The following is a 288358-nucleotide window of genomic DNA, read 5'->3' on the forward strand; positions in this document are numbered from 1 at the left end:
ATAAACCAGAGAGAACATAAACCAGAGAGAACATAAACCGGAGAGAACATAAACCGGAGAGAACATGAACCGGAGAGAACATAAACCTGAGAGAACATAAACCGGAGAGAACATAAACCAGAGAGAACATAAACCAGAGAGAACATAAACCAGAGAGAACGTAAACCAGAGAGAACATAAACCAGAGAGAACATAAACCGGAGAGAACATAAACCTGAGAGAACATAAACCGGAGAGAACATAAACCGGAGAGAACTTAAAACAGAGAGAACGTAAACCGGAGAGAACGTAAACCGGAGAGAACATAAACCGGAGAGAAGATAAACTGGAGAGAATATAAACCAGAGAGAACATAAACCAGAGAGAACAGAAACCAGACAGAACATGAACCGGAGAGAACATGAACCTGAGAGAACATAAACCGGAGAAAACATAAACCGGAGAGAATATAAACCAGAGAGAACATAAACCAGAGAGAACATAAACCGGAGAGAACATAAACCGGAGAGAACATGAACCGGAGAGAACATAAACCTGAGAGAACATAAACCGGAGAGAACATAAACCAGAGAGAACATAAACCAGAGAGAACATAAACCAGAGAGAACGTAAACCAGAGAGAACATAAACCAGAGAGAACATAAACCGGAGAGAACATAAACCAGAGAGAACATAAACCGGAGAGAACATAAACCAGAGAGAACATAAACCTGAGAGAACATAAACCGGAGAGAACATAAACCGGAGAGAACTTAAAACAGAGAGAACGTAAACCGGAGAGAACGTAAACCGGAGAGAACATAAACCGGAGAGAAGATAAACCGGAGAGAATATAAACCAGAGAGAACATAAACCAGAGAGAACATAAACCAGACAGAACATGAACCGGAGAGAACATGAACCTGAGAGAACATAAACCGGAGAGAACATAAACCGGAGAGAACTTAAACCAGAGAGAACATAAACCGGAGAAAACATAAACCGGAGAGAACATAAACCGGAGAGAACATAAACCAGAGAGAACATAAACCAGAGAGAACGTAAACCGGAGAGAACGTAAACCGGAGAGAACATAAACCAGAGAGAACATAAACCAGAGAGAACATAAACCAGAGAGAACATAAACCGGAGTGAACATGAACCAGAGAGAACATAAACCTGAGAGAACATAAACCGGAGAGAACATAAACCAGAGAGAACCTAAACCAGAGAGAACCTAAACCAGAGAGAACATAAACCGGAGAGAACATAAACCAGAGAGAACGTAAACCGGAGAGAACGTAAACCAGAGAGAACGTAAACCAGAGAGAACATAAACCGGAGAGAACGTAAACCGGAGAGAACATAAACCGGAGAGAACATAAACCAGAGAGAACATAAACCGGAGAGAACATAAACCGGAGAGACCATAAACCGGAGAGAACGTAAACTGGAGAGAACATAAACCGGAGAGAACATAAACCAGAGAGAACATAAACCGGAGAGAACGTAAACCAGAGAGAACATAAACCAGAGAGAACATAAACCGGAGAGAACGTAAACCGGAGAGAACATAAACCGGAGAGAACATAAACCGGAGAGAACATAAACCGGAGAGAACGTAAACCAGAGAGAACATAAACCGGAGAGAACGTAAACCAGAGAGAACATAAACCAGAGAGAACATAAACCAGAGAGAACGTAAACCGGAGAGAACATAAACCGGAGAGAACATAAACCAGAGAGAACATAAACCAGAGAAAACCTAAACCAGAGAGAACATAAACCGGAGAGAACGTAAACCGGAGAGAACATAAACCGGAGAGAACGTCAACCAGAGAGAACGTAAACCAGAGAGAACGTAAACCAGAGAGAACACAAACCGGAGAGAACATAAACCGGAGAGAACATAAACCAGAGAGAACATAAACCGGAGAGAACATAAACCAGAGAGAACATAAACCAGAGAGAACATAAACGAGAGAGAACGTAAACCTGAGAGAACATAAACCAGAGAGAACATAAACCGGAGAGAACATAAACCGGAGAGAACATAAACCTGAGAGAAGATAAACCGGAGAGAACATAAACCGGAGAGAACATAAACCTGAGAGAACATAAACCGGAGAGAACATAAACCGGAGAGAACTTAAACCAGAGAGAACGTAAACCGGAGAGAACGTAAAGCAGAGAGAGCACAAACCGGAGAGAACATAAACCAGAGAGAACATAAACCAGAGATAACATAAACCAGAGAGAACATAAACCAGAGAGAACATGAACCGGAGAGAACATAAACCAGAGAGAACTTAAACCAGAGATAACATAAACCAGAGAGAACATAAACCAGAGAAAACATAAACCGGAGAGAACATAAACCAGAGAGAACATAAACCAGAGAGAACATAAACCGGAGAGAACATAAACCGGAGAGAACATGAACCGGAGAGAACATAAACCTGAGAGAACATAAACCGGAGAGAACATAAACCAGAGAGAACATAAACCAGAGAGAACATAAACCAGAGAGAACGTAAACCAGAGAGAACATAAACCAGAGAGAACATAAACCGGAGAGAACATAAACCTGAGAGAACATAAACCGGAGAGAACATAAACCGGAGAGAACTTAAAACAGAGAGAACGTAAACCGGAGAGAACGTAAACCGGAGAGAACATAAACCGGAGAGAAGATAAACTGGAGAGAATATAAACCAGAGAGAACATAAACCAGAGAGAACAGAAACCAGACAGAACATGAACCGGAGAGAACATGAACCTGAGAGAACATAAACCGGAGAAAACATAAACCGGAGAGAATATAAACCAGAGAGAACATAAACCAGAGAGAACATAAACCGGAGAGAACATAAACCGGAGAGAACATGAACCGGAGAGAACATAAACCTGAGAGAACATAAACCGGAGAGAACATAAACCAGAGAGAACATAAACCAGAGAGAACATAAACCAGAGAGAACGTAAACCAGAGAGAACATAAACCAGAGAGAACATAAACCGGAGAGAACATAAACCAGAGAGAACATAAACCGGAGAGAACATAAACCAGAGAGAACATAAACCTGAGAGAACATAAACCGGAGAGAACATAAACCGGAGAGAACTTAAAACAGAGAGAACGTAAACCGGAGAGAACGTAAACCGGAGAGAACATAAACCGGAGAGAAGATAAACCGGAGAGAATATAAACCAGAGAGAACATAAACCAGAGAGAACATAAACCAGACAGAACATGAACCGGAGAGAACATGAACCTGAGAGAACATAAACCGGAGAGAACATAAACCGGAGAGAACTTAAACCAGAGAGAACATAAACCGGAGAAAACATAAACCGGAGAGAACATAAACCGGAGAGAACATAAACCAGAGAGAACATAAACCAGAGAGAACGTAAACCGGAGAGAACGTAAACCGGAGAGAACATAAACCAGAGAGAACATAAACCAGAGAGAACATAAACCAGAGAGAACATAAACCGGAGTGAACATGAACCAGAGAGAACATAAACCTGAGAGAACATAAACCGGAGAGAACATAAACCAGAGAGAACCTAAACCAGAGAGAACCTAAACCAGAGAGAACATAAACCAGAGAGAACGTAATCCGGAGAGAACGTAAACCAGAGAGAACGTAAACCAGAGAGAACATAAACCGGAGAGAAAGTAAACCGGAGAGAACATAAACCGGAGAGAACATAAACCAGAGAGAACATAAACCGGAGAGAACATAAACCGGAGAGACCATAAACCGGAGAGAACGTAAACTGGAGAGAACATAAACCGGAGAGAACATAAACCAGAGAGAACATAAACCGGAGAGAACGTAAACCAGAGAGAACATAAACCAGAGAGAACATAAACCGGAGAGAACGTAAACCGGAGAGAACATAAACCGGAGAGAACATAAACCGGAGAGAACATAAACCGGAGAGAACGTAAACCGGAGAGAACGTAAACCAGAGAGAACATAAACCGGAGAGAACGTAAACCAGAGAGAACATAAACCAGAGAGAACATAAACCAGAGAGAACATAAACCAGAGAGAACATAAACCGGAGAGAACATAAACCGGAGAGAACATAAAACCAGAGAGAACATAAACCGGAGAGAACATAAACCGGAGAGAACATAAACCGGAGAGAACTTAAAACAGAGAGAACGTAAACCGGAGAGAAGATAAACCGGAGAGAATATAAACCAGAGAGAACATAAACCAGAGAGAACATAAACCAGACAGAACATGAACCGGAGAGAACATGAACCTGAGAGAACATAAACCGGAGAGAACATAAACCGGAGAGAACTTAAAGCAGAGAGAACGTACACCGGAGAGAACGTAAACCGGAGAGAACATAAACCGGAGAGAACTTAAACCGGAGAGAACATAAACCGGAGAAAACATAAACCGGAGAGAACATAAACCGGAGAGAACTTAAACCAGAGAGAACGTAAACCGGAGAGAACGTAAACCTGAGAGAACATAAACCGGAGAGAACATAAACCAGAGAGAACATAAACCAGAGAGAACATGAACCGGAGAGAACATAAACCTGAGAGAACATAAACCGGAGAGAACATAAACCGGAGAGAACTTAAACCAGAGAGAACGTAAACCGGAGAGATCGTAAACCGGAGAGAACATAAACCGGAGAGAACATAAACCAGAGAGAACCTAAACCAGAGAGAACCTAAACCAGAGAGAACATAAACCGGAGAGAACATAAACCGGCGAGAACGTAAACCGGAGAGAACATAAACCGGAGAGAACGTAAACCAGAGAGAACGTAAACCAGAGAGAACATAAACCGGAGAGAACGTAAACTGGAGAGAACATAAACCAGAGAGAACATAAACCAGAGAGAACATAAACCGGAGAGAACATAAACCGGAGAGACCATAAACCGGAGAGAACGTAAACCGGAGAGAACATAAACCGGAGAGAACGTAAACCAGAGAGAACATAAACCAGAGAGAACGTAAACCGGAGAGAACGTAAACCGGAGAGAACATAAACCGGAGAGAACGTAAACCGGAGAGAACGTAAACCGGAGAGAACGTAAACCGGAGAGAACGTAAACCAGAGAGAACGTAAACCAGAGAGAACGTAAACCAGAGAGAACATAAACCAGAGAGAACATAAACCAGAGAGAACATAAACCAGAGAGAACATAAAACCAGAGAGAACATAAACCGGAGAGAACATAAACCGGAGAGAACATAAACCGGAGAGAGAACATTAAACAGAGAGAACGTAAACCGGAGAGAACATAAACCAGAGAGAACGTAAACCAGAGAGAACATAAACCGGAGAGAACATAAACCGGAGAGAACGTAAACCGGAGAGAACGTAAACCAGAGAGAACATAAACCAGAGAGATCATAAACCAGAGAGAACGTAAACCGGAGAGAACGTAAACCAGAGAGAACATAAACCAGAGAGAACGTAAACCAGAGAGAACATAAACCGGAGAGAACATAAACCGGAGAGAACGTAAACCTGAGAGAACGTAAACCAGAGAGAACATAAACCAGAGAGAACATAAACCAGAGAGAACATAAACCAGAGAGAACGTAAACCGGAGAGAACATAAACCAGAGAGAACATAAACCAGAGAGAACATAAACCAGAGAGAACATAAACCAGAGAGAACGTAAACCGGCGAGAACGTAAACCTGAGAGAACATAAACCGGAGAGAACATAAACCAGAGAGAACATAAACCAGAGAGAACGTAAACCAGAGAGAACATAAACCAGAGAGAACATAAACCGGAGAGAACGTAAATCAGAGAGAACGTAAACCAGAGAGAACATAAACCGGAGAGAACGTAAACTGGAGAGAACATAAACCAGAGAAAACATAAACCAGAGAGAACATAAACCGGAGAGAACATAAACCGGAGAGACCATAAACCGGAGAGAACGTAAACCGGAGAGAACATAAACCGGAGAGAACGTAAACCAGAGAGAACATAAACCAGAGAGAACGTAAACCGGAGAGAACGTAAACCGGAGAGAACGTAAACCGGAGAGAACGTAAACCGGAGAGAACGTAAACCGGAGAGAACGTAAACCAGAGAGAACGTAAACCAGAGAGAACATAAACCAGAGAGAACATAAACCAGAGAGAACATAAAACCAGAGAGAACATAAACCGGAGAGAACATAAACCGGAGAGTGAACATTAAACAGAGAGAAAGTAAACCGGAGAGAACATAAACCGGAGAGAACGTAAACCAGAGAGAACATAAACCGGAGAGAACATAAACCGGAGAGAACGTAAACCGGAGAGAACGTAAACCAGAGAGAACATAAACCAGAGAGATCATAAACCAGAGAGAACGTAAACCGGAGAGAACGTAAACCAGAGAGAACATAAACCAGAGAGAACGTAAACCAGAGAGAACATAAACCGGAGAGAACATAAACCGGAGAGAACGTAAACCTGAGAGAACGTAAACCAGAGAGAACATAAACCAGAGAGAACATAAACCAGAGAGAACATAAACCAGAGAGAACGTAAACCGGAGAGAACATAAACCAGAGAGAACGTAAACCGGCGAGAACGTAAACCTGAGAGAACATAAACCGGAGAGAACATAAACCAGAGAGAACATAAACCAGAGAGAACGTAAACCAGAGAGAACATAAACCAGAGAGAACATAAACCAGAGAGAACATAAACCAGAGAGAACGTAAACCAGAGAGAACGTAAACCGGAGAGAACATAAACCAGAGAGAACATAAACCAGAGAGAACGTAAACCGGAGAGAACGTAAACCAGAGAGAAGGTAAACCAGAGAGAATATTAACCAGAGAGAACGTAAACCGGAGAGAACATAAACCAGAGAGAACGTAAACCGGAGAGAACATAAACCAGAGAGAACGTAAACCGGAGAGAACATAAACCGGAGAGAACATAAACCAGAGAGAACATAAACCAGAGAAAACCTAAACCAGAGAGAACATAAACCGGAGAGAACGTAAACCGGAGAGAACATAAACCGGAGAGAACGTAAACCAGAGAGAACGTAAACCAGAGAGAACATAAACCGGAGAGAACGTAAACCGGAGAGAACATAAACCGGAGAGAACATAAACCAGAGAGAACATAAACCGGAGAGAACATAAACCAGAGAGAACATAAACCAGAGAGAACATAAACGAGAGAGAACGTAAACCTGAGAGAACATAAACCAGAGAAAACATAAACCGGAGAGAACATAAACCGGAGAGAACATAAACCTGAGAGAAGATAAACCGGAGAGAACATAAACCGGAGAGAACATAAACCTGAGAGAACATAAACCGGAGAGAACATAAACCGGAGAGAACTTAAACCAGAGAGAACGTAAACTGGAGAGAACGTAAAGCAGAGAGAGCACAAACCGGAGAGAACATAAACCAGAGAGAACATAAACCAGAGATAACATAAACCAGAGAGAACATAAACCAGAGAGAACATAAACCGGAGAGAACATAAACCGGAGAGAACATGAACCGGAGAGAACATAAACCTGAGAGAACATAAACCGGAGAGAACATAAACCAGAGAGAACATAAACCAGAGAGAACATAAACCGGAGAGAACGTAAACCAGAGAGAACATAAACCGGAGAGAACATGAACCGGAGAGAACATAAACCTGAGAGAACATAAACCGGAGAGAACATAAACCAGAGAGAACATAAACCAGAGAGAACATAAACCAGAGAGAACGTAAACCAGAGAGAACATAAACCAGAGAGAACATAAACCGGAGAGAACATAAACCTGAGAGAACATAAACCGGAGAGAACATAAACCGGAGAGAACTTAAAACAGAGAGAACGTAAACCGGAGAGAACGTAAACCGGAGAGAACATAAACCGGAGAGAAGATAAACTGGAGAGAATATAAACCAGAGAGAACATAAACCAGAGAGAACAGAAACCAGACAGAACATGAACCGGAGAGAACATGAACCTGAGAGAACATAAACCGGAGAAAACATAAACCGGAGAGAATATAAACCAGAGAGAACATAAACCAGAGAGAACATAAACCGGAGAGAACATAAACCGGAGAGAACATGAACCGGAGAGAACATAAACCTGAGAGAACATAAACCGGAGAGAACATAAACCAGAGAGAACATAAACCAGAGAGAACATAAACCAGAGAGAACGCAAACCAGAGAGAACATAAACCAGAGAGAATATAAACCGGAGAGAACATAAACCAGCGAGAACATAAACCGGAGAGAACATAAACCAGAGAGAACATAAACCTGAGAGAACATAAACCGGAGAGAACATAAACCGGAGAGAACTTAAAACAGAGAGAACGTAAACCGGAGAGAACGTAAACCGGAGAGAACATAAACCGGAGAGAAGATAAACCGGAGAGAATATAAACCAGAGAGAACATAAACCAGAGAGAACATAAACCAGACAGAACATGAACCGGAGAGAACATGAACCTGAGAGAACATAAACCGGAGAGAACATAAACCGGAGAGAACTTAAACCAGAGAGAACATAAACCGGAGAAAACATAAACCGGAGAGAACATAAACCGGAGAGAACATAAACCAGAGAGAACATAAACCAGAGAGAACGTAAACCGGAGAGAACGTAAACCGGAGAGAACATAAACCAGAGAGAACATAAACCAGAGAGAACATAAACCAGAGAGAACATAAACCGGAGTGAACATGAACCAGAGAGAACATAAACCTGAGAGAACATAAACCGGAGAGAACATAAACCAGAGAGAACCTAAACCAGAGAGAACCTAAACCAGAGAGAACATAAACCGGAGAGAACATAAACCAGAGAGAACGTAAACCGGAGAGAACGTAAACCAGAGAGAACGTAAACCAGAGAGAACATAAACCGGAGAGAACGTAAACCGGAGAGAACATAAACCGGAGAGAACATAAACCAGAGAGAACATAAACCGGAGAGAACATAAACCGGAGAGACCATAAACCGGAGAGAACGTAAACTGGAGAGAACATAAACCGGAGAAAACATAAACCGGAGAGAACATAAACCGGAGAGAACTTAAACCAGAGAGAACGTAAACCGGAGAGAACGTAAACCTGAGAGAACATAAACCGGAGAGAACATAAACCAGAGAGAACATAAACCAGAGAGAACATGAACCGGAGAGAACATAAACCTGAGAGAACATAAACCGGAGAGAACATAAACCGGAGAGAACTTAAACCAGAGAGAACGTAAACCGGAGAGAACGTAAACCGGAGAGAACATAAACCGGAGAGAACATAAACCAGAGAGAACCTAAACCAGAGAGAACATAAACCGGAGAGAACATAAACCAGCGAGAACGTAAACCGGAGAGAACATAAACCGGAGAGAACGTAAACCAGAGAGAACGTAAACCAGAGAGAACATAAGCCGGAGAGAACGTAAACTGGAGAGAACATAAACCAGAGAGAACATAAACCAGAGAGAACATAAACCGGAGAGAACATAAACCGGAGAGACCATAAACCGGAGAGAACGTAAACCGGAGAGAACATAAACCGGAGAGAACGTAAACCAGAGAGAACATAAACCAGAGAGAACGTAAACCGGAGAGAACGTAAACCGGAGAGAACATAAACCGGAGAGAACGTAAACCGGAGAGAACGTAAACCGGAGAGAACGTAAACCGGAGAGAACGTAAACCAGAGAGAACGTAAACCAGAGAGAACATAAACCAGAGAGAACATAAACCAGAGAGAACATAAAACCAGAGAGAACATAAACCGGAGAGAACATAAACCGGAGAGAACATAAACCGGAGAGAGAACATAAAACAGAGAGAACGTAAACCGGAGAGAACATAAACCAGAGAGAACGTAAACCAGAGAGAACATAAACCGGAGAGAACATAAACCGGAGAGAACGTAAACCGGAGAGAACGTAAACCAGAGAGAACATAAACCAGAGAGATCATAAACCAGAGAGAACGTAAACCGGAGAGAACGTAAACCAGAGAGAACATAAACCAGAGAGAACGTAAACCAGAGAGAACATAAACCGGAGAGAACATAAACCGGAGAGAACATGAACCGGAGAGAACATAAACCTGAGAGAACATAAACCGGAGAGAACATAAACCAGAGAGAACATAAACCAGAGAGAACATAAACCAGAGAGAACGTAAACCAGAGAGAACATAAACCGGAGAGAACATGAACCGGAGAGAACATAAACCAGAGAGAACATAAACCGGAGAGAACATAAACCAGAGAGAACATAAACCAGAGAGAACATAAACCAGAGAGAACGTAAACCAGAGAGAACATAAACCAGAGAGAACATAAACCGGAGAGAACATAAACCTGAGAGAACATAAACCGGAGAGAACATAAACCGGAGAGAACTTAAAACAGAGAGAACGTAAACCGGAGAGAACGTAAACCGGAGAGAACATAAACCGGAGAGAAGATAAACTGGAGAGAATATAAACCAGAGAGAACATAAACCAGAGAGAACAGAAACCAGACAGAACATGAACCGGAGAGAACATGAACCTGAGAGAACATAAACCGGAGAAAACATAAACCGGAGAGAATATAAACCAGAGAGAACAAAAACCAGAGAGAACATAAACCGGAGAGAACATAAACCGGAGAGAACATGAACCGGAGAGAACATAAACCTGAGAGAACATAAACCGGAGAGAACATAAACCAGAGAGAACATAAACCAGAGAGAACATAAACCAGAGAGAACGTAAACCAGAGAGAACATAAACCAGAGAGAACATAAACCGGAGAGAACATAAACCAGAGAGAACATAAACCGGAGAGAACATAAACCAGAGAGAACATAAACCTGAGAGAACATAAACCGGAGAGAACATAAACCGGAGAGAACTTAAAACAGAGAGAACGTAAACCGGAGAGAACGTAAACCGGAGAGAACATAAACCGGAGAGAAGATAAACCGGAGAGAATATAAACCAGAGAGAACATAAACCAGAGAGAACATAAACCAGACAGAACATGAACCGGAGAGAACATGAACCTGAGAGAACATAAACCGGAGAGAACATAAACCGGAGAGAACTTAAACCAGAGAGAACATAAACCGGAGAAAACATAAACCGGAGAGAACATAAACCGGAGAGAACATAAACCAGAGAGAACATAAACCAGAGAGAACGTAAACCGGAGAGAACGTAAACCGGAGAGAACATAAACCAGAGAGAACATAAACCAGAGAGAACATAAACCAGAGAGAACATAAACCGGAGTGAACATGAACCAGAGAGAACATAAACCTGAGAGAACATAAACCGGAGAGAACATAAACCAGAGAGAACCTAAACCAGAGAGAACCTAAACCAGAGAGAACATAAACCGGAGAGAACATAAACCAGAGAGAACGTAAACCGGAGAGAACGTAAACCAGAGAGAACGTAAACCAGAGAGAACATAAACCGGAGAGAACGTAAACCGGAGAGAACATAAACCGGAGAGAACATAAACCAGAGAGAACATAAACCGGAGAGAACATAAACCGGAGAGACCATAAACCGGAGAGAACGTAAACTGGAGAGAACATAAACCGGAGAAAACATAAACCGGAGAGAACATAAACCGGAGAGAACTTAAACCAGAGAGAACGTAAACCGGAGAGAACCTAAACCTGAGAGAACATAAACCGGAGAGAACATAAACCAGAGAGAACATAAACCAGAGAGAACATGAACCGGAGAGAACATAAACCTGAGAGAACATAAACCGGAGAGAACATAAACCGGAGAGAACTTAAACCAGAGAGAACGTAAACCGGAGAGAACGTAAACCGGAGAGAACATAAACCGGAGAGAACATAAACCAGAGAGAACCTAAACCAGAGAGAACATAAACCGGAGAGAACATAAACCAGCGAGAACGTAAACCGGAGAGAACATAAACCGGAGAGAACGTAAACCAGAGAGAACGTAAACCAGAGAGAACATAAACCGGAGAGAACGTAAACTGGAGAGAACATAAACCAGAGAGAACATAAACCAGAGAGAACATAAACCGGAGAGAACATAAACCGGAGAGACCATAAACCGGAGAGAACGTAAATCGGAGAGAACATAAACCGGAGAGAACGTAAACCAGAGAGAACATAAACCAGAGAGAACGTAAACCGGAGAGAACGTAAACCGGAGAGAACATAAACCGGAGAGAACGTAAACCGGAGAGAACGTAAACCGGAGAGAACGTAAACCGGAGAGAACGTAAACCAGAGAGAACGTAAACCAGAGAGAACGTAAACCAGAGAGAACATAAACCAGAGAGAACATAAAACCAGAGAGAACATAAACCGGAGAGAACATAAACCGGAGAGAACATAAACCGGAGAGAACATGAACCGGAGAGAACATAAACCTGAGAGAACATAAACCGGAGAGAACATAAACCAGAGAGAACATAAACCAGAGAGAACATAAACCAGAGAGAACGCAAACCAGAGAGAACATAAACCAGAGAGAACATAAACCGGAGAGAACATAAACCAGAGAGAACATAAACCGGAGAGAACATAAACCAGAGAGAACATAAACCTGAGAGAACATAAACCGGAGAGAACATAAACCGGAGAGAACTTAAAACAGAGAGAACGTAAACCGGAGAGAACGTAAACCGGAGAGAACATAAACCGGAGAGAAGATAAACCGGAGAGAATATAAACCAGAGAGAACATAAACCAGAGAGAACATAAACCAGACAGAACATGAACCGGAGAGAACATGAACCTGAGAGAACATAAACCGGAGAGAACATAAACCGGAGAGAACATAAACCGGAGAGAACTTAAACCAGAGAGAACATAAACCGGAGAAAACATAAACCGGAGAGAACATAAACCGGAGAGAACATATGTTCTCTCTGGTTTATGTTCTCTCTGGTTTATGTTCTCTCTGGTTTATGTTCTCTCCGGTTTACGTTCTCTCTGGTTTATGTTCTCTCCGGTTTACGTTCTCTCTGGTTAATGTTCTCTCTGGTTTACCTTCTCTCTGGTTTACGTTCTCTCCGGTTTACGTTCTCTCTGGTTTATGTTCTCTCTGGTTTATGTTCTCTCCGGTTTACGTTCTCTCTGGTTTACGTTCTCTCTGGTTTATGTTCTCTCTGGTTTATGTTCTCTCTGGTTTACGTTCTCTCTGGTTTACGTTCTCTCTGGTTTATGTTCTCTCTGGTTTATGTTCTCTCAGGTTTACGTTCTCGCCGGTTTACGTTCTCTCTGGTTTATGTTCTCTCCGGTTTACGTTCTCTCTGGTTTATGTTCTCTCTGGTTTATGTTCTCTCTGGTTTATGTTCTCTCTGGTTTACGTTCTCTCCGGTTTATGTTCTCTCTGGTTTACGATCTCTCTGGTTTACGTTCTCTCTGGTTTACGTTCTCTCCGGTTTATGTTCTCGCTGGTTTATGTTCTCTCCGGTTTACGTTCTCTCTGGTTTATGTTCTCTCCGGTTTATGTTCTTGCTGGTTTATGTTCTCTCTGGTTTATGTTCCCTCCGGTTTATGTTCTCGCTGGTTTATGTTCTCTCTGGTTTATGTTCTCTCTGGTTTATGTTCTCTCTGGTTTATGTTCTCTCCGGTTTACGTTCTCTCTGGTTTATGTTCTCTCTGGTTTACGTTTTCTCTGGTTTATGTTCTCTCCGGTTTACGTTCTCTCTGGTTTATGTTCTCTCTGGTTTACGTTCTCTCTGGTTAATGTTCTCTCTGGTTTACGTTCTCTCCGGTTTACGTTCTCTCCGGTTTACGTTCTCTCCGGTTTACGTTCTCTCCGGTTTATGTTCTCTCCGGTTTACGTTCTCTCCGGTTTACGTTCTCTCTGGTTTATGTTCTCTCTGGTTTACGTTCTCTCCGGTTTATGTTCTCTCCGATTTACGTTCTCTCCGGTTTATGGTCTCTCCGGTTTATGTTCTCTCCGGTTTATGTTCTCTCTGGTTTATGTTCTCTCTGGTTTATGTTCTCTCCAGTTTACGTTCTCTCCGGTTTATGTTCTCTCTGGTTTACGTTCTCTCTGGTTTACGTTCTCTCCGGTTTATGTTCTCTCCGGTTTACGTTCTCGCTGGTTTATGTTCTCTCCGGTTTATGTTCTCTCTGGTTTATGTTCTCTCTGGTTTATGTTCTCTCCGGTTTATGTTCTCTCCGGTTTACGTTCTCTCCGGTTTACGTTCTCTCTGGTTTAAGTTCTCTCCGGTTTATGTTCTCTCCGGTTTATGTTCTCTCAGGTTTATGTTCTCTCCGGTTCATGTTCTCTCTGGTTTATGTTCTCTCTGGTTTATGTTCTCTCCGGTTTATGTTCTCTCAGGTTTACGTTCTCTCCGGTTTACGTTCTCTCTGGTTTAAGTTCTCTCCGGTTTATGTTCTCTCCGGTTTATGTTTTCTCCGGTTTATGGAGAGAACATAAACCGGAGAGAACGTAAACCAGAGAGAACGTAAACCAGAGAGAACGTAAACCGGAGAAAACATAAACCAGAGAGAACATAAACCAGAGAGAACGTAAACCAGAGAGAACATAAACCAGAGAGAACGTAAACCAGAGAGAACATAAACCAGAGAGAACGTAAACCGGAGAGAACGTAAACCAGAGAGAACATAAACCAGAGAGAACGTAAACCAGAGAGAACGCAAACCAGACAGAATATAATCCGGAGAGAACATAAACCAGAGAGAACATAAACCAGAGAGAACATAAACCGGAGAGAACATAAACCGGAGAGAACGTAAACCAGAGAGAACGTAAACCAGAGAGAACGTAAACCGGAGAGAACATAAACCAGAGAGAACATAAACCAGAGAGAACGTAAACCAGAGAGAACATAAACCAGAGTGAACGTAAACCAGAGAGAACATAAACCAGAGAGAACGTAAACCGGAGAGAACGTAAACTAGAGAGAACGTAAACCGGAGAGAATGTAAACCAGAGAGAACATAAACCAGAGAGAACGTAAACCGGAGAGAACATAAACCGGAGAGAACATAAACCGGAGAGAACGTAAACCAGAGAGAACGTAAACCAGAGAGAACGTAAACCGGAGAGAACATAAACCAGAGAGAACATAAACCAGAGAGAACGTAAACCAGAGAGAACATAAACCAGAGAGAACGTAAACCAGAGAGAACATAAACCAGAGAGAACATAAACCAGAGAGAACATAAACCAGAGAGAACGTAAACCAGAGAGAACATAATCCGGAGAGAACATAAACCTGAGAGAACATAAACCGGAGAGAACGTAAACCAGAGAGAACGTAAACCGGAGAGAACGTAAACCGGAGAGAACGTAAACCAGAGAGAACGTAAACCGGAGAGAACGTAAACCAGAGAGAACGTAAACCAGAGAGAACATAAACCGGAGAGAACATAAACCGGAGAGAACATAAACCAGAGAGAACGTAAACCAGAGAGAACGTAAACCAGAGAGAACATAAACCGGAGAGAACGTAATCCGGAGAGAACGTAAACCAGAGAGAACGTAAACCGGAGATAACATAAACCAGAGAGAACATAAACCGGAGAGAACATAAACCGGAGAGAACGTAAACCGGAGTGAACATAAACCGTAGAGAACGTAAACCGGAGAGAACGTAAACCAGAGAGAACATAAACCGTAGAGAACGTAAACCAGAGAGAACGTAAACCGGAGAGAACGTAAACCGGAGAGAACATAAACCAGAGAGAACGTAAACCAGAGAGAACATAAACCAGAGAGAACATAAACCAGAGAGAACATAAACCGGAGAGAACATAAACCAGAGAGAACGTAAACCAGAGAGAACATAAACCAGAGAGAACATAAACCAGAGAGAACGTAAACCGGAGAGAACATAAACCAGAGAGAACATAAACCAGAGAGAACGTAAACTGGAGAGAACATAAACCGGAGAGAACATAAACCGGAGAGAACATAAACCAGAGAGAACATAAACCAGAGAGAACGTAAACTGGAGAGAACATAAACCGGAGAGAACATAAACCGGAGAGAACATAAACCAGAGAGAACGTAAACCGGAGAGAACATAAACCAGAGAGAACATAAACCGGAGAGAACATAAACCGGAGAGAACATAAACCAGAGAGAACATAAACCGGAGAGAACATAAACTGGAGAGAACATAAACCGGAGAGAACATAAACCGGAGAGAACGTAAACCGGAGAGAACATAAACCGGAGAGAACATAAACCAGAGAGAACGTAAACCGGAGAGAACATAAACCGGAGAGAACGTAAACCGGAGAGAACATATACCGGAGAGAATGTAATTATTATCACATTAATAAATTGAAAATAATGTGATTGTATAATTTCTCCATGTTGAGAAATGATGGTCTTATATTAAACAGCAACATGCAGTTACACAAAGATGATCAAAATGGAAGTCAGGTCTAAGTATGATTGAAAGAAATATTACCACTTCATTTATAACATGTGACCCTGAGGGCAGTGAGTCTTCTTCTATGAGCTCGAGTGATAATTAACTCAATGATGTGACCCTGGGTCATTATTGACAACATTTAACCTGAAGATCAGCACCACAGGCAAAGAGTTTATTTTGTTTCAAGTTGTTAGAAATTCTTCTTTGTGATATGGGCGGCATTGGCTGGAACAGCATTAATTATCTGTTCTTAGGTGCCGTTGAGAAGATGATGATCAGCTCCTGCTTGAGCTGCTGTAGTCCGTGTTTTGTAGGTAGACCCACAAGGCCGTTAAAGAAGGAATTCTAGGATTTTGAGGCAACGACAGTGAATAAACAGTTATTATAGTTGCAGTTGTCCTTACTAGCATGTGCAAACTACCAGCAGTGCAGTGATTCCTGTTCTGTCGAGGTATTAGTCATTTGGCTTGTCCAGGTCTCACCTCCCTGAGAACCAGTCCCAATAAGCTCAGAGACAGAGAATTCAGCTGAAGAGAGTTGCTTCAGGATGGAAATAAACTCCCAAGCCAATCAGAGTGCACCAAGGTAGCAGTGCAGAGTGCAGAATACCTGGGTACCAGGTTCAATTCCAGCCTCGGGGCGACTCTCTGTGTGGAGTTTGCACGTGCTCCCCGTGTCTGCGTGGGTTTCCTCCGGGTGCTCCGGTTTCCTCCCATAGTCCAAAGATGTGCAGGTCAGGTGAATTGGTCATGTTAATTGCCCATAATATTCGGTGCATTAGTCAGAGGGAAATGGGTCTGGGTGGGTTACTCTTCAGAGGGTCTGTGTGGACTGGTTGGGCCGAAGGGCCTGTTTCCACACTGTAGGGAATGTAATCTAATCTATACAGTGTTGCAGAGAGAGAGATCAGAATTAACATTTGAGAGGACCACTCAAAAGTCTGATAACATTGGGAAGGGAATGTTCTTCAGTCTGTTCATGCATGGATCTTCTGCCCAATAGAACTGGATGGAAGAAAGTGTAACTGGGGGGTGGGGGTGGGTCTTATATGATGTCAGTTGCTTTCCTGAGACATGGGAGTATAGATGGAGTCAGTGGACCGAAGTTTCCATACCACATTGTGATGCATCCAAATACGATGCTTTTTATGGTGCATCGACAAACATTGGTCAAAATCTTTGTGGACCAGCTGGATTTCCTTCGCCTCCTGATGAGGAAGGGGTGTTGTTGTGTTTTCTGACCGTTGCATCGACGTGGGTGGACCAGGACAGATCATTGGTGATTGTCACTCTCAGGAAGTTGAAACGCTCAACCTCAGCACCATCGATGTAGTCGAAGTATGCCCTTCCTGAAGTCAATGATCAGCTCCTTTGTTTTGTTGAGGTTGATACAGAGATTGTTGTCTTTATACTATGTCACCAAGCACTCAGTATTCTGTCTCATTGCCATTTGGGATCCGACCTACAATGGTGGTGTCATCAGCAAACTTGTTAATGGAATTGGGGGGGAAATTTGGCCACAGTCATGAATGTATGAGGAGTACTGTAGCGGTTTGAGACTTGTGGTGCACTGGTGGAGGATATTGCCAATCCTTACTGATTGTGGTTTATGAGGGGGTGGGTGATAGTATCATGGCAACCACATTGCCCCACAGTCAGTGTCCCACAGACTGCTTCCCGTGCCAGAGCAGATCTGAAGGAATTCCACAGCACTCAACAGGGAATACATCAAGAGTGCTGGGGGTCTACTACCAGGATAACCTTGAGCAGCTCAATCCTGGGAAGGCCTCACGGCAGATTACACCATCTCTCCCTCCCCAATCGGGCAATGGTCTGAGATGGCAGACAGGCAACAGACAGGGCACAGGCACGAGTGGGAGAATTCGTGAGATTAGATTAGATTAGATTAGATTACCTACAGTGTGGAAACAGGCCCTTCGGCCCAACAAGTCCACACCGACCCTCTGAAGAGTGACTTGAAAATATATTGTTGTTTCTTCAATGTCGCTGGGTCACAATGTCGCAATAGCGCCAGGGACCTGGTTTCGATTCCAGCCTCGGGCGGCCATCTATGTGGAGGTTGCACATTCTCCCGTGTCTGTGTGGGTTTCCTCTGGGTGGTCCAGTTTCCTCCCACAATCCAAAGATGTGAAGGTTAAGTGAATTGGCTGTGCTAAATTGCCCCTGGTGTTCATGGATGTGCAGGTTAGGTGCGATAGTCAGGGGTAAATGTCGAGTAATAGGGTAGGGGAATGGGTTTGAGTGGGTTACTCTTTGGAGGGTCAGTGTGGAATTGAAACTGTAGTGATTCTGTGATTCTCAACTGGCAACTAGGGACGGGCAGTGGCCCAGCCAGTGATGTCCACATCCCATGAATGAATAAGATAGAATGGCTTTAGTGCATTGAGGAGTGAATGAGAACCCCTGATGCATTTGGCAGAATATAGCAATTGAAGATGAATTCTCTGATGTTGACCATTCATGCAAGGTCATTGAATTTTTTTTACGACTACATCCAGGCCCTTTCATTGTGATAGCTATCTGCTCCCATTGACCTCTCAGGCTGTTTGGTGGATTTCCTGATTCATTAACAATGGGAAGCTTCTTTCCTTATGTACTAACAGCTCCAGGGCTGTGTTGGAGATTTATAAAATACCCTTTCTGACTGTTAACTCATTAGTCAGTTTCCACCACGCTTTCCCTGCATCTCGTGGCAGTCGCTGCAGATAGAATGCACCTCCCCTTTATAACGCTGGCTAATGTGATACCAACTGTTGAGGGGTAACTTTAAGAAGGTTTATAAAAACATGAGGGGTATAGATAAAGTGAATGTATTTTACTTACAGTGGGGGGGTTTCAAGACTAGAAGGCATATTTTTAAGGTGAGAGGAGAAAGATTTAAAAAAGACATGAGTGGTAATTTTTTTACACAGAGATCATGTGTGGAAAGAACTTCCAGATGAAGTGGTGGATGCAGGTACATTTACAATATTTAAAAGACACTTGGGTAAATATATGAATACGAAATGTTCGGAGGGAATTGGGCCAAGCCCAGGCATGTGGAATTAGTTTAGTTTGGGATTATGATTGGCATGGACTGGTTAGACTGAATGGTCTGTTTCCATGCTGTGTGACTCTATGACCTCACGCAGTTCTGTTGCTTAGGCAGCTGCTGCCTTAGTAGCGAGATCAGCACTGAGAGATATAATATGTTGGCTTACAGCCATCACCAGAAGGAAACAGCATGCTAACCTGCATCTATTTTTGGGGCTGTTCAATTTTATCCTGCTTACAGTGCCGACAGAGGTTGTTCAGCCCATCATGTCTGTGCTAGCTCTTTACAGGCATCCCATTCCTCTGCTTTTTCCCATAGTTCTGAACCACACCAAACTCTAGTTAAAACTCAACTAGAGTTAACTCTGGTTGGAGTAAAATTGTCCAGAGAGAAAAATCTGATCTCAGTGGTTTTCCAGCACACATTTTTGATAATTTCCCACCCCACCTACCAAGAACAATGTGTAATTGCCAGGAAACCTTTCAAATGTGTTTATAATTTTCAAATTTTAACTGAGACAGAGATTGTTAAAAGGGTTGAGTTCGTGAAATAACCCAAATGAAAACAGCAAACTGTTTTAAGAAATGACATTTAAGGGTTACGCAAAAGCAAGATAACATGTGGAATAGTTAATGAGACAAACAAAAGACTATTCACTTGCGTTTAAAAATATAAGGGCTCTTGGGAAGATAGTTGAGATACCAACTAGCACATCTGTTTCATGAATTAGTCACTGTGTCTGCAGGATAAAAATGATTTGTATTTATATAGCGCCGTTTTGCACCCTTAGGATGTCCCAAAGCACTTTACAACCAGGAAAATTCTTTTCAAGTGTAGCCACAATTGTAATGTAAGGAAACGATTCCTAGCCTTAAGGGTTCTGGAAGTGGACAGATTTGAACAATTAAAATTCATTAGGAATCCGGTCTGATTTTTCCAAACTCCTTCAGAGTGTCATGAATCACTCAATTATCAAGATGGCATCCTCACAGAGATAGCAAACCACAATATCATTGTGCACTTGAACCACAAAGGCGGTGGTTCAGTGGTTAGCATTGCTGCCTCACAATACCAGGAACCTGGGTTTGATACTAGCCTCAGATGACTGTCTGTGTGGAGTTTGCACATTCTCCCTGTGTCTGTGTGGATTTCCTCCCAGTGTTCCAGTTTCTGCCTACAATCAAAAGATTTGAAGGCTGGTTGGATTAGCCATGGGAAATACAGGGTTTTAGGGATAAAGTTGGGGGTGGCTCTTCAGAGGGTTGGTGTGGGCTGAATGGTCTGCTTCCACACTACAGGGATTCTACGTTAGTGAACACACAAGATGCTTGTAATGAGATTTGAGAAATCTTGTTTTTTTTGGAAAAGCTCAGTCCTTGAGGAGTCGACCTGGTCAGGATAGCTGTTGCTGTGTGTGGGATTATAAACTTCTCGGCTGTTTATGCTTACTTGCAGCAAAATAATTCATTCCTGTCACAATGCTGATTGATGCAATGTTACCAATCGTCTGTGCAATTTCCAGTTTTGGTTTTAGGTCACGCAGGGGTGAGGTTTCACCATTTTGTTTTTAAATATATTTTTATTAAAAATAAGGATTTTTCTTTCTTTTGAATATGACAACAAATACAAAACCAAACAATTCAAATTAATATTAAAAAACGAACCTGCTAATTACATAAAAACTAATAACTAAGCTAAAAAATAAAAATCTTAACAATAATAATAACCATAACACAGCTCAGCAAAACAAAGCAATAGCCCTCGATCATCGAATGCATAAGTTTATACATATTCATATGTTCATAGTTCCACCCCTCTGGATACCAAATCCATTACATAGATTTGTCATGGTTATATAAAGGCTGTTACTAGTGTGGCAGACAAATCTGTACTGAGGTAGTCCAAAAAAGGCTTCTCAGTTTTATGGTGCACCATAATCGTAAGGAAGTCCAAGGGAATGTGTCCATGACTAGCTTACGTCAGCTTGCCAGCCTCGGGGGAATTTCCAATAACCACACTAATAGGATGTTCTTTCTGGCACAAAACATGAGGATACTGAAAAGTGTTTTTGTGTGTGTACCTTATGAAAGTGAATTAACAAAGCCAAGAAGAGATACCGGGTCCATCTCCACCTCTGTCCCCAAGGCCCTCTCTATTTTGCCAACCACAGCACTCCAATATGTCTGCAGCTATGGCAGGACCAAAGACAATGGGTAAGCATGCCCATGCTCACTTTACATTTAGGACATATTGGAGATGCTTCCACTTTAAATTTATTGAGGTGGCCTGGGGCCAGATGGACCCTATGGAGAATCTTCAATTGCAAGGCGTGGGTCCTGTTGCAAATTTGAGATCCTTCTTGCATTTTCCCAGATATCCTCTCATATTTCAGAAGAGATCTCAATGTCCAACTCCCTCTCCCATACCTTACAGAGCTGTTCAGTCTTGTCCGAGGCACCATCTCCCAATAGGTGATAAGCGTTGCTAACAGATAATGTATCCTCAGAACTCAATACCCTCTTCTACATGTTGGACCTACAAGGATCAGTCAGAAGTGTGGTCTCTTTTTGTATGAAATTTCTACTTTGAAAGAAATGAAAGAGGACCCTACTGGGCAATTCATATTTCAGAGCCATCAGTTAAAGGACATCAATATGTCCCTTTGAATAAATCACCCAGGCAAGAAACACCTCTAGCTGCCTACAGTTTAAACCTAGAGTCCATCATCTCTGGCTAAAAGCCCAGCATACCAACTATGGATGTCAAAAATGATGAATTGGCAATATTGCCCTCACCCTGATGCATTGCCCTCCACGCCTTGACAGTATCGATGACTATTGGGCTATGGCTATATTCCTTAACTGTTCTCATCTTGTCTAAGAACAGCAGGCTAATAGATAGATAGATTACTTACAGTGTGGAAACAGGCCCTTCGGCCCAACAAGTCCACACCGACCATCCGAAGAGCAACCCACCCAGACCCATTCCCCTACATTTACCCCTTCACCTAACACTACGGGCAATTTAGCATGGCCAATTCACCTAACCTGCACATTTTTGGATTGTGGGAGGAAACTGGAGCACCCGGAGGAAACCCACGCAGATACGGGGAGAATGTGCAAACTCCACACAGTCAGTTGCCTGAACCCGGGTCTCTGGCAATGTGAGGCAGCAGTGCTAACCACTGTGCCACCGTGCCGCCCACAGGGGCAGCATGCCTAAAATGCTTCGATGTGCAACCAAAGTGAGTGATGGCCCTCCTGGGCCCAATCATTCACACAAGATAGTAACAAGCTTAACTGTTAGTCTTTGATATCTGGGAGGCCCACTCCCAGATGTAAGGGACCTGCAAGTTAGTCAATTTAATTAGGAGAAGCTTGCGATACGAGATAAAAGAATTAAACCAGTCATTCAGTCTTCTAAATATTTGCTTAGTGAAAAGCACAGGAAGCATTCGCATAGGATACAATGGGGGGGCAGAACGTTCATTTTAATGAGGGCTATCCGACCTAACCAAGAGATCGGACACGCCTCCCCTCCAAGAAGGTCCCGCTTGATTCTGTTGAATAAATGGCAAAACTGGCTTTAAGTAGCCGATCAAAAATGGGATAATAACTATACCTCAGTAGATAAAACCCTCCCCTGACCATCTAAAAGGGAACCGAGATCTGCTCTTAGGATCAAGCACTCTTGGGAGACAGCCTACGGACATGGCCTCTGACTTCGCAAAATTGATCCCGAGAAGCCACCAAATAGATTGATGCTTTGTATCAGGTGTGGCACTGAGACTACTGGGTTTGATAATAAGACAAGAATGTCACCTGCATACAGTGCAATCTTATGTGACTTCATCCCCACTTCTGGAGCGGTTATATTGGGATCCCTGCATATTGCCTCTGCCAGCGGTTCGATCACCAATGTGAAAAGCAATGGTAAGAAGGGACAGCCCTGTTGACTGCCCCTACAAATATTAAAATTGCTTGATCATACACTATTGGTGAAGACCGCGGCAAGAGGATCACTATACAAAACCTCCACCCACCTGATGAAGGTCTATCCCTGGCCAAACCGCTTCAAAGTATGAAAACGATATGGCCACTTGACCCTGTCAAATGCTTTTTCCGCATCTAAGGAGATCACCAATCCCTGTACCGATCGCTGGTGACATACTTGGATCATGTTAAAGTAATCTCCTGATATTATCCGTCGATCTGTGACCTTTTATGAACCCCTTAATGATGGAGATCAGTACAGTTTCTAGCCTTATTGCCAGAGTCTTGGGTAGGATTTTGAAGTCGACATTCAGGAGTGAGATGGGTCTATAGGAAGCACAGTCCTTCGGGGCCTTCCCTTTTTTAAGAATGAGAGAGGTGTTCACCTCTCTTAGAGATGGTGGGAGGAGGCCACGACTATGTGAGTCATTAAACATACTAAGCAAGAGTCCTGACAATATATTTATAAATTCTTTATAGAACTCACTGCGAGCCCTTCAGGACCCGGCGCCTTCCCATTCTGGAGCTACCTCACAGCCTCCTGCACCTCTTGCTCAGACGATGGGGCATTGAGGAGAGACTCTTATTCAGGGTCCAAGACCTTTCACTCTTGAAAGGTCCAAATTCTTTAAAAAAGACTCCATCCCAACCCGCCGACTCTCAGTTTTCAGATTGGTAAAATTCAGAGTAAAATTTCCAGAATGCTGCATTAATCCTTTTGGAATTGTAGGTCAAATTTCCAATGTCTTCTCTAATCGAGGTAATGGCTTGGGGGCAGTCCTTTTCCTAGCAAGGTATGCTAGGTACTTGCCCAGCTTATCTCCATGCTCAAACAGCCTTTGACATGCTAATGTAAGCTCCCTCTTGGCTGTCCGTGTGAGCATAGAGTTCAGTGTAGCCTGATGTGCCATGATCCTCTGCAGTTTAAGCAGCAAGGGCCTGTCAAAATATGCCTTTTCAGCTGCTTTCATACTCAAGCAAGTGTTGCTGCTCACCCGTCCGTCGCTTCTTACAGGCTGAATAGGAAATAACCATAGCATAGGCTTTCACTGTTTCCGAAAGGATGGATGGGCTACTGGCCGAGCCTGAATTAATATCCAAAAAAGCCCTGAACTCAATAGAAAAGAATTCAATAAACTTGCTGTCCTTGAGGATGAAGGGTCCAGAAGCCAGTGCCTTGAGCCTACCACCGTATCCTTACTCTGAACCATTAAACACACTGGGGCCTGATCAGAAATTGTGAGATTGCCAATTGTACATGACACCACCGAGCCCAGATGTGCTGCGGGGGTCAGAAAAAGATCAATCCTGGTATGGCATTTATGTGGGTTCGAAAAGAACGTGAAGTCCCTGCCAGTAGGGTGAAAGTGCCTCCAAACATCTACCAATCCCAATTCAGGATACAGATCCCTTAATTGTTTAGATTGCAAAGAAGATATTTGGGCAATCTGAGTACCGTAGGATCTATGAGGTAATTCAAATCCTCTCCTACAATGATAGGTTGAGATGCAAGGTTAACCAGTCTAGAAAATGTGTCTGTCAAGAATTTAAGGGGGTGGGCTGGGGGCAGCAAACATTTAAGATCCCGTGTTCTTCCCCATGTATCAAAGGATTACAAATCTCCTGTGTGTGTCTTTAATGCACTCTAATAACTTAAATAGGAGATTCTTTCCAAATGAAACGGCCACCCCTCTACTCTTCGTTTTGAAAGATGCAAAAGAAACCTGATCATACCCACTCTGTTGCAGCTTCAATTGCTCTGCATCATCCAAGTGTGTTTCTTGTAATAAGGCAACATCCACCCTCTTCCTTCTAAGGCTGGAAAGTACCTTCTTCCTCTTGACATGTGAATAATTCCCCTTAATATTCCAGGAGCACCACTTAAACACATCCTTAGCCATAACTTTTTATAGCACCATCTGGACTCCAGAGAGGAAGAACCCGAGCTACAGATTGCTGAGTTTAAATGCAAAGGAATCCACAAAACCCAAAAACTACACAGACTAAAATAACTACAGCCAACAAATCTACAAAACATATAAAAACTATATACAACAAAAACAGAGAAACAAAAAAAAATCACCAAAGGCACTGACTGGAGGAATTTACCCCCCATTCAAAGGGGGTACCTATACATCCTATAACCCTACTAACCATCCCAACCACCCTAGGGTTGCACCACATACACCGACCACCCGGCGGTAGAGAAAAAAAACACCCAAAAGCAAGGTTCGTACTATAAACAAGTAAATGAAAAATAAATATGTCACCCATCCCGTCTTCATTTCACGCAACGTTTCACCAGAAAGGAGACTCCACCAAGTCCTTTTTAAAGAAGAACAAACCCAAATAGCTCTGTCCTCTTCGCCTATTTGGCCGTTCAATTTAAATTAACGTGTCCACAAAGTTCTTCGCTTTCTCTGGCAAGTCAAACAAATGTATGAATCCATTATGATTTATCCGAAGCACCGCACTGGATATCTTAAAGAATACTGGATCCCAAGCTCTCTCGATCTTCTCTTGACGCCATCGTAGGACTTCCTTTTCCAGATCACAGCTGCTGACAAGTCTTGAAAAAACGTGACCCTGGAGCCGCCACATACCAACACCCTTGAATCCCTCCCCTGGGCTCTTCAGGCTTCCATGACCCTCTGCTTGTCTTTATAATGATGAAACCTCACCAGGATAGGGCATAGACGTTGATCCACACCTGGCTTTCATGCTGCAATTGTTATCCTTCCCTTCTCAACCTTCAAACCAAGGAACTCCGGGAACCACTTCACAAAGAACTCCACCGGCCTCTCACCTTCCCTCCCCTCCAGTATGCCAACAACACGCAGGTTCTTTCTTCTGCGCCTGTTTTCGAGATCATCTACCAGATCCAACATACCTCGGACCTGTGTTTCCAGGGCTTCAACCGGCTCTTGGAGGAGTCAGTTTACCCCTGCAGCCCAGCCCTCCAGCTTATCAGTCCTTTCTCCCAGGATTTACAGCATAGCAGATACAGGAACCACCTTCTCCTCAATTTTTTCCTGGATCTGCCTCCCCAGGATCTGCCTCACCAGGGTCTGGTGAGCAAGCAAGCCTCAGAAGGCTGAGCCGAGGTCCTGGCCCTGGGTGAGCTTCCTTATTTCTTTGGCATTCTCCAGCTGCAAGGACAAAGGCAAATAGATTTTTTCAGGTTTCTAGCTCCTTTACTGTGTTTTTACTCACAGTAAAGTGTTTGGGGTGGGTCCTAGCTCTGTCGGGTCGGTGTTGCAGCGTGGAACCCATCAAACACGATCCTAACAGGATGCCGCCATCTTGGATCCCCCGATTTCAACAATTCTAGACTTATCCTGTTTCTCTGCCACTCTCTCAGAAATTAGCAATCACTGCTCTTCCAGCCTCGGAAAGATAATGGTGAGAGAGAATGAAAGAGGGAGATTCAGAGTAAATAAATATGACACTTTCCTTGATGTGGCTGTGTCTAATCCTTCCATCTCCCATACCAAACAGAGTTGGCAGCTTTGTTTGCAAGATGGGAATGGGTACTGGGTCATTATGATCTATGGGCCTTATCAAATAGATTGAGGTCACTTCTAAACTTTTGAATCCTTTAAAACTTTTTATATTGCTCTAGCATCTCCCAGGTCCCAATGTTCAGCTCACGATTACTAAGAGCTGTGTTCAGAGCCAGATTGATGGGTAAAGGAGGTGGTTTTGGCAATACTGAGCCTTAGGGCTTTGCAGCTAGTTGTGGGAAATCACAGGAACATCAACAAGGCATTAATTCAATATAATAGGAGTATAGGAATTGAGGTGTCATGTTGCAGCTGTACGAGACATTGATAAGGCCACATTTAGAGGACTGTTTGCAGTTTGGGTTGCCCTGCTACAGAAAGGATATTACTAAACTAGAAAGAGTCCAGAAAAGACTTACTAGGGTGCTACCTGGACTGGAGGGTTTGAGTTATAAAGAGTGGCTGGATAGTCTGGAACTTTTTCTCTGGAGTGTAGGAGACTGAAGGGTGACCTTATAGAAGTCTATAAAATCATGAAAGGCATAGATAAGGTAGATAGCCAACAGCTATTCTCCATGGTAGAGAAGTCTAAAACTGGAAGTCATACATTTAAGGTGAGAGAGGAGAGAAAAAAAGGATCCAGAGAGGCAATGTTTTCACATACAGATTGGAACAGGCTGCCAGAGGTCGTGATGGAGGCAAGTACAATTTTGTCATTTAAGAAACATTTTGTTAGATACATGGATGGGACAGATCTGAAAGTGAATAAATCGCCTGGACCAGATGGCCTACACCCTAGGGTCTGAAGGAGATAGCTGAAGAGATAGTGGAGGCTTTAATAGTGATTTTTCACGTATCACTGGAGGCAAGGAGGGTTCCAGAGGACTGGAAAATCCCAGTGTAACCCCCTGTTTAAGAAGGGAGCAAGGCAAAAGCCTTGAAATTATAGGCTGATTAGCCTGACCTCAGTCGTTAGTAAGATTTTATAGTCCATTGGGAAGGATAAGATTTCTGAATACTTGATAGTGTATGGTAAAATAGGGCAAAGTCAGTGTGGTTTCATCAAGGGGAGGACATGCCTGACAAATCTGTTACAATTCTTTGAGGAGGTAACAAGCAAGTTAGACCAAGGAGAGCCAATAGATGTTACGTATCTGGACTTCCAGAAGGTCTTTGATAAGCCACACAGGAGGTTGCTGAGTACGATAAGGGTCTGTGGTGTTAGAGGCCAGGCGCTAGCATGGATAGATGATTGGCTGCTTGGCAGAAGGCAGAGAGTGGACATAAAAGGATCCTTTTCAGGATGGATGCAAGTGTTCCGCGAGGGTCAGTGTCGGGACCACAACTTTTCACTTTATACAGTAACAATCTGGATGAAAGAACTGAGGACATTCTGGCTAAGTTTGCAGATGCTACAAATACAGGCAGAGGGGCAGGTAGTATTAAGGAGGCAGGGAGGCTGCAGAAAACTTAGATAGGTTAGGAGAGTGGGCAAAAAAGTGGCAGATGAAATACAACGTGGGAAAGTGTGAGATCATGCACTTTGGTAGGAAGAATAAAAGTATGGACTATTTTCTCAATGGGAAGTACAAAGGGACTTGGGAGTCCTAGTCCAGGTTTCTCTTAAAGTAAACTTGCAGGTTGAGTTGGTAGTGAGGAAGGAAAATACAATGTTGTCATTCATCTCAAGAGGACTAGAATATAAAAGCAGGGAATAGATTAGAGTGGTGCTGGAAAAGCATAGCAGATCAGGCAGCATCCGAGGAGCAGGAAAATTGACATTTCGGGCAAAAGCTTTTCATCAGGAATGGAGGCAGGGAGCCCCCAGGGTGGAGAGATAAAATGGGACGGGATGGGGGTGGGGAGAAAGTAGCAAAGAGTACAATAGGTGAATGGGGGTGGGGATGGAGGTGATAGGTCAGAGAGGAGGACACAGCGGATAGGTGAGAAAGGATATTGGCAGGTAGGACAAGTCATGGGGACAGTGCTGAACTGGAAGTTTGGAACTGGGGTGAGTTGGGGGGAGGGGAAATAAGGAAACTGGTGAAGTCCAAATTGATGCCCTGGGGTTGAAGTGTTCCGAGGCGGAAGATGAGGCATTCTTCCTCCAGGCATCGGGTGGTGAGGGAGCGGCGGTGGAGGAGGCCCAGGATCTCCATGTCCTTGGCAGAGTGGGAGGGGAAGTTGAAATGTTGTGCTACTGGGCGGTGGGGTTGATTGGTGCAGGTGTCCCGGAGCTGTTCCCTAAAGTGCTCTGCGAGGAGTATCCCTAATGCAGAGGAGACCACATCGGAAGCAACGGATACAATAAATGACATTGGTGGATGTGCAGGTAAAACTTTGATGGATGTGGAAGGCTCCTTTGGGGCCTTGGATGGAGGTGAGGGAGGAGGTGTGGGCGCAGGTTTTGCAATTCCTGAGGTGGCAGGGGTGGGTGCCAGGACGGGAGGGTGGGTTGTAGGGGGACGTGGACCTGACCAGGTAGTCATGGAGGGAACGGTCTTTGTGGAAGGCGGAAAGGGGTGGGGAGGGAAATATATCCCTGGTGGTGGGGTCCGTTTGGAGGTGGCGGAAATGTCAGCGGATGATGTGGTTTATGCAAAGGTTGGTAGGGTGGAAAGTGAGGACCAGGGGCGTTCTGTCCTTGTTATGGTTGGAGGGATGGAGTTTGAGGGCGGAGGTGCAGAATGTGGATGAGATGCCTTGGAGGGCATGGGAATGGAAATTGCGGTCTCTAAAGAAGGAGGCCATTTGGTGCGTTCTGTGGTGGAACTGGTCCTCCTGGGAGCAGATATGGCAGAGGCGGAGGAATTAGTCCTTCTGAAACTTTGTAAGGCTCTGGTCAGACAACATTTAGAGTATGAAAATGTGTTGCTGGAACAGCGCAGCAGGTCAGGCAGCATCCAGGGAACAGGAGAATCGACGTTTCAGGCATAAGCCCTTCTTCAGGAGTATTGTGAGCAATTTTGGGCCTCATACCTCAGAAAAAAAGTATTGGCCCTGGAGTAGATCCAGAGGGGGTTCACGAGATTGATCCCAGGAATGAAAGGCTTAACATGTGAGGAATATTTGAGAACTCTGGGACTATACTCGATGGAGTTTGTACGGATGAGTGGGGATCTGATTGAAACTTTCAGAATATTGAATGGCCTGGACAGAGTGGACATGAAGATGTTTCCATTGGCAGGAGATATGAGGACGTGAAGCCACAGTAAAGGGAACACCTTTTAGAATGGAGATACGGAGAAACTTCTTTATCCAGAGAGGGGTGAATCTGTGGAATTCACTGCCACAGTTGAGAGTGTGGTGCTGGAAAGACACAGCTGGTCAGGCAGCATGCGAGGAGCAGGAGAATCAACATTTTGGGCATATGCCTGAAACGTCAATTCTCGTGCTCCTCAGACACTGCCTGATCTGCTGTGTCTTTCTAGCACCATATTCTTTCCACTTTGATCTCCAGCATCTACAGTCTTCACTTTTTCCTAATTCACAGCCACAGAAGGTTACAGAGGCCAGGTCATTGAGTGTATTTAAAACAGAGAAAGATAAGTTCTTGATTGCAAGGGGATCAGAGGTTACGTGGAGAAAGCGGGAAAGTGGGGTTGAAAAGCCTATCTGCCATGACTGAATGGCAGAGCAGACTCGATGGGCCAAATGGCCTAATTCCTGCTCCTATGTCTTATGGTCTTATTGGCATGTAGGTATATAGACCAAACTAAGACAAATGGGACTAGATTAATAGTGAAAATTGGGTGGCATGGACAAGTTGGGCTGACCTGTTTCCATGCTGTAAATCTCTATAAATCTATAAAAATTACCTCTTTACCCCCACGGTGGATAGAGGAGACTCTTAGAATGATAATTCAGTGCCAAATACTGCAGTTCAGTCTGACAAGACAATTAGTCAAATGGAAACAAACCTTGAAAAATATATTCATCTTGACATGTCTGTTAATTAATTCCACTGTCATAAAAGGTCTCCAACCTCATTCACCTAAAATTGATCATCAGCAGGATGGATCTGTTGAATGTGCAGTATCAGATCTCAGTACAATTAATGATCTCAAAATGACTTTTTCCCATGTAACACTTGTTTGTTCTCTACTGTCTGTTCTCCCACATTCCTGTACTCCTGACTTTACCACACTTAGATCAAAAAAAAATCTGCAGATGTTGGAAATCAGAAGCAAAAACAGAAATTTCTCGAAATACTCAGCAAGTCTGGCTGCAGGTTTCTGAAGAAACATTAACGCTGCTTTCTCTCCACAGATGCTGACAAACCTGCTGCGTTTTTCCAGCAATTTCTATTTTTGCTACCCGTCGGGTCCTTCTCTTCTACAGCCTCATGTGATTCTCTCAAGGTGTTCATCCCAACCTCTCCTGCAACCCTCAATGTCCTCTTAGTCTCCATCTGTCCCTTGCTCACAATACTCGAGTTCCTCTCTCAATTTCAACAGAAAATGTAGGTTGTTATATTTTGGTAAGAAAGATAAAGACATCACAATTTTCTTGGGAAATATAAGTGGATCTAGGAGCATAAATGTTTGAATTGCTCAAAGTTCTATCACAATTCCAAAAATTCAATAAAACAAAATAAACACTTGCTTTCTTCTGAGAGGAATAGAATTGAGCCATCATAGAGCCATACAGCACAAAAACCTCATCTAACTCATCCATTTCAACCAATTTTCTCAAAGTAAACTATTCCCATTTGTGGGACATGGGTAAGGCGAATGACAAAGGTATTTTCCCTAGGGTGGGGAGGTTCAAACTTGAGGGCATAATTTTAAGATGAGAGAGGAGGAATAGGGATAGAGATTCGAGGAATAGGGAAAGAGAACACTTAAATGCGTGGCTACAGGGATGGTGCAGGAGGGAGGGATTCCGGTTTTTGGATAACTGGGGTTCTTTCTGGGGACGGTGGGACCTCTATAAACAGGATGGTTTACACCTGAACCTGAGGGGCACCAGTATCCTTGGGGGGAGGTTTGCTAGTGCTCTTGGGGGGGGTTTAAACTAACTCTGCAGGGGCATGGGAACCCAGATTGTAGCTTCAGGGTGCAGGGCCTGGAGTGTAGGGAGGTTAGGAACATGGCATCAATTTCCAAGGAGGGTGCCTGTAAACAGGAAAGCGGCTTCAAGTGTGTATACTTCAATGCAAGAAGTATACGAAATAAGGTAGGTGAACTTGCAGCGTGGGTTGGTACCTGGGACTTCGATGTTGTGGCTATTACGGAGACATGGCTAGAACAGGGACAGGATTGGCTGTTGCAGGTTCCAGGATTTAAATGTTTTAGTAGGGTCAGAGGTGGGGGTAAAAGAGGGGGAGGTGTGGCATTGCTTGTCAAAGATAGTATTACAGTGGTGGAAAGGACGATGGATGAGGACTTGCCATCTGAGGTAGTTTGGGCTGAGGTTAGGAATAGGAAAGGTGAGGTCACCCTGTTAGGAGTCTTTTACAGGCCTCCTAATAGTCCTAGAATCATTGAAGAAAGGATAGGGAAGGTGATTCAGGAGATGAGTGACAGTAATAGGGTGGTTGTTATGGGGGACTTTAACTTTCCTGATATTGATTGGGAAAGCTATAGCTCAAGTTCGTTAGATGGGTCAGTGTTTGTTCAATGTGTGCAGGAGAGTTTCCTGACACAATATGTAGACAGGCCAACAAGAGGTGAGGCCATACTGGATTTGGTTCTGGGTAACGAACCAGGCCAGGTGTTAGAATTAGAGGTAGGTGAGCACTTTGGGGATAGTGACCATAATTCGGTGATTTTTACACTCGTGATGGAGAGGGATAAGTGTGTACTACAGGGCAAGAGTTATAGCTGGGGTCAGGGAAATTATGATGCGGTGAGGCATGACTTAGGATGTGTGGCTTGGAAAAGTAGACTCCAAGGCAAGAGTGTAAATGATATATGGAGCTTTTCAAGGAGCAACTATTGAGTGTCCTTGATAATTATGTACCTGTCAGGCAGGGAGGAAAGGGTCGTGCGAGGGAGCCGTGGTTTAATAAGGAATTGGAATCCCTTGTTAAATGGAAGAGGGTGGCCTATCTCAAGATGAGACGTGAAGGTTCAATTGGGGCGATTGAGAGTTATAGGGTAGCCAGGAAGGACCTGAAGAGAGAGCTAAGAGCAGCAAGGAGGGGACATGAAAGGTCCTTAGTCGGTAGGATTAGGGAAAACCCTAAGGCTTTCTATAGGTATGTTAGGAATAAAAGAATGACTAGGGTAGGAATAGGTCCAGTCAAGGATAGTAGTGGGAAGTTGCGTGTGGAGGCGGAAGAGATTGGGGAGACACTGAATGAATACTTTTCTTCAGTATTTACTCAGGAACAGGGCATTGTAGTCGATGTGAATACTGAGTCACAAATAAGTAGAATGGATGGCTTTGAGGTATGTAGAGAAGAGGTGTTGGAAATCCTGGAAAAGGTGAAAATAGATAAGTCCCCTGGGCCTGATGATATTTATCCTAGGATTCTCTGGGAAGCAAGGGAGGAGATTGCAGAGCCATTGGCCTTGATTTTTATGTCCTCTTTGTCTACAGGAGTAGTGCCAGAAGACTGGAGGATAGCAAATGTGGTTCCCTTGTTCAAGAAGGGGAGTAGGGATAACCCTAGTAACTATAGGCCGGTGAGTCTCACTTCTGTTGTGGGCAAAGTCTTAGAGAGAATTGTAAGGGATAGGATTTATGCACATCTGGATAGGAATAATGTGATCAAGGATCGTCAGCATGGTTTTGTGAAGGGCAGGTCGTGCCTCACAAACCTTATTGAATTCTTTGAAAAGTTGACGAAGGAGGTTGATGAGGGGAAAGTGGTAGATGTGGTATATATGGATTTTAGTAAGGCGTTTGATAAGGTTCCCCATGGTAGGCTACTGCAGAAAATACGGAGATATGGCATTGAGGGTGAGTTGGAGGTTTGGATTAGGAATTGGCTGGATGATTGGCTGGATGGAAGAAGACAGAGGGTAGTAGTTGATGGCAAAGTTTCTTCATGGAGTGCCGTCACTAGCGGTGTTCCGCAAGGATCTGTTTTGGGACCATTGCTGTTTGTCATTTTTATAAATGACCTGGAAGAGGGGTTAGAAGGTTGGGTGAGCAAGTTTGCGGATGATACGAAAGTCGGAGTTGTTGACAGTGAGGAAGGATGTGGCAGGTTACAGCAGGATATAGAGAAGCTGCAGAGCTGGGCAGAAAGGTGGCAAATGGAATTCAATGTAGCTAAGTGTGAGGTGATTCACTTTGGGAAGAATAACAAAAAGATGGGGTACTGGGCTAATGGTCGGATACTTGGTAGTGTGGATGAGCAGAGGGATCTTGGTGTCCATGTACACAGATCTCTGAAAGTTGCCACCCAGGTAAATAGTGCGGTGAGGAAGGCATATGGCGTACTGGCTTTTATTGGTAGAGGAATTGAGTTCCGGAGTCCAGAGGTCATGATGCAGTTGTATAAGACTCTGGTGCGGCCGCATCTGGAATATTGTGTGCAGTTTTGGTCGCCATACTATCGGAAGGATGTGGAGGCACTGGAACGGGTGCAGAGGAGGTTTACCAGGATGTTGCCTGGTATGGAAGGAAGATCGTATGAGGAAAGACTGAGACACTTGGGGCTGTTTTCATTAGAGAAAAGAAGGTTTAGGGGTGACTTGATTGAGGTGTACAAGATGATTAGGGGGTTAGATAGGGTTGACAGTGTGAACCTTTTCCCGCGTATGGAGTCGGGTATTACAAGGGGGCATAGCTTTAAATTAAGGGGGGGTAGATATAGGACTGAAGTTAGGGGTAGGTTCTTCACTCAGCGAGTCGTAAGTTCATGGAATGCCCTGCCAGTAGCAGTGGTGGACTCTCCCTCTTTATGGGCATTTAAGCGGGCATTGGATAGGTATATGGAGGATAGTGGGCTAGTGTAGGTTAGGTGGGCTTGGATCGGCGCAACATCGAGGGCCAAAGGGCCTGTACTGCGCTGTATTCTTCTATGTTCTATGTTCTATGTAAATATTTTAAAAGGACCTGAGGGGCAACTTTTTCACACAAAGGGTGCTTCATATGTGGAATGAAATGCCAGAAGAAGTGGCAGGTGCATTTGGGCAGGAACATGACTAAGAAAGGTGAAGGATTAGAAAAGGATACAGAGGCAGAGAAAGGTGTGTAACAAAGAGTTTCCACAATGTTTCCTGAAATATGAGTTTGATAAGCATTGATCGGTTAGTGTGTTGAAGAGGGGTTTGGTTAGCGCAGTTGGTTTGTGATTCAGAGTGATGCCGACAGCATGGGTTCAATTTCTGTACCTGCTGAGATTACCATGAAAGACTCTCCTCTCACCTGAGGTGTGGTGACACTTAGGTTAAACCCATCATCAGTTACCTCTCTCTTTAATAAGAGAGCAGCCCTATGGTTTGGTAAGACAATGGTGATTTTACCTTGAAAAGATAGTTATTGATGAGACCTTTAGAAGGATGGAACATTTTCTTCCAGTGCAGTGAACAAGGTAGGGAATGTTGCCACGTGTATGACAGATCAAAATCACCATAGGATCGTCATCAAAGACTCAAAGGAAATTCAGAAGAAGGGTCTTTGTACAGTGGTGAGAACAACGGACAAAGAAAATTACAGCACAGGAACAGGCCCTTCAGCCCTCCAAGCCTATGCCATTCAAGATCCTCTCCCTTAACCTGTTACCTATTTTCTAAGGATCTGTATCCCTCCGCTCCCTGCCCATTCATGCATCTGTCTAGATACATCTTAAATGATGGTATCGTGCCTGCCTCTACCACCTCTGCTGGCAATACGTTCCAGGCACCCACCACCCTCCGCATAAAGAACTTTCCACGCATATTTCCCTTAAACTTTTCCCCTCTCACCATGAAATCATGACCCCCCTAGTAATTGAGTCCCCCACTCTGGGAAAAAGCTTCTTGCTATCCACCCTGTCAAACCTGTCATGATTTTGTAGACCTCAATCAGGTCCCCCCTCAACCTCCGTCTTTCTAATGAAAGTAATCCTAATCTACTCGAGCTCTCTTCATAGCTAGCACCTTCCATACCAGGCAACATCCCGGTGAACCTCCTCTGAACCCGCTCCAAAGCATCCACATCCTTTTGATAATATGGCAACCAGAACTGTATGCAGTATTCCAAATGTGGCCAAACCAAAGACCTATACAACTGTAACATGACCTGCCAACTTTTGTACTCAATACCCTGTCCGATGAAGGAAAGCATGCCATATGCCTTCTTGACCACTCTATTGACCTGCGTTGCTACCTTCAGGGGACAATGGACCTGAACACCCAGATCTCTCTGCACATCAATTTTCCCCAGGGCTTTTCCCATTTATTGTATAGTTCGCTTTAGAGTTGGATCTTCCAAAATACATCACCTCTCACTTGCCTGGATTGAACTCCACCTGCCATTTATCTGCCCAACGCTCCAATCTATCCATATTCTGCTGCATTCTCTGACAGTCCCCTTCACTATCTGCTACTCCACCAATCTTAGTGTCATCTGCAAACTTGCCAATCAAACCACCTATACCTTCCTCCAGATCATTGATGTATATCCCAAACAACAGTGGTCCCAGCACGGATCCCCATGGAACACAACTGGTCACAGTTCTCCATTTTGAGAAGCTCCCTTCCACTACTACTCTCTGTCTCCTGTTGCCCAGCCAGTTCTCTATCCATCTAGCTAGTACACCCTGGACTCCGTGTGACTTCACTTTCTCCATCAGCCTAGCATGGGGAATCTTATCAAATGCCTTAATGAAGATCAGGTAAATGACATTTACAGCCCTTCCCTCATCAATCAACTTTGTCATTTCCTCAAAGAATTCTATTAAGTTGGTAAGACATGACCTTCCCTGTTCAAAACCATGCTGCTTAGCACTGACAAGCCCATTTTCTTCCAAATATAAATAGATGCTATCCCTCAGTATTTTCTCCAACAGCTTCCTTACCACTGATGTCAGGCTCACCGTGTATAATTATCTGGATTATCCTTGCTACCCTTCTTATAGAAGGGGACATTAGCAATTCTCCAGTCCTCAGATACCTCATCCTTGTTCAAGGATGCTGTAAAGATATCTGTTAAAAACCCAACTATTTCCTCTCTTGCTTCACAGTAGCCTGGGATAGATCCCATCCAGACCTGGGGACTTGTCCACCTTCATGCCTTTTAGAATACACACTTCCTCCCTACTTATGCCGACTTGACCTAGCGTAACCAAACATCTATCCCTAACCTCAACATCCGTCATGTCCCTCTCCTCGGTGAATACCGACTAAAAGTACTCATTAAGAATCTCACCCACTTTCTCTGACTCCATGCATAACTTTCTTCCTTTGTCCACGTGTGATTAGATTAGGTTAGATTACCTACAGTGTGGAAACAGGCCCTTCAGCCCAACCAGTCCACATCGACGCTTTGAAGAGTAACCCACCCAGACCCATTTCCCTCTGACTAATGCACCTAACAGTATAGGCAATTTAGCATGGCCAATTCACCTGACATGCACATCTTTGGACTGTGAGAGGAAACCCACACAGACACAGGGAGAATGTGCAAACTCCACGCAGACAATTGCCTAAGGCTGGAATCCAACCTGGCACCCTGGTGCTGAGAGGCAGCACTGCTAACCACTGAGCCACCGTGCCAGTCTCACAATTTCACCTGTCATCCATGGTTCCCAAATCTTGCCATTTCTATCTCTCATTTTCACAGGGACATGTCTGTCCTGCATTCTAATCAACCTCTCTTTAAAAACCTCCCACATATCACATGTGCATTTACTCTCAAACAGCTGCTCCCAATCCATGTTCCCCAGCTCCTGCTGACCTTTGGTATAGTTGGCCTTGCCCCAATTTAGACATTTCCTTTAGGACCACTCTTGTCTTTGTCCATGAGTATTCTAAAACTTACGGAATTGTGATCACTATTCCCGAAATAATCTCCTACTGAAACTTCAACTACCTGGTCGGGCTCATTTCCCAACACCAGGTCCAGTATGGCTCCTTTCTGAGTTGGGACTATTTACATACTGCTCTAGGAAACCCTCCTGGATTCTCCTTACACATTCTGCTCCATCTAGACCTCTAACACTAAGTGAATCCCAATCAATATTGGTAAAATAAAATTTTTCCATCATCACCACCCTGTTGCTCCTACATCTTTCCATAATCTGTCTACAAATTTGCACCTCTGTCTCACGCTCGCTGTTAGGAGACCTTTAGTACTGCCCCAACATTGTTACTGCACCTTTCTTATTTCTGAGCTCTGTCCATATTGCTTCACTGCTGGAGTCCTCCATGGTGCCCACCTTCAGCACAGCTGTGATATCCTCACTGAGCAGTAATACAACTCCTCCACCCTTTTTACCTCCCTCTCTATCTCACCTGAAGCATCGGTATCCTGGGATATTTAGTTGCCAACCTTGCCCTTCCCTCAATCAAGTCTCAGTAATAGCAATAGTATCATACTCCCAGGTACTAATCCAAGACCTAAATTCATCTATTTATTTACTAACTTCTTGCATTAAAACAAATGCACCTCAGACTACCTGTCCCTTTGTGTTCATCATCTGCTCCCTGCCTACTCTTCCCCTTAATCATGCTGACTTCATTATCTAGTTCCTTACAGGCTTTAGTTACTACCGCCTTACTGTCCACTAACCTCCTTATTTGGTTCCCATCCCTGTCCCATTAGTTTAAACCCTCCCCAACAGCGTTTGCATAAGCATCCCCTAGGACATTGGTTCCAGTACTGCCCAGGTGTAGACTGTCCAATTTGTAACAGTCCCACGTCCCCCAGAACCAGTCCCAATGTCCCAAAAATCTGAACCCCTCCCTCCTACACCATCTCTCAAGCTATGCATTCATTTTGTCTATTCTTTCATTCCTACCCTGACTAGCACGTGGCACTAGTAGCAATTCTGAGATCCTGAGGTCCTACTTTTTAACCTGGCTCCTAACTCCCTAATTTCTGCTTGTAGGACCTCATCCCATTTTTTTACCTGTATCATTGGTGCTTACATGCACCACAACAGCTGGCTGTTCACCCTCCCCCTTAAGAATGTCCTGCAGCCAATCTGACACATCCCTGACCCGTGCACCTGGAAGGCAACATACCATTTGGGAGTCTTGTTTTCGACCAGAGAACTGCCTATCTACTCCCCTTACAATTGAATCCCCTATGACTAAAGCCCTTCCACTCTTTTTCATGCCCTTCTGTGCAGCAGATCCAGCGACAGTGCCATGAACCTGGCTACTGCACCTTCCCCTGTTGAGCCATCTCCCCCAACAGTATCCAAAACGGTATATCTGTTTTGGAGGGAGATGACCATAGGGGACACCGGCACTGCCTTCCTGCTTTTTCTCTGCCTCTTAGGCATCCATTCCCTTTCTCCCTCAGCAATCCTAATCTGCAGTATGATCAATTCACTAAACATGGTATCCATGACCTCCTCAGTATCGCGGATGCTCCAAAGTGAGTCCATTCGCAGCTCCAGAGCCATCATGCGGTCTAACAAGAACTGCAGCTGGACACACTTCCTGAACATGAAGGAGGAGTCAGGGACATCAGCTGCGTCCCTGAGCTCTCACATTAAGCAAAAGGAGCATAACACAGGTCTGGGATCTCCTGCCATTTTACTCTTAAGCTTAACTTTGTCCAACTATAACATCAAATAATAGATAAATTAAACAAAGATGATTTTATCAATCACACTACTTACCAGCACACGATAAAAGAAAAGTCTTACCTTATCAACACACCAGAGTCGTTTCTTTTTGGTTGGAGGAGGGTGGGTGGTAGACACTACACATTTAACCACTGCCCAAATGTATCAGTTCGCTCACCTTCCCAGAGTGCAATTCGACCACTCCCACTCAGCTCCTCACTCTCACCGTTCCCGCTGCTGCACGTGGAATGTGGAACATTCTCTCACAGAGTGGCGGAAGCCAATAGAGTCATAAAGTCATACAACATGGAAACAGACCATTTGGTCCAACCAGTTCATGCCAACCATAATCCCAAAATAAACCAGTCCCACCTGCCTACAAACATTCCTTATTCAGGTACTTATCTCGATGTCTTTTAAATGCTGTAACTGTATATGCATGCACCACTTTCTCTGGCAGTTCTTTCCGTACAAAAAAAAACTGAGTTAAAAAATTGCCCCTCAAGTCCTTTTTGTAAGTCTTTCTCCTCTCATAACAATACTCCCCCTAGTTTTAAACTCCCCCATGTGGGGAAAAGACCCTTGTCATTCATCTTATCTATGCCCCCCTTGATTTTATAAACCGCAATAAGGTCACCCATCAACCTCCTATACTCCAGTTAAGCGGAAGTTAGATAAGCACATATGGGAGTAGGGGATAGAGGATCGCAATGATAGATTTAGATGAGGAAGGATTGAAGTATGCTCAAGCTGAGTAGAAGAAAAAGCAAGAACTAGGAACAGAAGGAGACGAATTTGAATTAGACCCATCCAGTGCTTCAAGATGAATCATTGTTGATCTTGGGCATTGTTAAGGCTTCCCCAATAATAGTTTCCAGTAATTTCCCATTGACTGACATTAGGCTAATTGGCCTTTACCTCACTGTTTTTCCACTCCCAATCAGGTGGCATAATTCCTGAATCTAAAGAATTTTGGAAAATCATAGCTCTTGCTTCCATTATCTCTATAGCTCTCTCATTTTAAGTGAACCATGAGCTCCTAGGGATTTGTTGGATTTAGTCCTTCAAGCTTCTCCAATACCTTTTCTTTGTTGACATTAATTTCATTTATTTCTTCATTCTTTTTTCACCCCATTTATTTCTGTGGATCAAACTGAGGTATCTCAGTTTCAAACTTACTATGGAATTGTGATCACTACTTCCCAGCAGATCTTTTACTTTCATGTTACTAATTAACTTTGCTTCAACTTAGAACTAAGGTATTTTCATACATAAGACTTAGATCGAAGACATTTTCAGTTCTGCAATGTATTCATTCAAGAATCTGACATGACAACATTCAGCAAACTCACCTTTCACATCACCCTTACCAATTCAGTGATCTCAGTCTATATGAAAATCAAAAACCCCACGATGCCTTTGCTACAAGCTCCAATACTTCCTTGTTTAATTCTGTGTCCAATGCGATAACTACTGTTTGGGGGCATACAAACTATTTCCACGTGTTTTCTGACTCTTGCTATTTCTAATCTCCACTCTTACCAATTCAACTTCATGATCTGAGATACTTCTTCACTGATGCCCTCATATTATCCTTTATTATCAGGACTACCCCATCTCCATTGTCATTCTGTATGTCTTGCCAAATGTTTGTGTAGCCTTGAGTGTTTACTTTCCAAATTTGATTCTTGTAAGCATGTTTTTGTGTCAATGTTTAGACCTAAATCTCTCTTGTTAGTTCTCAATTTTAATGCAGATGGTTTATTTACTGTTTTTTGAATACATTTGTTATTGAAAAATAGATTTTTTAATGTTACAACAAATACAAAACACAATGCAATTCAAAAGTGTAGAAAAAGAGCAAAAAAACCAAACTACACTCATACACAAATACATGTAACAGTATGAGAGAGAAAAATAACAAATGAATGCATAAATAAATGAATAATAACTAATAACTAACAATTTAGTTATCTTAATAAGGGGCCGCTTACGATGCCAGATAAAAGAGCTGAATGAGCCATCCAGTCTCCTGAAAGTTTGCCTAGTGAAGATCAAAAGGAGCATTTGCATAGGGTAAAGTCGGCGGGGAAGGATAATCATTTTAATAAGGGCTATCCAACTTAACCAGGAAACCAGTAGCGCCTCCCACTTTTAAAGATCTTGTTTGATTTTGTTGAATAAATGAGCAAAATTAGCTTTAAACAGCCGATCAAAAATGGGAGTAATGGATATACCTAAACAAAGAAAGCCCCCTTGTGACCACTTAGAAGGGAATCGAAATTCGCCTTCAAAACCTGGTACTTTTGTTTGATCACCCATAGGCATAGCCTGTGATTTTGCAAAATTGATCTTGTAACCCGAAAAGGTGCCAAACGAATTGATGCATTGTATCAGACAAGGTACCGAAACTGTTGGACTTGACAAAAAGATAAGAACATCATCCACGTACAACAAAATCTTACATAACTCTGACCCCATTTCTGGAGCCGATATATTAGGATCCCTTACAGGTGGCCTCTCCCAGCGACTTGTTCACCAATTTTAAAAACAATGGCGAGAAAGGACAGTCCTGTCAACTGCCCCTGAAGATATTAAAATTGCTTGATTGCACACTATTGGTGAGAACCACGGCAAGAGGGTCACTATAGAGGACCTTTACCCATCTTATAAAGACTTTGCCTAAGCCAAACCACTCTAGAGTAGGAAAAGGTTATGACCATTGACCTGATCAAATGCCTTCTCTGCATCTAGAGAGATCACTAACCCCTATAGCGGTTGTTGTTGACATGCTTGGATCACATTAAGTAACCTTCCTAACATTACTGGAAGATCTGCGGCCCTTTAGAAAGCCCATCTGATCCTCTTTAATAATAGAAGGCAACAGAGTTTTTACCCCTAACACAAGAGTCTTAGAAAGGATTTTGAAATCAACGTTTAAAAGTGAAATGGGCCCATTGGAAGCACAGTCCTCCAGAGCGTTCCCTTTTTGAAAAATAAGAGAGATATTGGTCTCTCTTCGAGATGGCGGGAGGCGATTATGACTGTATGAATCATTGAACATGCTGATCATCAGGCCTGACAGCATGTTGATAAATTCTTTATAAAACTCACTGGGAAGTCCATCAGGACCAGGCGCCTTTCCACTCTGAAGCTGCTTCACAGCCTCCTGCACCGCCTGCACTGATTACAGGACATTAAGAAAAGACTCTTGTTCGGGGGTTTCACCTGGGAGCTCCAGATTCTTGAAAAAAGACTTCATCCTAGCTCGCTTATCCTCAAAACTCTCAGACTGATATAATTCGGAGTAAAATCTCCGAAATGCCGCATTAATTTTTTTAGAATCACAGGTTAGGATTCCAGCGCCTTCCCTAATCGACATAATGGCTTTGGGGGCACTCTTTTGCCTGGCAAGATACACTTGCCCAGTTTGTCACCGTGCTAAATCAACTTTTGGTTTGCAACGGTGAGCTCCTTCTTAGCTGTCTGCGCGAGTATGGAGTTCAATGTAGACCGAAGCACTGTGATCCTCTGTAGCTAGGGCAACGAGGGCTTGTCAAAGTACGCCTTCTCGGGTGCCTTCAACTGTGTTTCGAGCAGACGTTGCTGCTTATCTTTCTGCCGCTTCTCACTGGCAGAGTAGGAAATCACTAACCCCTGGCATAGGCTCGAGCAGTTTCCCAGAGAACCGAGAGGCTACTAGCCGAACCTGAATTAATGTCTAGGAAAGCCCTGAATTCATTGGAGAAATACTCCACAAACTTACTATCTTTTTTTTATTGAAAAAGGTTTTTATTTTTGATAAAACTATTGAAGTACAAAAGGCTGTAAGTTAATCTTATATTACATAAACATTAACAAAATAAACTATCTACTACCCTACAAAACAAACCAAAATTATCACAAAGGTACGGAACAATCTCCTCCATCGCCAGACCCGATGTGGCCTCCTCTATATTGGGGAGACAGGCCGCCTACTTGCGGAGCGTTTCAGAGAACACCTCTGGGACACCCGGACCAACCAACCCAACCACCCTGTGGCTCAACACTTCAACTCCCCCTCCCACTCCACCAAGGACAGCAGGTGTTTGGACTCCTCCATCGCCAGACCATCGAACTCAGCACCGCCTTCCTAACCTGCAATCTTCTTCCTGACCTCTCCGCCCCCACCCCAGTCTGACCTATCACCCTCACCTTGACCTCTTTCCACCTATCGCATTTCCAACGCCCCTCCCCCAGGTCCCTCCTCCCTACCTTTTATCTTAGCCTGCTGGACTAACTTTCCTCATTCCTGAAGAAGGGCTTATGCCCAAAACGTCGATTCTCCTGTTCCCTGGATGCTGCCTGACCTGCTGCGCTTTTCCAGCAACACATTTTCAGCTCTGATCTCCAGCATCTGCAGACCTCACTTTCTCCTCTACGGAACAATCTCTCCATGTTACAATTCAATAAATAATTGAGCTCAGCAAATTAGTTTAAATAAGCTTAAATTATACTAGACTAACCTAACTTAACTTAGAGGAGGTCAAATTAGATAAAATCAACTTAAATTAAGCTAAATTAAATTACACCACCCAATGCATCCCCACAAAGACGCCCAACCATGGAAGGATTAGTTATTATACCTGTACTTATTCAAGCTTCCTCCCCCAAGGCCCCGGGACCACCGAATCCGGCCTTCAAGCTATATAAAGGCTCTGGTTAAATGGCTGACAAGTCTGTGCCTATATAATTTAAGAAGAGCCACCACATCTGATGGAATACCTGTTTTCCGGTGCACCACATTCGGAAGGAAATCCAGAGGGATGTGCTAATCTGCACCACCCCATGAGACCGGGGAAGGTTTCTGAGGTCCAGCTCATTAAAATGTTCTTCCTTGCACAATATGTGAGAATATCAAATATTCTCTTCCTGTGTTCATCTTGTGAAGGCAGATTCGGCAGTCCCAAAAGAAGGGATACCGGATCTGCCCTAACTTCAATTCCCAGGATCTCATCCACCTCATTCGCTATAGTACCCCAGCACGTACAGAACATACGACATGACCACAGATAATGTGTAAGAGTGCTGGTGCTTGTTTTACATTTAGGGCACCCTGGAGATGCTCCTTTCTTGAATTTTGCTAATCGCTCTGGGGCTTCAATTGCATAGCCTGTGCTTTACTGCATATTGAGATTTTTTTCACATTCTTCCATAGGTCTCCCATGTTTCAGATAAAATTTCTACCTCTAGTTCCTGACTCCAGACTCTACAGAGTCTTTCCATACTTTCCAAGGTGCCCCCTCTCTGTAAATGGTATAGAGTACTGACCGTGAGAATGCCTACTCACTGGAGCGCTCTTCTCTCCATGTTGGACTTGTAGCTGACCTAAAAGCGTGGTCCTTCTCTCAGGTCCCTATTGGGTAACCCATATTTTTGACTTAGTTGGTCAAAAGACATCAGGACCTCTCCCTCAAGTAGGTCTGCCAAACAGGAGACTCCCTTGACTCCCATGCTTTAAAGTTGGAATCCATTGAACCCGGCCTGAATCCTGGGGCTCCAACTCAGGGGGTAAACGGTGAGGTCTTATGCAGGTTGCCCTCGCCCTGCCACATCATCCTCCATGCTTTGACCAGATTTATAATAATCGGGCTTCTACAATGCTTAGCAACAGATTTCAGTCGAGAGTGTGTTGCTGAGAAAGCACAGCCTGTCAGGCAGCATCTGAGGAACATAAGAGGAGCATAAGAGGTACAGTTAGTAAGTTAGCAGATGACACCAAAATTGGAGGTGTAGTGGACAGCAAAGCGAGTTACCTCCGATTACAACAGGATCTGGACCAGATGGGCCAATGGGCTGAGAAGTGTCAGATGGAGTTTAATTCAGGTAAATGCGAGGTGCTGCATTTTGGGAAAGCAAATCTTAGCAGGACTTATACACTCAATGGTAAGGTGCTGGGGAATGTTGTTGAACAAAGAGACCTTGGAGTGCAGGTTCATAGCTCCTTGAAAGTGGAGTCGCAGGTAGATAGGATAGTGAAGAAGGCGTTTGGTATACATTCCTTTATTGGTCAGAGTATTGAGTACAGGAGTTGGGAGGTCATGTTGCGGCTGTACAGGACATTGGTTAGGCCATTGTTGGAATATTGTGTGCAATTCTGGTCTCCTTCCTATTGGAAAGATGTGAAACTTGAAAGGGTTCAGAAAAGATTTACAAGGATGTTGCCAGGGTTGGAGGATCTGAGCTACAGGCAGAAGCTGAACAGGCTGGGGCTGTTTTCCCTGGAGCGTTGGAGGCTGAGGGGTGACCTTTATAGAGGTTTACAAAATTATGAGGGGCATGGACAGAATAAATAGACAAAGTCTTTTCCCTGGGGTCGGGGAGTCCAGAACTAGAGGACATAGGTTTAGGGTGAGAGGGGAAAGATATAAAAGAGATCTAAGGGGCAACTTGTTCACGCAGAGGGTGGTAAGTGTATGGAATGAGCTGCCAGAGGAGGTGGTGGAGGCTGGTACAATTGCAATATTTAAGAGGCATGTGGATGAGTATATGAATAGGAAGGGTTTGGAGGGATATGGGCCGGGTGCTGGCAGGTGGGACTAGATTGGATTGGGATATCTATCTGGTCGGCATGGACGGATTGGACCGAAGTTTCTGTTTCCATGCTGTATATGTCTATGACTCTAACAGGGAGAATCGATGTTTCGGGCATCAGGAATGAGGCTTGTGGGCCGGGGCTGAGAGATAAATGAGAGGTGGGGTTGGGGGGGGAAGAAGGTAGCTGAGAAAGCGATAGGTGATGAAGGTAAGGAAGAAGGTGATAGGTCAGAGGACGGAGTGATGGAAAGGTCTGGAGGGCGATGCCAAGTTGGACGCTTGGGACTGGGATAATGTGGGGGGAGGGGAATTGAGGAAGCTGTTGAAATCCACATTTATTTCATGCGGTTGCAGGGTCCCAAGGTGAAATATGAGACGTTCTTCCTCCTGGCAGCAGGTAGTAACGGATTGGTGGTGGAGGAGGCCCAGGACCTGCATGTCGTTGATGGAGTGTAAGGGAGCGTTGAAGTGTTCAGCCACGGGGTGGTGGAGCTGCTGGGTGTGGGTGTCCCAGAGATGTTCTCTGAAACGATCTGCAAGAAGATGTCCTGTCTCCTCGATGTAGAGGCGGGTACAACGTATGCAGTAGATGACATTTGGTATGGGTACAGGTAAATTTCTGATAGATGTGGATTTAAGTGGGTCATTAGCAATAACCATCTGGAGTCCATTTAGACTCCAGAGAGGAAGAACTCAAATTACAAATTGCTGAGCCTCAATGAAAGAAAATCCACAGAACATTAAAAACTGCACAAACTAAAACCACTACAGTTAACAAATATTCAAAACTACCAAAAACTATATACAACAAACACAAAAAAAAGCACCAATGACTCTGAATAGGGGAATTTAACCCCCACCCAAAGGGGGCACCTACACACCCCAAAAGCCTACTTCGTACCACGCAGACAATACAGCAATTAGGGCATTTAAATACCAAAATCAGCCTTAAACTGCCCATAAATAGGTGTTGAGCCATCCCAACCACTTTTCCTTCTCCTTGATAGAGCCGCATCACAAACACAAAAAAAAGAAAACATGAATACCCCATCCATCTCCTGGTATAGCTTAATTTAGAAGTTAAAAGTGAATACTCCATCCGTCCCAGAGCATAATTTAACCCAGATTATTGCCAAAAAAGGGAGAAAATGAAAACTCCAATAAAACTTCCTTCCTATTATCTGCACCTGTAAAATCACCCAGCCTAAGTTAGCTTGTCCACAAAGTCTCTTACTTTCTCTGATGAGTGAAAGAAGTATACAGATCCATTAAAGGTAATCCAAAGCACTGCCGGGGACCTTAGAGAGTACTGGATCCCGAGCTCCCTCAATCTTTTTTTGATGCCATCATAAGATTTCCTTTTCCGGATCATTGCCGTGGAGAAGTCCTGAAAATACATGATCCTGGAGCCTTCATAAGCTAAAGCCTTTAGATCTTTCCCCTGGATTCTGGAAGCTTCCATATTCTCCATTTGTCTCTATAATTGTGGAACCACATCAGGATACGGCAAGGGCGTTGGTCCAGACCTGGCTTCTGTACCGCGAACTAGCAAGCTCTTTCAATCTTCAGCCTTGCCATGCCAGCCTCCAAGTTAAGGAATTTCAGCAGCCAATCCTCAAGAAATTCCATTGGTTGCTCACCTTCCTCCCCCTCTGGCAGACTAACAATACAAAAGACTTTCCTCCTGCTCTGTTCTCAAGATCATCAACCTGATTAAGAAAATTATGCAACAGCATCTTCAAGGCCTGGATCCAGTCCTTAGAAGAGTCAGTCTCACATTCCACTACTGTGATTCTGTGTTCAACCTCATCCGACCTTTTCCCACGGTCCCCCAGCATAGCAGGTATCAGGGCCAGCTTGTCCTTGATCTGCTTCCCCAGCAACTCGCGAGACTTTGTGAGCTCCGAGACCAAGGCCTGGTAAGTAATCGAGTCTGTGGCGCCTGTGGGTTGGGCCTCGGGCGAACTTGCTCCTTTCTTCAGTAACCCTAGGTGGCAAAACGAAGATAAGTAAAGTTCTAGGACTCTGTGACTCTTCCAAAGTCCTAATTAACTGAGATGACCTGAATAGGGTGGGTTAAGACTCTATCCTGCCTGCGCTGCGGTGCAGAGCTCAGCACAGCGACTCTTCTAGATTGCTGCCATCTTGGATTCCCCCAGTTTATTTACTTTAATGAAGAAGTTTTAACTTCCATTCCCTTCATACTGTTTGCCAATGTAGAATTTTTTGTTCAGCTCTCTGCCCCATTCTTCTTGCATTATGTGTATCATAATACTGTCTCTATCTGCCTCCATAAGAACTCTTCTCATCACACCTAACAACCAACCCTTAGCTTTTAACTATGCATGGGATAAGGGTATCACTGGCTAGGCCAGAATTTATTGCCCATCTCTAATTGCCCAGAGGGACAATTAAGTAACAGTCACATTGCTGTGAGTCTGTAATCACATGGCAGCTTCTTTAGGATATTAGTGAACCAGATTTTATCCAAAAATTGACTAGTGGTCATCATTACTCTCATAATTCCAGATCTTTAAAATTGAATTCACATTCCACCATAGCAGGATTTGAACCTGCAATCCCAGAACCTTGCCTGGATCTCCAGATTAACAAATCTATCAATAATACCACGAGGCCACTGACTTCCCCAGTTCAAAAGCTTGTGGCCTGGCCAATTTTATTCCCAAGCCACCATTTGAGAACAGATTATTATCCAGCCATTATTCATTTCTCTTTGTGGGCCATGTGGAACATTCCTTGTCCCAGTTCTATTCCAGCCCCTACTGACAGCTTTCTCTGATATTTTGATGATAACATCAGCACTGCCTCCCTCTCTTGTCCGGATCTGGAAAGATTTAATCGACTTAGCTTCCACTTTCCACCCTGCCTTGCCCTCACATTTACCTTGTCCATCTCTGACTCCTCCCTTCTATTTCTCAACATCTATTTCTGGGGACAGGCTAGCCACTAATATTCACTAATAAACCCACCAACTCCCACATTCACCTGTACTATACATCCTCGCACCTGCTTCCTGTAAAGACCATTTCATTCTCCCAGTTGCTCCGTTTCATTGCATATGTTCCAATGATGCCAACTTTGACTAGGGAGCCTCTGAAATGTCTACGTTCTTCCTTGACCAAGGATTCCCCACCACCATTGTTGAGAGGGTCCACAACTAGGTCTGACCTATCACCTGCACTTTGGCCCTCACCCCCTCTCTTCCTTCTTGCAAAAGTAATAGGGATCCACATTCAGAAGATCATTAGCTGCCATTTCAGCCAGCTCCAGACGCCACACCAGACACATATTTCCCTTCCCCCCCCCCCTCCATTGTCTACTTTCCACAAGGATCGTTCCCTCCGGGGCATCCTGGTCCACTCTTCCTTCACTCCCAACATCATCCCACAGCCCAATGGCACCTTTCCCTGCAATCGCCGAAGGTACAACACCTGCCCATTTAGTTCTTCCCTCCTCAGTATCCAATACCTCAGACACACCTTCCAGTTGAAGCAGTGCTTTACCCGCACTTCACACAGTCTAGTCTGCTGCATTCGCTGCTCACAATATGGTCTCCTCTACATTAGGGAAATGAAATGTAGTCTGGGTGATCGTTTCCCAGAACACCTACTTTCTGCCCACAAAAACGACCCTGAGCTTCCAGTTGCCTACCACTTCAACACATCACCCTGTTCCCTGGCCAATATCTCTGCCTCAGGCTTGCTGCAGTACTCCAGCAAAGCTCAGCATAAGTTGGAAGAACAACACTTTATTTTCTGCTTTAGGGACTCTTCTGGACTCAAGATCGAGTTCAATAACTTTAGGGCTTGAACTCTCCTAAATCCTAGCCCCCAGCTTCACTCATCAGGCCTTGTTATCACAAAGTCTGCTATTACAATAACTCATTGTTAGCCAATAACAGTCCCCATTAATAGCTATTCATCCTCCTAACCAGATTGTTATCCACTCCTTTGTCTGTCCAAATGTTCCCTCTCTTTGGGCTCCATCTATTGTTCACTCCTTATCCCTACCCCCACCCTATCTTCTACATAGAAACCAACATTTTCCTAGCTATCATCAGTTCTGAGGAACGGTTATTGGACACAAAATGTTAACTCTGTTTTCTCTTGGTTTATTTGTAATCACAAGCTCTTGAAGTGCTGCCTCTTTGTCAGGTGAAGTGAAGAAAAGCATATAGGCACAGAATTTATAGGCAGAGAGATGAAAAGATCACACAAGTGATGTGAGTGGAGAACAGAATAATAAGTCTCTGCAGGTGAACAAAAGTGTCACAAGTTGTGAATAAAGTGTCAACAGCTCAATAGTAACTGAAGGGGATGAACTAAAATCCAAATAATTGAGGCAGAGAGATAATTACAAAAAATTAAAAAACCAGGTGGTGCTGGAGACAAACCAAATTGCTGGAACAAAATGATAGGTATAAGAGTTGCATGCTGAGGGTGTAACCAAAATAACAAGTAATCAAAATATGTAAAAACCAATTAAGATAGAGAGATCATAATAAAGTAGCAAGGTGATGGTGCTACAAAAGGACATTAAGGAAGATTTTACATATCAGAATGGTATGGTAGAGTTACATGTAGCACGACATGAACCCAAGATCATGGTTGAGGCCTACTTTGTGGATACTGAACTTGACTTTCAGTTTCTGCTTGCGATTCTGCATTGTTGTGTATCTCGAACACTGCTTACCCAAAGATTGGAGGTTGAATGTCCTTGGACAGCTGAAACACTCCCTGACTGGGAGGGAATATTCCTATCTGGAGATTGTTGAGCGGTGTCCATTCAGACTTACCATGGACTACTCTTCAGAACTAGTCTTATTCTTAGATAGACGCATCTCATCAAGGACATCGTAGTACCTCACTTTACTGGAAGAGCACAAATAACTGCAACAATGCTGCACTTCTCTAGCTTCCACTCTAAACATGTTAAAGAAGTCATGCCCTATGAATAAGCTCTGTACATACATAGTATCTGCTCAGATGAGGAGGAATGCAATGGACAACTAAAGATCATGACAGAAGCCCTCATAAGAATGGGATATGATGCTGAACTCATCGATTGCCAGTTCCGACATGCCACAGCAAAAAACCTCAACGACCTCCTCAGAAGATAGACACAGGACACGACCAATAGAGTACCCTTTGTTGTCCCTTGAGCTTGGGAACTACGTCACGTTCTTCACTGCCTTCAACATGTCATCGATGACAACAAACATCTTGCCAAGATAATCCCTTTGTCCCTACTTCTCGCCTTCAAACAACTGCCAAACTTTAAACAGACCATCATTCACAGCAAACTACCCAGCCTTCAAGACAACATCAACCAAAACACCACACAACCCTACCACGGCAACCTCTGCAAGCCAGGTCAGATCAGATCAGATCATCAACATGGATTCTACCATAATGTGTGGGAACACCAACTGCAGCAAGGATGCCCCGAGACATGATATATTGGAGAGACCATGCAGATGCAATGACAACGGGTGCATAGACACTGAGCGACAATCGCCAGACAGGATTACTCCCTCCCAGTCAGGGAACACTTCCGCAGTCAAAGACATTCAGCCTCCAATCTTCGGGTAAGTGTCCTCCAAGGCGGTCTTCGAGATAATGCGGAATTGCCGAGCTGAATTCATAAGAAGACGGCCTAAACTGTGACCTTGGATTCATGTTGCATTACTGTACCATATTGTTCTGTATTTGTTAAATTTTCCTTACTATCCTGTTTTAACACCATTACATTGATAACTTGTTGAGATCTCTCTACCCTTAGTAGACACTTTACTCAAACCGTCTGACACTTGATCACCTGTAGAGACTTATTATTCCACTTAAAACAATTTTATGACCTTTTGATTGCTCTTTCCCTTGGTCTCTCTGCCTATAAATTCTGTGCCCGTGTGCTTTTCCTTACTTCATTTGATAAAGGGACAGTATTCTGCAAGCTTGTGATTTGAAATAAACCTGTTGGACTACAACCTGGTGTCTGTGACTTCTGACCTTGTCCACCCTGGTCCAACACTGGCACCTCCACATCCTGATTTCTCTTCACAGATGCTGCCAGAACCCGTTGTTCAAAACAGAGCAATTTCTGTCTTCGTCTCTGATTTACATCATCTGCAGTTCTTTCAGTTTTTATCTCATTGTTGCTTGTAGGTTCGCAAATTGGCCACTGTTTCTCACGTGAGTGGGGTTGGTGCAGGCTGGGAAGGGTGCTATACAAATGCAATCCTCACCACCTCACTTGGCAGGGCACTGTTGGCCAATTAAGGGTGTGGAGAAAGTGAGGACTGCAGATGCTGGAGCTCGGAGTCGAGAGTGTAGTGCTGATATTCCTGATGGGGAACTCCAGCCCGGGGCATCCACTCTCCCGCCCCTCGGAGGCTGCCTGACTCGCTGCGCTTTTCCAGCACCACAATTAGGGGTGTGGCCAAACTGGACAGGTGACGGGCCGACACTTGTCCAATCAGGGCAAAGGGGAGCGATAGTCTGTCCAATCCGGACAGGGGGCGGGGCGGGGCGGGGCCTCCGCAATGTTTCCAGCAGTTTCTCTGAGGGGCTGGTAATGGCGGCGAAGATGGCGGCTGCAGAGGTCAGCTCTTTGGAGGACTGTCTGGAGGAGCACCTTCCAGCCGCGGTGCTGCAGCATGTCTGGCGGATGCTGTATGGTAAAGACACGAGGTGAGGAGCGGATGTAGAATGTAGTCCCCGCAGAGAGAGACAGACACACACCGAGAGAGTGTGAGTGTGTTAGTGAACTACAATCCCCAGAGAGCCCCGCGGCCTCAGGCCGAAGATGTGGGTCCTCCTGCTGTCCTCTCAGTACTTAGATTTATGATTTTTTTAAAAATTTGTCCAGAACAAAACTTCACCTGTCCACACAAATTTGTCTTACTAAACACAATAATTTGTGGTAGAAGGGTCTCCGATGCAGTACTGAGGGAGTGTTGCTCTGTCAGAGGAGCTGGCTTTGCATGAAGAGCAAGGAATGTCTCTCCACCTGAAGTAGTGGCCAACATTTACTTTTGAATCAAGGTCACAAAAAACAGATTATTGGGGGGGGGTGTATCTTTAACACTACTTTTGTGGGACTTTGTGCATTAATTAGCTGCTGTTTCCCATATTTTAAATGTGGCTACACGTTAAAAGTGCTTAATTGGCACTACAACATGTTAGGCATATACTGAGATGTTGATTGTTTCCTATATAAAAGCCTTCTCTTTAATGCGTCCCTCAGCATATAGTTCTTGACCTTGAAATGTGCTCGTCTGCAACATTCGGTCAGGGTTAATTCCTTCTGGAAGACCAAGTTTCAGCAAACCTGATTGTATTTGAGGCTGAGCTTGCCAGATTTTTGATCAACAAGACTAGGGTTATGGAGTGCAGTAAGGAAGTCAGACTTGAGGCTGGAATCAGACCTGCCTTGATCTTAATGGATGGGCCAAATGTTTTACTTCCATGCCTAGTTCTTCTAATCCTGTCCATTTTAATGAGTTTCACAAGTGACAGATAGTCATTAACTCCTTGCTGTTCATGAGCTCCTGCTGTGGTCAATATTGGCATGTTTCTTAAATTAGAGCAGTGAATGTTTCATTGGCTGTAAATGTTTAGATCTCAAGAGGTGAAAAAAGGTACAAGTACAAAGTTTTCTTTGATTCACCATACTTGCTGACTTGCTAAATAGTTTCGTAAGCTTTTTATCTCAAACTGACCCCAGAACTGTTTCTATTAATAGCAAATCTTGTGTTTACAGATTTACTACCATGAGCAAGATACTTTGACCCAGTCAAGAGAGACCTGGCTGCACGATTTCATAGAACCAGAGAAAAGTTATAGCACTGAAAGAGGGCATTCAGCCCATCGTGTTTACACTGACTAAATAAATTAGCTGTCCATTGTATTCCCACTCCTTCATCCCTTGCAGCTAACAGCACCTCAGCTTTAAATAAGTTGTTTGTTTAAGTAATTTGTCTCTCCCTGAAACACCAAACTAGGCAATGGACAGATACCCACTCATGTTCTATCTGAGCCTTCTACCTATCACCTTTAAACCTGTACCTTCTGATAATTGACCCCTCTGTCTTGAAAAGACGTCTTCCATATCCATGATATCGAAGTTCCTTTTTTTTTTGAAAGATTAGATTCCCTACATTATGGAAATGGGCCCTTGGGGGCCCCCCAAGTCCATACCTTACCTCCGAAGAGTAACCCACCCAGACCCATTCCCCTACCCTATATTTACCCCTGACTAATGCGTCTAACACTAGGCAATTTAGCACGGCCAATTCACCTGACCTGCACATCTTTGGACTGTGGGAGGAAACCAGAGCACCCATAGGAAACCCACACAGACACGGGGAGAATGTGCAAACTCCACACAGTCTTCAGAGGTGGGAATCAAACCCAGGTTCCTGGTGCTGTGAGGTAGCAGTGCTGACCACTGAGCCACCATGCTGCCCCTGAGCCACTGTGCCATTGTTTTCTTTTATTTTGTATACCTTCATTTAGTTACTTATCACTAGCCAATTCATTGTTTCCTCACAGCTATAATCTCCAAGCCCTGGCAACATTCTTGTAAATCTCTTTTGTGCTCTCCCTAATGTCCTTCCTGAAACTCTAGCTGAGGCCTAATCAGTTCTTGTTTAATTTCAAAGTTACATGTCTGCTTTTGTATGCAATATCCTCACTCAATGAAGGAAAACCTGAATGGATGCAGCTCCAACCACACTGAACTAGCTTGACACCATCCAGAACAATGTAGCCCACTTGATTGGCATCATATCCACAATCATCCACTCCCTCTGCCACCAACGTTCAGTTGCAGCAGTGTGTTCTGCTGACAAGATAGACTACAGGCATTCACCAAAGATCCTTAAGCAGCACCTTCTAAAATCACAACTAGTTTGATCCGGAAGGGTAAAAGCAACATATACATGGGAGCAACTGAGATTTTGTCGAAAGTAGTTGTATAAATGAAAATAAAAGCCTGAATTTTAGATTGTCGAGCATTAAGTGTACATTTTCTGTTTTGCAGAAAGCTGGATTTGCCGAAGTCAGCTTTGACAGCCTCTCTGGAGAAGGACTTTCAGCTAAAGGGTTTTGGATTTGAGGCCGCCACAGAGCAGCTCCGTCAGCCTCGAGTTGTGCGAGTGGGACTTATTCAGAACAAGATTCTCCTTCCTACTGATTTCCCTGTGTCTGAGCAGGTGTGGGATAGTGTGGGCTTGCTTCAGTGTTTGAATTGAAACCAGTGCAATGACTGTGGATGTCCTAAGAAATGACACTGCACTTACAGACCACAAATAGGGCCGAGTGGTTCAGTTCTGTACAGTGGAAACTTGATTATCCGAATGTAAAGGGCAGGCGCTATTTCGTTCGGATAATCGATTATTTGAAAAATTGATTAAATGCCTTTCCTCTGGGGCTCAGAGTTTTTAAAGTCTGCTCCCTAGTCAGGAGACTGCAGCAGCACAGTGTGTGAGACCTGGCCCCCAACACCGCGCCACCCCCCTGTCCAACACCGACCCTGCCCCCCACCACAAAGTGCGTGAGCCCCTGCCCCCAACCCAGTCCAGCCCTGCCCCCAGCACAGTGTGCGATTCCCCCGGCCCCAGCACAGCCCCCTCACCAGCACCCGTCCACCCCCGGCCCCTCTCCAGGGCAGCTGGACTGTACGCCAACAACAAGACAACTGCTGTTGTCGCTGTCTTTGTGGGGGTAAGTCTCCAAATAGTGCGCACACAGACACACCAGCTTTTTACTGCAATTTTCTGACAGGTTCCATGTTTGCCCTGTACAGGACAATATTGGAGAGATTATTCCTGGGGAGGGGGTTAGGGTACACCCCAATGTAGAACTCCAGGGAAAGTGTGGGAAGAGAGGGAGGGCAGGAGGGAGGTTAGTCACTTGGAGACGGTGCCTTTAAATCATAGAAACAAAAGACGCGATCACTGCTGGAAACACATCTTTGATGTAGTGTTTCTATTGGGACCTCGATGTCCTTCGGATAATCTGATTTTCGGATTATTGATATTCGGATAATTGAGTTTCCTCTGTATATACCTTCTCTCGCCATATCTGAAAAATCTTTCTATTTCCTGTTTCCATCTGTTTATCTAGCTTTCCTTTTAAATGTATCCACATTGTTCATTTCAGACACTCCCAGTGGTAGTAAGTTCCATGTTCTAGATAAAGACATTCCTTTAGATACTTACATTTTTGGGTCCCTAGCTTTAGACACCCCTAGAATTAGAAATATTTTCTTCAGGTCTGCTTTATTGAATCTTTTAATAAATTCAGGCCTCCAAATGATCACCTTTTATTTTTGTAGAAAATTGTCTGACTTTTGAGCTTGATTAGACTTTCCTGATAAATATAATCTTTTAGTTCTGGTATTACCTGTGCAATTTTTCTTTCTGCACCCTCTTTTATTCTTTTTGTGAAATGGTCTGATCAAGAACTGGGGTTTTGCTCCCAGATTAGGTGCATAGAAGTGATAAATTCCCACTGGAATATTGTGAAGAGTTTTAATCCCCTTACCTATCTAAGGAAAGGTGTTTGGAGGCGGTCCAGAGAAATTTTGCTAGGCTGATGTAAGGTATGGAGAGATTGAATAGGTTGGGCCTGTACTTCTCATATTGAAGAATGAGACTGCCTTATTGAATCATAACATTATTAGAGAACTTGACGGAATTGATGTGGAAAAGTTGTTTTCCCCCGTAGAAGAATTTAGGATTAGAGGGCATTATCTCAGAATAAGGGGCTGCCCATTTAAGACAAAGATGAGAGGAATTTCTCTTCTGAGGAATTATTTATCTGAGGGGTTTTGAGGCTGAATCATTAAGTATATTTAAGGCTGAGACAGACAGATTTTTAATCAGGAAAGGAATCAACAGTTTTCTGACATTATTTGACAGAACAATAACCCCAATGTATTTATGCATTTTTTGTACAAGAATGACTCATTTTACTAAAGGTTAAAGGTATCTCCTATCTCCTCAATGGTGCCTTACTATCTCTAGCCCTCTAAATGTCTCCTGAGACCAGATCCAAGGAGGTATCTCTTCAAAAGAGTATGATGGCTATCCAAGAAATCATATATCAGTTTCTGCTTTGCACATACAGGGTTCCTCACTGAGTACCTCAGATTGAGTCAACTGGAAGCATCTGATCATTTAAGTTGCCATCTGTCTGTTGACTCATGCATGTGGTTACTCTGACCCAATATGTGAAAGTTGGAAGTGTTGTTTACAGGGTAGAACTTGGGATTTCCAGGTATATGCTTCATTTTCTTCATGATGGAGAATCTCTATCGTGAAAATTCAGATACAGCTTCACCCATCCTACTTTTCAATTCTGTTTCTAGCCAATGAGCTGCGTTGCCTTGCTTTCATTTTTTTTAAACCTGCTATGTTATTTTTGATTGTGAATCTGCAAAGAATCAAAACTTAGAAAATATGAGCAGGAGTTGGCCATTGCACCATCTGTCATTCACTGTGATTATAATTGATCATCCAACTCCCTGCTTTTGCTCAATAACCTTTCAGCCTCTTCAGCCCTAAAATCTAAACCTAACTCCTTCTTGAAATCATTCATTGTTTTGGCTTCACATGCTTTCGTGGCAGAGAATTCTACAGGCACACCAAACAAATTCCTTCTCCTCTCTGTCCTAAATGCCATATTCTGTATCCTTAAACTGTGCTTGCTAATTCTGGACCCCTCCCTCCCTTCCAGTCAATGGGAGTAGTCTTTCTGTATTTACCCTGTCTAATACTATTATAGGTTTCTGAGATCTACCCTCATTCTTCTGAACTCCAGTGATTATAGTGCTAACTGATCCAATCTTTCTTCATATGCCAGGAATCAGTCTGGTAAAATGCTTGGGGCTCCTTTCTCCCTCCACAGCTAGAACGTCCTCCTTCAGATAAGGAGATCAAAACTGCACACAATACTCCTCAACAGGTTCTGCATAATTGCAACAAGACATCTCTGCTCCTGTATTTGAATCCCCTTGCTATGAAGACCAACATACCATTTGCCTGCTGCACCTGTCTGCTAACTTTCAAGAACACCTGTGTCTGGTTGCACCTCTTGCTTTCATGATCTATTGCCATTCAGATAATAATCTGCTGTCCTGTTTTTGCTACCAACATGGATAACTTTATATTTGTACATATTATACTTCATCTGTTATCTATTTATCCGATGAATTTGTCCAAATCACACTGAAGCATCTCTACATCCTCCTCACAGTTCACCCTTCTACTCAGCTTTGTGTCATCTGCAAAGATGAAAGTATTACTCTTAGTTTCTTCACCTAAATCATTAACATGTATTGTGAATAGGGAGTCCAAACACTGATCCCTGTAGTACCCCAGTAGTCACTGGCTGTCAATTAAAAGAAGTTCCTTTTGTTTCTATTATTTGTTTCCTAACTACCAATCAGTTCTCTAGCGATGTCAGTAAATTTTCTGCTACTCTGTGAGTCATAGTTTCATAATCATACAGTAGAGAAGAGGCCCTTTGGCCCATCAAGTCTAAACCAATCCATTTACGCTAATCACACCTTCCAGCAATTAAACCATAGTCTTGAATGTTATGACACTTCAAATGCTCATTCCAACATAGTTTTTAAAGGCTGTGAGGTTTCCTGCTTCTACTGTCCCAGGCATTCCAGATTCCCACCATCTGAGTAAAAAGGTTTTTTTTTCTCAAATCCCTTATAAACTTCTGACTCTTCAACTAAAATTATATTCTTAGTTTATTGCCACTTCAACTGAGTGGAACAGCTGCTTTTTGTCCAGCCTCAATCTTATACACTTCTATACGATGACTCAACCTTCTCCAGTCCAATGAAAAGAAAAATGAGCTAATCCAGCCTCTCTTCCTAGCTAAGATGCTCCAACCCAGTCAACATCCTGGCAAACCTCTTCTACATCCCTTCCAGTGCAATCATTCCCATAATGTTTAACTTTACATACTAACCTCTTATATAGGACCTTGTCCAAAACCTTTTGAAATTCCAAGTGAGCCACATCCTCTGGTTCCCCTTTTTAACTCTACTTACTTGTGTTCTCAAACTTCCATCAGATTTGACAAGCATAATTTCTCTTTTGTAAATCCATGCTGACTCTCTGATCTTGTCATTGTTTTCCAAGTGCTCTGCTATTAAATCTTTAGTATTTTCCCCACTACTGATGTCAGGCTAACCGATCTATAATTCTCTATTCTCTACCACGGAATCAGAATCACTTCAGTGTGGAAACAAGCTATTAGGCCCAACAAGTCCACACTGACCCTCTGAAGAGTGTCCCATCCACACCCATTCCCCTACCATATTACTCCTACATTTTCACCTGAATAATGCTCCTAATTTTCACATCCCTGAACTCTATGGGCAATTTTGTATGGCCAGTTCACCTAACCTGCACATCTTTGGACTGTCGGATGAAACCCACGCAAATAGTCACCAAGGCTGGAATCGAACCTGGGTCCCTGGTGCTGTGAGGCAGCAGTGCTAACCACTGAGCCACCGTGCTGCCTTTTTAAAATGGTGGGATTATATTCGAGCCCCCAATCCATAGAAACCATTCCAGAGTGTTTAGAAAGATGGCCACCAATTAATTCAGTATTTCTTGGTCCACTTCTGGGATGTGGATTATTGGGCCCTGGGGAATTATTGGCCTTTAATCCCATCAATTCCCTGCACGATTTCCTTCCTCTCACTGGACTCCGTGTTACAACATGAGGACAGATAGCCAAAGCAAATCAGCCTCACTATACCTGTATTTGCAACACAGTAAAATTGAATTGTTTGAAACATACAATGTGGTGAAGTTCAGTGAGAAGCCTTAAGTTACCAAAGGATATCTTTTTTAAAAAAAAAAACAAGAATTGAGGGCAAGCTAGCTAGTAATATAAAAGATTGCAAGAATATTTTTAGGTACTTAAAAAGTAAGAGAGAAAGGCAAGAGTGGACATTGGATTGCTGGAAAGTGAGGCTGGATAAGTAGTAATGGGGAACAAAGAAATAGCACAGAACTGATTAGGTAACATGTCTTTTACCATGTAGATGGACACATACACCTGTAGCGTACTAGAACTTCCAGTGGTGAATGCAGTGCCGTCACTCAGGAAAAGGTGCTGGGTAAGGCTGAAAGATGGATAAATCACTTGGGCCAGATAGACTACACCTCAGATACTTGAGAGAGCTCAGGAGACTTTGGAGGTATTGGTGATTTCCGGAATCATTTGAGTTATGGAGGGTCCCAGAGGACTGGAAAATGGCTAAGATCACATCCCCTTTAAAAGGGAAGGAGACAGAAGGCAGGAAACAATAAGCTGGTTAGCCTGACCTGGCTCGTTGGTTAGATTTTAGAGTCCATTATTAAACATGAGATTGTGGAGTACTTGAAAGTGCAGGAAAATAGGGCTGAGTCATGCCTGATGAATCTGTTAGAATTCTTTGAGGTAAAACACAAGTTAGACAAAAGAGAGCCAGCAAATGTGATCTATTTTCTGGATTTCCAGAAGGCCTATGTCAAGGTGCCACTCAGGATGCTAAATAAGATAAGAGCTTAGGTCTTAGGCACTAGTATGGGATTGGCTGACTGGCAGAAGACTGAGAGCGGATAAAGGGTTCTTTTTCAGATTGGCAGTTGCTGACTAGTGGAGTTCCCCAGGAATCATTGTTGGAATCACGACTAATCACGTTTCCCAAATTTGCAGATGACCACAAGATTGATGGGCCCGTGGGGTTGGAAGGTGCTGTCTAAGGATCTTTGGTGAATTTCTGCAGTGCATCTTGTAGATAGTACACACTGCTGCTACTGAGCACCGGTGGTGGAGGGATTAAATGTGCCAGTAGATGTGCCAGTCAAGCGGGTTGCTTTGTCCTGGATAGTGTCAAGCTTCTTGAGTGTTGTTGGAGCTGCACCCATCCAGGCAAATGGGGAGTATTCCATCACAATCCTGACCTGTGCCTTGTAGATGGTGGATAGAGTTTGGGGTGTCAGGAGGTGAGTTACTCGCCATAGTATCCCTGGTCTCTGACCTGCTCTTCTAGCCACTGTTTGTGATGAGCCGGAGATGTGTTGCTGGAAAAGTGCAGCAGGTCAGGCAGCATCCAGGGAACAGGAGAATCGACGTTTCGGGCATAAGCCCTTCTTCAGGAATGTGATGAGTCCAGTTGGGTTTCTGGGCAATGGTAACTCCAAGGATGTTGACAGTGGGGGATTTAGTAATTTTGTAATACCATTGAATGTCAAGGGGCGGTGGTTAGTGTCTTTTATTGGTGATGGGCATGTCTGGCATCTATATGGCGTGAATGTTACTTGCTACTTGTTGGCCCAAGCCTGGATTTTGTTTAGATCTTGTTGCATTTGAGCACTGACTGCTTCAGTATCTGAGGAGTCGAGAATGGTGCTGACACAGCAATCATCGGTGAACATCCCCAGCTCTGATCTTGTGACAAGGGAAGGTGAACTGGCTGAAGATTGAGCCTAGGACACTACCCTGAATGAATCTTTTTTTTTAAATCCTCTGTTGCTAAATCTAAACTGCATCCAGTTCTTTTTTGACCAATTTGTATGCCTCTCGTTCTATCCCAAATTTCTCTTGCTAGCCATGGACTAGTTCCCGTTTGGGCTATGTTTCCTGTTTTATATTTGTTCCACAGGCTCTTTAATGTTTGTCATTGCCTGTCCATAATCATCCCTTTAAGTAACATTCTCCAATTTATCATAACCAGCTCACACTTCAAATGGTTTCCTTTATTTAGATTCAGAATTCTAGTCTCAGAATTAATTACATCACTCTCCACCTTAATGAAGAATTCTGTCATATTATGGTCCCTCTTCGCAAGGGGCCCTTTCTAATTCCCAGTCTTGGATATCCTGTTTGTACTAATCCAGAAATGTATTGATCCAGAAAACCATCCCATACACATTCCAGAAATTGCTCCTCTATGGTATTGATTTAATTTGCCTAATCTGTATGCAGAATAAAGTCATCCATAACTACATCTGTGCCGTTGCTGGTGTATCTAACTTCCTATTTAATATCTTCCCTGGCATTACCACTTAGTTTGGGGGTCTATATATTTGACCCCGGCTGTCATTTTCTGCTCCATGGTCTTACTAAGCTCCACCCATATAGATTCCACTTCACTGGAGCTAATATTTTTCATCACTATTGTGTTAATCAGTGTTATATTAGCAAGCTGTTCCAACTTCTTTTCCACTTGCCTGCCCTTCCTAAAAATTGAATACCCCTGGATTAAGCTCTGCATAAAAACACACCGCTTTAAGGCTTTGCTTTTTCAAATTCTTAGTCTCGCTTGCATTACTTTGCACTGTGGCTCTGCTTTAATCTTGCCCTCGAATTCTCTGCCTGTCACTTATTTTTCATTCTGTTTTTGCCCTTGTTTCACTCTGTTCTGTCTCCCTGGATGGGTTTCCACCATTTTAGTTTAATCCTTTTGCAACTGCACTAGTAAATAAAATAAAGAACTGCCGCTTCTGGACTCTGAAATGAAAACAGAAATTGCTGGCAAAACTGAGCATGTCTAGCAGCATCCTTAGTAAATACTACATGCATGAGTAAATATTCCTTCGGCACATCAGTGCCATTACAGCCTAGTTGCAACACATTCAGCTTTTACTGGTCCCACCTCCTCCACAATTGGTCCCAGTATCCAAAGTGGTATATCTGTTACGTTGAGGAATAGACACATGAGACTCCTGCAATGCCTTGCAAGTCTTCCTACTCTGCATGGTAGTTATCTGTTCCCTCCCTGTCAGTGGAGTTGTAGCCTGTGAACTGACTACCTCTCTGTACATGTCATCCACAATACTCTGAGCCTTGTGGATCCTCCAGTATCTCCAGCTCTAAAATCTGAGCTCCAGGAGCTGCAGTTGGATACATTTTTCTACACACGCTATGCTCTAGGCATTGGAACTGTGCTCGACTTTTCACGTGGAGCAGGAGGACACCACCGCCTTGATCTCTCCTCCTTTTGACTTACCTCTATAAATTGAACCCTGAGATTGCCCTTAAAAAAATCAAAACGTGTGAAGTAATGGGAAACATGCTAAGTAATTTAGTAAAGCGTTGCTTAACAGCTGGGAATTTAAATTTTTCCAGTTCTACCTCATGGTTGTGCTGGGGTTTAAGAAAATGCAAATGCAGGAATTGTCTGGCAGTCAGTGATTGATCTAGTAGAATCTGGGGAGACTGACTTGTAAATATAAAATTCAAACAGTTGGCAAACATCAGAAGAATGAGGAGATTGAATTATTAGATCATATGCACTGATTGTTCTTTATAAAGTGTAGTAAGTAGGTAAAGTCAATTTTCTGTAATAGTATATACAATCTAGAATAAAGGATACTTGGTGATCATGACAGTAGACTTTACCATGGGGTCAGTAGATACCACCTTATATTAATAACTTACATTAAAGAAATAGAGAAATGGAATAAAATGTCCTGAAGTTTTTTTCACAAGAGCATAAGTGCAAAGTGTACTTGTATGAAGTGGAATTAGAGAGTTACTTTGGTATCTGGACTAGTGGTAATAGGAATTGTTAAAATTTCTGTGGATGGAGTCCATATCCTCCCAGATAATGTTTTTATAAAAGTTATAAATTCACCTTTTAATCGCAACACCTGATTGAGGTTAAAGAAATAGAACAGTTGGCAGAAGTAATTCCAGGTATTTTTCCATAGTGTGTGGTTACCAAAGCAATTTCTACAAGTCCATCACTGGAGGTCAGTAATACACAAACTGTCAGTAGCCAAAACTTTCTTTAAGGACGGGAATGATTCAGAAGTGTTTGAAGAGTCTCTGCTATTTGAAACTCAAAGCAGACTCAGATAAATAAGATGATACAGGTGGCTTACACTTGAGCTGAGGCTGAAGTAGTTCTGGAGTGCTATTGTGTTAAAACATAGAAAGTAGGATCAGAAGTAGGCCATTCAGCCCATCAAGCCTGCTTTGCTATTCAATTTGATCATGGCTAATCACTGAACTCGATAGGCTGCTCCTCCTCCTCCCCACATTCTTTGATCTCTTTAACCAAGCGTTATATCCATCTCCTTGAAATCACACAATGTTTTGACCTCGACTACTTTGTGTTCCACAGGCTCACCATTCTCTAGGTGAAGAAATTTCTCCTCATCTTAATGCTAAATTGTTTATTCTGTACCCTTAGATGGTGATCAATGGTTCTGGCCCCTCCCCCATCACAATCGTAAACTTCCTTCCTGAATCTACCCTGACTAGTCCTGTTAGAATTTCATAAGTTTCAGTGAGTGTCTTCTGAACTCCAGGGATTATAATTCTAACAAAGTCAACCTCTCTGACAGAGTTCTAATGAGGAAATGGAGACCTCCTCATCAATCTGTGGACTCTTGGTGAGCCTGACCTCGGTGGTGGGCAAGTTGTTGGAGGGAATCTTGAGGGACAGGATGTACATGTATTTGGAAAGGCAAGGACTGATGTGGGATAATCAAAATGGCTTTGTGCATGGGAAATCATGTTTCTCAAACTTGATTTGAGTTTTTTGAAGAAGTAACAAAGAAGATTGAGGGCAGAGCAGTAGATGTTGGGGTGGCACAGTGGTTAGCACTGCTGCCTCACAGCGCCAGAGACCCAGGTTCAATTCCTGCCTCAGGCGACTGACTGTGTGGAGTTTGCACATTCTCCCCGTGTCTGCGTGGGTTTTCTCCGGGTGCTCTGGTTTCCTCCCACAGTCCAAAGATGTGCAGGTCAGGTGAATTGGCCATGCTAAAATTGCCCGTAGTGTTAGGTAAGGGGTAAAGGTAGGGGTATGGGTGGGTTGCGCTTTGGCGGGTCGGTGTGGACTTGTTGGGCTGAACGGCCTGTTTCCACACTGCAAGTAATCAATCTAATCATGTGATCGGTATGGACTTTCGACAAGGTTCCCCATGGGAGACTGATTAGCAAGGTTAGAATACAGGGAGAACTAGCCATTTGGATACAGAACTGGCTCAATGGTAGAAGACAGAGGGTGGTGGTGGAGGGTTCTTTTTCAGACTGGAGGTTTGTGGAGTGCCACAAGGATCGATGCTAGGCCCTCTCTAATTTTTGTCATTTACATAAATGATTTGGATGCAAGCATAAGAGGTACAGTTAGTAAGATTGCAGATGACACCAAAATTGGGCATGTAGTGGACAGCAAAGAGAGTTACCTCCGATTACAACAGGATCTGGACCAGATGGGCCAATGGGCTGCGACGTGTCAGATGGAGTTTAATTCAGATAAATGCGAGGTGCTGCATTTTGGGAAAGCAAATCTTAGCAGGATTTATACACCTTTAATGGTAAGGTCCTAGGGAGTGCAGGTTCATAGCTCCTTGAAAGTGGAATCGCAGGTAGATAGGATAGTGAAGAAGGCGTTTGGTATGCTTTCCTTTATTGGTCAGTGTATTGAGTACAGGAGTTGGGAGGTAGTGTTTCAGCTGTACAGGACATTGGTTAGGTCACTGTTGGAATATTGTGTGTAATTCTGGTCACCTTCCTATTGGAAAGATGTTGTGAAACTTGAAAGGGTTCAGAAAAGATTTACAAGAACGTTGCCAGGGTTGGAGGATCTGAGCTTCAGGGAGAGGCTGAATAGGCTTGGGGTTGTTTTCCCTGGAACGTCAGAGGCTGAGGGGTGACCTTTATAGAAGTTTACAAAATTGTGGGCATGGATAGGATAAATAGACAAAGTCTTTTCGCTAGGGTAAGGGAGTCCAGAACTAGAGGGCATAGGTTTAGGGTGAGGGGAAAGATATAAAAGAGATAAAAGTTATAAAAGAAAAGATATAAACGTTGCCTTAAGGGGCAACTTTTTCACGCAGAGGGTGGTACATGTATGGAATGAGCTGCCAGAGGATGTGGTGGAGGCTGGTACAATTGTAACATTTAAGAGGCATTTGGATGGGTATATGAACAGGAAGGGTTTGGAGGGATATGAGCCGGCTGCTGCCACGTGGGACTAGATTGGGTTGGAATGTCCGGTCGGCATGGACAGGTTGGACCGCAGGGTCTGTTTCCATGCTGTACATCTCTATGACTCTAAATACTAGTAACACCCAGATATCAGAAGGAGATATTAAAAGCAGCTGCTGAAATTCCTGTGGCAGGACATGGAGGCATTCAGGAAGCTTGAATGTTGAACAGGTAAGTCACCTGTTCAAGTCTTCAAATGATGTAAAGCAGTTCTGTAAAACAACAAAAACATTAGTGAGAAAACCTGAAAATGTGATCAAACCAGCACCTTTAAGCACTGCCAATCTAGGCAGTCTGTGGAGTTTGTACATTCTTGCGTGTTTGCACGTTTCCTCTGGGTGCTCCGGTTTCCTCCCACAGTCCAAAGATGTGCAGGTTAATTGGATTGTTCATAGTTTCCATGGATGTGCAGGCTAGTTGTATTAGCCATGGTAAATGCAGGGTAACAAGGACAAGATGGGGCAGTGGGTCTGGATGGAATGCCCTTTTGGAGGGTCAGTGTAAGGTCAGTGGGCCAAATGGCCTGCTTCCGCACTAAGGATTCTATGAAAAGCAGTAAGTGATAGGCGTCACGAAGTGATCCCACAACCAACGGTTTGAGGAAAGGCAGTTAGGAAGGTTTGTGGAGTGACTTGTCAGATAGATACTCCTGGTGGCAAGATTGAGTCAGATATCACATAATTATATTCTGGAAATATCATCCTCGGTGGGAAGATAAATTGAAGGTGTATGTCAGGTGGAAAGATGACTGGGATAGCAAGATTGAGATAGTAGGTGAGGTGAACAGTTTACAAAACTGCCTTCTCCAATTTGACTAGCAATGAATAAATCTTTCCGGGACTTACTGAAGATCGCTACATCATCTAAATATACTGCACAGTTTGTTAACCCAGCCACAACTCTGTTCATGAGTCTTTGGAATGTGTTGGGCGTGGTCTTCATTCCAAAGGGCATTACTTTAAACTGATATAGTCCATTTGGGGTTACAAATGCAGAAATTTATTTCGCCAATTCGAATAAAGGTACCTCCCAGTAACCACGGATTAAGTCCAACTTTCTCAATCCAGTTCTCCAATCTAGGAATTGGATATGAGTCTGATTTTGTAACAGTGTTGACCTTCTGATAATCCACGCAGAATCGTTGAGTCCCATTCGGTTTGGGAACTAAGACGATCGGCGAACTCCACTCGCTCTGGCTTGGTTTGATGATATTCTGTTTGAGCATGGCCTCCACTTCCATCTGGACCTGTCTGGCTTTGAAAGGATTACGCCGATAACGGTGTTGTTTTATCGGAGCAGTATTTCCTATATCTACTTCATGTACAATAGTATTAGTCCTCCCCATCTGATTGTTACATATGCCCTTGTACTGCAGCAACAAATCTTTCAACTCTGTTCTGTGCTCCTGAGGCAGATAGCTTAGTAAGCTATCTCACACCTGAAGGACTTCTTCATTTTTTTTAACCTATTATGAGGCACCTCAAAATTTAAATCAGGCCAGTAACTAACACTTGTTTCTTCAGTTCTTTCTCTCTAGTATAATACGGTTTCAGCACATTTGTATGACATAGCCGATACCTTTTTTTCCCATCTGGCATCTTTACTAAATAGTTCACCTGACTCAACTTTTTCTCAATTTGATAGGCACCACTAAACCTGGCTTTGAAGAGATCTCCTATCATTGGTAACAGTACTAACACGTTATCCCTTTGGGAGAACGTCCGAGTCTGAGTTTTTATCTGCCACCTGCTTCATTCTACACTCACCTACTCAATTTAGTCTCTCCCTCACCTCCAATACATAATCTAAGTGTGAGATCTCCAACTTTGGGCCTGTCAATTTTTCTTTACTTAATTTCAAAGGGCCTCTCACTTCATGACCGAATATTAATTCAAAGGGAGTAAACTGAGTAGATACGAATGGAATACCTTTATCCCAATCGTTTGGGTAATCCTGACAGTATGCTCTCAACATGGTCTTCAAGGTCTGATGCCACCTTTCTAAAGCTCCCTGGGATTCAGGATGATACATACTGGATTTAAAGTGCTGTATACCTAACCTCCTTAAACAGCCGAGCAGTAACATCTGACCCTTGTTTCGACTGAATGTCTCTGGGTAGCCCATACTATATGAAGAAAGCTATTAACTCCTCCAGTACCCTTTTCGCCTTAATACTCCCCAATGGAATTGCTTTCAGAAATCTGGTAGACACATCCAATATGGTTAACAAGTATTGGTTCCCACTTTTAGTTCTCGGGAGGGGACCTACACAATCAATTATAACCCGCATGAAGGGTTCTTCAAGTGCAGGAATTGGCAGCAAAGGAGCTGGTTTTATTACCACCTGTGGCTTATCTACCATTTGGCATGTATGACATGTATAGCAAAAGTTAACCACATCCTTGTGCATTCCAGGCCAATAAAATGTTCTTGTACCTTAGACTGAGCCTTTCATACCCCTAGATGACCTCCAAATAGTTCATGTGCTATCTGTAACACTTCCTTTCTGTATGCTACCGACCACACAACCCGGTGCACTTCGGCCATCTCTCCTCAGTATTAACCTGCTGTGGTCTCCATTTATGTTTGCAGATTCTATCTTTCAAATAATAACCCTCTGGAATATTCTCTGCCTCCTTTTCAGAGTACGCATCCACACATATATCTTTTATCACCTTGTCTTGCTGTTGCAAATCTCTTAGCCTTTCAGGAGTAAAGACTTCTGTCTGACCCTCTGCCTGTTCAGGTTTTTCCTGGAACATTATGTCAAATGGGGTATCTGCTAACTGAACCTCACCTCCTTTATCTTTCACTTTACTTCGCACTTCATGCTGAGAGTTATTATAATGGGATCTGATTTCCACACAGTCTGGGAAAATACCAGGATATTTCTCCTCAGTTTCTTGGTTTTCTTTGGGCTTCTCCACAACAAGGGGTGTGAGTCCCACCTTGGATCCCGCTAAATCATTCCCAAGAACAATTGAATTCCTGGAACTGACACTCTGCCAATCACTCCCATTGTAACTTCCACAGTCTTAAGTTGGCACTCCAAACTGATCTTACATAGGAGAATACTAAATATCTTTGAGGAGAAAGTGAGGTCTGCAGATGCTGGAGATCAGACCAGCACTGTGTCTTTGTGTCCCACTTTACTACAGTGGAAACACCTGAGGCCTTTCACCTCAGGGCTTCTGCCCGAAACGTCGATTCTCCTGTTCCCTGGATGCTGCCTGACCACCTGCGCTTTTCCAGCAACACATTTTCAATACTAAATATCTGTCCATCTATCCCACAAATGATCACACTCTCAGGTAACAGATCAGAAAGAGTGCATATTCACTCATCCCTTATTATCAGGGACTGGTTAGATTCTGTATCTCTCAACATTATAACTTCTTGTCCTTCTCCCCCTGTTCTTTCTGAGTAAACTTTGTGGGCGGCATGGTGGCACTGCCTCACAGCGCCTGAGACCCGGGTTCAATTCCCGCCTCAGGCGACTGACTGTGTGGAGTTTGCACATTCTCCCCGTGTCTGCGTGGGTTTCCTCCGGGTGCTCTGGTTTCCTCCCACAGTCCAAAGATGTGCAGGTCAGGTGAATTGGCCATGCTAAATTGCCCGTAGTGTTAGGTAAGGGGTAAATGTAGGGGTATGGGTTGGTTGCGCTTCAGCGGGTCGGTGTGGACTTGTTGGGCCGAAGGGCCTGTTTCCACGCTGTAATGTAATCTAATCTAATCAGACAGGCAAATTCTTTGTAGAGATCAGATACTAACCCCATACCCAGCCCCTGCCTTGGCTGTGCACTCTCTGCAGCTCCTCAGCTCTTGGGATCTCCTTTATTACCTCCAGCAATGCCACTGGCTTAGCTGCTTCTTCCACATCTTTTCCCACAGTGCTTCTCTTTAACGACCAGCACTGTGTCTTTGTGTCCCACTTTACTACAGTGGAAACACTTGAGGCCTTTCACCTCCTTTCCACCCTGTTGGGCTTCTTTTTTTATCCTGTGGTAAAATTTTACCAGTGCTTTCTACTCTTGGTTTAGTAGTATAGGATCCCTCCTCCCAACTTCTATCCCTTGCAGGACAAAATTCTGGTTGGAAGCTTGTCCTATGCATCAGCATGTACTCATCTACTAATTCTGCTTTTCTTCTCACTTTCTGAACTTTCTGTTCCTCCAAGTGAATTCTTACCATCTCTGGAAGTGAGTTTTTAAACCCCTCCAGCAGAATAATCTGTTAGAACCTCAAATGTCCTGTCTATTTTCAAAGCACGCATCCATCGATCAAAATGACTATGCTTAATTCTTTCGAACTCAACATAAGTTTGACCTGGTTCCATCTTTGTGTTTCTGAATCACTGTCTGTATGCTTCTAGTACCAATTCATAAGCACTTAATAAGCCTGTTTAACCTCTTCATAATCTCTTGATACCTCATCTGATAACGCAGCAAATACCTCACTAGCTCTGCCTTCCAATTTAGTCTGAACTAGCATTACCCATAAAACCTCGGACTACTCCATCTGCCTCGCCAATTTTTTGAATAAAATAAAAAAAGGCTTCAACATCTTTCTCATCAAAATGTGGCAGAGTTTTGACATAGAGATCACTACTTTCTCTTTTAATCTCCATCCTGTTAACTTGAAGTCGCAACGTCTCAAGTTCAAATTCTCTCTCTTTCTCTCTTTTTTCTCTCTTTTTTCTCTCTCTCCCTTTCTTCTCCCTCTCCTTCTCTCTCCCCTTTTTCTCTCTCTCTCTCCCCTTTCTCTCTCTCTCTCCCCTTTCTCTCTCTCTCCCCCCTTTCTCTCTCTCTCTCCCCCCTTTCTCTCTCTCTCCCCCCTTTCTCTCTCTCTCCCCCCTTTCTCTCTCTCTCCCCCCTTTCTCTCTCTCTCTCCCCCCTTTCTCTCTCTCTCTCCCCCCTTTCTCTCTCTCTCTCCCCCCTTTCTCTCTCTCTCTCCCCCCTTTCTCTCTCTCTCTCCCCCCTTTTTCTCTCTCTCCCCCCCTTTTTCTCTCTCCCCCCCTTTTTCTCTCTCCCCCCCTTTTTCTCTCTCTCCCCCCCTTTTTCTCTCTCTCCCCCCCCCCCTCTTCTTCCCCCCCCTCTCTTCTTCCCCCCCCCTCTCTTCTTCCCCCCCCTCTCTCTTCTTCCCCCCCCTCTCTCTTCTTCCCCCCCCTCTCTCTTCTTCCCCCCCCCCTCTCTTCTTCCCCCCCCTCTCTCTTCTTCCCCCCCCTCTCTCTTCTTCCCCCCCCTCTCTCTTCTTCCCCCCCTCTCTCTTCTTCCCCCCCCTCTCTCTTCTTCCCCCCCTCTCTCTTCTTCCCCCCCTCTCTCTTCTTCCCCCCCTCTCTCTTCTTCCCCCCCTCTCTCTTCTTCCCCCCCTCTCTCTTCTTCCCCCCCTCTCTCTTCTTCCCCCCCTCTCTCTTCTTCCCCCCCTCTCTCTTCTTCCCCCCCCTCTCTCTTCTTCCCCCCCCTCTCTCTTCTTCCCCCCCCTCTCTCTTCTTCCCCCCCCTCTCTCTTCTTCCCCCCCCTCTCTCTTCTTCCCCCCCCTCTCTCTTCTTCCCCCCCCTCTCTCTTCTTCCCCCCCCTCTCTCTTCTTCCCCCCCCTCTCTCTTCTTCCCCCCCCTCTCTCTTCTTCCCCCCCCTCTCTCTTCTTCCCCCCCCTCTCTTCTTCCCCCCCCTCTCTCTTCTTCCCCCCCCTCTCTCTTCTTCCCCCCCCTCTCTCTTCTTCCCCCCCCTCTCTCTTCTTCCCCCCCCTCTCTCTTCTTCCCCCCCCTCTCTCTTCTTCCCCCCCCTCTCTCTTCTTCCCCCCCCTCTCTCTTCTTCCCCCCCTCTCTCTTCTTCCCCCCCTCTCTCTTCTTCCCCCCCCTCTCTCTTCTTCCCCCCCTCTCTCTCTTCTTCCCCCCCTCTCTCTCTTCTTCCCCCCCCCTCTCTCTTCTTCCCCCCCCCTCTCTCTTCTTCCCCCCCCCTCTCTCTTCTTCCCCCCCCCTCTCTCTTCTTCCCCCCCCCTCTCTCTTCTTCCCCCCCCTCTCTCTTCTTCCCCCCCCTCTCTTCTTCCCCCCCCTCTCTCCTCTTCCCCCCCTCTCTCTTCTTCCCCCCCCTCTCTCTTCCTCTCTCTCTCTTCCCCCCCCTCTCTTCCTCTCTCTCTCTTCCCCCCCCTCTCTTCCTCTCTCTCTCTTCCCCCCCCTCTCTTCCTCTCTCTCTCTTCCCCCCCTCTCTTCCTCTCTCTCTCTTCCCCCCCCCTCTCTTCCTCTCTCTCTCTTCCCCCCCCCTCTCTTCCTCTCTCTCTCTTCCCCCCCCCCTCTCTTCCTCTCTCTCTCTTCCCCCCCCTCTCTCTGTCTCTGTCTCTCTCTCTCTCTCCCCCCCCCTGTCTCTGTCTCTGTCTCTCTCTCTCTCTCCCCCCCCCCTCTCTCTGTCTCTCTCCCCCTCTCTCTCTCCTCCCCCTCTCTCTGTCTCTGTCTCTCTCTCTCCCCCCCCCCCTCTCTCTGTCTCTCTCTCTCTCTCCTCCCCCTCTCTCTGTCTCTCTCTCTCTCTCCTCCCCCTCTCTCTGTCTCTCTCTCTCTCTCTCCTCCCCCTCTCTCTGTCTCTCTCTCTCTCCTCCCCCTCTCTCTGTCTCTCTCTCTCTCCTCCCCCTCTCTCTGTCTCTCTCTCTCTCTCCTCCCCCTCTCTCTGCCTGTTTAACCTCTTCGTAATCTCTCTTCTTCTCCCCCCCTCTCTCCTCTTCCCCCCCTCTCTCTTCTTCCCCCCCCTCTCTCTTCCTCTCTCTCTCTTCCCCCCCCCTCTCTTCCTCTCTCTCTCTTCCCCCCCCTCTCTTCCTCTCTCTCTCTTCCCCCCCCTCTCTTCCTCTCTCTCTCTTCCCCCCCTCTCTTCCTCTCTCTCTCTTCCCCCCCCCTCTCTTCCTCTCTCTCTCTTCCCCCCCCCTCTCTTCCTCTCTCTCTCTTCCCCCCCCCTCTCTTCCTCTCTCTCTCTTCCCCCCCCTCTCTCTGTCTCTGTCTCTCTCTCTCTCTCTCCCCCCCCCTGTCTCTGTCTCTGTCTCTCTCTCTCTCTCCCCCCCCCTCTCTCTGTCTCTCTCCCCCTCTCTCTCTCCTCCCCCTCTCTCTGTCTCTGTCTCTCTCTCTCTCCCCCCCCTCTCTCTGTCTCTCTCTCTCTCTCCTCCCCCTCTCTCTGTCTCTCTCTCTCTCTCTCCTCCCCCTCTCTCTGTCTCTCTCTCTCTCTCTCCTCCCCCTCTCTCTGTCTCTCTCTCTCTCTCTCCTCCCCCTCTCTCTGTCTCTCTCTCTCTCCTCCCCCTCTCTCTGTCTCTCTCTCTCTCCTCCCCCTCTCTCTGTCTCTCTCTCTCTCTCTCCTCCCCCTCTCTCTGTCTCTCTCTCTCTCTCTCCCCCCCCTCTCTCTGTCTCTGTCTCTCTCTCTCCCCCCCCCCCCCGTCTCTGTCTCTCTCTCTCTTCCCCCCCCCCTGTCTCTGTGTCTCTCTCTCTCCTCCCCCCCCCCCTCTCTGTCTCTGTCTCTCTCCTCAGCCAAGAATCTTTTTTCTCTCTCAAGTTGTTTTTCTACCTCTCCTGCACTTGTCTGTTTCTCTGACACACCTAAGTGTTTGAGTAATTCCCTTACAATTTCAGCTTTACTTTTGTCCTTGATTAAACCCAAATCTAACTTATTTGCTAATTCTTAAAGTATGGCCTTTTTCTTTCCTTCTAAACTTTCTTGGCAAATTTGAGAATCTTCGGCAATCATAAGAGCCGTTTCTCTCTCTTCTGCTTTAATCAACCACAAGTCAACAAAATTAAACAAATTGTCTCATCTGTGTTTTAATTAAAGATTTAGGACACTGTAAGTGTTTATATCTAATGGAATTTTTTGTATCCCCCCAAATCTATTCAACTGTCTATATCAGCTCAAATCACGGATCCGAGCCCCTAAACACAGGGTAAACCCTCCTGCTAAATTTAAAACCAGCAACACAGAAAAGATTTATCCCGTGCAGTAATCTGTAAACATTCGAGTGGCCAAGAACTATTAAAAGTAAAAATTAACAACTTTATTTCTTAATGTATAACAGAGAATAATTGACTAACCACTATTTACAATTTCTTCTTTTACTTTCCCTTCTCTAATACTCGTCCCTTACGAGCTGAATGGCACAGTGGCTCAGTGGTTATCTGCGTGGGTCTCCCTCTGGGTGCTCTGGTTTCCTCCCACAATCCAAAGATGTGCAAGTCAGGTGAATTGGCCATGCTAAATTGTCCATAGTGTTAGGTGCATTAGTTAGGGGAATGGGTCTGTGTGGGTTACACTTTGGAGGGTTGGTGTGGACTTGTTGGGCTGAAAGGTCTGTTTCTATACTGCAGAGAATCTAAAACTCCCAATTAAGATTTACAAAACCAGACAGCTTTTGTTCTTCTATTCAGATCTTCCTGTGTCTTCTATTCTTCTTCTTAGGAATCTCTGCGTCACAGATTACTGATCAATACTGGGACAGATGTATTTAGAAGCAGGGCAAAGGGATGATCTAGTAAAGTTGCTTAAGAAATTCAAGAAAATCATGATAAATATACCAGGATATACCATACTGTGGTTATTGGGGAATCAGTACTGATTTTTTTTTTTAAAAATCCTCTGGTTAAGCCGATAGTCAAGCTAAGGTGAAAACAAAATTCAATATATACTACAAAATCTCCCAATGGACCCTCTTTTATGGCGCAGTGATAATGTACCTACCCCTGACTGAGATGCTCAGGTTCAATCCACTCTGTTGTGATGTAAGAAAGAACATCTCTGAACATGTTGATTAGAAAAATAGGCTAAATTGGGTGTTCTTGTGGCACAGAGATAGTGCCCTACCCTTGGACTGGGAGGACTGGCGTTCAAGTCACACCTGCTCTAGAGGAGTGTAATATCTGCCAAGGTTGGTTAGAAAAATAGGTTTAAAAAAAATTACAAAGTGTCCTAATGGATACACTCGTGGTACAATGTATTGTTTCTAACCCTGGACCGGGTTCCAGTCTCACTTGTTCCAGAGGTGTGTAATAACATCTCTGAGCAGGTTGATAGGAAGTTGTGTGTACTTTCCAAAGGGGTCTTGAGATGTAGTAGTGTCCTGAATCAGGAGGTCTGTGTTCAACTCCACCTGATGCAGACGTGTATAAGTACATCTCTGAGCAAGGTTAGTTAGAAATAGCTAGAACATCTCCTAACTTGAACCTAGTTGTTGGAGCTCGCTGGTGTTATTAGTTCCTAAACTAGAGGGACCAAGTAGATTCTGCATTGATTGCAGTAATAATACTAATTCATACCGAATTCCTCAGTTAGGAGGTATTGATAGGGTTGGTATTACTTCACTTCTTTCTAAGAATAATCTATTGAAGAGGCACTAATAAGTGCCATTAACATCAAAAGCTAAAGAGATATCAGCCTTTGTTGCACCAAGTGGGTGGTATCAATATCTGGTGATGCCATTTAGGTTTTTCAAAAAAAAACAGTTACATTCCAAAGATATAGGCACCTTAGCTCAATTTATTTTCTGTGTAGTTCATTTAGAGAATATCATAATTTGCAGGAACACCTGAGAAGCAAAATAGAAGACCTGCTTAAGCAACTACAGTTTTCTGGCTTAGTAGCAAATCTTGCCAAGAGTCATTTTGCTAAAACAAGGGGAATTTCTCAGACATGCCTTGGGGCAAGGGAAGTAATGACCAAGAACAATTAAAGTGGAAGGCTTTGAAAGAATTCCCTGTTCCTAAACCAAATAGGAAATCATGAGATTTCTAAGAATGCATGGGTGTTGTATGCATCGGAACTGTTTCCCTAATTTCAGCGCAGTAGCTGTCACTTTAACAGATTTGTTCTGAAAACAGAGCTGGTACGTTCAAGCATAATGCCAAGTAGCCTTTGAAAAGTTGAAGGCAATCCTAATAAATTAACCATTTTTGTCTGTCACTGACTTGATGAAGTATTTTAAAATGTAATTGATGCGAGTGACTTTGGAGTACATGCAGTCTCATTGCAAGCAATGAATTAAAAATAGAAAAACCATCAGGATACTTTTGGAACAAATTAAACCAGTATCAGAATAAATGCTGTCCAGTGGAAAAGAAGATTTTGGGATTAGTTTTGGCTAGTGAGCATTTTGAAGGGGAAGGTGATGTACGGCTTCTTATCAGCGCTTTTTTTCTTGTTGTTGATCTTTCATTGCTTAACTGTTAATCCAAGAATCCAAGGTAATGTTTTGGGGACAGTTTTAAATCATGTCAATAAAAAAAAAATCTGGAAGAGCCTAATGAAGTGAAACCATTGCTGAAACAAACTACAAAATATTTTTAAATAAAAATGCAAATAAATGCAAGATTGCATGGTTGAATCAATAATCCCATTGTAACAATGTAAAAATTGTTCACATTTCCAGGATAAATAATGTAATAGCAGGTGCATTATCAAGAAGGTGATAGTATGGATATAGTTTAAGGATTTGAGAAGAATATTTCAAGAAGTTGCTTAAATGCTTTACAAGGTTTGGATGATGGTGTTAAGTTGAAGCACCTTTAAAACAACACTTCATTTCCTTTTAAACGTGGGAGCTTGTTTTTCTGTCTCTTTGGCCTATTAAATCTTGTGAATTTGTGGGTGTAAACTGAAATGGAAGTTCAACTGCAATACTGTACCCAGGGATGGCTTTTACAACTTGAAAATCAAGTGCTGCGTATTGTTGAGCTGTGTGATACAATATTTTTATTAAAAAAATGGCAAATGTGAAGTTGAACAGCAAGCATCTTTCATAGAACATAGATCATAGAAGAATACAGCGCAGTACAGACCCTTCGGCCCTCGATGTTGCGCCGATCCAAGCCCACCTAACCTACACTAGCCCACTATCCTCCATATGCCTATCCAATGCCCGCTTAAATGCCCATAATGAGGGAGAGTCCACCACTGCTACTGGCAGGGCATTCCATGATCTCACAACATTCCTTTTTTTTAAATGTATAAGAATGTATAAAACTCTTGATTATACAGAACTGAGCCCCCTCCACTGTTTAAGGCTGAGTTCCAAGGATATGATGTATGATGTAAAATGTATATGGGGTCAAAGTTTGTGCGAAGATTTGTAGCTCGGGTGCTCGTTGTTGTGGTTCTGTTCGCCGAGCTGGAAGTTTTTGTTGCAAATGTTTCGTCCCCTGGCTAGGCGACATCATCAGTGCTTGGGAGCCTCCTGCGAAGCGCTTCTTTGATGTTTCCTCCGGTGTTTATAGTGGTCTGTCCCTGCTGTTTCCGGTTGTCAGTTTCAGCTGTCCGCTGTAGTGGTTGGTATATTGGGTCCAGGTCGATGTGTTTGTTGATGGAGTTTGTGGCTGAATGTGTATATGGGGTAAATGGGTATGATCTAATTACTATTACAGATATGTGGTTCTAAAGTGACTAAGAATTGAATATTCAAAGGTATTCATCATTTAGAAAGGACAAGAGAGAAAAAAATACTACTACATATCCTTTTTCTAAGGAATTAGATCAGTGCATTTGTGAAAGAGGAACTTAGATTGATTCTACAACTTGATCTTTCAATTTAAGTAGAGCTAAGAGTCAGCAAGGGAGAACAAGCATTGGTTGAAGTTGTTCCCAGTAATGATAATGGAGGGCGTGATCTAAATTGGGAAATTCAAGGTATATGTATCGTGTGGTGTAGTAATGATATGTAACTGGAAGTTTCATATTAGTAAACCTAACTGCCGAATGATGACCGATGAATCCCTAGAGTGTGTATGAGATGGGTTATGCAGCAGTACATTGAACAACCAACTCTGGTTTGGGCTATTTTTGATTTAATTTTTTAAAAATGTGGGCATTGCTGGCTGGGTTTGTATACATGGATGCAATAGTTGAAGCCTGATCAAGGTTTTATAAGTATTTAGTATAACATCCCTGATTTTGTACACAGTATTTCTATGTGTGAAGTATTACACTCCATATACATTAAGATCATCTCAGCATGTCTTGCTTCTTTCACAGAAACCTCCAGATCTGTGTGTATTCTTTAGTATAGGGCTGTTGCCTCTCCCTATGTCTGGAAAGACTATCTCTGACAGGGAGAACTGCACTACAGTGTTAGCCTAGACTGTGTTCAAGTCCGTGGAATAGGATGTGAACCTTCTCTTTGAGGTGAGGATTCGTATCACGGATTCAGGGCTGACCCCTTAACATATAACCCTTCTTTGCTCTCACATATGATCTGATTATCTCACATTCCTGCCTACCCTGATAACTTTTCACACACATACCAAGAGTCCATATATCTGTCCATATTCCTGAAGAAGGGCTTATGCCCAAAACGTCGATTCTCCTGTTCCTTGGATGCTGCCTGACCTGCTGCGCTTTTCCAGCAACACATTTTCAGCTCTGATCTCCAGCATTTGCAGCCCTCACTTTCTCCTCCATATATCTGTGCCTTATAAATATTCCAAGCTCTAAATCTAACACCTTTTTGGGGAGGAGAACCACCTGAACAGAGAATAATCTCTCCAATGGATGTCTCCAATGGGTAATGCGTGACTTTTTAACAGTGACCCCTGAATTCTCAATTCTCCCACAATAAGGAACATTCTCTCTGCTTCCACCCTGTCAAGATCTCTCAATCAAGTTGCCACTTATTTGTTTCATCTCCAGCAAGTATTAGCTTAGTCTCTCCAACCTTTCCTCATAAGACAATCTGTTCTCTCTAGGTAATTGACTAGCAAACCCTCTGAATTGCACCCAATGCATTTACACACAAGAAGATGAACACTGCATACATTACTCCCTTGCATTCAATTCTCTTCACAATAAAACATAGCATTTCATTAGCTTTCCTGATTACTTGCTATACCTGCATGCTAATGATGTTATGGAGCAAGCTAGACCCCCTCAAAACATTTCATGAGCGGAACACAGACAATAACTTTTCCAGTTGTTTTAGAACATAGAAGAAGAATACAGCGCAGTACAGGCCCTTTGGCCCTCGATGTTGCGCCGATCAAGCCCACCTAACCTACACTAGCCCACTATCCTCCATATACCTATCCTCCTTAAATGCCCATAATGAGGGAGAGTCCACCACTGCTACTGGCAGGGCATTCCATGAACTCACGACTCGCTGAGTAAAGAACCTACCCCTAACATCTGTCCTATACCTACCACCCCTTAATTTAAAGCTATGCCCCCTTGTAATAGCTGACTCCATACGTGGAAAAAGATTCTCACTGTCGACCCTATCTAAACCCCTAATCATCTTGTACACCTCTATCAAGTCACCCCTAAACCTTCTTTTCTCCAATGAAAACAACCCCAAGTGCCTCAGCCTTTCCTCATACGATCTTCCTTTTAAGCAGGTATAACGTGGATATTCTAGGAATTATGCAGCTGACCCAACCACTGAGTTTTAAACAAAAGAATTTATTTACAGACTACTGAATGAAACATTCCAAAAGAGAAGCGCTCTGAGAATAACTTATCTGAAAACCCAGTCGACTATATGATGCTGTTCCAAATTTTGCAATACCCAGAAACACACCCTTGGCAAAAGAAGGTAAAAATCAAATAGTTTCTGAAAGGAATGATGTCAGCGAACGAGTGAGAGGATCAGCATAGAATTGCTTTTTTTGTCTTTAGTAGCTTCTCTGGATAGAAAGTGAGGACTGCAGATGCTGGAGATTAGAGCTGAAAATGTGTTATTGGAAAAGCGCAGCAGGTCAGGCAGCATCCAAGGAGCAGGAGAATCGACGTTTCGGGCATAATCCCTTCTTCAGGAATGAAGAAAGTGTGTCCAGCAGGCTAAGATAAAAGGTAGGGAGGAGGGACTTGGGGGAGGGGTGTTGGAAATGCAATAGGTGGAAGGAGATTAAGGTGAGGGTGATAGGCTGGAGTGGGGATGGGGGCGGAGAGGTCAGGAAGAAGATTGCAGGTTAGGAAGGCGGTGCTGAGTTTGAGGGATTTGACTGAGACAAGGTGGGGGGAGGGGAAATGAGGAAACTGGAGAAATCTGAATTCATCCCTTGTCGTTGGAGGGTTCCTAGGCGGAAGATGAGGCGCTCTTCCTCCAACCGTCGTGTTGCTATGGTCTGGTGATGGAGGAGTCCAAGGACCTGCATGTCCTTGGTGGAGTGGGAGGAGGCGTTGAAGTGTTGAGCCACGGGGTGGTTGGGTTGGTTGGTCCGGGTGTCCCAGAGGTGTTCTCTGAAACATTCCGCAAGTAGGCGGCCTGTCTCCCCAATATAGAGGAGGTCACATCGGGTGCAGCGGATGCAATAGTAGATATATTTCCAGACACATCAAAACCTCTGCCTTTAACGGTCCCTCTGGAAAAAAAACTAGGGACAGAATAACCTTGCTTAAAAAAATCCATCAATATCTAAAGATGGCTTCATTTTATAACCCCTTCCTCTTAAATTGTTGGTACACTACAACACCGGTATACAAGAATAACAAAAAGATGGGATACTGGGCTAATGGTCGGATACTTGGTAGTGTGGATGAGCAGAGGGATCTTGGTGTCCATGTACACAGATCTCTGAAAGTTGCCACCCAGGTAAATAGTGCGGTGAGGAAGGCATATGGCGTACTGGCTTTTATTGGTAGAGGAATTGAGTTCCGGAGTCCTGAGGTCATGATGCAGCTGTATAAGACTCTGGTACGGCCGCATCTGGAATATTGTGTGCAGTTTTGGTCGCCATACTATAGGAAGGATGTGGAGGCATTGGAACGGGTGCAGAGGAGGTTTACCAGGATGTTGCCTGGTATGGAAGGAAAATCGTATGAGGAAAGACTGAGGCACTTGGGGCTGTTTTCACTAGAGAAAAGAAGGTTTAGGGGTGACTTGATTGAGGTGTACAAGATGATTAGGGGGTTAGATAGGGTCGACAGTATGAACCTTTTCCCGCGTATTGAGTCGGGTATTACAAGGGGGCATAGCTTTAAATTAAGGGGGGGTAGATATAGGACTGATGTTAGGGGTAGGTTCTTCACTCAGCGAGTCGTTAGTTCATGGAATGCCCTGCCAGTAACAGTGGTGGACTCTCCCTCTTTATGGGCATTTAAGAGGGCATTGGATAGGTATATGGAGGATAGTGGGTTAGTGTAGTTTCGGTGGGCTTGGATCGGCGCAACATCGAGGGCCCAAGGGCCTGTACTGCGCTGTATTCTTCTATGTTCTATGTTCTATGTTCTATTACATTGACTATAAATATGCGCTATTACATTCTGTTTCTGTTTTTACTCTTGCCACCGAATGCCTCAGTTTCTTATCCAAGGCTCGACACTGCATCAGCAATTATGTTTTCTCGTCCTGCCACGTGTACAATTTTCAAATTGGCTGGAACAACAAGCTCCATCTAAACAGTCTGGAATTTTTGTCCTTAAACTTCTCCATAAACTTCAATGAGTTTGATCAGTGTATATGACTGTCATATGTTACTCGTAACGTAAACATTGAAATGTTGTAATGCCAGCACCGACCTCAAAGTCTCTTTCTCACCTGTTGAATATATCTGATGACTGTTCAAATTCCTGATAGATCTTGCTATCTTCTCATTCTCTTCCTGTAAGAGCATAGCACTGACATCCAAATCACTCTGATCGATGACTGCCTTGAATGGTTTTGTGTAATTAGATGTGGCTAACACTGGGGCAGTGGTTAACACAGCTTTCTGGCTGTCAAATACCTTCTGGACAGTCTGCTGTCCATTTGATTCAGTGGATTTCAGTGAGTGGAGCAGCCACCCTGCTAAAATTTGGAACAAATTTCCAATAAGACCCACTCGATCCCAGGAGTCATGCACTTTTTGTTGATGGCATTCAGTGAGGCCATTTGCCCATGTCCAATAATGTGGCCCAAGAAGGTGACTTGGGCCTTGGTAAATTCACTTTTAGCCAGGCTTATCACCAAGTGTGCCCCTCAAGGTCGATCAAACAATTTCATTAAAGGATGCAAATGTTCTTCCCACGTATGCCTAACAATCTAGGTCATCAAGATAAACCAGACAATTAGATAATCTGGAAATGACCTTATTGCTTAGTCTTTGGAATGTGGCTGGCATGTTTTTCATAACAAATGACATGACTTTAAATAATAGTCAATTCTGAGAAAGTCCAACTTAGAAATATAAGTTGCCTGTCCCACCTTTTCCGCAATCTTCCAAACGTGGAATCGGCATTGGTCTTTATAACTGCATTGACCTTGCAATAGTCCACACATAACGTCTAGTGTCTAACACCTGTCCTCTTCCTCTCGCCAGAAAAAAAGACTGTGAGGGGTTGCTAAGGTAATGGCTTTTTTTTTTTAACTTCTTGGCAATTTTGTGCAGAGGGGATGGAAGCTAGGGCAGTTGCATGTTCCTCTTGCAGGATGTGGGATGTAAGGGTTACCACTAATATCCCTGCTGACTTCACCTGTGAGAAATGCACTCAACTCCAGCTCCTCACAGACAGCATTAGGGAACTGGAGCTGGATGAACTTCGGATCATTTGGGAGGCTGAAGAGGTTATAGAATAGAGCTATAGCAAGGTAGTCACATTGAGTTACAGGATAAAGGTAGCTGGGTGACTCCCATGAGAGGGAAAGGGAGTTAGTGCAGGGATCCCCTGTGGCCATTGCCATCAATAATAAATATACCACTTTGGATACTGTTGTGGAGGGGGGACCTCCCAGAGGAAAGCCAAGGCCAGGTCTCTGGCACTGAGCCTAGCTCTGTAGCTCCGGGGGGGAACAGGAGTGTTATTAATAGAAGATTCAATGGTTAGAGGAACAGAGAGGAGTTTCTGTGGTCGCAAATGAGACTCCGGATGGTATGTTGTCTCCTGGGTGCTAAAAAGAAGCTAAAATGTAGGCCAAGCAGAGTAGTAACCTCAGGATTGCTATCAGTGCCATGGGCTAGTGAGGTTAGGAACAGAGTGAGTGCAGCTGAACACATGGCTGCAGAGCTGGTGTAGGAGGGAGGGCTTTAGATATGTGGATCATTGGGATACCTTCTGGGGAAGGTGGGAATGGGTTACACCTTAACTGGAGGGGTGCCAATGTCCTTGGCAGGAGGTTTGCTAGAGTTCTTCGAGAGGGTTTAAACTAGTTTGGGAGGAGGATAGGAACTGGAGCTACCAATCAGAGGGTGGGGTAGCTGGTGAAAAGGTTTTTAAAAAAAGTATAGAGATTGAGGAAGGATAGACAGTTAATAGGACACAGTTGTATTCAATGTGATGGGTTGAAGTGTGTCTTTTTTAATGCAAGAAGTGTCAGCAATAAGGCTGTTGAACTTAGAGCATGGATCAGTACTTGGGGCTATGATGTTGTTGCCATTACGGAGACTTGGATATCACAGGGGCAGGAATGATTGGATCTTCCTGGGCTTAGATGTTTCAAAAAGTATAGGGAGGGAGGTAAAAGAAGTGGGGGAGTGGCATTGCTAATAGTCATAGTCATGTACAGCATGGAAACAGACCCTTCAGTCCAACCCGTCCATGCCAACCAGATATCCCAACCCAATCTAGTCCTACCCGCCAGCACCCGGCCCACATCCCTCCAAACCCTTCCTATTCATATACCCATCCAAATGCCTCTTAAATGTTGCAATTGTACTATCAGGGATAGTATCACAGTAGCAGAAAGGGAGGTTGTCAAGGGGGGGGTTTGTCTACTGAGTCATTATGGGTAGAAGTCCGAAATCGGAAAGGAGCAGTCACTTTACTGGGAGTTTTCTATAGATCCCCCACAGCAACAGAGACATGAAGCAGATTTTGGAAAGATGCAGAAGTAACAGGGGAGTTATGGGTGACTGTAACCTCCTCAATATTGATTGGAACCTCCTTTGTGAAAATAGTCTGAATGGAGCAGACTTTGTCAGGAAAGATTCTTGACTCAATATTTGGATAGGCCGATGAGAGAGGAGGCCATATTGGATTTGATTCTTGGCAACAAACCAGGACAGGGGTTAGAACTCTTGGTGGGAGAGCATTTCACTGGTAGTGATCATAATGTCCTGACCTGTTACTATAGTCATGGAGAGGGATAGGAGTGGATGGTATGGCAAAGTATTTAATTGGGGGAGGGGGAATTACAATGCTATTAGGCAGGAACTGTGGAGCAGATCATGGAATCATCATAGAATCCCTACAGTGTGGAAACAGGCCATTCGACCCAACAAAGAGTATCCCACCTGGTCCCGTTTCCCTACCCTATTATTCTACATTTCCCTGACTAATGCACCCAATCTACACATCCCTGAATGTAATGGGCAATTCAGCATGGCCAATTCACCTACCATGCACATCGACGGACTGTGGGAAGAAACCCACACAGGCATGGGGAGAATGTGCAAACTCCACACAGATAGTCACCCGAGGCTGGAATTGAACCCGGGTCCCTGGCGCTGTGCAGCAGCAGTGCTATCCACTGAGCTATATTCTCAGGGCAACGCATGACAGAAATGTGGAGGTTGTTTAGGGAGCACTTGGTGTGAGTGCTGGATAGGTTTGTCCCACTGAGGCAAGGAAGAGATGGTAAGGTGAAGGAGCCTTGGATGATGAGATGTGGAACATCTAGTCCTAGAGATGTACAGCATAGAAACAGAACCTTCAGTCCAACGTGTCCATGCCAACCACATATCCCAACCCAATCTCATCCTACCTGCAAGCACCCTGTCCATATCGCTCTAAACCATTTATATTCATATAGGCATCCAGATGCCTTTTAAATGTTGTAATTGTATCAACCTCCACTACTACTTCTGGCAGCTCATTCCATACACTCACTATCCGCTACGTGGAAAAAGTTGCCCCTTAGTTCCCTTTTAAATTTTTCCCCCCTCACACTAAACCTGTGCCCTCTAGTTCTGGACTCCCCCACCCCAGGGAAAAGACTTTTGTCTATTCACCCTATCCATGCCCCTCATGATTTCCTAAATCTGAGGTCACCTTTCAACCTCCGACGCTCCAGGGAAAACTGCCCCAGACTATTCACTCTCCCTGTAGCACAAATCCTCCAACTTTGGCAACATCCTTGTAAATCTTTCCTGAACCCTTTGAGTTTCACAACACCCTTCTGAAAGGAAAGAGACCAGAATTGCATGCGATATTCCTAAAGTGGCCTAACCAACGACTGTACAGCTGCAACATAACCTCCCAACTCCTATACACAATACTCTGACCGATAAATGAAAGCATACCAAACGCCGCCTTCACTATCCTATCTACCTGTGACTCCACTTTCAAGGAACTATGAACATGCACTCCAAGATCTCTTTGTTCAGCAACACTCCCTAGAACCTTACCATTAAGTGTATAAGTCCTGCTCTGATTTGCTTTTCTAAAATGCAGCACCTCGCATTTATCTAAATTAAACTCCATCTGCCACTCCTCAGCCCATTGGCTCATTATAATCTGAGGTAACCTTCACTATCCACTACACCTCTAATTTTGGTGTCATTTGCAAGCATACCAACCATACCTCCTATGTTCACATGCAAATCATTTATATAATTGTTGTGGTTCTGTTCGCCGAGCTGGAAGTTTTTGTTGCAAACGTTTCGTCCCCTGGCTAGGCGACATCATCAATGCTTGGGAGCCTCCTGTGAAGTGCTTCTTTGATGTTTCCTCCGGTGTTTATAGTGGTCTGTCCCTGCCGCTTCCGGTTGTCAGTTTCAGCTGTCCGCTGTAGTGGTTGGTATATTGGGTCCAGGTCGATGTGTTTGTTGATGGAGTTTGTGGATGAATGCCATGCCTCTAGGAATTCCCTGGCTGTTCTGTCTGGCTTGCCCTATGATAGTAGTGTTGTCCCAGTCGAATTCATGTCTGCTTGTTGTCTGCGTGTGTGGCTACTAAGGATAGCTGGTTATGTCGTTTCGTGGCTAGTTGATGTTCATGTATGCGGATTGTTAGCTGTCTTCCTGTTTGTCCTATATGGTGTTTTGTGCAGTTCTTGCATGGTATTTTGTACATGGTATTTTCCAGCTCGGCGAACAGAACCGCAACAACGAGCACCCGAGCTACAAATCTTCGCACAAACTTTGAATCATTTATATAAATGACAAAAAGTAGTGGACCCAGCATGGATCTTTGTAGGACACCATGGTCACAAGGCTCCAGTCTGAAAAGCAACCCTCCACCACCACTCTGTCTTCTACCTTCATGCCAGTTTTGTATTCAAAAGGATAGTTCTCCCTGTATTACATGAGATCTAACCTTGCTAACCCAGTCTTCCATGAGGAACCTTGACAAATGCCTTGCTGAAGTCCATATCGATCATGTGCACTGCTCTGCCCTCAATGTTTTTCATTATTTGTTTAAAAAATTCAATTAAGTTTGTGAGACATGATTTCCCACGCACAAAGCCATGTTGACAGTCCATAGTCGGTCGTTGTCTTTCTAAATGCATGTAAATCCTATCTCTTAGGATTCCTTTCGACAAGTTGTCCACACTGATGTAAGGCGCTCTGACATTTAGTTCCCTGACATTTCCTTACTACCTTTCTTAAATTGTGGCACCATATTAGCCAACCTCCAGTCTTCCAGCATTTTATCTGTGTCTATCGATGACACAAGTACCTCAGCAAGGGGCCCAGCAATCACTTCCCTCGCTTCCCACAGAGTTCTAAGGTACACTTGATCAGGTCCTGGGGATTTATCCACTTTTGTGTGTTTTAAAACATCCAGCAGCACCACCTCTGTAATATGGACGTTTTCCAAGATGTCACCATCTACTTCCCCACATTCTACATCTTCCATATCCTTCTCCACAGTAAAGAGTCTTTACTAAAGACTAATGCAAAATACTTGTTTAGTATCTCCCCCATCTCCTGCAGTTCCACACAAAGGCCACCTTGCTGATCTTTAAGGGGCCCCTATTCTCTCCGTAGTTACCATTTTATCTTTAATTTATTTATAAAATCCCTTTGGATTCTCCTTAGTCCTACTTGCCAAAGCTACCTCATGTCCCCTTTTTGCCCTCTTAAATGTACTCCTACTGCCTTTATACTCTAAGGAATCAGTCAACCTCTCCTGTCTATACCTGATATATCCTTCCTTCCTTTTTCCTGAACCAAGCCCTTAATTTCTCAAGTAATTCAGCATTCCCTACAGGTACCAGCCTTTCCTTTCACTTGTAACAGGAGTATACTATCTCTGGACTCTCGATCTCATTTTTGAAGGCTTCCCATTTTCCAGCTGTCCATTTACCTGCGAACATCCCTTCCCTCTTCCTCTAACTCCTGCCCGCCCAGTCAAGTTTTGAAAGTTCTTGCCTAATACTGTCAAAATTGGGCTTTCTCCAGTTTAGAACTTCAACTTTTAAATCCGGTCCTTCGTATTCCATCACTATTTTAAAACTAACAGAATTATGGCCCACACTGACACCTCAGTCACCCCTGCCTTATTTCCCAAGAGTAGGTAAAGTTTTGCACCTTCTGTGGTAGGTACATCCATATATTGAATCATAAAATGTTCTTGTACACACTTAACAAATTCCTCTCCATCTAAACCCTTAACACTATGGCAGTCCCAGGTTGTTTGAAAAGTTAAAATCCCCTACCATAACCACCCTATTTTTCTCACAGATAAGTGATCTTACAAGTTTGTTTCTCAATTTCCTGCTGACTACTGGGGGTCTATAATACAATCCCAATAAGGCGATCACCCCTTACTTATTTCTCAGTTGCACCCAAATAACTTCCCTGGATGTATTTTCAGGAATATCCTCCTTTGTTCAGCTGTAATGCTAGCCCTTATCAAAAAACACTATTTCCCCCTCCTCTCTTTCTCCCCCCCCCCCCCCCCCCCTCTATTATTCCTATAGCATTTGTATCCTGGAGTATTAAGCTGCCAGTCCTCTCCATCCCTGAGTGATGCCTCTATAATTTCTACGAGTTCAGTCCTATGTTTCTAACTATGCCCCGAGTTCATCTGGCTTCCCTATTCAGCCTCTTGTATTTACAAATTAAACTGCATTTATTTCAGTGCTACCTTTGTTCTTTGCTTTGTTGCTGCCTGTTCTGACTGTTTGAATTGCTCCTTTTCCCAACTGTACCAGTCTTCTATTGATCTCTTTCCATACTATTTCCCTGGGTGTCTGCCCCCGACCCCCCCCTTACTATTTTATATCCTCCCAAGCAGCTCTAGCAAAGTCCACTCCTGATTCAGGTGTAGTCTGTCCTTCTTGTACAGGTCATTTTAACCCTAGAAGAGATTTCAATGATCCAAAAATGTGAACCCTTCTCCCATACACCAGCTCCTCAGCCACACATTCATCTGCTCTATCCTCCGACTCTTACCCTCACTAGCTCGTAGCACCAGGAGTAATCCAGATAATTCTCCCCTCGAGCACCTCCTTTTTAAATTCCTGCCTTTCTATATTACAAGGGGGCATAGCTTTAAATTAAGGGGGGGTAGGTATAGGACAGATGTTAGGGGTAGGTTCTTTACTCAGCGAGTCGTGAGTTCATGGAATGCCCTGCCAGTAGCAGTGGTGGACTCTCCCTCATTATGGGCATTTAAGCGGGCATTGGATAGGCATATGGAGGATAGTGGGCTAGTGTAGGTTAGGTGGGCTTGGATCGGCGCAACATCGAGGGCCAAAGGGCCTGTACTGCGCTGTATTCTTCTATGTTCTATGTTCTATATTCTCCTTTCAGAATCTGATCCTTTTCCCTTCCTATGTCGTTAGTTCCAATGTGTACAATGACCTCCTGCTACTCCCTCTTCCCTTTTGAGAATATTCTGCACCCTCTCTTAGACATCCTTAATCCTGGCACCAGGGAGGCAACACACCATTCTGATTTCTCACTGTTGACTGAAGACACATCTGTCTGTGCCTCTGACTAGAGTCCCCAATCACAATCGATCGCTTGGAACCCGACATACCCCTCATTATATTAGAGCCATTCATGGTACCAGAAACTTGACTTTGTGCTACATCTCCCTCAGAGTCCATCACCCCCTTTAGTTTCCAAAACAGCATACTTTTTTGAGATGAGACAGCCACAGGAGACTCCTACACTACTGCCCACCCCTCCTACCTTTCCTGGAGTTAACCCATCTACCTGACTCTCTGCAGCTTTTCTCCCTTCTTATAATTGCCATCCATCTCAGCGTCTAGCTCTTGTAAATTCCTTATTGCCTCTAACTGCCACTTCAACCAATCCATGCAATTTGATAGGATTCGCAATCTAAAGACACTTCCTGCAGACACAATTATCAGTAACATGGAAACTCTCCCTAAATTCCCACATCTGACAGGAAGCACACATAGGAAGGCCATCTTTGCATCTTAATCAACAGACACAGAAAATAACATTTCTTAAAAATAACACTGCTCTAGGTTAACTTAATTATTATGGCTTATATTTTTAAAATTAAATTGAGACTGGTCTCAATAAAACACAATCAAGAAAGACCCACTCTACTTGCTATAGTAGGTTTATAGCAAGGCTACACTTAAAAACTGTGCACTTATCTGTTCCTGTGCTGTGAGTTCTCTCACACAGTTGCCTCCAAGGTCAGCTGTGAATTTTGCTGTTTGTTATCAAGAGGAAGAAGGAAGCCTACTTTAAGGTTGAGTAGACAAGGATCAGACAGGGCTCTAGAGGGTTACAAATTAACCATGAAGGAACTGAAGAATGGAATTGAGAGCTAGAAGAGGGCATGAAAAAGTCTTGGTGGGTAGGATTAAGGAAAACCCGTTCTGTACTTACGTGAGGAACAAGAGGATGGCCAGCGTGAGGGTAGGGCAGATCATGGATAGTGGAGGGAACTTGTGCCCGATGTCTGAGAAAGTGGGGAGGTCCTTATTTTAAAACTTTGGTTCAGTATTCACTAGTGAATACTAGTGTTACTGTTTGCGAGGACAGCGTGAAACAGGCTGATATGCTTGAACAGGTTGATGTTAAGAAGGATGTGCTAGAAATTTGGAAGAACATGAGGACAATGAAGTCCCCTGGGCCAGGTGGAATATATCCAAGGTTATTGCAGGAAATGAGGGAAGAGATTGCACCTTTGGCAATGATCTTTATGTCCTTACTGTCCACTGGAGTAGTATCAGAGATTGGAGGATGGCAAATGTTATTCCCTTTCCCAAGAAAGGGAATAGGGCTAATCCTGGGAATTACAGACCAGTCAGTCTTACGTTGGTGGTGGGCAAATTATTGGAGAGGATCCTGAGAGAATTTATGATTATCACTAATCAAGCTATGCTTTTCCAAATAATCAGCAATACTTTGAGAGGGGCAGGTCATGCCTCACAAGCCTTACTGAATTCCTTGAGGATTGATGAAAGTAGAGCAGTGGATGTGCTGTACATAGATTTTAGCACGGCATTTGATAAGATTCCCCATGGTAGGCTCAGAATGTAAGGAGGCATGGGATAAAGGTAAATTTGGCTGTCTTGATATAGAATTGGCTAGGCCATAGAGAACAGAGGATGGTAGTAGATGGAAAGTATTCAGCTGGAGCTTGGTGACCAGTGGTGTTCCACAGAGATCCTTAATAAAAATCGCATTGGCTTGGATGAGGAAATTGAAGGGTGGGTAAGTTATTTTGCTGATGACACAAAGGTTGATGGAGTTTTGGGTTGTATGGAGGGCTGTTGTAGGTTGCAACGGGACATTGACAGGATGCAGAGCTGGGCTGAGAAGTGGCAAATGGAGTTCAACTTGGAAAAGTGTGAAGTGATTCATTTTGGAAAGTCAAATTTGAATGCAGATTACAGGGTTAAAGACAGGATTCTTGACAGTGTGGATGAAAAGAGATCTTGGGGCCCATGATCCCTCAAAGTTGCCGCCCAAGTTGATAGGGTTGTGAAGAAGGTGTATGGTGTGTTGACTTTCATTAGCAGGGATATTGAATTTAAGAGCCATGAGGTCATGCTGCAGCTCTGTAAAACCGTGGTTAGACCAGACTTGGAATATTGTGTTCAGTTCTAGTCGTCTAATTATAGGAAGGATTTGGAAGCTTTAGAGAGGGTGCAGAAGAAATTTACCAGGATGCTACCTGGACTGGAAGACATGTCTATGAAGACATGATAATGAGAGGCATAGATAAAGTCGATAGCCAGAGACTATTTCCCAGGGGAGAAATGGCTAACACGAGGGTCATAGTTTTAAGCTGGTTGGAGGAAAGTATAGAGGGGATGTCAGAGGCGGGTTCTTTACACAGAGTTGAGAGCATGGAATGCGTTGTCAGCAGCAGTTGTGGAAGCAAGGTCATTGGTGATATTTAAGAGACTGCTAGACATGCATATGGTCACAGAAATTTGAGGGTGCATGAGGATCAATGGTCGGCACAACATCGTGGGCTGAAGGGCCTGTTCTGTGCTGTACTGTTCTATGTTCTAAGAAAAGTTGAGGGAGCTAGGGCTGTTCTCATTAGAGCAAAGAAGGATGAGAGGTGATTTATAGAGATAAATAAGCTGATGAGAGGCATGAATAGAATGGATATTCAGAGACCTTTTCCCAGGATAGAAATGGCTATCACGAGGGGATAAAATTTGTGATTTTAGGTGGTTGGAGGAAAGTTTAGGGGAGATGTCCGAAGTGGGTTCTTTACACGAGAGTAGTGGGTCCCTGGAATGCACTGCCAGCAATGGTGGTAGAGCCAAATACATTGGGGACCTTTAAATTACTCTTGGATAGGCACATGGATGATAGTAAAATGTTGGGTATATAGGTTAGGTTGATCTTTGAGTCTGATAAAAGGTCAGACTCCATATCGAGCGCCAAAGGGCTCAATTTTCTGTAACAATTGGGTGCGATCTGATTTTGGCACCATTACTATGGATGAGCTCCAGTCACTGTAACTAACTCACTTTGATACTTCGTCTTGGAGCATGCATTCAATCTCCTTTTGAACTCATGCCAACTGTAGAGGGTTATGTCTGTAAGGATTTTGATTAATTGGAATAGCATCTCCTATATCTACATCATGAATAATTAGAATTCCTACAGTGTGGAAATAGGCCCTGGGGCCCAACAAGTTGTCACTGATCCTCCAAAGAGTAACCCACCCAGACCCATTTCCCAATGTTATATTTACCCCTAACTAATAACCTACACCATGGGCAATTTAGCATAACCAATTAACCTAATCTACACATCTTTGGACTTGGGTTATTACTTCCCAGTATATTTCTACATAGCTCCCCATGTGAAAGCAATAACTCTTTCAGGTTATTTCAATTTTCTTCTGGAAATAATTTATCCCAATTTTTGACTACTTTTATTGTTCAATTTAGTTTGAGGAAGTTCTAATTCAGAATCCTCTGAACTTGGATTTTCACTTTGTGTTTTAGCCAATAACACAGTCTCCTTTTGCTTTTCTTCCCTGTCAGAATACGTTTTGAGCATATTCACATGTCACAGAGATTGATTTCTCTCTGGAATCCTTACCAAATAGTTCACCTCACTCAATTTCCTTTCTATTTGATAAGGTCCACTAAACCTTGCTTTTAAATGTTCACACATCACTGGAAGTGACACAAACACCTTATCTCTGATACCAAATTTGAGTTTTTGATTTCTTGTTTGCTTCCGGTTTCATTGCATGCTGTTACTTTTAAATACTGTCTAGCCAACTCTATTTAACCGTTCCCTAAAATTTGTCAGATTGTCTCTGAATTCTGACTCAATTTCTCCTTAATCAATTTTAGCAGTTCTTTCAATTTATGCCCAAAAACTAATTCAAATGGACTGAATGTGGTCTATTCATTTGGTGCATCTCTGGCAAAAAACACAAGTAGAATTCCTTTATCCCAATCATCTGGATGGTTTTGACTGTAAGCCCTCAACGTGGTCTTTAATGTCTGATGCCACTTTTCCAGCATTCCTTGTGATTTTGGATGAGATGCGGTAGATTTTAATTGTTTTATTCTTAAGATGTGCATAACTTGAATAATTTTGATGTGAAGTTTGGCCCTTGATCTGACTGTATATCTGTGGGTAGTCCATATTTAGTGAAAGATTTGAATAACTCCACTACAATCCTTTTAGCAGTAATATTGCGTAATTGAATGGCTGCTGGAAATCTAGTGGATGCATCCATTATTGTTAACAAATACTGATTCCCCTTTTTGTTTTAGGTAGGGGTCATGCGCAATCAAGACTCTGTAAAAAGCTTCCTAAATGCAGAATAGGTATTAAACGTGTGGGTTTTATTATTGCCTGTGGTTTTTCCAATTATTTGATGCAATTTGCCAGTCATGTCATATACAACTAAATTCTTGCCCAGGCCAGTAAAAATGTTTTGGTATTTTAGCTTGTTTTTCTTGCGCCTAAATGACTTCCCACTGGTAGTTCATAATCTACCTGCAACACCTTTCTATAACCCACTGGCAATATGTGACGAGCTTATGCCCATTTCTCATCTGCCTATATGTGATGGTCTCTATTTCCTCATTAAGACACAACTTTTAAGATAGTAGCATTCAGGAATACATTCAGACTCCTTTTCCATGTGTACTTTTTAATACAATTAATTTAGTTTGTCGTCATTCTGCTGTAAATCAATTCATTTCTCTGAACTAAAGATGTCGTCTTTGTCATCTATCTGCTCCTGGTTGTGTCAACCATTTGATTTAATCAGTCTCTGCTAATTCCACTTCAACTTTCTTACCTCTACTCTTTGATTTCTCCTGTTTGAACCGGTGATTTTGTGATCTCATTATCACACAGGAAAAATCCCAGGAAATGCTTTCTCCAATAGTTCAGTTGCCTGGGTTTCCACTGACTTTTCAACCGCAGTAGCAGCACTCCTACTTGTGAATCTGCTAAATTGTTAGAAAGGACCAGTATTTCTGGAGCTGAGAATTTGTCCAGTACTTCTACCATGATTTCTCCACTCTTCGCAGAACATTGTAACCTCACTCTACATAGTTGAGCATTTCACTAGCATTAGTAACATTTTTTCTGGCCATAATCCTTCTGAGCTACGTCTCTCCTCATCTTTCAACATCAAAGAAGATCTTGTATCTCTTAGTACTGTAACCTCTTAACCTGCTGCTCCTGTCCTGTGCAAGTAAACTTTATCTTAACCGGTATATGTTTAAGAAGATGTCACTTCCTTGTTAACCAACCTTCGATCACATTGCAGATTCTAGTGCAGCTTTTTAGCCTCCACTGTGCTTTCCATTACCAATCCAACAAAATTCACTCGTTTATCTTTGTTTTCCTACATCTGGTTTCTTAGTGCTTTTCCTAACCCACCAACACCGACTTCATGTGGCCTACTTTATTGCAGTGAAAGCACTGGAGCCTTTTAATTTCTTTCCCCTTCATGGGTTACCTTTTACCTATGGTAAGTTATCCTTATGATCTTCACTAAAATTTATCTTTCCCTTACCATGGGAGGATTTCTTTTTTTTCCCCAATTTCTATCCCTCATGGATTGAAATTGATTTTGATTCATAAATCAAAGTTTGGCATCCAACCATCAGCCATTTCAGCTACTAATCTTACTGTTTTAAATCTGCTCTTCCACATGTGTTCTCACTACCTCTCAGTGAATTTTTAGACGACTCCAAAAAGGTAGTTTCTCTAAGAGCGTGTATAGGTTTGATCTATTTTTAATGCCCTTATCTACCTATCAAAATTACTTTGTTTGATCCTTTCAAACTCAGTGTCGTTTTGACCAGAGTCCCTCTTTAGATTCCTGAAACATTTTTCTGGAGTCTTCATGCACAGGCTCATGTGCACTTAAGATGTCTTTCTTCACCACCTCACATGCCCCAAATACCACCTGTGATAGTGATGTGAATACCTCACTAGCTCTACCTATAAGATTTGTTTAGATCAACAAAGCCCACTTGGTCACTGGCCATTGCATTTGTTTAGCCACCTTTTCAAATGAGATGAAAAAGACTTTTACATTCTTATCAAATTTAGGCAATGTTTGAACATATTTAAACAGATCACCACCAGGCATTTGGCAACCATGGGTTTGCTCATGCCCACTCTCTCCTCACGAAGCTTCCCTTCAGCCTTATCTCCATCCTTTTAAGGTGACTTTCCTGTCTATGTACCAATTTATGAAGTTCAAACTCCCTCTTTTTCTCATTTCCCCTCTCTCCTCCTTTTCTGTCTTCCTCTGTCTTCTCTCTTTGTTCTGCTAAAACGATTGTCTTTTTTTGTTTTGCTAGGGCCTTTCATGCTTTTTCTCTTTCCTCTGCGTTTAATTGTAATTCAAACAGTTTCATTTCTTTTTCTCTTTCGTTTTATATTGCCTCTTCTGAAGCTGTTTCATTCTCAGTTGAATTTTAGCCATCTCCAAAGATTCTGATGGTGTTTCCAGCAAACTTAAACGTTGAGCTACTGCTATAATTGTCTCTCATTTCCTGATGGAAGGAGGCAGCTCCAACTCCAGCTTGACTGTTATTACTTTTGCCTTGTTCACCTTTTGTAAAACCCCCAAAGTCACTCTTCCACCCCCAGAAAACTCTAATGACAGAAAGAGCCATTACTACACCAAGCACTGTTTAAACCAACTGAATTCTAGACCCGGAACAAAAGACACTCGCCACTCGCTGCCTTTGAGTTCAGCAACCATAATCCCACTTTGGAACTTAGAGTCAGAGGGATGGACAGTACGGAAACAGATCCTTCAGTCCAACTCGTAATGCCGACCAGATATCCCAACCCAATCTAGTCCCACCTGCCAGCACCCGGCCCATATCCCTCAACCCTTCCTCTTCATATACCCATCCAAATGCCTCTTAAATGTTGCAATTTTACCACCCTCCACCACATCCTCTGGCAGCTCATTCCATACAGGTACCACCCTCTGCGTGAAAAAGTTGCACCTTGGGTCTCTTTTATATCTTTCCCCTCTCTCCCTAAACCTGTGCCCTCTAGTTCTGAATTCCCCCAAACCAGAGAAAAGACTTTGTTTATTTATCCTATCCATGCCCCTCATAATTTTGTAAACCTCTATAAGGTCACCCCTCAGCCTCTGACACTCCAGGGAAAACAGCTCTAGCCTATTTAACCTCTCCGTATAGCTCAAATCCTCCAACCCTGGCAACATCCTTTTCTGAATCCTTTCAAGTTTCACACCAACCTTCCGAGAGGAAGGAGACCTGACTTGCATGCATATTCCAACAGTGGCCTAACCAATGTCCTGTACAGCCGCAACATGACCTCCCAACTGCTGAAATCAATACTGTGACCAATAAAGGAAAACATACCTTATGCAGCCTTCACCAACCTATCTACCTGCAACTCCACTTTCAAAGAGCTATGAACCTGTACTCCAAGGTCTCTTTGTTCAGCAACACTCCCTAGGACCTTACCATTAAGTGTATAAGTCCTGCTAAGATTTGCCTTCCCAAAATGCAGCACCTCACATTTATCTAAATTAAACACCATCTGCCACTTCTCAGCCCATTGATTCATCTGATCAAGATTCTGTTGTAATCTGAGGTAACCTTCTTCACTGTCCACTACACCTCCAATTTTGGTGTCATCTGCAAACTTGCTAATTATACCTCCTATGCTCACATCCAAATCATTTATATAAATGATGAAAAGTAGTGGACCCACCACTGATCCTTGTGGCACTCCACTGGTCACAGGTCTCCAGTCTGAAAAACGACCCTCCACCACCCTCTGTCTTCTACATTTGAGCCAGTTCTGTATCCAAATTCTCCTTGTATTCCATGAGATCCAACTTTGCTAACTAGTCTATCATGGGGAACCATAGATCACATCTACTGCTCTGGCCTCATCAATCCTCTTTGTTACTTCTTCAAAAATCTCAATCAAGACTGAGACCTGATTTTGCACACGTAAAGCTATGTTGACTATCTCTAATCAGTCCTTGCCTTTCCAAATACATGGAATCCTGAGGGACCGGATGTACCTCCAACAACTTGCCCACCACCGACGTCAGGCTCACTGGTCTATAGTTCCCTTGCTTGTCCTTACCACCTTTCTTAAACAGTGGCACCAAGTTAGCCAATCTTCAGTCTTCTGGCACCTCACCTGTGACTATCGATGATACAAATATCTCAGTAAAAGGCCCAGCAATCACTTCCCGAGATTCCCACAGAGTTCTAGAGTACACCTGATCTGGTGTTGGTGATTTATCCACTTTTATGCATTTCAAGACATCCAGCACTTCCTCCTCTTTTTACTATGGACATTTTTCAAGATGTCACCATCTATTTACCTACATTCTATATCTTCCATGTGCTTTTCCACAGTAAATACTGATGCAAAATACTCGTTTAGTATCTTCCCCCATCTCCTGCGGCTCCACACAAAGGCTGCCTTGCTGATCTTTGAGGGGCCCTATTCTCTCCCTTTATTACCCTTTTGTCCTTAATGTATTTTTAAAAATCCTTTGGATTCTTAACTCTATTTGTCAACTTTTGAACAAATCCCACACTGCGCTCCCAATCTGTTATGGACCGAACCAGACCCCCTCATAACAGTTCAAGAAGGTAGCCTGGACCCTAACTTTGCTCGTTGTTTTAAGCAGGTGTAAGTGGATATTCCAGAAGTGATGTAGCTGGCCCAACCACTGATTTTAAACAAAATAGGATTTATTTACAGACTACTGAATGAAATGCAAACAAAAGAGTATCAAATTTAGAATTACTTGATCTATTTGAAAACCCAGTCGACTCTATAGCAATTTAGTGATGCTGTTTCAAATACTTGCAACATTCCCAGAAATGCCCCCTTGGCAAAAGAAGGTAAATATCAAATACAGTTTCTGACAGGAAAGATGTCAGAGTGAGAGGATCAGCATGGAGTTGCTTCTTTGCACCCCAGCAGCTTCTCTGGGTTCCTAGCTAAAACTTGACCAGCAGCTGCAAACAAAAAAAGCTTGCTCAAGCCAACCCTGGACTGGGAGAATTGGCCACTTCCCTTGTGTGCAATTCTGGTCTCCTTCTTATCGGAAAGATGTTGTGAAACCTGAAAGGGTTCAGAAAAGATTTACAAGGATGTTGCCAGGGTTGGAGGGTTTGAGCTATAGGGAGAGGCTGAACAGGCTGGGGCTGTTTTCCCTGGAGCGTAGGAGGCTGAGGGGTGACCTTATAGAGGTTTACAAAACTGAGGGGCATGGATAGGGTAAATAGGCAAAGTTTCTTTTCTCTGGGGTCAGGGAGTCCAGAACTAGAGGGCATAGGTTTAGGGAGAAAGGGGAAAGATATAAAAGAGACCTAAGGGGCAACTTTTTCATGCAGAGGGTGGTACGTGTATGGAATGAGCTGCCAGAGGAAGTGGTGGAGGCTGGTACAATTGCAACATTTAAAGGGCATTTGGATGGGTATATGAACAGGAAGGGTTTGGAGGGATATGGGCCGGGTGCTGGCAGGTGGGACTAGATTAGGTTGGGATATCTGGTCGGCATGGACAGGTTGGACCGAAAGGTCTGTTTCCGTACTGTACATCTCTGACTCTGTGTTTTTAAAAAAAAACACTTAAAAGCTTTTGTAAGTAGATATTTCCAGACATATAGAAACCTCTGTCTTTATGACCCCTCTGAAAAAATAAATTAGGCACAGCATTATCTTGTTAAAGGAGCACATCGTCACAATGATTTGCATTTTAAATACTGGGATGTCCAGATCCCTTTACATAGAGTTCTGCAATCTGTCTTCCTTTAGATAGATAGTATGCTTATTTTTGATTATTCCTGCCAAAACGTCTTAGTGAGCACCATGTGTTGGGGAGGGGTAGGTTTTTTATTCTTTTGGGCTAATGTAAGTAATAATACCTGTCTGTGAAAGTATGACAAGACAGCTTGGAACCAGTCTTCAAAGACGCAATATTGAAACTGGACCATTAATCTCCGGGGATTGGTAGTCTGTTTTTCATTCAGAAGTTTCTCATTCAATGCGAGCAGGGACAGGAGGAACATGGTGACTGTAAAGTTCCATCAACATGTATGAAATGATGGCAGCTTCTGTAAACCATGAATTGTCCTGGATTTTTAATGGGCTGGTATTCTGTTCTGCAGGTAATAACTGGGTTGTTTCTTTTTATTTAACCCCTCAGGTTGCTGCCCTTCAGAAACGAATCGCAGACATTGTGGAAGTGGCTGCCATGTGTGGAGTGAATATTGTCTGCCTCCAGGAAGCCTGGAGTAAGTGATCCCTCCTTCATAGGATAAGATGCCAGTGTAAACAAAAAGCTGCCTCTGCCATTCAATAAGATCGTGACTGATCTGTTTACATTTCAAATTCCATATTCCCATCTACCCCTAATTAACTTTGATTTATTTTGTCCAACAAGAATCTGTCCAGTTCTTGTTATTCAATGGCTCTGCCCCCCCCCCACTGCCTTCAAAGAACAAATAATAGTACAGCACAGGAGCAGGCCTTTCGGACCTCCAAGCCTGGGCTGACACATTTTTGCCCTTCCATATTAAACCGGCGAACAACAGGTGGGGGGAAAAAAAAAATCCCTCCCCTCTGCCCTAAAACAATGACCCTGAACTTAAAATCAATGCCTCCTTAGTACTAGAGGTCAGACAGCATCAGAGAAGCAGCAAAGTTGACGCTTTCGGTCAGGACCCTTCATCAGGACTGGGGGGGGGGGAGACTCTGAAATAAATAGTGAAGTGGTGGAGCTGGGGGAAGGTAGGTGAGATAGTGGTAAGAGGATGCAGGTAAAGGGTTATTGTGATTGGTCAGTGGGAAGGATGAAGCAGATAGGTGAGAAGGAAGATGGACAGGTTAGGTTAGGTTAGGTCAGGTCAAGGAGATGGGGAGGAAGAGGGGGCTGAACATGGGATGAGGTTGTAGGTGAGTAGATTTTGAAGCTGGTGAACTGTGTTGGAGCCACTGGGCTGTAAGCTCCCGAGGTGGAATGTAGGTGATGTTTCTCCAGTTTGCGTGTGCCGTCATTTTGACAGTGGAGGAGGCCCAGGATGGGCATGTAGCCAGGGGAGTGGTGGGGAAATTGAAATGATTGGCAACCAGAAGGTGGTCTTTCTTCGACCACATCCTGAATTTTTTTTTTTCCAAAATCAAAATGAAGCCACACGCAAACTGGAGGAACAGCACCTCGGGAGCTTAAGTAATACTCAGTTTTCCTGCCAAAATGAGCATCTTCACATTTCCACACATTGTGTGATTGGTCAGATTTTTGCCCACTCATTCAGTCTATCTTATTCTTCTGCAACTGCCTTGCTACTTTTTCATGGCATACTTTCCCACTTTCCTTGGTGTTATCTACAAATTTAGTTTTGTCTTCACTCCCTGATTGAGGTCATTGATATACTTTTTTGGGCCTTAGCACAGATCCTTGGAGGACTCCACTCATGGAACAAATTACTGCACAGGGGTTACAGAGAATTGCCAGGGCAATAAATGCCAGTGACGCTGTCATCCCATGAATGAATTTTTTTAAATGCAGAGGTCACGGAGGATTCAACAGTAATCAGGATAGACAGCAGCTGATATGAGTTCTATGTGGAATGTCACTGCCCTTGTATCAGGCCTAAAGGACAACAAAAGAGGGTGCCGAATACTGTAGGTATGGGGAGGGAGGTGAGGAAGACATAAATCAGCCCATTGACATATATAGAAGAGGTTTAAGGTCCTGTAGTCAGTTTTCATAACTTGGGAGAAAACGTAAACAAGGAAACCTCACATTTCCATGTGCTCGTTAGTACAGGTTGTTCTTCTATCCCATGCATTTTGTTTATGCAAAGTCGCTGTAACTTGATTGATGAATTGGGGACACTGTTTCTAAAGTTGAACTTAGCTGTAACATGATTATATCACCAACCCTTTATGTGCTACTTCTAAAGCAGGATTTTTCTATAATGCAGGGTTGAACAAAAGCTACCTGTATAAGAATTGTAGGGAGCTTTCATATTAACGTGTGGATAGAGTGAAAACTTTGGAAAGAGGGTTTTGGAACCAATTTTGAAACCAGAGGGATCTATTAACGCTCGGTGGGTTGCATCTGAACAGAACTGAAGCTAAGTGTCCTTGCAGGAGGTTGACTGGTGCAGTGGGGATTAGTTTACGTCAATGTGGAGAGGAAGGTTAGTATCTCTAAGAAGCATAGAAGGTGGGAGGAAATGGTTCAGAAACAGACCTGTACAAACAACTGAAGATGTAGGTTTAAATTACACTGTAAATAAGCAATAAATGCTGGTCTAGCAGTAATGTACACATTGTATGTAATTCAAAAAAAAAATCATAGTTAATGATACAGTCCAAGCTGGATGTGAAACTAGAGGCAACTAGGAATGTATGATAGTTTCCTGTAATTTACTAAGGGGAGACCATGGTGGTATGGCCGCTTTTTGATTTGTGTTTAGGTTCCCTTGGGTTCTATACCACCAGTGCTTTACTGGAGGCTCACTGGTGAAGTTGCCTAGTATGTTGACAAAACATCTGAAAACGAGCCTTCTAGCTCAGTGAGCAAATTTACATCCAGAACCCCAACCTGAGCTACCAATCTTCTCAAAACTTGCTAATTCTGAGGGACATTTAGGCAGGGCTTAATCAAATACAATCTGTATTGTTTGTTAAAGGGAGATTGGTGTCTGACCAATTAGATTGAACTTTTCAAAGTAGCCATTAGATGTGTAGATGAAGACAATACTTCTGATGTAGTCTATGTGGACTTCTGATACGGTCCCTCATGGGAGACCAATAGAAAAAGTAAAAGCCCATGGAAACCAAGGAAATTTGGCAAATTGGATCAACGATTGGTTGATTGGCAAGATGCAGATGGTGATGGTTGTAGGGTGTTTTTTTTGACTCTAAGTCAATGACCAGTGGATGATATTAACTTCCCCAGTATTGAATGGGACTCCCTTAGTGTCAGAGGCTTGGATGGGTCGGAATTTGTAGTGTACCTACCGTAGGTTTTCTTGAAAGTATATGCAGATAGTCTCACTAGGAAAGAGGCCATACTAGACCTTCTATTGGAGAATGATAACCTGGCCAGGTTCAAAGTTTCAGTGGGGAAGCATTTTGGGAATGGTGATCATAATTTAGTAAATTTTAAAATAGCTTGTGGCTAAGGATAAGATTGTTCCACAGATGAAAGTGCTAAATGGAAGGGAAGGCTAATTGCAACAGTATTAGGCAGGAACTGGGGAAATTAGATTGGTGGCAACTGTTTGAAGTAAATTCACATCTGACGTGTGGAAATCATTTTAAAGACCAGCTGATCAGAGTTCAGGACTAGCATGTTTCTGTAAGGATAAAATGTAAGGACAGCAAGCTTCAGAAACCCTGGATGATGAGATATTGAAAGTTTAGACAAAAAGAAAAAGGAAACATATGTAAGATTTAAGAAATTGAGATCAGACAAGGCTTTTGAGGAATATAAAGGGAGCAGAAGAGAACTTAAACAAGGAATTAGAAAGACTAAAAGGGGCCATGAAGTATTTTTGGAATGTAGGATTAAAGACAGTCCCAATGTATTTTTTATATATAAACTGTTATGATATGGAAGTCGAGCCCCTCTGTTAATTAAAACCAACCCAGAAAAGCTTGCTTCGTTCTGTAATCTGTTAAAAGTGAGTGTGAGAGAGAGAACTCCTAATTTCCACTATCTAAAGAAAAATGACTTATTTTCCTAACTCTAATAGTGAACGCTAAACAAAACCCTATTAACAAAGTGAACACTCTTTTTTTCTTAACTAATTACTATCTGACCCTAACTCGATAAAAATGTTGCTGCAATAACACAATTATTGAACATTACATTAACTTAATCTCAAGTCTGTCTTCTCCACTGTCTCCAATCTTCTGTCTACTGGTCTCCCTTAGACGTCATCTTTCTTTCTACTGCAAGAATATTTACAGGAAAAGATAGCTTTCGATAGAGAGTGCCTTTTTATTTCTTTTGAGAGCAAGATGTTAGATGGGCAGTTAGCTCTTCAGCTCTACGGCAGTGGATCGACTGTTCAGTGACAGTTGTTCTGACCAATTTTCAAAATGGCCCCATTTTATATCCCCCCCCCCCCCCAACAATGTGCCCTGTCATTGGTCCGATGTGTCTACAGTAAATTCAAACTCAATTGAGTTTTAGTATCCTGGACATAATTTATTTAATTGGTTAAATTTGAATTGTAGTCAAAACAACAACCATTTAACAGCCAATTGTTCTGTGTATCTATTTGAAACGGCCTATCTCTTAGCTGTTCTGGCAGCTTGGTGTACTTTAAATTTACATTAAAATTCAGAAAACACTTTCTATCTTGAAGTGAACATAAACACTTTTGACTTCGTAACAATATATAAAAAATATTAACACCGAGAGGATAGCTAGGGAAAGAGTAGGTCTACTCTAGGATGAAGGATGAATTTGTGCACAGAGTCAGAGGCTGAGGTGCTTAATGAGTATTTGGCATCAGTATTCACCAAGAAGGACACAGATTATGGTAAGATATGGGATGGGTATGTTGATATTCTAGGGCATATCTCTATTAAGGAGGAGGTGGTGTTGGGTCTTTTTTTTAAAAGTGATAAGTCCCCAGGGCCTGATGGGTCTATCCCGGGATACTGAAGGAAGCAAGGGGGAAGATTGCTGGGGCCTTGACAGAGATCTGTGTTATACTCTTTTAACCACTGATGAGGTCACAGAAGACCGCAGATTAGCCAGTTTTTTGTTCCTTTGTTTAAGAAGGGCAACAGGAATAATCCAGGAAATTATAGGCCAGTGAGCCTTGCAGCTGTGGGGAGGGAACATAAGAACCAGGAGCAGGCTGTCAGGCCCTTCGAGCCTGCTTCGCCAATCAATAAGATCATGGCTAATTTTTTCATGCACTCAGCTCTACTTAACCACAGTTTCACCATATCCCTTAATTCCTTTATTTTTCAAAAAAGTATCTACCTTAGCTTTTAAAGGATTACTGAATCGCTAATTACTTCCCTGGGCAAGGAATACCATAGATTAACAACCTTCTGAGTGAAGAAGTTCCTTCACAGTTCAGTTCTAAACCTGTTTCCTGTAATCTTGCCCTTTCCTCCTAGTTTCACCTGCTAGTGGAAACATCCTATCTATTCCTATTTTATCGATTCCCTTAATTTTATGTTTCTATAAGGTCCCCCCCCCCCTCATTCTTCTGAATTCCAATGAATATAATTCCAATCTATTCAACCTCTCCTCATAAGCCAACCCCCTCAACTCCGGAATCAACCTAGCGAACCTCCTCTGCACCCCTTCCAGTACCAGTACATCCTTTCTCAAATAAGGAGACCAAATCTGCACACCACACTCCAGGTGTGGCCTACCAGCACCCTGTACAGCTGCAACATACCCTCTCTGCTTTTAGTTACTGGAGAAGATTCTTAGGGACATGACTTACCTGCATTTGGAAAAGATGACTTACTTGGGATAGTCAAGACGACTTGATGCGCAGGCAGGTGGAGGGGAGGTGATCTTGTCTCACAAAGTTGATTGAGTTTTTTAAGTCATGAAGATGATTGAGGATAGGACAGTAGCTGTTGTCCACATGAACTTTGCTAAAGTGTTTGACAAGATTCCTAATGGTAGACTGGTCCAGAAGGTTGTTTTGTGGGGTCCATGGTGAATTCGGAAGTTGGATACAAAATTGGCTTTCGTAGAAGACAGAGTGTAGTTGTGAAGGCTGTTTTCTGACTGGAGGTCTGAGACCAATAATGTTCTGCAGCCTCTGTCATCCAAATCATACATAACAATGTAGAAGGTCTAATTAGTAAGTTTGCAGACCTCATCAAAATTGGAGTTGTGGATTGTGAGGAAGTTTGTCAAAGCATTATATTGATCAGTTGGAAAGTTAGGTCGAGAAGTGGCAGATGAAATTTAATCTGGACAAGTGTGAGGTGATACATTTTGGGAGGCCAATTACAAGAGGAAAGTATTCTGTAAATGGTAGGATCCTTAAGAGCATTATTGTATAGAAGGATCTTTGGGTGCAAGTCCATAGCTTCCTGAAAGTGGATAAAGTGATAAAGAAGCCATATAGCATCCTCAGTTGGGGCATTGTGTATAAAAGGTGGTAGGCCAAGTTGCAACTGTACAAAGCTTTAGGCCACATTTAGACTATATTGCACAGTTCAGGTTGCCACACAATAGGAAGGATGTGAAGGCTTTTGAGAGGGTGTTGTCTGGATTGGAGTGTATTTGTTATAAGGATAAGTTGTTTTCGTTGGAGCGTCAAAGACTGAGGGGTGATCTGATAGTATGAGGGGACTGGATAGGGTGGGTAGTCAAGTCTTTTTCCCAGGATGGGAATGTCAAATACTGAGGGGCATGATTTCAGGTGAGAGGGGGAAAAGTTTAAAGGAGCTGTGTGGGGCAGGTTTTTTAAACAGAGGGTGGTAAGTGCCTGGAGCATGCTGTCACAGGAGGTGGTAGATACAATAGCAAATTTAAGAGGCATGTAGACAGGTACATGAACAGGCTTGGAATGGTGGGGATATTGGCCATATGTAGGCTAATAGGATTAGTATAGAATGGCATCATGGTCAGTAGAAACATAGATAATGAGTTGAAGGGTCTGAACCTGTGCTATACTGTTCTGTGATCCATATTCTATGTTGTGATGCCAAAGAAGACAAAACTCTGGGTGAAGTGCTGGAAAATGGGATTTCAACAGCTAGATGGTTGTTATTGACTGATGTGGACACAATGAGCCACAGGGCCTCTTTCTGTTCAAAAAAGGGAATAGGGATGACCCCGGGAATTACAGGCCAGTTAGTCTTACTTTGGTGGTAGGTAAAGTAATGGAAAGGGTACTGAGGGATAGGATTTATGAGTATCTGGAAAGGGACTGCTTGATTAGGGACAGCCAGCATGGATTTGTGAAGGGTAGGTCTTGCCTTACAAGTCTGATTGAATTCTTTGAGGAGGTGACCAAGCATGTGGATGAGGGTAGAGCAGTGGATGTAGTATACATGGATTTTAGTAAGGCATTTGATAAGGTTCCCCATGGTAGGCTTATGCGGAAAGTCAGGAGGCATGGGATAGAGGGAAATTTGGCCAATTGGATAGAAAACTGGCTAACCGGTCGAAGTCAGAGAGTGGTGGTAGATGGTAAATATTCAGCCTGGAGCCCAGTTACAAGTGGAGTTCCGCAGGGATCAATTCTGGGTCCTCTGCTGTTCGTAATTTTTATTAATGACTTGGATGAGGGAGTCGAAGGGTGGGTCAGTAAATTTGCAGATGATACGAAGATAGGTGGAGTTGTGGATAGTGAGGAGGGCTCTTGTCGGCTGCAAAGGGACTTTGATATGATGCAGAGCTGGGCTGAGGAGTGGCAGATGGAGTTCAACCCTGCCAAGTGTGAGGTTGTCCATTTTGGAAGGACAAATAAGAATGCAGAATACAGGGTTAACGGTAGGGTTCTTAGTGAGGTGGAGGAACAAAGGGATCTTGGGGTCTATGTTCATAGCTCTTTGAAAGTTGCCACTCAGGTGGATAGAGCTTGTAAGAAGGCCTATGGTGTATTAGCGTTCATTAGCAGAGGGATTGAATTCAAGAGTCGTGAGGTGATGTTGCAGCTGTACAGGACTTTGGTTAGGCCACATTTGGAGTACTGTGTGCAGTTCTGGTCGCCTCACTTTAGGAAAGATGAGGAAGCTTTGGAGAGGGTGCAGAGGAGATTTACCAGGATGTTGCCTGGAATGGAGAATAGGTCGTACGAGGATAGGTTGAGAGTGCTCGGCCTTTTCTCATTGGAACGGCGAAGGATGAGGGGTGACTTGATAGAGGTTTATAAGATGATCAGAGGAATAGATAGAGTAGACAGTCAGAAACTTTTTCCCCGGGTACAACAGAGTGTTACAAGGGGACATAAATTTAAGCTGAAGCTTGGAAGGTATAGGGGAGATGTCAGGGATGGGTTCTTTACCCAGAGAGTGGTGGGGGCATGGAATGCGCTGCCTGTGGGAGTGGTAGAGTCAGAATCTTTGGTGACCTTTAAGCGGCAATTGGATAGGTACATGGATGGGTGCTTAAGCTAGGACAAATGTTCGGCACAACATCGTGGGCCAAAGGGCCTGTTCTGTGCTGTATTGTTCTATGTTCTATGTTCTAGATGTCTATGGCTGTTGGTGTGCAATGACCACACACGGGCACCTCCCACTTATTAAAACGGAGTTTGGGGCACTATTCCAATAGTGACAGACTTAAGCACACAACCATCATAGCTGAGAAACTGGGGTGAGGATGTAACTGGAGGAAAACACCAACTGAAGGAAGTAGGTAGCATGTGATCAACTCACCAGCACCACCTACCCTGCAGATCAGGATTTGGACTGATTGGCCATCTCTGAAACAAATTAGTTGGAGGCCAGAGTGTGACTGTGTATCTTACCATTCAGTTTGATTTTTGGTGGTGAAGGAAGGTAGCAGAATTTAGATATGTCACCATCGTACCCAATTGTGTGCCCAAACTCAGCATCTTCAGTTGCAGAAGATTCTTTTAGTCAGCTTTGTTAGTAGTGGGATTGAGTACAAAAGGAAGGAACTCATTCTAAACCTTTGTAAAACATGTTTGCTGATATTGTCAGGTGACCTCTCTAAATATGCAGAATCATTCCTGTTGGAAAACCAAACTCTGTTCCCAATGTCCTTCCAAACTTCTGCTCCATCTCCAACCCCATCCAAAGCCCTCAAATATGTTGGCACATCTTTTCAAGAGCTCCAAGTTCGAATCCCTCCAGTCAGATTTCCTTCCCTACCATAGTATCAAAACTTTCAAAAGCTTTCCTGGCTGCCCTTTGGAAACTGGGTGTTTTTAGATTAGATTGGATTCCTTTATGTGTAGAAACAGGCCCTTCAGCCCAACATGTCCACACCGACTGTCCGAAGAGTAACCCACCCAGATCCATTTCTCTCTGACTAATGCACCTAACACTATAGGCAGTTTAGAACAGCCAATCCACTTGACCTGCACATCTTTGGACTGTGGGAGGAAACCGGAGCACCTGGAGGAAACCCACGCAGACACTAGGAGAATGTGTAAACTCCACACACAGTCTCCACACAGGTTCTGAAAGTCTCTGCTGTCTTTGTCTGCATCTATTACCCCTCCATTCCCATTTAAGCAATTCTAGCCTTCTCATCCCAGACTTCCCCTGTTGTTCTTTCTCTACCACTTTCAACAGCATCAAACCAAGCCAGTTCTACCTTTCTTCAGCTGTGAATGAGAGTCATTCAGCTGAAAGCATTAACTTTGTTTCTGTTTAATCCTCTCCACACAATTCCTCCTCTGAGTATTTGACATATTCCACATGTATTTTTCAATATTTACTTGGAGCAGTGTTTTATTGTATTTCTTCATCAGAACTCATTGCAATGTTTCATTTTCTAGCTATGCCATTTGCTTTCTGTACAAGAGAAAAACTGCCATGGACAGAATTTGCTGAATCTGCAGAAGATGGTCAGACAACACGGTTTTGCCAAGAGGTGAGTAGTTTCCCAAAGTTACAAGGAGAACCTTTTACATGGTTTTGGTGGAAGACATTAAGAACTGCATAGCATTTGATTTTAAACTAATTCCAAGACACTGAACAAAAGTGATGTCAATAGATATGTTCTTAACACAGCCACTGAAGGTGATATGGGTTCAAACAAGCATTCCTTAATCTAGAAATTAGGTCAAAGGAGCATCTTAAAAAGGAGAGGAAGGTGAGAAGAAATTCTAGTTTGGGTGGCGAAGCAGCCAAAATATGGCCACCAGTTGTTGAGTGAATCAAATCAGGTTTGTGTAAGCATTAGGGCAGTGTAGGTTTCTCGAGTATAAGGGCTGGTGAAAATTGTGCAGATAGGGATTACACAGAGGAGGTCAGATCCATAAAACCAGTAAGAGTGAGAGGTCAGTGAGTGGCTAACCCCAGTGCAAACCTTGTCAGTATTTAAAAAGGCTGAAAAAGTTAATACCCGCAGACAGCTGGTAGTGAGTAGGCCTTAATGTAGAGAAAAGCATGAAGGAAAGTTGAGAGTTCCATCTTTAACAAAACTGATTTTTTAAACTTATCCTAAATTTAAGACAAGAGCATTTTAGGACTGACTGGGAGTTCCCAGTGTGTGGGGGAAATCTCGGACATTCCTGGATGACCACACTTGCAGGAAGTACCATCAGTCTGTTCAGTATGCACTCTTGGCTTTGGAGCTTCAGTGTCACCTGGAGACTCAGCAATACAACTGCGAGGTTGGGAATTATGTGAATAGATGTAGTCATCCCACCAGCCTAAGAAAGTGCAGTCAGAGGGAATGGGTTACTGTCAGCCAGAAAAAGGAAGTTAGGCAGGTAGTAGGAATGTTCCAAAGAATATCTCACTCAAGAACGACTTTTCTGTGTTAGAAAACGGTGAACATGACAGTTCCTCTGGGGAGTGCAGCCAGAGCCCAGCTGTAGAAAGGAAGAACAATAGGAGACTCTATTAATAGAAACATGACTCTAAGATGGTGTGCTGGCTTGTAGTAGTAGGGTCAATGATGTAATTGGCTGTGGAGCATTGTGAAGGGGGATTGTGAACAGTCAGATCATCGTTCATACAGGGACTGATGATATCAATAGAAAGTGTGTGTCATACAGCAAGAATTTACGGAGCTAGGTAGCAGATTGAAAAACAGAAACTCTAAGGTTGTAATCTATGGATTACTCAGTGCCACGTGCCAGAGAGTTGAAGTAGGGGCGAAGGCTTTAGATTCCTGGATCTTTGCCTCTGTTTCTGAGGAATATAGGACCTGTAGAAGTCTGTTGAGCTGCAACTAAACCAAAATGGGATTGACATTTTGCTGAGGGTAGGTGTGGGCAATGTGTAGTGTTATTGAGGAATTTAAGCTAATGTGGCAGTGAGGGATGCACAGATAATGGAAAGGTTTGCAGCTACGTAAACATTCAGTCCCAGAGAGAGAAAGATGGAGCTATCACTCTGCTACATTGTGACTATTGACAGAAGATCTCACCATACTGGAGTCATTTCTTGAACAAAACCTGTTGCCGCTGCCTTGCTGATCTGTGTGTGTCCCATGTTTTAAATGTAACAGAAGCTTGTTACATTAAAGGCTTTCTTTATTTTGTAAAAACAAGTGATGCACATAAAAGTTTAAAGGAAAAGTAAAGTCAGTCTAGAAGGCAGTGTGTATAAAATTTGGAACACATCTAGAAATTTCCAGAAAAGTTCAGCAGGCCTGGCAGCATCTGTGGAGAAAAATGAGTGTTAATGTTTTGGATCCTGTGACCATTCCTCAGAACTAATGGTGGCTAGGAAAATGTGGGTTTTTGTGCAGAAGATAGGGTAGGGGAGGAGGTAAGGAATAAATGATAGGTGGAGATAGAGCCCAAAGAGAGAAAAGAACAATTCCACAAAAGTGGATAATGATCAGGCCGGGAGGGTGAATAGCTATTAATGGGGACTGTTAGTGGCTAACAATGGGTTGTGTGTAATAGCAGACCATGTTATAACAAGGCCTGGTGTGTGGGGTTAGGGGTAAGTACATGAGACAGCTCAAGCCATAAAATTGTTGAACTTAATATTGAGTCCACAAAACTGTAGAGTTCCAAGTGGAAAATGAGGTGCTGTTCTTCCAGCTTGCACTGAGCTTTGCTGTATAAAATGTGGGTTCCTCCAGGGCCACTCCGCTTCTCGTCTCCTTTAAAGTCTTGGTTCAGACATGGACAGAAGAGTTGAATTCCGGAGGTAAGGGGAGAATGACAGACCTTGACATCAAGGCAGTATTTGACTGAGTGTGGTATCAAAGAACTCTCGCAAAACTGGAGTCAGTGGAAACTGGAGAGAAGATTCTCAAATGATTTGGAGTCATACCTGGCACATTGGATAATAAAGATCCAGGATATCTCTGCAGGAATTCCTCAGGATAGTACCCTAGTCCCAACCATCCTCAGTTGCTTCATCAATGACCTTTCCTCCTCCATTAGGTCAAACGTGGAAATGTTTGGTGATTGCACAATGTTCAGCACCATTCATGACTCAGTTCATGTTCAGAAGCAGTTAATGTTCAAATACAGTATTCAGGCTTGGGCTGAAGTGTGGTATGATATGTTGTTTGCATAAATGCAAGGCAACGGCCATCTCCAACAAAGAATCTCTCAACTTTATAGAACATAGAACATAGAACATAGAAGAATACAGCGCAGTACAGGCCCTTGGGCCCTCGATGTTGCGCCGATCCAAGCCCACCTAAACTACACTAACCCACTATCCTCCATATACCTATCCAATGCCCTCTTAAATGCCCATAAAGAGGGAGAGTCCACCACTGTTACTGGCAGGGCATTCCATGAACTAACGACTCGCTGAGTGAAGAACCTACCCCTAACATCAGTCCTATATCTACCCCCCCTTAATTTAAAGCTATGCCCCCTTGTAATACCCGACTCAATACGCGGGAAAAGGTTCATACTGTCGACCCTATCTAACCCCCTAATCATCTTGTACACCTCAATCAAGTCACCCCTAAACCTTCTTTTCTCTAGTGAAAACAGCCCCAAGTGCCTCAGTCTTTCCTCATACGATTTTCCTTCCATACCAGGCAACATCCTGGTAAACCTCCTCTGCACCCGTTCCAATGCCTCCACATCCTTCCTATAGTATGGCGACCAAAACTGCACACAATATTCCAGATGCGGCCGTACCAGAGTCTTATACAACTGCAAACTTATATAATGGAACACTATTCTTCTCCCCACAGCACCAGAGACCCGGGTTTGATTCCAGCCTGGGGATACTGTCTCTGTGGAGTTTGCACATTCTGCCAGTGTCTGCTCCGGTTTCCTCCTATAATCCAAAGATGTGCAGATTGGGCAATTTAGCATAGCCAATTCACCTAATGTGTCCAGGGATGTGTAGGTTAGGTGCATTAGCCAGGGGAAATGTAAAGTAATAGGGTAATGGATCTGGGTGGAATACTCTTTGGAGGGTCAGTGTGGACTTGTCGGACCGAAGGCCTGTTTCCACACTGTGTAGTAATTCTAATTAATATTCATGTGATGACCTACCATTTTATTTGTTTCGCCACTTTCTCAAGTGAAATGAAAAAGGCTCCTACGTTCTTCTCATCAAACTTTGAAACACTTAAACACATTTAAACAGATCCCCATCAGGCTTTTGGCTATGATAGGTTTGCTCTACAGCACTGTCCCCATCAATACTCCTACCTTTGTCTCCACTGTTTTAAGTTGACTTTCCGCCTTCCGCAAAGACTGTTCTCTCTGTGACTACCTGGTCAGGTCCACGCCCCCCTACGACCCACCCTCCCATCCTGGCACTTTCCCCTGCGACCGCAGGAACTGTAAAACCTGTGCCCACACCTCCTCCCTCACCTCTATCCAAGGCCCTAAAGGAGCCTTCCACATCCATCAAAGTTTTACCTGCACATCCACTAATATCATCTATTGTATCCGTTGCTCCCGATGCGGTCTCCTCTACATTGGGGAGACTGGGCGCCTCCTAGCAGAGCGCTTTAGGGAACATCTCCGAGACACCCGCACCAATCAACCAAATCGCCCAGTGGCTCAACATTTCAACTCCCCCTCCCACTCTGCCGAGGACATGGAGGTCCTGGGCCTCCTTTGCCGCTCCCTCACCACCAGACGCCTGGAGGAAGAACGCCTCATCTTCCACCTCGGAACACTTCAACCCCAGGGCATCAATGTGGACTTCAACAGTTTCTTCATTTCCCCTTTCCCCACCTCATCCTAGTTTCAAACTTACAGCTCAGCACTGTCCCCTTGACTTGTCCGACCTGCCTAGCTCCTTTTCCACCTATCCACTCCACCCTCTCCTCCCTGACCTATCACCTTCATCTCCTCCCCCACTCACCAATTGTACTCTATGCTACTCTCTCCCCACCCCCACCCTCCCCTAGCTTATCTCTCCACGCTTCAGGCTCTCTGCCTTTATTCCTGATGAAGGGCTTTTGCCCAAAACGTCGATTTCGCTGCTTGTTGGATGCTGCCTGAATTGCTGTGCTCTTCCAGCACCACTGATCCCGAATTTCCCCTCTCATTTCCAAAAAGTTCAAAACGGCTCTCTTTCTGGCTCTCTTTCTGGCTCTCTTTCTGGCTCTCTCCACAACTCTGCCAAACCTTGTCATCGGCAAACTCACTAACCTACCCTTCCACTTCCTCATCCAAGACATTTATAAGGTACTCAGCCATGGGCAACCTTATCAAATGGTCAGGCAGCATCTAGGGAACAGGAGAATCGACGTTTCGGGCATTAGCCCTTCTTCAGGAAGAAGGGCTAATGCCCGAAACGTCGATTCTCCTGTTCCCTAGATGCTGCCTGACCTGCTGCGCTTTTCCAGCAACACATTTCCATCTCTGATCTCCAGCATCTGCAGACCTCACTTTCTCCCCAACCTTATCAAATGCCTTGTTCACATCCATTTACACCACATCCACTGCTCTACCTTCCTCAATGTGTTTTGTCACATCCTCAAAAAATTCAGAAAGGCTTGAGGCATGACCTGGCCTTCTCAAAGCCAGGCTGATTATCTCTAACCTCTTTCAGAATCCTCTCCAATAATTTGCTCACCACCCACTTGTTATGGATCAGACCAAGCCCCCTTTAAATAAACTAAAAGTGACGGTCTGGACAATCTCCTTGATATATTTGAAGGGAAGTATAAGGTGATGTGTTTCAGATGTGATTCAATTGATTTAAACTACTTGGCTCTAAGCAAAACACACTTTTTTTCTTACTCTACAATTAAAATATGAAGAAAAGAATTAGTATAACTTTAACTCTATTGGAAAACTTAACAGAATATAAAATTATTTAACTACTAAACAGCAACTGTTCCAGTATAGTAACATCCCATAAACACATAAAAGGGGGAAAGTGAGGGCTGCAGATATTGGAGATCAGAGTTAGTGTGGTGCTGGAAAAGCACAGCCCCTTAGGCAGCATTCAAGGAGTAGGAGAATTAACATTTTGAGCATTATCCTCAGATGCTGCCTGACCGGCTGTTCTTTTCCAGCACATTGCTCTTCGACATCCATAAACACACCCTAGGCAAAGTCAGTAAAATATCTTGTCTCGCATGCAATTCTAGCAACAGTGAGAACACCTAAGCTTTCAGCTGTAGATAAGAGATATATAGCTGCTTCCCCACAACTATCTTAACAGTAAAATTCAAATTTGGTTATGTTTTAGTATCTTGGGGCATAATTTAAACTGGCTAAATTTGAATTGCTAGTTGTTTCATAGCCAAATGTTACATTTTTTAATTTCCCAGCACATTTTGTGCCTGCTAGATGTTTACCAGTTTTCACTCTCTAAGATACAGTAGATGCCTACAACTTCATAACAATAGTTTGGTCACACCTCCCTGTTTTTAAAAAAAAAAAATCAATATACAAAGATGGCTTCATTTTTTTTAAAGCCCTTTAGTCTTTTGCTATGAGTATACTACATATACACTACACTGACTCTAAGCATGCACTCATTCAATACTGCAGTCCATTTCTTCCACCACTAAACACCTTTGTACTTCAACAAAGTCATGACAATGCGTTAGGAGAAAGTGAGGACTACACATGCTGGAGATCAGCTGAAAAATGTGTTGCTGGAAAAGCGCAACAGGTCAGGCAGCATCCAAGGAGCAGGAGAATCGACATTTCAGGCATAAGCCCTTCTTCAGGAATGAGGCAGGTGTGCCAAGCAGGCTAAGATAAAAGGTAGGGAGGAGGGACTTGGGGGAGGGGCGTTGGGATTGCGATAGGTGGAAGGAGGTTAAGGTTGTGGAAGGAGCAATGTGGTTGACTCTTAACTGCCCTCTGGGCAATTAGGGAAGGGGAATAAATGCTGGCCTCGGCAGCAATGCCTTCATCCTTTGAATGAATTAAAAAAAACTTAGATTAACAAACTTTCGGATTTCAGTTTTGAATATACTTAACAACCCAGCCTCAACAATTGTCTGCAGTAAAGAAATCACAAATTCACAACCCTCTGAGAGAAGTAATTTCTCCTCATCCAAGTCTTAAATACCACTGTAAGGTAGTTGTTGAGGTGAAATGCTTGACATTTTAATATTTGTAAAGGCACCATTTGAAGTATTTCATGCATAGGTTAATACAGTTCATGTTTTTCTTTTGTCTAATGTTCTAAAGTTTTCTGTTAGAAGTATATTGCTAGACTCTTGTGAATATGCTGAGTGACTGTCTAATATGATAAAGAAAAAGTAAAAATAAAACTTCTGGTATACCGAGGCATGTCTCTTCTGACCAGCATCATCAGCTGCAATCAGAACAATAGTCAAGAAAATAAAAGGTAAACTGAAGTTGAGACCATAGCCGTAAGTGTATTTAATTGCCAAATGCTGTTCTGAAATGCCATATTCTGATGTACTTCTGTCCTAGATTTTGTTACTCAGCCAACTTCGTTTCCATGTTGTCACTTTGACAATGTCTGTGTATACTCCATTAACCCCACTGTTGTCATCAACCTTCATTGACCCATAGTGTCTTCAAATGCATCTCTTCTGGTCCTGGTGAGATATCAATGTTATTTATCAAAAGTCTTTCCAGTGTCTATTATTAACTTACCTTCTAACAAGTGTCTCAACTACCTCCTCTTTCACCTTGAATTTTGCCATGCCCTGTTCCTCTGTGCAAATCTTGTATTTTAGTCCTGAATTGGTCCCAGTATCCTCCTTCCTACCTTTTTGTGTACAAAAAAACGTTCTTTAGTTCCCTGTTAATGTCAGTCGTCATATACTCTGTCCAAACTCATAATAATTTTGAATAATCCTCAACTCTTGCCATTTTACATTAGCTATTAGTCTCTTCTCATATTCACTCTTTTTGCTTTTGATTTATTTTTGTTTCCCCTCTCAACTATCTAAATTCAGCCTGTTTTAGGAGCTAGAGGTCAGACCTGCTTTTTATTTTGCTTTTAGCCTAGTATTGTGCTGACAGTCAGGGAACGAATCTAACCTTTCCTGATGGGTTTAGCTTCATACCATATCACATGATGTACTTTCCTAATTGAGCTGCATGTTGTGATGGATTTTTATTGCCAAAATCTATAATAATTGCAACGGGGGACAAACTATAGTTCAGCAATTATTTTGTCATTTGTGCTTTTTGATCCGTTTTTTTTTTTCAGTCAGTATTATTTATTTATTTTTGCTAAGTTCAATTTTGTGTACTCTAATAATGCACAAGGTCATGTCTATAAGTGAGTAATTGGTTTAAGGAGCTCTTGAAGGGATGTCTAGCCAATGCATAGAGATGGATTTTGACTGACTTGATATTATTCATTGACGAGAATGTAAGTGGCAAGAATCCTTTTGTTAAAAGTCAAAGATGTTGGCTCTGACTGCAGTTTGTTGCATGAATAATCTTAATGGCTTCCAACCCCTTCAAATCAGTTAGAAATCCCATCTGGAAAGGTTGGCAACCAAAGGGCACAGATTTGAGAGGATTGGCTAAAAGATTGGCAAAGAGAAGGCAAAATGGTTTCATGTCTGCAAGCTACTGTTGAAAGTCTAGACTATTAAGAAGAAATGCTGCTGTTATTCCACAGGTAGAACTTGGATGCTGTCTGACTTGCAACATTCGCGACCTTTATTACTATACACCATCTATGAGTCACATAGAAGTATATCCCCACAGAGAAGGAAATATATAACGAGTGACTGGGGAAAGAAAAAGGACAAGTCAGCCCCTTTTCAGCTCATTATAGTGTTATTTCTGTAACTTCATGGCACTTCTTGAATATTTTTCTAACTATGCACTGCATAGTGGGAGCTAAAGAGTAGGAGAGAAGGTGGATTTAAAATAACAGATGGTATTTTAGAATCTCCATCATCACACTGGCTTGGTGCACGTCCCTGGTACTCTACTGGAAGCACCAGTTGAAACTGCCTCAATATGAATGCAGCCCCAAAGTCTAGTATGTGCTTTCAGGATCCTTTTGTACTGGTCTCACACCAGCTGTACATTTAAGCACTTGAATCCCTTCCACATACGTATACCTGGTTGCTCCGAAGCCATCTTGATAAAATGCTAGAAAAACCTAGCAGGTCGAGCAGCATCTGCAGAGAGAAGCAGTTTGATTCTGTTATGACTCTTCTTCAGAACCAAAATTCGTCGTCCTCTTCAGTGTGCCAGTTTGGTTTTTAGACAGCTGAGGAAAAGAATATTTGAGGAGTTGGATCTCAAACCTGAGTTCATGGTTTACTAAGTAGCAGTGATCCCTTTATGTTTCAGGGGCTTAGGATAATATTTAGCAAACTAGCTACCTGACGAAGGAGCAGCGCTCTGAAAGCTTGTACCTATACTTCCAAATGAACCTGATGGACTGTAACCTGTTGTGATTTTTAACTATAGCAAACAGCTTAAAGTACTGGAGAAGTACTATCAATGGTGTATTTGTAAGATACTTCAAATGTGTTGCAAGAAAGGCAGTCCAACAGCAGGGTCTTCTCTTAGGCCAGCTTGCTGCTCATCTGCTAATCACTCAAAACTGGCTCTGCTGGACAGGAATGTCATTTATGTGCCTGAAAACAGGTACAAACTACATCATTAGCACATTAATATTGTTTTTTAAAGAACTATTTATATTTCAGCTGAGAACAGTGAGGATTTTAAATATATTAAGTATTGCTGAGTTGCTGACATTTAATTTTATCTGATTTGAATTTGCCGCCTATTACAAGATAGCAACAGTCATCAGGTCCAGACAAGTTACTATCTAAACTTGAGCTAAAAGTAGAAGTAATTCACTGACGTTCACAATTCATTCTCTCACCCTCTTTTTCTCTCTCTCTGCCTATCACTCTTTCCTTCATTCCTCCTTCCTTGAAATGTTTGCCATCAGTTGAATTGTTCATTATTTGGAGATAACCAGTGGCCTTTATCATGGTGAACTCCAGTAAAATCAAATATTGTTGAGCTAAAATTCTTGAATGAAAGTAGAAATGCCCAGCAGGTTGGCAGTGTCTGTGGAGGGAGAAATAGTTATTTTTTTCAGCTCAATGAGCTTTGCACATAATGAAATATGTTCAAGCTGTAAAAATGCAGACAGGATGGTGTGGGAAGAACAAAAGGGAAGGTTTGTGCTTGGGTGATTATAGCAGAGATGAAGTGATGAAACGGATGATGCAGACCAAAGAAGAGGGGAATGGGATGAGTGAAGAAATGAAAAAAAAAGGGCGCTAGAGTCACTAATCGATGTTGGAATCGTTATCAACAGCTACTAGCTCAAAAGATGAGCCATATTTACGAGCTGAAAGGGTTGGCTTTGGTATTGAGTCTGGAAAGCTGAGAAATACCCAACAAAAAAAATTGGCTGTTCCTCCAGCTTTACAGTCCATTCCTGGTTAAGGAGATCTATAGGACAGCTTCAGCTTTTCCTGTTATTCTGAACATCAAAAAGTTATCACATCATTTGACAAGTGAAATGCTTGATTCCGACACACATTTCAAACAATTAACTGAGACATGAAGGTATAGGTGAACTTAGCCATTAAAAGCAATTCCGCCAGCCTTGTTTTTGACACCCCTCCAACATGAGCCACGCCCCCCCAAAGGGTGCCTACTGCATGACCTCAACCTCTGGCACAGCTCACAGTGGCAGTCGGCCCCTGGCTGGCAACCTTACCATGGGCAGGACGTTGACAGTATCCCCATGGAAAGCCCACTGGGTGGCCACTTCAGTGGCTGATAGGCACAAAGTCTGATGGGCTTTCCTGCTCACCGTCATGGGGATGGATAGGGTTTGTGGTACATCGAGCTCTCTTTTTTTTCATATATGTTCTACATAAATATAGAACAGAAAGTAGAAGATACTGCCCTTGTCTCAGCTTCAACCACTTTGTCCCAAAATATTTCTTGCCTCAGTACTGCCAATGAGACAGCGTCTTCTTCGTTCCCCCTTTCTCTCTCACTGTGACTGTTTTAGATTGCTGACTCTAATCTGATTTTTCAACATGAAATATTCTTTCTCTGGTCATTGTCAGATTTCTTAATATTTTGAAGACTTTTATTAACATTGCCCAAAATCTTCTCTTTCATTGGTTTCAATATCACAGTTGTCCTCTCCACATAATTATAATTGCTTACCCCTAACCTTACTTCACCCTCCAATCCACTGAGACAGGCTTGAATATAAAACATGTTACTATGGTTGAGGTGATTAGCATAGATACCCTCTACAGTCATGTAAAGGTCTGGTTTCTAAGGCTAAATGTTTAGTCACGATTGTAGGAAGTTGTCTTTTATAAGAGTAACATTTTGGAGGGATTGAAATTTACCCTATCCCATTATCTCACTATTATAGTTGCCACATCGCCTTGCCACAGACTGTCCCCACCAAAGAGTAGTGCAAAAGAAGCTAACAATATTTATATTATTACATTTTTATGTTGTGGTTCTGTTCGCTGAGTTGGAAGTTTTTGTTGCAAACGTTTCGTCCCCTGGCTAGGCGACATCATCAGTGCTTGGGAGCCTCCTGCGAAGCGCTTCTTTGATGTTTCCTCAGGTGTTTATAGTGGTCTGTCCCTGCCGCTTCCGGTTGTCAGTTTCAGCTGTCCACTGTAGTGGTTGGTATATTGGGTCCAGGTCGATGTGTTTGTTGTTGGAGTTTGTGGATGAATGCCATGCCTCTAGGAATTCCCTGGCTGTTCTCTGTCTGGCTTGCCCCACGATAGTAGTGTTGTCCCAGTCGAATTCATGTTGCTTGTTGTCTGCGTGTGTGGATACTAAGGATAGCTGGTCGTGTCGTTTCGTGGCTAGTTGATGTTCATGTATGCTGATTGTTAGCTGTCTTCCTGTTTGTCCTATATAGTGTTTAGTGCAGTCCTTGCATGGTATTTTGTACACTACATTCGTCTTGCTCATGTTGGGTATCGGGTCCTTCGTTCTGGTGAGTTGTTGTCTGAGCGTGGCTGTTGGTTTGTGTGCCGTTATGAGTCCTAGGGGTCTCAGTAGTCTGGCAGTCAGTTCCGAGATGCTCCTGATGTATGGTAGTGTGGCTAGTCCTTTTGGTTGTGGTATGTCCTCGTTCCGTGGTCTTTCTCTTAGGCATCTGATGAAGTTGCGCGGGTATCCGTTTTTGACGAATACCTTGTATAGGTGTTCCTCTTCTTCTTTTTGCAGTCCTGGTGTACTGCAGTGTGTTGTGCCCCTTTTGAATAGTGTCCTGATGCAGCTTCGTTTGTGTGTGTTGGGGTGGTTACTTTCGTAGTTTAGGACTTGGTCTGTGTGTGTGGCTTTCCTGTATACTCTTGTAGTGAATTCTCCGTCTGGTGTTCTCTGTACCATCACGTCTAGGAATGGGAGTTGGCTACCCTTTTCTTCTTCTCTCGTGAATTGGATTCCTGTGAGTGTGGCGTTGATGATCCGGTGTGTTTTTTCTATTTCCGTGTTTTTAATGATTACAAACGTGTCATCGACATATCTGACCCAGAGTTTGTTTTTATTTAATTACATTTTTATTTAAAATAAATAATAATCTCCAAGGAGACATGTTAATGTCATTAACTTTATCAAATACATCAAAAACAAAGACCATCGATACTAAACATATACAATTTCACTCTGTTTTCTCACAGCATCAACGAGAATACTACTTAGAAGCACAGCATTTATTGAACTTTTCTTAACATCCAGAAAAGTCGCCATCCTTACCCTCAGGCCAAATAATTCATCTCCATCTGCTTTTTGAATGGTATAATTATTGAGATCATCATCTTCATCAAGTATTCATAATCCTCTTTGGTCAGACCATTCCATAGATAATCTCCACTATCATTATGTGCATAGAATAGCCACATTTCATAAATATTCGATGACCGTCATATTTGGTTTTACAACCCGTTCACACTTGGCTGCTAATGTCAGAGCCCATTTGTTGCTCCCATTGGTGAGTGTCTTCTCCCCTCCAATCATCAAATCATTCCATTGTTTTCTCAAAAGATCCTTAAAGAGCTTCTTTAGAGAAACATCTAATGGTTGAACAAAGCTTGGATCTCTTGGAATTTCTGCACTGATAAAGATTTTAAGATGGTTGCAGGCCCTCTCGTGGTTAGATAGGCCTATGTGTGCTCAACAAAGTCTCCCACAATGAGTGCAAGTGAAGATGCAGTCACTGCTGGGGAGCAGCAATTTCTATTTCATGCTGGCTATTCATTCAGTCTCAAAAGCACCTGTAACAAGCCTGATGTGGCATCTGTAGGCATCACAATCTATGGCTTGTCATTCCCACTGGTGATGGTCAATAAGGTACTTAAAGATTTCTGCAGGGAGTTGTTGACATGTTTGCATGTGGTCCTTCTGTTCCTTTTCATAGTGGTCAGCTTCTAGATGGAAATGATTATGGAAGTTGCTGTCTAAGGAACTTTGGTGAATTTTTGCAGTGTATCTTGTAGATAGTAAACACTGCTACTGCTGAACATCAGTGGTGGAGGGAGTGGATGCTTTTGGATGTGGTGTCAATCGGGCTGCTTTGTTCTGGATGGTGTCGAGCTGCTTGAGTGTTGGAGCTGCTTTCAATTAGACAAGTGGGGAGTGTTCCATCATATTCCTGATTGGTGCCTTGTTGATGGCAGACCAGCTTTATGGAGTCGGGAGGTGAGTTACAGGTCAGTATTCCTAGCTTCTGACCTGTTCTATAATAACCCTGTTTATGTGGCGAGTTTAACTTGAGTTTCTGGTCAATGGTAACCCCCAGGATGTTGATAGGAGGGAAATCAATGACGCATGTCAAGAATTGAAGGTTAAATTGTCTCTTACTGGAGGTAGTCATTGCCTGGCATTTTTGAGGTGCGAATGTTACTTGCACTAGTCAGCCCAAGCCTGGCTATTGTCCAGATCTTGTTGCATGGGCAGCCTCAGTAGCAAGGTCTTACAGAAGGATATCATTTTTCTCTGACAGGAGTACTTTACCAGAAATGCTTTTTGATTTAATTGTAATGTATTTCTATGGTGTTTCAAAATCTTTCAAGGTATATTATATGTATATTATACTTGGATGTTTATCAAGCAAAATCATTTGTTTTATTAATGAAACTAAATTCGCAACATTGCGTGCTTATGTTTCAGTGAGAGACCACCTTCCTAAAACAGAAAAATATGATCTATCAATTTAGATTTCAATGCTGTCCTTGTTTCTTGATCATAGTCATGGAGTCTTCCTTCAGCCCAAACAGGTCCATGCCGCCCACAATGTCTATCCACGCGAACCCCAATTTCTCTGCTCTTGGCCAATGTCCTTCTAAATCTTTCCTATCCTTGTATTTGTCCAAATGCCTTTTAAATGTTGTTAATGTACCCACCTCAACCACTTCCTCTGGCAGCTCATTCTATATACATACCATCGTCTGTTTAAAAAATTATACCTCAGATTCCCTTTTATTCTTTTCTCCCTAATCTTAACCTGCTGCCCTCGAGTCCTTGATAGCCCAACCCTGGGAAAAAGACTCATGATCTTGCACACCTCTGTAAGAGCCCCCCCTCTTTTTCCTACACTCCGAAGAAAAGAGTCCCAGGTTGTCTAACCTCTCCCTGTAACTCAGTCCCTTGAGTCCAGGCAATATCCTTGTAAATTTCTTCTGCACTCTTTCCAGTTTAATAACATCCTTCCTATAGCAAGGTGACCAAAACTGAACACCATATTCTAAGTGTGGCCTCATCAATATCCTGTACAGCTGCAACATAACTTCCTAACTTCTATACCCTGACTGATGAGGGACAGTGGGCCAAAAGCCTTCACTGCCCAGTCTACCTATGACTCTACTTTCAGCGAACCGTGCACCTGAACTCCAAGGTCCCTCTGTTCCACTACACCCTTAAGGTCCTACCATTCACCCTAAACTCCTACCTTAATTTGACTTTCCAAAATGCAAGATCTCTCACTCATCTGTATGAAATTCCATTTCCCATTTCTCAGCTCACTTCCCCAGCTGATCAAAGTCGTTCTGCAATTTCTGATAACCATACCAAGAAAGTGGATCAACATTTTGAAATGAAAAAGACAGGTAATAGAGGAATGCCACAAAAGTATGTTTAATTTTCAGAGAGCATGATGATGAGCTGAATGACCACTTGCAGTTCTTTAATATAATGTTCTTCAAGCTCAATGGATAATGTTGCACAGCAGACATGTTGACAAAGTAGAGATAGCAGAATAAAAAAGACAATAGGATTGTGTATACAAATTTGGACGAGGGACAAGAAATCGAGAATTGTGGTAAACAATCGGTTTTCCAGACTGGACGAAGGAATACAATGGGGATCCCCGAGGGTCAGTACTAATGCCACAGCTTTTACAATATTATTGGCCTAGACTTTGGTGTATAAGGCACTCTTTCAAAAGCAGCTGAAGTTCCATGTAGTGAAGTGTGATACGATTCATTTTCGAGAGTAAATTAGAGAGGGAACCATGGTGGGACAGGTAAAGTATTAGAATAGATGTGCTGCACCTAATAATATTCCAAAAACTTGTAAATCATAGCTGTTTGGAATTACTGAACTGTAGTTATTAATAGTTATTTAAAAATTGCTGTTGAATCATCATGTCTTGCACTCATCAGAACTAGGATGAAATAAACCAAATTGCAGAAAGAGATAGTATGTTATACAACATGAGAAGAGGGAGCTGATTGGTTTTATTAAATTAAGCTATGGGCGTCGGCAATGGTGGGAATCAAACCCAGTACCCCAGAGCATAAAACTGGGTTTTGGATCAGTAGCCCAATGATATTGCCTGTATATCACTGCCTCATTTTTGTACAATTCAGCTATTTCTAAAAGACTCATTGACCCCTATCTAAGCACTGCATTTATTTTCCTGTCTCACAGCAGAACATTTTGTGAATTTTGTTCATGTTCCTGGTTCACAACCATCCTGTCTGATGTTCCACATCAAAAATTAAAATGGCGACATCAGCATATAGGAGGCCAAGCAGCCACAATATATTAAGGATCCATTCCATTCTGCAGACATCCTGTAATATCTGAGAAGGTGATAAAATGTGAAGGAAAGTCTGTGTAAAAGAAGTGATCATGGGAGGAAAACCAGGTACCAATGCAACAGATGCTATTACTAATGATATTTGGCAGTTTTAAGATGATCGAGGAGAAAGTGAGGGCTGCAGATGCTGGAGATCAGAGCTGAAAATGTGTTGCTGGAAACGCGCAGCAGGTCAGGCAGCATCCAAGGAACAAGAGAATCGATGTTTCGGGCATAAGCCCTAAAGGGCTTATGCCTGAAATGTCGATTCTCCTGTTCCTTGGATGCTGCCTGACCTGCGCTTTTCCAGCAACACATTTTCAGTTTTAAGATGATATTGATTTAAGAGAGCTCAGTTTGGCTGCAGTGGTTTGTTGAAGAGCTGCTCTGGTATTTTAAATATGCACATAGATTTTCCACAACAAAAACTTGTGTTTATGAGAAAACATCCCAAGGTGCTATAAAACAAAAATGAGACCATCCACGTACAGCACTTTTAGATCAGATGGACGGAAGTTATGGCAAGAGTTACAGCTGGGGGAAAGGCAATTATGATGCAATTAGACAAGATTTAGGATGGGTAAGGGAACTGCGGGGGCTGGGCACAATTGAAATATGGAGCATATTCAAGGAACAGCTACTGTGTGTCCTTGATAAGTATGTACCTGTCAGACAGGGCGGAAGTGGTTGAGCGAGGGAGCCATGGTTTATTAAAGAAGTTGAATCTCTTGTCAAGAGGAAGGAGGTTTATGTTAGGATGAGACGTGAAGGCTCAGTTAGGGCACTTGAGAGTTACAAGTTTGCCAGAAAAGAAAGATGGAGGACGGGAAAAATTTCTGGCTGTAACAGCTGCTCCTTTTTTGAGGTATTTTAGGTGCTGGACGTAATTTCCTCGAATTCCAGGAGCAGCAATTACTGTTTCATACACTCTTCCAAAACAATGCAACTTTGGAAAAAAAAAGTCAAAACAACAGCTTTAAAAGGGAGAAGAACAGACAAAGGAAGCACATGGTGAGGACAGTGCAGGAGAGAAAGAGAGAAACTGACACTGCCGTTGCTGTTTGAATTCATGTATTGCTGGATATAGGAATGTGTCTGGGAAAATTAACAAAGTGAAATTCACAACTGGTCTTGGAGGAACTGTTGGGTGAAGTTCACAGCACAGAAGCAGATAAGTGTATTGTTTTGTGTGATCTACAGAAAGTCTGCAGAAGTGAATAGAGTGGGTTCTTTCTTGATTTGTTTTTGGAGATATGTCTCTTGTTCTATTCTTTAGACCTAGTTTTTTTTTTTAAAAGGTTACTTTTAGAGGGATGGAAGTGAAGGCAGTGCAATGTTCCTCTTGCAACATGTTTGAGGTGAGGGATGCCATGGTCGTCCCTGCTGATTACACTTGCAGGAAGTGCACCCATCTTCAGCTCCGCCAAGACAGTGTTAGGGAACTGGAGCTGGAGTTGGATGAACTTAGGATCATTTGGGAGGCAGAGCGGGTTATAGATCAGAGCTTTAGGGAAGTAGTAACTCCAAAGATTGCAAACAGATGGGTGACAGTGAGGGGGACTGGGAGGAAGCAGCCAGTGTAGGGACCCCCTGCGGCCATTCCCCTCAAGAGCAAGTATACCGTTTTGGATACTTGTGGGGAGGACGACTTACCAGGGCTAAGCAATGGGGTTCAGGCCTCTGGCACGGAGCCTGTCCCCGTTGCTCGGAAGGGAAGGGTGGAGAAGAGCAGAGCAATAGTTATTGGGGACTCGATAGTTCGGGGCACAGATAGGCGGTTTTGTGGGGGTGAGAGAGACTCACGTTTGGTATGTTGCCTCCCAGGTGCAAGGGTACGTGATGTCTCTGATCGTGTTTTCTGGGTCGTTAAGGGGGAGGTGGAGCACCCGAAGTCGTGGTCCACATTGGCACCAACGACGTAGGTAGGAAGAGGGCTGAGGATGTTAGACAGGCTTTCAGGGAGCTAGGTTGGAAGCTCAGAGTTAGAACAAAGAGTTGTTGTCTCTGGTTTGTTACCCGTGCCACGTGATAGAGAGTCGAGGAATAGGGAGAGAGAACAGTTAAATGCGTGGCTACAGGGATGGTGCAGGAGGGAGGGATTCCGGTATCTGGATAACTGGGGTTCTTTCTGGGGAAGGTGGGACCTCTATAAACAGGATGGTCTACACCTGAACCTGAGGGGCACCAGTATCCTTGGGGGGAGGTTTGCTAGTGCTCTTGGGGGGGTTTAAACTAACTCTGCAGGGGCATGGGAACCTAGACTGTAGCTTTAGGGTGCAGGACCTGGAGTGTAGGGAGGTTAGGAACATGGCATCAATCTCAAAGGAGGGTGCCTGTAAACAGGAAAGTGGATTGAAGTGTGTATACTTCAATGCAAGAAGTATACGAAATAAGGTAGGTGAACTTGCAGCGTGGGTTGGTACCTGGGATTTTGATGTTGTGGCTATTACGGAGACATAGGTAGAACAGGGACAGGATTGGCTGTTGCAGGTTCCAGGGTTTAAATGCTTTAGTAGGGTCAGAGGTGGGGGTAAAAGAGGGGGAGGTGTGGCATTGCTTGTCAAAGATAGTATTACAGCGGTGGAAAGGACGATGGATGAAGACTCGCCATCTGAGGTAGTTTGGGCTGAGGTTAGGAATAGGAAAGGTGAGGTCACCCTGTTAGGAGTTTTCTACAGGCCTCCTAATAGTCCTAGAGAAGTAGAAGAAAGGATTGCAAGGATGATTCAAGAGAAGAGTGAAAGTAATAGGGTGGTTGTTATGGTGGACTTTAACTTTCCTGATATTGATTGGGAAAGCTATAGCTCGAGTTCGTTAAATGGGTTGTGTTTGTCCAATGTGTGCAGGAGGGTTTCCTGACACAATATTAGACAGGCCAACAAGAGGTGAGGCCATACTGGATTTGGTTCTGGGTAACGAACCAGGCCAGGTGTTAGAATTGGAGGTAGGTGAGCACTTTGGGACAGTGACCACAATTCGGTGACTTTTACTCTAGTGATGGAGAGGGATAAGTGTGCACTGCAGGGCAAGAGTTATAGCTGGGGGCAGGGAAATTATGATGCGGTGAGGCACGACCTAGGATGCGTGGCTTGGAAAAGTAGGCTTCAAGGGAAGGGCGCAATTGGTATGTGGAGCTTGTTCAAGGAGCAACTATTGAGTCTCCTTGATAAGTATGTACCTGTCAGGCAGGGAGGAAAGGGTCGTGTGAGGGAGCTGTGGTTTAATAAGGAATTGGAATCCCTTGTTAAAGGGAAGAGGGCGGCCTATGTAAAGATGAGGCGTGAAGGTTCAATTGGGGAGATTGAGAGTTATAAGGTAGCCAGGAAGGATCTGAAGAGAGAGCTAAGAGCAGCAAGGAGGGGACATGAAAAGTCCTTAGTTGGTAGGATTAGGGAAAACCCTAAGGCTTTCTATAGGTATGTCAGGAATAAAAGAATGACTAGGGTAGGAATAGGTCCAGTCAAGGATAGTAGTGGGAAGTTGCGTGTGGAGGCTGAAGAGATTGGGGAGACACTGAATGAATACTTTTCGTCAGTATTCACTCAGGAACAGGACATTGTTGCCGATGTGAATACTGAGTCACAATTAATTAGAATGGACGGCTTTGAGGTATGTAGGGAAGAGGTGTTGGAAATTCTGGAAAGGGTGAAAATAGATAAGTCCCCTGGGCCTCATGGCATTTATCCTATCTGGGAAGCAAGGGAGGAGATTGCAAAGCCATTGGTCTTGATTTTTATGTCCTCGTCTACAGGAATAGTGCCAGTAGACTGGAGGATAGCAAATGTGGTTCCCTTGTTCAAGAAGGGGAATAGGGATAACCCTCGTAACTATAGGCCGGTGAGTCTCACTTCTGTTGTGGGCAAAGTCTTAGAATTGTAAGGGATAGGATTTATGAACATCTGGATAGGAATAATGTCATCAAGGATAGTCAGCATGGTTTTGTGAAGGGCAGGTCGTGCCTCACAAACCTTATTGAATTCTTTGAGAAGGTGACTGTGGTGGACGAGGGTAAAGCGGTAGATGTGGTGTATATGGATTTTATTAAGGCATTTGATAAGGTTCCCCATGGTAGGCTACTGCAAAAAATACGGAGGTATGGCATTGAGGGTGAGTTGGAGGTTTGGATTAGGAATTGGCTGGCTGGAAGAAGACAGAAGGTAGTAGTTGATGGCAAAGGTTCATCTTGGAGTGCAGTTACTAGCAGTGTTCCGCAAGGATCTGTTTTGGGACCATTGCTGTTTGTCATTTTTATAAATGACCTGGAGGAGGGGCTAGAAGGTTGGGCGCGCAAGTTTGTGGATGATAGATAAGTTGCAGAGCTGGGCAGAAAGGTGGCAAATGGAGTTCGATGTAGGCAAGTGTGAGGTGATTCACTTTGGTAAGAGTAACACGATGATGGGGTACTGGGCTAATGGTCGGATACTTGGTAGTGTGGATGAGCCGAGGGATCTTGGTGTCCATGTACACAGATCTCTGAAAGTTGCCACCCAGGTAAATAGTGCGGTGAAGAAGGCATATGGCGTACTGGCTTTTATTGGTAGAGGAATTGAGTTCCGGAGTCCTGAGGTCATGTTGCAGTTGTACAAGACTCTGGTGCGGCCGCATCTGGAGTATTGTGTGCAGTTTTAGTCGCCATACTATAGGAAGGATGTGGAGGCACTGGAACGGGTGCAGGGGAGGTTTACCAGGATGTTGCCTGGTATGGTAGGAAGATCTTAGGAGGAAAGGCTGAGGCACTTGGGGCTGTTTTCATTGGAGAAAAGAAGGTTTAGGGGTGACTTGATAGAGGTGTACAAGATGATTAGGGGTTTAGATAGGGTTGACCATGAGAACCTTTTTCCACGTATGGAGTCAACTATTACGAGGGGGCATAGCTTTAAATTAAGGGGTGGTAGGTATAGGACAGATGTTCGGGGTAGGTTCTTTACTCAGTGAGTCGTGAGTTCATGGAATGCCCTGCCAGTAGCAGTGGTGGACTGTCCCTCTTTATGGGCATTTAAGCGGGCATTGGATAGGCATATGGAGGATAGTGGGCTAATGTAGGTTAGGTGGGCTTGGATCGGCGCAACATCGAGGGCCAAAGGGCCTGTACTGCACTGTATTCTTCTATGTTCTATTTTTCGATAAACTTAAATTCATAGCTATGGCTTATATTTTAACCTAGAGAAGAGTTTGTAGAGGAATAAGACAGTGTTATTTTCTGGGTCTGTAGATTGTGAAGAAGCAAAAATGGCCTTTAGTAGAATGATCTGTACTTCTTGTCAGATGTGGAAGTTTAAAGAGAGTTTAAGCATTACAGCAGATTACATCCGCCATAAATGCTATTGCAAATCTTATCAGATCAAATGGATTGGTTGGAGAGACTGTTAGAAGCAATGATGAATTTGCAACAACAACCATATGTGATGGATGGCAGATATAGGAAGGGGGGGGGGGGGCAAGTCTCAGATACCGTCACATAGACGGGTTAACTCCAGGAAAGGTAAGAGAGGTAGGCAGGTAGTGCAGGAGTCTTTTGTGGCTATACCCATCTCAAACAAGTATGCTGTTTTGGAAAATGTAGGGGGTGATGGATTCTCAGGGGAATGTAGCACGAACAGTCAAGTTTCTGGTATTGAGAAAGGCTCTAATGCAACGAGGGGTACGTTGGGATTCAAGAGATCAGTTGTGTTAGGGGACTCTCTCTTCTGAGGTATAGACAGATGTTTCTGTGGCCAACAGCGAAAAATCAGAATGGTGTGTTGCTTCCCTGGTGCCAGGATCACGGATGTCTCGGAGGGTGCAGAATGTTCTCACGTGGGTGAGGGGCCAGCAAGAGGTCATTGTCCACACTGGAACCAATGACATAGGAAGGGAAAAGGTTGAGATTCTGAAGGGAGATTAGAGAGTTAGGCAGGAATTTAAAAAGGTCCCCGAGAGTAGTAAAATCTGGAATACTCCCGGTGCTATGAGCTAGTGAGGGCAGGAATAGGAGGATAGAACAGATGAATGCATGGCTGAGGAGCTGGTGTATGGGAGAAGGATTCCCATTTTTGGATCATTGGAATCTTTTTTGGGGTAGAAATGACCTGTACGAGAAGGACGGATTGCAATTAAATTGGAAGAGGACTAACATACTGACAGGGAAACTTGCTGGAGCTGCTTGGGAGGATTTAAACTTGTAAGGTGAGGGTGTGCGACCCAGGGAGATGGTGAGGAAAGAGGTCAATCTGAGACTGATACAGTTGAGAACAGAAGCGAGTCAAGCAGGCAGGGACAAGGTAGGACTAATAAATTAAACTGCATTTTTTTTTTCAAGCAAGGGGCCTAACAGGGAAGGCAGATGAACTCTGGGCATGGTTAGGAACATGGGACTTGGAAATCATAGCAATTACAGAAACATGGCTCTGGGATGGGCAGGACTGGCAGCTTAATGTTCCAGGATACAAATGCGATAGGAAGGATAGAAAGGGAGGCAAGAGAGGAGGGGGAATGGCGTTTTGGATAAGGGATAGCAATACAGCTGTGCTGAGGGAAGGTATTCCTGGAAATACATCCAGGGATGTTATTTGTGTGGAACTGTGAAATCAGAAAGGGATGATCACCTTTATAGGGATTGTATTATTGACCCCCTAATAGTCAGAGGGAAATTGAGAAACAAACTTGTAAGGAGATCTCCGCTATCTGTAAGAATAAATGGGTGATTATGGTAGGGGATTTTAACTTTCCAAACATAGACTGGGACTGCCATAGTGTTAAGGGTTTTGATGGAGAGGAAGTTCTTAAGTGTGTGTACAAGACAATTTTCTGATTCAGTATGTGGATGTACCTACTAGAGAAGGTGCAAAACTTGACCTACTCTTGGGAATTAAGGCAGGGCAGGTGACTGAGGAGTCAGCGGGGGAGCACTTTGGGGCCAGCGACCATAATTCTATTAGATTTAAAATAGTGATGGTAAAGGATAGACCAGATCTAAAAGTTGAAGTTCTAAATTGGAGAAAGGCCAATTTTGACAGTATTAGGCAAGAACTTTTGAAAGCTGATAGGGGGCAGATGTTTGCAGGTAAAGGGACAGCCGGAAAATGGGCCTTCAGAATTGAGATAACTGGAGTGCAGAGAAAGTATATTCCTGTTAGGGTGAAAGGGAAGGCTGGTAGGTATAGGGAATGCTGGATGACTAAAGAAATGGAGGGTTTGGTTAAGAAAAAGAAGGAAGCATATGTAAGGTATAGACAGGATAGATTGAGTGAATCCTTAGAGTATAAAGGCAGTAGGAGTACATTTGAGAGGGAATTCAGGAGGGCAAAAAGGGGACATAGCTTTGGCAAATAGAATTAAGGAAAATCCAAAGGGTTTTTACAAATACATTAAGGACAAAAGGGTAACTAGGGAGAAAATATGGCCCCTCAAAGATCAGCAAGGCGGCATTTGTGTGGAGCTGCAGAAAATGGAGATACTAAACGAGTATTTTGTATCAGTATTTACTGTGGAAAAGGATATGTAAGATATAGACTATAGGGAAATAGATGGTGACACCTTGCAAAATGTCCATATTACAGAGGAGAAAGTGCTGGATGTCTTGAAATGCATAAAGATGGATAAATCCCCAGGACCTGATCAGGTGTACCCTAGAACTCTGTGGGAAGCTAGAGAAGTGATTGCTGGGCCTCTTGCTGAGCCTCTTGCTGAGATATTTGTATCATCGATAGTCACAGGTGAGGTGCCAGAAGACTGGAGGTTGGCTAACATGGTGCCACTGTTTAAGAAGGATGGTAAGGACAAGCCAGGGAACTATAGACCAGTGAGCCTGATGTTAGTGGTCAAGTTGTTGGAGGGAATCCTGAGGGACAGGATGTACATGTGTTTGGAAAGGCAAGGACTGATTGGTGCTAGTCAACAAGGCTTTGTGTGTGGGAAATCATATCTCTCAAACTTGATTGAGTTTTTTGAGGGAGTAACAAAGAGGATTGAAGGCAGTGCAGTAGATGTGATGTTTATGGACTTCAGTAAGGCGTTCAACAAGATTCCCCATGGGAGACTGATCAGCAAGGTTAGATCTCACGGAATACAGGGAGAACTAGCCATTTGGTTACAGAACTGGCTCAAAGGTAGAAGACTGGGTGGTGGTGGAGGATTGTTTTTCAGACTGGAGGCCTGTGACCAGGGGAGTACCATAAAGATCGGTGCTGGGTCCTCTATTTTTTGTCATTTACATAAATGATTTGGATGTGAGCATAAGAGGTACAGTTAGTAAGTTTGCAGATGACACCAAAATTGGAGGTGTCATGGACAGCGAAGAGGGTTACCTCAGATTACAATGGGATCTTGTTCAGATGGGCCAATGGGCTGAGAAGTGGCAGATGAAGTTTAATTCCGATAAATGCGAGGCGCTGCATTTGGGAAAGCAAATCTTAGCATGACTTATACACTTAATGGTAAGGTCCTAGAGAGTGTTGCTGAACAAAGAGACCTTGGAGTGCAGGTTCATAGCTCCTTGAAAGTGGAGTTGCAGGTAGATAGGATAATGAAGAAGGTGTTTGGTATGCTTTCCTTTATTGGTCAGAGTATTGAGTACAGGAGTTGGGAGGTCATGTTGCAGCTGTACAGGACATTGATTAGGCCACTGCTGGAATATTGCATGCAATTCTGGTCTCCTTCCTATTGGAAAGATGTTGTGAAACTTGAAAGGGTTCAGAAAAGATTTACAAGGATGTTGCCAGGGTTGGAGGATTTGAGCTATAGGGAGAGGCTGAACAGGCTGGGGCTGTTCAGATGCTGGAGTGTCGGATGCTGAGGGGTGACCTTATAGAAGTTTACAAAATTTGAGGGGCATGGATAGGGTAAATAGGCAAAGTTTTTTTTTCCCTGGGGTTGGGAAGTCCAGAACTAGAGGGCATAGGTTTAGGGTGAGAGGGGAAAGATATAAGAGACCTTAGGGGCAACTTTTTCTACGCAGAGGGTGGTACAGGTTTGGAATGAACTGCCAGAGGAAGTGGTGGAGGCTGGTACAATTGCAGCATTTAAGAGGCATTTGGATGGGTATATGAATAGGAAGGGTTTGGAAGGATATGGGCCGGGTGCTGGCAGGTGGGACTAGATTGGGTTGGGATATCTGGTCAGCATGGATGGGTTGGACATGCTGTACATCTGACTCTTTGACTCTGTTTGCCTGTACCTGTTTTTTTTTTGCTGCTGTTTACCTATTATTTACTTATCAATGCTACTTTACTCTGTGATTTGCTTGTATTGCTCGCCAGACAAAGCTTTTCACTGTGCCTCTGTGCACGTGACAATAAATTCAATTTAATTCAATACATCACCTACTTTGAGTTAAACAGGCATGGTACTTGGACATAGTTTTTCTGAGTTACAGCCATTTGCTGGCTTGTTTTTCACAGCAATGATCTGATCAGGTCAACTGCTTGATTTTAAAATCTCAGCAAAACTTGAAATTAAATGTCAATCATGAACTACTGCAATCTCCATGGCAACCCCTCAACTAATCAGTCTATTTGTCAACTAATCAGCACTCTCCTCACCTCCAGTACTATTAGTCCTGCTGAGTGCAAGAGAACACAATATAGAGTCATAGAGATGTACAGCACGGAAACAGACCCTTCTGTCCAACTCATTCATGCCGAACGGATGTCCAAAATTAATCTAGCTCCATTTACCAGCACTTGGCCAATATCCCTTCCTATTCATATACCCATCCAGATGTCTTTTAAATGTTGTAATTGTACCAGTCTCCTCCACTTCCTCTGGCAGCTCATTCCATACATGCACCACCCTTTGCATGAAAAAGTTGCCCCTTAGGTCCCTTTTAAATCTTTCACCCTTCACCCTAACCTAATGCCTTCTAGTTCTTAACTCCCCCACTCCAGGGAAAGGACCTTGTCTATTTACTCTATTCTTGCACCTCATTTTATAAACATCTATAAGGTCACCCCTCGGCCTCTGACGCTCCAGGGCAAACAGCCTCAGCCTATTCAGCATCTTCCTATGGCTGAAACCCTCCAACCCAAGCAATATCCTTGTAAATATTTTCTGAACCCTTTCAAATATGTCCTTTTCCAGCAACACTATAACATTTTCTCCATCATTATCCTTTTTCCAATTATAAACTCTGCTTTCTTTGCCTACAACAGACACACATTTGCCTTTGCCAATCTTCTCTCTTGCACATACCTACAGAATCTTTTACAGTTTATGCACAAACAAGAAACATATTATCATTTTAATCTTTTGCTGAACTCTAAAATGCTCATCATTTTTGGCAACTTTCAAAGCTTCTTGTTCTGATCTAATAAAATCTTCAGTCTCTTTTGTGAACCACAGTTGACTCACCTTGAATTCCTCACCATCAAATGCCACCCCTTCTATTTACCATGGGAATTTACCACTGCTATACTAACTGCTGTGTTCAGACCGCCACAAGCAAAGATTGAGAAAGCTCTGGACATGCTGTACCCTACCACTAACACCCTGGAGATGGAACACCTGAGGCCCTGTGTATTGTAACTGACTACTTCAATCAAGCCAATCTAAGGAACGTGTTGCCCAAGTGCCACCCGAACCTTACCTACCCCACCAGGGGGTCTGAACATTTTAGACCACTGCTACACCTCTGAAAGATGCCTACTGCTCCATCCCCTGCTCTTATTTCAGGAACACTGACCGCAATGTCATGTGTCCCCTCCCGGCTGACAAGCAAAAGCTGAAGCAAGAGACCTCTTGTTGTTACAGGTCCAGTGTTGGTCGGAGGAGGCAGAGGATTAACTCCAGTGCCAGATGGGATTTATCTTGGGATTCTCTGGGAAGCCAGGGAGGAGACTGCAGAGCCTTTGGCTTTAATCTTTGTCGTCATTGTCTACAGCAATAGTGCCAGAAGACTGGAGGAGAGCAAATGTTGTTCCCTTGTTCAAGAAGGGGAGTAGAGACAACCCTGGTAATTATAGACCAGTGAGCCTTACTTCGGTTGTGGGTAAAGTGTTGGAAAGGATTGTAAGAGAGAGGGTTTTATAATTGAGAGGAATAAGTTGATTACGGATAGTCAGCATGGTTTTGTTAAGGGTAAATCGTGCCTCACAAACCTTATTGAGTTCTTTTGAGATGGTGACCAAACAGGTGGATGAGGGTAAAGCAGTTGATGTGTATATGGATTTCAGGAAGGCGTTTGATAAGGTTTCCCACTGTAGGCTCTTGCACAAAATACGGTGGCATGGGATTGAGGGTGATTCAGCGGTTTGGATCAGACATTAGCCAGCTGAAAGAATAGAGGGTAGTGGTTGATGGGAAATACTCATCCTGGAGTTCAGTTACTAATGGTGTACTGCAAGGATCTGTTTTGGGTCCACTGTTTGTCATTTTTATAAAGGACATGGATGAGTGCATAGGGGATGGGTTAGTAAATTTGTGGATGACTCTAAGGTTGGTGGAGTTATGGATAGCGCCGAAGGCTGGTGTAGATTACAGAAGGACATAGGTAAGCTGCAGAGCTGGGCTGAGAGATGGCAAATGGATTTTAATGTGGAAAAGTGAGAGTTGATCTCCTTTGGAAGGAGTAACAGGAATGCAGAGTACTGGGCTAATGGTAAGATTCTTGGTAGTGTAGATGAGCAGAGAGATGTGTGTCCAGGTACATGGGTCCTTGAAAATTGCCACCCAGGTTGCTAAGGTTGTTAAGAAGATGTACAGTGTGTTAGCTTTTACTGATAGACGGGTTGAGTTTCGGATCCGAGGTTGTGTTGCAGCTGTACAAAACTATGGTACGGCCATACTTGGAGTATTGCATACAGTTCTGGTCACTGCATTATAGGATGGACGTGCCAGCAATTGGAAAGCGTTCAGAGGAGGTTAACAAGATGTTGATTGGTATCAAGGGAAGGTCTTGTGAGGAAAGGCTGAGGGACTTGAGGCTCTCTTCATTAGAGAGAAGAAAGTTGAGAGGGGATTTAATTGAGACATATAAGGTAATCAGAGGGTTAGATAAGGTGGACAGTGAGAGCTTTTTTCCTCTGCTGATGGCTAGTATGAGGGATGATCGATATAGGATAGATGTCAGACGTAGTTTCTTTACTCAGTAGTAGGGGCATGGAATGCACTGCCTGCAACAATAGTAAACTTGCCAACTTTAAGGGCATTAAAATGATCATTGGATAGGCATATGGACGAGAATGGAATAGTGTCGGTTAGATGGACTTCAGATTGCTTTCACAGTTCGGCGCAACATTGCGGATTGAAGGGGCTGCATTGCGCAGGTACAGGCAGATGAACTTAGGGCTTGGATTAGTATCTGGGATTATGATGTTCTTGCTGTTACTGAGACTTGATTGAGCAAAGGCCTTGATTGGCAAATAAATATCTCAGAATATCATTGCTTCAGGTGGGATAGAGAGGGATGTAAAAGGGGTAGAGGAGTTGCATCACTGGTCCAAAGAGGATATCACAGTTCTGCTGAAGGAGGGCATTATGGAGGACTCGAGCAGTGAGGCAATATGGACAGAGCTCAGAAATAGGAAGGGTGTAGTAACCATGTTGGCGCTGTACTTCAGACCTCCCTTTCGGGCGGCATGGTGGCTCAGTGGTTAGCACTGCTGCCCCACAGCGCCAGGGACCCGGGTTCAATTCCTGTCTCGGGCAACTGTCTGTGTGGAGTTTGCACATTCTCCCCGTGTCTGCGTGGGTTTCCTCCCACAGGTGTGCAGGTTAGGTGAATTGGCCATGCTAAATTGCCCATAGTGTTAGGTGCATTAGTCAGGGGTCAATGTAGGGGAATGGGTCTGGGTGGGTTGCTCTTCGGAGGGTCAGTGTGGACTTGTTGGCCCGAAGGGCCTGTTTCCACCCTGTAGGAAATCAAATCTAATCTAATCCAGAGTGAGCGTGAGTTAGAGGTACAAATATGTACACAGATTATGGAAAGATGTTGGAACAGTAGGGTGGTGGGGGTTGGGAGATTTTAATTTTCCCAACATTGACTGGTATTCACTTAGTTATAGAGGTCTAGATGGAGCAAAATTTGAAAGGAACACTCAGGAGGGTTTTCTGGAGTAGTATGTAAATAGGGTCGAAGTGTGTGGTGCTGGAAAAGCACAGCCGGTCAGGCAGCATTTGAGGAGCAGGAGAATCGACATTTCGAGCATAAGTTCTTCATTGTTCCTGATGAAGGGCTTACATTCTGTCAATCCTCCTGCTCCTTGGATGCTGCCTGACTGGTTGTGCTTTTCGACTCTGATCTCCAACATCTGCAGTGCTCACTTTCTCCCAGTACATAAATAGTCCAACTCGGGATGGGGCCATACTGGGCCTGGTGTTGGGGAATGAGCCCAACCAGATGGTTGAAGTTTCAATAGGGGATTACTTTGGGATCAGTGATCACAATTCTGTAAGTTTTAGAATTCTTGTGGTCAAAGATGAGAATGGTCCTAAAGAAAGAGTGCTAAATTGGGGCAAGGCCAACTATACCAAAATTCGGCAGGAGCTGGGGAATGTGGATTGGGAGCAGCTGTTTGAAGGTAAATCCACATTTGATAAGTGGGAGGCTTTTAAAGAGAGATTGATTAGAGTGCAGGACATGTCCCTGGGAAAATGAAGGATTTAAATGGCAAGATTAGGGAACTATGGACGAAAAGTGAAATTGAGAGACTAACTAAGAGGAAAAAGGAAGCATGCATAAGGTCTAGGTGACTGAAGACAGACGAATGTTTGGAAGAATGTCGGAAATGTAGGACCAATCTGAGACAAATTAAGAGGGCTAAACAGGTCATGAAATATACTTAGCAAATAGGATTAAGAAAAATCCCAAAGGCTTTTATTCATATGTAAGGAGGTAACTAGAGAAAGGGTTGGTCCACTCAAGGACAAAGGAGGAAAGTTATACGTGGAGTCAGAGAAAATGGGTGAGATTCTTAATGAGTACTTTGCATCAGTATTCAGAGGAGAGGGACATGACTGATGTTGAGGTTAGAGATAGATGTTTGATTACTCTCTGTCAAGTCGACATAAGGAGGATGGAAGTGTTGTGTATTCTAAAAGGCATTAGGGTGGACAAGTCCCCAGGTCTGGATAGGATCTATCCCAGGTTACTGAGGGAAGCGAGAGCGGGAGTAGCTGGGGCCTTAACAGATATCTTTGCAGCGTCCTTGAACACGGGAGAGGTCCCAGAGGACTGGAGAGTTGCTAATGTTGTCCCCTTGTTGAAGAAGGGTTGCAGGGATAATCCAGGTAATTATACACGGTGAGCCTGACATCAGTGGTAGGGAAGCTGCTCGAGAAGATTGAGGAATAGGATCCATTTACATTAGAAGAAAATGGGCTTATCCGTGTTAGGCAACATGGTTTTCTGCAGGGAAGGTCATGTCTTACCAACTTAATAGAATTCTTTGAGGAAGTGTCAAAGGCAGTAGATGTCATATATGTGACTTCACTAAGGTGTTTGATAAGGTTACCCATGGTAGACTGATGGAGAAAATAAAGTCACTTGGGGTCCAGGGTGTACTGGCTAGATGGATAGAGAACTGGCTGGGCAACAGCAGACAGTGTGTAGTAGTGGAAGAGAGTTTCTCAAAATGGAGAACTATAACTAGTGGTGTTCCACAGGGGTCTGTACTGGGATCACTGATATACGTAAATCTTCTAGAGGAAGGTATAGACGGTCTGATGAGCAGGTTTGCAGATGACACCTAGATTGGTGGAGTAGCAGATAGTGAAGGGGGCTGTCAGAGAATACAGCAGAATATGGATAGATTGGAGAGTTAAACGGAGAAATGGCAGATGGAGTTCAATCTGGACAAATGCAAAGTGATGTATTTTGGAAGATCCAATTCAAGACCGTACCAATCAGTAAATGGAAAAGGCCTGGGGAAAATTGGTGTACAGAGAGATCTGGGTATTCAGGTCCATTGTACCCTGAAGGTGGCAACACCTTTCAATAGAGTGCCCAAGAAGGCATCAGACGTGGTATTAAGTACAAGAGTTGGCCGGCCATGATACGGTTGTATCAGACTCTGGTTCGGCCACATTTGGAATACTGTGTACAGTTGTGGTCGCCATGTTACCAAAATGATGTGGGTGCTTTGGAGAGGGTGCAGAGGAGGCTCACCAGAATGTTGCCTGGTATGGAGGGCACTAGCTATGAAAAGATGTTGCGCTGCTTTTGATTATTTTCATTAGAAAGACCGAGGTTGAGGGGGGACCTGATTGAGGCTTTCAAAATCTTGAGAGGTATAGACAGGGTGGATAGCAAGAAGCTTTTTCCCCAGAGTGGAATTACTAGGGGTCACGAGTTCAAGGTGAAAGGAGAAATGTTTAAGGGAGATGTGTATGGAAAGTTGTTTTTTAGAGGATGGTGGATGCCTGGAACGCATTGCCAGCGGAGGCGGGCATGATGTCATTTAAGATGTGTTTCAACAGATGGGCGGGGAACAGAGGGATACAGATCCTTGCAAAATAGACTACAGGTCATTGTCATAGAATTACATTGTCATAGAATCCCTATAGTGTAGAAACAGGCCATCTGGCCAACAGGTCCATGGTCTCCTTCCTATCAGAAAGATGTTCTAAATCTTTTCTGAACCCTTTCAAGTTTCACAAGGATGTTGCCAGGGTTGGAGGATTTGAGCTATAGGCTGATCAGGCTGGGGCTGTTTTCCCTGGAGTGTAGGAGGCTGAGGGGTGACCTTATAGAGGTTTACAAAATTGAGGGCATGGATAGGATAAATAGATAGTCTTTTCCCTGGGGTCAGGGAGTTCAGAACTAGAGGGCATAGGTTTATGGTGAGAGGGGGAAGATATAAAAAGGGACCTATGGGGCAATTTTTTCACACAGGGTGGTACGTGTATGGAATGAGCTGCCAGAGGAAGTGGTGGAGGATGGTACAATTGCAACATTTAAAAGGCATTTAGATGGGTATATGAGTAGGAAGGGTTTGGAGGGATATGGGCTGGGTGCTGGCAGGTGGGACTAGATTGGGTTGGGATATCTGGTCAGCATGGACGGGTTGGACCGAAGGGTCTGTTTCCATGCTGTACATCTCTATGACTCTATAAGACTTCCAAAGAGTAACCCACTCAGACCCATTTCCCTCTGACTAATGCACCAAACACTATGGGCAATTTACTATCACCTAACCTGCACATCTTTGGATTGTGGGAAGAAACTGGAACACCGGGAAGAAACCCATGCAGACACGGGGAGAATGTGCAAACTCCACACATGGCCGAAGCTGGAATCAAACCCGGGTCCCTAGAACTGCGGCATCAGTGCTAACCACTCAGCCATTAAAAGCGACATTGAGCAGATAGCAGAGGATGGTTTTGATTCCTTGTCCTGAATTATGGGTCCAGCATGCTCCTGCTGTGCCACTCTGCTACAAGTTTGAGAGAGGATCTGGATAATGCAGGCTTTGAGGGCCAAAGGGCCTGTTCCTGTCTGTAATTTTCTTTGTTTCTTTTGATTTTGTGCTCTTTGGATTAGAGGGTGCAGAACAGAAGACTGCTCTGTGGAATAGTCAGCGTGAAAGATCATGGTTTTCTTCGGGAAGAGGGCTTTGAAGGTGGAGGAGAAGATGATGTTGAGCAAATCAGGAGCCACAGAAATAGTGTGATGAATGGAGGGATGAAGGCCAGTTAGATGGAATTTGAGTGTGTAGTGAAGTGAAGATATTTTCTTTCCCCTAAAACAAATGCTGAGGTAGATTGGATCACTGGTTATATAATTGAATATTGGCCATTTCAAAGCAAAATATTATTTATTTGGCTGCTTTTGATATTTACTTGGAAAGGTTTTTTGAAAAGACAGAGATATTTTAGCAAAAAAAGGAACAAAACTGGAAAATGATCTATTCAAACATGTCAGTCTGTATCTTGTGAAGTGAATGAATCAATTGTTTTTGTATTAATGACAGGTCAAACCCAAAATATTAACATCTCTGATCTGAAATAGTATCCTAGAATGATACAGTACAACAGGAGGCCATTTGGCCCTGTGTGCATATGCTAGCTCTTTGGAAGACCTCAAATTTGTTGTAGAACATAGAACAATACAGCACGATGTTGTGCCGAACATTTGTCCTAGCTTAAGCACCCATTCATGTACCTATCCAATTGCCGCTTAAAGGTCACCAATGATTCTGACTGCCACTCCCACATTGTATCCACATTGTCCTGCAAATTTCCCTTTTTCATTTATTCTTCCAATTCTTTTTTCAAAGGTGCTAATCAACTTGCACCTTACCTTTTGACTTGTGCATTCCAGACCATAACCATTCACTGTGTTAAAAATAATCTTGACTCTCTCTTGATTTGTCAGTTAACGATATGTTGGCCCCACAATGTTTGCCTTTATTGCAAGAAGATTTAGGCACAGGAGTAAAGATGTCGTATTTCAATTGTATGCGAACTTAGTATTCCAGATGCGGTCCTACCATGTGTAGCTTTGGTCCTGAGTAAGACTATTATTGCCATAGAGGGGATGCAATGAATGTTCACAAAACCTGTGCCGAGGATGGTGGGCAGTGCTCTAACGAAAGATCGAGGAGACTGGTCCCATATTCTCTAGTGTTTCGAAGAATGAGGGGTGATTGCATTGAAATTTGTAATAGTTTTATAAGAACTGACAACATAGATACAGGAAGGATGATTCTCCTGGCTGAGGTGAGTTACACAGTCTCTGTTCGCTTAGTTGGTTGGGCAGCATGTTTACAATGCAGAGTGACGGCGATACCGTGGGTGATGTTTGGAGTGGTCACACGCACGGAAGGGACGGCTCTGTAGTCCAAACACAAGGAAGAAGTTTTTGTTTCGACTAAAACCATTTCTAAAGAAAATGTGCAGTACTTGCTAGTCAATCAGTTGGTTGAAGGATGAATGATCAGTCTCTGGAGTCTGGGAGTAACTGGAGTAGTGTTTGGAAAACTTCGTTCCCATGAGAAAATATGTAATCAGTCATCGTTGCGCTAATTGTTGGCTTGTTAGCAACACTTTGCCCCTTGAGTCAGTACACAGACAGGGTTTGAGGAGTCAGCCTAACCTGATTTTATCCAGGTTATAGACTGCTTCATTATCTAAGCACGAATCATGCTGATCTTTGTGCAGTCATTAGTGAACATCCCACTTCTGACCTTATGATGGAGGGAAGATCATTGAAGATGAACTTCTGTAGAGATGTCCTGGAGGCGAGATGGTTGACTTGTAATAACCACAACTATCTTTGTGTGCAAATTATGACTCTAACCAGTGGAGAGTTTCTCCTCTGTAATATGGACATTTTGCAAGGTGTCACCATCTATTTCCCTACATTCTATATCTTCCATGTCCTTTTCCCCAGTAAAGACTGATGCAAAATACTCATTTAGTATCTGCCCCACCTCCTGCGGCTCCACACAAAGGCCGCCTTGCTGATTTTTGAGGGGCCCTATTCTTTCCCTAGTTACCCTTATTTGTTAATGTATTTGTAGAAACTCTTTTGGATTCTCCTTCACTCTCTTTGCCATAGCTATTGCATGTCCCCTTTTTGCCCTCCTGATTTCTCTCAGTATACTCCTACTGCCTTTATACTCTTCTAAGGATTCACTTGATCTATCCTGTCTATGATTCGGAGATGCTGGTGTTGGACTGGGGTGTACAAAGTTAAAAATCACACAACACCAGGTTATAGTCCAACAGGTTTAATTGGAAGCACACTAATCACCTGATGAAGGAGCGTCGCTCCGAAAGCTAGTGTGCTTCCAATTAAACCGGTTGGACTATAACCTGGTGTTGTGTGATTTTTAACTTTATCCTGTCTATACCTGACACATGCTTCCATCTTTTTCTTAACCAAACCCTCCATTTCTTTAGTCATCTGGCATTCCCTATATCTGCCAGCCTTTCCTTTCACCCTAATAGGAATATACTTTCTCTGGATTTTCGTTATCTAATTTCTGAAGGCTTCCCATTTTCCAGCTGTCTCTTTACCTGCGAACATCTGCGCCCAATCAGCTTTGGAAAGTTCTTGCCTAATACCCTCAAAATTGGTCTTTCTCCTGAAGAAGGGCTTATGCCCAAAACGTCGATTCTCCTGTTCCTTGGATGCTGCCTGACCTGCTGCGCTTTTCCAGCAACACATTTTCAGCTCTTTCTCCAATTTAGAACTTCAACTTTTAGATCTGGTCTATCCCTTTCCATCATTATTTTAAAACTGATAGAATTATGGTCACTGACACCTCAGTCACCTGCCCTGCCTTATTTCCCAAGAGTAGGTCAAGTTTTGCACCCTCTCTAGCAGGTACATCTACATACTGAATCAGAAAATTTTCTTGTATACACTTAACAACAAGTTCCTGTCATCTAAACCCTTAACACTATGGCAGTCGCAGTCTCTGTCTGGAAAGTTAAAATCCCCCACCATAACCACCATATTATTCTTACAGATAACTGAGATCTCCTTACAAATTTGTTTCTCAATTTCCCTCTGACTATTAGGAGTCTATAATACAATCCCAATAAGGTGACTATCCCTTTCTTATTTCTCAGTTCCACCCAAATAGCTTCACTGGATGTATTTCTGGGAATATCCTCCCTAGGTACAGCTGTCATGCTATCCCTTATCAAAAATGCCACTCCCCTTCCTCTCTTGCCTCCCTTACTGTCCTTTATGTAGCATTTGTATCCTGGAATATTAAGCTGCCAATCCTATCTATCCTTGAGCCACATTCCTGTAATTGCTATGATATCTCAGTCCCATGTTCCTAACCATGCCCTAAGTTCATCTGTCTTCCCTGTTAGGCTTCTTGCATTGAAATAAGTGCAGTTAAATTTACCAGTCCTACCTTGTTCTCCAATTTGTACCTGCCTGCCTTGACTACTTTACTCGCCTTTGTTGTCAACTGTACCAGTTTCAGATTGAAATCTTTCCTCATTCTCTCCCTGGTCCCACCCCTTCTCCCCCCCCCCCCCCCCCCCCCCCCCCGCCCCACCTTACCAGTTTAAATCCCCCTGAGCAGCTCTAGCAAAGACTGAACAATAATAATTTGCTTAAATCTGAATATTTATTGAGAAATAATAAAAGACAAAAAAGAAAGGAATTAAGGAAATAAGAATGAAAGAGTTTTAAAAACTCCCATTTCTGTTGAGGGCCCGCAACCTGCATGAAGGAGAGAGGTTAAAAGTGCTAGACTAGCTGGCTGCTAGTCGATTCCTTTCTATTCTGGCATTTGGAGCTTTCTGTACACTTTTTTTCTAATTACTGCTGCCACTGGGTACGCGACTAGGGTTTCATGTTGAATTGTACTACCACTCGAGGTAATATAGCGTTGTCTCGCCCATGCCATCATTTAGTCATGGACTGCATCAAAGGCAGTTTTACTGTATATGTAGATGTCAACTTTTGTCATTTTCCTAGCTGATAGGTGACAGTAAGTGCTTTTGGTTCAGTGCTTTTAATTCAGCTACCTGGGCAGAGACATTCTTCTACCCTCTCTCCTGCCAAAGTTCCCCTTGCAAATTAACCACAGCCTGTCCTGTCTACAAATATGCTTTTGACTCTTGCCCATTTAATGGTTCCTTCCTAACTTGACCCTGACTCTCTTCCTTCTGCTCCATGAGGGGGACATAATCATGTATCTCGCCTTCCTGATTTATAAAGCTTGCTGGGTTCTCTCAATTGTCTTTTACCATTTCCACATGATTGTACAGCTTTCCATTTGGCTCACCAACAGTCTGTAACACCTGCTGGATTTTGTGGGTTGTCACCTTCCCCAATTGTCAAGGGGAGGATATCGTTAATGCCCAGGCAGCACATTGGATGTCTCAAACATACGAGTGTTGTCCTTTTATGACTGGATCCATTTTGCATGAGTCGTATCCCGCAGACTGGATCTTGTCTTCATGTCTCTAACACTACTGCAGACTGATTGCCCTTGCTTTCACAGCAAAAGAGGTGAAAGGGATTTTTCAGGTCAGGGAGTCCTAGTGTTGTTGCAGAGGCCAGTGTCTGTTTGATTTTGACAAAGGCTATCTCTTGCTCAGGTCCTCATTCAGTTTTCTCTGAGCTGGCTCACCTTCCCCTTAGTAAGGTCTTGCAGGGGTCCGGCTACTCTGCTGTAATTTTCCACAAAGTTCCTGCAATAGTTAAATTGTCCTAAGATTTGTCTTATCACTTCAACAGTAATGTTTTTTTTCATTTCCAATAATACCACCTGACTGGGGCGACCAGAATATTGTCTACATTTTTTTAAGTTAATCTATTTACACAAATTGCTCTAAGATTCAATATATTCCAGATTCAGGTTCCTTAATTTGTTTTTTTTTAAATCCTCCAGTTCTCTATCCACTGATCACCTCACCCAATAACAAAATAACTTCATACATAGACTCAATTTCTACAGCTCTCTGGATCTGTATCCAGCCTGAGGATTCTTCAATATGTTTACTACTTTGCCAATTTTTTGAATGATTATATCATTGAGTGGTAACGACGTCCATATGCAGGTACTGCCTTTGAGCTACAATATACAGGGATATGGTATCAAACAATACAGCTCTAATGTTCATCAGGCTTTACCTTCAACTTATGCTCCCTGCCTTTTAGATTTCCTTGGGTTTCCTTACACCAGACTCATGTACAACCTGAGCCTTCTTTCCCTTACACCAACTGTCCTAACACTCAATTTCACCTACTGGTTTATTCATACAAACAGTCAGGATGGGGTATCTCTGTCATCCATTGGGCCCTTTCACACAGTCCACTATCACTTCTCCCAACGTCTTTCATTTCTGTAACATTTTGAAATAATAGCCAATCACATTTTTACTTTGATTGCAATTCTTCTTGCCTCTCTTTCACTAATACTAGTGAATACTAGTTCTAATTCTAAAGTACTACTTAAAGACAGGTTTTTGACTGATTTTGTATCAGTGTCTTATTTAAACAATACTTTTGTGCTCTTCCAAGCCACACTAATCCTTTTTGTCAAGTAAGTGTACGTGTCTGAGACCCGGTCTTCAGTATATGTTTTTGTACTGACTATTGTTTGTTGCTTCCGAGGTAACATTCACTTTTGCACACTTACAACACGTGGTGTCCCAAAGCCATGTCACTCATTTTTGACTCCCATATGATCTTCTCAAATAATCTTTTGAGGTTTTACTTATCATTAGGGGCAGCACGGTGGCTCAGTGGTTAGCACTGCTGCCTCACAGCATCAGGGACCTGGATTCGATTCTAGCCTTGAGTGACTGTCTGTGTCTGTGTGGAGTTTGCACATTCTCCCCACGTCTGCATGGACTTGTTGGGCTGGAGGCCATGTTACCACACTAGGGATTCTTTGGAAAAAAATTCCACATTGCCTCTGGTAGTGGCATGATCACCAATTCAGTCTTAAGAAAGACAAGAACTCAGACATCACTAATAGAAAGCTCAGTTTGGTGCTGTCGTCTAAAATTCCTACTTGCATTTTAACCTCAATTGCCATTCCAGTCTATTACCTGTATTCTAATTTTTTGTCTTCTGCCAGCAGTCTCCCCCCTCAATTACTTCATCTCATCCAATTTTGTAACTTAAGTATTTACCACCATATCTAATCCCAGAAATCTATCAATTTGTAGTCTTTGGAACATAATCTTATAATATTTTATAACAGAAGTCAAATATTTCCGTTTGATTCAGGCACAACATTACCATAGTCTCAGTGGTTTCAATGCATGACAATGTGCATTGTCACTAAGTTGGTGTGTAAAAATGGTAAAATTGTAAAATGAATCGAAAAGCAGTGCATGATGCATTTGAGAGATTGTGCTTTGTCTGTACTTGGAAGTTTGCAAGCATTGCGCAGAGAGCCCCAAAATGGAAATAAGTGTACCAAAAGACTTTGCAGTTAGCAGACCCAAGCAGCAATTTTATCCAGGCAACAGTTTAAATTCAGCCAATTATTTAAAAAAAAACACTCAGACAATTGAGTTTAAAACTGACTGTTTGTTTGGCTTACAAATGTCAATCAAATTATGAGCGTTTAATGTGTCATGGGGGTATGTAAAACCGGGAGTTTTGAAAATTGACAAGGAACCACCTGCCATCTGAACAGAGCCAACTGTCATCTGAAGAGTAAATATCGGGCTCTCGCAGACCATCTAAAGATACACGGCACTCTTAACTAATACTCCTGCCACAAGTATCTGACAGAGGCATTTTTGGATATCAGACTTGAATGAAGAAAGGTGTTTATGACATGAGATCAACAGAAGGAAAATTTAGAAATAAAGTGGAGAAGACTTAGACTGTGCCAAATTGTAGAGATTAGGTTTTAATTTATCACTTTCTTCGTATCAATCAGAATTGTATTATTTGAACAGTATTCATTCCAGCAGAATTTAATTCAGTTAGGGAATAGTTAGTACTTTGGCGGAAATTGTTCAGTTTGAAAGTTAATTCTGTTAATTTGTTCACTGTTGGAATTAGATAAAATAAGTTGTTACTTGTTAATTGTAGGATGAGTAAAAGGATTTCACTTCATTTAACCATTCCTTTTATAACAGATTGAGGGTAAGAGGTAAATTATACCACTTGTCACATGTCTCTTATCAGAATATGAGATCAGGTTATCTTCTCTGCGTGCTTTGGTTTTAATCATCAGAGGGTGACTATGTCCGCTTTGTAACATGCATGCACTTTATCATTTCCCAGAAATTCTTTAAATTTTCAGATAACTATTCCATTTAAATGTTTTAGAATACCAGGGCATGTGAGTCTTAATATAGTTCTTATCATGATATGTTTAAGTGTACCCAGGCTCCGTGGTTTCAAGATTCCTGACACTCCATACATTTTGTTTCCAAGGTACTTCCCCAACACTGAATGAATAATTAATGAATGGCTAGATGGGATGAGGGTGCCTCATCCACCACTCTGTTGACATTGAAAGTCTGCAAACAGGTCCAGCATTTAGTGCCTCCAGTTTCTTAAAAAACAAACTCCATCCATTCCATGTCACGCAGAATGGGTTAATTAATATTAATCTACTACGGTTTGAGAAAGGGGTGAGGCATAAACTCCTGCACATAATTACATCGTCTGTCTCTCCTCCTGCGAGGGGTTTTACACCAATGATTCATTGTAAATGTACAATCTTATCATCCAGAATTAATTTTTGTTGCAAACGTTTCGTCCCCTGACTAGGTGACATCCTCAGTGCTTGGGAGCCTCCTGTGAAGCGCTTCTGTGGTGTTTCCTCCGGCATTTATAGTGGCCTGTCCCTGCCGCTTCCGGTTGTCAGTTTCAGCTGTCCGCTGTAGAGGCCGGTATATTGGGTCCAGGTCTATGTGTTTGTTGATGGAGTTTGTGGATGAGTGCCATGCTTCTAGGAATTCCCTGGCTTTCTTTGTTTGGCTTGCCCTATAATGGTAGTGTTGTCCCAGTCGAATTCATGTTGCTTGTCGTCTGTGTGTGTGTGTGGCTACTAAGGATAGCTGGTCGTGGCGTTTCGTGGCTAGTTGATGTTCATGGATGCGGATCGTTAGCTGTCTTCCTGTTTGTCCTATATGGTGTTTTGTGCAGTCCTTGCATGGGATTTCCTTGCATGAAAAAAAATAATCCCATGCAAGGACTGCACAATGTGTTTGTTGATGGAGTTTGTGGATGAGTGCTATGCTTTATTAACAGCAGAACTGTATTTACCTACAGTCTATAACCTCATGGCCTGCTATATCCCCCACTCTATACTTACCAGTAAGTCAACTGGTTCACCTCTGGTTCAATGTAGAATTTAGGGCAATATTCCATGTATACACAAAGTACTCAAAAATGAAGTATTAATATAGTGATCCTATAGCAAATGACAAACAGTGAGAGCATTGTGCAGTAAACACAATAAATCATGCCACATTTGATCAGATCAAAGTTGTATAGTCCTCCTATATGCAGTTGTGAAACAGGCTGAAACATACATACATATAAGATTCTGAGACTGCTTTCATGGGGTGGTTGCTAAAAGATTAATTTCCTTGGATGGAGATCTTTGAACAAGGGGTACAACCCACATAGATTACGATGAGGAGCAATTTCTTCATTTAGAGCAAGTCATAAAGGAATCAAAGGCTATAGGAATTGGGCAATAACTATTATTTTGAGGATCTTAATATCAAACAGCCTACTCCTCGTCTTATTTCTCATCTTATGTCAAATCATGGAAATATTGAAAAATAGGCACAGGAAGTAGACCATTTGGCCCTTTGAACCTCTCTGCCATTCAATATGATCATGGGTAATCATCCAACCCTGATCCCACTTTCTCCCCATACTCTTTGATCCCTTTAGCCCCAAGAACTGTATCTAACTCCTTGAAAACATTCAATGTTTTGGCCTCAATTGCTTTCTCTTCCACAGACTCACTGCTCTCTGACAAAGAAATTTCTTTCCTAATTGGTCTATCCCTATCCTGAGACTGTGACTCCTGGTTCTGGACTCTCTGGTCATCAGGGACATCCCTTATTGTGTTTACTCCGTCCAGTGCTATTAGGATTCTTTGTGTTTCTGTGAAATTCTCCCTCATTCTAAAATCTAATGAATTCAGTCATGACGGATCCGGACACTCTTCGTACGAAGTCCTGCTATCCCAGGAATCAGTGTGGTGAATCTTTGTTGCATATTGTCCATACCCAGAACTTCCTTTTTTGGGTAAGGAGACTAAAAGTGTACATAGTACAATTGTGGTACAATTTCAGCAAAATATCTCTGCATCTGTACTCTAATCCTCTTGCCATGAAGTTCAACTTTAGTGTTTGCTATAGACCAGACCAGACCCCCTCAAAATATTTTAAGACGGCCTAAATTGTGGCACAGTGGTTAGCACTGCTGCCTCACAGTGCCAGAGATCCGGGTTCAATTCCCGCCTCAGGCAAATGTCTGTGGGGAGTTTGCACATTCTCCCCGTGTCTGCGTTGGTTTCCTCCAGGTGCTCTGGTTTCTTCCCACAGTCCAAAAATGTGCAGGTTAGGTGAATTGGCCATGCAAAATTGCCCATAGTGTTAGGTGTAGGGGAATGGGTCTGGGTGGGTTGCTCTTCAGCGGGTCGGTGTGGACTTGTTGGGCCGAAGGGCCTGTTTCCACACTAAGTAATCTAATCTTAAAGTTTTTTCTCATTTTAAAGGTAGATGTGAGGTGACGTGTTCCAGATGGGATGTGACTGGTCAAATTACTCCACATCAAACAAAACACAATTATTTAAACCTTGTGTTAAAATACACACACATGAAAGGAATTTAGAATCGCTTAATTGTTGGAAAACTTAATTGAATAATAGATATAGTAACTATTACAAATTAACTGTCCCAATATAGTGACATCCCATAAACACACCCCCTCGGCCCTCAGCAAAAAGGCAAATTCAGACACAAATTCTCACATGTAGTTCTCCAATCTAGGAGGTAGAAAATATCAAGAGGTGATTCAGAGAAAATACCAGCCAAGAGACATTCATTGAAGTTTCCAACTGTCTTGCAATCTCAATTGCTTCTGCTTAAAAATAAGACTCAAAACTAGAAAGCATAGTCTGAGAGAGCTGGCAACACCCAGCCTGTTTCCATTGTTCCAACTCTTAAAGGAAAAACCCCAAGACCCCTCAAATTGTTTATTTTCTTAAGACAGCTCTCCACCTCTGCTTTACAATCTGTTTTTTAAAAAAAAGACCAAATTACCTCTTAAAGTGACAGCTTTGACACACATTTGCCGCCTTGCACCTCATGCCAGGTCTTGTCGCATCTTCCCACTTTCCCAAATTTTCACCATTCAAATAATAATCTGCCTTCCTGTGCAAAAAATAAAGATGAAGTATTTGCGTCCATAGTCAAAAGTGTTGAGTGGATAATCCATTTCAGGCTCCTCCTAAGGCTGATACAATTACCAGTCTTCAGCCAATTTGATTCACTCCAGGTGATAATGAGAAACTATTAAAGAATCTGGATACTGTAAAGGGTATGGGTCACTGAAGACTTGCGCTCCAGACTAGTTGCGTTTCTAGCCATGTGGTTCCAGTTCAGCTACAACACTGGCTCAACAATATGGAAAATTGTCCAGGTAGGTCCTGCACATAAAAAGCAGGGCAATTACATTAGTCTACTTTCAATCATTAGTAAGTTCTAGACAGTGGTGTCAAGCTGCGCTTACTTACCAATAACCTGCTCACTGACATTCAGTTTGGGGTCCTTTAGGACCACTTGATTCCTGACCACTCTCACCCAGAGTATGAATAAAAGAACTGAACTCCAGAGGAGAGAGTTACTGCCCTTGATATCAAAGCCACACTTGCTCTAATCTGGTATCTAGGAGTCATTATAACATTGAAGTAGGTGGAAATTGGGTGTGGCATGTGGAGAAACTCCCTGCAAGTTGAAGTCATACCTGACACAAAGAAAGATGGTTCTGGTTATTAGAGGTCAATCATCACAATAGTAGCCTTTGTAGGAATGTTCTCTAGGTTCAGCCATTTCAGCTGCTTCATAAATGCCCTTCCTTCCATTATGAGGTTAGGGTTCAGGATGTTCACTCATGATTATTGTTTTGGTTTCATTTCCAACTCTTTAGATACTGAAGCAGTCATGTCCATCCATAGCAATATCCGGACAATATCCAAGCTTGAGCTGATAGGGATCATGCAATATTTGCACCAGACAAGAGTCAGATAATGACCATTCCAATAAAAGTGAATGTAACCATCGCCCCTTCACATTCAGTGGTAGTACAGTCACTGTCATTAACCAAATTTCCTCTTCCTTTTAAACAAACATGTCATTGATTCAAACGTTTTGTAAAGTGGTCATAGGTTGTGTGTCTCAATCATATGTTCTGATTTCAAAGGAAACTTACAAGGTAAGTCAAAACAGCTAGGAGATAGTTTCCAATCTGCTTTCCTCTCCTTTGCAATGAGATAAACAATTCATTAAAGTGTAAATAGTGTGATGAAAACATCAGTTATTATGCCCATCATTTTCACTTAAAGGGTTTTCTGATTAGTTGTAACCCTCTGTATTGATATTCCAGCTGGTAAGCTATTGGCTACCAGATGGTTTCCAATTATATTTCTGCTGATGGTAATGCAACAGGAAGCTGCAATCCATGAAATTTGACCTAATGGATTAGATTAGGCTATGAATACTTAACAGCTAGAACAATTATTTTGGATGAGGAAATGGGCAAAGATGCATTTTTATTTCTGCTTGTGATCAATTGGTTTTGAAGTGGAGCTTCATACTGCCAAATCTCTCTCAGCAGCACTCTGACAGATGTATCTTATGTGAATAAATTTGGCTATAGACAAACCATTACCATTAAATATTGTTTCTACATCTAACTTTCAAACTGTCCCACAAAAACAGATTATCTAGTGTTTTTCTCATTGCTATATACAAATTGGTTTGTCCTGTAGAGACCTCATCATCGAATATTTCATTGACTATATAAGGTCATACAAGGTGTTGCATAATTGCAAATCATCCTTTTGTTGCCTGATATTTTAGGGCTTCTTGTCGGTGAATGTGTTATATTGTGCTGATTTAAGAAGATCCCAGTCTTGCCCAGGCTAGGGTATTGGAAGTCGGACAAGGCTGGGAAGTGTTTTCCCAATTCATCTATGATATGGGTCTTACGGGCTGGGCCATTGCTGTAGACCTGATGGTATAATGCTGCAGGGGAGGGATTTCAGGGAATTTGATCCAAATTTTACTAGTGTTTCAGCCATCTGCCTGTCAGCTCCCACAGAATCTACCAAAGGCTGTGTCTTCACAATTGTTGAGGTTTTTGTTGCAAGATCTCAAGTTGCCCATTAGTTTGTCTTTGTAGTATTTCACCCATCCATCTCTGTTGTGAATCCAAACTCCAGCTAAATAGTTTTGGGAGTTATAGAATTCTAGGAAAAGAGGTGCTGCTGAGGAAAGTAGGGGAGTCCAAGGGCATTTGAACCTGTGAAATTTTTTTAAAAGTTGTACAATTCTAGAGCTGGTAAGATTTCTGCATCTGTTGATGTTGATGCCTATTCTCCTTTAGAATGATATGTGACTAAGGAGAAGGTAGCTAGTCCTGTTCCAGCAGCTATTGTTGGTCATCGAAGTTGATGTAATGTGCAGTCTTCAAGCAGAACTCCCCCCACCCTCTCAAGGCTGCCTCTGGTCCTACTTCCAGACCATCTGTAACTCTGCTTTCATGTGAATTCAGCCCTGAGGTGTAGGAGGCCAGACCTGAAGACAGGGTCTACGGGCAGCCAAGCTACTTTCTCCACATGTCTGAGAGTCAACCTCCTGGTAGATTCAGGCTCTTGGGCAGGATGTTTCTGCTGTCAGCAACCTCCTGGAAAAAGATCATCTTGAGTCTTATTCCAAACCCTACCCTTGTGTGCTTTCCCCACCCCCCCCCCCCCCCCCCCCACCCCCCAATGTTGTGAGAAGGTTCCTGGAGTTTAAAAAGGTGCCTGAAAGTGAGGAATGTTTTGGGGCAAGCGAGGAGCTTGTGGGATACTGATTCCATTTGGGAAGGGCCACATGGCTGCTGCTGACTTGACGTACATTCAAAGAGCTGGTAAGATTTCTGCATCTGTTGATGTCCATTCTCCTGTGGAGTGATATGTGACTATAAGGAGAAGGTAGCTAGTCCAGTTCCAACTGCTATTATGGCAAGGATGGACTCTTCCTCTTATGACCCCTTAGTCTGCACAAATGAACTTCATGCAGGAGTGAGAAGGCTTAAGGAGGAAAGTGTGGAAACCTCTGTGTCACTACTCCCTTTCTGCACTCCTGTAGTCTCAAAGCCTCAGTCAACATAACTCAACCCTTTACTGAGAATCAGAATTGGATGTGTTTTCCTATCTGCCTCCCACCCACCTTTCCCTGACTAGTTGAGGAAGCTGGAAGTAGAATTCTAACTCCCAATGTTTTGTAGAGTTGTAAATATTTGACCTAAGAAAAAGACTGTGTTGATCCAGTTTGATGATACAACCATTATTGTAATTGTGTATAGTGTAACCTCTGGGTGCAAAGGGCTGTAGGAGAGTAAACTGCAGGAGAAACTATTTTACATCACATAGCTGCTGGACTGGTAAAAGTTTATTCCAGAGGCACACATCATTTTCCTGTGTGCCATCAATTTCCTCCTGTTTTCCAAGTTTCTGATATGATTATAAAAATGGCATAATGGAGAGCAAGGAAAGTGAATAAATCTTTGGTGAGACTGCAAGGCAGCTGCAGTGGAACGCGCAGCTTATCACGTAGCTCACAGACTGGGCTTTTCACACATCGCCTCAGCCCTGTGCAGCGAATTCCTGATGGCCTGGTTTATTCACTACTGCAGCTGCTTGATGTGACAATTGCTCTTTGCTACACTGGGCACTACCTTTTGAGTTTCTTTTTTGATATATTCTTTAATCTTCTCACTTCAGTATATTATCACTCAATCTGACTTTTTGATTGGAAATTATTTGATGCCGCTCCTTTAAAATTGTCTTTTCTCTCCAATTGGCTAAACAGAGAATAAAAATTTTAGAACTTGGGCTGCTGCAAGTGAATTGATAAGGTCCAGTATAAACAGTACCCCCAACTTTCTATCCTCCTCTCTGGAAATATCTGTGGGTTTTAATAAATTATGAGGGGTATGGATAGGATAAATAGACAAAGTCTCCCCTGGGGTCGGGGAGTCCAGAACTAGAGGGCATAGGTTTTAGGGTGAGAGGGGAAAGATATAAAAGAGACCTAAACGGCAACTTTTTCACGCAGAGGGTGGTTCGTGTATGGAATGAGCTACCAGAGGATATTGTGGAGGCTGGTACAATTGCAACATTTAAGAGGCATTTGGATGGGTATATGAATAGGAAGGGTTTGAAGGGATATGAGCCAGGTGCTGGCAAGTGGGACGAGATTGGGTTGGGATATCTGGTCGGCATGGATGGGTTGGACCGAAGGATCTGTTTCCATGCTGTACATCTCTATGACTCTGTGACATATAGCCAGGGAGGGAGTCCAATTGATTCTTTCACTGGAGCTTCCTTACACTGATGTTTGGCCCATCTCTCTCCTTTTGCAGCGCTGAATGTTTTTCCTGAGGAAGGATCATTCTGCTTTGATTTCTCTCCACAGATACTGCCAGACCTGCTGAGCTTTTCCAGCAATTTGTTGTTTCTGATTTACAACATCCTCGCTTCTTTTGGTTTTTATTTGGTGTTTTTTCATTGTTTAACTTCTTAGTCCTGGACTGAATCCAGGCCGTTCAATCATGGATATCATCATGGCTAGGTTCTCACTCAGTTTTTGAGTGTTACTGGATTGGGAGCTCTATGGTGGTGATGAGGAGAGGGAAATTCCCTTGCCCCTTTCTGCAGCCATGAATTTGTCAATTCAGTTGGGGACCCTGAGGTCAATTATCACTTTATAGTTACAAACACACTCAGCTGGTTTCACCCAGTGTCCAGATCTGGCAATGGCCTCACTGGGCAGTTCCCATATTGGGTAATTTTAATGACTAATATCGGCCATGTCACTAGGTAGAACACCCTGTTCACCTTTGCAATAACATCACCAGATCATTTGCATCCTCCTGAGGTGGTGAACAAGATTTTAATGTCTTATCATAGAATTGGCACCTCTGACAGTGCAGTACTCCCTCACATCTGCACTGGGCCATTGTGATCAAGTCCATAGAATAGGAATTGCATCCACAATTTTCTACTTTGCCCATTGAGCCTTGAGTAATCAGTTTCCTACCTTTCCTGAAATGAGGAAAACGTTTTTGTGTTGAGGTTAAGATTGCTTGGCCAGCTTCATGGGCATGTTAATTAATACACAGAAGCCAAATATTGCTGTGATGTACTGATTCAGTACAATATTAGCAGTATTTGAATTATTCTAGAGGAGTTAAATATTCTTCAGCATGCTCTAAAAGTGACTCCTGCATGAACAGTTATCTGAAACCAGTGTGTATAATGCCACTGATGCAGGGAGCAAGTCAGTGGGTAAGTGTGTGAGCGCGTGTGCATGCGCCACCATCAGGGACCAATATAAATGGCCTTCAACATTTACGTTGTCAATGGCAGAAGATTGACAGCATCCATGTTTTGTGTCAATGGAAAATCATGAAAAACTATTTAAAATTACATTAACTGGACTTCTTGTCCTCAATATGCCACCAACTTTCACTGGCTGTGATTTTTAAAATGTCCCAGTGACATCCCTGAGCCAGCCTCCTCTATATTAAAGAGGGATGGGGAGGTTGGGATCATTACAGATTGGTCCTCCTTCACCCTGGTAACCTTCTACAGTTGTATTTACCTCTCAGGCAACCAATCACGTGTAGGTACAGCAAGTGATTCAGAAGGCCAATGGTATTGGCCTCCATTGCTGAGGGATTGAGTGTAAAAGTAGGGAAGTCTTGCATCAACTGTACAGAGCATGGAGAGATGACACATAAAGTACTGTGCCTAGTTTTGGTCACTTTGCTTAAGGAGGGACATATTCTAGAATTGGTGGCAGTTTGGAAGATTTGTCATATGGAGAACAGTTGAGCAGATTGGACCTGTATCCACTGGACCTTCAATGATTGAGAAATGATCTTATTGAAACATAAAATACTGAAGGAGCTTGATAGGGTTGATGCTGAGAGGATGTTTTCTTTTCAAAGAATCTAGAACTCTGGTACAGAGCCCCACCATAGTGGGGGCTCCCATATGACATGGAGATGAAGAAGCATTACTTCTGTCTCATGGTAGTTTTCCATGGAATCCTCTCCTCTAGAGTGAAGCAGATCATTGTTTTCTTTGGGATGTGGATGTCGCTGACTGGCCAGCATTTATTGTCTGTCCCTAGTTGCCCTTGAGAAGGTGATGGTGAACTGCCTCCTTGAAATGCAGCAGTTAACCTCAATACCATTAAAGAGGACATTCCAGGATTTTGACCCAGTGACAGTGAAGGAACGGCAATATATTTCCAATTCAGAATGGCTTAGAGGGGATCTTGAAGGTGGTGGTGTTCCCATATATCATCTGCTCTTGTCCTTCTAGATGGAAGTGGTCATAGGTCTGAAGAACTTTGAATTTCTGCAGTGCATCTTGTAGATAGTACACACTGCTGGTACTAGCATCAGTGGTGGAGGGAGTGGATGCTTGTGGATATAATACCAATCAAGTGGGCTGCTTTGTCTTAGATAGTGTAAAACGTCCTGAGTGTTGGGGCGCAGTCATCCAGACGTGGGGAGTACTTCTTCACACTCCTGACTTGTGCCTTGTAGATGAAGGACAGGCTCTGGGGAATCAGGAGATGTGTTACTTGCTGCACTATTCCTAGCCACTGCCCTGCTCTTGTAGCCACTGTGTTTGTAATGAGTCCAGTTGAGCTTCTGATCAATGTTAACTCCCAGGATGTTGGTAGAGGGGGATTCAATGATGGTTACACCACTGAATGTCAAGGGGCAGCGTTTAGATTGTCTCTTATTGGTGATGGTCACAGCCTGATATTTGTGTAGCGTGAATGATACTTGTCAGCTCAAACCTGGATATTGTCCAGATCTTGTTGCATTGGACTGCTTTGGTATCTGAGGAATCGCAAATGGTGCTGAACATTGCACAATTATCCTCACTTCTGACTTTATGATGAAGGGTAGGTCATTGATGAAGTACCTGTAGATGCTTGGGCCTAGGACATTACCATGAAGAACTCCTGCAGAGATATCCTGGAGCGGAGATGTGACCTCCAACAACAGTAGATGTCACTCTAACCAGTTTTTCCAGGGCTCCTTGATGCCACATTCAGTGAAATGCAACCTTGATGTCAAGGGCTGTCACTCTCATCTCACCTCTAGAATTTAGCTCTTTTTTTTCCATGTTTGAAACAAGGCTGTAATGAGGTCAGGAGCTGCGTGGTCCTGACAGAACCCGAACAGGGTGTCATTGAGCAGGTTATGGCTAAGCAGGTGCTGCTTGATAGCACTATTGATGACCCCTTCTATTGCTTTACTGATGATCGACAGTAGACTGATGGGACAGTAATTGGCCGGATTGGATATGTTTTGCTTTTTATATATAGGGCATACTTGGGCAATTTTCCACATTGTCGAGTAGATGCCAATGTTGTAACTGTATTGGAGCAGCTTGGCTAATGGAGCAGCATGTTCTGGAGCACAAGTCTTCAGTACTATTGCTGAAAAGACCTTGCAATATCCTGTGCACTAAACATTTCTTGATATCATGTGGAGTAAATTGAATTGGCTGAAGGCTGGTATCTGTAATGCTGGGGCCACTGGAGTAGACCGAGATGGATCATCTGTTCAACGCTTCTGGTTGAAAATTGTTGCAAAACCTTCAACCTTTTCAGTTGCTCTTCCATTATGGAGGATAGAGTATTTATGGAGCTGCCTCCTCCAGTGAGTTGCTTAATTGTCCACCACCATTCATAAGAGGATGTGGCAGGACTGCAGACCTTAGATCTGGTCCATTGGTTGTGGGATCATTTAGCCCTGTCTATCACTTGCTGTTTAGCATGCAAGTAGTCCTGTTCGATAGCTTCATCAGGTTGACACCTCATCATCCGGTACATCTGGTGCTGCTCCTGATTTGCCCTTCTGCACTGTCCATTGAACCAGAGTTGAGCCCTGGGCTTCTTGGTAATGGTTGCAAATAGGATATGCTGGGCCATGAGGCTACAGATTTGTGTTGGAGTACAATTCCGCTGCTGTTAATGGCACACAGCATGTCCTGACCAGGCTTGAGTTGCTGGATCTATTCGAAGTCTGTCATATTTAGCACACAACACGATAGAGGTTATTCTCAATACGAAGGCGGGACTTTGTCTCAACAAGGACTGTGAGAGGGTCTGGAATCAATACTAAGGACTCCCAGGGCAATTTCCTCCCGACTGTATGCCAATGTGCTACCATCTCTACTGGGTCTGACCTGCTGGTGGAATAGGACGCAACCAGGCATGATGATGGTGGTGTCTGGGACATAGTCCGAATCATACCTTACAGACAATGTCAGGCTGTTCCTTGACCTGTCTGTGAGACAGCTCTCCCAATTTTGGCTCGAGCCCCCAGATGTCAGGTTATCCATTCAGTTTCATTTCTGAGACTTTGTAGCGATTGGTACAGTTGAATAGCTTGTGCCATTTCAGAGGGCAATTGAGCATCAACTCACTGCTGTGGGTCTGGAGTCCTGTATAGGCCAGACCAAGTGAGGACATTAGTGAACCAGATGGGCTTTTCCCAACAATCAACAATGATTTCATGGTTGTCGATGATTCTTAATTCCACATTCCCATGGCAGGATTCAAATCCGGTTCCGAGAACATTACCTGACTCTCTGGATTAATAGTCTAGCAATAATATCGCTTGGCCATTGCCACAGCATGGAAACGCATCCTTTGGTACAACCAGTCCATACTGACCATGTTGCTAAACTAAACTAGTCCCACCTGCCTGCACTTGGCCCATATCCTTCTGAACCTTCCCTTTCCTATTCCTAAGCTTACCCAAATGTCTTTCAACATTGTAACTGTATCAGCATCCACCACTTTCTCTGGCAGTTCATTCCACACACTGACCACACTTTGTCTCTTAAAAAAATCCTCTTCCCTTAAAGAATATGCAATCTAGTTTTGAACCCTCCCACCCTAAGGAAAAGATTCTTGTTATTCACCTTGTCCAAGACCCTCATTATTTTGTAAACCTCAAGGTCAACCCTGAACCTCCTAAGCTCCAGTGAAAAAAAGATCCAAGGCATTCCAATCTATTTTTATATCTCAAACCCTCTCTTCTCAACTACATCCTGGTAAATCTTTTCTGAACCCTCTTTAGTTTAATAATATCCTTTCAATAACATGCCAAGTTAAACAGATTTTTGTTGGGCTAGAGGGGTCTAAGTCTTTGGGGAACAGGCAGGATTATAGAGTTAAGACCAAAGTCAAATCAGCCTTGATCTTATTGGATGGCAGAGCACGCTGAATGGGCTACTTCTGGTTCTGTTTCTCATGTTCTTATGATTACTGAATAGAGAAATGGTGACGAGGTGTTGATGTAAAATTTCCTCTTTGGGGGGTTCTTCCTGAAAAGGATAAGGAAGCAGTGTATATTTGTAAGCATATTCAGTATATTTTTAAATATATTCAATATATTTTTAAAGGCGGAACTTGATAGATTCGCAGTAAGCAAGGGATGAAAGTTAATTAGGTAGGATGGAATGTGGATTTGAAGTTACAATCAGATGTACCATGATGTATTTAAATTGCAGAGCAAGCTTAAGGGGCTGAATTGTGTGATCATATCATATGACCAGCTCCCCCACACCCACCAACCCCATCCTGCCGCTGCTGCCAAACATCCTGCAACGTTATGGATGTTCTCCTATTGCTCATAATATGGAGACCTTGTTTTTGAATATTGCGGTGAAAAAGCAGCTTCCAGTTTAATTAGATTCCAAGCATTTCATCTCATTTTGGTTTTAGTTTATCTTATTGAATTCAGTAATAGGGAGAGAATAATACCTTTCCTAAGAGGGAATTATAAATACTGTAAATCTTAAACTATGATTTTGTGAATGTGCTGTTACTTTGACAGATACTTGGGAAAAATGAGATAAATGACTTTGTGCCTCCACTAACTTTAAGTGCACATCCCACAAACCCCAATGTTCTTAGCATGATGAAAATAATTTACTGATTTTTTTTTTTTCCCTGCTGCCTCACAGTGCCAGGGTCCCAGGTTCGATTTCAGCCTCGAACCATTGTGTGGAGTTTGCACATTCTCCCAGTGTCTGCGTGGGTTTCCTCCCACAGTCCAAAGATGTGCAGGTTAGGTGAATTAGCCAGGCTAAATTGTCCATAGTGTTAGGGATGTGTAGGCTAGGTGGATTAGTCAGGGCAAGTGTAGAGTAAGAGGGTGGGGAAGTGGGTTTGAAAAGGAGGGTCGGTGTGACCTTGTTGGGCCAAATGGCCTGTTTCCACACTATAGGGATTCTATGACTCTTTAGCACCATTAAATTGACAGAGGATAAGATGGAACCCTAAGCAATAAAAGGTCAGGTGAATTAGCCATGCTAATAGTGTTAGGTGCATTAGTCAGAGGGAAAGGCGTCTGGGTAGGTTACTCTTCAGAGGGTCAGTGTGGACTTGTTGGGCCGAAGGGCCTGTTTCCACACTGTAGGGAATCTAATCTAATCTGGGTGTTTCTTGGAACATTGAGATAATTCTCTGTGATGTGAGGCTGACATATTGATTTGCTCAGCTTGAGTCAATCTTGCAAACCATCTCCAGCCTGTAACAGAATGGAGCAGTATTGAAAGGGAGCAGAAATTTGAGGCAATGCAGTGTAATCAGTGCAACAATTTTTTTACCTCTGTATTGTGGTCTGTCACATCTTGATGTTGCGATATTCCATTAGTTTTATGGGTCAATAACAAGGGAGTATTTATTTAAGATAAGGGGGTATAAAGCTAATAGAGTGGAAGAGAAATCTTTTCACTCGGTGGTGGGAGTTTGGAACTCACTGTCTGGAAGGATGGTTGAATCAGAAACTGTTGTAAGATTTAAGCAGAATTTTGATATTCTGGTGTTGGTACAACCTCCAGTGGCTGTGAATCAAAATCTGGAAAATGTGATTCGTAATCAGATCTTTAACTGGCACAGAAATGATATGGTGATCAGAGCATATGGTGTCTGTGGCGTCAGTAACTCTCCTCTACTTCACACCAGGATCAATCTTCAGGCACTTTATAGGTACGAATGACATTTAGTATTTGTTTTTGTGTAGTTTATTGGTCTGATTGCACAATCTCTCACAACATTGAATTGTGTAAACATTTGATGAGTTGTTCAGTCTCAGTAAAGACCTTTTTTCTTTTTTAACTGTTTAAAGATGCAATTCTTTCATGAAATGAATGTAGGTTTGCTCGGTGAGCTGGAAGGTTCGTTTTCAGATGTTTTGTCAACATACTAGGTAGCATCATCAGTGAGCCTCTGGATGTAAGTGGGTGGTAAGGCCCACTTTCTCTTTGTTTAGGTTTCCTTGGGTTGATGTCATTTCCTAATCTTTTTCTCAGGGGGTGGTAAATGGGATTCAAGTTGCTGTGTTTGTTGATAGAGTTCCAGTTGGAATGCCATGCTTCTTGGAATTCTCATTCGTATCGTTAGAACAGGGAATGATGTCACCACAGAGAATGACATCACCAACCCAAAGAAACCTAAAGACAGAAATAGAAATTGAGCTACGCTACGAGTGCTTCATCCAGACGCTCACTGATGATGTTACCTGGTATGGTGACGAAACATCTGAAAATGAACCTTCAGCTCAGCGAGCAAGCCTACATCCAGAACCTCAACCTGAGCTACAAAACTTGCTTTCATTAAATCTAAACAGAAGATGCCAAAAGTCAGAAACAACTGTAGAACATGAGCTTGTATCGAACAATCCATACAACGGTATCACAGAATTGTTATGGGCTGAAAGACCTCCTGTGCCATCATGTCTTTGACTCTTCAAATGAGCATCATTACATCGTACCACTTTCTTGCTTTCTTCCCGTACCCTCCACACTATTTCTATCTAAACAATCATCCAATTACCTCTTGAATCTTGTCACTTTCCAGTATGCTACTTTCACATGTTGAATTCACTTTGACAAAGATCCCAATGGTGATGGTGAGCAAGGAACAATCAGATTGTCATAGAAACCCAAATAACTTGTGAATGTCTTTCAGAGAAATGTGGAAACCTGCTGTCTGTACCCATATGTATCTGTATATGTCTGATCCATGATCAGTCCAGTGTCATATCAACAATCTAGAGTCTGAAGTTGCCTAACAAACCATTCAGCTGTACACAGCAATTGGCAGTAGACAATGAATGCCAGCAACAGTCACCTGAGCAAGAATCAGCTTTTAACAGCCATGTGAAGTCAGTATATGCACTCCATTCCTGATGAAGGGCTTATGCCTGAAACGTTGACTCTCCTGCTCCTTGAATGCTTCCTGACTTGCTGTGCTTTTCCAAAACCACGCTTTTTGACTCTGATCTCCAGCATCTGCAATCCTCACCTTTTTTTTGATATGTACTTGACAGTCACATAGTCCTGTAACAAATTGTCTAGGTTCACTGATGGACACCCAGGAGAAAGCCTTTGGGATCAAGATTCAGCATCTTCAGAGAGAGCAAACAGAAGTGAGAAGGCAAATGGTAGATAAACAAAAGCCATATATCTGTGTATTTCACAGTTAGTCAGACAATTTTTTGATCCTTGTGTTGGAAAGACACGTTATTTCCATACAATTTCCATATTTCACACTGACATTATTTTATTTGTATATAAGAAGCAAGAGGGCAACTAGGGAAAGGGTTGGCCCATTAAATGATAAAGGAGGAAAGTTATGCATGGAGTCAGAGAAAATGGATGAGATTCTTAGAGTACTTTGCATCGCTATTCACTGAGGAGAGGGATATGGTGGATGTTGAGGTTAGGGATGAATGTTTGATTACTCAGGTCAAGTCTGTATAAGGAAGGAGGAAATGTTGGGTATTCTAAAAGGCACTGAGGTGGACAAGTCCCCAGGTCCGGATGGGATCTATCCCAGGTAACTGAAGGAAGCAAATTTTTGAGACCTTAACAGATATCTTTGCAGCATCCTTGAACACGGGTGATGTCCCAGAGGACTGGGGAATTGCTAACGTTGTCTCCTTGTTTAAGAAGGGTTACAGGATTAATCCAGGTAATTATAGACCAGTGAGCCTGATGTCAGTGATAGGGAAGCTGCTTAAGGAGTTACTGAGGGGTGGGAACTATTTACATTTAGAAGAAAATGGGCTTATCAGGGTTAGGCAATATGGTTTTCTGCAGGGGAGGTCATACCTTATCAAAGTAATAGAATTCTTTGAGGATGTGATAAAGTTGATTGAGGGAGGGCTGCAGTTGTCAGTGGACTTCAGTAAGGCATTTGATAAGGTTCCCCATGGTTGGCAGATGGAGAAAGTGAAGTCGCATGGGGTCCAGGGTGTACTAGCTAGATGAATAAAGAACTTACTGGGCAGAGTAATAGTAGTGGAAGTGAATTTCTCAAAATGGAGAACTGTGACCAGTGGTGTTCTACAGGGATCTGTGCTGGCTCTGCTGTTGTTTGTGATGTACATAAATGATCTGGAGGAAGGTATAGGTGGTCTGATTAGCAAGTTTGCAAATGACACTAATATTGGTGGAGTAGCAGGTAGTGAAGGGGGCTTTCAGACAATACAGCAGAATATAGATAGATTGGAGAGTTGGGTGGTGAAATGGCAGATGAAGTTCTATCTGGGGAAAATTTGAGGTGATTTTTGGAAGATCCAATTCAAGAGCGAACTATACAGTAAATGGAAAAGCCCTGGGGAAAATTGATGTAGAGAGATCTGGGTGTTCAGGTCCATTGTACTCTGAAGGTGGCAACGCAGGTCAATAGTGGTCAAAAAAACATAGGACATAGACAATACAGCACAGAACAGGCCCTTTGGCCCACGATGTTGTGCCGAGGATTAATCCTAATGTAAAATAAAGTAACTTAACCTATGCACCCCTCAACTCACTGCTATCCATGTGCATGTCCAGCAGTCGCTTAAATGTCCCTAATGACTCTGTTTCCACCACCACTGCTGGCAATGCATTCCATGCATTCACAACTCTCTGCGTAAAGAACCTACCTCTGATGTCCCCTCTATACCTTTCTCCTAATATCTTAGAACTATGACCACTTGTGCCAGTCAATCCTGCCCTGGGGAAAAGTCTCTGGCTATTGACTCTATCCATTCCTCTCATTATCTTGTATACCTTGAGCAGGTCACCTCTCTTCCTCCTCCTCTCCAGAGAGAAAAGTCCACACCTAGTCAACCTCTCTTCATAAGGCAATCCCTCCGGTCCAGGCAGCATCCTAGTAAGCCTTCTTTGCACCCTCTCCAAAGTCTCTATCTTTCCTATAGTAGGGCGACCAGAACTGGACACAATATTCCAAATGTGGTCTCATCAGAGACTTGTAGAACTGCAGCAAAACCTTGTGGCTCTTAGACTCGATTTCCGCTCCCCCCCCCCCCCCCCCCCCCCCGTTAGTGAAAGCTAAAATACCATATGCTTTCTTAACAAACCTATCCACTTTGGTGGCAACTTTGAGGGATCTATGCACTTGAACACCAAGATCACTCTGTTCCTCAATACTGCCAAGAATCCTGTCTTTAATCATATATTCAGCATTTAAGTTCGACCTTCCAAAATGCATCACTTTGCATTTATCCAGGTTGAACTCCATCTGCCAATTCTCAGCCCAGCTCTGCATCCTGTCTATGTCGCGCTGCAGCCTGCAATAGCTATCAATGATTCCTCCAACTTTTGTGTCATCTGCAAATTTACTAACCCACCCCTCGACCTCCTCATCCAAGTCATTTATGAAAACTACAAAGAGCAGAGGCCCAAGAACAGAGCCCTGCGGGACCCCACTCAATACTGATCTCCAGGCAGAACCATCTACCACCACTCTCTGCCTTCTGTCAGCCAACCAATTCTGAATCCAGACAGCCAGATCTCCCAGTATCCCAAACTTCCTGCCTTTATAAATGAGCCTACCATGGGGAACCTTATCAAATGCCTTGCTGAAGTCCATATACACCACATCCACTGCTTGACCTTGGTTGACCTGTCTTGTCACTTCCTCAAAGAACTCAGTAAGATTTGTGAGGCATGACCTGCCCCTCACAAAGCCATGCTGACTGCCTTTAATCACGCTATGCTTTTCTGAATAGTCATAAATCCTATCCCTCAGAATTCTTTCCAAAACCTTGACCACAGATGTCAGATTGACTGGTCTGTAATTGCCAGGGACTTCCCTATTACCCCTCTTGAAAAGAGGAACAACACATGGCATGCTTTCCTTCATCAGACAGGGTATTGAGTACAAGAGTTGGCAGGTCATTATACAGTTGTATCAGACTTTGGTTCAGCTACACTTGGAATATTGTGTACGGTTGTGGTCGCCACATTACCAAAACGATGTGGATGCTTTGGAGAGGCTGCAGAGGAGGTTCACCAGGATGTTGCCTAGTATGGATAGCTATGTAATTTTCTTTTTGTTCTCATTAAAATTTTGTATCCAGTGCACCAATTATAACATTATTGTAGCTTCCACTTGCCAGTCGATCTAGTCCATGAATTGTCCTCCAAAAAGTCCCCTGTTTAAGTGTGTAACTTTGAGGCTGGCTTGAATTCCCATCCCTAATTACTCTAGAGAAGGGTAATGATCAGCTGGCTTCTGGAACCACTGCAGCCCCGGGGTGTGCATGCACATTAACATTGTAATAATGCCCCCTGTTCACCTGTACTGGCTCACCCACTACTCAAACCTTTAACTATCACCTCCAGTCTGTACTATTCCAACCCACTCCCAGTCTGCTCTTCCATGTTCCAATTTAAGCTGATGCAAATCTCTGCTGCCTAGGTCTCAAGTTGCACCAAATCCCATTTTTCTCTCACCCCAGTGCTCATTGACATTGATTCTCAGTCAATCAATTGTCTTGATTTTAAAAATTCTGTTCCTTGTTTTCAAATTTTACCATGGCCTCATCCCTCCCTGTAATCTCCTCCAGAAGTTTTTGTTAACCATTTGACTCTGCAAACAATGGTAAGAAGTTTTTGTTGTGAGGGATGTTGTTGATTCGGAAAATGTTGACTTTATTGATTCTGTAAATCATCTTGAAATGCAGGTTTCAACATGTATAATGTCAAGTTTACTGATTAGCTGATGAAGCTGAGTAAATAACAGATTGGAAGAAGGTTTTTCCTCCTTCCTGAAGCTGCTAATTCTTGCTAGGAATCCAGGTCAACAGGCACTCAGCCCTGTGTTAGCTCTCTTAGATGTAAGCAAAGATATTGAAAGCAACGTCTCAGCAATATTCAACCTTCAAAGATATAAAAGAAAATTGCATTTGCAGGGTTTGTTCTCGAGCAAAGCTGACAGTTTAAAGAAAAACCGAAAGAACTGTGGATGCCGTAAATCAGAAACAAAAACAGAAGTTGCTGGAAAAGCTGAGCAAGTCTGGCAGCATCTATGAAGAGAAGTCAGAATAAACGTTTTGGCTCCGTCAGTCTGAGGAAGGATCACTTAGTTCTTAAAGATTAACTCTGATTTCTCTTCACAGATGTTGCCAGACGTGCTGAGCTTTTCCAGCAACCTCTGACAATTTTAAGCATGTAGAACATTAGGTAAATACAGATAATTCCAGACACACCAGTTGTTGGATTTGGGTATACCAACAACTCAAGGTAGTGGTTATCTCTGAAAGAGGAAGAAGACCATAAAATCCTATATAGACTGATTTGACACATACTGACACTTGCCCTGAGAGTGACCTGACATCTATTGGTTTATATTGACTTAAAGTTAATGGTGCCTTTTATTAGTGACTGACAAATTTGCTTTCCTGGTTATGCATTCACTGATCTGATAATTTTCTGCTAAGAAAGATGCAGAGTGGAGTTGGAGACATGTTCTTCTATATTTTTGTGAGGTTTCAGTTTGTTGGGTTATGTCCTACAACTGGTATGCCTCAGGCGACTGACTGTGTGTGGAGTTTGCACGTTCTCCCCGTGTCTGCGTGGGTTTCCTCCGGGTGCTCCGGTTTCCTCCCACAGTCCAAAGATGTGCAGGTCAGGTGAATTGGCCATGCTAAATTGCCCATAGTGTTAGGTAAGGGGTAAATGTAGGGGTATGGGTGGGTTGCGCTTCGGCGGGTCGGTGTGGACTTGTTGGGCCGAAGGGCCTGTTTCCACACTGTGAGTAATCTAAATCTAAATATGTCCTTATATATGCTCAAGATGTTATTATCGCATCATGCCATGTGTCCTGATGGTATAAAGGTCTCCGATTCAATCTTACTGGGGATACTTGCAACATGACACACTGAGAAAGCAGGCAACAGTTTGTTAACCAAATTATTCAGTACAAGCCCAGACAGGGCAGTGCCTTTTAATTGTAATTTGTCGACTCCAGTAGCTGTCGCAAACATCTATTGAATCCAACTATTGAATCTTACCCAAGTATCACCACATCAGGTACAAATTTCTTGCTGAAGGTGAAAAGCCCATAACCCCTCTGTGATAAATCATGAGGGTAGAACTGTGGTAGGTATCCATGTATAAAGAAACAACTCCCAAATCTCAGATATTGCAACATTGGCGAGGAGCCTTTACTATCTTGCAGCACCAGTGATATTGTAATGTTACTGGACTACTCATCCCTTGGTCTAGGCTAATGGTCAACAACACGATCAGATCCCACCGCGACAACTAAGGAATTTAAACTTTAAGTTCAGGTCATTCCCGTTTAAAGCATATTTTAAATCTTATTTTCACATTAGGGACATTCCCAGAATGGCCACACTTCTGATTTCATTTCAACACAGTGAGCATTCTCAGGCTTGATTTAACAATAAATTTTGCCACTTCAGTCTCCTTCGCCCTTCCCCTACCTCATGTCCTCTCCCTCTTTCACCTCCTCTTCTCTCTCTCCCTCTCTCCATCTCTCATTCTTTCTTCCCCATTGACACTCTCCTATTTGTTACTTCTCCTCACCAACTCTTCCACTCAATGCTTCCTGTCCCACTCCCTCCCTCCCACTCTCTATCTAGTCACCTCATCCTTCTTTGCTCCAATGAGAAAAACCCTGGCTCCTTCATCCTTTCTTCATAAGACCTGCCCTCCAGTCCAGTCAGCGTCCTGGTAAATCTCCTCTGCACCTGCTCTAAAGCTTCCACATCTTTCCTATAATGCAACTAGAACTGAACACAATATTCCAAATGTGGTCTAACCAGGGCTTTATAGAGCTGTAGCATAACCTTGCGGCTCTTAAACTCAATCCCCCTGCTTATAAAAACCAACATACCATATGCCGCCTTAACACCCTATGAACTTTGGTGGCAACTTTGAGGGATCTATGGACATGGACCCCACAATCCCTCTGTTCCTTGATACTGCCAACAATTCTGTCTTTAACCTTGTATTCTGCATTCAAATTTGACCTACCAAAATGAATCATTTCACCTTTTTTCAGGTTGAACTCTACCTGCCACTTCTCAGCCCAATTCTGCATCCTGTTGCAACCTACAACAGCCCTCAATATTATCCACAACACCACCAACCTTTGTGACATTGGCAAACTTACTAACCCACACTTGCACTTCCTCATCCAAATCATTCACAAGAATCACAAAGAGCAGAGATCCCAGAACAGATCCTGCAGAACACCACAGGTCACCAAGTTCCAGGCTAAATACTTTCCATCTACCACCACCCTCTGTCTTATATGGGGTAGCTAATTCTGTATCCCGTGCTGCCTTAAGAACAAAACAATTTATTTGCGAAAGGCAGGCCACAGGTTTTTATTGTAACCTCTCTTTTATTACATTTCTTATAAGAAAGTAAATTGGGTGTTGAAATGTTAAGAGCGTGAAAACAAATGCTAGGTGCAAATAAATCTGTAATAAGAAGCTAGTCTCTAATGGTGACTGTGAAATCACGGGAATGTTATAATATCCCATCTAGTTCATGAATGTCCTTCAGGGAAGGGAATCTGCTGTCCTCACCTAATCTGGCCTACATGATCATAGCAATGTGATTGTCTCTCAATTGTCCTTTGAAATGGCACAGCATGACTGCACTCAGTGGTATCAAGCTGCTACAAAAGTCTATAATCCACACAGACTGCAGCAGTTCAAGAAAGGCAGCTCACCTTGTCGGGATGAGCGATAAATAAGCGATGGTCTAGCCAGCAACACCCACATCCTGTCAACAGAGCTGAGACTGATAATTGTGCATGGACCATGAACACAGTGCAGTCTCAGTGTCCTACTCAATGGGAGGACGGAATCATATCTAGTACTGTGTCTGTTTCAAACATTGTTATTATCAAGGTTATAGTAGATCAAATAAGACAGATGGGGAATGGTTTCAAAATCTGTGCCTCTTTTCAGCTTTTGTTTGTACCTCTTGGCTTTTGGCCAAGGTCGATAATAACCTTACATCAGTCTTATTCAGCATATTCTTGTTTTTTTTTGTTCTTCCTTTATGCCCTGTTCCCTGCCTCCTACAGCTTGCAAGAAAATATAACCTGGTCATTGTGTCACCAATCTTAGAGCGAGATGAGTTTCATGGGGACACGCTGTGGAACACTGCGGTAGTGATTTCTAACTCTGGCAAAGTCCTTGGCAAGACCAGGAAGAATCACATTCCCAGGGTTGGCGATTTTAATGAGGTGAGAAGATGGTGACTATTTCAATGTGTACTATGCATGAAAATTGTAGCAACAGAATATTCTGTCTTGTCAGTTTCCAGATTCTGCCTTTCTATATGCTCCAAATAGAAATGTTCTGACAATCCTAAGAAAATTGTTCTGGGGAAGGGTCACTCGACCCGAAATGCTAACTCTGATTTCTCTCCACAGATGCTGCCAGGACTGCTGAGCCTTTCCAGCAATTTCTGTTTTTGTTTCTGATTTCCACCATCCCCCAGTTCTTTGTTTTTATCTAAGAAATTTGAGTTTCCTGTGTAGCCCAAGTGAGGTAAAATGGATCACACAGACATAACATGTCAATAGCATGCTCCAGCTACAATCTCAGCTCAGTATGAATTTGATTTAGTGTAGGTTTAACTCTGTCACCTTGAGTGAGGGGCAAGTCCCTACTCCCTTGGCCTGAAAGGCTTAACTCCAAGGCTCTGGAGTAGCTCTGCATACTAAATTATGAATGAATGGGATAATCTAGTTAGTTCTGAGTAGTTCTAATTTGCTGTCCGTTAAAGTCAGTTCAATGGACTATAATCGTAGCATAGAATCTCTTAGGAGGTAACTGTCTGTTACCTCGTTAGTATAGTTAATCAGTTTTCAGCTAATATAACCTGTTAGCTCTTTACTATCTAGTTATCTTATTGTTACTGAGAATGACCTCTTTTGTCAACGTCTAGTTCATGGGTGAATCCTTCAGCATTGAATGAGACTAATATTACAAGAGGTTAGATGGCAGCAAATGCTCCCGGTGGCACGTCTCTCAACATTTATCCGTTGTTTTGAATTGAATTGAATTTATTGTCACATATACCGAGGCAAGCTTTGTCTTGCACGCAGTACAGGCAGATCAGAGTTAAGTAGCATAGGTAAGTAAATAATAGGTAAACAGTGGCAAAAACAAAAACACAGGTAAAGGCGAATGTCAAGAGTTTGAGTCCATTCAGTATTCTAACAACAGTAGGGTAGAAACTGTTACAAAATCGGCCGGTGTGTGTGTTCAGGCTTCTGTACTTTCTCCCTGATGGTAGAGGTTGTAGAAAAGCATTGCCAGGATGGGATGGGTCTTTGAGAATGCTGGCGGCCTTTCCTTGACAGCGGGCCCGGTAGATGGATTCTGTAGATGTGAGGTTGGCCTTTGTGATTGTCCAGGCCGAGTTCACCACTCTGTGTAACCGTCTCCGATCTTGAATGGTACAGTTGCCATACCAGGTGGTGATACATCCAGACAAGAATGCTCTCGATAGCACACCTATAAAAGTTGGCAAGGGTATTCGCAGTCATGCAAAATTTCCTCAGCTGCCTGAGGGAGAAGAGACATTGTTGGGTCTTTGTAACCAGTGCGTCCACATGAAGAGTTGATGACCACGCCCAGGAGCTTGACACACTCCACTCGTTCTGCCTCTGTACTGTTAATGTGTTGGAAAGCATGAGTAACATCCTGCCGAAAGTCAATAAGTTCCTTGGTTTTGCCGGCATTGAGTGCTAGGTTGTTCTCAGTGCACCATTTTTCCAGGTCTTCCACCTCCTGTCTGTAGTCTGTTTCATCACTATCTGAGATTTGACCAACTATGGTGGTGTCATCAGCGAACTTGTAAATGGCAACGTTATTTGTTGTTTGGCGACATGTCATGGGTATATAGTACAGTAGGGGGCTGAGTACGCACCCCTGGGGGCTCCAGTGTTGAGTATTAGTGAGGATGAAATATTGTCCCCAATCTTCACTGATTGTGGCCTGTGGGTCAGGAAATTGAGGATCCAGTTGCAGAGAGTGGGGCTTAGTCCAAGATCACTAGGTTTAGTAATCGGTCTCGAGGGGATAATAGTGTTGAAGGCTGAACTGTAGTCAATGAGTAGGATTCTTGCGTAGCTGTTCTTGATGTCAAGATGTTCTAGGGAGGAGTGAAGAGCAAGTGATATGGCATCCGACATGGATCTGTTGGTCTGTTGGGCAAATTGGAGTAGATCAAGAGTAGTGGGGAGGCTGGAATTGATTAATGTCATAACCAGCCTTTCAAAGCACTTCATGACCATTGACCATCCTTATGTTTGAGTGGGTGTCCTGCTCTGAAGGTCGCGTAGTCTCAGTCTTACTAGCAGGCCGGCACTCTTGCCTCATTCCTGAAGAAGGGCTTATGCCCGAAACGTCGATTCTCTTTCTCCTTGGATGCTGCCTGACCTGCTGTGCTTTTCCAGCAACACATTTTTAAGCTCTTACCCCACTTCCTCACACAGGTGTCTTACATTTGAATGGTCCGGTGGTCTGTTGAAGTGGATTGTGACTGCTTCCAGTTAAGTGATCCTTCCTCGGACCCAGTGGAGCAGGTAGATTGCGGTTTAGTGTATTTTTGCAGAGGGTCTGCTTAGAACCCAGTGTACCAGATAATTTACTGTTTGGTCTTTTATGGAAGGAGTTTGCTTAGGACCCAGTGGAGAAGTTCCTGGTTACAGCTGCTGCTGATTTGCTGCTCCAGGCCCAGCCACGATTTTTTGCAGAAGTGTTTGGGTTGCTCTTCAGTTACGTGCTAGTAGACTTTGTATCGGGCAGGTGTCTTATGGAGCCGGGAGCATTTTGTCAGACTGTTTTCTATTGTAGTTTAGGAATTACAGATTAGGGATGGTTGATACTGATCGCTGCTCTTGTCTTGTTGCCATTCTGACTGTCCTCCTGATAATTTAAGGGTGGTGCAGTGTTTAACAATGATGTTTCACAGTGCCAGGGACCCGGGTTTGATTCCACCCTCTGGTAACTGTGGAGTTTCTCACTGTGTCTGTGTGGATTTCCTCTCTCAGTCCAAAGATGTGCCGGTTTGGTAGGTTGGCCATGCTAAATCTGACCATAAGGCTTAAGAGCAGAAATTAGGTCATTTGGTCCATCAGGTCTGCTCCACCATTTAATCGTGGCTGATAAGTTTTTCAACCCCATTTGCCTGCTTTTTCCCAGTAACCTCTGAACCCCATGGCAATCAAGAACTTCTATCTCTGTTTTAAATATACTCAATGACCTGACCTCCACAGCCTTCTGTGGCAATAAATTCCACAGATTGGCCACACTCTGGCTAAAGAAGTTTCTCCTTATCTTGTACTAAAAGTATTCCCTTGACTCTCAGGCTGGGCCCCTTGGGTCCTCATCTCTCCTGCCAATGGAAAACCTTCCCAATGTCCACTCTGTCCAGGCTGTTCAGTATTCTGTAAGCTTCAATCAGATCTCCCCGTATCCTTCTAAACTCCATCGAGTATAGTCCCAGAGCCCTCAAGTGTTCCTCATATGTTAGTCTTTCATTCCTGAGATCATTCTCATGAACCTCCCCTCTGGACCTGCTCCACAGCCAGTACATCTTTCCTGAGGTATGAGGTTCAAAATTGCTTTCCGTACTCTAAATGTGGTCTGACCAAAGCCTTATAAAGCCTCAGAAGTGCTTCCCTGCTTTTATATTCTAGTCCTCTTGAGATGAATGACAGCATTGTATTTGCCTTCCTCACCGCTGACTAAACCTGCACGTTTACCTGATGAGAAACCTGGACTAGAACTCCCAAGTCTTCCTATTTCTGAATTGTCTCCTCATCTAGAAAAGAGTCCATGCCCCTCTTTTTCCTACCAAAATGCATGACCTCACACTTTCCCACATTGTATTCCATCTGCCACTTTTATGCCCACTCTCCCTACCTGTCTAAATCATTCTGCAGCCTCCCTGCCGCCTCAATACTACCTGTCCCTCCACCTATCTTTGCATCATCTGCAAACTTAGCCAGAATGCCCTCCAGGTCATTAATGTAAAAAGTGAAAAGTTGTGGTCCTCCCACCGAACCTTGTGGAACACCACTAGTTATTGGCTTCCATCCTGAGAAGACCCCTTTTATTCTCACTGTGTGTTTTGCCAGACAGCCAATTTTCTATCCATGCTAGTACATAGCCTCTAATACCATGGGCCCTTAATCTTATTCAGCAGCCTCCTGTGTGGCACCTTATCAAAGGCATCTGTAATCTGTAATCAGGGTTACAGGGATTAGTTTGGGCGAATGCTAATCGAAGGGGCTGTTTATTCGATGGGCTTGAATGGCTTGCTTCCACACTGTCGGGTTTCTATGATTCTAATTAATTGTACTTTTTTTTTTGTAGAATTAATGTGCAGCTACTCGATCCATAGTTACCTGTGCCATTTAGCTCCCATTTTGAATTTCCACCAGATTCATCTGTCTCTAATCTGCTGCTACATCCCATATTCAAGAAATGCTCCCTACAATTGCCACTGCCCTGCTTTATCTCTGCATTATATAATATGTGGCATCATTTCCTGCTGATTAATGCCCTTAAAATATCAAAAGAATGAAAAGAAATCAATCATTTAATATCAGTCATTGATTCACCTGGATGAGGATGCACATGCTGCTTATTCATTCACAGGAGATGGGAGTTGCTGGCTAGCCTAGCATTCATTTCCCATCCCCAGTTGCCCTTTCCAGGATTTAGAACTAGGAACAGTGATATAGTTCCCACTGAAGATGTTATGGTGTGGTGGTGTGATTGTTGAAGGGGTCTTGGCAAGTTGCTGCAGTGCATCCTGTAGAGGATATGCACCGCTACACCATTGTCAGTGATCAAGTGACTGAATGTTGCAGGTGACGGATGTGGTGCCAGTCATATGGGACGTTTTATCATGGATGGGATCAAACTTCCTGAGTGTGGTTGAAACTGCACTCATCTAAGAAAATGGGAAGTATTCCATCAAGACTTGTGCCTTGTAGAAAGTGGAGAGACTTTGGGAACACAGGTGGTGAACAACTCACTGCAAGATTCCTAGCCTGTGACCTGTTCATATAGCTGCAGTTATGATATTGCTGGTTCAGATCAGTTATGGTCAATGGTGACTCTGATGCCATCCCTTGTGATACTGGGAGATTTGTTCTGTTTCAAGCCTGTTCTCATTGTCTTGCTTGCCTTACAGGTAAAGTGTTAGGAAAACGTTATATGATTTGTTTAATCCCAGAACCTGGGACCAAGCTGTTGAAGGCACAGCCACCATAGGGTGAACGCAAGAGTCAAGAGGTTAGTTAGAGGAATGCCAGGTTCAAGGCTGTGGAGCACAAGACACTTGAGATAGGGGAGAATGAAGCAAGAGAAAATTTAAATAAGATGAGAACTTTAAACTGGTCGTACAAGGGAGTCAGAACTAATGTAGGTGAACATAACTTGATGTGAGATAATTCAGGGGCAACTGTGGCCTCTAAGATACTTTTCACAAAGCAGTCATTAGACCAGGGACCATTCTTGATCAATGAATGAGCTCACATTGTAAGGACATTTATGACTTTGCATTTTCAACAGATAAATTATGGTAAATGTCATCCATGAAATATCTGGACTGTGATGAGACTCAGCCCAGAGGCAAAAACAATTATCACACAGACACTTCCAATGAACGTTTGTCTACTATAAATGCAGTGGGTCTCTAAATATAGGATAACAAATAGCTGGGAGCAAAGCAGCAGCCTGTCATCTAAAGTGCGTCATGAATGCGCTTTATTAACATTGGTGAATATACTGAATTGAATTCCTGTCTGATCTGTTTATTTTGTATATGATGTAGTGTCATTTGTATAAATAACCAGGCAGCAGTCAGAATGTGTAGTAGAATTTAAGTGAGGTAGAAAGGGAGAATATAAAGATAACTGCAAAGCAATGTAGAGTATACATTAGCATATCACCAAGAAAGTCTCTGAACAAAAAAAGTCAACTATAAAATGGAGATATTTCTCATGCCTTTTTCAAATAATTTCAAACACTGAATTCAGTTTTAGGTTTTCTGTAGCTGCTATCCTCATTACTGTGTAAAACAATGGGCTAGATTTAGTGCCCTCTGCACTAAATGTGGGGTGTGGGTGTCTCCAGGGCGCAGCTAGCTTACTCATCCCTCTGGTCCCCCAGCAAGAACCCCACTGGATCAAAGTTCAATTAGCAACTTGAGTGCTATCCATGAGTTTCTTGGCCAATAGGGAAATTTGACACTGAAATTCAATCCTGCGTGAAGGTACTGGCTAGTCAGAAGCCAGCAACCATTGGGAACCGGAGAGTGGTGTTGGGGATTGTGCAGCCATGAGGAACTGTGCTGGCGACAAGCTAACTTTTTTTGGGGGATATCATGGTGATAAGGAGGGGTGTCGGGGGTATTGCTGCAAAGGGTTTGCTTTCAACAGCCAGACTCCTGCCCCCAGACTGTGGTAAATGAAGTAACTCCATTGGCCCCTGCTTCGTGCAGGCAGGCTGGCCTAGATTTCCTCTGGGGAAGTAGACATTTTCCTCGCCTTTTGGAACAGTAGGGAATTAGGCTGCAGGAATGTTGAGGCCATCAAGTTGCTGTTAATCACTTAAGGGCCCTAATTGGGGGCAGGTTGCTCATTGCAGTTCAAGTCCTAATTGGACTTGAACTGCAATGAGCAACAGCCTTGGTGAGAGGCAGCAAGACAGGGGAGGTGAATGAGGGAGCAAGAGATATTTTGAGTGGGGCAGGAAGGAGTGAAGGGAAGAGTTGGTGAACAGGAGAAGCAACAAATGGGAGGGGGTAATTGGAGGAGGGAGAATGAGCGATGGAGAGTGAGAGAGGAGGTGGTGAAAGAGGGAGAGGAAGTGAGTTAGGGAATGGTTTATTATTTCGCTAATACCAACCTGCCCAAATATTTGCCCTTCCCATATCTGCCCTGTGACCTCCAGGGGGGAGAAGGTCCTCCATTACTGGTGAAATCCTGGCACTGGCACTGAGAATGAGGCATAGGAAGGAAGGAATACAAGTAGCAACATAAAGCATACAAGACTACAAGCCTAATGCTGGGAAATGAGATTAGAATGGATGGATGATTAATGACCAATGTGGACACGATGAGCCAAAGGGCCTCTTTCTGTGATGTAAAAACTCTGACTTTGAGAGAAGAGACGGAGAGTGGGTTAGCAGGTGACAAAGAGTAAGAGGTGGAGACCGAAAGGGGAACCGAAGAGGTCGAACAGTGAGAAGAGGATACAGCAAAAGAAACATGGACAGGAACTAGATAGAGAGAGATATATCTAGATATTTTTCAGTCTCTGACTTGGGGCAGTCAGGCTATTGTTTCCTCTATTAACCAGTGTGCTGGTTTTCTGGTTTGTTATTGCATAGGCCATTTGCAAAGAGACTGATGTGTCTGGGGGTTTAGGGGTGGTGATGGCCAGATCAGTGCAAATAATAGGTAGCCATTAATACCTCTTGAAGAACTTACTGAGGCCACCATGCAGGTGGTGACTGGAATTTTTCACTCTGGCTATTCATTGAGGCTGCACGACAGCCATTGAAGCCTCTTGGGATTTCCCCCTCAAAGGTAGCCTGATGGCTACAGACACATTGTGTTTAGCTTTTCAAAGCCTTCGGATTACAACTCCGTCTTAAGGTACACCATCTTCCTTTTTACCTACACCTTTGATCACAGCACTTCCAGAGGTGGATGGCCTTCTATTGGTGCCCATCTCTAACTCATCACTCCGACCCATCATCCTTGTCCTCACTGACCCATCGCCCTGACCCTGACTGGTACTGTGTCTAAGCAATGAGACTGTAGAGTGTAGAGCATTGGCTGATTTGTATGGGTGATGAAATGCAACTGAAAGATTTACAGTATCAGTGAGTACATCACCAGTACTCACTACCAGCTATATAAATCTACTCAGATTTTGGAAAGAAATGATTCTTAAAAGAAATATTGCTGGAGGTTTATGCTGGGTAAAGCAGTGCCTAGCAGCAATCCTGTTTTCTGACTCTTCTGTCAGTTGCAGTCCAACAGTAAAACAATTGGATAGAAGTGAGGGGGAGTTATTGGAGTGTGTCTGCTTTTTCCAAGGAGGCAGTTGCTTGCTTTCTAATCCACTGCGACATTCAGTGAGGCTGGGGAGAGATTAGTAGGTGCTCCTCTGGTACAGTTGATTTTGTAACTTTTTCATACAGACCAGAATTTGTAGGTCTAATGTGATTTAAGCTCAGTGCTGAGGGGAGGGTTGGGGGATTGCTGTCTAGTCACCCCATAATGGGCAAAGGCAGATACTAAGTGAGGACTGGTTCAGTTACAGCTGCCATGTCATGCACAGTCAGACTGACTTCTATGTAACAGATGGATAAAGTAGCAGAAGACGCCAATGTGAGTTGGACCAAATCTCAGCACCTTTGGAAATAGAGGGATTTCAGAACCTCAAACTATTGGCCTTTGACAATGTTGTTGATGATAGACCTTTTAAGAATGAATCAGGACATGTTCCAGAAATAATGGGGGATAGCTAATATGCATTGAAACATATTGGAGCTGATTTTGAGGGCTTTTGTGGTGCAGTGATTGTCTCCTGGTAGAGTCCTACCTGCTCCAGAGGTGTGTAAAACTTGTGCTCCATAAATGGGCAACTAACAATGTAATGTACTTAGCAGATTTCATCGTGTTGCAACTGCATGAGGGGCAAGACCTTTTCAACAGGATTGTAAATTCATAACTTCAAACAGTAGAAAGGAGGATTGGTGCAGCGAACTCCTTGAACCTCAGTCCGTTAGTGAGTATTTGTTCAGAGTCCATTGTGACAGCTGGGAGTGTCCCGAGTGTCGACAGAACACCGGAGAGGCTGGATCAGCCGCTATCTCTGTATGAGCTGACCAAGGCCCTGGAGTCCTTTGAAGAGAATAAAACTCCCGGAAGTGATGGCTTACCGGTCAAGCTCTATTCTGCTCAGTGGGACTTGATTGGCCAGGACCTGCTGGAGTTGTATGTCAGTATGCTTCGGGCAGGTACCATGAGTGAATCCATGAGGAAAGGCATCATCACCCTCCTCTCCAAGCAGAAGGGGGAGAGGGAGGAAATCAGAAATTGGAGACCAATCTTTCTATTAAATGCAGATTACAAAATCTTGGCAAAGGTCATCGCCAACTGGGTCAGGTCTGCTCTGGGATCGGTGATCCAGCCTGACTAAACCTGTGCTGTACCGGGCAGGAAGATCGCTGAGAGTTTTGCACTCCTTAGGGATACGATCGTCGACGTGCAGGACAGGGGGGTGGACACCTACCTCATCAGCCTGGACCAGGAGAAAGCCTTTGACAGGATATCACACATGTATATGAGGGATGTTCTCTCCAAAATAGGCTTTGGGGAGGGAATCTGTAATTGGATCAGGCTGCTCTACACCAACATTCAGTGCAGTCTCAATCAATGGGTGGGAATCAGCTTCCCAGTCAGATCTGGTGTCAGGCAGGGCTGCCCCCTCTCTCCTGCCTTGTTTGCCATATGTAACCAGTTCGAATGGGCCTTGGGGGCCAAGGTCAACCGAGGCAAGACCGAGGCCATGCTCTTCGGGAACTGGGCTGACCAATCCTCCTTCCCCTTCACTGTCAGGACTGACCACCTGAAGGTGCTGAATGTTTGGTTCGGAGGGGTTGGGGCATGTGCCAAGTCTTGGGGGGAGCGTATCAAGGAAGTGAGGCAGAAACTGGGCAGATGGAAGCTACGGTCACTTTCCATCGTGGGTAAAAACCTGGTCATCAGGTGTGAGGCATTCAGTGTTGTTATATGTAGCACAGGTCTGGCCTATTCCCAGAATCTGTGCCATTGCAGTCACCTGGGCCATCTTCCATTTTATATGGGGATCAAAGATGGCCAGTGTCCAAAGGGACTCTATGTACAAAGCTCTGGGCAACGGGGGAAGAAACACACCAAATGCCGCCCTCACTCTGGCCACCTTTGTGTGTGGCTGCATCAAGCTGTGCGTGGATACCCGGTACGCAAACACCAAGTGTCACTACGTACTGAGGTTCTACCTGTCCCCGGTGTTGCCAGGATGGGCATGTCCTCGCTGCCGTGGAACGCTTCAAGTAGTTGGACCGTTCCATATCAGCACAGCAGGTCAGGCAGCATCCAGGGAACAGGAGATTCGACGTTTCGGGCACAGGCCCTTCTTCAGGAATGTAGAGAGAGGCAGAGAGCTTCTTCAAGGAAGGCATCCTTGTAAGAGGATTCGCAGTAGGTTGAAATCTTCGAGGAGAAAGTGAGGCCCTTCCTGAAGAAGGGCCTGTGCCCGAAACGTCGAATCTCCTGTTCCCTGGATGCTGCCTGACCTGCTGTGCTGTTCCAGCAATAAAGTTTCAACTTTGATCTCCAGCATCTGCAGACCTCACTTTCTCCCCGTTCCATATCATCTGTCCTTCGTGGAGAACTTTATGAAGAAAAACACCTTTTGACCACAAGCCTATCAGAGTGGTCAGCATGTAGTGTCCTTGAGACCCTTCGGGAAAAGGAGAGGGTGGATCATGTCGAGTGGTTCCCTGGGCAGACTGTCAGTCATTTGACAGAATGCCTCATCGCCAGAACTTTCCAACAAGCACCAAGACATGGCTTGGCTGGTGGTGAGAAGGGCTCTGCCTGTGAGATCCTTTATGCACGCCCGGACGCTCTGCCGCACCGCACGCTGCCCTCGAAGCCTATGCAAAGGAAGTCTGGAGACGAATGCAGTGATGCTTGTCGAGGTTCGTCCCGAGCAGCTCCATGACGCGGGACTCTGTGCTGTACGGTCTGCTCCCTGGGGCGCACACCGAGACGAACATCAACTGTGCCTGGAGGATCATCAACTCCGTCAAAGGCGCTCTTTGGTCTGTCCGAAACCTGTTGATCATCCAGCTGAAGGAGTTGACCCCGACTGAGTGTTGCGGACTGGCACGTTCCAAGGTCCAGGACTAGGTGTTGAGGGACGCGCTGAAGCTTGGGGCAGCTGCCGCCAAGGTGCGATGGGGAAAGACCACAGTGTAACATCTGCCTGCCAAAGAATAGGGGACCCATGCAGTAAGTGGGGCCCCGCTGATGCCTCAGCTAAATATATGGATAGTAAACGTACAGACCTGTATATGTGAATGCAAAGAAATGGAAGGTTTACATATGTATGGCATGACCAATTGTACAGATCATCAAAATAATTTTATGAATAAAGTATATTTTTGAAATAAAAGAAAGTGACTGATTCAATTCACAGTACTACTCTGCTTACTGGGTATTCTTGTGGTGCAGTGATAGTGTCCCTCCCTACCTGTGGCAAGAGATTGTGGGTTCAAGTCCCACCTCCCCCAGAGTTGATGTAACATATCCAAACAGGTTGATTTTTAAATTTCTTTTAACAATTTTTACACTAATTGCTGCTGACTGTTCAGTGGAAAAACAGAGTCTGTGATCTATAATTCCTTTGTGCAGAGGGCTCTCTGGGATAGACAGATCTTTAAGTAAGGTAATTGGGGAAAAGACAGGAAAGTGGAGTTGAGGATTATCAAATTAGCCATGATTTCGTTGAACCTGCTCCCATTCAATGGGCTGAGTCCTACTTCTGTTCCTGTGTTTTATGGTTTTATTGAGGTATGAGGTGCCTCTATTTAAATAATCATTTAATTTGTTATTTGATTTTATTTAAAAGAATAGAAAGGAGGGTTGGTGACGGCACTCCACCTCCAACAAAAGCTACCAGTGGTTGTTACCATATTGTACAACAAGGTGAAGTGAAGCCTGTTTCTCCCAGGAAACTAAAATACATCTTGCCCACACTAATGGAAGAGATTTGTTTCATTTTCAAAAGCACTCTCCTGCGTTCTGTGAGGAATCAGATCACTAAATAAATACATCGTTGATCTTAGTTTGCACCTAGATTTTATTTTCTGATTCCAATTTCTCTCCAAAGCCAATAATTTCACCTAATAGACTGAAAACCTATCAAGAGCTGCAAGCTGGAACTCTGCGATTGGTTACTGATCGGCGTAATCACTGTTGTGTCACGTATAATGACCCCTATTTTGGAAACTCAAAAGCCATTAAAGTAGTTAATTGTATTTTGTAGCTTGTCCTTTTAACAATGAAAAACTGATCAATGTACCTTGATTTACAGGAAGAGTTTTAATAGCTCCATTAAAGCAGACTAACCCTTGCATGGTACAGCTAACCATAGACTATACCACAGCCAGAAACCTCTGGAGGTGTATAAATGATGCTAGTATCAATCCACATGAGCTATTCAAAAACCTTTCTGTCTAAATCTTTGCAGTAAGTGACCTAGTTGTTTTTATCTCTCCCATATGCTTTTAGTAAATTGAAAATACAGTGGTCATCCCAAATAAAAACCTTTTTTTTTTGCTGTATTTTCATTGTCAGTGCAGGTGGAATATCAGCAAATTGTGCATGGCTGGACTGATCTACATTCCGATCCAAGATCACCAGCAGCGACCAATGTCCACAATCCACAGCAGTCATTGCCTGCCACCCCAAAATGACATTGATTAGATTCCCTGCAGTGTGGAAACAGACCCTTTGGCCCAACAAGTCCACACTGACTGTCTAAAGAGTAACCCACCTGGACCCATTCCCCTACCCTATAGTTATCCCTGACTAACGCACCTAACAGTATGGGCAATTTAGCATGGCCAATTCACCTGATCTGCACACCTTTTGGATTATGGGAAGAAACCGGAGTACCTGGAGGAAACCCAAGCAGGCACGGGGGGAGAATGTGCAAACTCCACACAGACAGTCACCCAATATGAGAATTGAACCTGGTGCTGTGAGGCAGCAGTGCTGACCACAACCACCATGCCACCCATTACTACACATTAATCTGAGTTCAAAGTTTGGGAGAAGATTTGTAGCTCGGGTGTTCGTTGTTGTGGTTCTGTTCACCGAGCTGGGAATTTGTGTTGCAGACGTTTCGTCCCCTGTCTAGGTGATATCCTCAGTGCTTGGGAGCCTCCTGTGAAGCGCTTCTGTGATCTTTCCTGTGATCATTTATAGTGATTTGTATCTGCCGCTTCCAGTTGTCAGTTCCAGCTGCCTACAACCCAAAGGATTAGCCACACTACCATACATCAAAAACATTTCTGATCTGACAGCCAGATTACTGCGACTACTAGGACTCATAACAGCACACAAACCAACAGTCACTCTCCGACAACAACTCACCAGGATGAAGGACCCGATACCCAGCATGAACAAAACCAATGTAGTGTACAAAATCCCATGCAAGGACTGCACAAAACACTATATAGGACAAACAGGAAAACAGCTAACGGTCTGCATCCATGAACACCAACTGGCCATGAAATGACATGACATCCTTAGTAGCCACACACTCTGATGACAAACAACATGAATTCGACTGGGACAACACTACTATTATAGGACAAACCAAACACAGAACAGCCAGGGAATTCCTAGAGGCATAGCACTCATCCACAGATTCAATCAATAAGCACATCGACCTGGACCCAATATACCGGCCACTGCAGCGGACAGCTGGAACTGACAACCGGAAGCAGCAGGTACAAATCACTATAAAAGCCGGAAGAAACATCACAGAAGCGCTTCACAGGAGGCTCCCAAGCACTGAGGATGTCACCTAGACAGGGGACGAAACGTCTGCAACACAAATTCCCAGCTCGGCGAACAGAACCTGAGTTTTGGTGATTTGATCAGGAAGAATTAATCTCAATCTGAGCTCTCCTTCACTATCTAGATGACATCTGGGCCTTGTAAAATAGGGGACCCTTGGTACTGGTGAATAATATTGTCCCAAATAATATCAAAAAGGACTTTTCAGATGGTCATCCACCTGTAATTCTGGTTTGTGGCCTGCAGCAACATTGTTTCAATAGCACCCAAGTAAAGCAGGAGGTTTCACTCACCCTTTCAAAACTTTCTCAAACAGGACTTTTCAACTCCATATAAAAGTCTGGACCAAGAGTTGGCCATTTGGCCCCTCACCTCAAGGCTGTATTTGCCAGTTCGATCAATCAAAAATGACTCATAATTATTGCACTTGTTTTCTTAAAGTCCCGTTATTTATTGATTTATACTCAAACTTTCAATCCTATTTGCTAAATCCTATTATACTCAAACTTGCTAAACAAACCTGAGTCTGCTAAGATTCATAGCAACAAAGTCTGATCATCAGTTGGGTATGCAATTTAGGTATAATCTCCCTAGAAGCTACATATATGCAAGAATCTGTCATCTCAGAGTCAGAGTCCGACAGCATGGAAACAGGCCCTTTGGCCCAAACTGGTCCATGCTGAGCAAAATGTCCATCCACACTAACCCCATTTCCCTGCACTTGGCCTGTATCCTTCTAAACCTTTTCTATCTGTATATTTGTCCAAATGCCTTTTAAATGTTGTTAACGTACCTACCTCAACAACTTATGTTGTCAGCTCATTCCATATGTGTACCACTCTGTGTTTAAAAAATTGCCCCTCTGGTTCCCTTTTTTCTTTCCCCTCTAATCTTAAACTGATGCCCTCTAGTCCTCAATTCCCCAACAATGGGAAGAAGATTGAGTGCATTCACCCTACCAATGCCTCTCATGATCTTATCCACTTCTATAAGATTCCACCACCACCACCCTCCCCCACACCTCAGTCTCGTACATTCTAAAGAAAAAAGTCCTAGTTTATCCAACCTCCCCCTATAAACTCAAACCATTGAATCCTGGGAACGTCCTTGCAAATTTCTTCTGCACTCTTCACAGTTTAGTAACATCATTCCTATAACAAGATGACCAAAACTAGACACACTTCTCCAAGTGCGGCCTCACCAACATCCTGTATAACTGCAACATAACTTTCCAAATTCTATATTCAGTGCCCTGACAGATGAAGGCCAGTGTGCCAAAAGCCACCTTCACTGCGCTGAGTATCTGTGACTCCATTTTCAGAGAAATGTGAACCTGAATGCCAAGATCCCTCTATTCCACTACACTCCTTAAGGCCCTACCATTTACTATGAAAGACCTCACACTTATCTATATTTGCTATTTATTGGCTCTCTTCCCCAGTTGATCAAGGTCCTGCTGCAATTTCCTCATTGTCCATGATACCGCCTATTTAAATGTCATCAGCAAACTTACTAATCATTGTCTTGCTCATTCTCATCCAAATCATTGATGTAGATAACAAACAATAATGGGCTCAGCACTGACCCCTCAGGCACCCCACTAGTCATAGACCTCCAGGCCGATAAGCATCCATCCTACATCTGTAGGAAAGAGGAATATGTCCAGGAATGTGTCCTGGTAAAATGTCCTATGATATTTTACCTGAAATGTCCTGAGATATGCTAGATGAAAAGCTTTTAACAGTATGCTCCCTTTTCAGCAAGATTAAATATTTTCAATAGAGACATGATGATGCATTTTACATAAAGACCAAAGAGACCCTGGACAATTTTCTTTAATAAGGAAAGTCTAAATAGGGTAGAGGGATGGTGTCATAGTAGTTGAGATGTACTGCTCAGAAAAAGGCCCTTTTGATACATCACGTCTGTGCTGGTCAAAAATTACCATCTAACTATAACCATTTTCTAGCACTTGGCCCGCAGCTTTGTATGTTTTGGCATTGTAAGTGCACATCTAAATTCATCTTAAATGTTATAACGGTTTTAGCCTCTACTACCCTTACAAACGGTGTTTTGAGTTACAGATATCTCAAAGTAATTATTGATAAAAGGGCAAAAAAAAAGTACTGGAGCTAGTTGCTTGAGTATTCGAAGATTTGAGGGATACAGTTGAAAATTAGGGAAGTTACATTACACTGGATAGACCATACTTGACATTTTATGCACATCTCTGCTGTTCTTATTGTAAAAAGGAACTGTAAAAGATGCAGTATCCAAGGCTGATGTGAGAACTGAAAGATTACATCGACCAAGAAAGATTGAACAGGCTCCTGTTTCTTTCATGGGGTAGAGAAGGCTGAGAGATGGCCTATTAGATGTCTTTGACCCGATCAATTGCTTTCATTATCTCAATGTGAATAGGATATTTCCAATTGTGGGTGGAGGAGAGAGGGTAGGTCCAAATCATGAATTGTAAATATATATTTGTTACTAAATAAATCTCACGGAATTCAGGAGAAACTGCTTTACCCTAGAGTTGATGGAATATGGAGCTTGCTACCACAGGGACTAGTTTATGTGACATTAAAGATGCATTTCAGGAGAAGCCTGAAAAGGGTGAAAGGACAAGAGGGATATGCTGAGAGGAAGAGATGAAGGGAGGAGACTCATTTGGAGCAGATATATCAGCATAGTTGACTAGTTGAGCTAAATGTGGTGAAGTTCTGTGTAATTCTCTGTAACCTCCTGCATTGACAAACTATATTTAAGGCAGTGAACATCCATAGCACCTCTGAAAAAAAAAATCCTGGTTTCACTCCGCCACTGCATTTAGCATCCAGTTATTCAGCTATGTTCTATTCTGTTTATTGCTCCTCCTCAACTAAAAAGCAATAGTCCTGATTTAAAGTGCCAGTACTAAGTTAGCGAATCTTCCTACTCTTTTTAAAAAGACTTCCAGCAATTGGACCCAATGAAGATAAAGGAATTGCAATTACAGGTCATTCCACTATAACTTTCATTTCATTTCAACTGAATTGACAAATTGGGGACACTTTCTAAAGTGTGAACGTTTAAAGGGTGTATTGGTTATAACGCAGTTTCAGCCCCATTAGTTTAAATGGTGCTGCTATTATGCAATTTTCCTATAATCTGTATGTGTCCCAAGTTGGGATAGTGAGTGTTTTGGATTAATTTCCAACTTTGTAACTTGTATCAAAATTCAAACTTTTAATTTTGGTAATGGAAATGTTTTTTCTTCATAGTCTACATACTACATGGAAGGAAACACAGGACACAAAGTGTTTCAGACTCAATTTGGACGGATTGCTGTTAATATCTGCTTTGGTCGACATCACCCTTTGAACTGGTTAATGTATAGCATTAATGGAGCTGAAATTATCTTCAACCCCTGCGCTACTGTGGGGGCGCTGAGGTGAGAGAACAGTGTGACTGTAATTATGGGAATCCTGTGGTGACATTTCATTCTCCGCTTGGCCAGAGCCCTTAGATGTTTTTGCCAAATAGTTATTGATATAATGGAACACATCACTTCCACTGATTAATTTCATTACACTAGCATTTGGTCATGCAGATGGCCATAACTACTTGGCTGTGACTCCATTCATCCTGAACTTCAAACACTGCTATCTACAAATGATCAATTTGCTGATGGATGTATATTGTTTTTTTCTGAATTCTTAGAGTCCCAAATATAGGGCATTTTTCAAACAGAGAATCAGGCTGAATGGAGAATGGGGTTCTCTTCTGACTTAACTGAGCTTGAAATGATAAGTCCATATAGATTGTTTGGCCTGTAATGCGAATTTTATTAACCAAATGACAAGATTATTCTGAAAGCTGTGCAGGGTACAGATGGAAGTTCCCTTTGCTGGATAGAAGTTGTATAAGTCTATGTGAACATATTTACACAGTTAAATCATATTTACAAACATACTGTATCTCTTAGCTGTTGCAAAATGGTATTGGCAGAGGAGGTTTAACATTGACATTTAATTGACGAGTCCTCTAACACTCTTACCTGGTGTGATCTCAAGTGAACTACGTATTTTAACAATGTACTGGCCTTGTAATGAAGTCTGAGCATTTAGGATAAAGGTGAGGACTATACCCTATTAGGAGGTGAATCAGGCAGGATATGTTGCTAAAACTGGGGTGGAAGACAGACTGAGCTTTCACTGGAGTAAAACCTCATATTAGCATTATCAAACAGGACATAGAAACATAAGAAAATAAGAGCAGGAATAGGCCATTTAATCCTTTTAAGCATGCTCCACTATTCAATACTATCATGGTGGTTGGAATCTCAGCTCAGAGGAGGTTGTGAACAGTCTGGTTCAGTGTCTGATGGTTGCTATGGAAGAGTAATGGAGTTGATTGTTGGGGATGGGAGTTTATGGTGGGGACTAATGACAATAAAGACTTTTTTTCATTCATTCATTAATTCATGCTAAGCAAACACTTATTACCTGTCTCTAATTACCATGGAGAAGCTGATGATGAGCTGTCTTCCTGAATTGCTGCAGTGTTTGGAGTATAGGTGCACCCAAGGTGGCAGTTAGGGAGAGATTTCCAGGACTTTGACAAAGCAACAATGAAGGAATAGCCCATATACTTCTAAGTCAGGATGGTATATGACTTGGAAGGCAACTTGCAGGTGGTGGTGTTTTCATATATGTACTGCCCTTCTCCTTCTAGATGGAAGTGTTCATGGGTTTGGAAGATGCTGTCGAGGGAGGTTTGGTGAATTTCTACAGTGCATCTTTTATGTAATATACACTGCTGCTACTGAAAGGCTGATGGTGGAGGGTATGATTGTTGAAGGTGGTGTATGTGGTGTCAGTCAAGTAGGCTACTTTGTCCTGGATGGTGTTGAACCTTTTTGTGTTGTTGGAGCTGCACTTATCCAGGCAAGTGGGGAATATTCCATTATATACCTGACTTGTGCCTTTGTAGATGGTGGACAGACTTTGGAGAGTCAGAAGATGAGTTACTTGCTGCAGAATTCCCAGCCTCTAACCTTTATTTGTAGCCATTGTATTTATATGGCTGTTCCAGTTCAATATCTGGTCAAATTTACAATATGCATTTATGGTTGGAGGAAATTTCAGCCTTTAAGGAGGGCAACGGATAATCTGGGAATTTAGAGGCTGAGTGTCCTACATCTGTGGTGTAGGGAAATTATTGGAGAAGATTCATATGGACAGGATTTTCTCACACTGGGAAAAAATGGACTGATTAGTAAAAGGCAGCATGGCTTTGTCCAGGGCAGTTGTGTTTCATAAATGTGATTGAGTTTTTTAAGGAAGTGACAAAGATGATTGATGAGAACAGGGTAATGAATGTTGTTTACATGGACATTAGCCAGACTTTTATGAAGGTCCCTCATGATAGGCTGACACAGAAGGTGAAGTCACATGGGATCAGCATTGAGCTGATAAGATGGGTACAGAACTGATTTTGTCATGAAAGACAGTAGTGGTGGAAGCGTGTTTTTCTGTCTTGGGATCTGTGACCAGTGGTGTTCTGCGGGAATCAGTGCTGGGACCCTTGTTGTTTGTAAATATAATTATTTGGAGGAGAATGTAGGTGGTCTGATTAGTAAGTTTGCAGACAACACAGACTGGGGGAACTGCAGATAGTGAGGAGGATTGCCAGAGGATACAGCAGGATGTAGATAGGTTGGAAACTTGGGCACTGAAATGGCAGATGGAGTTTAATCTGGGAAAGTGCGAAGTGATGCGTTTTGGAAGATCTAATGTGGGAGGGAAGTATACAATAAGTAGCAAACCCTTGGAAGAATTAACATAACACAAGTGGGTGAGATCTTCAGTAAGCTGAACTGCATGCTTGTCTTTATCAATCAGGGCATAGAGTTTAAAAATTGGCAAGTCATGTATCTGTATAGAACTTCAGGCCAAATTTGGAATATTGCGTACACTTCTAGATGCCACATTACCGGAGCTTGTGGAGGCTTTGGAGAGCATACAGAAAAGGTTTATTTTTAACCAGGATGTTGTCTGGTTTGGAGGATATTAGTAATGAGAGATTGGAGAAATTTGGTTTGTTTTCACTTGAATGTTGGAGGCTGAGTGGCGACCTGATTGCATCTCAATTTTGTAAGCTTAGATAGTCAGAATCCTTTTCCTAAGATAGAAATGTCAATTACGAGGGAACGTAGGTTTAAGGTAATGGGAGAAAAATTAAAGGAGAGGTAAGGGGTAAGATTTTTCTCTGGAATGTGTTAAGTGGTTAGAATGCACTGCCAGAGGAGGTGGTAGATAGATACAATAGTAATGTTTAAGAGGCATCATGGCACACAAATGAATAAGCAGTGAATCGAGGATCACAGATCGCGTAGAAGCAAAAGAGTTTTAGTTTAGAAAGACATCATACGTCGGCAGAGTCTTGGTGTGACAAATGGTCTGTGTTGCATAGTTCTTTGTTCTTAGACGTCATTAATGATGAGCTGGTTCAGGAATGATGGCTCTCGTTGAGCTATACCTTTCTATTTTTTTTCTTTTTCTTAAAACTATTCAAAATGGCACCAGATCGTGGCGATAGTGGAAAAGCTTTCCACTGTATTTTACTGTTTTGCTCACTGTAAAATACACATGACAATAAAACCATTCATTCATTCATTCATTCTTGGATAGCTCCATCAGAACTGTTTAGGACATGGAGGACAGAGACCATGTACAAATCACTGCCTTGGTTAGAATGTGAGAATGTGAGCAGAAGCTTGCTGTAGGAAAACTGTCAAGAATGTGGGAAAAACGCTGAAGAGATTTATTATAATTCAGCAATGGGTAGGAATACTTGGTAAAAAGGTACTTGGTAGCAGAGGTTAGACAAATTTAACTTAAGTAATGCAAAATTTTCAAAACAGATGTTTTGATAAGGTGAATGGCTTCCCATTAATCTAATCAAAATGCATCACTGTTGTGTGAGTCAGTCACTAAAGGGCTGTATTACATTTAACTCAGCCCTGTAACCTTTGGATTTTATGGGCCCTGTCCACTGATATTTGTTGCTTTTGTTGATCTGTCTGATTAGAGGTAGATTCTGTAAGCATTGATTGTCAAAAGGTCAAGAAAGGTACAAATCACTAACTGGAGGCGGATTATTTACTATCCTTGCTTTCAGTAATGCTTCTGGATTAGTTTGTAGGCAGCTCTTCACAAACAAGCAATTTCCCTGATACTGCTGTCGAGTAAAACCCATGATATGTTTTAACTGAATTGAGACTTATTGTCAATCTTTCCTCCAAAGCTGTGACTGGGATCAGAGAGTCCTGACATTGACCCCAAGCAATCTGACAACCTGCAGCCATGTGGAAAAATCTTAAAGGGGCCATGCATATAAAACAATCAACCAAATTGTCAACAGTAAAATAAGATGTAATATCAAAAATAGAAAGTTCTGGAGAAACTCACTGGTATGGCAGCATTTATATACAGAGAAACTTAATATCGAATCCAGTGACACTTGTCAGACCTGCTCTGATGAAGGGTCACCGGACTTGAAAAATCTTACTCACAGGTGCTGCCGGACCTGCTAAGCTTCTCCAGCATTTTCTGTTTTTGTTTGATTTTCAGCACCTGCAGTTCTTTTTATACAAGCTGAGAGGGAATGTTGATCACAGTTTGGCAAATGTTTGTTCCAGTGCAGCTATCGTGTTGGCAATTAAACAACTGGGTAGGTATATCCTATTGACAAAATGCAGAATAACTCTAATTGGGCAAATTACTGCTCCAGTGCGCCATGAGGTGATGTAAGGAACTAACATCACCAATACTGGTTGTCAAGTATTGTCTCAGGAGTGACTTACTCACTGCCACTCAGCTATACTTAGGCCAGAACCACTTTTCCCAAACCTTGTCAGGACCTTGATCCAGGTGTGGACTTGAACTGACTGCCAGGAGTGAGGTGGAAGGAGCCCTATCAAAATGGAGATCACTGGGGATTTAGTGGAAAACTCTCCGATTACTGCAACAATATCTGCTTTGAAGGAAAATGTTTGTCAGTGGCCAATCAGCTCAGAGCCAGGAACTCTTCAGTTCCCTCAATGTCTTGCTGCTGTGTCATTGGAAACTCGCCCAGGAAGGTAGTGCTTGTCTAAATGTGTTATTTTGACTTTCAGTGAACCCATGTGGCCTATTGAAGCCAGGAATGCAGCCATCGCCAATCACTGTTTCACCTGTGCCATCAATCGAGTCGGGACGGTGAGTAACGGTGTTGAACTTAATTTGTGACTGCTGAATGGTCCTTGGGACAGGGCCTCAACACACATTTGACCCTCACTTCGCTAGAATCTAACATATTCCATGTAACAAACAACAAAACATTTTCTGAGTAAGGTCACCAGACCTGAAATTTTAACTCTGATTTGTCTTCACGGATGCTGCCAGACCTGAGTTTTTCCAGCAATTTCAGTTTTTGTTTCTGATTTACAGCATCTGCAGTTCTTTCAGTTTTTATGTAACAGAACATTTTTGTTAGTCATTCAAAGGATGTGGCCATCCCTATCTGGGCTGGTATTTATTGCCTATGCTTAATTACCCTCGCGATGTGGGCAGGAGCTGCTGGTACACATAATACCATTAGGGATTTCCAAGAATAGAATTCTTCATAATTTCCCAGTCACTTGCTGGACGACTTAAATTGAACAGTCTATGGACAAAGGGTGCTGTGTGGAATTATAAACCTTTAGGGATCCTAATAAAAACATGATCAAGCTTTTCTCTTTTGCTTGTGTTCATTCTGCCCTTGATTGCTTATCTCTGAATAAATGCCAATATTAGACCTATTGTTATCTTTAGAATCCTAAAGGAGGCCATTTGGCTCATCCAATCTGCGCCCACTCTCCAAAGAGCATCATGCCCAGACCTTGCACCCTCACCCTATCCCCGTAACCCAAATTTACCACTGCCAACTCTGGACACTCCAGGGCAATTTATAACGGCCAATCCATCTAACTTGTACATCTTTATCCTTACTGTATCCCCATTTAAAAATTATGCTTTAAGGAAAGGAGGATTGAAGATTCCTAAAGAAAAATTGTCTGAGCCTGATCTGAAACAGCAACTTCAATATTGCCTTTAAAAAAATTAAAAGGAAAGGAGCTATTAAAACAAAAATTGAAGCAGAGCCAAAGGAGAAGCCTTGAGAGACGACCTAAAACGTTGAGTCAAAGTTGGAATTTTTGAGAAAGGTTTCAAAGGAGGGGAGAGGCATGAAGAGGCAGAGGGGTTTGATTCCAGAGGTGATTGAGGCTTAGACTGGGTTACTGACATCTGTCAGTAGTGGGGTCAAGGGGTCTGGAGGTCAATGAGACAGCATCTAATGCTGGAAGAATGGCAGCGGGTACAGTAAACAGGTAGGAAAGCAAATGGTATGTAGGCCTTCATCGCAAGGGAATTTTGGTTTCTATTGAGGGAGTGCATCAGAGGTTTGCCAGCAATTGTAGCACTATCCTACGAGCACAGATTGAGGAGACTGGGCCTGTATTCAATAGGGTTTAGAAGAATGAGAAACTATCTCATAAAAACTTATGTAATACCTGTACTTACAGGGCTCAATATGTAGGTGCAGAAAGGTTGCTTCCCCTCATGAGGGACTTGATGGCGGGGGAGGGGGGGGGGAAACAGGGGACACAGAATAAAGGGTGAGTTATTTAAGTCTGAGATGACGAAGAACTTATTCACTGAGAGGGTTTTGAATCTTTGGAATTCTCTGCACACGAGAACTGTAGTTCCTTAGTTATGGAATGTGTTCAAGACAGAGCTTGATTGATTTCTAGGTACTGCTGATATCAGTGGATGAGTGATACTGCTAGACCATCGTGCTAAGGTAGAGGATCAACCATGATCAAGTTGAATAACGAAACAGTGTTGAAGGGCTGAGTGGCCTACTCCTGCTCCTGATTTCAGTGTGAGGGGCAACAACATGGTCCTTTATCACAGGAACCCTGATGATTAATGTTTAGCATGTTTAGTGTAGTTGGTACCTGGAAAGGCACCATTTGCAAATACGCTTGTCATATTGCCAGTTTGTATTTTAGAGAAAAGCTAATTTCTCTGGGATCAATCAAACAAGTCTTGAGGAAAGGTTGGTGGTGATTTATTCCAGACAAAATCTGAAAACCGCTGCTTCAATTATTAAGTATTGGATGGATTGACTAAATTATATGATGCAAATTCTGGAAACAATGGGTAGAATTTTCTTAGTGTCTGAAAAAGCATGGGCAATATGTGGGGTAAATATTAGGGAGGTGTTCAGTCTTATGGTATTATTGCTAGACTGTGAAACCAGAGACACAAGTAATGTCCTGGCAAATCAAACCCGATAATGGCATCTGAAATAAAAATCTGGAATTAAGAGTCCACTACTGTGAAACTGTTCTTGATTGTCAGGAGAAACCCATCTGGTCCACTAATAGTCCTTTAGGGAAGGAAATCTACTGCCCTTGCCTGATCTGACCTACATGTAACTCGAGACCCATAGCAATGTTGCTAACTCTTAACTGCCCTCTGGGCACTTAGGATTTGGCAACTAATGTTAGCCTAGCCAGTGATACCCACATCCCAGTGAATAAATAAAAAATATCAAAATTGGAAAACTTAGGAACATGACATGAGGAAAATCAGAAATTTTTTCTGAAACGACTGGATCAGAATCTCACTGGTGAGTGGCGAGGGGTCCAGTTTGCATGTCTTGCCAAGTCTCGCCGCAGTGGTCAGGAGGTTGTGAATCTCCCAGAGCCTGGAGAGAATCTGGGTGATGCCATTTCCTGGTAGGAATATCAGAGTGTTTCCCCAGATGGATGTCTCTGGCATCTTTTCCCAGTATCCATCCCAGCCACAATTCTCAAAATATTTGGGGTACCCCTCTATTCGCATCGCAAAGCACCAACCTTGCCAATCATCATGACATATCCTGTCATACCATTTAATACAGTTCAGCTCTTCACTACTGCACTTTGGAGTTCACTGGCTCCTGTGTCCTGTGTGTTCCTATGCACAGGGACACACACCCATTTCATGTGAGAACAGGATGAATCTCTGGGCCCTTAGCACGCACTCATTTTTGGGAGGGTGGGGTCTGGGAGAGGGGTGGAGATATGTGTGTGGTTGGTTACTAGGCATCAAGGGATGTTATAATGGGATAGTGCTACGTGGGGGAAAATACAGAACTCTAGTGTGAGGACTGGAGGTAGCATGCTGGGGTGCAAAGGGGACAGTGACTGTGAAGGGGGCAGCCCTACATACAAGGGTGGAGCTATTGTAGAATAGGAGGCCGCAGGGTTGTGAGGAGAGGCAGGGGTCATCTATGGTCACCCACCACCCTGACTTCAAGGGGGTGCAGTGGATTACTATGTTGGGCATGACTAGGCAGTAAGCGTGGAGCTCGGGGATGAACTGGGAAAGAAATAGTTAAGTAAAAGGATTGGGTGGAAAAATGGGGAGGCTCAGTGTTGATGGGATTACCAGTGTATGCAATGCAGAAAGGAAGATAAAGTTTGGTTGGTGGGTCCTATAGCAAGAGATGGAGTCTACAGTTCACTGTCGTTAGCACCATCTAGAAAACCTTCATCTACAATTAAATCTCAACTTTGCCACAAATATAGAAACTGATTTGCAAGGGTGGGCTCCACCTATGGATATTGAGGCCCCTCGAGGGCCAATTGCATTAACCAGGGACTTACAAATTGGAGGCTAGAGAAAAAATTGTTCCTGTGCTGATCATGCATTAATCAACTACATAGCTTACAAATCCTGAACTCCTCGGGAAGGAGTAACAATTCTTCAGACTGTGTTCTTGTGTCATATAGTGCTAAGGTGGGCTATCTTCATTCTTATAGCTGCAGTTAAAACGAGAGTCTGACTGAGATGATGAATCCAAGTGCCAAATGTGACATTCTGTGTACAATGAAGTGTCATCCATGTCACCTGTGATGATGCTACTGCTCCTTTAAAAAGGCTACACTGTCCTTGGCTTTTGTTTTTCAGCAGCAATTCCAAAAGTCTAGGTTTGAAGGGTTTTAGGGCCAGTTTGATCATAGCTAACAGTTATTGCATCAGTAAAAGGGCTTTCAAGTTTACAAAAAGAAAACTTGTACAATTCTCTGAGCTCAGGTTTTCTCTAGTTTAGTTTTTGCAGTCTGACTGTTCACTGAAAGCAGCTGTGTCAGTTTGAGGCTCCTGTAAGACCCTGTATTTTCTACCAAGGAGTGTGTATAGGGATTGTTGCAGGAATTTGGATCAGTATCATTAAGTTGGGGTTTTGGATAGGTTAAATTATTCTACATTCTGCTGTCTTTTATTTGTGTTTCATTTGGTAATATTACAAATAAATTCTGTTTTCTTTAAAACTTAGTGATTTGACCAGCTATATAACTCCTGGAACATCCATTCTACACCTGCATAAAACAACTAGATAAGATAGGGTTTGGGCTACTTTCTTGAAAGGTTTTGAGGAGATCTGGCTTGGTCCATAACGGAATGCTTTCAGAATGCTTTCTTTTTTAACTTGCCCTCCTATTGTGTCTAGGCGCAGTACCAAGGTCCTTGGCTAAGGGTGGAGGGTGCTCTCCCTGCAATGTTACCAAGGTTTGGACAGATGATCTTGGGTTTTTGTGGCTAGAGAACCCAGACATGTTGCAAGTGACCTGCCCAGATGCAGACTCGTCCTCCTTGACTGCCACTTTCAAAAGGTTAAGGGTCACAGGTTGGGTGGAGATGGAGGTGGAGTGGCTTTGCACCTCCAGAGTATCCTGAGAGCAGATTTCCTAGAGCCTGTGCATTGTTTCCTCCTTTGCCGATTGTATCACCCTATCTCCTTGAAAGGATAGGGGCAGCTAGAGTTGAGGTCAAGGTCCCTCGTCCTCTTTTCACCTGAGTAGCAAATGACTACAGCGATGGGAATACAGATCTGTGAGCATTTCTGGCATCTACTGTGTGCATGCTCCTTGTGCCTGCATACTGCAAGAGAGCATAAATTGGGCAATAGAGCTAGAAGCTTAAGCATGCTAAGAATATATTCACTTTGGTGGTAATGAGAGAGTAGTGCTGTACTTGCCAATGAAGCTTATTTGGCTGCCAAGCTTTGGACCTTTTGGAATCACCACAGGAGAATCGTGGTCCTCTCTTACTAATTCAATTATGTTCACTTCAGAGAGGGTGAGGGGGCAAATGTTGGCCCCACATCTCTCATCTTTGTCCTTTTATGGCCCGTTTCTCCTGCAGTGACGTAAAGGGAAAGATTGAACAGTGGTACAGCTGCTGGTGCTGATACAAGTGGTAGGGTGTCCTGAATGAGTGAGTAGGAAGTGCAGAGGACAGGAAGTGTTAATAATCTGGGGGTTGGGATGGCTTACAGCCATTGAAACAACATTGAAAGTGGTGGTCCGTGTGAATTGATAGGAAGTGAGTGCTGTAGCACAGATAGTATGTGTAAGGTAACAGAGGAGAATAGGAGGTAACAGGGCACTTCCCCTGGCAAAGTTGAAAAATCTTTAAATAAAGGCTTGGTAATACAGAACATAGACAAGAGTTTCTCTCCTGGTTTTGACTTCTATTTATCCCTCAACCATCATCTGTAAAACATATTATTTGGCTGTTTTCAAATTATTATTTGAGATTTGGCTATACACAAAACTGTTGCAATTCCAATATTATAACAGTAAGCAAGTGTGAGCTCTAAAGTACTTATTGATATCCTGTGGTCATGGAAGGTTCTGTGGAAATACAAGCTTTCCCTTTGTTTCTACTTTAGCAGGGTCATCATCACGGGACAGATTAAGGATAATTTGGAACACAATCAAAAATCTGTTTCAAAGTGGAATAACAAACTATTTCCCCAGAGTGCAGAATATTATTTGCCTCCTCTCACTGTGGCTTTTGGGTGTGTGGGAAGTTTTAGGCTAATTTTTGACCTTCAGGATACAGATGCCTTCATCCTGAAGATGGAATCTGGTGCATCAATCCTTCACTTTTATTTACTACTATCCCTGAATTTCTTCCACAGGTCAGATTTCTCCTATGGGGTACATGGGAGCATTACATCTCCAGGCCATCACATGCAATATTTATCACAGAAACAAATTTCCTGCATTACAACAGCAATTGCACTTTAGAAGTACCTCATTGACTTGGAAATATTTTGTACTGCTCTGAGATTGTGAAAGATGCTATATAAATGCAAGTCTTCTCTTCATGATCAATCTGTGTGAAGATTGTTCACATCAGCATTTTGATTTCATTGTCTATGATGAGTATCAGTGGACTCTGACAAATCTCGAACATGAAGATGCAAGTAAATTACACTGAATGTGAATGGCTGTCCTGTAGATGATAAAACTGTGAGACTCAAGGCAATAATTACTGGAAACTGTTTACCTTGAGGCCAGAAATAGACACAATGTTCCTCAGCACCTCCTATGATTGGATTTCAGTGGTGAACTCCTGCTGTTGGAACTTTGGGACCAGTGTTCAGTTGAGTAAAATGTGTGATTAGGACAGTCACAATTTACTCGTTACGGAGTTATGCTTCTTCCAAGCCCTTGTGCGAAGTTCACGGTACTGTATATCCATCCTAGCTGTAAAGGGTGCAAAGTTACATTCCTCAGTTATCCATTGCTAAGGAATGACTGTCTTCCTTGCGCATCTCTAAGGGGCAGGCACCGGAGATGAATATGAAGCATGTGTGGCAGACCTAGTAATGTGATTCAGACCAGCCATATTGCTCCTCAACCTGAACCAAAGAAAGCCTACCCATTGCCCCCTTAAGGAAACCTACTCCTTCCTTTCAGTCACAGTCTCTGATCTCTCCAATGGCTCGGAGCTTTGGGGCTGCTTTGCTAGGAGCTTCAACAGTTGTAGAATCCTACATCATGGAGACAGGTCCTTCGGACCAAATAGGTCCATGCTGACCAAAATGTCTGTCCACTCTAACCCCATTTCCCTGCATTTGGCCCATTTCCTTCAAAATCTTTCCTATCCATGTATGTGTCAAAATGTCTTTTAAATGTACCCGCCTCAACCACTTCTGGTAGCTCATTCCATATGTGTACCACCTTCTGTGTTGTAAAAAAAAAACAAAAGTTGTCCCTGAGGTTCCCCTTTATTCTAACCTTAAACTGATGTCCTTTACTCCTTGATTCCTGAACCTTGGGAAAAGGACTGAGTGCATTCACCCTGTCTCATGATCTTATACACTTCCACAAGATCCCCTTCAGTCTCCTACACTCTTAAAGGAAAACTCCTAGTTTGTCCAACCTCTCCCTCTATACTTGACTCCTGGGAACATCCTTGTAAATTTCTTCTGCACTCTTTCCAGTTCAATAATATGCTTTGTAGAGTACGATGACCAAAACTGAACACAATACTCCAAGTGTAGCCTCACTTGTACAACCGCAACATAACTTTCCAACTTCTATACTCATTGCCTTGACTGATGAAGGCCAGTATGCCAAAACCATGTCTACTGTGACTCCACTTTCAGAGAACTGTGCACCTGGATTCCAAGGTGTCTTTGTTCCACTACACCATTTAAGGTCCTACCTTGATTTGACTTTCCAAAATGCAAGACCTGATAATTATCTATATTAAACTCTATTTACCATTTCTCAGCCCACTTCCCCATCTACAATTTCTGATAACCTTCCTCACTGACAACGATACCGCCTATTTTAGTGTCATCAGCAACTTACTAATCATGCCCTGTACATTCTCATCCAAATCATTGATTATAGATAACAAACCGCAATGGGCCCAGCACCGACCCCTGAGGCACTCCACTAGTCACAGGCCTCCAGTCTGACAAGCATCCTTCTGCTATTTTCCTTTGTTTCCTACCATCAAGCCAATTGTGTATCCAGTTTGCTAGCTCCCTGAGATTCCATGCAATCTAACCTTCCAGAGCAGCCTGCCAGGTGGAACCTTATCAAAGGCCTTATAGACTACATCTTACCACCCTGCCCTCATTAACCTTCCTGGTCACTTCATCTAACAACTTTGTGAAATGTCCTCTTCCTTTACCATACAAAATACATGAATGGGTAGGAAGCAGAGAGATACAGATCCTTAGAAAATAGGCAACACGTTTAGATAGAGGATCTTGGTTGGTGCAGGCTTGGAGTGCTGAAGGGCTTATTCCTGTGCTGTAATTTTTTGTTCTTTGAAAAGTGCTGGAGAAATACAAGCTGTTATTCGACAAGAATGTGATGTGCTCTGACTGTACACCAGGAGATGGAATAGAGCTGGGCTTCAGAAGACTGTCCTTATTACAGGCGAAACCATGGTTCAGCAATGTGATAGTTACCAAGAAGACCATTCTCTAAAGTGTTTAGCTGTGAGTGGAGGATTTTTTAAAACATTCATTCAATGATGTGGATGTCATTGGTTGGTCCAGTATTTACTGAATCGATTTGATTTATTATTGTCACATGTACCAAGATACCGTGAAAAATATTGTTTTGTGCTATCCAGACAAATCACAGCTTCTGTAAATATATCAGAGTAATAGAACAGAATCAGAATATAGTTATATGGACCAGGCCAGACCCCTGAAAATATTTCAAGAAAGTAGCCTGGACCTTAGCTTTGCTGGTTTTTTGTTTGAAGCAGGTGTACAGTGGATATCTCCGGGAGTGATGCACCTGGCCCAGCCACTTTGTTTTAAACAAAACAGAATTTATTTGCAAGGTTACTGAATGAAACACAAACAAAACAGAACACAATATAGATTAATGTAACCTATCTGAAAACCCAGCAGATTATCCCAACTTAATGATGCTGTTCCAAATACTTGCAACAATCCCTATAAACCCCACTTTACAAAAAAAGGAAAGATTCAACACCGGTTCTTTCGGGAGAGATGTCAGAGAGAGGGAGGATAAGTATGCACCCTCTTCTTTGTGTCCAGCAGCTTCACAACTGACTGACTACATTCTCTGAATAATCAGACTGCTAAAACCCAAATCAAATCAAACCAAACCAGAGAAAAGCTGAGCTGGGAAAATTGGCCACTCCTCTTTCATTGTACAAGTTTTTTTTTAAAACTTAACTTCCAGTAGATCAAGCCTGTGACTCAAACACTTTTGGAAAAAAACGAAGGACAACACAATCTTGTAAAAGAAGCAGCATCATCACACCTTCCCCCTTTTTTGTTTAAAAAAAAAAAGCCCATCAATATCAAAAGTTAACCTCATTTTAAAACCCCTTAATCTTAAATTGATAGTATATTACAACACTTATATACATTGACAATAATCATGCAAACATGCACTACTACATTTTGTTTGTCTGTTTTACTCCTACCACCAAACACCTCCGTTTCTCATTCAAGTGGGCAGCTCGGTGGTTAGCATTGCAGCCTCACAGCGCCAGGGACCCTGGTTCGATTCCAGCCTCGGGCGACTGACTGTGTGGAGTTTGCACATTCTCCCAGTGTCTGCTTGGGTTTCCTCCGAGTGCTTTGGTTTCATCCCACAGTCCAAAGATGTGCAGGTCAGGTGGATTGGCCATGCTAAATTGCCCATAATGTTAAATGCACTCGTCAGAGGGAAACGGATCTGGGAGGGTTACTCTTCAGAGGGTCGGTGTGGACTTGGACCGAAGGGCCTGTTTCCGCACTGTAGGGAATCTATTCAAGTTTCAACAGTGTGTCGACAATCACATTTTCTCGTCCTGCCACATGCACAATTTTCAAATTGAATGGCTGTAACAGCAATCTGGAATTGTCCTTAAATTTCTGCAAACTTCAATGGATTCTGATCAGTGTATATGATTGTCTCAGCTAAGTTTCTGGTAACATAAATATTGAAATGTCGTAATGCCAACACCAAGCTTCTCAACTGTAAAATATTTCTGCTGGTGAATGTTCAGGTTCCTGGAGAAACACCTGATAAGTCTTTTTTTCTATCTTCTCATTCTCCTCTTGTAAGAGCAAAGCACCGACACCCAAATCACTCGCATCGATAGCCACCTTGATTGATTGGTTTTGCGTAATTAGGTGTGGCTAATACTGAGGCAGTGGTTAACACAGCTTTCAGGCTGTCAAATGCTTTTTGACAGTCCGTTGTCCACTGACACCTCTTGCCTTTCTTTAGGAATTCAGTGACTGCTAAAGTTTGGCATGAATTTTCAATAAAATTCACTTAATCCCAGGCTCTTCAAACACCCCAATTACCTTTTGCATTTGCATTCTGTGGAGCCATTTGTCCATGTGCAGAAACATGGCCAAGGAAGGTGACTTTGGCTTTGACAAATTCTCTTTTAGCCAGGTTTATCACTAAGCCTGCCTCCAGAAGTTGATTGAACAATTCTGATAAATGTTGCAAATGTTTCCTCAATGTCTGACTAACAATCACCGGGTCATCTATATATATGGCACAACAGAGTACTCTGAAATGTGGCTGGCGCATTTATCATACCAAACTGCATGACTTTAAATGGATATAATCCATTTGGCATTATGAAAGCAGAAATTGTCTTTGCTCTTTCGAACAAAGGTACCTGCCAGTATCCTCTGAGCAAGTCCAACTTAGAAATATAGGTTATTTGTCCCATCTTTTCAACACCGTCTTCTAAACGTGGATTTGGATATGCATCAATCTTGGTAACTGCATTGATTTTACAATAGTTCACATGTAACCAGATGGTACCCAGTGGTTTTGGTGCCATTACTACGGATGCGATCTCGTCACTGTAACTCACTTTGGGGGTATGTCATCTTGGGGCGGCACGGTGGCTCAGTGGTTAGCACTGGTGCCTCACAGCGCCAGGGAGTCAGGTTCGATTCCAGCCTCGGGTGACTGTCTGTGTGGAGTTTGCACGTTCTTCCCGTGTCTGCATGGCTTTCCTCCGGGTGCTCTGGTTTCTTCTCACAGTCAAAAGATGTGCAGATTAGATGAATTGGCCATGCTAAATTGCTGATAGTGTTAGGTATATTAGTCGGAGGAAAATGGGTCTGGGTGGATTACTCTTTGGAGGGTTGGTGTGGACTTGTTGGGCCGAAGGGCCTGTTTCCACACTGTAGGGAATTTAATCTAATAATTCTAACCTCACTCTACATAATTGAGCATTTCTAGTTTCACTGTGAATTCCCATTACTTGCACCTTTTCTGGCAGTAGTCCTTCAGAGGTCCATCTCTCCTCATCTTTCAACATCAAAGATTGAGTGGATCTTGTATCTCTTAATACTGTAACCTCTTTACTTGCTGCTTCTGGCCTACGTGAGTAAACATTACCTCCTCAGGTCTATGGTTTAAGGTTTTCTGGCACTTCCTTTTTAACCAACCTTCGAACAGCTTGTACATTCAGGTGCAGGTTTCTAGCTTCCACTGTGCTTTCTGTTACCACTCCCAACAACGTTTACTGGCTTATCCTGGTATCCTGCATCTGGCTTACTAGTGCTTTTCCTAACCCACCAACACTGATTTCACCTGGCCTCCTTTTATCGCAGTGAAGAAAAACACAGCTTTTTAACTTTGCTTTCCCCTTCAAGGGGTTCCTTTTTACCCTGTTGTAAGTTATTCTTATGATCTTCACCAAGATCTACCTTTCCATTTCCAGGCGAGAATTTCTCTTTTCTCCAATTTCTATCCCTCACGGATTGAAATTTATTTTGGAAGCCAAACTTTGATTTATGGACCAACTCATAATTGGCCATTTCAGCTGCTAATCTTGTCCTTTTAACATTCTGCTTTTCTAAATGAGTACTCACTACTTCAGGAAGGGAATGTTTTAGTTCTTCCAAAATAGTCTCTCTCTAAGAATGTGATAGGTTTGCTCTTTTTTAATGCCCTTATCCACCTATCAAAATTACTTTGATCCTTTCAAACTCGATGTGACCAGGGTCCCTCCTTCGATTCCTGAAACGTTTTCTAGAGGCTTCTGGTACAAGCTCATATGCACTTAAGGTGGCTTTCTTCACCACCTCTTATGCTCCGGATACTTCCTGTGATAGTGATGCAAATACCTCACTAGCTGTACCTACAAGTTTTGTTTGCATCACCAAAACCCACATGGTCACTGGCCACCACATTTGTTTAGCTACCTTTTTCAAATGAAATGAAAAAGGCTTCCACATCCTTCTCATCAAATTTAGGCAATGCATGAAAATATTTAAACAGATCCTCACCAGGCCTTTGGTTATCATGGGTTTGCTCATCTTCACTGACTTCCTCACTAAGCTTACCGTCGGCCTTCATCCTAAGTGCCAATTTCTGAAGTTCAAACTTCCTCTACTTCTTTTCTCTCTCTCAATCTCCCTCTTCTGTCTTTCTCTCGCACTTTCTTTGTCTTCTCTTTTTCTTTTTGTTCTGCTATACTGATTCATTCCTTTTCTCTGTTTTTAATTGTACTTCAGACTGTTTCATTTCTGTTGTCCTTGCTTTTTGCCTCGAACTCAAGCTGTTTCGTTTTCAGTTGAATTTTAGCCATCTCCAAAGATTCTGATGGTGTTTCCAGGAATTTAAATGCTGAGTTATTGCTGTAATTATTTGTCCTTTCCTCATGGAAGGAGGCAGCTCCAACTGCAGCTTGTCTGCTAATTCTCGCAGCTTTGCCTTAACCACCTTTTGTAAAACCCCCAAACTCACTACTTCCACTCTCTGAAAACTCTGCCTGATAGAGCCTTTGCTGTTCCAAGTTAAAAATTTCACAACACCAGGTTATAGTCCAACAGGTTTAATTGGAGGCACTAGCTTTTGGAGCGCTGCTCCTTCATCAGGTGGTTGTGGACCACCTGAAGAAGCAGCACTCTGAAAGCTAGTGCTTCCAATCAAACCTGTTAGACTATAACCTGGTGTTGTGTGATTTTTGAACTTTGTACACCCCAGTCCAATGCCGGCATCTCCGAATCATTGCTGTTCCAAGCACTGTTTAAACCAACCAAAATCAACACCCAGACTGAAAGTCACTAACACCTGCCACTCGCAGTGTTTTTGAGTCCAAACACCATAATCCCAATTTGGACCTATAGAATAAATCCCGAACGAGCCTCCAGTCTTTTATGGACCAGGCCAGACCCCCTCAAAACATTTCAAGAAAGTAGCCTGGACCCTAACATTGCCCGTTGTTTTAAGCAGGTGTACAATGGATAGGAGAAAGTGAGGTCTGCAGATGCTGGAGATCAGAGCTGAAAATGTGTTGCTGGAAAAGCGCAGCAGGTCAGGCAGCATCCAGGGGACAGGAGAATCGACGTTTCGGGCATAAGCCCTTCTTCAGGACAATGGATAGTCCAGGAGTGATGCAGTTGGCCCAACCACTTGTTTCAAACCAAACAGAATTTATCTGCAATATTACCAAATGAAACACAAGCAAAAGAGAACAGAATACAGAATAACTCAACTATCCAAAAACCCAACAGATTACTGCAACTTAATGATGCTATTCCAAATACTTGCAACAATCCTCATAAACCCTGCTTTGTGAAAAAAGGAAAAGTCCAACACCGGTTCTTACAGGAGAGAGGGCGGATCAGCATGGTCCTGCTTCTTTGAGTCCAGTTGCTTCACAACTGACTGACTACTTTTTTGGACAGCCAGACTGCTAAAACCCAAATCAAACCAAACCAGAGGTAAGCTGAGCTAGGAAAACTGGCCGCTCCCCTTTTATTGTACAGGCTTTTTTTTTTTTAAACTTAAAAGCTTCCTCAAGTAGATCAAGCCAGACATTTCAGAACCTGTTTCTCATAAAACACTTTTGAAAGAAACCAAGAACAACATAACCTTGTTAAAGGAGCAGCATCATCACAACAGTGTTACAGCTACAGAGACGGAGCAGAGAGAGAGATCAACTCCGGTATGTGAGAGGTTCATTAATCAGTCTGATAACAACCAGAAAGACGCGGTTCTTGAATCAGTTGGTATGTTTTTTCAAACTTTTCTTTCTTTTGCCTGATGGAAGAGGGTGAAAGTGAATATAACTGGGGTGTGAGAGGTCTTTGATTTTGTTTGGCTGCTTTCCTGAGGCAGTGGGGAGTATAGACAGTCAATGGAAGGAAAGCTGGGTTTTGTGATGGACCGGGCTGCCCTCAACTCTCTAATTTCTTGTGGTCTTGGGCAAAGCAAATGATGGGTATGGGATAGGAGGCTTTCTATAGTGCATCTATAGAAATTCGTAAGATTCTTTGTGGAAATGCCAAATTTCCTGAGCCTTGAGGAAGTAGAGGAATTGGTGTGCTTTCTTGTCTGTAATGTCCACATGGATGGACCAGAAGAGTTTATTGATATTTTTAATGCTAGGAGCTTGAAGCTCTCCACCATCTACACCTCTGCACCATTAATGCAGATAGGAGCGTTATCTACACTTCTTTTTGAAGTTGGTGACCGAAATGGAAGTTGCTGAAAAAGATCAGCAGGTCTGCCAGCTTCTGCCCTAGGCTCAACCAGTTCAGTTGCTTCATCAATGACCTTCCATCCCCAATGATCAGAAGTGGGGATGTTTGGTGATGATCGCACAATGTTCAGTATGGTTTGCTTTTCCTCACATATTTAAGCAGTCAGTGTTCAAATGCAGCAAGACCTGGATAATAACCAGATTTGGGCTGAAATATGGCATGAATGTTGCCACATAAGTGCCAGGCAATGACCATCTCCAACAATAGAGAATTTTGCAGCCATCCCTTCACATTTTGTGGCATTGCCATCACTGTGTGCTGCACTATCAACATTCTGGGTTTCCATTGGCCAGAATCTGAATTGGACTAGTTGTGTAAAAACTGGCTACAAGACCAGATCAGAGGCTAGGAATACTGCAGCAGGTAACTCACCACCTGATTCCCCAAAGTCTGTCTACAAGACACAAATCAGGATTGGTATGGAATACTCGTTTGCCTGTATAGGTGCAGCTCCAACAATGCTCAAGAAGCTTGACAGCATCCAGGACAAAGCAGCCTGCTTGATTAGCACCACATCCACAAACATTTGCCTCCTCCACCGCTGATGCTTTGTAGCAAGATTAGATTAGATTACAGTGTGGAAACAGGCCCTTCGGCCCAACAAGTCCACACCGACCCGCCGAAGCGAAACCCACCTATACCCCTACATTTACCCATTACCTAACACTACGGGCAATTTGGTATGGCCAATTCACCTGACCCTGCACATCTTTGGACTGTGGGAGGAAACCGGAGCACCCGGAGGAAACCCACGCAGACACGGGGAGAACGTGCAAACTCCACACAGTCAGTCGCCTGAGTCGGGAATTGAACCCGGGTCTCTGGCGCTGCGAGGCAGCAGTGCTAACCACTGTGCCACCGTGCCGCCCAAAGATGCCCTGCATAAATTCACCAAGGCTCATTAGACAATACCTTCCAAACCCATGACCTCTACAATCTAGAAGATCAAGGGCAACGGAGACATGGAAACACCACCATCTGCAAGTTCCCCTCTAAGTCAGACACCATTCCGACTTGCAAATAAATATATGACAATTCCTTCCAGCTGGGTCAGTTGCTGGAACATCCTATACTGTAGGTCTCACTGCACTCCGAGGACCCGAGCAGGTCAAGAAGGCAGCTCACAACCACCACCTCCAAGGCAATTAGGGATGAGCAGTAAATGTTGACTCAGCCAGTGACTTCCCAGGAACAAGAAAAAATAAAGATGTTAGCTTCCATTTTATCAATTTATTTCTGTTTGGTCCCAGTTCCAATGAAATGGCTCTAGGCTGGGCATCATCACACACACTAATTGGTCAGGAAATAGCACAGAGGTTCTGTGGCTGGGTTGAAAAGCCCCTGTCAGACATATTGCTTTTACCTTCAAGCTTACCGGGGCGGCACGGTGGCACAGTGGTTAGCACTGCTGCTTCACAGCACCAGAGACCCGGGTTCAATTCCCGACTCAGGCGACTGACTGTGTGGAGTTTGCACATTCTCCCCGTGTCTGCGTGGGTTTCCTCCGGGTGCTCCAGTTTCCTCCCACAGTCCAAAGATGTGCAGGTTAGGTGAATTGGCCATGCTAAATTGCCCGTAGTGTTAGGTAAAGGGGTAAATTAGGGGAATGGGTGGGTTGCGCTTCGGCGGGTCGGTGTGGACTTGTTGGGCCGAAGGGCCTGTTTTCACACTGTAATCTAATCTAATCTAATCTTTCAACCAGACCCCTGGCATCCCTAGCACTGACTACTTCTGCGCTCCCTTGACTCTGGACTCTATCAGATTCAGTGACATCAGGTCAAACATGGGCAGGAAATGTTCTGCTGATTACTATGTTCCATCTTCACCCTTTCAGCTGATGAATCGGTGCTCCTCCATATTGAACAACACTTAGAGGAAGCATTAAGAGTAGCAAAGCTGCAGAAGGTACCTTGGGCAGGGGACTTAGAATAGCTTGGCAGCACCACAACTGACACAGCTGGTCAGGTTATAAAGAATGAAGCTGCTAAACTGGCTCTGTAGAAGATAGTGAGGGAGCTGGCTCATTTTGCAATGTATTACTGATCCAGTAAGTGGCTCCAAATTACAGCCAGAAGGAATTGGGTTTCAGCTGCAGTTCTGTTCTCTGCAAGCCATCAGAATGTCAATTCTTGAGGCTGCAGCTCCCCTCAGTGGTAGGTTCTTCGACACTTGTGGTTTGTCATCAATGCCACAGAAATGTTTTGTGAAGGTACTTGTAAAAAATAATTCATCCTGAGAAGACCTTTTCTAATGATACGCATGCCTGTTACAACACTAAACTAACAAACTCAATCTACACACGAACCTGCAGAAACAGCTGTAATGGGGTGACCAACCTTCAAGGATTTTCATAGAACATAGAACAGTACAGCACAGAACAGGCCCTTCAGCCCACGATGTTGAGCCGACCACTGATCCTCATGCATGCACCCTCAAATTTCTGTGACCATATGTATGTCGAGGAGTCTCTTAAATGTCCCCAATGACCCTGCCTCCACAACTGCTGCTGGCAACGCATTCCATGCTCTCAGAACTCTGTGTAAAAAACCCGCCTCTGACATCCCCTCTATACTTTCCTCCAACCAGCTTAAAACTATGACCCCTCGTGTTAGTCATTTCTGCCCTGGGTAATAGTCTCTGGCTATCGACTCTATCTATGCCTCTCATTACCTTGTATACCTCAATTAGGTCCCCTCTTCTCCTCCTTTTCTCCAATGAAAAAAGTCTGAGCTCAGTCAACCTCTCCTTATAAGATAAGCTCTCCAGTCCAGGCAGCATCCTGGTAAACCTCCTCTGAACCCTCTCCAAAGCATTCACATCTTTCTAACAATAGAGCGACCAGAACTGAACGCAGTATTCCAAGTGCGGTCTAACCAAAGTTTTATAGAGCTGCAACAAGATCTCACGACTTTTAAACTCAATCCCCCTGTTAATGAAAGCCAAAACACCAAATGCTTTCTTAACAACCCTGTCCACTTGGGTGGCCATTTTAAGGGATCTATGTACCTGCACCCCAACATCCCTCTGTTCCTCCACACTACCAAGAATCCTAGCCTTAATCCTGTACTCAGCTTTCAAATTTGACCTTTCAAAATGCATTACCTCGCATTTATCCAGGTTGAACTCCATCTGCCACCTCTCAGCCCATCTCTGCATCCTGTCAATGTCCCGCTGCAGCCTACAACAGCCCTCTATACTGTCAACAACACCTCCAACCTTTGTGTCATCTGCAAACTTGCTTCCCCATCCTTCAATCCCCTCATCCAAGTCATTAATAAAAATTACAAACAATAGAGGCCCAAAGACAGAGCCCTGTGGAACACCACTCACCACAGACTTCCAGGCAGAATATTTTCCTTTACTACCACTCGCTGTCTTCTGTTGGCCAGCCAATTCTGTATCCAGACAGCTATGTTCCCCTGAATCCCATTCCTCCTGACCTTCTGAATGAGCCTACCATGGGGTACCTTATCCTGAAGAAGGGCTTATGCCCGAAACGTCGATTCTCCTGTTCCCTGGATGCTGCCTGACCTACGCTTCTCCAGCAACACATTTTCAGCGCAGAACCTTATCAAATGCCTTGCTAAAATCCATATACACCACATCCACAGCTCGTCCCTCATCAACTTTTCTAGTCACATCCTCAAAGAACTCAATAAGGTTTGTGAGGCATGACCTGCCCCTTACAAAGCCGTGTTGACTGCATTTAATCAAGCCATGCTCTTCCAGATGGTCATAAATCCTATCCCTCAGAATCCTTTCTAACATCTTGCAGACGACAGACGTGAGACTTAATGGTCTGTAATTGCCGGGGATTTCCCTATTTCCTTTCTTGAAGAGAGGAATTACATTTGCCTCTCTCCAGTCCTCAGGTACGACTCCAGTGGAGAGCGAGGATGAAAAGATCTTCGCAAGTGGCGAAACACTTGCATTTCTCGTTTCCCAAAGCAGCCGAGGACAAATCTGGTCCGGGCCTGGTGACTTGTCAATCTTAATTTCATGCACACCTGCTCTTCAAAGGTTTCATTCACTACAAAGTTTGTTTCTTTCGTAAAGACAGAAGCAAAAAACTCATTTTAGGGCTTCCCCTACCTCCTCAGACTCCACACACAAATTCTCTATGCTATCCCTGATCAGGCCTACTCTTTCTTTGACCATTCTCTTATTCCTCACATAAGTGTAAAATGCCTTTGTGTTCTCCCTAATCCGTTCTGCCAAACCTTTCTCGCCCCCTCTCCTGGCTCTCCTCAGACCATTTTTAAGCTCCTTCCTTGCCTGCCTGTAATCCTGTAGAGCTGAGCTTGATCCTAGCTTCCTCCACCTTACGTAAGCTACTTTTTTCATTTTGACGAGAAGCTCCACCGCTCTCGTCATCCAAGGTTCCTTTATCTTCCCCCTTCTTGCCTGTCTCAGAGGGACATATTTATTCATCACTTGCAACAACTCTTCCTTAAACAGTCTCCACATGTCTATAGTGCCTTTACCATGGAACAATTGCTCCCAATCCATGCTTCCTAACTCATGTCTAATCGCATCATAGTTTCCTCTTCCCCAATTAAATATCCTCCCATTTTGCCTAATCCTCTCCTCCTCCATAGCTATGTAGAATGTGAGGCAGTTGTGGTCACTATCACCAAAATGCTCTCCCACCACAAGATCTGATACCTGCCCTGGCTCATTGTCGAGCACTAAGTATAGAATGGCCTCTCCCTTCGTCAGCCTGTCAACGTACTGAGTTAGGAAACCCTCCTGAACACACCTTACAAAAACAGCTCCATTCAAATCTTCTGCTCGAAGGAGGTTCCAATCAATATTGGGAAAGTTAAAGTCACCCATTACAACAACCCTACTACGTCCACACCTTTCCAAAATCTGCCGAGCTATGCTTTCTTCCATCTCCCTGCTGCTATTGGGGGGCCTGTAGTAAACCCCTAAAGAGGTGACTGCTCCCTTGCTGTTCCTAATTTCCACCCATTCTGACTCAGTAGGCAGATCTTCCTCGACAATGGAAGCTTCTGTAGCTGTGATGCCCTCTCTGATTAGTAGTGCTACACCCCCTCCTCTTTTTTCCCCCCTCCCTATTCTTTTTAAATGCTCTAAACCCTGGAACATCCAGCAACCATTCCTGCCCCTGAGAAACCCATGTCTCTGTTATGGCCACACCATCATAGCACCAGATACTGATCCATGCTCTAAGTTCGTCACTTTTATTCCTGATACTCCTTGCGTTAAAGCAAACACACTTTAACTGATACCTTGGTTCCTTGCCAGGAAAATCCTCCCCACTAGCTGGTCTACCTCTTGCTATTGCCTCATCTGCATCAGCTCTCACCTCCGGTAGACAGCTCAGGTTCCCACCCCCCTGCAATACTAGTTTAAACCCTCTCGAACTACTCGTGCAAAACTTCCACTTTCCTGGAGTTTACAGTGTTTGAAGATTCTCCTGGAGACTACAGCGAGCAACCCAGTTCTGAAATGGAGTCATACCATTACATAACATTAACCATGTTTCTCTCTCCACAGATGCTGCCCGACCTGCTGAATTTCTCCATCACTTTCAGTTTTGTTAACTCAGTTTCGTTGTATTATTTGGTTTGAAGTTAACTTTGGTTAGGACACTGGGGAAAATATCCCATCTCTCTTTGAAACTGTGCTTTGGTATCTTTTATGTTCTGAAAGGAGTGGAGTACCATGTTGTGTTTTGGGGAGGACAGTGTTATAAAGCCTTTACTATCAGGGAGCAGGCCATTCAAAAAGGTCTAATTCTGGTATATGTGCTCCACACAAAGCTGCTGTTAACATTGATACACAGACTAAAGATGAGTCCAAAACGTGACCTACAGTTTAAAAAAAGCCAAGGAGGAAAATTAATGGCAATTGAAGAAGTTTCACAACAGCGTGAATTGAAAATGCAGGAAAAGCACATCCAAATTGTGACAAAGCAGATAGCAATAATACTCCGAGCTAATAACAAAACAGAAAAAAGACATGCTTTGAAGGTGAGTGGAAAAGCTGAATGTATTATTGATGTATAGAACTGCAGAAAGAATTACTTGATTTTGAACATAAATTAGAAATTCAGAATGGGAAGCGATCCCTTTGGAGAGAATGGAATTAGACGAAGCGCGTGCTCAAGAATATGAAAAACAGGAGGCAATTTGCAAAATTTATGAACTGAATTTAAAGAATTGTCAAGCTTTCTTAGCTGACCATTGAAGTAACCTCAATGACATTCTTAAAGCACTAAAGACAATATAACTCTGCTGAAAAATGAACTAAGTTAAAAATCACACAACACCAGGTTATAGTCCAACAGGTTTAATTAGAAGCACTAGCTTTCGGAGCGACGCTCCTTCATCAGGTGATAGTCACCTTGATGAAGGAGCGTCACTCCGAAAGCTAGTGTGCTTCCAAGTAAACCTGTTGGACTATAACCTGGTGTTGTGTGGTTTTTAACTTTGTACACCCCAGTCCAACACCAGCATCTCCGAATCATGAAAAGTGAACTGTTTGCACAAAGGAGCCAACAGTAAACCTGGAAAAGAAGCATGAAGTGTGAGGTTATGGAAAATAAAATTAAAATTGAGCATGAAACTAAACTAGATGAGGTGAGTACAGTTTGGTTGATTGGTCAGTGGTAACTTTTTTTAATGTCACGAATATTAAACAAAGCTGCAGACATGGAAGAAAATTAGATCAGGAGTTAACATCTGATTTGAAATTGGATGTCTGACTTTACACTGTATTGTGAAAGTGCCTGATTAATGCAATTATCCCATGAAGGACCTCCTATTACTCTGGAGTAGAGCCTGTTCCCTCAGATAGAAAATAAACACTTACTACACTCACTCCAGGTGTGCTGACTGACAGCTGCCTTCCATTTCCAGTGCATATTTACTTTTTACATGAGTATGGATGGCATCACCGCTCATGCTTGACACAGTGAGTCTGATAAACCTGGAGTACCCTTTGAACCTCCATGTTGCATTCTTCCTAGCAGTCCCTGGTAAGCATGGCAAAACTGAGATTCCAAATGTTCCCACAAACCTATTTGAAATACAACATTACCCCCTGAGCCCAGGCCCTATAGTCATTCATTCATTATGCAGCACTGTTGCCCTGTTGAAGTGGGTGGTGGTTGTGATTGTTAATATAATCCACTCCCCATCCCACACCACAGGAAGCCATGCTCTAAACGTCCCCTGAACTCCCCCTTTATATGCTGTGTTCTCCCTCCTTCTCAGTTATTGTCCTCTCTGCACCTCAACATTGATTTCTCCAATCTCGAGAATTGACTTCTCCAACTTCTCTGCCACAACAGTGACTCATAATAATCCCTCCACTTTCTTTGAGCTGATCCCAGAACTGAGCATGGTCCACCAGTTCCTTGAACAGCCTGACTGTCAACCTCCCCTGCCGAAGACTGATTGGACCTCTGATCTCTGCAGAGTTCCTAACTGAATTACCACCACTCCTCACCCTAGTTATAGTGGACCTACGGGACTGAACGTGGTCAATTCCATGGACTATAGTGATGTTGACTTTGCGTCTGACCGCCAACTGGGTGTACTGATCTTAAACAATGTCCTTAACATATTCAGGGACTCCACCCTGACAGAAGGCTGTCTCCCTTGGCCTGACTGTAGATTGTTATCTCCTCATATGGTCTGAAGGAATGCCTGAGACCTAATAGAATGCTAAAACACGTGGTGGGTATATTAATGAAGAATTAATTGGGTTTGAATTGGTTGTATAAATATGGAGAACTAGTAATCAGTGGGGTGAGTGTTTTATGGAGTGTGGCTAACTGAAATAAAAGTGTGGATTTGAAATATGTTTAAAGGTTATTATCTTTTGGAGGATAATATGAGCTTAGACTTTGAGACATGGCCATTTGGTTTAACCACAATGCAGAGTGATGGCATATGTGCATGTGTGAAATTAATGTATAGCAATATATACTGCCTGGCACTATATATATATTTAACAGCAAGACAAGACAGAAGGACTGTGAGCCTTTTAAGCTATGGCTGAGAGGGCAAAGTGCAATAATGCAAGGTGAGACTCCACAACGTAAGAGCACTGAGACAATGTGCGAGACCGGAGTCCAATCCATGACCTGGTGCCTGTTCCCAGGAATAACCTGCCCTGGAAGCAGCATTCCAATGAAAGGGGGTGGTGTGCTCCAAAGTGCAGCAGTAAACTGCAGATCCTGTACTGTAAGTGGGTCAACAGTGTGCCATGAGGGTGCAGAGAGGCTGGTACCTATCCAGTGCCAACCTCTGTGGATGGAAAGGAGCAGGTGGTCATTGCTCATGGCGTGTGTCCTGAGATATTGGGGACTGCCTTTATGATGGAGGCCAAGAGGAGATGCCAGGTACCAGCTTTAAGTTTGATGTCGGGAATTGACACTGTCTAGTTTCTATCCATCAGATGGGAGAATGGGGACCTGCATATCATTGGTTTCTTAGTTATCTGGTATCCTACCATGTCTTGAGAATATTGTTGTGAATTGCTGCTAATTATGTAAGGTTAGGTGCAACTTTGCAGAGCCCATCTTGATCTGTTGTGAGCATTATCTATGTCCAGTGGGAGTGCTATGATAGCTGAGGAAACAGCCTCAGCTCAGATGTCCCACTGTTCTGTCCACTGGATTGACTGCTGCTCATACTGAATGCACCTCCTGCTTATTTCTCTACCCAGGAATGTTTCAAGAATGAATTTACTTCAGGTGATGGGCAGAAGGGTAAGCAAGCAAGATCAGTTTGTTCTTCCTCTTCCTTTTTATTTTATCCTGCTAAGTTGTTTCCATAGCTTTCATTATTTAACCCATCTTTTGTAGGTGAGTACTTGTATCAAAAAAAACTTTAGTTCTTGATAAAGCTTGATGTTTATTAAAGTTGATTTTAATCATGCATTTTGTGCCATAAAAGATCTGAGTACATTTTAAATGGTGAACAGGTAAGAAACTGAAGTGAATATGATTCAAGGATCCATGAACAAAGAGTATCAGAATAAAATGGGCACAACAATAACTAAAAGTAGCTGCTGGATTGTTAGCGAGAACATAAAGGGTGTTAAGACGGACCCGCGGGGTCCCGTCTTTGCGTGTTCTTTCGGAAGGAGAGACTCACACTGGCAACTATGGTTAGACGCAGACAGCCGTTTATTCACAGAATCTTAACTGATACAACGAATCTACAAGCATGCAAGAAGGCGTTCTCCCTTCTCGTTCAAACTTGACACAATTATACTTCGCGCTGCCTGGAGTCCCCGGTCAGTTCGCCTTCCCCATTGGTCCATTCATCTGCGCGCGCTGGGGATCCGTCCTCCTATTGGCCGCATCGAAGTGCCTGTCCAGCTCCTGCTGTGCTTGACAATGGCTCAGCCATCCCCGGGAGCGGTTCCGATCCCGTATTCAATAGTTCATTGTTTCAAGGAATTACTATGCGTCTGACAGGCTAGCCATTTTCAATAGTTTCAGTTTAACTAAATTGACAATTACACTTATCAACTTTAGACTTAAATAGAGCCATTCACACTTAACAGTTACAGGTTCCGATAGAGCAATTCACACTTGTCTAACAGTTACAGATTCCGATCGGTTTCTTTATTAATCCCGAGTTTCGATGGGGCAATTGATACTGGCTGGTATTTACAGGCTCCAAGATTTAATTAACATTATGCATATCCCTTACAAGCTCCAGCCAGGTACTCATGCAGTCGCCAGCAGCAGCTCGCTTGGCTGTTGTTAACCATTTCAGGGCTGGAACTAGAAGTGTCTGTTGCAGAACTAGTGTCACCCTCCCTAGCCCTACATTAAACACCCCAGTGAAATCTCCCCAACAAGGGTAACAGGAATTTGATTTGATTTATTGTTGTCACATGTACCAAGGGAAGATTACATGTGGGAGTTGTTGAAACATCTGCTGATCAGAGTTCAGGACCGCCGTGTTCCAGTAAGGAGGAAGGACAAGGATGGCAAGGTGAGGGACGTTTGGATAACAAGGGAGATTGTGAATTTAGTCTAAAGGAGAAAAGCATCTAAGATTTAGGAAGCAAAAATCGGACAGGGCCTGTGAGGAATATAAAGAAAACAAGAAAGGATTCAATTAGGAGAGCACAAAAGGGTTTGGAATGACCTTGGCAAGTAGGGTTAAAGAAATTCCCAAGGCATTCTATACATATTTTTAAAAATAAAAGGGTAACTACGGTGACGATAGGACAACTCAAGGATAAAGGAAAGGATTTGTGCTTGGAGGCAGAGGATATGGATGAGATCCTAAGTGAGTACTTTGGGTTGATATTGATCCAGAAGAAAGATATGGAGGATAATGGGGTGGAAGGTATGTATGCTAATTGCATTTTGAGATCAAGAAAGAAATTGTGTTGGATCTCTTGAAGAGCATTAAGATGGATATGTCCACAGGGCCTGATGGTATTGAGAGAGGCAAGAGGGGAGATTGCTGGGGCTTTTTTATATTAAATTGTACAAATATCAAAAGATATTTGCATCCTCGTTAGCCAGTTGAGAGATCCTGGAGGACTGGCGAATAGCTGTTGTCCTTCCTCTGTTCATGAAGGGAAGTAGGGATAATCCAGGAAATTACAGACCAGTGAGTCCCACATTGGTTGTTGGCAACCTATTGGAGAGAATTCTTAGGGATAGGATTTACGTACATTTGGAAAACATGGCCTAAGTAAGGAAAGTCAGCATGGGTTTGTGCAGGGCAGGTCATGTCATACTAACTTGTTTGAATTTTTCAAAGAGGTGATAAAGGTGATGAATAAGGGTAGAGCAGTGGATGTTGTTTTTAAGGTTTTGAACAAGATCCCTTATGGTAGGCTCATTGAAAAGATTAAGATGCATGAGATCCATAGTGACTTGGAAGCATGGATTCAGAATCGGCTTGCCCGTAGAAGGCAGAGGGTAGCGGGGGAATAATGTTTTTCAGGCTGGAAGTCCGTGACTAGTGGTGTTCCAAGGGATCTGTACTGGGAATTCTGCTATTTGTGATTTATATAAAAGACTTCGAAGAACATGTGGATGGGTGGTTTAGTAAGTTTGCAAACGATACAAAAATCAGTGGAGTTATGGATAGTGTAAAAGGTTGTCAAAGGATACAGCAAGATATAAATCAGCCACAGATATGGGCAGAGAAATGGCAGATGTAGTTTAATCTGTACAACTGTGAGATTCTGCTCTTTGGGAGATCAAATGTTAAGAAAAAGTGTACAGTTTATGGCAGGCCCTGAACAGTGTTGATGTGTAGAGAGATCTGGGGGTTCAAGTCCATAGCCTCCCTGAAAGTGGCCACACAAGTAGATAAGGTGATAACTGAGGCCGTTGGCATGCTTGCCTTTATTGGTTGGGGAATTGAGTACACGAGTCATGATGTCATGTTGCAGCTTTGTAAGACTTTGGTAAGGCCACGTTTAAGAATATTGCATTCACTTCAACAGGAAGGATGTGGAGGCTTTGGAGAGGATTGACCAGGATGCTGTCTGGATTAGAGGGTATGAGGAGAGGCTAGAACACCTTGAGTTATTTTCTCTCGAGCAGTAGAGGCTGAGGGGAGACTTGATAGAAGTTGATTAAAATTATGAGATGCATAGTTGGTGTTTACAGTCAGAATCATTTTTCCAGAGGTGAAATGTCTGATACTAGGGGACATGCATTTAAGGTGAGAGGGGGGGGAAGTTCAAAGGAGATGTGCGGAGCAAGTTTTTTACATAGAATGGTAGGAGTCTGGAAGGCACTGCCGGGATGGTGGTGATGAAGGTAGAGACGATAGGGGCATTTAAGGGACATGTACATAAGCACATGAATATGTAAGGAATGGAGGGATGTGGACGAAGGGCAGGAGGAAGGGATTAGTTTAATTTGGCATCATGTTCAGCACAACATCGTGGGCCAAATGAACCATTGCTGTGTTGTACAGTTCTATGTTCTCTTAACATGATTGCTATTGTTCGAGACTTTAACTTGACAGGGACTTCCTTAGACCAAGAGGGTTAGATGGGATAGAATTTGTTAGGTGTGTCCAAGAAGATTTCTTGAAGCAGTATTTGGATAGTCCATCTAGAGGAGGGCCCATACTGGACATTATACTAGCTAATGAGGCTGGCCTAGTGATGGACCTGACTGACATTACAGTGGGAGAGCATTCTGGAAACAGGAATCACAACTCCTTCAGTTTTAAGACAGTTTGGATAAGGATAAGTCAGGACTTTGCAGGAAGGTACTAAATTTGGAGAGAGATAATTATGACAGTATTAGACAAGAGCTAGGGAGAATTAATTGGGAGGAGCTGTTATCTGGCAAGTCCACATTTGACATGTGGGAGTTGCTTAAATGCCTATCGATCAGCGTTTAGGACCAGCATATTCCTGTAAGGAGGAAAGATGAGGGAGGAAGCTTGGGAACCCTTGGATCATGAGGGAGATTGTAAAATTAGTCAAAAAGGAAAAAGAAGCATTTGTGAAGTTTAGAAAGCTAAAATTGAATAGGGCCCATGAATATAAAGATAACAGGAAATTGGGAGAGCGGAGGAGGAAGGGGGAGCATGAAATGACCTGAGCAACTAGGGTTAAAGGCAATCCCAAGACATTTTATATGTATTAAAAGCAATAAGATTGTCATTCAGGAAAAGGAGAATATTTTAGAGGAGAAGAATGAAGTACGAGATATTAGAATAGAAAGGACAGAGGTTAGTTATGAAGAGATATTATCAATTCTAGAACGAGTGAAAGTAGACAAGTCTCCTGGGCCGGATGGGATTTATCCGAGGATTCTCTGGGAAGCTAGGGAGGAAATAGCAGAGCCTTTGGCTTTGATATTTGAGTCATCGTTGTCTACAGGTTTAGGACCAGAGGACTGGAGGATTGCAAATGTTGTGCCCTTGTTCAAGAAGGGCAGTAGAGATGACCCAGGTAATTATAGACCAGTGAGCCTTGCTTCTGTTGTAAGAAAGGTTTTGGAAAGGATTATAAGAGATAAGATTTATAATCACCTAGCAAGCAACAATTTGATTTCAGATAGTCAACATGTTTCATCAAGAGCAGGTCGTGTCTCACAAACCTCATTGAGTTTTTTGAGAAGGTGACCAAACATGTAGATGAGGGTAGAGCAGTTGACATGGTGTACATTGACTTCAGTAAAGCCTTTGATAAGGTTCCATATGGTAGGCTGATGGAGAAACTGCAGAGGCATGGGATTGAGGGTGATTTAGCAGTTTGGATTAGAAACTGGCTTTCTGAAAGAAGGCAGCGAGTGGTAGTTGATGGAAATATATTCAGCTTGGAGTCCAGTTACTAGTGGTGTGCCACAAGGATCTGTTTTGGGACTTAGTAGAATTCCTACAGTGTGGAAGCAGGCCATTCAGTCCATTGAGTCCACACTGACCCTTGAAGAGCATCCCACCCAGACAGAACCATATACCCTATTCTTGTAACCCTGCATTTCCCATGGCTAATCTACCTAGCCTACACATCCCTGGACAGCACGGGCAATTTAGCATGACCAATCCACCTAACCTTAACCAGTTTGGATTGTGAGAGGAAACTGGAGCATCTAGAGGAAACCCACATAGCGATGGGGAATATGTGCAAACTGCACACACAGTCGCCTGAACCCAGGTCTCTGGTGCTGAGAGGCAATAATGCTAACCACTGAGCCTCTTCTGAGACTACATGCCCTCATTCTAGACCATAAGACATAGGAGCAGAAGGAGGCCATTCCTTTAAGTCTGCCTTTCAATCAGATTATGTTTTATCAGATAATCCTGAATTCCACTTTCCTGCATTTTTCCTGTAACATTTGATTTCCTTACAGAATATAAATCTGTCTATTTCTCTCTTGAACAATGGTCGAGCTTAAGCAGCTCTTTGTGGTAAAGAATTCTGCAAATTTGCAACCTTTTGAGAACCACCTCAACTCTATTAAATGTGTGGCCCATTATTCTGAGATTATGCCCTCTGGTCCTAGACCGTTTCACAAGAAGAAACAACCTTTCCACATCTACTCTGTCAAGGTGCAAAAGAATCTTTTATGCTTCAGTAAGGTCGTCTCTCATTTGTCTAAACTGTAGTAAGTACAAGCCCAACCTACTCAACCTCTCCTCATAAGATAGTCTCCTCCATATTTGGTATCAGCTTAGTGGACCTTCTCTGGACTGCTTCCAATATCATTATATGTTTCTTTAGATAAGGGGTCGTCAACTGGTTAGCAGTATTCCAGTTGTGGTCTGGTTAATGCTTCATTTTAGCAAAACCCCCCTACTTTTTATACTTAATTCCCTTTGAAATAAAGAACAACGTTCTATTCACCTTCTGTATTACCTGCTGAACTTGGATTCTAGCTTTTTGTGGATTAATGCACAAGGACCCCCAAATACCTCTGCGCTGCAGCTTTCTGCAGTCTTTCTCAATATTTATCTCTTATATTCTTCCTGTCAAAGTACAGAACCTCACATTTTCCCACAGTATATTCCATTTGTGAAGTTTCTGTCCTTGCATAACCTGTCTATAACCCTTTTCAGACTTTTTGGATCAACCTCACGACTTGCCTTTCCACCTATTCCACGTCATCCACAAACTTGGCTACGGTACCTTCATTTTCCTCATCCAAATTATTAATGTATATTGTAAGTAATTGTGGCCAACCTGAAAATGCCCCTCAATAGTCCGACGAGGGAAGGGGCCATATTGGACCTGGTGTTGGGGAATGAGCCAGGCCAGGTGGTAGAAGTTGCAGTGGGGGATTTCTTTGGGAATAGTGACCACAATTCTGTAAGTTTTAGAATATCGTAGATAAAGATGAGAGTGGTCCTAAGGAAGAGTACTAAAGAACACAGCAATTTGAAGGAAAGTCCACATTTGATATGTGGAAGGCTTTCAAAGGTAGGTTAAGGTAGTGCAGGATAGGCATTTCCCATTGAAAACAAGGGATAGGAAAGACAAGATTCGTGAACCATGGATGACAGGAAAAATCATGCGACTAGCCAAGAAGAAAAGGGAAGCGTACATAAGGTCCAGGCAGCTAAGAACAGAAGGGGCTTTGGAAAAAATATTGGGAGAATAGGACCAATCTTAAATGAGGAATCAAGCGGGCTAAAAGGAGTCATGAAACAACTTTAGCGAGCAGAATTAAGGAGAATCCCAAGGCCTTTTATTCAGAGATAAGAAGCAAGAGGGTAACTAGAGAAAGGGTTGATCTACTAAAGGATAAGGAAGGAAGGTTGTGTGTCGAACCTGAGAAAATGGGTGAGATTATCAATGATTACTTTGCATCAGTGTTCACCTGAGGAGAGGGACATGATGAATGTTGAGATTCGAGATAGAAGTTTGTTTACTGTGGATCATGTTGACATAAGGAGGGAAGATGGGTTGAGTAGGCTAAAGGATATTAAAGTGGACAATTCTCCAGCATCAGATGGGATCTATCCCAGGTTGTTGAGGGAGGCGAGAACGGAAATAGTTGGGGCCCTGACAGATATCTTTGTAGCATCCTTAAACACAGGTGAGGTGCTGGAGGACTGGAGGGTTGCTCATGTTGTCCCCTGTCTAAGAAGGGTAGTAGGGATATTCCACGTAACTACATACCAGTGAGCCTGAGGTCAGTGGTGGGTAAGTTGCTGGAGAAAGTACTGAGGGTTAAAATCTATTTATATTTGGAAAAGAATGGGCTTATATCAGTGATAGGCAACATGGTTTTGTATGGGGAGATTGTGCCTTACCAACTAAACAGAGTTCTTTGAGGAAGTGACCAAGTTGATAGGTGAAGGAAGGGCTGTAGATGTCATATACATGGACTTCAGTAAGATGTTTGATAAGGTTCCCCATGTTAAACTAATGGAGAAAGTGAAGTCACATGGTGTGCAGGGTGTTCTAGCTAGGTGGATAAAGAACTGGTTGAGCAACAGGAGACAGAGAGTAGTAGTTGAAGGGAGCTTCTCAAAATGGAGGAAGGTGACCAGTGGTGTTCCACAGGGGTCAGTGTTGTTTGTGATATACGTAAATGATCTGGAAGAGGGCACTGTTGGTCTGATCAGTAAGTTTGCAGGTGACAGGAGATTGGTGGAGTAGCAGAAAGCATAGGGGACTATCTAAGAATACAGGAGGCTATAGATAGACCGGAGAATTGGGCAGAGAAGTGGCAGATGGAGTTCAATCCAGGCAAGTGTAAGGTGATACATTTTGGGAAATCTAATTCTAGAGCGAACTCTACTGTAAAAGGAAGAGCCTTGGGAAAAGTTGATGAGCAGAGAAATCTGGGAGGTCAGGGCCATTGTACCCTGAAGGTGGCTGCACAGGTGGGTAGAGTGGTCAAGAAGGCATATAGTATGCTTGCCTTCATCGAACGGGGTATTGAGTATAAGAGCTGGCAGGTCATGTTAAAATTGTACAAGACTTTGGTTCAGTCACATTTAGAATACTGTGTACAGTTCTGGTTGCCACATTACCAAAAGGATGTGGATATTTTGGAGAGGGTGTAGAGAAGGTTTATGAGGATGTTACGTAGTATGGAAAATGCTAGCTATGAGCAAGTTAGGATTGTTTTCATTAGAAAAAAAGGAGATTGAGGGGGGAACCTGATTGAGGTTTACAAAATCATGAAGGGTATAGACAAGGTGGGTAGAAACAAGCTTTTTCCCAGGGTGAGGGATTCAATAACGAGAGGTCACATGTTCAAGGTGAGGGGTGAAAAGTTTAAGGGCGATATACGCGGCAAATACTTTACACAGAGGGTGGTAGATGCCTGGAACGCGTTGCCAGCAGAGGTGGAAGAGGCAGGCACAGTAGATTCATTTAAGGTCGTCTGGACAGATGGATGAGTAGGTGGGGAGCAGAGGGATACAGATCCTTAGGAATTGGGCGATAGGTTTAGAGAATGGATTTGGATTGGCTCAGGTTTGGAGGGCCGAAGGGCCTGTTCCTGGGCTATAAATTGTTTTTGTTCTTTATCCTTTATACCACCACTGTTTCTGTTAGTAGCCAGTTCTTATCCATGCTTATATACGCCATCCACCACAAAGAGCTCTTATTAAGTAGCCTAACATGTGGGGTGCCTTATTAACAATGAGAGAAGTACAGCACAGGAACAGGCCCTTCAGCCCTCCAAGCCTGTGCCGCTCATCATGCCCTAACTAAACTAAAAAACAAACCTTTTGCCCTTATTCGGTCTGTATCCCTCTATTCCCTCCCTATTCACGTAACCATCCAGATGCCTCTTAAATGTTGCCAATGTGTCTGCTTCCATCACCTCTTTTGGCAGAGTATTCCAGGCTCCTACCAATCTCTGCATGAAAAACCTCCTTTGCACATCTCTCTTAAACTCCCCCCCTGCCCCCCCCACCTTGAACCTGTGCCCCTTTGTAATTGAAACTTCAACCCTGGGAAAAAGCCTCTGACTATCTATGGCTCACATATTGAATGCCCTTTGGAAATTGTTCTGGAATCTCAAACTAAGGGGAAGCAGCCTCTCACATTCATCCAGTACACTTCTCTCAAGAATGTTATACCCCTCAGTGATATGAACTATTGGCAAACTCCTGAGAACATCAGCCCACCCATTTGTCTAATCACTGATTTTCTAAGTGACCATCTAATTCTGACAGATTCTAGTAATTTATTGAGGACTGCCCCTGGGCCTGTATTCTTGGTATTCTCTGCTTCCTTGACCAGTGGGGTTATGTTTCAAATTTCAATCCACAGAGGCCATTCTAGAACCTGGGGATTGTGTACCACACAGTTCCCTCACTTCACTACACACCACAACCATTTCCCATCCAATGCCCTTCCCCATCTGCTCCAAACAGGTTAACTTTCCAGCCGGTCTCCCCTTAGCTTTGGCTGTTTATTTTCTCAAAACCTCACTGTCATTCTTAGCAAATATTAGGGGCGCATGTATTCCACACTTTACCTTTCACATCCCTGTGTACTCTGAACTTCACTCACCAGTCAATAAAGTGTGGGCTAGATTATTATTTCAGGGGAAGGCTTTGTGGGGTGTTGTTATTTCGTGGGGAGGCGATTTTGTTTTGGATGAAGGGCTTGTAGGAAAGAGTTAATGTGTTAGGGATGAGGTGTTTTGGATTAACTTTTTTTTCTATTTCTTACGGAAAGCACATCATGAATTTGGCCATTTTTATGGATCCAGTTATGTAGCTGCTCCTGATGGAAGCCGCACTCCTGGCCTGTCTCGTACTGAGGATGGTCTCCTTGTGGCTGAGCTCGATCTCAACCTGTGTCGGCAGATAAATGATAAATGGGCCTTCAAGGTAAGGAAAACAAAGATAAATGATTCTCATTTGGTGCTATTCTATCCAATTCTCCGATATCTCCTCTTCCAGATGGAAAAGCTAGTTCAAAAGTCAGTCAGGTTGGAAATGAACAACATTGGGCAACCAACAGGATTTGCATGTTTTACTACTGACTGATGGGATAAATACTTAAGAGGGTGCACCAAGCCCACTTCTCATTTATTTCCTCTGCTTGGCCCTCAGTCAACTTGTCCTTCCTCCACCCTTATTCTGTACACATCTCCTCCTCCCTCACTCTCTAACCTTCCCCCTTCTCTCTGTTTAGCTGCTCCTCCATCTGTCCGGCTACTCCTCAACTTCTTTGTCTCCAGTCCCAATTCTATCTTTAGTCATGGCCCAATTTGGTCACCTTTGCTGTGTCTGAGGAACCAACTGTTTTTTCGCCATCAGTTTAAGGAGAGGTGATTATCTGGTCTCCTTGACGTTGTTTCTTGCAGAAGGAGATCCAGCCACAACCTCTCCTCGACCTCCTGCCTTTCCCCAGCCTCCAGATGTTATTCCAACATTCAAGTTGTTTCTCTGGACTTGGCTGAATCTGTTTGGAAAAATGATCCATATGGGGATCACAGTCACAGGTTTCAGTTGGATCAGAGAATCAGTGATGTTACATTCTAGTCATGGACCACTTGACAGCTTTAGCATAATTCAAACAAAATCCTCTCTCACTCCGGAAACCATCTGACAATAAGAACCTTTTTAGAAGTCTCAACACCAGGTTATAGTCCAACAGATTTATTTAAAATTACAGGCTTTTGGAGTGCGCCCCAAAAGCTTATGATTTTCGGATAAACCTGGTGTCGTGTGACTTCTGACCTTGTCCACCCCAGTCTAACACCGGCACCTCCGCAACAAGAGCCTGCACACAGCCAATCTACACATGAAGACTGAACACTTGCGTGTTAGCCCCTTACACAGTCCCTCATTGAGTGGGCCTGATACTGCAGGAGGACTGGCTATGTGGTTCAATCTGTATTTCAGATCTAACTCCACTGTGGTCTCCAGCTCAGTTGGCACTGGTCGAGGTGCTGGACTTGGTATTTAACAATCTCTTAGTCTAGGACAAAATGACTGACCAAACAAAAAGGTGGTGGGAGGAGGAGGAGTAAGATGGAGTGAATAGGAGCAGTAGGGTGTAGGGAAATACTAAGCTGTAGGTAGGAGGTCTAAGATGTTATACACAGGGAATGCCGTTCTCTGTACTGTACGCAGGACTGCGGTTCTCTATATTATATGCAGGGACTGCTGTTCTCTCCATGAAACACAGACTGCTGTTCTTTAGAATATACAGAAGGACTACTGTTCTCTACATCATACACAGGGACTGCTGTTTTATACATTATACACAGGGATTGCTAATCTCTCCATTATACACAAGGACTGTTGTTCTTTATATTTTACACAATGACTTGTTCCTTATATTAGACACAGGGACTGCTGTTCTCTCTTATACATGGGCACTGTTGTTCTCCATAATAGACACAAGGACTGGTGTTCTCTTGATTTGTACACAGGTAAGGCTGTTCTCTATATTATACACAGGGACTGTTGTTCTTTTTATTAAATACAGGGACTGCTTTTCTCTATATTATACACAGGGACTGCTTTTCTCTATATTATACACAGGGACTGTTCTCTTTATTAAATACAGGGACTGCTGTTCTTTACGTTGCCCACAGGTCCTGCTGTTTTCTGTGTTGTACACAGGGACTGCTGCTCTCCATTTTGTATACAGCGACTGCAGTTCTGCATAATAGTCACTGGGACTTCTGTTCTCAATCTTATTCACAGGGACTACTGTTCTCTCTAATAGACACAGGCTCTGCTTTTCTACGACGTTGTACACAGACTGCCGTTCTCTACACTGTACACAGGTTCTGCTGTTCTCTGCAGTGTACACAGGACTGCAGCTCTCTATAATTATACACAGGAACTGCTCTTCTCTATAAAGGACACGGACTGCTGATCCCTATACTATGCATAGGACTGCACTTCTGTGTAATAGAGAGATTGCTGTTCTCTATATTATACACAGGGACTTTTGTTCTCTTTAATAAACACAGGGACTGCTGATCTCGATTATACCCAGGGACTGTTGTTCCCTACATTGAACACACGGGCTGCTGTTCTTTACATTGTACCCAGTGACTGTTCTTCTCTGCATTGTGTGCAATTTCTGTTCTGTTATACACAGGGACTGCTGTTCTGTAATAGACGTAGGGAAAGCTGTTCTCTGCACTATACAAAGGGACTGCTGTTCTTTACGTTGCCCACAGGTCCTGCTGTTTTCTGTGTTGTACACAGGGACTGCTGCTCTCCATTTTGTATACAGCGACTGCAGTTCTGCATAATAGTCACTGGGACTTCTGTTCTCAATCTTATTCACAGGGACTGCTGTTCTCTATAATAGTCACAGGGATTGCTGTTCTCTACAATGTACACAGACTCTGCTGTTCTCGTAATTGTACACAGTGACCACCGTTCTAAGGGATTGCTGTTCTCTACAATGCTCATTGGACAAGTTCAAGACTTGACTCGTGTGATTTTTTTCAATGGTGGAAATGTTTATCTCGAGGGGGCATAATTTTAAGGTGATTGGAGGAAGGTTTAGGGGAGATGTCAGAGATAGGTTCTTTTCACTGAGAATGGTGGGTGTGTGGAATGCACTGTCAGCTGTGGTATTTGAGTCAGATGCATTAGGGACTTTTAAACTATTCTTGGTTAGGCACATGGAACATAGTACAATGAAGGGTATTTAGGTTAGTCTGATCTTAGAGTAGGATAGAAGGCCAAAGGGCCTGTACTGTGCTGTGCTGTACTGTTCTATTCCTGACACCTCCCTTTTTCCTGTTTTTTTTCTCAGATGACAGGAAGATATGAGTTGTATGCTGACGAACTTGCTGAAGCAGTGCAGCCCAATTTTGATCCCTACATAGTCACAGAGTAGTGACGTTGTTGGGCACAGACAACATGGAGACAATGTCAGAGAATCGCAATGCCTGATCAGGACTTTTATCCATTTGCTGAGTCATATTCTCTTGCTTTCCTATTTCCCTTTATCCAAAGCATTGTAATTGTGATTTTACACCAGATATTTCCTCAGACTCCAAGTAACCATCATCAGAGTACACAGAACTTATTTCTAATGCTGAAGAAGTTCAACTGAACTTGGAACTAACTATTTTCTGTCTCCACAGTTACTGGAGACCTGTTGAGTCTCTCCAGCACTTTGTTTTCTGCAGGTCTAGTATAATGTGATTTCTGTTTGGTGCCAGTACATGCTGTTCTAAGAAACTATCCTGAAAATACTTTATGAACCTGTCATCTAGGCTTCTTTGCCCATCTGACTTCTCTAGTCTATATGTGGATTAAAATCTGTGATGATTATTGTTATGCATTTCTGACAAGCTATTGTTATTTCTTCCTTCCCACAAGTGATTTCTTGCCCTTCAACCCTACCCAAACGACTTCCTCAACCAGGTTTCCTCAACGTGGGTCATTCGTATTAATCATCATCAGATGGTTAACTAAAAGACTCAACCTTCTACCTTTTACTAGCTCCCTGTTGTCCATGCAGCCAGGCTATCAGATCATATTCTTTTCTGTTTGTGCTCTTGTTTCATCTTTTTTTGTTTCAGATGCTCTGAGCTTTCAGATGTCTTTGTTTTGTATCCTCTATTCTGATCTGTTGGTTTACTTAGATTCGGACTCTTCATCCCTTCCTGTCACTGTCTGTATATCATTTTCCATACCTCCTTTTTTTCTCATTGGTCTTGACTCTAATCTTGGATTTACCACATTTTCCCAATTTTGATCCCTTACCCCCACAATTTAGTTTTAAATCATCTATTTGTCTAGTTATGCAGTCAGTAAGAACATAGTCCCAAACTGGAACCCACATTTCCCACAGCAGTCTTCGAATTGTACATTCATCGCTTTAATCTGATTTGTCCTATGCCAACTTGCACATAATCCGATTATTAGTTTTGAGATTGTGTTTCTTCATTTAGTAAATAGTGCCTCATACTGATCAGGCCCAACCTCTTCCTTTGTCGTTGGTACATACATAGACCATGACAACTGGATCCTCCTTCTCTTGTTGCAAGTGTTTTCCCTGGATCACATTAGCACCCGTTAGTACTCAAATGCTGCAGCCATAATAGCTGACAACATAGACTTGATATTCCTGACAAATAGGAAACTGATACCCCGTACTGTTCCTTCACTGGAAACCTCAAGGCATCTGAAACAGCTGCAGTCAATCACTTACCTAAGGATCTCTGAGCTGCCAGTCAAACCAACAGTCCAATGTTCACTGTTCTGGTGGCACATGAGCAGCTTTTATCATCGTACCTGTCTAAGCCAGAGATGGTTATGCTGAATATGATAGCTCTGGATCTACTAAATGATTTATCTTAGCCAAACAAACAATTACATTTGCCAAGAAATTTGCTCTTGTGGAGCTGCCTTTGATCAAAATATTTAATACCCAAGAATTATTAAAGTATTTATCAGTTACATGCTGACCTGAGACTAGAAAACACAAATTAAAAAGAACTAGCAGCTATTCAGTGTATTTTCCTCAGAAATCCATTCAGGTTTTGAGGTGAGAGTCAGCTGGTTGAATCTTGCTGAAACGAGAGAATAATCAGGACAATAATCAAAGAGGATGCCATAAGTTCCAATTTACTTGGGAGTGCAATTTATTCAGATTTACTAATCTGGTCTCGGACTGAATTAGATCAACTTGAACTCAAATAAAATTCGCCCATGAGAATCACTTCTCCAGATGATCCATTAATTATTTATTAACCCTGTCTCATTATACAACATTTTAAATAGCCTTTGTCGTAGTTGGTTCTACATGCATTATTCTAAGAAACTATCTTGAACGTATTTCATTGACTTCCATACTATTGCTAATTTGATTTGGGTAGTCTGAGAAGGGTAAGATCTTCAATAATTATTGTAGTTGCTGTTGGAAGCTCATGTCTTGATTAATCATCAGGTAGTCATGTAGCTATTGATAACAAACCTGTAAACAACTACCATTAATTCTTGTTCTATCTCTTGGATCTTTTTCAACTCAAACTGATTTAGTTGCTACATTTGTAGCCCAACTCTGCACCCCATCAAAAAAAATTATCATTCTTTGAGAGGAAGTAAGCCCACTGATCTTCACTTTCCACCCTTCTCAAAAGATCAAGTACCCGAAAATATTTAGTTCCCATTCATGGTCACAGTGCAACCACAGGCCTGTAATCGCTAACAGATTTCTTTAACTCAATTTGTACTATGTTGCTACATCTTATAAATATTTTGAGCACTGAGATAAGGCACTTTTAATTTCAACTTCTTCCCTTCTTATTTAAGATGGAAATAGTGCCCTTGATTTTTTGAAAAATTTATTCATGGGATGTGGGTGTCACTGGCTAGAGTAGCATATCTTTCCCATCCCTTATTGCCCAGGTAAGTATGGCAGTTTCCCTCCCTCAAGAATATTAGTGAACCAAATGGGTTTTTCATGACAATCCATAATGGATTAATGGTCATCATTAGCGTCTCAATTCCAGATTTTTATCAAATTCCATCATCTGCCCAACTCTCTGTAAACTCCCTTCAGGGAAAAGGTTGAGATTTTGAAGGGAGATGAGAGAGAATTAGGCAGAAATTTAAAAAGGAGGTCCTCAAGGGTAGTAATATCTGGATTACTCCCAGTGCTACAAGCTGGTGAGGGCAGGAATAGGAGGATGGAGCAGATGGCTAAGGAGCTGGTATATGGGAGAAGGATTCATATTTTTTGGATCATTGGAATTTCTTTTGGTGTAGAAGCGACCTGTACAAGAAGTACGGATTGCACCTAAATTGGAAGAGGACTAATATGCTGGCAGGGAAATTTGCTGGAGCTCGGGAGAATTTAAACCAGTAAGGTGGGGTGGTGGGACCCAGGGAGATAGTGAGGAAAGAGATCAATCTGAGACGGGTACAGTTGAGAACAGAAGCAAGTCAGTCAGGGCAGGCAGGGACAAGGTAGGACTAATAAATTAAACTGCATTTATTTCAATGCAAGAGCCAACAGGAAAGGCAGATGAACTCAGGGCATGGTTAGGAACATGGGACTGGGACATCATAGCAATTACAGAAACATGGCTCAGGGATGGACAGGACTGGCAGCTTAATGTTCCAGGATACAAATGCTACAGGAAGGATAGAAAGGGAGGCAAGAGAGGAGGGGGAGTGGCATTTTTAATAAGGGATAGCATTACAGTTGTGCTGAGGGAGGATATTACTGGAAATACATCCAGGATGTTATTTGAGTGGAACTGAGAAATAAGAAAGGGATGATCACCTTATTGGGATTGTATTATAGACCCTCTAATAGTCAGAGGGAAATTTGAGAAACAAACTTGTAAGGAGATCTCCACTATCTGTAAGAATAATAGGGTGGTTATGATAGGGGATTTTAACTTTCCAAACATAGACTGGGACTGCCATAGTGTTAAGGGTTTAGATGGAGAGGAATTTCTTAAGTGTGTGTACAAGACAATTTTCTGATTCAGTATGTGGATGTACCTACTAGAGAAGGTGCAAAACTTGACCTACTCTTGGGAAATAAGGCAGGGCAGGTGTCAGTAGGGGAGCACTTTGGGGCCAGCGACCATAATTCTATTAGATTTAAAATAGTGATGGAAAAGTTGAAGTTCTAAATTGGAGAAAGGCCAATTTTGACGGTATTAGGCAAGAACTTTCGAAAGCTGATTGGGAGCAGATGTTTGCAGGTAAAGGGATGGCTGGAAAATGGGAAGCCTTCAGAAATGAGATAACGAGAATCCAGAGAAAGTATATTCCTGTTAGGGTGAAAGGGAAGGCTGGTAGGTATAGGGAATGCCGGATGACTAAAGAAATGGAGGGTTTGGTTAAGAAAAAGAAGGAAGCATATGTAAGGTATATACAGGATAGATCGAGTGAATCCTTAGAGTATAAAGGCAGTAGAAGTATACTTAAGAGGGAAATCAGGAGGGCAAAAACGGGGACAGGAGATAGCTTTGGCAAATAGAATTAAGGAGAATCCAAAGAGTTTTTACAAATACATTAAGGACCAAAGGTTAAGTAGGGAGAGAGTAGGGCCCCTCAAAGATCAGCAAGGCAGCCTTTGTGTGGAGCCGTGGAAAGTGGGGGAGATACTAAATGAGTATTTTGCATCAGTATTTACTGTGGAAAAGGATATAGGGAAATAGATGGTGATATCTTGCAAAATGTCCATATTACAGAGGAGGAAGCGCTGGATGTCTTGAAACGGGTAAAGGTGGATAAATCCCCAGGACCTGATCAGGTGTACCCGAGAACTCTCTGGGAAGCTAGAGAAGTGATTGCTGGGTCTCTTGTTGAGATATTTGTATCATCGATAGTCACAGGTGAGGTGCCGGAAGACTGGAGGTTGGCTAACGTGGTGCCACTGTTTAAGAAGGTGGTAAGGACAAGTCAGGGAACTATAGACCAGTGAGCCTGACGTCGGTGGGGGGCAAGTTGTTGGAGGGAGTCCTGAGGGACAGAATGTACATGTATTTGGAAAGGCAAGGACTGATTAGGGATAGTCAACATGATTTTGTGCATGGGAAATCATGTCTCACAAACTTGATTGAGTTTTTTGAGGAAGTAACAAAGGATTGATGAGGGCAGAGCGGTAGATGTGATCTATATGGACTTCAGTAAAGCTTTCGACAAGGTTCCCCATGGGAGACTGATTAGCAAGGTTAGATCTCATGGAATACAGGGAGAACTAGCCATTTGGATACAGAACTGGCTCAAAGGTAGAAGACAGAGGGTGGTGGTGGAGGATTGTTTTTCAGAATGGAGGCCTGTGACCAGTGGAGTGCCACAAGGATCAGTGCTGGGTCCTCTACTTTTCATCATTTATATAAATGATTTGGATGCGAGCATAAGAGGTACAGTTAGTAAGTTTGCAGATGACACCAAAATTGGAGGTGTAGTGGACAGCGAAGAGGGTTACCTCAGATTATAACAGGATCTTGACCAGATGGGCCAATGGGCTGAGAAGTAGAAGATGGCGTTTAATACAGATAAATCAGAGGTGCTGCATTTTGGGAAAGCAAGTCTTAGCAGGACTTATACACTTAATGGTAAGGTCCTAGGGAGTGTTGCTGAACAAAGACCTTGGAGTGCAGGTTCATACTCCTTGAAAGGGAAGTCGCAGGTAGATAGGATAGTGAAGGCGGCGTTTGGTAAGCTTTCCTTTATTGGTCAGAGTATTGAGTACAGGAGTTAGGAGGTCATGTTGCAGCTGTGCAGGACACTGGTTAGGCCACTGTTGGAATATTGTGTGCAATTCTGGTCTCCTTCCTATCGGAAACGTGTTGTGAAACTTGAAAGGGTTCAGAAAATATTTACAAGGATGTTGCCGGGGTTGGAGGATTTGAGCTATAGGGAGAGGCTGAACAGGCTGGGGCTGTTTTCCCTGGAGCATCGGAGGCTGAGGGGGTGACATTATAGAGGTTTACAAAATTGAGGGCCATGGATAGAGTAAATAGGCAGATTCTTTTCCCTGGGGATGGGGAGTCCAGAACTAGAGGGCATAGGTTTAGGGTGACGGGGAAAGATATAAAAGAGACCTCTAGGGCAACCTTTTCACACAGTGGTAAGTGTATGGAATGAGCTGCCAGAGAATGTGGTGGAGGCTGGTACAATTGCAACATTTTAATAGGCATTTGGATAGGTATATTAATAGGAAGGGTTTGGAGGGATATGGGCTGGGTGCTGGCAGGTGGGACTAGATTGGGTTGGGATATCTGGTTGGCATAGCCAGGTTCGACCGAAGGGTCTGTTTCCATGCTGTCCATCTCTGATTGTATCTGCCATGGTGAAATTTGAACCCTGGTCCCCAAAACATTGCGTTTCTACATTAATCGCTGGACTGTTAATACCAAAAGCTCATCACTCCCCTGTAATGATACAAGGTCACAAGCTTGCTCTGGGTAAAATACACCAGGTCGGAAAACAGTTCAATTCAGCTTGAGCCAGCTAGAAAGAGATGACACCTGGGGACTGAGGCTTGTAGATGGGGATCAAAGCTTTGGTCTTCCGAATAGTGGAAGAAACCTCTGATATCCAGTACTGGATTTTGGATAAATAGTCTGATCAAATGAGAAACAGGGGATAGCTAAGAGAAGTGATGATGAGGTGTAGCTGGGCAGCTAAATGAGAACTAGGATGGATCCAAGAATAGATGCTTGGCAAATACCAGAGGTAACATGCAGAATCAGAGCCAGATTCTCTGGCCAGACCAGTAGTCACCTTATTGAAGACCAGCGGAAGGCACTAGAAGAGGATGGTCAGGTAAATTGTGTCAAAGGCTGCAGGCAGGTCAATGACGGAATGTAAGGACTTGTCACATCCATGTAAAATATCTTTGTAACACTTAGTACCAACCATTTTGATATTTTAAGGAAGGTTGTCATGGATTTTGGAGGGGACTTAAAAGAATTTGATAGGGACAAGAATTTACAAAGACTCAGGGATAATTACAGCAATTTAAAAGTAAAGTAGAAGAATATGGAGAAAACATGAACGGTTAACAGTAGGACAGGAAGGGAAGTCAGGTGATGTTCAGTGCCATGACCAGCACTGGATCTCCTATCCTGGGGATCACCATTGACAAGAAACTGAACTGGATCAGCTGTATAATTACTGTGGCTACAAGAGCAGGTCAGATACCTGAAGTAAGCAACTCACTTCCATTAAATACTCCTCATTGGCCTGGATGAACACAGCAGCACCAATACCAAAGAACCTTGACACCATCCAGGGCAAAGCAGCCTGCTTGCTCAATATCCTGTCCACCACTAAAACACTCACTTGCCGCATCTCCAGTAATGGGTTTCAGCAGCAGATGAGCTGAGGCCAAGTGCCTGATGCTGAAAAAAAAACTGTGTGAAAGATTGGGGTCAAGCTAAGGTTAGGAACATGCAGGATGCAAGCAGTCTTATTCTACATGAGTCAATGACTGGGGAGTTAAATAAGCAGTGAAAAGTTTAGGGCTGAACTGAAGACAATGGCTCTTATCTTGATGTTTACTTTAAGGACATTTCAGCTCAGAGTACTGGGTAAATCAAAGGCAGTGGAGGGAGGAACAGAGATAATGTACAGATGGAAGCTGATTGCTTCTTGGCACTACTACTGTAAGATATGCCGTGTTTAAAAAGCAGTGGAAAGCCAGAGGAAGTGGAATGGGATTACAGGACTTTCTCCACCTCCAATTGGCTGTTAAGATTGGACAGCAGTTTGGGGAGGTATTGTGTCTGTTGATGTGCTAACTGTGTCAAAGGATGCAAACAATGTGGAGAATGAGGAAGGACTGTTTATCATTGTTGAGATCAGATAGAATATCATTTTTAAATTTCCATTAGTGGTTTCAGGGCCATAGTTATTTGCTGGTACCGACAATCTTATAGTTCACCTCCACAGTGCCATTTATTCACTAAAGTTAACTTTACAGCCACTAAGTGTAGAATATGGTTCTGCTGTAAATTCCCATTTATCTCTCCACAGTGAAGGCTTCCTGCCTCTATTCCTGATGAAGGGCTTTTGCCCGAAACGTCGATTTTCCTGCTCCTTGGATGCTGCCTGACCTGCTGTGCTTTTCCAGCACTACTATGATCTCAACTCCGGTTTCCAGCATCTGCAGTCCTCACTTTTGTCTTGTAAATTTTTATGCCACTAGTGATGTGTGGGAGGGTCTATTATTTTGGTATATTCTGTCAAATAGGTACAACAATACAGGGTCATTGGCAGAAGTGCCTTTACTGTCATTTTAGATGAAGATAAGTCTCAATGAGTACAGCTACCCCAATCATGGGCTGAAAATGTCCTGTTTGGAATCAAGAGCTGAAAAACAATAGATCAAGGGAAATAAAGAACTGCAGATGCTGGAGATCCGAAACAAAAACAAATTGCTGCTAAAATTCAGCAAGTTTGGCAGCATCTGTGGGAAGAAAGTAGAGTTGATGTTTCAAATCTTATCATCAAAAGAATGTTTTGATGAAGTCATCAGATTTGAAACGTCAACTCTGCTTTCTTTCCACAGATGCTGTCAAACCTGCTGAATTTCAGCAGCAATTTGTTTTTGGGATAGATTGAGACAATTAGGAACAAATGAAAACAGGTAAAACTGTAACAGCAAGAAACCTGCTGCTGCTGCCTTGTACTCCAGCTGAGGTTTGTCAACTTGCTGTATTGTTCATGTACAAGCTGCAGTAACACCAATATCTCTTTACTAAAAATTGTACATATTGTATTTAACTGCATTCCTCAATACTGTACATTTGTAAGGCACAAGCCATTAACCAGTAACTGCAGAACAGCTTGTTCTGAAAGGCTATTTCATAGAAACACAATCAGGCCAAAGTTTGACAGGTAAAGTGAAGCTGTGGAGCCTCAAGGAAGGTGAAACAGTGGGAATTCCAGTGCTTACAATCCATTAGCACCTCCCAGACAAGGTAACTTGAAAACCAAGCTTCTCACTGGGATTTCACTGAAGCCCCCTATAATTTAATATTTGTCCAAGATAATTGAAAAATCCAGTCTGGAATATGTATCAAATCACCGTTTAATGAGATGCAATGATTTCAAATTAACCCAATTACAAATGTGTTGAAAACAGAATGCTGTGAACTAAAAATGGGAGTGAATGAGCTGCATCAATAACTCAGGCTTGTGGGGTTAAAGTTCAGATTTATCACCAGTTCACGGCGTTAATGATGTGCCCGAAGAATAATTCACACTTGAGGCTTTAGAACCAAAGGACTAAGCCAAAAGGGGCTTAGAATGCAAATTTACTCAAATCGAAAAATTTGGTGTGGTAGGAGGAGGAGTTAGTGGTGAATCACCATTAGGGACTGGCATCCTTGATGTTTTAAGGTGCAACAAGTTTCTACATTGAGGCACGGATAACCTTTTGAATAATCTAAGTTTGCAAAGCAGATTGGTTGTGACAGATCTTCCTTTATAAAATTAAAGATATTTCTTTGCCAAGCATAATTTCTTTTTAAAAAGCTTTCAGAAACAGTTTCCCATTTAACATTTTGTGCATAATCCTATTTGACAGGCAGATCAATAGAGGTCTCAGTCCAGGCGGAGGTGGGTTCAGTTGACTAGGTTCTGCTCTCTCATGCCAGAGACTGAGACCAACCTATAGACTGTTCTACAGTTCAGGTTCCTAATGGGGTTATGGGCTGCTAGCACAGTGCAGGTCCTAGACTGTACCATCTTGTAAAGTGAAGGGTAAGGCTTTTACATTCTCAATGCCCAGCTCCCATTTTAACCTACCCATGGCCTCAGCTGGACTTGTCAAGGCTGGTGACCCTCACAGCTAGAGGGGATTGACCCTGCCTGACTCAAGGTCATCTATGCAAAGAAAGAAAGCAACCAACAAATGACTGTACTGTACTGAATTCCAAGAGCATTTGTGCCCATTAGTCCTCACCTTCTACCCCTAAGAAAAGAATTACATAGCAGCACTTTTGGCAGATGAACCCAAAGCATTTACAAGAATTCAAGCTCTCCTCAGTTCTATAGGAAGGCCTAAAATATAGGAGCATACAGTTTTGACTGGTATTTAAAACCAGTTGAGTTCTAAGTGGTTTGTGAGCATCAAGCGGAGCAGGCAATGGAAACCTGATGGGATGGCCATCTTCCCAGGCTAGAAGAAGTTATTTTTCTCCAGAACCCGACTTTTCCAGGAAGACTCCACAGCAAGCTTACTGTAGAATGAAAGGAGTCACATACGGGGTCTGTCCAATCAGCGACCATCAGGAACGAAGAGAGAGAATAGGTGCAGTACTGTGACAGAAATCAGATTCGCACTGTGCAAAGTGAGGAATGCATTGCAATGCCACCATCTCACGTCCTTAGGTAGTATGTGTTTGACATGCTGTTAGGGCCATCCACTGCGATACTGTAATCAGCTGTCTTTGTAAACAAACAGAATGTCTTCATCTGTCCCATAGCTCATGCGGGCCTCATTGAAGTTACTTACAGTTGTGCAGCAGACTCCTGAAAAAACAAGGCAAATATCAATGAACAACTCAAAATCCATCCCAATTTTGTGTTTTTTCCTCCATACCTCTCCCTCAAGCTACTGGATAATATCAGACTGGGACTGACAGCCGATGTGCCTGGTTAGAGTCACTTTTAGAATGGAGTGGTCATAGGCCAAGGTAAAGCTCACAGTCAGCCAGAATGATACACCACAGTTCCCCCTTCCCTAGCTCAGGCTGCTGGTGCCAAATGCAATCCAAACTGTAGCCCTCATAATCAGCCCTCAAAAAAGGATAAGGGCAACAAAATTTAGTTAAAGTGAGGGGGATTGCAGAGAATTGACTTGTGTTAAAAGGAGGAATGAGAACAGGTAACACAACTTAAAGGGGAAAATCATTGAACATTCAATTCCTTCCCCCAGCATCTTTCCACTGAAATACTCATTGAGATGGTTTGAACTAATAAAAAGTAATAAAGCGATGGGAAAATGAATTCTCTCGATTTCACAAGCACCATTTCCAAAAGACAGATTGCCTAGTTTCTATGCATACCAATATCAGCTGGGAAACGGTTCCCTCAGATGGATATAAAGTTTCCCCAGACACTGGTCATTCTTTTTACTTTATCAATTGACGTGATGTGGAATCATTGGCTAAACTGCATATATTTCCCAGCCCATTTGTCCAGATGACCCCTTTGAGTGTGTCCGGAGTCATGTAGGTCAGACCAGGTAAGGATGACAAGTTTCCTTCCATAAAAGGACATCACTGAACCAGGTGGGTTTTTAGCACAATCAACAATGGTTCATTGTTACCACTAGGCTAGTTCCATTAATCAAGATTTTACTGCATTTCAGCAACTGCCATCGAACCTTCAGTTAACACACATCACTGACAGGCAGCTTCCCCTGCACAATCCCACCACTTTCAGGGCAGCTTCACTTAGAGATAGCCAAAACGTAAATTGCTGCAAAATCACAGCAGGTCTGGCACCATCTATGGAGAGAAATCAGAGTTGGCGTCACTGAACCCGAACCATTAACTAATTTCTTTTCCTTCCGATTTCTCTGGTTCTGAAACAACTGTTTTCTCAGCACAGATGCTACTAGACCTGCTGAGATTTTCCAGCTTTTTTTTTCAGATTTCCAGCATTCACAGTTCTTTAAGTATTTCAGCTTGAAGTTCTAGTGAATATTTCAAAATAACCTCAGTGTTTTGGAACATCCTGATTATCATTAAGGACGTTAAAAAACTGCAAAGTCCTTGGACCTTTCAGAGATGATCTGTGAAGGGACTATGAATTGCTCTAAGCTGGATGGACTACAGTAAGTAGGAGCAGGAGTCCAACATCTCAAGCTCAATTTGTCACATCAGACCTGAGCACATACGTCAAATCCAACTTTCTCACCTTATCCCAACATCCCTCAAGATTCAAAAGTCTAATAATTGTCCTGAACAAGCTCATTGAGGTTCAATTGCTGGTAAATTTCCTTATTTTATTTCTTCATGGGATGTGGGCATCCCTTGTTACTTATTTATTGCCTAAGAGTTAACCACATGGAATGAGGTATGTAAGGATGGCAGATTTCCTTCCCTAAAGGACATTAGTGAAAGAGACAATTGGCTTCATGGTTATTATTGAATTCAAATTCCACCATCTGCCATGGCAGGTTTTAAGCCTAGGTGCTCAGAACATTACCTTGGTCTCTGGGTTAATTGTCTAACGGCAATTGGCCCTAAGTACGAGGCCATCACTACTATTTGTTTATCTAATAATTGAATCCCTTACAATAAAGGCTAAAGGAGACATGCTGGCATAGTGTCATTGTCATGGGGCATAAAATACAGAGACCCAGGTTTGTATCCTATCAAAGCAGAAATCTGGAATTACGTGTTTAATGATGACCGTGAAACCATGTCAGATTGTCACAAAAAACCCATATGAAAAGGGTTGCAAGCCACTCAGATTTATCAACTGTTTTGTCTCAGAAACAAAAAGAAACTAGATGGACCAACTAGCATTAATCTTGGCACCAAAAACAACAAATAATCCTGTTGATCCTGTGAAGTCATCCTTACTAACATCTGAGGGCTAGTGCCAAAATTGGGAGGTGTCTCACAGATTAGTCAAACAACAGAATGACCATCATTCTCATGTAATCATACCTGACAATTTCCCAGACAGGCACCACCTTCATGGTCCTTTCCAAGATTATGGCGCTGTGGAATACAGCAGGAGGGAGTTGCCTAGGAGTCCTCAACATGGACTAGATGCCATGACATCTCATGGCATTAGATCAGACATATGCAAGGAAACTTCCTGCTGATTACCACATACTGTCAATCAACTGATGAATTGGTACTCCTCCATATTTAACACTGAGAAAGCTCTGAGGGTTGCAAGGGTACAAAATGTCTTCTGGATAAGAGATTTCAATGTCTATCACAGAGTGGCTCAGCTGTAGCATTATAATTGTATTTGGGACACCATCAGCCTGGAATACAAGTCTTGGCCTGCAACAGGTGAAACTTGAGGGAAAAGCTTACTTGACCTCATCCTCACCAATTTGCTTACTGCAGATACACCTGTCTATGATATATCATTGTTCTTCAGAGTCACTGGGTCAAAATTCTGGGATCCTTAATGGCACTTTAGGTCAACACCAAATCAGCTGCAGGAATTCAAAAAAGGCATCTTACCAACACCTTAAGATTGTAATAAATGCTGGCTCAGCCAAAGTGCACATCCCATGAATTTATTATTTTAAAAAGTTACCATTATTCACTTGCCAATATTTAATTGTTTTTCACCAGTTTAAAAATATTCTGTTTTCTATTCTCCCTTACCCACAGTATATTGCCATCTGCCACCTCCATGCTTATGCTCAACCTATCCATGCTCCTTTGCATCCTCCACATAGCATAGTTTTACACACAGTTTCATATTTAAATAAATTGTACTAGGTCCATTCACTTAAGGCATTAATAAAGGTTTTAAATAGTTATGGCTCCAGCAATGAACCTTACGGTATCCCATTGTTAACAACCTATTAATGTGAAGAGAAGCTGTTTATCTCTACTTTGTCTTATTATTAACATCTTATCTACAAGACCATGACCCTTTTTTGCAATAATCTTTTGTGTGGCCCATTATCATGTGTCTTTTAGGTATTACCTCTATCTGCCCTGTTAGTTATATCCACACACAACTATTAATAGACCTGTCAAATGCAATTCCTATATCATATGATTAGGAAGTGCCAACATAATCATATGATGATTTTCTAAGTGCATTGTTATCATTTCCTTAAATAGTGGACTTTTCCCGATGGCTAACAGGTTTGTAGTTCCCTTTTTATTCTCCCTTTTTTCTTAAATAATGTTATGTTTGCTGACTTCCAAACCATAGGGGCATGGTTTTAAAATCCCAGAATGTCACCATTTGAGGGGATTTGTCAGTCTTTAGTCCCATTAATTTCTCCACTCTATCCAGAATTAGCTATAGTTTGCTTGGGATCATTGTCACTTTTGAAGAGAGATGCAAATGGTTAGAGCATCTGTCCCATTGTTACTACCTGCCATGGCTATTTCGGAAGAATCAGACAATTATCCACTTTTTTTGGCAGTGTCAAAATAAAATCTCCTGTCCTGGAGTGGGACTTACAACTCTTACTGTATGGAAAGAGATCCTTCGGTCCAACTGATAGATGTCAACCAGATATCCTTAATAAATCTAGTTCTATTTCCCAGCACTTGGCCCATATCCCTATATATGCTTACTATTCATATCGTCCAGATGCCTTTTAAAGGCTGGATTTGGAGATGCTGGTGTTGGACTGGGGTGTACAAAGTTAAAAATCACACAACACCAGGTTATAGTCCAACAGGTTTAATTGGAAGCACACAAGCTTTCGGAGCGACGCTCCTTCATCGGGTGGCAGTGGAGGGCTCAATCCTAACAGAATTTATAGTAAAAATTTACAGTGTGATGTAACTGAAATTTTACATTGAAAAATTGATTGTCTGTTAAGTCTTTTTTCTGTTAGAATATCATGATAGTTTCATTTCTGTCATGTGTAAATCACAAAACCTTTTTTTAAAAAGTTGCATTCTCAGGTTAGCTGCTAACAATGGTGATAGCTCGACAACATATTGTTTAGCTATCAACATTGTTAACAGCTAACCTGAGAATGCAACTTTTTTTAAAAAGGTTTTGTGATTTACACATGAAAGAAGTGAAACTATCATGGTATTCAAACAGATGAAAAACTCAACAGACAATCAATTTTTCAATGTAAAATTTCAGTTACATCACACTGTAAATTTTTACTATAAATTCTGTGTTAGGATTGAGCCCTCCACTACCACCTGATGAAGGAGCGTTGCTCCAAAAGCTACTGTGCTTTGGATTAAACCTGTTGGACTATAACCTGGTGTTGTGATTTTTAACCTTTTAAAGGTTGCAATTGTACCAGTCTCCACCACTTTGTCATAGAGATGTACAGCAAGGAAACAGACCCTTCGGTCCAACCCGTCCATGCCAACAAGATATCCCAACCCAATCTAGTCCCACCTGCCAACACCCAGCCCATATCCCTCCAAACCCTTCCTATTCATATACCCATCCAAATGCCTCTTAAATGCTGCAATTGTACCAGCCTCCACCATATCCTCTGGCAGCTCATTCCATACACATACCACCCTCTGCGTGAACAAGTTGCCCCTTAGGTCTCTTTTATATCTTTCCCCTCTCACCCTAAACCTATGCCTTCTAGTTCTGGACTCCCCAACCCCAGGGAAAATACTTTGTCTATTTATCCTATCCATGCCCCTCAATAGTTTTGTAAACCTCTACAAGGTCACCCCTCAGCCTCCGATGCTCCAGGGAAAACAGCCCCAGCCTGTTCAGCCTCTCCCTGTAGCTCAAATCCTCCAACACTGGCAACATCCTTGTAAATCTTTTCTGAACCCTTTCAAGTTTCACATCATCTCTCCGATAGGAAGGAGACCAGAATTGCACGCAATATTCCAACAGTGGCCTAACCAATGACCTGTACAGCCGCAACATGACATGCCAACTCCTGTACTCAATACTCTGTCCAATAAAGGAAAGCTTACCAAACGCCTTCTTCACTATCCTATCTACCTGCGACTCCACTTTCAAGGAGCTATGAACCTGCACTCCAAGGTCTCTTTGTTCAGCAACACTCCCTAGGATCTTACCATTAAGTGTATAAGTCCTGCTAAGATTTGCTTTCCCAAAATGCAGCACCTCGCATTTATCTGAATTAAACTCCATCTGCCACTTTTCAGCCCATTGGCCCATCTAGTCCAGATCCTGTTGTAATCTGAGGTAACCCTCTTCGCTGTCCACTACACCTCCAATTTTGGTGTCATCTGCAAACTTACTAACTACCTCTTATGCTTGCACAAAATCATTTATGTAAATGACAAAACGTAGAGGACCCAGCACCGATCCTTGTGGCACTCCACTGGTCACAGGCCTCCATTCTGAAAAACAACCCTCCACCACCACCCTCTGTCTTCTACCTTTGAGCAAGTTCTGTATCCAACTGGCTAGTTCTCCCTGTATTCCATGAGATCTAACCTTGCTAATCAGTCTCCGATGGGGAACCTTGTCAAACGCCTTACTGAAGTCCATATAGATCACATCTACTGCTCTGCCCTCATCAATCATCTTTGTTTATTCTTCAAAAAACTCAATCCAGTTTGTGAGACATGAATTCCCACACACAAAGCCATGTTGACTATCCCTAATCAGTCCTTGCCTTTCCAAATACATGTTCATCCTGTCCCTCAGGATTCCTTCCAACAACTTGCCCACCACCGAGGTCATGCTCACCGGTCTATAGTTCCTGGCTTGTCTTTACTACCCTTCTTAAACTGTGGCACCACGTTTGCCAACCTCCAGTCTTCCGGCACCTCACCTGTGACTGTCGATGATACAAATATCTCAGCAACAGGCCCAGCAATCACTTCTCTAGCTTCCCACAGAGTTCTCAGGTACACCTGGAGATTTACCCACCTTTACCCGTTTCAAGATATCCAGCACTTCCTCCTCTGTAATCTGGACATTTTGCAAGATGTCACCATCCATTTCCCTACAGTCTATACCTTCCATAGCCTTTTACACAGTAAATACTGATGCAAAATATTCATTTAGTATCTCCCCCATTTTCTGTGGCTCCACACAAAGGCCACCTTGCTGATCTCTGAGGGGCCCTATTCTCTCCCTACTTACCCTTTTGTCCTTAATGTATTTGTAAAACCCCTTTGGATTCTCCTTAATTCTATTTGCCAAAGCTATCTCGTCCCCGTTTTGCCTTCCTGATTTCCCTCTTAAGTATACTCCTACTGCCTTTATACTCTAAGGATTCACTCGATCTATCCTGTCTGTACCTGACATATGCTTCCTTCTTTTTCTTAACCAAACCCTCAATTTCTTTAGTCATCCAGCATTCCTTATAACTACCAGCCTTTCCTTTCACCCTGACAGGGATGTACTGTCTCTGGACTCTCGTTATCTCATTCCTGAAGGCTTCCCATTTTCCAGCCATCCCTTTACCTGCAAACATCTGCCTCCAATCAGCTTTCAAAAGTTCTTGCCTAATACCATCAAAATTAGCCTTTCTCCAATTTAGAACTTCAACTTTTAGATCTGGTCTATCCTTTTCCATCACCATTTTAAAACGAATAGAATTATGGTCGCTGGCCCCAAAGTGCTCCCCCACTGACACCTCAGTCACCTGCCCTGCCTTAGTTCCCAAGAGTAGGTCAAGTTTTGCACCTTCTCTAGTAGGTACATCCACATACTGAATCAGAAAATTGTCTTGTATGCACTTAAGAAATTCCTATCCATCTAAACCTTTAACACTATGGCAGTCCCAGTCGATGTTTGGAAAGTTAAAATCCCCTACCACAACTACCCTGTTATTCTTACAGATAGTGGAGATCTCCTTACAAGTTTGTTTCTCAATTTCCCTCTGACTATTAGGGGGTCTATAATACAATCCCAATAAGGTGATCATCCCCTTCTTATTTCTCAGTTCCACCCAAATAACATCCCTGGATGTATTTCCGGGAATATCCTCCCTCAGCACAGCTGTAATGCTATCCCTTATTAAGAATGCCACTCCTCTCTTGCCTCCCTTTCTATCCTTCCTGTAGCATTTGTATCCTGGAACATTAAGCTGCCAGTCCTGCCCATCCCTGAGCCATGTTTCCATAATTGCTATGATATCCCAGTCCCATGTTCCTAACCATACCCAGAGTTCATCTGCCTTCCCTGTTAGGCCCCTTGCATTGAAATAAATGCAGTTTAATTTATTAGTCCTACCTTGTCCCTGCCTGCCCTGACTGTTTGACTCACTTCTCTTCTCAGCTGTACCCGTCTCAGAGCGATCTCTTTCCTCACTATCTCCCTGGGTCCCACTCCCCACCTTACTCGTTTAAATCCTCCCAAGCAGTTCTAGCAAATTTCCCTGCCAGTATATTAGTCCCCTTCCAATTTAGGTGCAATCCGTCCTTCTTGTACGGGTCATTTCTACCCCAAAAGAGATTCCAATGATCCAAAAATGTGAATCCTTCTCCCATACACCAGCTCCTCAGCCATGCATTCATCTGTTCGATCTTCCTATTCCTGCCCTCACTAGCTCGTAGCACCGGGAGTATTCCAGATATTACTACCCTTGAAGACCTTTTTAAATTTCTGCCTAACTCTCTGTAATCTTCCTTCAGAGTCTCAATCTTTTCCCTACCAATGTCGTTGGTTCCAATGTGGACAATGACCTCCTGCTGGCCCCACTCACCTGTGAGAACATTCTGCACCCTCTCTGAGACATCCTTGATCCTGGCACCAGGGAAACAACACACCATTCTGCTTTTTCTCTGCTGGCCACAGAAACGTCTGTCTACACCTCTGACTACAGAATGCCCTAACACAATTGATCTCTTGGAAGCTGACGTATCCCTCGTTGCATTAGAGCCAGTCTCAGCACATTAGCTAAGTTTCTGGTATTATGTTCCCCGAGAATCCATCACCCCCTACATTTACCAAAACAGCATACCTGTTTGAAATGGATATATCCACAAGAGACTCCTGCACTAGCTCCTACCTCTCTTACCCTTCCTGGAGTTAACTATGTGACTGTATCTGAGACTTTCCCCCCTTCCTACAACTGCCATACATCACATACTGTTGCTGTTGCAAATTGCTCATCGCTTCTATCGGTCTCTCCAATCGCTCCACTCGCTCTGATAAGATTCGCATCCAACAGCATTTATAGCAGATATAATCCCAGTAACCCTTAAACTCTCTTTAAACTCCCACATCTGACAAGAAGTACATATCACTGCAAAGGCCATTTTTGCTCTTACAGACCCAGAAAATAACACCGTCTTATTCCTCTGTAAACATTGCCCCAGGTTAAAATATAAGCCATAGCTATTAATTTAAGTTTAATCAAGAGACTTATCAAGAAAGAATCCACTATACTCACTATTGCAGCCTCTCTCTTGGACAGACTTAAAACAACAATTAACTTATCTGATTCTGTGTTGTGAACTTCGCACAACAGTTCCTCCAAGATTAGTTGTGAATTTGACTGTTTGTTAATTTTCCCAGATGCACTCCGATGTCCAGCGATACATGAATTCAAACACCAAGGCGGTAACTGTGCACTGTCCTCACCATGTGCTTCCTTTGTCTGCTCTTCTCCCTTTTAAAACTATTGTTTTGACTTTTTTTTCCAAAGTTCCAAAACAACACAACAGCATATAAAACAGGAATTGCTGCTCCTGGAGTTTGAGGAAATCTCCTCCAACACCTAAAATACCTCAAAAAAAAAAAAGGAGCAGCTCTTACAGCCAGAAATTGTTACCGTCCTCCATCTTAGAGTACCCAGAATCCTTTTCTGACAGCTCCTTCTGTACATGCACCACCCTGTGTGTGAAAGAATTGCCCCTTAGATCCTTACAAACGATTCCCCTCTCACCTTAAACCTATGCCCTCTAGTTTTGGACTCCCCTACCCTGGGACAAAGATCTCAGTTATTCATCCTATGATTCATTCTCATGATTTTGTAAATCTCTATAAAGGTCACCCATTAGTCTCCGATGCTCCAGGGAAAACAGCCCAGCGTATTCAACCTCTCCCTATAGCTCAAATCCTCCAACCCTGTCGACATCATCGTGAATCTTTTCTGAACCCTTTCAAGTTTCACAACATCCTTCTGATAAGAGGGAGATCAGAATTGCATGCAGTATTCCAAAAGTGGCCCAACCAACGTTCTGTACAGCTGCTACATGATCCCCCCAACTGCTTTACTCAATGCATTGACCAATAAAAAGCAAGCATCACAAATGCCTTCTCTATCCAGTCTACCTGAGACTCCATTTTCAAGGAACCATGAACCTGCACCTCAAGATCTCTTTGTTCAGCAACTCTTCCCAGGATCTTATCATTAAGTGTAGAAGTCAGGAGCGTGGTGCTGGAAAAGCACAGCAGATCAGACAGCATCTAAGAAGCAGGAAAATCAATGTTTTGGTCAAAAGCCCTTTATCAGGAATTCCTATTATTCCTGCTCCTTGGATGCTGCCTGACCTGCTGTGCTTTTCCAGCTCCACACTCTTGACTCTGATGTCCAGCATTTGTAGTACTCACTTTCGTCTCATTAAGTGTAGAAGTCTGCCCGGATTTGTCTTTCCAAAATACAGCACCTCACATTTATCCAAGTTAACTTTATCTGCCACTCCGTAGCCCATTGACTCATCTGATCAAGATCCTGTTGTACTCTGGAGGTAACCTTCTTCACTGTCCATTACACTGTCAATTTTGGTGTCATCTGCAAACTTATTAACTATGCCTCCTATGTTCACATCCAAACCATTTATATAAAAGGCAGTGGACCCAGCACAGATTCTTGTGACACACTGCTAGTCACAGGTCGCCAGCCTGAAAAGCAACCCTCCACTACCATCCTGTCTTTTACCTTCGAGCCAGTTCTGTATCCAAACGGCTGGTTTTCCCTGCATTCTATGTGATCTAATCTTGCTAACCAGTCTACCAAGAGGAACCTTGTCGAATGCCTTACTAAAGTCCATATAGATTATGTCCACTACTCTGCCCACATCAATCCTCTTCATTACTTCTTCAAAAAAAAAAATCAAGTTAGTAGGAGACAATTTCCCATGCACAAAACCATGCTGACTATTCCAATTAGTCTTTGACTTTCCAAACACATGTAAATCCTATCCCTCAGGATTCCTTCCAACAACTTACCCACCACTGATGTCAGGCTCAGTGGTCTCTAGTTCCCTGGCTTTTTCTTATTACCTTTTTTTAAATTGTGCCACCATGCTAGCCAATCTCCAGTCTTCAGACATCGCATCTGTGGTTATTGATGATACAAATATGCAAGGGGCCTAGCAATCACTTCCCTAGCTTCCCATAAGAATTCTGGATTCATCTGATCAGGTCCTGGGGATTTATCTACCTCTATGCATTTTAAGACATTCAGCAGCACCTTCACTGTTATATGGACATTTTTCAAGATGTGGCTATTTATTTCCGCAAATTCTCTATCATCCATATCCTCTCCTCAGTAAACACTGATACAAAAAACTCGTTTAGTATCTCCCCCATCTCAGTTTTGCTCAGTTAGCGACATGGCTGGTTTGAGATGCAGACCAACATCAACAGCGTGGATTCAGTTTCCATACCAGCTGAGGTCACCATGAAGATCTCATCTTTTCAACCTCTCCCCCTACTAGAGACGTGGTGTCCTTCAGACCAGTCATCTAAGGAGTGATCAGACCTCTGGGAATTTGGCCATTTTATCTTACATATTTAAAACTCAAGTTATTTTTATAATTTCTTAAAAGTTTACTCTCATTTTATTTTCCCCCCAGTTTCAGCATTGTTTCTGGCCATCCACTTTTGGCTCTACTGCCATTCTTGGCAAAAATTATACAGCCTCTTAAACTAATCTTCACCTTGATATTTCAGCACAGTTTTCCCAGTGAGATTTTATTTTACAAAGAATATTCATTGAAAATTGTCAAACTTTAAAACAAAAAATTGTACTGTAACTAAATTCCTATTTATCTCAGTCAACTCTTCCCAATACCTAGATAATTGGTTTTAATTTTAACAGGTTAATTTTACATTTTATCTAAGGATATGGGGTAGGCCTTTTAGGACTCAGAGGAGGAGAAATTTCTTCACACAGAGTTGGGAGCCTGTGGAATTCACTACCACAGAAAATGGTTGAAACCAAAACATTAAATGTCTTCAAGGAGGAGTTAGATTTAGTTCTTATCAAAGGGCATGGGGAGAAAGTGGGGACAGGGGACTGAGTTAGTAATCAGCCATGATCATATTGAATGGTAGGCAGACTTGAAGGAATGAATGGCCTCCTTCTGCTTCTATTCTCTATGGTAACTGTCACACAAGACCTCAATGTGGAAACTAGATTATGACCGATCTTCTTTAGAAGGTCCCTAAGAGATTATTAATCAACATTGTCTCATTACACAAGACAAGATATAAAATAGTTTCTTCTCTAGTCAGTTCCATGACTGCTGTTGGAGACTGGAAGGAAGAGTGAAATTAGTGGGGTAATGGTGAGGTTTTGTTAATGACTTATGGGTATATGAATAGGAAGGGTTTGGAGAGGTATGGGCCAGGTGCTGGCAGGTGGGACTAGATTGGATTGGGATATCTGTTCGGCGTGGACGGATTGGACCGAAGGGTCTGTTTCCATGCTGTACATCTGTATGACTCGTAGATTAGAGGATGTTTTTCCTTTCTCCTGTAGTGGATTGTTGAGTTTCACTTACTGTCAGCATACGCTGGGTTGTTGTAGAAGATGCAGCCCGAGTTCCTGTTGTAGCCACACACCACAATGAAATGGCCTTGATAGTCTGGCTTCCTGCAGAAACATTTCTGTCCAATGGGCAGGAGGCAACAGAACTTGACCGGAGCTGAACAGAGGTCACAGACAAGCAGGACTGCATTCACTAGGACGATGATCACGTGCTCCTTAGATAGGTGCTGCTGGATCTCCTGAATGGTGACAGACCTGTTCCAGAGACAGATACAGAGCAACTCAGCTTCTGTCAAACAAGGGAACAGACACAATCTTATAGGCACTAAGAGGTGGGGTCCCAAACCTTGGCTCAAGTGTCTCTTAGCTCCTCTACAATGTTTGCCATTTCTCCAGGCTCCTAGGTTGTATGGAATGTGTGTTGTGACCACTATTAGCATTGCTGCTGGATGAGAGCAAACTCAGTCAGCAAGGGCTCCCGCTTGCTTTGGAACACTCCATGGCCTATTGCTCGCCAGCTCAAAGGGAGACATCCTCCTCAAGAAGAAACTGGGAAATTTCCTTCTTTAGAATCTAGTTTGTGTGTCAATAGCTCATAGAAAACAAAACGTGAAAGTAAAAATGGATCAACTTAATATGAGTAAAAGCCAAAACTATAAAACATCTGCATTTACTTTAGGGTTTAAATACTTGCAAGGGCCATTGTGTAGTTCCAAGGGGGATCAGAAGATGTACAAAGTACAGCAGGATGTAAGAGTGACAAAACAACTAGTTATCAGAAATACATGCTGTGCATAAAACACATGATACATTAATAGGAATCGCCAGTATTGCTGACCTGCAAGTGTTAGGAGCTTTATGAAGGGAAAGACTGTGCTGTGATATATGATGAAGTGGCTCATGGGACAGAGTGAAATAAGAAGATTAGTATTGAAAACAGGAGGCAACAAGCAACTGAGAGACAGTGTTGGTGAGGGATGACAGCAATTTGAGCGATGTGAATACAGGCATCAGAAGTGGTCACACATATTTGTGGAATGAATTCATGATAATTTGGGCTGCTGCGCGGCCAGGATCTCTCAAAGAAATTTCCAGGAATAGGAAGACAGTGAGGGAAATCAGAAAGAAGAACACAAAGAGAAGACACGTGGCATATAACAGGCTTTGGAAAGACATCAGAAGTGAAGCAGCCCAGAAAAACAGCAAGTGTTGGGAAATAAAAGGAGCTTTCAAAGCAGGAATTCAAGAGGGAGAAGAGGCCATGTATGTGATGACCTGCTCAGCCACAACCCTGTGGGGTAGAGAATTCCAAAAGATTCATAATCTATTGAGCGAAGAACTTTCTCCTTATCGTTTATCTCCTAGACTAAATCCTTGTCCAGAGCTTGATCTCCTTGTGTTTTGTCTCCACTATGTGGGGAGGCTCTGAGTCTGCCCTTTCAGAATCTTGACTCAAAACTCAAGAAAGTTGAAGACCAAATTTTTTCAAGTTATTCTCAAAGGACAACTCCCCCCTGCTTGCCCCAACTACCACCACCACTTAGTGAATCAGTCCAGATACATACAGTCTTAACACTGTAAAATTCTAACAAGTTTTCCTTATTCCTGTCCTCCATCAATAAAGGAAAGCATGTTATTCACCTTTCCAAATGCTTCCTGATATCTCTCAACATCAAAGACAGTGGAGATGGGAGACTCATTGTTATTTGATGCTTTCCAATCACTGCCCAGTGAGCAGGTTACAAAGAGATACAGTATCCTGGAAGCAGGTAGACCACAGTAACATAATTCAAGCACAATTCAAATATAAAGCAGGAAATAAATGGGAAATGTGCATTGGACTGGAGATTTTTAATACAAGATACAAGTATTTGAACATATGCAGAGAATAATTAAACACACCAATGTTTGTTTTGAGCGAGGAAGGTAGGAAAATTCAATCCTGAACACCCTCAAAACACTTGGGAAAAGTGAATTGTGGCAGTGACCAATCAGGGAAAAATAACCCCTGAAAAATTAAAAAGTTGTCCTCAAGAAAAGCTCTTGGGGGGGGGGGGGGGGGGGAGGGGGAGGAGAAGAGAGGAGTTGTTTAAACTCCTGATATAAACACAGGATAACAAATCCAATCAAACATATCATCAGCATACAATAGAATACAATTCATTTATTCTGAGCAGGCCAATGCTCAGAGGTTAAAAACTGCTGAACCCAGACGTGTTGGAGCTGCTGTGCAATATTAAAGCCTTTAGAAACTAGCCAACAAGATTCTCAAGGGTCAATGTGCAAGATCCAGGTTCAATTCCCAGTTGCCTCAGGGTAACATCTCAACATGTCCTGACAGGTCAGTTCAAAAATACATGCAACCAACATTCAGCCACCAGAGAACACTGTGTTCTGACAAGCAAATAACCTGGTGTTTACCAGAGAACACTGTGTTTACCAGAGAACACTGTGTTCTGACAAGCAAATAACCTGGTGTTTACCAGGGGTCCTTACATTGTCATTTATTTTTCACTCACGTAATACATGAGGTGAATAAAAAGTTAGCAGTTCTGACATTAGAATTTAATTGTGATTTCTGACAGACTAAATCTCTCCCCCTTCTCAAATTTTCCCCTCGACTTTATCAGCCAACCATCCTACTGATGACCTCACCCAACCCACCCTCCAGATGCACTGCCAATCTCAGCAGCTTGTAAATAAATAGGCACTGCCTTTCCCATGGAGTCAGGTCATGAATAAACACAGGACACCAGGCCCCTACCTCTTTTCTACACGAACTCCATTTGCTTCAGCTTGAGAAAACAGCTGATTAACCCGGTCCTCTTCAGTCTCGAAATGTTTCCGATAGAAAGACTGAGGAAAGGAAAGGGCAAGTCACTTCTCAAAGAGAAATCATATCGCAAAGCCCTATGAAATAATTCAACAGATATTCCGATGTGGCACAGGCAAATCTAGATAGATACATCCATAACCTAGGGAATCTCATCCACAAATTATGCAGATATCATGACCTTTAATGCACATAAACATTGCACTATAGTTTTGCTGATAAACCAATCAAATAATTCAAAATTCTTTTCAAAAACAAATCCATTAACCACTTCAAAAATGTAAAAGTGGTTTGTGTTAAAATTAATATTTTAAACAAGGCTTTTATAATTAAATTTGACCATTAATGCCATTTCTTAACATCTCTTCTAAAAGTTTCCCGTCAAGGTTCAAGTCTATCACAGAGTCAGTTTGTATGCAACAGCTTCCAACAGCATATTCCCCATTATGATCTAAGATTTATTTGAATATTATAGTGAAGACCAAGGTTAACCATCAATTTACTGAATGGCAGAGTTAAAGAGCGTGTGCCAGGTCCCATTTGTTACATGCTCCATTCTTCCCTCATTTAGCTTTATGTTAGAAATACAAGTTCAACCGATGATCCTATTCCTGCCCCATGGACAGCAATTCAACACTGATCATGGGTCGGGAACAGGATCAGACACCATGCCAGTAGATTTGCCACTTTCTCAAGCGCAAATCAGAATGCCAATGAGGCTTTGGGCCAGTATGAGTCTGTACCATGAAGGCAATGACTGGAGTTAGTATATTATTAAAGGAAAGATGGAACTCAAGTCTTTATGTCAACAAGAGGGAAAACGGGTATATTTAGAATTAGAATCCCTACAGTGTGGAAACAGGCCGTTCGGTCCAAGAGGTCCACACCGACCTCTAAAGAGTAACCCACCCGGACCCATTCCCCCACCCTATATTTACACCCGACTAATGCATCTAACCTACACATCCTTGAACACTACGGGCAATTTAGCATGGCCAATTCACCTAACTTGCACATCTTTGGATTGTGGGAGGTAACCGAAGCACCCAAAGGAAACCCACACAGACACAGGGAGACTGTGCAAACTCTACACAGACACAGGGAGACTGTGCAAACTCTACACAGACAGTCGCCCGAGGTTGGAATCGAACCTGGGTCCCAGGCGTTGTGGGGCAGCACTGCTAACCAGAGTGACGGGCCACCCATGGGTAAAGAATTTTCTTAAATTCAGTTGTGGATGTCCCTCATTGGATTAGCATTTTATTGTCTGTTCCTAGTTGCCCTTGAGAAGGCAGTCCACATGCTGTAGGTTGACCCACAATACCCTTAGGGAGGAACTTCCCAAATTGTGACCCAGTGACAATGCAGGAATGGCGATACATTTCCCAGTCTGGATGGTGAATGGCTTGCAGGGGAATTTGCAGTGGATAGTGTTCCCATGCCTTTGCCCTTCTAGATGGAAGTGTTTGTGGGTTGGAAAGTGTAAGGATCTTTGGTGAATTTTGCAACGTATGTTGTAGATAGTACATTATTGTAGATAGCAGCTGAGTGATGGTGGAAGGAGTGTGTGCCAATCAAGTGAGTTGCTTTGCCCTGAATGATGTCAAGCTTAAAGGAGCCTTCCACATCCATCAAAGTTGTACCTGCACATCCACCAATATCATTTATTGTATCCGTTGCTCCCGATGCGGTTTCCTCTACATTGGGGAGACGAGACGCCTCCTAGCAAAGCGCTTTATGTTCTCCCCGTGTCTGCGTGGGTTTCCTCCGGGTGCTCCGGTTTCCTCCCACAGTCCAAAGATGTGCAGGTCAGGTGAATTGGCCATGCTAAATTGCCCTAGTGTTAGGTAAGGGGTAAATGTAGGGGTTTGGGTGGGTTGCGCTTCGGCGGGTCGGTGTGGACTTGTTGGGCCGAAGGGCCTGTTTCCACACTGTAATGTAATCTAATCTAAAAAAAAACACCTCCGGGACACCCGCACCAACCAACCACACTGCCCCATGGCCCAACATTTCAACTCCCCCTCCCATTCTGCCGAGGACATGGAGGTCCTGGGCCTCCTTCACCGCCGCTCCCTCACCACCATTCGCCTGGAGGAAGAACGCCTCATCTTCTGCCTCGGAACACTTCAACCCCAGGGCATCAATGTGGACTTCAACAGTTTCTTCATTTCCCCTTCCCCCACCTCAGCACTGTCCCCATGACTTGTCCTACCTGCCTATCTTCTTTTCCACCTATCCACTCCACCCTCCCCCCCCGGCCTATCACCTTCATCCCCTCCCCCACTTACCTATTGTACTCTATGCTACTTTCTCCACACCCCCACCCTCCTCTCAGTTATCTCTCCACCCTTCAGGCTCTCTGCCTGTATTGCTGATGAAGGGCTTTTGCCCGAAACGTTGATTTTGCTGCTCCTTGGATGCTGCTTGAACTGCTGTGTTCTTCCAGCACCACTAATCCAGAATCTTGTGTCCAGCATCTGCAGTCATTGTTTCTACCTTCTTAAGTCACTCATCCAGGCAACTGGGGAGTGAAAAGATGTGAAAAGTAAAAATTATGCCTGGAAATGTGATGATGCATGTCGAATTGCGGCATTCAAGAGGGCTTTGGATGATTATTTGAATACAAAATGTGTGCAAGTATATGGGCAAAAAGTGGGGGATTGGCACTAGGAAATGACTGCAGAAACAATGAGCACCTTCTGTTTCTTGTGAATCCTGTGATACAAGACCCTGTTCAACAAATCAATCGAAATTTTGATCCTGCCATTATGTTCAGTGCATGTGAGGAACAGTGAACAGCTCACCTGGTATCGATAGCCCTTGTCAACTCCCAGTGTCTGTGTGCAGAATCTGTGCATAACACCAAATTGCTGCATCAGGTAAGCCAGATCTATTGTCCAGACACTTTCACTGAGCTGTAATCTCCAACAGGCTGTCTGGAATTCCTCGTCACTCACAGGATGGAGATATCTTTACACAGGAGGAGGAGAGAGAATAATGTAATAAACAAGACCTATAGCGGGAGAGGGGTGAGGAGGTGCTACACAGAGGGGGGGGGGGGAAGAGTGCCACTTACTGCAGGACCATCCTGGAGCAGGCGAGTCCACAGTCCCAGTGAAAGGATTGCTGAATGATAGGAACATTCAACTGAACCAGCTCACCTGAGGCGAGAGAGACAGAGAGAGTGAGTGAGTGAGTGCGGCGTCGCCTTCATTACCCCCCTCACCCCCCTCACCCCAAACCCACACCTACCCCTCAGCATCTCCGTCTCACTGGGCTTCATGGTGACCACTCCCCTGGGGGGAGGTTCCACTCGGTAACCCCCCCCCCCAGACCTGTCAGCTACTCCCTCTCCCTTCGACACTGAGACAAGCTCCGCAGGCTGGGCCTGGCGGAGGGAGCGGCTGTTTATTCTCTCAGCAGCTTCTGGCCGTCCCCTGTAGCAGGAGGAGGCGTTTCCCGGAACCCGCCTGAAGGAGAAAGGCGTCGGGGAAGGTGGTTTCTGTCACACACATGACGGAGGGCCAGAGGGCTTCCGGTTAGTGGTATTCTGGGACCGAGGAGGACCTAGCTGCGCGGTGTTTGCTGGGACAGGGGAAGACCCTGAACGCGGTGGTTGCTGGGATAGTGGAGGACTGTTAACGAGCTGAGTCTGAAAGGCGCGCTGAGAGAGTTGGAACGATGTCGATCGGAGTCCCGATTAAAGTGCTCCACGAGGCTGAGGGCCATGTGGTGACATGTGAGACCAACACCGGCGAGGTTTACCGGGGAAAACTGATCGAGGCCGAGGATAACATGAACTGCCAGGTAAAGCCGGCTCGATGTGAGGATGGCGGCCCTTGGGGCTGGGCAGAGGCTGAGATGTCCCCCCCCCCCGCCCCCCCCCGCGGTCCCCGTCCCTGCCCCCCGCCCCCCCCCCCCCCCCCCCGCGGTCCCTGCCCCCCCCCCCCCCCGCGGTCCCTGCCCCCCCCCCCCCCCGCGGTCCCTGCCCCCCGCCCCCCCGTGGTCCCTGCCCCCCCCCCCCCCCCGCGGTCCCTGCCCCCCCCCCCCCCCGCGGTCCCTGCCCCCCCCCCCCCCCCCGCGGTCCCTGCCCCCCCCCCCCCCCGCGGTCCCTGCCCCCCGCCCCCCCGTGGTCCCTGCCCCCCCCCCCCCCGTGGTCCCTGCCCCCCCCCCCCCCCGCGGTCCCTGCCCCCCCCCCCCCCCGCGGTCCCTGCCCCCCCCCCCCCCGCGGTCCCTGCCCCCCGCCCCCCCGCGGTCCCTGCCCCCCGCCCCCCCGTGGTCCCTGCCCCCCGCGGTCCCTGCCCCCCGCCCCCCCGTGGTCCCTGCCCCCCGCCCCCCCGTGGTCCCTGCCCCCCGCCCCCCCGTGGTCCCTGCCCCCCGCGGTCCCTGCCCCCCGCCCCCCCCGTGGTCCCCGCCCCCCGCCCCCCCGTGGTCCCCGCCCCCCCGTGGTCCCCGCCCCCCCGTGGTCCCTGCCCCCCGCCCCCCCGTGGTCCCTGCCCCCCGCCCCCCCGTGGTCCCTGCCCCCCGCCCCCCCGTGGTCCCTGCCCCCCGCCCCCCCGTGGTCCCTGCCCCCCGCCCCCCCGTGGTCCCTGCCCCCCGCGGTCCCTGCCCCCCGCGGTCCCTGCCCCCCCCCGTGGTCCCCGCCCCCCCCGTGGTCCCCGCCCCCCCGTGGTCCCCGCCCCCCCGTCCCCCCGTGGTCCCCGCCCCCCCGTGGTCCCCGCCCCCCCGTCCCCCCGTGGTCCCCGCCCCCCCGTGGTCCCCGCCCCCCGCGGTCCCTCCTCACCATCAGGTCATCGTCTCCTTGCTAACTGTGGGATCTTGCTGTGTACTATCTTACATTGACTGCTCCATTGGCTTTCAGGCTCGGGTCTGCTTTGTGCTGGCGAAATGCTCTCTATAACCTTCAATCTTTCTGGTTTCTGAAAGATTTATTCTCGATCTTTCCTTTTTAACTTCCCTCCTTTTAATCCGCACACTTTCTGCCGCAAAGAACAGAGCGGATTACAGCACAGGTCCTTCGGCCCCCCGAGCCTGCGCCGATCCCGATCCTCTACCTAAACCTGTCACGTATTTCCTAAGGATCTGTCTCCCTTTGCCCCTTGCCCATTCATGTATCCGACTAGAAACATCTTAAATATTGTGCCCACCTCTACCACCTCCGCTGGCAACGCGTTCCGGGCACCCACCGCCCTCTGCGTAAAGAACTTTCCCCATATATCTCCCCGAAACCTTTCCCCTCTCACTTCAAACTGGTGACCCCTAGTAATTGAGTTCAACACTCGGAAAAAGCTTTTTGCTATCCACCCTGTCTATATCTCATGATTTTGTGGACCTCAATCGGGTCCCCCCTTTCTAATGAAAATAATTCTAATGAAAATAATTCTAATCTACTCAACCTCTTCATAGCTAGCACCCTCTATACCAAGCAACATCCTCTGCGCCCTCTCCAAATCATCCACATCCTTTTGGTAATGTGGTGACCAGAACTGTACGCAGTATTGCAAATGTGGCCAAACCAAAGTCTTATACACCTGTAACATGACCTGCCAACTCTTGTACTCAATACCCCGTCCGATGAAGGAAAGCATGCCATCTGTCTTCTTGACCACTTTATTGACTTGCATTACCACCTTCAGGGAACAATGGACCTGAACACCCAGATCTCTCTGTACATCAATTTTCCCCAGGACTTTTATCATTTTATCCTTCCTATCCTTTTTATACTCTGGCTTGTAATATTAGGGACATGAGTAGGCTATTCAGCCCACTAGGCCTACTCTGCCACCTCCTTGATGGCCGATCGTCTCCTCAATGCTGCTTCCCTGTATTATTTTCATGTTCCTTTGTCATTAGTCTTCAGCAATTGATCGACTTCTGTTTTGAACATGTTCACTGACTGCCAGTCTATACTGATCCCAAGAGGTAGGGAAATCACTTTATTCCCTACCTCTTCACATGTCTGTCTAAATGCTTCTTAAATGTTGCTATAAGATCTGTTTCTACCATCTCTCCTAGCAGTGCTTTCAGGGAACCTGCTATCAATTGTGTTTAAAGACAAAATTCCTTTGCACAACTCCTTTAAACTTTTCTACTCTCCCCTTATCCCATGTCCCCTGTTTTTCACATTTCTATCTTGGGAGAAAGTCTATCCATGCCGGTCATAATTTTATATCAGGTTATCCCTCCAACTCTGACCTTTGACAAAAACAATTCAAGTTTGTCCACTCTCCCCTTATAGTTAATACACTCCAATCCAGGCAACATCCTGCTAAAGTTTTTTTGCACTCTCTCTAAAGCCTCCACATCCTTCCTGTGGTGTGGTTTCCAGAACGGCACAAATGTTTCAAATATGGCCTAACTCAGGTTTTATACAGCTCTGACATTACTTGCCCATTTTTACACTCGGTGCTCTGACTGAAAAAGGCACCTTCTTTCCCACCTTATGCACTACAGGGAGTTATGGACTTGGACCCCAATATTCCTCTTTATTTCAATGCTCCTGAGGGTCTTTCTCATTGCATTTCACCTCAAAATAAATCACCTCACACTTAGTCATTGTAAAATCCATCTGCCATTTCCCTGTTTAACTTTCCAACTGAACTTTATCTTACCGTATCCTTGGGAATATTCCTCATAGTCCACAACTTCACCAATTTTTGGTGTCATCTGCAAACTTACTAACTAGACCACCTACATTTTCATCCACGTTGTTTATATTTACTGTATTACAATCAACAGAGGGCTCAGCACTGATTCTTGTCCCAGCAGTAGCACAACATCTTCAGTGGTTAAATCACCTTGAAATTACTGTTAAAGTGCTGGTTGCCTGGCTAATTGCTCGCAGCCCCTGCAGGCTAGCTTTCCATTGATGTACATGCCCTTATCTCTTTGGGCACCTGCATTTCCCAACCTTTCTCTATTTAAGAGATAGTCTGCCTCCTTTTCCACCAAGGCGAATAACTATTCATATTATATTCCATCTGCTGTGCTCTCACCTATTCACTTCTTGAAGCTTCCTTCCATCCTCGTCACAATTTGCATTCGCACCCAGTTTGGTGCCATCAGCAAACCTGGAAATATTACAACTGGTTCCCCACATTCACTTATAGATTGTTAACAAATATGGACCTAGCATTGAGCCTTGTGGTACTACACTGTAACACCAGCCAAACTGAATGAAGCAGAAATTGCTGTAAAAGCTCAAGTTCTGGCAGCATCTGTGGAGAGAAATCAGAGTGACTGTTTTGAGTCCAGTGATCCTTCCTCAGAACTGCAATTTTTGTTAATTTCTGTTTTGCTTCTGACTTCTAGCAGTTCGTTAGGTTTTTATCCTGAAAATGATCTGTTTATTTGTTTTCTGTCTAATAGCCAATAACCAAAGGGATCCAGACTAGTATATTTCCTCCCCAACCAATCCCGTGCACTTTAATATTACTTGCTAATGTCCTGTGCGGGACCCTATCATAAATCTTCTGTGAATCCAAGTTCATGTCATGCACTGGCTCTCCTTTTCAAATGCTACAAGTAATATTCTCAAGAAATCTCCAACCTTGTTATAAACCTTTGATAAATCCATGTTGACTGCATAATTTAATATCGTTCTTTTTCTAATATTAAGTTAGCGAATTTTCACAATAGGTTCTCATATTTCCCAACCACTGATGTCAAGTTGACAGGTCTGGGGCTATCCACTACCCCTCTTTCTCTCTCATTAATTACTAGAGTTATATTTACTACCTTCTAGCCATCAGGAACCTTTCCAGAATCTATAGAATTAGGAACCACTAATGCACTCACTATCTCCATAGCTGCTTTTTATGTAGTTATTGAGGTGAAGCATATCTGGTCCAGGAAATTTATCAACTTTTGATCCAGTTAAATTTTTTAAGTACCATCTTTTCACTAATTTCCCTTGGCTCTTCAACTTCCATTAACGATGCCTCTTGTTTTGGATTATGAGTGCCCATGCATCTGGGGGCTTCAGCGCAGGAGGAGACCATTGACCCATTGTTAACCTCTCAGTGCAGCTCAGCACTGGGGGCTCCTAAGTTCATGAAGATGCTCCTTGATATTCTCTTATGGACACAGTCTGGTGTCTCCTTTTTATCTAACTTGACAGAGGACAGCTATATGTGGTTATCTCTTAGCAGCGGCAGTACTGAGGGAGTGTTAGAGATTAAGGCTCCATCTGCCCTCTAATATGGATAGAACAGTTCTGATGGCACCGTTATGAAGAGGAGGAGAATTTGCTCTGACTTGGCTGATATTTATCTCTTCTCCAAGAACAGCAAGCCTTGATCAGATTATTATAATGTTGCTGTTTGTCAGAGTTTGCAATCTGAATGTTCGATGCTGATTTTCTGTATTACCGCATTTCAAAAATACAGATTGTTGTATGGAAGAACAGAATGAGAGTATTGGTGAAAAAGGACACACTTTGTCAACGCGTGCAGTGATCGGGAGGATTGTCATTTGGGCTGGCAGTGTTGGTGGGCTTGTACATACTGGAAGCTGCACATGTTAATATGTTTGCAGACTGAAGGAAATTGCATGTACATGTGCACACACACCACCTGTTTCACCCTTACATTATGGGTGACAACCATGTCCAGATTCATTTCTCAGGTAGTTAACTGGTGCGTTTTCCATGGGAACCCTTCTACTAGTCAGAGCCCTCTTGCCAACCAATCAGCATTCTTCTCTAATGGAGTATAAAGTTGGTTTTTCTCTTGATTTTATCCAGAGGATGTGACAGAACCTGATGGGGTCTTAACTGAGTTTTTAGAAGGAATCCTTCTCCCTGTTCTCTTTCAAAAGGATTTGGACCTTCTGCTGATGGAATTCTGAGCTTGTTGACCAGAATTGCCTGGAAGTTCCTTGCCTTTATTTTGTCATAGAGTCAAACTGTGGAACCAGACTCTTCAGTCCACGCTGACCATGTTCCAAACTAAACTAGTTCACCTGCCTGTGCTTGGCCCATATCTCCTCCAAACCTTTCCACCACAACACCTGACAGTTCATTCACACATGAATCGCTGTGTGTTTTTTAAAAAAGTTACCCCCATGTCCTTTTGTTTTATATCTTCTTCCCCTCCAGTTCAAAATATGTCCCCTAGTTTTAAACTCCCTAGAGAAAAGACCCTTTTAATGACCATATCTATGCCCGTCATGATTTTATAAACCTCCAGTGAAAAAGGTCCCAGCCTTTCCAGTCAAAGTTTATATCTCAAACCCTCCAATCCCAACAATATCCTGGTAAATATTTCTGAACCCTTCCAGTTTAATAATATTGTTCCTATAACAGGGTGACCAGCACAGCATACAGTTTTCCAGAAGAGGCCTCCCCAACAATCTGTACAATTTCAACATGACTTCCCAATTCCTATACTCAAAGGACTGAGCAATGAAGGCAAGCATGCAAAATGCCTTCTTAACCATCCTGTCTACGTGAGATCCAAATTTCAAAGAATTATTACCTGAACCCTTGGGTCTCTATCGTGCAACACTACCAGAGCCCTGCCATTAATTGTATATGTTCTGCCCTTGTTTATTTTACCAAAATGCAATTCCTCACATTTATCCAAATTTATCCATCTGCCACTCTTCTACCTGTTCACCCAATTGATCAAGATCTCTTAGTAATCTTAGATAACCTTCTTCACTGTCCAGTATACCACCAATTTTGATGTCATCTGCAAACTTGCCATACTGACCATGCGTTCTATATTCTTATCCAAATCATTTATATAAATACTTACCCCCATCAGACACTCCTGGAGTTAGGACAGCACTGGGTTAAGCCCAGAGCAAAGCTTACTATACCCTTTTAAAACACAAAAATCAAAGTTTCCAAGATGTTTGAACCAAAATGAAACTCCAGTGACACTGGAGAAAGAAAAAACAACAAATAAACAAAGAAATGGCTTTTCTCAACTCTGCGCACCCCCTCCCCCCACTCTTGGGGAAGAGACAACAAGGGGTCAAAATATAGAATAAATATTTCTTGTGCCCCTCCTTTTCCAGGAGCACAAATCCAAAATAAATGCAACTAAAAAGACAAAATGGAAACTTGTACTATGGAAAACAAAAGAATTTACAAAATCATGAAAGACCTTGACCCTACTGATGAGCACCATGTGACCCCCGAGTATGGGGGGCAGGCAGTCAGGAACAACGAGCCCTCTCTGGACCATGTTCCAAACTTTGATAATAAAGTTGCTGCTGCCTGGACCTGTTAATGGCCATCTTGGCAATGCCCAAGAGAAAAGCCATGTCCCTGCCCCACCTATAGATCAAGACCATGGGGTTCAAGTGCAAACAATATCTCAACACCTGCCCCTTCAAAAAAACTAAAAAAGGACTGCAGATGAACGCACTCAACATATAATGGAAGACATCTCCTCCATTTCAGAGAACATGCACGTGGTCTCGCACCTGGTAAATTTGCTTAGTTGCTGTTGGCACATGAGAACAACCCTTCACCATCACTGTCTCCAGCTGTTAAGTCAATTTTGTATTCAATTAGCAAACTCTCCCTGAGTCTCATGTGATCTAGCTTTAATAATTAGTCTACCATGTGAAACCTTGTCAAAGGCTTTACTGAAGTCCATCAATGTTTTTGGTTATTTCATTAAAAAAAAACTCAGTTGAGTTTTTGAGACATGATTTTCCTGCACTAAACCCATGCTGACTATCTCTAATTGTTCCTACCTTTCCAAATGCATGTAAAATCTATCTTTCAGAATCACCTCCAACAACTTACCCACTACCGATGTCAGACTCACAGGTCTATAGTTTCCAGGCTTCTCCTTGCAGCCTTTCTTAAAATGGCATAACATTAGCCATTCTCTAGTCCTCTGATCCTTCACCCAAGTTTATAGATAATACAAATGTTTCTGCTAGGAACCCTGCAATTTCCTGCAGTGTTTTGGATACACTTGATCAGGTCCTGGAAATTTAGCCATTTGTTTTTCTAAGACATCCAGCAGTTCCTCACCTGTAATATGATCTGTTTTCAAAACACCAATATTTATTTCCTTCAGTTGTCTCACCCCACCCACCCTTTCTTTCTCAACTGTAAAAACTGACACAAAATATTCATTTAATATCTCTCCCATTTCCTGAGGTTCAATACAAAGATTACCTCCTTGATCTTTAAGGGGTCCTACTTTCTCTCTCTCGTTGCATTCTTGTTCTTATGTATTTGTAGAATCTTTTTGAATTATCTTTAACCTTATGTGCCAAGGCTATCTGATAGCCCCTCTTTGCCTTCCTGGTTTCCTCCTCTAGAATGCTCCTACACTGTTTATACTGTTGAAGAGGCTTAGTTGACCATACTTCTATATTTATGATTTTTATTTTAATATTCTTGACGAGAACTTCTATCTTTGTTCATCCATTGTTCCCTACTCTCACCAGCCTTGCTTTTCATTCTTAACAGAAACATAATGCTTCTGACCTCTTGTTATCAAACTTCTGAAGACCCCTCACTTGTCAGTTTTCTCTTTATTATCGAAGTATTTCCTTCTCTATATGATTTATTCTTGGTTTTAATCATTCCGAGCAGGACTGGCTCTTCAGGGTCTGCTGTACCATTCAGTGGAGTCATGGCTGATCTGGTTCTGGTCTTGACCACACTTGTCTGCCCTTTGAGTCCCTTTGTGTGTCAAAAGTCTGTCTCATTCAGTCTGCAGTATATTCCACTGCTGTCTGAGGCAGAGAATTCCAAATGTGAACAAAACTCTGAAATAGAAACATTGGACAAGGATCCACAATGTTTGAAACTTTAACTTTCACTTGTGATTTTACAAAACTTAGAACAAGAGATGGAATGAGAGGAGCTTGGTGTTCCAATTTTTCCCTTTATTCCACTTCTGCTCTTCCCAATCTCCACCTCTCCAGTTTCAATGGTTTAAAGTTTCTGTGACTATTCATCATACTGCCCGAGACGGCCCCTCCTCTATTGATTATAACCATCCTGATGTGTGCTGATCCAGAGCTCTGGTCTCTGCTCGTCAGGTGGTGTGTTGTTTCCCTGGTGCAAGGATCAAGGATGTCTCGGAGAGGGTGCAGAATGTTCTCACAGGGGAGAGGGGCCAGCAAGAGGTCCTTGTCCACATTGGAACCAGCGATTATGGGATGGGAAAAGGTTGAGATTCTGAAGGGAGATTACAGAGAGTTAGGCAGAAATTTAAAAAGGAGTTCCTCAAGGGTAGTAATATCTGGATTACTCCCAGTGTTACAAGCTAGTGAGGGCAGGAATAGGAGGATAGAGCAGATGAATGCATGGCTGAGGAGCTGGTGTATGGGATCACTGGAGTCTCTTTTGGGATAGAGGTGTCCTGTACAAGAAGGACGGATTGCACCTAAATTGGAAGGGGACTAATATGCTGGGAGAGAAATTTGCTAGAACTGCTTGGGAGGATTTAAACGAGTAAGGTGGGGTGGTGGAACCCAGGGAGATAGTGAGGAAAGAGGTCAATCTGAGACTTGTACAGTTGAGAACAGAGGCGAGTCAAACAGTCAGGCCAGGAAGGGACAAGGTAGGACTAATAAATTAAACTGCATTTATTTCAATGCAAGGGACCTAACAGGGAAGGCAGATGAACTCAGGGCATGGTTAGGAACATGGGACTGGGATATCATAGCAATTATGGAAACATGGCTCAGGGATGGGCAGGACTGGCAGCTTAATGTTCCAGGATACAAATGCTACAGGAAGGATAGAAAGGGAGGCAAGAGAGGAGGGGGAGTGGCATTTTTAATAAGGGATAGCATTACAGCTGTGCTGAGGGAGGATATTCCCAGAAATACATCCAGGGATGTTATTTGGGTGGAACTGAGAAATAAAAAAGAGATGATCACCTTATTGGGATTGTATTATTGAGAAACAAACTTGTAAGGAGATCTCCACTATCTGTAAGAATAGCAGGGTAGTTGTGGCAGGGGATTTTAACTTTCCAAACATCGACTGGGACTGCCATAGTGTTAAAGGTTTAGATGGAGAGGAATTTCTTAAGTGCATCCAAGACAATTTTCTGATTCAGTATGTGGATGTACCTACTAGAGAAGGTGCAAAACTTGACCAACTCTTGGGAAATAAGGCAGGGCAGGTGACTGAGGTGTCAGTGGGGGAGCACTTTGGGGCCAGTGACCATAATTCTATTTGTTTTAAAATAGTGATGGCAAAAGATAGACCAGATCTAAAAGTTGAAGTTCTAAATTGGAGAAAAGCCAATTTTGACGGTATTAGGCAAGAACTTTCAAAAGCTGATTGGAGGCAGATGTTCACAGGTAAAAGGACGGCTGGAAAATGGGAAGCCTTCAGAAATGAGATAACAAGAATCCAGAGAAAGTATATTCCTGTCATGGTGAAAGGAAAGGCTGGTAGGTATAGGGAATGCTGGATGACTAAAGAAATTGAGGGTTTGTTTAAGAAAAAGAAGGAAGCATATATCAGGTATAGACAGGATAGATCGAGTGAATCCTTAGAGTATAAGGGAAGTTGGATTATACTTGAGGGAAATAAGGAGGGCAAAAAGGGGACAAAGCTTTGGCAAATAGAATTAAGGAGAATCCAAAGGGTTTTTAGAAATACATTATGGACAGAAAGGTAAGTAGGGAGAGAATAGGGCCCCTCAAAGATCAGCAAGGCGGCCTTTGTGTGGAGCCACAGAAAATGGGAGAGATACTAAGTGAATATTTTGCATCAGTATTTACTGTGTAAAAGGCTATGGAAGGTATAGACTGTAGGGAAATAGATGGTGACATCTTGCAAAATGTCCAGATTACAGAGGAGGAAGTGCTGGATGTCTTGAAACGGGTAAAGGTGGATAAATCCCCAGGACCTGATCAGGTATACCCAAGAACTCTGTGGGAAGCTAGAGAAGTGATTGCTGGGTCTCTTGCTGAGATATTTGTATCATCGATAGTCACAGGTGAGGTGCCGGAAGATTGGAGGTTGGCAACCATGGTGCCACTGTTTAAGAAGGGTGGTAAAGACAAGCCAGGGAACTATAGACCTGTGAGCCTGATGTTGGTGGTGTTCAAGTTGTTGGAAGGAATCCTGAGGGACAGGATGGACATGTATTTGGAAAGGCAAGGACTGATCAGGGATAGTCAACATGGTTTTTGCGTGGGAATTCATGTCTCACAAACTTGATTGAGTTTTTTGAAGAAGTAACAAAGAAGATTGAGAGCAGAGCAGTAGATGTGATCTATATGGACTTCAGTAAGGCGTTTGACAAGGTTCCCCATGGGAGACTGATTAGCAAGGTTAGATCATATACAATACAGGGCGAACTAGTCATTTGGATATAGAACTGGCTCAAAGGTAGAAGACAGAGGGTGGTGGTGGAGGATTGTTTTTCAGACTGGAGGTCTGTGACCAGTGGAGTGCCACAAGGATCGGTGCTGGGTCCTCTACTTTTTGTCATTTACATAAATGATTTGGATGCGAGCATAAGAGGTACAGTTAGTAAGTTTGCAGATGACACCAAAATTGGAGTTGTAGCGGACAACGAAGAGGGTTACCTCAGATTACAACAGGATCTGGACCAGATGGGCCAATGGGCTGAAAAGTGGCAGATGGAGTTTAATTCAGATAAATACGAGGTGCTGCATTTTGGGAAAGCAAGTCTTAGCAGGACTTATACACTTAATGGTCAGGTCCTAGGGAGTGTTGCTGAACAAAGAGACCTTGGAGTGCAGGTTCATAGCTCCTTGAAAGTGGAGTCGCAGGTAGATAGGATAGTGAAGGTGTTTGGTATGTTTTCCTTTATTGGTCAGAGTATTGAGTACAGGTGTTGCGAGGTCATGTTGCGGCTGTACAGGACATTGGTTAGGCCATTGTTGGAATATTGTGTGCAATTCTGGTCTCCTTCCTATCGGAACTTGAAAGGGTTCAGAAAAGATTTATAAGGATGTTGCCAGGGTTGGAGGATCTGAGCTATAGGGAGAGGCTGAACAGGCTGGGGCAGTTTTCCCTGGAGTGTCAGAGGCTGAGGGGTGACCTAGAGGTTTACAAAACTGAGGGGCATGGATAGGATAAATAGACAAAGTCTTTTCCCTGGGGTTGGGGAGTCCAGAACTAGAGGGCATAGGTTTAGGGTGAAAGGGGAAAGGTATAAAAGAGACCTAAGGGGCAACATTTTCACACACAGTGTGGTATGTGTATGGAATGAGCTGCCAGAGGATGTGGTGGAGGCTGGTACAATTGCAACATTTAACAGGTATTTGGATGGGTATATGAATAGGACGGATTTGGAGGGATATGGACTGGGTGCTGGCAGGTGGGACTAGATTGGGTTGGGATATCTGGTCGACATGGACAGGTTGAACCGAAGGGTCTGTTTCCATGCTGTACATCTCTATGACTGTCTGCAGCAGGATTTGAACTGCTTGGTTCAGAGGTAGGGGTCCCAGCATGAGGCCAAAAGCTTGCACTGTGTCCCTTGCTGCAGGTTTCTGCTCCAGTTCCATTCTTTCAGACTTAGTTATTATTCTGTTCAATTTTGGACAGATGGTTTTGTAGTCTCTGCATGTTTTAGGGCTGTGATTTTCTAGTAGCTTCAGCTGATGTCCTAGTGATCTGTTAAAATAAGTTGGACACTGCTGTGCTGGCTTTATTTTCCACTTGGGTTTTGTTGTCAAATATTAAATGTTAACATAGTTGTGCCCTCTTGGTTTCAGAGCTGACTGACCTTGTTCCCATTTGCTGTACAGATGTCCAATATTACTGTCACCTACCGGGATGGGCGCGTGGCTCAGCTAGAACAGGTCTACATCCGTGGCAGCAAGATTCGCTTCCTAATATTACCTGATATGCTGAAGAATGCACCCATGTTAAAGAGCATGAAGAACAAAAACCAGGGAACTGGGGCTGGCCGAGGGAAAGCTGCCATCCTCAAAGCTCAAGGTTCGTGTGTCTGTATCCTAAATCATAATTCTTCAGCAGCTGGTGCCATTAAGTTGTTCATTCCCTCTCACCCACTCCATTACAAGGCCTGCCGAGGTCACTGCGGTAAACCTCTGGATACCTGGAATACTGAGCAATCACTGAGGGGATTAAACTCTCCTCTCTACTGCTAATGAAAGCATTTGGTGCATTGGTCAGGGTGCCTAGTTATGAAATTGACAAAGAGTGCATTTCTACTTGATGGGGTGTAGGGGTTCATGTGGATTTGGCAGTGCAATCTAAATTTATGAATTGATTGCTGACCTGATTTACAGCAATTAGAGTGAGATTCACTCTGTATCTAACCTCCTGCTCACATCGCCCTGGGTATGTTTGATTGGAGCAATGTCATGGGGCTTTGCTTTCAGTTTAAAATAGTGCAGAGAATGTTACTTTCATTTTAAAAGTGAAGTTTACTCTGTACCTAAATCTGTGCTGTTCCACATTTGGGAGGATTTAATAAGACAGTGTAGAAGAAGCTTGAGACAGCTTTACATTGTCTAACCCTGCCCTGTACCTATCCTGGAAGTTATTAATGGGGACAGTTTATTTTCAATTTCAAAGAGTAGAGGCAGCTTTACTCCATCTAACCCCATGCTGTACCTGCCCCGATAGTGCTGGATGGGGTCAGTGCAAAGGAAGCTTTACTTTCAGCTTAAAATGATAAAGAAAGCACAGCTTTCAGTTTTGTTATAGTGGAGACAGTTTGACTTTCAGTTTAAAAGAATAGAGGGAGCTTAAACAGCAAGAGGATGGAAGTGAAAATACTATTTTTAAAAAGTATTTATATTTTTTTTCAGTGGCTGCTCGAGGCCGAGGCCGTGGGATGGGTCGTGGAAACATTTTTCAGAAGAGGAGGTGAGGCCATCTCTGCCTTTCGCATCACCCAGGAGGAATTCCAGGATTTTTTTTTGTGTATTTTTATTTTATAATTCCGTAGAATGATAAAGTCAGGTTTGTTGAGATATGTTGCCAATAAAAATGTTCTTTTCCATAGCCGATGTCTGTGTTTTGTCTTTGTAGATGGATGTAATTAATTATTGTGATAAGCTGCTCCTCTGACAGTGAACATGCTGAAATCTGTCTTGATTTCTCCTACCGCATCCTGACTTACCTCCTCTATTTTCTGTCACGGACTGTTTCATCTTTGAATCTTACAAAATAAGCTGTGATTATCAGACCTATTATGTTCAAAAGAACCGTCTAAATAGTTTCACTCCTTTGTCCTGTAAGTCAACCTCTTTTTTTTTAATAAACCTTTCTCCAGTGTCTGTCAGACTGTGGTTCACTGCCAACAAAACCTAATTTCAGCATTGCTAAAAAGACATGAAGTTGAAGCAGTTTCCTGCCTCTTTCCTCCATGAAACAGTCTGGCCCGTGTACCTGCAAACTCGAGGCTGCTCTATGTGACGACTTGGAGCCTCTAGCATGCATGAATAAATTGCATTGTGAGCCCAAATAGTACACTTAAAGTGGTTTCCAGTATAGTTCTGAGTGCAGTCAGGATTGCTCAGTAAGTGGTGTCCAAAGGCTGAATCATATTTAAGGTTGAACACTGTTATGTGCTTTTGCAACTGCTGGCTAGGCACAATTAGCACAGTAGCCACTGCAGAAACTGCAAGTGACAAGTTTGATATCACTTAAGATGTGTAGCTTATGTAGCTGGCATCACATTGGCACTGAAACCCATAGCACACATGTGATCAGCTGACAGTAGGATGAAGAGAAGATTGTATTGTCCACAGTGAGAGGTAAACACTCCCTACAAATGCAGACAGTCTTATTCAAGGACTGCCTGACATTTGCATCCCACTGGGACCTAACCAGATAGACGATGATGCAAGGGGGTGGGTCTTCTGATTGAAGACCCATTTTATTCGGGGCTCTAAACAGCTGCAAAATTTTGACTCTGTTAACAGGTATATTGTGTACAACAATCACAAGTTGGAGAGCTTTCTTATCTCTTCCCTAAGGGAGGAGATGCACTAGTGTGTTATGCAGCTGACAAGGGTGTCTTGATTATTCAGCAAGTGCTCGCCCAAGTCTCCTGACGCTGATTTAAGATGGGGATCCAAAGATGGTCCACTCACTGACTACATATGTTCAGAATTAAGACCCTGTCCTCTGCAGGAAGATGGATTGTGTTCCGACATTGAGAGTTTTGAACTAAACAAAAGACTGAGGACAATAGTTATCTAGAGGATTTTTTATGGTAATGTCTTATTTGCCACTCTCTGCAGAATAAATTGTGACCTTTGAAATTTGCCATTCTATTGGAGAGATAGTGGAATAACAGTAATGACTAGTAGTTCAGATGCACAGGGTGATGGAGATATAGGTTCAAATCCCATGGCAGCTGATGAAATTAGTCTTTGTAATTGTGATCACGAAACCATCAGTGATTGATGTAAAAGCCCATCTGATTCACTAATGTCCTTTAGAGAGGGAAATCTACCAGCCTTCCCTCGTCTGGTCTACACTGGACTCCAGATCTGCAGTAATGGTTAGTTCAGAATGGTAAATCAAAGGCAGTTAAGGCAGGCAATCAATGATGGCCTTGCCAATATTGTCCATATCCTATGAAAGAGTTCTTTAAAAATCATGCAAGTGTCTTGATAAATGCAAGATATAGATGGTGGCTCAGTGGTTAGCATTGCTGCCTCTCAGTGCCAGGGACCTGGGTTCGATCCCAGCCTTGGGTGACTGCATGGGTTTCCTCTGGTTTCCTCCTACAGCCCAAAGATGTGCTGGTTAGGTGGATTGGCCATGCTCAATTGCCCCATAGTGTCCAGGGATGTGAAGGTGGTATTTATGGGTGGCATAGTGGTTAGCATTGCTGCCTCACAGCGCCAGGTTCAATTCCCGCCTCAGGCGACTGACGACTGTGTGGAGTTTGCACGTTCTCCCTGTGTCTGCGTGGGTTTCCTCCGGGTGCTCTGGTTTCCTCCCACAGTCCAAAAATGTGCAGGTTAGGTGAATTGGCCATGCTAAATTGCCCGTAGTGTTAGATGAAGGGGTAAATGTAGGGAGTTGGGTCTGGGTGGGTTGCGCTTCGGCGGGTTGATGTGGACTTGTTGGGCCGAAGGGCCTGTTTCCACACTGTAAGTAATCTAATCTAATTTCTAGACAATTAATCCAGAGACCTAGATAATGTTCTGTGGACCTAAGTTTGAATCCCATCATGGCAGATGGTGGAATTTGAATTGAATTTTTTTTTACATCTGGAATTAAGAATCTACTGGTGATCATGAACCATTGTCAATTGTTGAAAATACCCATCTAGTTCACTAATGTCCTTTTAAGGGAAGGAAATCTGCCATCTTCACCTGGTCTGGCCTACATGTGAACTCAGGACCCACAGCAGTGAGGCTGATTCTCAGTTGCCCTCTGAAATTGCCTAGCAAATCATTCAGTTGTACCAATCACTACAAAGTCTCAAAGAAATGGAACTGGATGAATCACTTGGCGTTGATCTAAACAACAGAAAAGACAACGTCAGAAACAGCCCTGTCGACCCTACAAAGTCGTCCTCGCTAACATCTGGGGCTTAGTATAAAAACTGGAAGAGCTGTCTCACAGTCTAGTCAAGCAACAGCATAATATGGTCATTGTAAGGTATGATTCCATGACTATGTCACAGACACTACCATCACCATTCCTGGATGTGTCCTGTCTCACCAGCAGGACAGTCAGGAGGGAGTTGCTCTGGGAATCCTCAAAATTGACTCTCGAGCCCATGGCGTTTTGTTAAATGTGGGCAAGGAAATCTCCTGCTGATTATCATGTACTGTCCTCCCTTAGCTGATGAATCAGTACTTAACAACACATGGAGGAAACACTGAGGATGGCAAGGACACAAAATGTACTCTGGCCGGGGGTGGTAGTAGTACTACAGATCAAGCTGGTTGAGTCCTACAGGACATTCCTGCCAGGCTGGGTCTGCAGCAGATGGTGAAGGAACCAACAAGAGGGAAAAACCTGCTTGACCTCATTTTTACCAATCTGCCAGCTGCAGTTGCATCTGTCCATGACAGTATCGATAAGAGTGACCACCACACAGTCCTTGTGGAGACAAGTCCTGCCTTCACACTGAGAATAACCTCCATTGTGTTGTGAGGCACTATCACTGTGCTAAATGGAACACACTTTGAGCAGATCTAGTAACTCGACTGGGCATCCATGAGGCACTGTGAGCCATCCACAGCAACAGAATTGTGCTCCAGCACAATCTGGAACCTCATGGCCCAGTATATCCCACTTTCAACCATAACCACCAAGCCAGGGGATCAACCCTGGTTCAATGGAAAGTGCAGGAAGGCATGTCAGGAGCAGAATCGGGCTTACCTGAAGATGTGGTGTCAACCTGGTGAAGCCTCCAAACAGGACTAGTTGCATGCCAGACAACATAAGCAGCAAGTGATAGACATCCCACAATCAACAGATCAGATCTATGCTTTGCAGTGCTGTCACATCCTGTCACGAATAGTGGTGGACAATTAAACAGCTGATTAAAGGAGGAGTCTCCACAAATATCCTTTTCCTTAATGATACAGGAGTCCAGTAAATCAGTACAAAAGATCAGGCTGAAGCATTTGCAGCAATCTTCAGCCAGAAGTGCAGAGTGGATTGTCCATCTCAGCCTCCTCCAGTGGTCACCCAGCATCACAGATACCAGTCTTCAGCCAATTTGACTCACTCCATGTGAGGCACGGGATACTGTAAAGGCTACAGGCCTTGACAACATTCCGGCAATAGTACTGAAGACTTGTGCTGCGGAACTTGCTGCTCCCTCGCCAAGCTGTTCTAGTATAGTAACAACACTGACATTTACCCAGCAATGTGGAAAATTGCCTACATATATCCTGTATATAAGCAGCAGGACAAATCCAATCTGGCCAATTACGACCCCATCAGTACTGTCGATCATCAGTGAAGTGATGGAGTGTTTCATTAACAGTACTATCAAGCAGCACCAACATGTTCAGTGATGCCCAGTTTGGGCTACACTAGGGCCCCTTGCCTCCTGACCTCATTACAGCCTTGGTTCAAACATGGACAAAAGAGCTGAAATCCAGAGGTGAGGTGAGAGTGACAGCCCTTGACATCAAGGCTGCATTCAACTGAGTGTAACATCATGGAACCCTAGCAAAACTGGAATTAATTGGTATCGGCAGAAAAATCTCCGGTGGTTAGAGTCATAGCTGACACATAGGAAGATGAGCGAGTTCGTTGGAGGTCAGTCATCTCAGCTCCAGGACATCTCTGCGGTTGTTCCTCAGGATAGTGTTCAGGTCCAACCATCTTCAGCTGCTTCATCAATGACCTTCTCTCCATCAGAAGTGGGGATATTCACCAATGATTACACAAATGTTCAGCACCATTCGTGACTCCTCAGATACTGAAGTAGTCCGTGTCCAAATGCAACAAGATCTGGACAATATCCAGGCTTAGGCTGATAAACGACAACACAAATGCCGGGCTATGACCATCACTAACAAGAGATAATTTAACCACCATCCCTTGACATTCAATGGTGTTACCATCACTGAATTCCCCACTATCAACATCCTGGGAGTTATCATTGATCAGAAACTCAACTGGATTCACTCCATAAATGCATAAGCTACAAGATTAGGTCAGAGGCCAGGGATACTCCTGACTCCCCGCACTGAACAAATACTGCTGCGAGTAACACACCTCCTGACTCCCCACAGCTGATCCACCATCTACATGGCGCAAGTTAGGAGTGTGATGGAATACTCCCCACTTGCCCGGATGAGTGCAGTCCCGACAAGAAGCTTGAAACCATCCATGACAAAGCAGCCCGCTTGATTTAAAAAGGACCTAAGGGGTAACGTTTTCATACACAGGGTGGTTCATGTATGGAATGAACTGCTAGATGAAGTGGAGGAAACAGGTACAATTGCAACATTTAAAAGGCATTTGAATGGGTATACGAACAGTCGGGGTTTAGACCGATATAGGCTAAGTACTGGCAAATGGTCAGATTGAGATGACTGGTCAGCATGGACAAGTTGTTCCAAAGGGTCTGCTGCCATACTGTATGACTCTATGACTTTACCATTTGCAATAAGGTATATGATTTAACAGCACAAAAAGATAAAAACAACTACGATATAGTCGAGATGATAGAGACTTGGCTGCAGGTTACCAAGGATGAGAACTGAGCATCATTCATTATTTAGGAAAGACAAACAATAAAGGAAAGAAGGTGGGGTAGCATTGTTACTGAAGGAGTAACATCAAGCAATCATGAATATTGGCTCAGAAAATCATGTTGTCCATTCTGTATGGGTGGAGACAAGGAAGACCAGGCACAGAAAATGTTGTTGATGGTTATCCATGGGTCCCCAAACAGTGGTGGACATACAAAGGAAGGCATTAAACAAGAAATCAGAGTTGCATGCAATAAGGGTGCAACTGTAATCATTGGCAACTTTAATTTACACATAGATTGGACAAACCAAACTAGCAGTGGCATTGTGGAGGAGAATTTCCTGTAGTACATACAATGATTTTTTTTCCACCAATGTGTTGAGGTACCAACCAGAGAACAGCAATGTCACACTGTATATAATATATAACAAGGAAGGATTAATTAACAATCTTGTTGTGCAGGGTAATGTAGGGAAGAGCAACTAAACCACGATAGAATTCTACAATAATATGGAGATTGAAGTTGTTGCATTTAAAACTACTGTCCTTGATCAAAATAATGGAAAATATAGAGTATGATTTGTGATTTGGCAATGATGAATTGGGTAATCTTATAAAATGGATTGCTGGTGGATAGGCAATGGGTCATATTAAAAGAATGTGTTCACGAATTACAACAATTGTTCGTTCGTTGTCTGGCACAAAAATAAAAGAGGAAAGGTGGCTCAATTTAAAATGTGGTTTATCTGCATCATTGGAGAGCAGAGATTTAATTGTGACTGTGAGGATTTTGAGGATTGTGCATTGCTGTTGTAGACTGTTTGTGAGGTTGTAATTGTCAACTGAAGGGCCTCAATTTGCAGTAGTGGAATATGTACATCCACAAGCATTCTTACCAAGTGCTCAGTCAGGCCACAGAAATGTCTCACACACCTTCAGGTAGACAGGTAGAAGATCCTTCTCCTCACTCCAATAGTTTCCATTGATTCCATCATTAGAATTACTCTGATATGCTGAACTGAAAACAAACAAGTTGTCTCCTTTGGTTTTAGCTGAGAAACATAATTCAGAAAGAGTTCTGAGAAAAGTAACTGGTAGTTTAAAAAGTGCCAAGGGACTTAGAAAAGTTCAACATATATACCTTGGATGTGGAGTCAGAGTTAGACAGGGTGGTGAAGAAGGGATTTGACATGTTTGCTTTCATTGGTCAGGATATTGAGTACAGGAAAATCATGTTACGGCTGAAAAATGTAGGTTGATGGATTAGTAAGATTGTAATCGATTCAAAGATCAGTGGAGCTGTGGATGATGTAAAAGGTTGTTAAAGATGCAGGGGGATATAGATCAATTCCAGATATGGGCGGAGAAATGGCAGATGGAATTTAATCTGGTTAAGTGTCAGGTGCTGCACTTTGGGAGATCAAATGTTAAAGAAAAGTATTCGGTTGATGGCAGGACCCTGACCAGCTTTGATGTACAGAGGGATTTTGGGGTTCAAGTCCATAGCTCTTTGAAAGTGGCCATGCAAGTATGGTGATAAAGGAGGCATATGACATGCTTGCCTTTATTGGTTGGGAAACTGAGTACAGGAGTCAGGATATCATGTTGCAGTTTTATAAGACTTTGGTTAGGCTACACAAGTGTATTGCATTCAGTTCTGGTCACCACATTACTGGAAGGGTATGGATGCTTTTGGAGAGGGTGCAGAAGAGGTTTACCAGGATGCTGCCCAGATTAGAGGGTATGAACTTTCAGGAGAGGCCAGAAAAACTTGGATTGTTTTCTCTGGAGTGGTAGAGACTGAGGGGAGACTTGAAAGAAGTCTATAAAATTATGAGATGCATAGATAGGGTTGATGGTCAGAATCTTTTCTCAGAGTTAAAGTGTCTAATACTGGGGAGCGTGCATTTAAAGTGAGATGGGGAAGTTCAAAGGATACGTGAGGGGCAAAGGATACGGAGGGAGTGGTTGGAGTCTGGAACATGCTGGCAGGGTTGATGGTGGGGGCAGATGGGAATGGGGGTGGCGGGGGAGTGGTTAAGAGACTTTCAGAAAAACACATGAATATGCGAGTAATGCAGGGATTTGGACCAAGGTCAGGGGGAAGGGATTAGTCTAATTTGGCGTCATATTCGCCACAATATCATGGGCTGTAGGGCCTGTTCATGTGTTGCATTGTTCTATGTTCTGATACAGTTTACGTCTTGGCCTGCACAGCCTTTTGCAGCAGATTCCACCAAATCACTATCCTCTGCTGAGGAAATTCTCATCTCAGTTCTATAGGGTCATCCCCTCACTCTGAGGCTGTGCCCTCAGGTCCTATTTCTGGATCAGTGGTGCTGGAAGAGCACAGCAATTCAGGCAGCATCCGAGGACAGGCAAAATCGACGTTTCGGGCAAAAGCCCTTCATCAGGAATAAAGGCAGAGAGCCTGAAGCGTGGAGAGATAAGCTAGAGGAGGGTGGGGGTGGGGAGAGAGTGGCATAGAGTACAATAGGTCAGCGGGGAAGGAGATGAAGGTGATAGGTCAGGGAGGAGAGGGTGGAGTGGATAGGTGGAAAAGGAGCTGGGCAGGTCGGACAAGTCCGGACAGGTCAGGGGATCGAGTTGCTGGAGGTTAGAAGCTAGGATGAGGTGGGGGAAGGGGAAATGAGGAAACTGTTGAAATCCACATTGATGCCCTGGGGTTGAAGTGTTCCGAGGCGGAAGATGAGGCGTTCTTCCTCCAGGCGTCTGGTGGTGAGGGAGCGGCGGTGGAGGAGGCCCAGCACCTCCATATCCTCGGCAGAGTGGGAGGGGGAGTTGAAATGTTGGGCCACGGGGCGGTTTGGTTGATTGGTGCGGGTGTCTCGGAGATGTTCCCTAAAGCACTCTGCTTGGAGGCGCCCAGCCTCCCCAATGTAGAGGAGACCGCATCGGGAGCAACGGATACAATAGATGATATTAGTGGATGTGCAGGTAAAACTTTGATGGATGTGGAAAGCTCCTTTGGGGCCTTGGATAGAGGTGAGGGAGGAGGTGTGGGCGCAGGTTTTACAGTTCCTGCGGTGGCAGGGGAAAGTGCCAGGATGGGAGGGTGGGTCGTAGGGGGGCGTGGACCTGACCAGGTAGTCACGGAGGGAACGGTCTTTGCGGAAGGCGGAGAGGGGTGGGGAGGGAAATATATCCCTGGTGGTGGGGTCTGTTTGGAGGTGGCGGAAATGTCGGCGGATGATTTGGTTTATGCGAAGGTTGGTAGGGTGGAAGGTGAGCACCAGGGGCGTTCTGTCCTTGTTGCGGTTGGAGGGGTTGGGTCTGAGGGCGGAGGTGCGGGATGTGGATGAGATGCGTTGGAGGGCATCTTTAACCACGTGGGAAGGGAAATTGCGGTCTCTAAAGAAGGAGGCCATCTGGTGTGTTCTATGGTGGAACCGCTCCTCCTGGGAGCAGATACGGCGGAGGCGGAGGAATTGGGAATACGGGATGGCATTTTTGCAAGAGGTAGGGTGGGAAGAGGTGTAATCCAGGTAGCTGTGGGAGTTGGTGGGTTTGTAGAAGATGTCAGTGTCAAGTCGGTCGTCACTGATGGAGATGGAGAGGTCCAGGAAGGGGAGGGAGGTGTCAGAGATGGTCCAGGTAAATTTAAGGTCAGGGTGGAATGTGTTGGTGAAGTTGATGAATTGCTCAACCTCCTCGCGGGAGCACGAGGTGGCGCCAATGCAGTCATCAATGTAGCGGAGGAAGAGGTGGGGAGTGGTGCCGGTGTAATTACGGAAGATCAACTGCTCTACGTAGCCAACAAAGAGACAGGCACAGCTGGGGCCCATAGTTTCCTCATTTCCCCTTCCCCCACCTCATCCTAGCTTCTAACCTCCAGCAACTCGATCCCCTGACCTGTCCGGACTTGTCCGACCTGCCCAGCTCCTTTTCCACCTATCCACTCCACCCTCTCCTCCCTGACCTATCACCTTCATCTCCTTCCCCACTGACCTATTGTACTCTATGCCACTCTCTCCCCACCCCCACCCTCCTCTAGCTTATCTCTCCACGCTTCAGGCTCTCTGCCTTTATTCCTGATGAAGGGCTTTTGCCCGAAACATCGATTTTGCCTGTCCTCGGATGCTGCCTGAATTGCTGTGCTCTTCCAGCACCACTGATCCAGAATCTGGTTTCCAGCATCTGCAGTCATTGTTTTTACCTTTTGCCCTCAGGTCCTAGTCTTTCCTACTAGTGAAAACAACATTTCCATGTCCACTGTATCCAAGCCTTTTAGTATTGTCTAAGTTTCAATGAGAAGCCCATCATCCTTCTAAACTCCATTGATGCAAACCCAGAGTTCTCATCTGCTCCTCATATGATAAGCCCTGCATTACTGGGATCATTCTTGTAAACTTCCTCTGGACCCCGTCCAAGACCTGCACAATTTTCCTCAGACACAGGGTCCAAAACTGCTCATATGGTCTAACCAGAGCCTTACACAGCCTCAGCAGTGCATCCCTGTTCTTGTGTTCTGGCTGTCTTAAAATTAATTCTAACATTATATTTACTTTCTACCAACTGAACCTGTCTTAAGAGAATCCTGAACTAGTATACCTAATTCCCTTTGCGCAGATGATACGAAACTGGGTGGGATTCCGAATTGTGAGGAACATGCAAGAAGATTCCAAGGTGATTTAGACAAGCTGAGAGTGAGCAAACACATGGAAGATCAATTACAGCATGGCTAAATGTTAAGTTATACATTTCAATATGAAAAACAGAAAGGAAGAGTATTGTTTAAATGGTAATATATTGGAAAGTGGAAGTACAAAGGGATCTGGATATCCTTGTAGACTAGTCAATGAAATTAGGCAAGTGCAGCAAGCAACTAGGAAGGCAAATACTATTTTGGCCTTCATTGGAAGAAGATTTTAGTACAAAAGTAGGAATGCATTACTGCATCAGGGCTTGGTGACTCCACATCTGGACTATTTTGCATAGTTTTCGTCTGTCTATCCAAGGAAGGATATGCTTGCCTTAGAGTGCAGCAGAGGTTTAATTAGGTTGGTACTGGGGAATGACAGGATTGTTGTATGAGGGGAGATTGGTTTGATTTGGCATGAATTTACTAGAGATTAGAAGGATGAGAGGTGTTCTAACAGGGGCTCGATGGAATAGATGCAGGGAGGATAATTTCCTTGGTTGGAGATTCTAGAATCAGGAGACATGATCTCAAACATTCACACCACACACAAACAAATAGATAAGTCTATGGGGTGAACTTTGCAGATTTGGTTTTGCAGATACCTTCTATTTTGTTCAAAAAGCACACAATCTGTGGGCAGGAGAAAGTGAGGACTGTAGATGCTGGAGACCAGAGTTGAAAAATCTTCAGGAACCTTCTCGAAGAAGAGCGTATGCCCAAAACGTTGATTCTCCAGAAAATGTTGTTGATGGTTATCCATGGGTCCCCAAACAGTGGTGGACATACAAAGGAAGGCATTAAACAAGAAATCAGAGTTGCATGCAATAAGGGTGCAACTGTAATCATTGGCAACTTTAATTTACACATAGATTGGACAAACCAAACTAGCAGTGGCATTGTGGAGGAGAATTTCCTGTAGTACATACAATGATTTTTTTTCCACCAATGTGTTGAGGTACCAACCAGAGAACAGCAATGTCACACTGTATATAATATATAACAAGGAAGGATTAATTAACAATCTTGTTGTGCAGGGTAATGTAGGGAAGAGCAACTAAACCACGATAGAATTCTACAATAATATGGAGATTGAAGTTGTTGCATTTAAAACTACTGTCCTTGATCAAAATAATGGAAAATATAGAGTATGATTTGTGATTTGGCAATGATGAATTGGGTAATCTTATAAAATGGATTGCTGGTGGATAGGCAATGGGTCATATTAAAAGAATGTGTTCACGAATTACAACAATTGTTCGTTCGTTGTCTGGCACAAAAATAAAAGAGGAAAGGTGGCTCAATTTAAAATGTGGTTTATCTGCATCATTGGAGAGCAGAGATTTAATTGTGACTGTGAGGATTTTGAGGATTGTGCATTGCTGTTGTAGACTGGTTGTGAGGTTGTAATTGTCAACTGAAGGGCCTCAATTTGCAGTAGTGGAATATGTACATCCACAAGCATTCTTACCAAGTGCTCAGTCAGGCCACAGAAATGTCTCACACACCTTCAGGTAGACAGGTAGAAAATCCTTCTCCTCACTCCAATAGTTTCCATTGATTCCATCATTAGAATTACTCTGATATGCTGAACTGAAAACAAACAAGTTGTCTCCTTTGGTTTTAGCTGAGAAACAAATAATTCAGAAAGAGTTCTGAGAAAAGTAACTGGTAGTTTAAAAAGTGCCAAGGGACTTAGAAAAGTTCAACATATATACCTTGGATGTGGAGTCAGAGTTAGACAGGGTGGTGAAGAAGGGATTTGACATGTTTGCTTTCATTGGTCAGGATATTGAGTACAGGAAAATCATGTTACGGCTGAAAAATGTAGGTTGATGGATTAGTAAGATTGTAATCGATTCAAAGATCAGTGGAGCTGTGGATGATGTAAAAGGTTGTTAAAGATGCAGGGGGATATAGATCAATTCCAGATATGGGCGGAGAAATGGCAGATGGAATTTAATCTGGTTAAGTGTCAGGTGCTGCACTTTGGGAGATCAAATGTTAAAGAAAAGTATTCGGTTGATGGCAGGACCCTGACCAGCTTTGATGTACAGAGGGATTTTGGGGTTCAAGTCCATAGCTCTTTGAAAGTGGCCATGCAAGTATGGTGATAAAGGAGGCATATGACATGCTTGCCTTTATTGGTTGGGAAACTGAGTACAGGAGTCAGGATATCATGTTGCAGTTTTATAAGACTTTGGTTAGGCTACACAAGTGTATTGCATTCAGTTCTGGTCACCACATTACTGGAAGGGTATGGATGCTTTTGGAGAGGGTGCAGAAGAGGTTTACCAGGATGCTGCCCAGATTAGAGGGTATGAACTTTCAGGAGAGGCCAGAAAAACTTGGATTGTTTTCTCTGGAGTGGTAGAGACTGAGGGGAGACTTGAAAGAAGTCTATAAAATTATGAGATGCATAGATAGGGTTGATGGTCAGAATCTTTTCTCAGAGTTAAAGTGTCTAATACTGGGGAGCGTGCATTTAAAGTGAGATGGGGAAGTTCAAAGGATACGTGAGGGGCAAAGGATACGGAGGGAGTGGTTGGAGTCTGGAACATGCTGGCAGGGTTGATGGTGGGGGCAGATGGGAATGGGGGTGGCGGGGGAGTGGTTAAGAGACTTTCAGAAAAACACATGAATATGCGAGTAATGCAGGGATTTGGACCAAGGTCAGGGGGAAGGGATTAGTCTAATTTGGCGTCATATTCGCCACAATATCATGGGCTGTAGGGCCTGTTCATGTGTTGCATTGTTCTATGTTCTGATACAGTTTACGTCTTGGCCTGCACAGCCTTTTGCAGCAGATTCCACCAAATCACTATCCTCTGCTGAGGAAATTCTCATCTCAGTTCTATAGGGTCATCCCCTCACTCTGAGGCTGTGCCCTCAGGTCCTATTTCTGGATCAGTGGTGCTGGAAGAGCACAGCAATTCAGGCAGCATCCGAGGACAGGCAAAATCGACGTTTCGGGCAAAAGCCCTTCATCAGGAATAAAGGCAGAGAGCCTGAAGCGTGGAGAGATAAGCTAGAGGAGGGTGGGGGTGGGGAGAGAGTGGCATAGAGTACAATAGGTCAGCGGGGAAGGAGATGAAGGTGATAGGTCAGGGAGGAGAGGGTGGAGTGGATAGGTGGAAAAGGAGCTGGGCAGGTCGGACAAGTCCGGACAGGTCAGGGGATCGAGTTGCTGGAGGTTAGAAGCTAGGATGAGGTGGGGGAAGGGGAAATGAGGAAACTGTTGAAATCCACATTGATGCCCTGGGGTTGAAGTGTTCCGAGGCGGAAGATGAGGCGTTCTTCCTCCAGGCGTCTGGTGGTGAGGGAGCGGCGGTGGAGGAGGCCCAGCACCTCCATATCCTCGGCAGAGTGGGAGGGGGAGTTGAAATGTTGGGCCACGGGGCGGTTTGGTTGATTGGTGCGGGTGTCTCGGAGATGTTCCCTAAAGCACTCTGCTTGGAGGCGCCCAGCCTCCCCAATGTAGAGGAGACCGCATCGGGAGCAACGGATACAATAGATGATATTAGTGGATGTGCAGGTAAAACTTTGATGGATGTGGAAAGCTCCTTTGGGGCCTTGGATAGAGGTGAGGGAGGAGGTGTGGGCGCAGGTTTTACAGTTCCTGCGGTGGCAGGGGAAAGTGCCAGGATGGGAGGGTGGGTCGTAGGGGGGCGTGGACCTGACCAGGTAGTCACGGAGGGAACGGTCTTTGCGGAAGGCGGAGAGGGGTGGGGAGGGAAATATATCCCTGGTGGTGGGGTCTGTTTGGAGGTGGCGGAAATGTCGGCGGATGATTTGGTTTATGCGAAGGTTGGTAGGGTGGAAGGTGAGCACCAGGGGCGTTCTGTCCTTGTTGCGGTTGGAGGGGTTGGGTCTGAGGGCGGAGGTGCGGGATGTGGATGAGATGCGTTGGAGGGCATCTTTAACCACGTGGGAAGGGAAATTGCGGTCTCTAAAGAAGGAGGCCATCTGGTGTGTTCTATGGTGGAACCGCTCCTCCTGGGAGCAGATACGGCGGAGGCGGAGGAATTGGGAATACGGGATGGCATTTTTGCAAGAGGTAGGGTGGGAAGAGGTGTAATCCAGGTAGCTGTGGGAGTTGGTGGGTTTGTAGAAGATGTCAGTGTCAAGTCGGTCGTCACTGATGGAGATGGAGAGGTCCAGGAAGGGGAGGGAGGTGTCAGAGATGGTCCAGGTAAATTTAAGGTCAGGGTGGAATGTGTTGGTGAAGTTGATGAATTGCTCAACCTCCTCGCGGGAGCACGAGGTGGCGCCAATGCAGTCATCAATGTAGCGGAGGAAGAGGTGGGGAGTGGTGCCGGTGTAATTACGGAAGATCAACTGCTCTACGTAGCCAACAAAGAGACAGGCATAGCTGGGGCCCATAGTTTCCTCATTTCCCCTTCCCCCACCTCATCCTAGCTTCTAACCTCCAGCAACTCGATCCCCTGACCTGTCCGGACTTGTCCGACCTGCCCAGCTCCTTTTCCACCTATCCACTCCACCCTCTCCTCCCTGACCTATCACCTTCATCTCCTTCCCCACTGACCTATTGTACTCTATGCCACTCTCTCCCCACCCCCACCCTCCTCTAGCTTATCTCTCCACGCTTCAGGCTCTCTGCCTTTATTCCTGATGAAGGGCTTTTGCCCGAAACATCGATTTTGCCTGTCCTCGGATGCTGCCTGAATTGCTGTGCTCTTCCAGCACCACTGATCCAGAATCTGGTTTCCAGCATCTGCAGTCATTGTTTTTACCTTTTGCCCTCAGGTCCTAGTCTTTCCTACTAGTGAAAACAACATTTCCATGTCCACTGTATCCAAGCCTTTTAGTATTGTCTAAGTTTCAATGAGAAGCCCATCATCCTTCTAAACTCCATTGATGCAAACCCAGAGTTCTCATCTGCTCCTCATATGATAAGCCCTGCATTACTGGGATCATTCTTGTAAACTTCCTCTGGACCCCGTCCAAGACCTGCACAATTTTCCTCAGACACAGGGTCCAAAACTGCTCATATGGTCTAACCAGAGCCTTACACAGCCTCAGCAGTGCATCCCTGTTCTTGTGTTCTGGCTGTCTTAAAATTAATTCTAACATTATATTTACTTTCTACCAACTGAACCTGTCTTAAGAGAATCCTGAACTAGTATACCTAATTCCCTTTGCGCAGATGATACGAAACTGGGTGGGATTCCGAATTGTGAGGAACATGCAAGAAGATTCCAAGGTGATTTAGACAAGCTGAGAGTGAGCAAACACATGGAAGATCAATTACAGCATGGCTAAATGTTAAGTTATACATTTCAATATGAAAAACAGAAAGGAAGAGTATTGTTTAAATGGTAATATATTGGAAAGTGGAAGTACAAAGGGATCTGGATATCCTTGTAGACTAGTCAATGAAATTAGGCAAGTGCAGCAAGCAACTAGGAAGGCAAATACTATTTTGGCCTTCATTGGAAGAAGATTTTAGTACAAAAGTAGGAATGCATTACTGCATCAGGGCTTGGTGACTCCACATCTGGACTATTTTGCATAGTTTTCGTCTGTCTATCCAAGGAAGGATATGCTTGCCTTAGAGTGCAGCAGAGGTTTAATTAGGTTGGTACTGGGGAATGACAGGATTGTTGTATGAGGGGAGATTGGTTTGATTTGGCATGAATTTACTAGAGATTAGAAGGATGAGAGGTGTTCTAACAGGGGCTCGATGGAATAGATGCAGGGAGGATAATTTCCTTGGTTGGAGATTCTAGAATCAGGAGACATGATCTCAAACATTCACACCACACACAAACAAATAGATAAGTCTATGGGGTGAACTTTGCAGATTTGGTTTTGCAGATACCTTCTATTTTGTTCAAAAAGCACACAATCTGTGGGCAGGAGAAAGTGAGGACTGTAGATGCTGGAGACCAGAGTTGAAAAATCTTCAGGAACCTTCTCGAAGAAGAGCGTATGCCCAAAACGTCGATTCTCCAGAAAATGTTGTTGATGGTTATCCATGGGTCCCCAAACAGTGGTGGACATACAAAGGAAGGCATTAAACAAGAAATCAGAGTTGCATGCAATAAGGGTGCAACTGTAATCATTGGCAACTTTAATTTACACATAGATTGGACAAACCAAACTAGCAGTGGCATTGTGGAGGAGAATTTCCTGTAGTACATACAATGATTTTTTTTCCACCAATGTGTTGAGGTACCAACCAGAGAACAGCAATGTCACACTGTATATAATATATAACAAGGAAGGATTAATTAACAATCTTGTTGTGCAGGGTAATGTAGGGAAGAGCAACTAAACCACGATAGAATTCTACAATAATATGGAGATTGAAGTTGTTGCATTTAAAACTACTGTCCTTGATCAAAATAATGGAAAATATAGAGTATGATTTGTGATTTGGCAATGATGAATTGGGTAATCTTATAAAATGGATTGCTGGTGGATAGGCAATGGGTCATATTAAAAGAATGTGTTCACGAATTACAACAATTGTTCGTTCGTTGTCTGGCACAAAAATAAAAGAGGAAAGGTGGCTCAATTTAAAATGTGGTTTATCTGCATCATTGGAGAGCAGAGATTTAATTGTGACTGTGAGGATTTTGAGGATTGTGCATTGCTGTTGTAGACTGTTTGTGAGGTTGTAATTGTCAACTGAAGGGCCTCAATTTGCAGTAGTGGAATATGTACATCCACAAGCATTCTTACCAAGTGCTCAGTCAGGCCACAGAAATGTCTCACACACCTTCAGGTAGACAGGTAGAAGATCCTTCTCCTCACTCCAATAGTTTCCATTGATTCCATCATTAGAATTACTCTGATATGCTGAACTGAAAACAAACAAGTTGTCTCCTTTGGTTTTAGCTGAGAAACAAATAATTCAGAAAGAGTTCTGAGAAAAGTAACTGGTAGTTTAAAAAGTGCCAAGGGACTTAGAAAAGTTCAACATATATACCTTGGATGTGGAGTCAGAGTTAGACAGGGTGGTGAAGAAGGGATTTGACATGTTTGCTTTCATTGGTCAGGATATTGAGTACAGGAAAATCATGTTACGGCTGAAAAATGTAGGTTGATGGATTAGTAAGATTGTAATCGATTCAAAGATCAGTGGAGCTGTGGATGATGTAAAAGGTTGTTAAAGATGCAGGGGGATATAGATCAATTCCAGATATGGGCGGAGAAATGGCAGATGGAATTTAATCTGGTTAAGTGTCAGGTGCTGCACTTTGGGAGATCAAATGTTAAAGAAAAGTATTCGGTTGATGGCAGGACCCTGACCAGCTTTGATGTACAGAGGGATTTTGGGGTTCAAGTCCATAGCTCTTTGAAAGTGGCCATGCAAGTATGGTGATAAAGGAGGCATATGACATGCTTGCCTTTATTGGTTGGGAAACTGAGTACAGGAGTCAGGATATCATGTTGCAGTTTTATAAGACTTTGGTTAGGCTACACAAGTGTATTGCATTCAGTTCTGGTCACCACATTACTGGAAGGGTATGGATGCTTTTGGAGAGGGTGCAGAAGAGGTTTACCAGGATGCTGCCCAGATTAGAGGGTATGAACTTTCAGGAGAGGCCAGAAAAACTTGGATTGTTTTCTCTGGAGTGGTAGAGACTGAGGGGAGACTTGAAAGAAGTCTATAAAATTATGAGATGCATAGATAGGGTTGATGGTCAGAATCTTTTCTCAGAGTTAAAGTGTCTAATACTGGGGAGCGTGCATTTAAAGTGAGATGGGGAAGTTCAAAGGATACGTGAGGGGCAAAGGATACGGAGGGAGTGGTTGGAGTCTGGAACATGCTGGCAGGGTTGATGGTGGGGGCAGATGGGAATGGGGGTGGCGGGGGAGTGGTTAAGAGACTTTCAGAAAAACACATGAATATGCGAGTAATGCAGGGATTTGGACCAAGGTCAGGGGGAAGGGATTAGTCTAATTTGGCGTCATATTCGCCACAATATCATGGGCTGTAGGGCCTGTTCATGTGTTGCATTGTTCTATGTTCTGATACAGTTTACGTCTTGGCCTGCACAGCCTTTTGCAGCAGATTCCACCAAATCACTATCCTCTGCTGAGGAAATTCTCATCTCAGTTCTATAGGGTCATCCCCTCACTCTGAGGCTGTGCCCTCAGGTCCTATTTCTGGATCAGTGGTGCTGGAAGAGCACAGCAATTCAGGCAGCATCCGAGGACAGGCAAAATCGACGTTTCGGGCAAAAGCCCTTCATCAGGAATAAAGGCAGAGAGCCTGAAGCGTGGAGAGATAAGCTAGAGGAGGGTGGGGGTGGGGAGAGAGTGGCATAGAGTACAATAGGTCAGCGGGGAAGGAGATGAAGGTGATAGGTCAGGGAGGAGAGGGTGGAGTGGATAGGTGGAAAAGGAGCTGGGCAGGTCGGACAAGTCCGGACAGGTCAGGGGATCGAGTTGCTGGAGGTTAGAAGCTAGGATGAGGTGGGGGAAGGGGAAATGAGGAAACTGTTGAAATCCACATTGATGCCCTGGGGTTGAAGTGTTCCGAGGCGGAAGATGAGGCGTTCTTCCTCCAGGCGTCTGGTGGTGAGGGAGCGGCGGTGGAGGAGGCCCAGCACCTCCATATCCTCGGCAGAGTGGGAGGGGGAGTTGAAATGTTGAGCCACGGGGCGATTTGGTTGATTGGTGCGGGTGTCTCGGAGATGTTCCCTAAAGCGCTCTGCTTGGAGGCGCCCAGTCTCCCCAATGTAGAGGAGACCGCATCGGGAGCAACGGATACAATAGATGATATTAGTGGATGTGCAGGTAAAACTTTGATGGATGTGGAAAGCTCCTTTGGGGCCTTGGATGGAGGTGAGGGAGGAGGTGTGGGCGCAGGTTTTACAGTTCCTGCGGTGGCAGGGGAAAGTGCCAGGATGGGAGGGTGGGTCATAGGGGGGCGTGGACCTGACCAGGTAGTCACGGAGGGAACGGTCTTTGCGGAAGGCGGAGAGGGGTGGGGAGGGAAATATATCCCTGGTGGTGGGGTCTGTTTGGAGGTGGCGGAAATGTCGGCGGATGATTTGGTTTATGCGAAGGTTGGTAGGGTGGAAGGTGAGCACCAGGGGCGTTCTGTCCTTGTTGCGGTTGGAGGGGTTGGGTCTGAGGGCGGAGGTGCGGGATGTGGATGAGATGCGTTGGAGGGCATCTTTAACCACGTGGGAAGGGAAATTGCGGTCTCTAAAGAAGGAGGCCATCTGGTGTGTTCTATGGTGGAACCGCTCCTCCTGGGAGCAGATACGGCGGAGGCGGAGGAATTGGGAATACGGGATGGCATTTTTGCAAGAGGTAGGGTGGGAAGAGGTGTAATCCAGGTAGCTGTGGGAGTTGGTGGGTTTGTAG

The 288358-nt window shown here is 43.5% G+C and overlaps 3 protein-coding genes across 3 annotated transcripts; 2 read left to right on the plus strand and 1 right to left on the minus strand.

Annotated features, from left to right (window-relative positions):
• The first annotated feature begins 52738 nt into the window (after positions 1-52738).
• Positions 52739-227884, plus strand: upb1 (ureidopropionase, beta). Its single transcript, XM_043716199.2, has 10 exons — positions 52739-52892; positions 55246-55417; positions 99198-99285; positions 108472-108566; positions 170147-170308; positions 187006-187175; positions 191904-191985; positions 214871-214913; positions 224294-224448; positions 227351-227884. Exons 1-10 carry the CDS (start codon positions 52777-52779, stop codon positions 227432-227434), a joined length of 1167 nt encoding a protein of 388 aa, XP_043572134.1. The 5' UTR covers positions 52739-52776; the 3' UTR covers positions 227435-227884.
• An 8208-nt stretch (positions 227885-236092) lies between these two features.
• On the minus strand, positions 236093-255679 carry gucd1 (guanylyl cyclase domain containing 1). The gene is made up of 6 exons (XM_088000267.1): positions 255471-255679; positions 255295-255379; positions 255023-255188; positions 252150-252241; positions 249399-249640; positions 236093-237555 (listed from the first exon to the last, which is right to left on the minus strand). Exons 1-6 carry the CDS (start codon positions 255499-255501, stop codon positions 237464-237466), a joined length of 708 nt encoding a protein of 235 aa, XP_087856393.1. The 5' UTR covers positions 255502-255679; the 3' UTR covers positions 236093-237463.
• A 119-nt stretch (positions 255680-255798) lies between these two features.
• Positions 255799-269169, plus strand: snrpd3 (small nuclear ribonucleoprotein D3 polypeptide). Its single transcript, XM_088000268.1, has 3 exons — positions 255799-256025; positions 267942-268134; positions 268974-269169. Exons 1-3 carry the CDS (start codon positions 255900-255902, stop codon positions 269033-269035), a joined length of 381 nt encoding a protein of 126 aa, XP_087856394.1. The 5' UTR covers positions 255799-255899; the 3' UTR covers positions 269036-269169.
• The last annotated feature ends 19189 nt before the right edge of the window (positions 269170-288358 follow it).

Source organism: Chiloscyllium plagiosum, unplaced genomic scaffold (assembly GCF_037043375.1).
Source record: "Chiloscyllium plagiosum isolate Xiang-an unplaced genomic scaffold, Cpla_swu_hap1 HiC_scaffold_24, whole genome shotgun sequence".
Taxonomy (NCBI): Eukaryota; Metazoa; Chordata; class Chondrichthyes; order Orectolobiformes; family Hemiscylliidae; genus Chiloscyllium; species Chiloscyllium plagiosum.

Excerpts from the sequence above, each read along its gene's own strand:
- upb1 (XM_043716199.2), top strand. The coding sequence starts at position 52,777 with ATGGCGGCGAAGATGGCGGCTGCAGAGGTCAGCTCTTTGGAGGACTGT. Across the intron at positions 55,418-99,197 it reads ATTTCCCTGTGTCTGAGCAG|GTTGCTGCCCTTCAGAAACG; the intron begins GTGTGGGATAGT and ends TTAACCCCTCAG. Across the intron at positions 187,176-191,903 it reads GCTACTGTGGGGGCGCTGAG|TGAACCCATGTGGCCTATTG; the intron begins GTGAGAGAACAG and ends TTTGACTTTCAG.
- gucd1 (XM_088000267.1), bottom strand. The coding sequence starts at position 255,501 with ATGAAGCCCAGTGAGACGGAGATGCTGAGGG. Across the intron at positions 255,380-255,470 it reads TGAGACGGAGATGCTGAGGG|GTGAGCTGGTTCAGTTGAAT; the intron begins GTAGGTGTGGGT and ends CTCTCGCCTCAG. Across the intron at positions 249,641-252,149 it reads GGAGTTCGTGTAGAAAAGAG|GTCTGTCACCATTCAGGAGA; the intron begins GTAGGGGCCTGG and ends TCTCTGGAACAG.
- snrpd3 (XM_088000268.1), top strand. The coding sequence starts at position 255,900 with ATGTCGATCGGAGTCCCGATTAAAGTGCTCCACGAGGCTGAGGGCCAT. Across the intron at positions 256,026-267,941 it reads AGGATAACATGAACTGCCAG|ATGTCCAATATTACTGTCAC; the intron begins GTAAAGCCGGCT and ends TTTGCTGTACAG. Across the intron at positions 268,135-268,973 it reads TGCCATCCTCAAAGCTCAAG|TGGCTGCTCGAGGCCGAGGC; the intron begins GTTCGTGTGTCT and ends ATTTTTTTTCAG.